This window comes from Ahaetulla prasina, chromosome 3 (genome assembly GCF_028640845.1).
Source record: "Ahaetulla prasina isolate Xishuangbanna chromosome 3, ASM2864084v1, whole genome shotgun sequence".
Lineage (NCBI taxonomy): Eukaryota > Metazoa > Chordata > Lepidosauria > Squamata > Colubridae > Ahaetulla > Ahaetulla prasina.
This window is the reverse complement of record NC_080541.1, coordinates 8,004,364-8,286,934: the sequence shown is the minus strand read 5'-3', so window position 1 is coordinate 8,286,934 and position 282,571 is coordinate 8,004,364. Positions and strand designations below refer to the sequence as shown.

Below are 282,571 nucleotides of genomic sequence, written 5' to 3'. Positions count from 1 at the left end.
TTCTAGCCTAATCTTTATTGCCCTGCTTACAGAAACTGTCTCTCCAGTTAACCCTTATTACATTGTAACAGCTAAGGCGAAGTGCCCATCGACTTGAGTGATGTTGTGTTGGCTACGCCCACACGGTCACATGACCACCAAGCCACGCCTACCCAGCTGGTCATTAAGGTAGAGAATCGGTTGCTAAATTATTTGAAGCCCACCACTGACTCAAGGCCTATGTGATCAGACACGGGCCAAAGAGGGCTTTGAAAGAGCCCACCTACATTAAGATGGAACAGGCATCTCTCTATGGAGGGGGAGCAGAGGTGGGTTTCAGCAGTTCTGACCAGTTCTGGAGAACCGGTAGTGGAAATTCTGAGTAGTTCGGAGAACCGGTAGTAAATATTCTGACTGGCCCAGCCCCCATCTATTCTCTGCCTCCCAGCTGATCAGGAGGAAATGGGGATTTTTGGAGTAACCTTCCCCTGGAGTAGGGTGGGAATGGAGATTTTACAGTATCCTTCCCCTGTCATGCCCACCAAGCTACACCTACCAAGCCATGCCACACCCACCAAGCCACACCCACAGAACCGGTAGCAAAAAAATTTGAAACCCACCACTGGAATATACCAACCAAAAATAGACGTTATATTTGAAAACTGAATTAAAATTCCAAGACTACTTAAATCCAGGAAAAAAGCTACCGTGTTTCTCCAAAACGAAGACTGGGTCTTATTTTCTTTTCATCCCCTGAAAAAAATAGCTAGGCCTTCTTTTTGAAAAGTTCTAATTACTGACTCACCTTGCGGCTGTGGGACCAGCAGCCCTATCCAGCAGGAGCCCGCTGCTGGCCCACTTCTTCTGCAGCCATTTGCTGCCACTCGTACGCATCACCCTGGCTGTTGTGTCTCATCCGATCTCACCACAGCCGGGGCCTTCTTATCTGCTTCCGAACACGGAGGAATGTTCTAGTATGCCTCCCGGCCCCAGCCCTGGCTCCATGCCCAGACAGGCTGAAGAGGAGGAAGTATCTCCAGCCCCCAGCTCTGGCTCCATGCCCAGGCAAACGGAGCAACTAGACCCCTCCCCCTCCTCCACAGCATGTGAGCCTGAGGGAGGTCAATTGCCAACAGCTGCAGACTGGAGTGACCCTCGCGTCAGAAGACTTGATAGACGGAGGCAACAGAAGGAAGAGAGGGGCAAGCCTGGATAAGTGCTGAGTCATAGAGCCACACCCCATGGCCTATATAAAGGACCTGCTTTCTGGCATTCTCTGAGTCAGGCAAAGTCTAAACATATCTTGCTGAAGTCACTTTCTGGTCTCCTGCCTGCCTTGAGGACTTTGCTAGGACTTTGGCAGAGCTGCAGAGGCACGCCTGATTCGGATTTCCCTGACCCGGCCGTCAGCGGAGGAGTGGGACACGACACCGGCCTCCGTTTCTCCTTTAGATGCCTGCCAGAAGGCATCTGCAGCCAATAACACATCTCCGGATTGATCTAGAACTCTGTTATCTGCATCTGAAGGCAAAACAGAGGCCAGGGCGATGCGTATGAGTGGCGGCCAGCGGCCGCAGAAGAAGGCAAGGCAGGTGTTGGGGTGTGCGAGGTCTGGTAAGTAGGGCAGCTCCACCCCCCAAATCCCCGCCGTAACTTATTTTTTACCTGAGTGCCTCGCCCCACCCACTGCACCCCAGGTGGGTGGGGTTAATTTTTTGGGCGGGGCTTAATTTGATCACATGCGCTTAAAAATGGGATAGGGCTTCTTTTCTTTTCTTTTTTTTTATTGAAAAAGTTTTACAACAACAATTAAATTTTTCCCCACCCCTCCCCCCTCCCCCTCCTTCACCCCTCCCTCCAAAACCCCTCCCCCGACTTCCCGGAGCAAACACAAGGTATAGTTCAATAAACAAACGGTCATACATTAAATTTTTAAACTCTAACACAATTATAATCCTTCTCTCTCACATAACCTGACTTCTTCCATTAAAATCAAAAACAACGCCCTTCATTCAAAGGCAATCTGAAATTTCTTAATCTGATATCTATTTTGAATATAATCAATCCAATTCTTCCATTCATTTAGATATTTTTCTTGAGTACTGTCTTTCAAGAAGGCTGAGATTTTAGCCATCTCAGCCAAATTGGAAACTTTCAATATCCATTCTTCTATTGTGGGTAATTCTTTTTTCTTCCAATATTGTGGGATAGGGCTTCTTTTCAATGTGGGTCATTGTTGTTTTTTGGAGAAACACGGTATTGTAAAACGACATCCAACTACAATCTATTGTTACCTCTGTGGGCCCTTCTCCTTCCAAAAATGTTACGTGTGGCCTTCGACGATTGAACGATTGTCGGCTTCTACTGTAAGGAAAATAAGGATGGAAAATGCATCAGTAAATAAGATTCTCCACGAAAGAATTCTTAACCCCAGGGTGCTAAGTTTTTCGTGGCCTTTAACCTTCCGGCAGCAGAAATGTTTTGATAATGACCATAATGCGTCTCCTCGGGTCCCCAGTTCCCAATTTCCATTAATGGAGATAGTAATCCTTCCCAGTAGGTTGTGAAGATAAATTAGCCAACGGTTGTACAAGGGCACAGTATTAATTATTAAGTCAGGCCGCTGCTAAAGAAAAATTTGAGGTTTTTCCCCTGCCTCACATCTTCTCATTGCCTTCCGCACAGATTTGGAATGTAAAGTAGAAGCTGAGAAAAAGGAAGAAGGGTTTCACAAACTGAATGAGCAGAAACCGAAAATGTTTGGTTTGGAGGTCCAATATCAACAGATTAATCAATTGATGCCGGGCTCAAAAGAACAAAGCCACATTTTAACCTCCAATTAAACTGATTTATTGCTCCAGCCTAGGCACAGGAATCTAGTCAACTAATGATTGGCGCTATTTTGGTGCTAGATAAAGGTTAACGGAAGTGAGGATGGGTTGGACATAGTCCATTTGTGGCTTTGTACTGATTATAGGCTTATTCCTCTTTTGACTCCACCTGTTGTGACCTGTCAGTAACCGGCCCCTCCAGCAGCCGAATCAGAGGAGGAAAAGGCGGCATGGGAGTCAGGATCAGCATCAAGGCAACCTGAGAGCTCCAAGGGGGAAGAGGGAATGGAGGTGGCAGAGAGACAGATAGAAGCGGAGCCTGGGCCATCTGTCAGCCCTCAGATGGAGAGTCAACAGCCCCCAGGTCTGAAGGTGGCTGATGAAGAAGAAGAGGAAGAGGTCCAGTGCCTGACACGCAGATGTGCAGAAAGCAGAGGAGAGGAGAGCAGTGGAAATCTATAAGCCGATCCTTGAGACAGAAGAGCCACCGCTGCTAGCAAAGCCCCACCCTAGCTCTGCGGATAAAAGGCAGGGGGCAGAGATGAATAGATGTAGCAGACAACTATTCATCTCCCTGCTGGATGGACTTGTTAGCCTGCAGTGAAAGAGAAACTTTTTGCTGGCGCTCCTAATAAAGGAACCTTTGAATTAACTTCAGACGGTTTGTTATGTTTGGGGAACTGGGTCAGAACACCACCCCTGGCTCTGCTGCTCCTTCTCCTACAATGAATAATGTACCACCAAGTCAATATTGACTGTTAACCTTCACATTGATGGACTTTTTCAAAAACATCTGACTCCAACCTGGTCCTTCCAGCCATGCACCTAAAGTCCATCCTCCTTGTTGTTCATCATTCTCTTCTTTCATCATTCTCTTCTTTCCTTCCAACTTTTCCTACATTACAAATAGTCCTCAATTTCACTTCACTGGCTTTCCATTCCATGGCTTTTTGTCCTGCCCTCGGGTGCTTTGGAGAATAGCTTGACTCCCTCTTCTTTGGGGCAGCCCCTGAGATATTGGAACGCTGCTATCATGTCACCCCCAGTCCTTCTTTTCATTAAAGTCCTTCTTTTCATTAAATTAAATGAAATAAGACAAAATCTCCTTCGAGTCAAACTTTACTTCTGGAGCCTTTGGGGACACATCCCTGTAGGTTTCTTGGCGGATGCTAGAGAAGTAATTTGGCACTGTTTTCTTCCATGTTTCTCTTGTTGTCTCCTGTCCAAGTGTTAATTATGCCCACCCCTGCTTAGCTGCTTAATTCAAGCAAGGACAGCCAGGTGCTTCAACTTCCTTAAAAGATTTATTTTAGGTAACTTTTCAAGCAGCTTGATTAGGGATAGAAAACTAACGGTACATAATGCATTTCCCTTTGGCATGGGTTCGCCCTTATGTCAGTTTTGCATAGAGTTTGGGTTGGGTTTTTTTAAAAAAAAATACTAATTGAGATGTACCTTCAAAAATGCATCTTTAAAAAGTTCATTAAAACCCCTCTTGAGTAGAGAGCTGTATCGATGCATTGGAGAAGCACAAAAGGCAACAGATAACTCTGATAAGTCAATTCCAGTTGACATACCAGCCTGGAAGCTACAAAACTGATAATCTGACATTGGAATGTATCAAAGGCCAAATGCCTCAAAGAACTCTGAACTTTAACAGTTCATATCCACATAATTACTAAGCCATTGGTGCGCCAGTCCTCAAGTTAACATCAATAATTTGAGAAACAACACCACAAGAGTGTTTACTGATTGTCGCGTGGGATAGATATGTTAGTGATCATGTTTTATATGCTTGAGTATGTCCGACTAACTGACTATCCCAACAGCAACTTTCATAACATTTTATTATTTTATTATATTATTAGCCAGATGCCTGTGCTTCTCTACAAAACTATGTGATCAGGCGTGGTAAATTGACATTTAAAGCCTGAAACTTAATGTAGAATGTGTAATTCCGTAGCATCAGAGCATGTTAATATAAGGCAACTGGCAGTTGGAACAGAGAGGGGCCTGTTAAAGCCTGCAGGCTGGATGAGTCACATGCTGGCCACACCCATGCCTGGTTTAGCGAAGGGGTAGCATTCAAAGCATGTTAATATAAGGCAACTGGCAGTTGGGACAGAGTTCCTTTGAGGTGGGGAGGGGGAGTAGAACATCTAACTCCTTAGCATCAAAGCGTCTGAATATAATACTGTATATGAAATACTAATGATCTGATGGTCATTTTGAAAAATCCTTTCTTAGCAAGCACCTAGAAGCCAAGAGGACATATGTGCCAAATTTCAAATTTGTAGCAGGGGTGAAATGCTCCCAGTTCAGATCGGCTCACCCGATCCAGTAGTGATGGTGGCTGGTAGTTCGGAGAACCAGTAGCAAAAATCCCTGCCCCCACCCCCCCCATCCCAGCTGAGCCGCGCCATCATCAGAGGTTGTTTTTTTTTTACTTTTAAAAGCATTTTTTCTTCAGCCAAAAACATGCCTTTAAAAGTAAAAGAAAAAGCCTTTGATGATCCCGCGGCTCAGCTGGGATGTTAGAACCTTTAAACTCTTTTTTTGAACAACAAATAAAAAGGTTTTAAAAGGGTCCTCTGGCGATCCCAGATGAGTTGCCTGATCACCAGAACCTTTTAAAAACATGTTTTCTACATGCTTTTCAGCCGAAGAGCTTGTTAAAACAATCCTTTTAAGAGGTTCTGGCGATGAGGCAACTTCAGCTGGGATCGTCAGAGGAGCCTTTTAAAAAAAATCTTTCCTCTGGCCATCCCAGATGAGTTGCCTGATCATCACAGGCTTTTAAAATCATTTTTAGCAACCTCTTACAACAGCCCCCACCCCTGCCTACCTAATCACCGCCCCCTCCTCACTTACCTAATTACTGCTCTTTTCAGGCTGGAAAGCCATGCTTTACTTCAGCTTCTGTAATCAGTTGCATCAGCTAGCAACTGAATCTGCATGCCTAAAATCCATCTCCTCGGTGAGCAACTCAACTGCCTGCTTTGTTGGCTGAGGAACTGTAGGAGTTGAAGTCCACAAACCTTAAAGTTACTAAGATTGGAGACCCTTAATCTAAAAAATATAAATAAAATAAAATATTTGTGCAGCTTTCTGAGATTTGGTGTGTTTCTGTAGTGTTTCACTCTAACTACACAAACACACAAAATCTCACAAAGCTGTATGTGGCATCGTGTGTGAGAGAGAGAGTCAGTTGTGTTGTGTTGTGTGTGTGTAAAGTGTGAAAATGTGAAGTTCCTGCTTGTTGCAGGGGCCATTTTCGGTGAAGTGCAGCTGCTTGTGTGTGAGTCAGTTGTGTTGTGTTGTGTATGTGTAAAGTGTGAAAGTTGGTTTTTGGTACCTCTTATTGTTTTGTATACTTTGTTTATTAATTTTATTATTTATTGTTATTGGCCATGCCCACCCAATCATCTGACCACCAAGCCACGCCCACCAATTAAGCCACACCCACAGAACCTGTATGCGGGTCAAGAAGCAACAGTGAGAATTGGACACGGAACCACTGATTGGTTCAAAATTGGGAAAGGAGTCCGGCAAGGCTGTATACTATCACCCTGCCTATTTAACTTATATGCAGAACACATCATGAGAAAGGCGGGGCTAGATGAATCAAAAATTGGAATTAAGATTGCCGGAAGAAATATCAACAACCTCAGATATGCAGATGATACCACTCTAATGGCAGAAAGAGAAGAGGAACTAAAGAGCCTCTTGATGCGGGTGAAGGAGGAGAGTGCAAAAGTTGGCTTGGAGCTCAACATTAAGAAAACTAAAATCATGGCATCTGGCCCCCTCAATTCCTGGCAGATAGATGGGGAAGAAATGGAGGTAGTGACAGATTTTATTTTCCTGGGCTCCAAGATCACCGCAGATGGGGACTGCAGCCAAGAAATTAAAAGACGCTTGCTCCTGGGGAGGAAAGCTATGGCAAATCTAGACAGCGTACTAAAAAGCAGAGATATTACCCTGCCAACAAAAGTGCGTATAGTTAAAGCTATGGTTTTCCCAGTTGCAATGTATGGCTGTGATGGTTGGACCATAAGAAAGGCTGAGCACCAAAGAATGGAGGCCTTTGAACTCTGGTGCTGGAGAAGACTCCTGCGAATCCCTTGGACTGCAAGGCGAACAAACAAGTCAGTCCTAGAGGAGATCAACCCTGACTGCTCTTTAGAAGGCCAGATCCTAAAGATGAAACTGAAATACTTTGGCCACCTAATGAGAAGGAAGGACTCACTGGAGAAGAGCCGAATGCTGGGAAAGATTGAGGGCAAAAGAAGAAGGGGACGGCAGAGAACGAGGCGGCTGGATGGAGTCACTGAAGCAGTCGGCATGAGCTTAAATGGACTCCAGAGGATGATAGAGGACAGGAAGGCCTGGAGGAATGTTGTCCATGGGGTCGCGATGGGTCAGACACCACTTCGCAACTAACAACAACACAGAAGCGGTAGGGAAACATTTTAGATTTCACCCCTGGTTTGTAGGCTTTACTGTTCTAGAGATTTCGTGATGAATGAGTGGTATTTGGCTTGTATATATATATATATTATGTGGTTGCCAAACTCATACATGAGTGATGTTGAGTGTCTTATATAATTTCCTTATATCATGATAACAGTGTTCCAATATCTAAGAGTCTGCCACAAAGAAGAGAGGGTCAACCGATTCTCCAAAGCATCTGAAGGCAGGACAAGAAGCAATGGATGGAAACTAATCAAGGAGAGAAGCAACCAGAAATTTCCTGACCGAATGAGTGGAACAACTTGCCTACAGAAATTGTGGGTACTCCATCACTGGAAGTTTTTAAGAATAGAGCAGGGGTTAAGAATAGAGCAAGGGTTGGATTAGAAGACCTCCAAGGTCCCTTCCAACTCTGTTATTCTGTTGTTCTCACCTGGTTTATTCTTACATGTGAACCCTACCAGTAGCCTCTGATTGGCAGCTGCATATCTGGATAGCAGTTCAGATTTGTTTTCAGTATGACACAATCTTGAGGATAAATCAGCTGATTTTATTCAGTCAAATTCTAGGAAATTGCTTTAAACTCATTTGGTGAATATGACACTGAGGTTTGGTAAATAAGGAACTGAAGCGTTATCAAGTAATTTACTCTGGTCATCAAGATGGTGAGTAATGCACTATATTCGGGGGAGAAGAGATATTGGACATAAACATCATTGAGTATCTGAATTTATTTCCTTGGGCTTTCTGGAGAAATATAGTATTGGGTCTGCCTGGGAGTTAAGATAGGCCAGCGACTAGACAGCAAGGGGAACCCTATTAAGTCTTCTGGTCCTCGTTTTAACAAACTGCATCACTGTTTGGTCTGGTGGCAACCGTGCCTCAGATAGAAAGTCCATACAGAGAGTGGTGAGGACAGCAGAGATTATAGGAAGCTCGCTTCCCATTATTCAAGATGCTGCTTATAAGTGCGATGTCCTTAGAGCTCAAAGCATTGTTAGAGACCTCCACACACTCACTTTATGGTCAGTTTCTGTTGCTCCCCTCTGGGAGGAGGTTTCGAAGTATCTAAAGCAGGACTATTAGATTCTGTAACAGCTTTATTCCTTATGCCATTTGTCTAGTAAACTTGCAAGATTCATTTTTCTCGCCATGTACATGTATATATCTGAACTAGATTGTGCTGTTTCTCTGGGCCATATAATTTATGTGTCAGGGTTCTAAGTAACACACCCATAGCAAGCAAAACTTTGAGGCAGGTGGATTCCTCAAAGAATAGCTTTATTAGATATATCATATTAGCACAGACCTGGGGCAAACCGACTCTGAAGGTTCCCATGGTTTTCATCTAATTAAAAATAAAAAAAATCCCTTTCCCCAAACAATCAGTTCCATGATCCAATCGAGGTGCCGTCTGGTTGCCGGGTAACATCACTCCTCCTCTCTCTGACCATGTATGAGAATGTCCTTGGTTTCCAAGAGAAAGTATTTTGTTTTGGCTGCAAAACCCCAGCTATCTCTATTCCCCCCTCTCTAGCCCTCAGCTCCAGTGCGGCAACACCAAAGCGGCAAAATGGCTTTGGTCAAGTCAGCTTCAGGGTTGACAATATGTGGGTATATAACCAATATGTGGGTTCCACTTACCTTCGCTACCGGTTTGGAACTGTGAGTGCTTGTGCACGGCATATCTGCATATGCGCAGAACCTTCTGCGCATGCGGAGTGTTTGTTATGATGTCTGGGCAGGTAGGCGGAGCTTCCCATTGCCACCACTACTGGTTTGGCCGAACCGGGGAGAACCGGTAGAAACCCACCACTGGTATATACATAATTTTGTATTTATTTATTTTGTCATGTTTATGTAATGTGTATTGGTGACCCTTTGAGAGCTGTATGCAACAAATTTTCATTTTAATGTATGCCAATTAGCGTACCTTCAAAGTGACAATAAAGTTATTATTCTATTCTGTTCTGTTCTGTTCTACATTCCTATTCTACATTCCTATTCTACTCTGCATTTCTATTCTGTTCTGTTCTACATTCCTATTCTACATTCCTATTCTATTCTGCATTTCTGTTCTGTTCTGTTCTGATCTACATTCCTATTCTACATTCCTATTCTATTCCACATTTCTATTCTGTTCTGTTCTGTTTTGTTCTGTTCTACATTCCTATTCTACATTCCTATTCTATTCCACATTTCTATTCTGTTCTGCTCTGTTCTGTGCTGTTCTACTCTACTCTACTCTACTCTACTCTACTCTACTCTACTCTACTCTGTTCTATTCTCTAAGTAGCTTTTAATACCATTAACCGTGGTTGATGTGTACACTCTGGTAGGGCTGAATCTCAAGGACAGTGTTTTGATGTTGTGTATTTCAATCAGTTTTCAATTTTAATCCGTTTTCAATTTCCAAGCTCGTTTGATTAACCTCCACGTGACATAACACTATGAGTACTGAGTCCCTAAAAGGCAAACAGATTAAAAATTACTTTCCTCCACTCCAGACTGGAGTTCTCTAGGATTAAAATCCTTTCCCCTTCCCCCCTCCCTTTTTTTCTTTTTTTTTCTTTTCTTTTTATCTCTGTAGATTTGTCTGTTCCCTTCTTGCCACAAAGACTGGACTGACTGTGGGGTTAAGAACAGCCTGGCTTCTATTCTGTTACTGGTTTTCTTTTTCTTTTTTCCACAATGATTCATTCAGCCTCACTTTTATCTCATTAGACTTACTCTGTCAACGGAGGTTAATTCCTGCAGGGACTTGGGAAAAGGGTTGGCATTTTTCGCTGCTAACCGGGAGATTAAAAAAATGCTCTCTCTTTTTGTCCAAAACAAAAACAAACAAGCTAACCCAAAAGAGTTTCAGAGCACCTGACTCTCTCTCCTTTTGGTGGGAAAGGAGATAGACTAAGCTAGTTTGTGATACAATCCAATCTTGTGAATGATGTGATGATGTCCAGGTGTATCTCCGTAACAGTGAAGGCTGTGACACTCTCTGAGCCACTATGACGTTGCTTATTTGTGTCGCAAGCACCACATTTAAAATACAGCATACTGTTGTTGTTGTTAGTTGCGAAGTCGTGTCCGACCCATTATGATCCCATGGACAACTTTCCTCCAGGTCAGTGGTGACATCCAAATTTTTTTACTACCAGTTCTGTGGGTGTGGCTTGGTGGGCATGGCTTGGTGGGCGTGGCAGGGGAAGGATACTGCAAAATCTCCATTCCCACCTTACTCTAGAACGCAAGATCTAAAATGGATAGCTAACATCAAAAACATCATCAAAAAAGGACAACAAAGAATGTTCTTTCTGCGCCAACTCAGTAAGCTCAAACTTTCCAAGGAGCTGCTGATTCAGTTCTACAAAGGAAAGATTGAGTCTGTCATTTGCATCTCTATAACTGTCTGGTTCGGTTCTGCAACCCAACAAGAAAGACGCAGACTTCAGAGGATAATTAGAACTGCAGAAAAAATAATTGCTACCAACCTGCCTTCCATTGAGGACCTGTATACTGCACGAGTCAAAAAGAGGACTGTGAAAATATTTACAGACCCCTCACATCCTGGACATAAACTGTTTCAACTCCTACCCTCAAAACGATGCTACAGAGCACTGCACACCAGAACAACTAGACACAAAAACAGACTAGAGCTTCCGGTTTGGCACCGTAGGTGATGGCGGTGATCTTTACGATCACCAACCTCTGGATTATGTGGAATCGCTAGGACAGCTTAAATCTGCTGTCCAGCGGTTCGGAAAACCCCCTCTTCGGGAGAAGGAGAAGGGGTGAGCTGAGGGCAGAGGTTGAATTTCCCTAAAGCCCCTGAGAAAAAAGGGGTTTGAAGGTTAAGTTCCTCCAGTAACCCAAGTGCTCCAGATCCGAGGATTCTTCTGCTTTGGCGGAACCAATCACCACGACCAAACGCCGAGATTTATTTTGGACAATAAAGGATTATACCGGACAGAACGAAAGTGGGAGAACTTTAAGCAAGTAGCCAAGCCGATTCCCCGATACTTTGTAACAAGCTTGAAAACAGCAAGAAAATGGAGGCGAATTGTTAACAAGTTAACGAGTGGAAAGCGAAAGTGATACTTTCAGCGTGTGCCTCTGCAGTTGGTAATTTGCATGTTACTTGCTGCTTTAACTCTTTGCTGCCTGCTGATAGAATCTAGGGAGATTTTTTAAATACTGCTTTAAAAGACTGTGTTTTCAGAGGTTAAGAAGATTTAAAGTGAATATTAAGTTGGAAATAAATAAATAAATAATTTTATAGAAGATGGCAGCCAAACAATTAAAGTCTACTGTAACAAAGAGCTCTGGAACTTTATCAGCTGGTGCCTCTCCAGCTCATACAGCAGAGACTAGAACATTGAATTTAGAGGCGTTACAAGAGAACTTAAAAGGCTTTATAGAAGAAAAATTTAAAGTAATAACTGATGAGATGTCTGAAATGAAAGAGCAGATATCAGAAATTCAAGTGGGAAATAAAGAAGTTAAAGAAGGATTTGTAATTGCAGTACAAAGTTTGGCAACAAATGTGATTTTATTAGAAGAGGAGGTTGAAGAAATTAAGCAACATAATTCAAAATTAGAAAATAAAATGGCTGAATTTCAAAGTAAAATGGAAAAACAGATGATGAAATAGTTTTGATACAATACAGAAATATGGAATTTGCTCTAAGAATTCGTGGTCTGAAAGAGAATAAAGAAGAGGATTTAAGGAAATTTTTCTGAAGTATTTGCTGAGATATTAGCAGCTCGTCCAGCAGATGTGGCTTATCAAATTGATAAAATATATCGTGTGAATTCTTGGATAGCAAGGCAAAAAGTTGCCAAGGGATGTTGTTATTTATTTTACAAATAGAACAGTGAGAAATCAGATTTTGCAAGCCTCATATAAGGGGAGAAGATTCAGATTGCTGGTCAAGATATTTTAATATTAAAGGAAATTCCACCAAAATGTTAAGAGCTAGAAAGGAATTTGCCTTCCTGGTGAATGAACTTAAAAACGTCAGATTGAATATAGATGGGATATTCCAACTGGTATAATAGTATATTATGCAGGAAAGTACATCGTCTCAATACAGTTGGAAAAGCAAGAGAATTTTATGTTGAGGCATTAAAGTTGGAAGTCTTTCTCCACTGGATGCTAGAAGAAAGGAGACTGAAGTGAAGGAAAGAGAAGTGAAGCAGGTTCAAGAACAGATTGCGATGGAAGAAGATTTATTACAAGTGTTGGAAATACCTATGACGGGTCCAGATTCAAAAGAACAAAGGCTGACAAGAGCTGCTGCTAAACGCAAGGAACAAGAGATGAAGGCACAACAACAACTGGCAACTACTACAAAGGAAACAGTGGGAGGAGCAAGGCCTAAAGCAAAATGTGATTTGCGGCTAGTGTTCCAAAAGTTTCCTTTGGCCGATAATGGCAATTAAACTATTATCTTGGAATGTTAATGGTTTGAATTCACAGAAGAGAAGGAAAGTATTTCATTATTTGAAACAATTTAAAATGACATTACTTGTTTACAAGAAACACATATTAGATCTTTAGACCAGAAATATTTGATAAATTCAAAACTGGGAGTACATTTTGTTGCCTCCTCTTTGGAGAAAAAAATGGTTTAGTTATATATATAAAGAAGGATATATCAGCAAAATTAATTGAGGTGGATAAGCAAGGAAGATACATTGCTATTGAACTCTTGTTGGAGGAAAGAAGACATTATTAATAGGAGTTTATGCTCCAAATCAACAACAAGAAAATTTTTCAAGTTTTACATAAAAGAATAGTATTTTGGGATTATAAATCATATATATTAATGGGTGATTGGAATGGTGTGTTGGATACTCAAAAGACAAAAAAGCTTAAGGAAGATATCAAGCCGGAAATTACCAAAGGCTTTTTGAAATGATGGAGGACTTGGAATTAAGAGATATTTGGAGAGAACATAATACAGAAGAGAGGATTTTACCTTCTTTTCTGATAGGCACCAATCATTTTCGAGGATTGATTTTATTTTGATTACTAATGATTTGTATTCTAGAGTGAAGAAGACTAAGATTTGTTCAAGAACTTTATCTGATCATAGTCCAGTTTGGATTGAATTTGATCGGGAAAAGGAGGCTAGGAGATCATGGAGGTTGAATGAGAATTTGTTTAAATATGAACAAAATGTAAATGAATGTAAAAACAAATGAAAGAATTTTTATTATGAATATGAAAAAGAGACATCTATAGAGATGATTTGGGACTCAGTAAGGCTTATATGAGAGGAAATCTTATACAAATGAATATTAAATACAAAATAAATTGCAGAAAAGAAAAGGAACTGGAAGAGGAAATTAAAAGAAAGAACAATTATTGATAAATAGCCCAGGGAATAGTAAAATAAAAGAATCAATAAATATATTGAGAGGTCAGTTTAATATGTTGATGGCAGATCAAGTAGCAATTAATTTACAATATGTAAAACATAATACGTTTAATAATGCCAATAAGCCAGGAAGATGGCTTGCCTATTTAATAAGGAAAAAACAGAAATCACGAACGATTGATAAAATAGAATATAGGGTAAGGAAGTTTATCAAAAGAACTTGATTAAAAAGCATTTTAGAGTATTATAGTAAGTTATATTCTAGGGATATGGTTGATGATACAGAGATAGAAAGATATTTACAACAACAAAATATTTGTGAGCTTACAGAAAATCAAAGAGAAGAATTGAATCAATTAATTACTTCAGAGGAAATTTTCTTAGCAATTAAACAACTTAAAATCGGTAAAGCACCAGGAACAGATGGTTTAACAGCTGTTTATTATAAAATTTACAAAATGAGATGGTTGAACCACTTAAAGAGTTATTTAATAAAATTCAAATGGGAGGAGATGTTCCCCCTTCATGGAGGACAGCCTTTATTTCGTTAATACCGAAGGAAGATCGAGATGGTATTAAAGCAGAGAATTATAGGCCTATATCACTTTTAAATACTGATTACAAGATATTTACCAAGATATTGGCTAATAGATTAATGCCAGTGATGAATCAAATAATTCATAATGATCAGTCAGGATTTATTAAGGGTAGGCAGATGAGATATAATGTGAGGCAAATCGTAAATTTACTTGAATATTTGGAACGAAACAACCAAGTATCAGCGGCATTCCTTTTTGGATGCTGAAAAAGCTTTTGATAGATTGGATTGGCAGTTTTTGTTTAAAGTAATAGAAAAAATGCAATTTGGGGATTATTTTATTCGTGCAATTAAAGCAATATATCAGAAGCAAACAGCACAAATAATAGTAAATGGTGGGTTAACAGAAACTTTTAAAATTGAGAAAGGGACGAGACAGGGATGTCCCTTGTCCCCATTACTTTTTATTTTAACTTTAGAAATTCTTCTGAATAACATACGTGGTTCCGATCGAATAAAGGGAATTAGAGTTAAACATCAAGATTATAGATTAAGAGCTTTTGCAGATGACCTGGTTGTTACTGTATCTCAACCAATATACTCAGTAACTGGTTTAAAAGATATAATTGGTCAGTATGGTAAAGTATCTGGATTTAAGGTGAATCAGCAAAAGACAAAGATGATAACTAAAAATATGAATATACAACAAAAAGAAGAGTTAGAAAGAACTTCAGGTTTTGAAATCGTTAAAAAGGTTAAATATTTAGGAATATATATTACAGCTTCAAATGTTAAATTATACAAAAATAATTATGAGGTATTGTGGCAGAAGGTATGGAAAGAAATGGAGAGTTGGAAGAAGTTACAACTATCTTTGCTGGGAAGAATAGCGGCTATAAAAATGAATGTTTTGCCCAGGTTTTTGTTTTTGTTTCAAATGATACCGGTGTTTAAGAATGATATTAAATTACAGGAATGGCAAAAGGGGATTAGTAAATTTGTATGGATGGGCAAAAAACCAAGAATAAAATTAAAAGTAATGCAGGATATAAGGGAAAGGGGAGGTGTCTTAAAATGCCTAATTTAAAATTGTATTATGAAGCAGTTGTTTTATCATTAATTACTGATTGGATTAATTTAACTGAGGAAAGAGTTCTGAATATAGAAGGTTATGGTTTGTTATATGGGTGGCATGCCTATTTATTATATGATAAGAAAGTTGATAAAATATTTAAAAATAATATAATTAGAAATGCATTATTGAGGGTTTGGAGGAAATATCAATACAAATTAGATGGAAAGATTCCAATATGGGCAAACCCGAGACACATGATAGAAAATATAAATATATATCAAAAGATGGAGGTAGTTACTTATAAAGAACTTCTTTGTATGGAAAAGGGGGAGTTACAATTAAAATCTAGAGAAAAGATGGGGGAAGAAGGGGAAATTATACATGGTTCCAATATGGACAACTACAAGCTAGATGGAAATTAGATCAAAAAATAGGTGTTAAGCAAATTGAGGATAATTTGTTAAAACAAATGAGAGATCAAGGTCAACAGCATATTAAGAGGTTGTATAATGTATTAGTAGAAATAGATTCAGAGACTGATTTGGTTAAGGATTGTATGATTAAGTGGGCACAAAATTTTCAGCAACCAATAATGTTGGAAACTTGGGAAAGAATTTGGGTGAGGAATGTTAAATTTACACAAGCGCAAAATATGAGAGAAAATTTTATAAGATGTTTTATAGATGGCATTTAGACCCCAAAAATTGTCATGTATGTATCCTAATGTACAGGCTAAATGCTGGAGATGTGATTGTGAAGATGCTACTTATTATCATATATGGTGGACTTGCAAAAAAGTTAAAGCATTTTGGATTAAAGTATGGTGGATCATGCAGAATATTTTGAAAAGAAGATTAAGTTTACCCCGCAGTTCTTTTTACTAGGAATAATTATGGATTGTACAGCTATAGAGACTAAATTGATTCTGAACTTAATAACAGCCGCAAGACTTTTGATTGCTCAATATTGGAAGAAAGAAGAATTACCTACAATTGAAGAATGGACTCTTAAAGTATCAAATCTGGCAGAAATGGCAAAAATCTCTGCTTACTTGAAAGACTATACACAAGAAAAATATATTTTAGAATGGAAAATGTGGATTGATTATATTCAAAATAAGTATCAGATAAAAAAATATCAAATAGCATATGAGTAAATTTAGGAAATAATTTGTATTAGATATATTTTTGAAGGAGAGGGGAATTGAGAGTGTGAATAAGCGTGGAGAGACTAGAGATTATAATTTAGGAATTATTTTAGATTATGATTGTTAGTTTTGATACCCTGCATTTTGTTCTGGGAAGTCGGGGTGGGGGTGGGGGTAAAGGGAAGGGAATTGGGGGTTGAGGTTAGTGATGGAGTGATGGTTAATGTACAGGGATTATTGAAGATGTATAAATATAATTAATGTAGGGTCGGGTCTGACCAGTTGCCATTTTAGAACGGTGGGGAGGGAAAAAAGAGAGAGTAGGAGGTAGGAAAGAGGAGAAGAGGAAGGAAGAGGGGTAGAAGAGGGAGAAGAGTGTAGGGTGGAGGGAGGAGAGGAGGTAGATAAGAGAAGGAGAGGAAGGTTTGGAAAGTAAAAGAAGGTAGAAGAGGGAAGAAGGTTAAAAAGGGGGGTGGTGACTGGGCAGGCCCGACTAATTGTATATAACTGTACATTGGATGAATTATTTGATAAGATTGTAAAAATAAAACTTTTTTATTAAAAAAAAAAACATCATCAAAAAAGGACAACAAAGAATGTTCTTTCTGCGCCAACTCAGTAAGCTCAAACTGTCCAAGGAGCTGCTGATTCAGTTCTACAAAGGAAAGATTGAGTCTGTCATTTGCATCTCTATAACTGTCTGGTTCGGTTCTGCAACCCAACAAGAAAGACGCAGACTTCAGAGGATAATTAGAACTGCATAAAAAATAATTGCTACCAACCTGCCTTCCATTGAGGACCTGTATACTGCACGAGTCAAAAAGAGGACTGTGAAAATATTTACAGACCCCTCACATCCTGGACATAAACTGTTTCAACTCCTACCCTCAAAACGATGCTACAGAGCACTGCACACCAGAACAACTAGACACAAAAACAGTTTTTTCCCGAAGCCATCACTCTGCTAAACAAATAATTCCATCAACACTGTCAAACTATTTACTAAGTCTGCACTACTATTAATCTTCTCATCGTTCCCATCACCAATCTCCTTCCACTTATGACTGTATGACTGTAACTTTGATGCTGGTAATCCTTATGACTTATATTGATATATTGACCATCATTTGTGTTGTAAATGTTGTACGTTGATGAAGGTATCTTTTCTTTTATATACACTGAGAGCATATGCACCAAGACAAATTCCTTGTGTGTCCAATCACACTTGGCCAATAAAAAATTCTATTCTATTCTATTCTATTCTTAAAAAAGTGACTTATGACCGTTTTTGTTCTGTCCCCTCCCGGCCTCAGCCACGCAAGCTGGCTAAACGAGCCAGTAATTGAGTTCACGGCTGCTATCAGTCCTGGCAGGGAATCTGCAGCTGCCTGCCAAAGTCTCCCTTATCTTGGGTTCGCCGGACAACCAGGAAGTCAGCAATCCAGGCCGAATGTTCAGCTCAATTCTCCATGAGTCAAAGAGTTCTGCTCACTTCTCCACGAGTCAAATAGTTCAGCTCAATTTTTGCTTGTCACGGAGCAGAAGAGCAGCCAGGGCTGCTTTTATACTCTGTGGGGTGTGGCTCCGTGACTCAGCACTCTCTAGGCCTGCCCCACCCCTTCCTTTGTTGTAGCCGCCTCTCGTATCTCCGAAACCTGGGATCCAGCCAGGCCTGATTGCCATCAGCCGGGTCTGGAGGCGTGGCCTGGGGGGGGGAAGAGTCAGGGGATGGAGGCCTCGTTATCTCCTCCACCTGGCCTGCCTCTGACTCCTGGAGCTGAGCCAGGGAATCCGGTGCTCCACAGGTAAGTCCTGATGGCCCTTCCCCCTCACTTTCCGAGTCACTTTCTGGCAGGGGGCCCGGCTCGGGGGGCGCAGACACAACAGTTTTTTCAAAATTATGACCATCGCAGCATCCCCATGGTCACGTGATCAAACTTCAGACACTGGCCAACTGACTCATATTTATGACGGTCGCAGTGTCCTGGGGTCATGGCATCCCCTTTGGCGACCCTCGGGCAAGCAAAGTCAATGGGGAGGCCAGGTTCACTTAGCAACCATGTTACTCATTTAGCAACTGCAGTGATTCACTTACCAACAAGAAAAGTTGTAAAATGGGTGTAAAACTCACTTAACATATGTTTCACTTAGCAACAGAAATCTGGGGCTCCACTGTGGTCGTAAGTTGATGTACCTGTATCTAATTAGGGGCAGCTTCATATATTTGAAGCTGTTGTTGTTAGTTGCGAACTCGTGTCCAACCCATCACGACCCCATGGAAAACATTCCTCCAGCCTTCCTATCCTCTACCATCCATATTTGAAGCTACAAAGCCTCAGATATTTGGTAACTAAAACAATATCCTGTTTCCCCTTCAAAAGAAGACATACCCTGATAATAAGCCCAATCTGGCTTTTGAGCACATGGCAGTAAGGCCAAGCGCTTATTTCAGGGTTCAAAAAAATATAAGCGGGTCTTATTTTTGGGGAAACATGGGATAGTAGGGTGTCTTTAAAAATGCAAGTGTGTTGTCTACTCAGTCTTACTATGATTTCACGGTGAGCCGCTGGAGGAGACTATGATTTTTCCACTCCCTGCACCCCTCAGCTTTGTCATGTAGATCTCATCATAACATTTTCATTACTCCAAAGAAAATAGCTAATATTTCTTTTCCTAGCATCTATTCTTGGTACCACACTGGGACATTGCCATGGTAACAGTGATAATCTGGAATTAAAGGCACGCTTGATGTTTCTTATTCTGGATGTTCATAGAAGTATCTACACCAAAGATTATTTTTGTTCTCTCTTCTAGCTGTAGGCAAAATTCCACCGTACAATTTCAGGTCAAACTCAATGAGATGTGAACCGTACACACCTTGCCACAAAGCGGAAAACACGCCATCTAAAATAGTCAGAATAGCATAACAGAATAACAGAGTTGGAAGGGACCTTGGAGGTCTTCTAGTCCATCCACCAGCTCGGGCAGGAAACCCTATATCATTTCAGATAAATTTTGTCCAATCTCTTCTTAAAAACTTCCAGTGTTGGAGCATTCAGAACTTCTGGAGGCAAGTTGTTCCAATGATTAATTGTTCTAACTGTCAATAAATTTTTCCTTAGTTCTAGGTTGCTTCTCTCCTTGATTAGTTTCCATCCATTGTCTCACATCTTGCCCTCAGGTGCTTTGGAGAACAGCCCGACTCCCTCTTCTTTGTGGCAGCCCCTGAGATATTGGAACACGGCTATCATATCCCTACTAGTCCTTCTTTTCACTAAACTAGACATGCCCAATTCCAGCAACTGTTCTTTATACATATGTTTTAGCCTCCAACCTCCTAATCATCTTTGTTGCTCTTCTCTGCACTCTTTCTAGAGTCTCAGCATCTTTTTTTACATTGTGGCAACCAAACCTGGACGCAGTATTCTAACTGTAATCCATTTTCTGATCCGAGGAAATCTGAATTCTACTCAGGAAACCACACAAAAAAACTACACCAATTCAGTATGAGCCTGGTCAATCTACATATTCCATTCCTAACCCCATATTTGAATTTACAAAATTGGGCAATGCATGCTTTTAACCTATTTTAGAGAACTCTGCAAGGCTGGAGAAACAATGAGACCACTGCAGGTCAGTAATTTTAGTAACCCTTTCATTATTCTTGGGTGGTTTGTTTGTTTTTACCCGAGTTATTGGAAAGCTGATGGAAACTACATTATCTTGGCGATACACTTTGTTATCATGTCAGATTTTTCTTCATTATTTACTTCTGATATAATCTAATAAGACTACATGATCTAAGCTCCATTGCCAAAGAAAAAGTTGAAATGAAGCAATTAACATTCTTCCTACACCCCAAATGGTCTCTGAATATCATATCTGTTGTGTCTACGCCCCCAGAGCCGGGCCTGCTGCCAGAAAGTGACTTGGAGCCGGGCCTCCTGCCAGAAAGTGACTTGGAGCCGGGCCTCCTGCCAGAAAGTGACTTGGAAAGTGAGGGGGAAGGGCCATCAGGACTTACCTCGGGAGCACCGGCTTCCCTGGCTCAGCTCCAGGAGCCAGAGGCAGGCCAGGTAGAAGAGATAACGAGGCCTCCATCCCCTGACTCTTCCCCCCCCCCAGGCCATGACTCCAGACCCAGCTGATGGCAATCAGGCTTGGTTGGACCCTAGGTTTCGTAGGCAGGAGAGGCGGGGACAACAGAAGCAGGGGTGGGGCAGGCCTAGGAAGTGCTGAGTCATGGAGCCACACCCCACAGGATATAAAGGCAGCGAGAGCTGCTGTGTCTCTTCGTAGCAGGCAAATTAACTGATTAACTAAGAGCTGAAGTTTGTTTCTGGGTGACTCATCGGCGTCGGGGGAGATAACAGAGACACTTGGCAGATGCTCGCTATTTTGCTGCCAGAGCTGATAGTGCCAGCTAATTAAGCCATCACTCGGACGGAGGCGAAAGAGGACAGAACATTATCATTTTAGGTTTGGAGTTGTATATGGCCCAGGACGCGGTGGCTCAGTGGCTAAGATCAGAATGGGACTTTTCACCTCGAACTCCTGGCACTGCCTGTTTCTCCACCACAGTTTTGCCTCCGCGTTATTATGCCTCGGCACTTTGGGCCACGGGCCCTCCATCCCAGTCCCTTCGCCATGGCCCATTCATTGCAGTACAGTTTGCGTCGGGCATTTGGGCGCACAGGACAGTTCGAAGCCAGCAAGGGCTCAGGGGCTTTGGGAGTAGAGCAGGGGCTGCAGTTCAGAGGGAGGCTCTGTCAGTTCGGAGCTTCGAAATGTCCTGTGCAGCCGAAAGCCTGACACAAACTGTACTGCAATGAATGGGCCATGGCGAAGGGACTGGGATGGAGGGCCCGTGGCCCAAAGTGCTGAGGCATAATAACTTGGTTGGTTTCCATCCATTGTTTCTCATATTGCCATCTGGTGCTTTGGAAAATAGTTTGACTTCTTCTTTATGGCAGCCCCACAAAACATTGGAACGCTGCTATCATGTCACCCCTAGTCCTTCTTTTCATTACACGAGACATACCCATTCCTGCAACCATGAGCCAGGGTGGTGCAGTGGTTAGAGTGCAGTACCGCAGGCTACTTCTGCTGATTGCCATCTGTCTGCAGTTTGGCAGTTCAAATCTAACCAGGCTCAAGATTGACTCAGCCTTCCATCCTTCCGAGGTCGGTAAAATAAGGACCCAAATTGTTGGGGGCAAGAGGCTGACTCTGTAAACTGCTTACAGAGGGCTGAAAAATACTATGAAGTGGTATATAAGTCTAAGTGCTATTGCTAGATATCCCTCCCTCCCGTCCTTCCTTGATGGTGCAGTGGTTAAAATGCAGGCTAACTCTGCCCGCTGCCAGGAGCTCGATCCTGACCGACTCAAGGTTGACTGAGCCATCCATCTTTCCAAGGTTGGTAAAATGAGGACCCAGATTGTTGGTGGCAAGAGGCTGACTCTATAAACCACTTAGAGAGGGCTGTCAAGCACTATGAAGTGGTATATAAGTCTAAGTGCTATTGCTAGTCCTCCCTCCCTCCCTCCCTCCCTCCCTCCCTTCCTTGGTGGTGCAATGGTTAGAATGCAGCATTGCAGGCTAACTCTGCCCACTGCCAGGAGTTCGATCCTGACTAATTCAAGATTGACTCAGCCTTCCAAGGTCGGTAAGATGAGGACCCAGATTGTTGGGGGCAAGAGGCTGACTCTGTAAACCGTCTAAGACTCTGATGCTTAGAGAGGGTTGTGAAGCACTGCGAAGTGGTATATAAGTCTAAGTGCTTTTGCTTTTGCTATTCTTCTGATGTTTTAGCCTCCAGCCCCCTAATCATGAAAAGAAGGGGGGGGAATGGTCTAGGAAATTCCCAGGCCTCTCTAACAATTGCAACAAAATTAAATGTATGTAAACTTAAATTTTGTTTTACCCTGGGTTCCCTAATATCTTTCTCTGTTCCTAGATGTGTTTTGCATACAGGTAGTCCACAGTTCGTTTAGCGACTGTTCAAAGTTACAATGTCACTGGAAAATGTGACCTGAGGGTTTTTCAGAGTTACGACCATTGCAGCATGCCTACAGTCACCTGATCAAAATTCAGACGCTTGGCAACTGGCTCATACTTATGACGGTTGCGGTGTCCCAGGATCATGTGATCCCCTTTTTATGAACTTCTGACGAGCAAAGTCAACAGAGAAGCCAGATTCACTTAATGACCAGGTTTCTAACTTATCAACTGCAGTGATTCACTTCACAACGGTGGCAAGAAAGGTCATAAAACGGGGCAAAACTCACTTCACAAATGGCTCACTTAACCACAGGAATGTGGGGCTCAATTGTGGACGTAAGTCGAGGACTATCTGTTCTAACCTCTGATATTATTTCCCAACATATGTTAGCTGTGTTTCTCTTAAAGAACAATTGTGGGTGGCTACATACTTCCGGGACAGGCATAATACCCTTTCTAGTTAAGGAATAGATTGCATCATTGATGAAATAAGGAGAGAAGCAACCTAGAACTAAGGAGAATTTTCCTGACAGTTAGAACAATTAACGAGTGGAACAGCAGGCCTCCAGAAGTTGTGAATGCTCCAACACTGGAAATTTTTAAGAAGATGTTGGATAACCATTTGTTTGAAGTGGTGTAGGGTTTCCTGCCTAAGCAGGGGGTTGGACTAGAAGACCTCCAAGGTCCCTTCCAACTCTGTTATTCTATTCTATTCTATTCTATTCCATATTCTATCCTATCCTATCCTATCCTATTTCATATTCTATTCTATTCCATTTCATTTCATTTCATTCCATTCCATATTCTATTCTATTCTATTCTATTCTATTCTATTCTATTCTATTCTATTCTATTCTATTCTATTCTATTCTATTCTATTCCATATTCTATCCTATCCTATCCTATCCTATCCTATCCTATCCTATCCTATCCTATTCCATATTCTATTCTATTTCATTTCATTCCATTCCATATTCTATTCTATCCTATCCTATCCTATCCTATCCTATCCTATCCCATATTCTATTCTATTTCATCCCATTCCATATTCTATTCTATTCTATTCCATTCCATTCCATTCCATATCCTATCCTATCCTATCCTATCCTATCCTATCCTATTCCATATTCTATTCTATTTCATTCCATTCCCTATTCTATTCTATTCTATTCTATTCTATTCTATTCTATTCTATTCTATTCTATTCCATATTCTATTCTATTCTATCCTATCCTATCCTATCCTATTCCATATTCTATCCTATTTCATTCCATTCCATATTCTATTCTATTCTATTCTATTCTATTCTATTCTATTCTATTCTATTCCATTCCATTCCATTCCATTCCATTCCATATTCTCTTCTATTCCATATTCTAGTCTAGTATAGTCTATTTTATTGAATGTCACGGCTGGGACCATACTGAAAAAAAGTAAGGACAGGTCACTTTCATTCCTAACAAATTTAAATTCAATCGGTGAAATTGAGATCCCAGGTTTGCTTCCTAGGTGATTAATAATGTCTCTCGTGTCTTTTTTTTTTTTAATTACATTTAATTACACAATTATTACATTTGGAAGGTCTCTGAAGGACCAGACTGGTTGCACGATGGTGAACTCTTTTACAGATTCTTTAAGACCTTCCAAATCCTCTCTAACCAAAGAGCTGATCGACTCATGAACCTTCTCCATCTCAGCCCTCAAGATTTCAGCTCATTCTGTTCCCTCAAAAAAAAAGTGTGCAGAAGCTGCCAAAAAAGCCAACACAGTTCTGGGCTTCATAAACAGAGGGATAGAATCAAGATAACATGAAGTGTTAATACCACTTTATAATGCCTTGGTAAGGCCACACTTGGAATATTGCAACCAGTTTTGGCCGCCACAATGTAAAAAAGATGTTGAGACTCTAGAAAGAGTGCAGAGAAGAGCAACAAAGATGATTAGGGGACTGGAGGCTAAAACATATGAAGAACGGTTGCAGGAACTCGGTATGCCTAGTTTAATGAAAAGAAGGACTAGGGGAGACATGATAGCAATCTTCCAGTATCTCAGGGGCTGCCACAAAGAAGAGGGAGTGGGGCTGTTCTCCAAAGCACCTGAGGGTAGAACAAGAAGCAATGGGTGGAAACTAATCAAGGAGAGAAGCAACTCAGAACTAAGGAGAAATTTCCTGGCAGTTAGAACAATCAATAAGTGGAACAACTTGCCTGCAGAAGTTGTGAATGCTCCAACACTGGAAATTTTTAAGAAGATGTTGGATAACCATTTGTCTGAAATGGTGTAGGGTTTCCTGCCTGGGAAAGATTGAGGGCAAAAGAAGAACTGGATGACAGAGAACGAGGTGGCTGGATGGAGTCACTGAAACAGTCAGCATGAGTTTAAATGGACTCCAGAGGATGGTAGAGGACAGGAAGGCCTGGAGGAATGTTGTCCATGGGGTCGCGATGGGTCGGACACGACTTCGCAACTAACAACAACAAATTCCTGCCTGGGCAGGGGGTTGGACTAGAAGACCTCCAAGGTCCCTTCCAACTCTGTTATTATGTTATGTTAAAAGAACCGCTCTCCAAATTGCCTGCTGGCTTCTGTACCTTTTGATTCGGAAGATCTCTGGCTGTCACTACCCTGTGACTGCACTTTCAGCTATTCTTTCTCTTCTAACAGTGTAATCCGACATTGACACTAATAATTCAACCCGTCCGGTTTTGTTTGCAAGAATAAAATCCCCAAAAAAGACTTCTGTACTTCCTGTTATTGGTCACTGAAGTCTGGAATGATTCATACTTGCCCAACTTCTTTTTTCCCCTACGAATAAAATGCAAAACTATCTGAGGGAGGATTTTCTGTGGCAAAGAAAAAGGACTTACAGTGCTGGCCAAAATTGTGGAAACCTTTTGGGAAAAGTGTACTTTTGAGGTTTGATGGCTAATAACACCACTTTTTTGGGGGGGAGTTTGAAGATAATCCTATTCCACTGCTGGAATGGCCTGGGAATAGTCCAGATCTTAACCCAACTGAAAATCTATGAAGCCGATTAAAGAAACTTCTTAGTCAGAAGTGACCTAGCAATAAAACCCAGTTAATAGAAGCAATCCTTCAATCTTGGTTTCACATTATAACAGCTGCAGAACTAAAAGACTTGGTTCACTCTGTGGGAAGACGTTGTAAGGCCGTAATTCATACTTTTTTTTTTTTTTTTCCAAAAAAAGTTTTTATTGGTCAAAAAAGGTTTATACAAATACATATCAGGTATGGTAAATTTTCATTTTTCTTATACATGATAAGAATTTTACTCAAAATTTTAAACACATACAACAGCCATATGGCAAGCAGGTGATACGAAGTAGCTAAGTTTACCAATCTTACATACGCAATAAAGAAGGGTCAAGAATAATCAGAATATCATACGAAAGAGAATAAGGAAAACCAACACAATACCAAATATCTTTGTCACTTCCTAGTTTTGGATCTCAGAACTCTGGGTTCAGCCTGACCCAACTCCAGGGCCGCAACAGCGGCAGCCGCCTCCGCCCATGGTCTATAACCTCCCTTCTTCAATTCCTGGGTCATCTAATTCCAGGAGGGCTTTGTGTTCCTCCACGAGGCCGCAGCCTCCGCAATTGTACTAATTTTTTCGTAATGCCCTCCCGGAAAATCATCAATCCTCTGGCATCAGCCATCTGAAGCCTACTCCTTCTGGTACAATTTGCTTGACAAAAGTAATATTTCTTTCTCATTTCACGTACCTGTCTGGGAATCTGCCTCAGAATGGCTATCTCCTGCCCCTATAAGTCAGTGCCCCACTCCTATGTTTTCTAAGAATTTCATCTCTCGTCTCTCTTTTCACAAATTTGACATGAACCTCTCTAGGAACTGCATGCGTGCGTGCATATTGTGAATTAACTCTATAAACTCGATCCACATCCCAATTCATAAAATCAACACCTCTCCCAAGAAATTCTCCCAACAGTTTAGTCACAACATCTCTCAAATCTTCTTGGTCCACTTCTTCCAAATTTTGAAACCTAAGGAAATAAGACATTTTATCCATCTGTAATCCAAGCACAGCATTGCTTGTCGCCTCCTCTTTTCTGCACTGCCCGCATCTCACCCTCCAGACCTTCCACTTTCTGCTTATTTTCTGCTGAGACTTGTTGAGTATCCTTTAAATCCTTTTGGATAGTCACAATTTCTGCTCTTATTTCATCCAGTTTCTTGTCCATATTAGATAACTTTTCCAGAATTCTCTCCATTTCTCCAGCAGTTGGTCTCTGACCTTTGCCATTTAAAAAAATTTTCAAAATCCTCAGGCAAGCACAGTATCCTTATAATTTCCTCCGGATCCACCAGGGGGCACTCACAGGAGCAACGAGTCCAGAGTACAGTTAGTCAACCAGGAAGCCGAAGGGAAGTGATGTCATCAAGATTCTCATAGTGAAGGCGGAAGCTGGACGCCACCATTGTTCCCCAGAGGGAGGGGGGGCCTCAAACCCTCCCTCCTAAATTTCTCCATCACCTCTTCTCTCCAGAGCTCCACAAAACCGGGAATCTTGTTATTTTAAGTTCTCCTCTCCAAAGTGATTCGTACTCCTTCCAGTCGCAGGGGAGGAAAACCCCCCCGCACTCCAGGGTACTCCACTCACGTTTGCCGATATCCCCTTCCCTTCTTCATTCCTCAATTCTTCTCCGTTCCCTGTTCACCACCAGGCTGCTGCAATTATAAATCCAAAGCCCCGGTGTCACCGGGCACAGCGGCCCAGGCGACGACCAAAATAATGGCCGCGGCCTGTGGCCTCCGAACCCCGCCGAGCCTAGGACGCGCCAGCATCGGTCCCCCCAGTCCTGTATATCGGCTGGGAGACCCCTGGCGAGCCGTCCGTGCGGCAGGTGTCCTTTTCGGAACACCTGGCCCCTGAGGGCCTCGGCGGCGGCCGGATTCAGACACTGGAGGCAGGAGAAGCCTTCCAGACGTCCGTTGCCACCGGACACCGGAAGTCGTCTCAGGCCGTAATTCATACTAAAGGTTACCTAACTAAGGATTAACTGACATGGTAATAATTTTTGTATATCTCATTTTTTTCTGTGATGACAATTTTTGTATATCTCGTTTTTTCTACATGTTTCACCTTTCTTCTTTATACTGTAACTGCTATTCTAATAGCAAATCCTTCATAAAAGTTATTGCATTACATTCTTGATTCAATTATCTTTCCATTGATATATAATTTTATGGTACTACTCCAGAGGGTTCTGACCAGTTCTGGAGAACCGGTAGCGAAAATTTTGAGTAGTTTGGAGAACCGGTAAATACCACCTCTGACTGGCTCCGCCCCCATCTATTCTCTGCCTCCCGAGTCCCAGCTAATCAGGAGGAAATGGAGATTTTGCAGTAACCTTCCCCTGGAGTGGGGTGGGATTGGAGATTTTACAGTATCCTTCCCCTGCCATGCCCACCAAGCCGGGCCCACCAAGCCATGCCATGCCCACTAAGTCACACCCACAGAACCGGAAGTAAAAAAATTTAAAACTCACCACTGACATAGACATTTGGTCGTCCTAACTCCAGAAAAAACGATCAAGGGATTTTGCAGCCATGCACTTACGCCTCTAGAAAACTATCTAATGCTGAAAGTAAATGGGGGGGTGGGGGGTCTGGGAAAAGGAGGCTTATGCCGTGTGATGGGCCCTCCTCATGTGGAAACACTTTCTGGAAGGCAGTAAAAAACCCCTCGAAGTACAGACAGACTGTAAAAATCTGAAGGCTTTGAAAACTTTGGATGGTAATTGACCTTCCTCAGGCTCACATGCTGTGGGGGAGGGGGAGGGGTCTAGTTGCTCCGTTTGCCTGGGCATGGAGCCAGGGCTGGGGGCTGGAGGCACTTCTTCTTCTTCCTCGGCCTGTCTGGGCATAGAGCCAGGGCTGGGGCCGGGAGGCATGCTAGGACATTCCTCAGTGTTCAGAAGCAGATAAAATGGGCCCAGCTGCGGGGAAAGCGGACGAGGCACAACAAATTCAATCTAGCAGATTGAGCATGCTGCAGATCCTCTCAGCTGTTCTGTCCCCCCTCGCCTCCGTCCGAGCGATGGCTTAATTAGCCGGCACTATCAGCTCTGGCAGCAAACTAGTGAGCGTCTGCCAAGTGTCTCTGTTATCTCCCTTGATGCCGATGAGTCAAACAGTATTTCAGCTCTTAGTTAAGCAGTTGATTTGCCTGCTACGAAGAGGCCCAGCAGCGCTTGCTGGTTTTATATCCTGTGGGGTGTGGCTCCATGACTCAGCACTTCCTAGGCCTGCCCCACCCCTGCTTCTGTTGTTCCTGCCTCTCCTGCCTACGAAACCTAGGGTCCAGCCAGGCCTGATTGCCATCAGCTGGGTCTGGAGGCATGGCCTGGGGGGTAAGAGTCAGGGGACGGAGGCCTCATTATCTCCTCCACCTGGCCTGCCTCTGGCTCCTGGAGCAGAGCCAGGGAAGCCTGTGCTCCTGAGGTAAGTCCTGATGGCCCTTCCCCCTCACTTTCCAAGTCACTTTCTGGCAGGGGGCCCGGCTCGGGGGGCGCAGAAACAACATCAGCCGAAGACTGTGGGAACTGGAAGAAGAGCCTTTTCTGCAGTGACCCCTGCTCTGTGGGATATCTGCCTCAGAGATTAGAATAGCCCCAATCCTCTTAGCCTTTCATAAGGTTTTAAAATCCTGGCTCAGGCAAGAAACCCTATACTATTTCAGTCAAATGACTGTTCAGCCTCTTCTTAAATGTCTCCAGTGATGAAGCACCCACAACTTCTAGAGGCAAGTTGATTAATTGTTCTCAGTGGTCAGGAAATTTCTCCTTAGTTGCAGGTTGCTTCGCTCCTCTTTTTTTTTTTTTGAATTTTTTTTATTTTTAAAACAAACAAACGTAAAAGCATCTTCCATCCAAATGCAATGTGTCGGTGGGTTAGTTACAAATCTTTTGTGCAATTTCAACATATACATATCGTTAATTTATCTGATCCTACATTTTATCAACCAATATATATCCCAATATCTTAATCAATTAATCCTTAGATTAACTATAATATTTTATTCTCTCATTTGATATAGATTATTCTAGATCAATATTTTATCTTATTACACCATTTATTCGCTTGTCTTAAATCATCTGTGTCATTCAGTAATTCTTCCCTTGTAAAAAAACTCCAATCTTCTTTATCATATTTTCCTTTTTAACCATTGGTAAAATAAATCCCATATCTTATAATATTGCTTGTCTTCCTGTTGTCAGGCTGCCTCTGATTATATCTAGGAAAGAATACACCTTGACTTCATTTGCAAATAAAGAAAAGTACTTTTACTAGATACATCTTGACTGCAGCAGTATAAAGTTGGATCTGAGACAAAATATGGCTAACATTCCATATCCCCCCATTTGTCCCTCTCTCCTCAGGAGGTCAGGCTGGTCTGGTCCAATGCCAGCTCCTTCTCGGCCCCCGTGGTAATCTTCTTCCGCAGGTCTCTAGCTGTTAATCATCTCAGGAATGCAGTGTCTGTTGAAAAAGCCCGCGCTCTAACATCCAGCCGTTAATCACCCCTCCCCCACTGTTATGTCAGACGACACTCTTAAAGGGCCCTCTTCCCTTACCCTGTATGGGGCAATGATACATCTTACATCCTTAAACTATTTTACATTACAGAAAGAACCCTTTACATTCTAACTACTGAATATAAATTGTACAAAAAATATGTGAAGATTGGAGCGAAGGCTGACACCTGTTCTCTAATTTCAAATGTCAATTTATACCTTTCTGCACATTCCATTATTTTCTTAATAATTTCATCTTGCAATGGAAATTTCTCATTTTTCCAGTTCTTACCAAATACAATCCTAGCTGCTGTTACTACATTCACAATCAAGTATCTCAATTCTCTATTATAAGTTTCAGGTATAATCCACAATAAAAAAAACTTCTGGTTTAAAATCTATATGCTTTTTTATCATTTTCTCCAACCATGTGTGGATTTTAGTCCAGTATCTTTTAGCTTCTACGCATATCCACCACATATGGTAATATGAACCAGGTATCTGATGACATTTCCAGCATTTTTCTGATTTATTCTTGAACACTCTGGCTATTCTTGTCGGGGATAAGTGCCACCTGTAAAACATCTTATACAAATTCTCTTTATATGGTCCTTGATGGGTTTCCATCTATTGCTTCTCATCCTGCCTTCAGGAACTGTGGAGAATAGGTTGACCCTCTCTTTGCGACAGCCTCTTACATATTGGAACACTGCTGTTATGCCACATGTAATCCTTCTTTTTGTTAAATTAGACATACCTAATTCCAGCAACCGTTCTTTATATCTTTAAGCCTCTATCCCGGTGGTGGGTTTCAAAATTTTTTACTACCGGTTCTGTAGATGTGGCTTGGTGGGTGTGGCATGGCTTGGTGGGCATGGCTTGATGGGTGTGACAGGGGAAGGTTACTGCAAAATCCCCATTTCTTCCCAATCAGCTGGGACTTGGGAGGCAGAGAATAGATGGGGGTGGGGCCAGTCAAAATTTTTACTACTGGTTCTTCGAACTACTCAGAATTTCCGCTACCAGTTCTCCAGCAGGTCAGAACCTGCTGAAACCCACCTCTGCTCTATCCCCCTAATTATCATTGTTCTCTCCTTAGTTAATTTCCATCCATTGCTTCTTGTCCTGCTTTCTGGTGCTTTGAAAAATAAATTGACCCCACTCCTCTTTGTGGCAACCTCTCAAATACTGGAATACTGCTATCATGTCCCACCTAGTCCTTCTTTTCTCTAGTTTAGCCAAACCCAAATCCTGCAACTGTTCTTCATATGTTTTGGTCTCCAGGCCTTTAATCATCTTAGTTGCTCTTCTTGATTCTATCTCTCTGTTAATGTAGCCTAGAACCGTGTTGGCTTTTTTGGGGAGGAAAATAAGGGAAAAAATCTGCATCTGCCTCCCAGCAATTTGTCTCATTGTAACAAACAACAAACAGCCTGCTTTAGTTTCATTTTCAGCACAGCCTGATTAGCACAAAAAAAAAATCTGCCTCTGAGCAATTTGCCTCCTTGCAGCAAACAGCAGAGGCCTGTGCGGCAATAGGCAATGGCAATCCTTGCGGCCTGAAACAGCTGAGGGTCGGGAGGCTGATCCAACTGACAATCAGCTGATTGTGCTAATCAGGCTGTGCTGAAGCTGAAACAGGCTTTTTGCTGCAAGGAGGTAAATTGCTGGGAGGCATAGGCCAAAAGGTGGGGGCCGGTGGGTGGGTGGGGCTACATTTGGTGCATAAGACGCACCCAAATTTTCACCCTCCTTTAGGAGGGAAAAAGTGCGTCCTATACTCCAAAAAATACGGTACTTGCAGCAGCTAAGGATGAGATGAAATAAGGCCTTCTGGCTTTAGGTTGTTGACATCTCCTTTCAATAATTTGTCCTCAGACAGAGAAAGGTGTAAGATAATTCTGGATAAGATACTTTTTTTTTCCCCAAGCATGGCTGTGGATTACAGTTTTCACGAACACAATAGAGCAACTTATATGCATTTTTGCAGTAGATTCCGTGAAATATTCCCCAAGTGACCTTTGTTTTATTTCAGAATAAATATGATTGAAACAGGCAGAGTCAAAATGTGTCTCGTCCTATGTGGAAATGTGTCCCAACGCATTAAAAACAAAAAAGTGGAATATACAAGGTTTAATTTTAATTCGGTTTCTGCAGATCTCTTCCATCAGAAAGTATATTGCCAAAAGCAATGCTAATTTGCATGAGAAAATGTGTCCTAAATTAGAGATTGCTTTGGCTTTTAGCTCCCCTAAGGTATCCTGTTCATATTAGAATCCCTAGCTGAGTTGGGAACAATGCCATTTTTGTTTCTGCATCTCTGTTGACACACGGAAAAATAAGGAAGATTATTTCAGAGGACAAGATTATTTCAAATGCCATGATGTGAATGTCAAAAGGCTTTCAGGGGACATTGATATACATGTGATGGATGACAGCGAGTCAGTTAAAATGAGGGTCGGGCAGATGAATTGACAGTTGTCTTTTTTAAGCTCAAGTGCAACTTTCTCTGTGCACTGTGCCACTCGCTCCAGTTCAAAGGCCAGTCTGTCCTTTGATTGTCAGGGTTCCGACGGATGCCCTAATTAAATCATAAGTCTTGAACCAAGCTTCAAAAGAAATCCAACTCTTTATTAGAAGCTTCATGTCAGCAGTTCTCAAGTGATGCCAGCTCTGACCTGACATAACTTACACTCAAATTATGACCCTTTTTCCCCCCTCCTCCCCCCCACCCAGGGTGTGTCATCAATCACATTCACCAACGGAGCAATTTCAGGGGTTGTATAGGTCACTCCCCTTCAACTGCTGTAGGTATCCCTGGGATACAGCCTTGAGGGAGATAAGCGTGGAATGTGCATCTGGTTTTTTTTTGCTGCTGTACAGTTTCGCCAGTTTCCCATCCCCACTGGCAAGGGATGCTTTGTGAGTTGACATTGATCTTGTTAAGAACAAAATCTCTGGTTTTATAAACAAGGTACCTCATCGGGAGAGTTGGTGAAATCATTCGAACATGAGAAAGGGTGTCCAATGGATTTGGCCAAAAGAAAATCAAGATGATACCCATAATAGTACAGCCAAAAGTTGAGCAAGATGCCCTTGAAAATAAGCCAAGCTTCAATTATATACATCCTTAATAATAATAATAATAACAGAGTTGGAAGGGACCTTGGAGGCCTTCTAGTCCAACCCCCTGCCCAGGCAGGAAACCCTACACCACTTCAGACAAATGGTTATCCAATATTTTCTTTAAAATTTCCGGTGTTGGAGCATTTACAACTTCTGCAGGCAAGTTGTTCCACTAATTAATTGTTCTAACTGTCAGGAAATTTCTCCTTAGTTCTAAGTTGCTTCTCTCCTTGCTTAGTTTCCACCCATTGCTTCTTGTCCTGCCCTCAGGTACTTAGGAGAATAACTTGACTCCATCTTCTTTGTGACAACCCCTGAGATATTGGCAACACTGCTATCATGTCTCCCTTCTTTTCATTAAACTAGGCATACCGAGTTCCTGCAACCGTTCTTCATATGTTTTAGCCTCCAGTCCCCTAATCATCTTTGTTGCTCTTCTCTGCACTCTTTCTAAAGTCTCAACATCTTTTTTACATCCTGATCTTTTCAGTGTCACTGTCATGCCCCCGTCGGAGTCTGAATCTGAGATGGGAGACGAACAGCTGGCAGAGAGTGGGAGAGTGGCTCCGTTGGCTGTGGAGGAAACTGGGGAAGGGTTGCGTGGCTTACGAGGAAGGAAAGGGCCCTGATTCCCTTCACAAGGCACACACCTGGGGATGGAGTTTAAAGGAGAGGCAGTTGGGAGGGGTGTTTGTCAGGAACAAACACTGAATTCATCTAGTGTTGAGATTTGTGGCCTGCATCCTGGCATCCCTTCTGACTGTTTGAATTATTGCCGTGCTTCTGTGTGCTTATCTTGCCTTGCTGGACTTATTGCCATGATTCTTTGCTTCTTGGACTCATTTCCTCGCCCTGCTGGAGTGATTGATTGCAGTCATTCTGCTTACAATGTTTGGACTGAAGTATCTGCAGACAGAAGTTGCTGCAGGTTTGTGGAAAAGCTTTTCTCCAGGTTGGAGAGTAAATGGGATGTTGGGGCCAAAGTTGGTGCCAATAAAGGGACTCATACCGGTTCTCTGGCTGTGTTGCCTTCATGCCATGCTCGGGGTCATCACAGTCACCTTGCAGACACCCCTGAGCGAAGAGGTGCTGAACTATTGGCTATCAATGTCTGTATTACCCAGGTCAAGATTTGTCAAAGAGTTGGAGTGGCAGATGTTCGTCCTTATTGTCAGGTTTTGATGTGTGCTTTTGCTGTTGCAACCATTATCACTTCTAGCTTGCCAACAAAGCAGGGGGAAGATGGAATGTAGGCTCCAGACATCAAGATGATGAGCTTGGGAGCCAAGGACACTTCAGCAGTTGTTTGCCAAAGCCAAAGACTTTTTCTCATAACAATTCAATGAGACTCAATTGGACAATGTGACCTGCACTAATAGGAAGAGGGAGAATCCTATACTCTAATTACGCACAGGAATTAGGGGTTTTCATGGGAATTAGCTAGATCTGGTTTTGCCCTCATCAGTCATGAAACAATGTATTTAATAAAATTTTGCATTCAAAACTTTCTCAACCGTGCTTGCTTTGATTGGGTTCATCTGTCAGAACATCAACACTTACCTTCACTCCATATTTCAGGGAGTTCCAACCTTGCCAACTTTACAACTTGTGGACTTCAACTCCACAATTCAATTCCATGCTGGCTGAGGAATTCTGGGAGTTATTTTTTTCTTGGAAGACATTTCGCTTCTCATCCAAGAAGCTTCTTCAGCTCTGACTGGATGGTAGGGAATGGAAGGATCCTTTGGGATAACCATGACCTGGATGACTGAAAATCTCCATAGACATTTGCCACGTTAAGATGGTGGAACAGTGATGGATGGACCGATGAGAAAAAAAGGGGGACCATTTTTATGATATTCATCCATCCAATCGGTCAATCCTAAAGGAAACCAACCCTGAGTTTTCTTTGGAAAGAGAGATACTGAAGCTGAAGCTCAAATACTTTGATCACCAAATGAAAAGGGAGGACTTTTTGGAAAAACCTTATACTGGGAAAAACTGAAGGCAAAAAGAGAAAAGGATGGCAGAGAATGAGATGGTTAGATAGTGTCATTAAAGCTATGAACATCTTTCTATTCATCCATCCATCCATCTACCTATCTACCTAGCTATTTCGACCTCCTATCTATCATATGATAGCTATCTATCTATGATATCTATCTATCATATGTCTATGATCTTTCATCTATCTCTATCTATCTATCTATCTATCTATCTATCTATCTATCTATCATCTTTATTCATTCATTTATTCATCATGGTCATCCTACATAACCCTTAGACAGTGGTGAAATCCAATTTTTTTTTCACTACCAGTTCTGTGGGCATGGCTTAGTGGGCATGGTGTGGCTTGGTGGGTGTGGCAGGGGAAGGATACTGCAAAATCTCCATTCCCACCCCATTCCAGGGGAAGGATACTGCAAAATCCCCATTCCCTCCCCACTCCTGGGGGAAGGATGTTGCAAACTCTCCATTTCCACCCCACTCTGGGGCCAGCCAGAGGTGGTATTTGCCGGTTCTCTGAACTACTCAAAATTTCCACTCTCGGTTCTCCGAACTGCTGAAAATTTCTGCTACTGGTTCTCCAGAACCTGTCAGAACCTGCTGGATTTCACCCCTGCCTTTAGTCTTTCTTAAGGCCGGTTAAAGCTGTTCACCTGTAAATGTGAGTCTTCTCACAGAAGCCGAATCTTCACTCTGGTTTCCACCAGATCCTATGAAGACACAATCTATGATTTTCAGCAGGAAGCAGAGCTAAGAAGAGAACGTTCATTTTTCTTTGGAAGGACAGATCCTGAAGCTGACGCTCAATCACTAAAGAGAAGACTCAATGGAAAAGACCCTGATGTTGGGAAAGATTGAGATGATTAGATAGTGTCATTGATGCAATGGACATGAGTTTGGGCAAATTCATGGAGACAGCGGAAAACAAGTGGGCCTGGTGCACTATGTTCCATTGGGTCATGAAGTGATGGACATGACTTAGCAACCGAACCACAAAAAACAACAGTCCTCCCCATAGAACAAACACTGGGAGATTGGAGATACCAGACTATTTCAGCATTTCATCTTCTGACCAACAACCTTGGAGTTGCAGGTGTCCATATCACTACGTTAGTGTGTAACAAACATCATAGCACAAGTGTCTGTGGAGATTCTCAGTCATCCAGGTCATGGTTGTCCCAAAGGTGCTTTTTTTCAAGTTTTGTCTCTTGAAAAAGATGTTTCACTTCTCATCCAAGAAGTTTCTTCTTGATGAGAAACATCTTCAAAGAAAAAACAGAAAATCCAGTTGCCTCTTGAAAAAAAGGCATCTTTGGGACAACCATAGCACAAGCACCACAGTTCAAAAAGATAAACACATTTGTGTGTGTGTGTTCAAGTGTGTGTGTGTAGACGAAAAGTGTCTGCATTATTTTCTCCCAACAGAAGAGTATTTTTAAAGCAGATTTCCTTGAGATCTTCCGCTTTGGTATTGCTGTTTATAAAATAAGCCCATATGCGTTTGAAAACGTGCCATAAGATTTTAATGAAAAAATTAGAAAAAGTGCATTTATTTTACAACACTACAGTAAGTGATTCTCTCTCTGCATTGGTTTTTTTTTTTCTCTTGTTTTGTAAAGACGTTGTAAAATATATACAGGGTTGCTTAGTGCATTCGTTACAAGAGAAAAGACAGGAAAAGGGAAAAAAAAGAGAAAAGAAAACATCCAATCCCTTGCATAAATTACAGATATTTTACAGGGGTTTACCGTCAACTTGGACTTTGTAAACATTAGTCTGGTACAGTTTCCGTTCTTCAAATAAGCTGCAATACATTGTTGTCTGCTCATCTGCCTAGGAAGCCATTCTGCTGAATCAAGTATGGCATTGGGAAGGCCCTGTGTTAGGTCTAGATCTCCCAACATGGAGATGACCAAGAAAAGAAATGAGACCGAGACACAAGAATTATTTTGTTGGGATCACATAGTAACACAACTCAACTGTTGATACAACTTGATACTTTTCACCCAACTCTAAGTTCATTGACAGCAGATTTAATCATTCCAATCATTTTATCCATGTAGATCAGTGTTTGTCAACCTCACCAACTTTAAGACGGTGGGCCTCAACTCCCAGAATTCTGGGTGTTGAAGTCCAGCCATCTTAAAGCTCCTGACATTGAGAAACATTGATGTAGATCAGTGTTCTCCAACCTTGGCAACTTTAAGACTTGTGGACTTCAACTCCAAGGAGTTGAAGTCCACAAGTCTTAAAGTTGCCAAGGTTGGAGACCACTGATGTAGATCATTCAAAGTAAAAACCAACCAAAAATATTATGGCATCTCAAAGACTCATCATTTAATTTGGGATTATGTGTAGAACTTCTTGGACATTTTTGGAGTTTCATTGAAATTTCTCTTCCCTTTCCTTGGATGTTCCATTTCAATCAGGAACATTCGTATTAAAAATATTTTTAAAAAACTTTTCATTTATTTTTTAGATTGACGTTCACCGTCTCCTTCAGAAACTCAAGAAAAGCACAGCTAACACATTTTTGACTATTTGTTCCCCAAAAATGAGAATACTAGTTAGTGGATTTTTAACAAATCAGCGTTTAGAAAACAGACAATGTTTCCTGCAGCAGTCCAATTGTGCAAAATTGTTATTACCATTAAGGAGGCTAATAATTTAGTTTTTTTTTTAAAAAAATATGTTTTGCATCCGTGTTTCTCAAACTTGGCAACTTTAGGACATGATGGCTGGGGAATTCTAGGTGTTGAAGTCCACATGACTTCAAATTGTTTAGTTTAAGAAACAATGATTTAAATGCTCATTTTCTCCATGCCGTGAATAGGAGTAATTAGTACCTTCTTTCGGTCTTTTTCATGTTTTATTTTGTCTCTGTTCTATTGCATGTTATTTTTTGTTATTTTCCTTTTTTCTCTCTCTCTCTGCTGGGTTTTATTTCAGTTAGCTTCCATGGCTCAATATGGTTTTCCTAGCTCTGTTTCATCACTGCAACACACAATTCCTTTGAACCAACAGTTTGCATGGAGTTCGGGAGCATGCTGTGACTACCACGCTTCAACTGTAGTTAAGTTCTTGACTTAACAGACCCTGATTTAGCGGACTTTGAATTGACAAAATTTACCTGTACAGCATATGCTTTTGAACATACCAAAAAAAAATATTCCTTCCCGTTTGCTAGACATAAAATACACATAAAACTCCAGAATCATTTTATGCATATGTGAAATGTGTCATCATCTTCATTTAATGACCCCATAATCCCTTGCGGGGTGGAGTCTTGGCAACTGAATGGAGCTGAGCGTTTACTGGCTGGATGCCCTTCCTGTCGCCAATGCGGAGTTATATCCAGCAGATATATTCTCATTGTGCCCAGAGAGGGAAATATCTGCCTCTACCTAGGATTGAACTCACAACCTGGTGATTGTGAGGCGAGAGCTCCACCTCTCAGCCACTGCACCACCGTGTGTGATATGTGAAAAACGTATAAAATACACCTGTTTTAAAGCCAATTCAGATATCAAAGGTATTCTCTTTTAACAGACACCTTTCCACACCCTTCTTTACGAAATCAAGAGTTTTCTGTAGGTACTTTCTGATACTTTCAGAGTTGACATCAGGCAAAATTGTATTTTCACAGTTCTAGCTTTAGTACCCAATTATTTGTGTCATGTAGATTTGGAAGTCTTTTAGATGCCATGGGATTACACCCTGTATTTGCTGTGCAAATTGCAAAAGCAGGATTGCATTTGACATGGGAAAACCATTTTAAATATCTCTCCCAAACATAGTAGTCTCTAGGTGTTATAGATGCAGAATTCTGTTCATTTCTAATTTCTGTCCAATTTTCTTTTCTTTTCTTTTCTTTTCTAAGCTCATTTCCATCAGATTTCTGCATCTATTTTAAGGCGGTTTTGAAAAATCCATAAGAAGCTTTGTACTCGTTTTCAAAGTCATTTCACCACATATAGGCAATATGTTCATTGATTCATTTTCCTGATACAACATTTTTTTTCCCTAGCAAATAAAATTTGGTACACCTTGTTTTTGTTTTAATAAAAAAAAAAGCTGGAGAACTACATTGCAAAATTTAGAAAAATTCAGTACTACTGTATTGATTCCCATCAATACAGAAATAACAATTAAATACATTTGCATTGACATATGAAATAGTTCACCTGAACTTAGCCAAAAAGTCAACAAGCAATTAAATCCATTTCTGCCCAAAGTTGAGCTAAATCCATCACCTTTTGGTTTGTGTTATTGTTGCTCTGCATAATTGGCTCATATGGGAATATTTCCAACCCATCCTTCCCCAACCTGATACCTTTCCAGATGTATAAGGATAACAAGCTCTAGAATTCTTAGCCAACATGCATGGAAGCTTACAGAATACAGAGGTTTCATGAAAATGTTGAAACATGCATTATGACATCTGAACACATCTGGAAGATACCAATTCAGGGGAAGGTTGTTTTAACCCATAAATTTACCCTGCATCGTGTTGCAGGCAGGAAAGTCCATATCAGCATTTCCTGTGGAAATCTATTCAAGCTCTTCACACACTAGGCCATCAAAGGTCCAACAGAAGCATCCTCCACATGTACACACGTACACCCACTCACGGACGCACACCCACATGAAGATGCGAGAATGGTGTCGACAAGCTCCTGAATGGAGGTTAACACACCTTTCCTTCAGGATGGGGCCCTTTCTGTGTTCATTTCGAACCCAAGCCAGCCGCAGCGTTCGATACTTTTCATTGGATCGACACTGAAAATCACTGTAGCTCTGCTACTCCTGGATAGAACAGGGAGCTGAGACAAGAGGATCTTAAAGAGATGGCAAACCAGTAATCGGGGGCCTGCCAGATAATTTAATCCAGTCAATAAATTTCAGTAGATTGACTGGGTTCATCTGCTGGGTCAGAAGCAACACGAAGTCGTGTCGGGTCTTCAAACTTAAAATTGTTGCTTCTGAAATGAAGCAACTGAGCTTCAGGCCACAAATATTTACCCTGGGAGGTCCCAACAGATCACTCAACAATGTCAGTACATTTACAGTGCACAACAGTTTTCATGTCTTAGTTTTTTTTCTACGTTAAAAAATATCACTTATTCGTTGTTGTTTTTTTTAAAAAAAGTTGGTTTGTTGCAAAGGAAAATATCGGCCTTGTCTTTATTTCTAAGAAACTTTATTTTTAAGAGACTTTCTAAGAAAGTCTCCAGATGCCCAATGGACAGCATAAACGTTCTTAGAAAACCTGGAGTTTAGTTTGGAAATATTGTCACCTATTCGGGAAAAACAAACAAACGAAGAGAAATAATCTGCTGATCGAAAGGTTAAGGCAGGGAATTGTCAGCCCTGGAAGCCATTTTTGCTTGGAACCCTGACAGGAATTTTGTGGCAAATCCATGCTTGGTAAAAACTGGCTGTCTCTCTTACGGCAGCCATTTTGTGAATGGAAAGGCATACAATGCAGGCAGTTCTTGAGTTACAACAGTTCATTTAGTGACCGTCCAAAGTGACAATAGCACTGGAAAAAAAAGCAACTTGTGACCCGTTTTCATGCTTACAACCGTTGCAGCATCGCCCCCTCGTCATGTGACCAAAATTCAGATCCTTGGCAAGCGGTCACGTGATCCGCTTTTGCGACCTTCTGACAAGCAAAGTTAAGGGGGGGGATACAGATTCACTTAACAACCCTGTGACTAAGGGAACAAATGCAATGACTCACGTAACAATTGCAGCACAAAAAGTTGTAAAATGGGGCAAACTCACTTAAGAAACGTTTCATGTAGCAACGTCAGTTTTGGGCTTGATTGTGGTCGTAACTCGAGGACAACCTGTATGTTCATAGATAGATAGAGAGAGAGAGAGAGAGAGAGAGAGAGAGAGAGAGAGAGAGAGAGAGATGGATGGATGGATGATAGATAGATGATAGTATTTAAGGTGCCACAAGACCAATTGGTTTTTCCATTCATTTGTCTATCTGGATTCTGTGTTGACTCCACTTGCCCTATTTAATGACAGGAAAATAGAGTGAACCCCATTGTTTGTCAGTAAGGATGACAATGAAGGTTCCTCAATTCAATGACCAACTGTATCAACACAAACCATATCAGCTTTCTCCAGCTTGGTGCTGTTCAACCCCAACAATTCCAGTGTGGAATTTAGTTTGGACGTTCTAGAGGAGAATTCCGGAGTTTTAAAACTCCCCAAACCAAATAAAGGGATAGAATTGGAAAGGTGATATCTAACACATCCCTTCTCAGTGCAAGGATCCAAATTCAAGAATCTATATATATAAAAGCCAAATACTACTCACTCATCACGAAATCTTCAGAACTGAAAAGCCTACAAACTTGAAATTTGCCTCTTGGCTTCTAGGTGCTCGCTAAGAAAGGATTTTTCGAAATGACCATCAGATCATTAGTATTTCATATACAGTATATTCATATACAGTATATTCACACGCTCTGATGCTACAGAGTTAGATATTCTACTCCCCCTCCCCACCTGAAAAGAACTCTGTTCCAACTGCCAGTTGCCTTATATTAACATGCTCTGATGCTACCCCTTCGCTAAATCGGGTGTGGGCTTGGCCAGCATGCGACTCATCCAGCCTGCAGGCTGGGATATTCTACTCCCCCTCCCTCTCTGTTCCAACTGCCAGTTGCCTTATATTGACAGGTTCTGATGCTACCCCTTCACTAAACCGGGCATGGGCTTGGCCAGCACGACTCATTCAGCCTGCAGGTTGGGACATTCTACTCCCCTTCCCTCTCTGTTCCAACTGCCAGTTGCCTTATATTGACAGGCTCTGATGCTACAGAGTTACACATTCTACATTAAGTTTCAGGCTTTAGGTGCCAATTTATCAACCCCGCTCACATAGTTTCGTAGTGAAGCATTGGCTTTCAGCTAGTCCCTAATAAGTGGCTGTCCAGCCTCTGTTCTAACATCGCCAACGTGTGACCCAATCTGAATCCAACAGAGCACAAAGATGGTAGATTTAAAAAGAAAAAGAAACCCAGTCTCCTACTCTGGTTTATCAACCATGATTCAGGATGAAGAATGGTGAATTGATTAATCAAAAATGCCTTGGCCAAGAGCTTGGCCATGTTGATCCTTCCTCCTCCTCTCCAGCGTGGAGAGAAATTTCAAATATTTTGGTCACCTGGGGTGAAAACTAAGGCCTGTCAGGGCACCCATTAGTTGTGTGTGCTCTTGCAACTGCCTTCTGAGCAGGCAATTTTCGGAAGGTAGAAAGTTGTACATCTAATGTTTAAGACTTTAAGGGCCTGAGTCAATGATAATATAGTAATTAGATTTTTCTTTCAGCGGAATTACAAGATAGGTCAACTGTGAATGGCTTCTTTTTGTATAAAAAACTAGAGTATAACAACGGGAAGGACAACAGGTCAAAGATCAACTCGCATCTCCTCAGTTCAGTGGACAACGAAGTGTTGTGGCCTGTCAGTCATCGGCCCCTCTGGCAGCTGAATCAGAGGAGGAGAAGGCATGGCACTCAGGGTCAGCATCAAGGCAACCTGAGAGCTCCGAAAGGGAAAGAGGGAATTGATCTGTCAGAGAGAGAGAGAGAGAGGCAGAGCCTAGGCTGTCCATCAGCCCTCAGATGGAAAGTCAGCAACCCCCAGGTCTGGAGATGGGAAGAGGAACAGCTGGGTCCAGTGCCTGATGTGCAGATGTTCAGAAGGCAGAGGAGAGGAGAGCAGTGGAAATCTATGGGCCGGTCCTTGGGATGGAAGAGACAGCACTGCTAGTGAAGCCCCAATCTAGCTCTGGGGATAAAAGGCAGGGGGCAGAGATGAACGGATGTGGCAGACAACTATTCATCTCCGTGCCGAACAGACTTGTTAGCCTGCGGTGTGAGAGAAACCTTTTTCCAGGGCTGTTGGCACTCCTAATTAAAGTAGTCTTTGAGTTTACTTCAGAGGGTTTGTCGTGTATGGGGAGCTGGGTCGGAACACCTCATTTCTCTTAGGTCTTTCCCAAATAGTTGTTTGGGCCAAATTGGTAACTAATAAGATCATCAAATAAAATAGGATGTAAACACATGAGATAAGGAACGTAAAGGCAAAGGATTATGAGTTGTTGGACAATGATTACTAAACTTTCACCTTAATTCATTGCTAGATCTAGGAAGAAGCATGGAAGACAATGAGAAAGACCAACCAGCAAGACCAACTTGCTGGTTGGTATTTAAATACATCTGTTGTATTGACAGTAAAGGAGCACACTGGTTCCAGTGGTTAGGACACTGCATAGGAGGTTAGCAAGCCTGCGTTTGAGTCCCAAGAGCTGCCATGTGGTGGGATTGAGCTCCTGTCCTTTGCTCCAGCTCATGTTCGGGACATGAAAGGAGACCTCAACTGAGCATCTCTGGGACAATGGTGTTGTCACCGGCTAATCCTTTAAACCCGGAAGCGCCTCGGTCAGTGGTGGGATTCAAATAATTTAACAACCGGTTCTCTGCCCTAATGACTGGCTGGGTGGGCGTGGTCATGATGGGTGTGGCCAGGGTGTGTGACTGGCAGCACTCACCCTCCTGCACCCCCTGGGAGCAAAAATGGGCCACGGGAGGCCACACCACCCTCCCGCACCTTGTTTTGGGCCTAGGAGGCCTCCCTGCACTTACCTGGGAGCCAAAACGAGGTGTGTGGGGACTCTGGAAGGGGCAGGGAAGGGTGGCAGACAGCAATTTAACTACCGGTTCATCTGAACCAGCCCAAACTGGCTAAATCCCACCACTGGCCTTGGTGCTTCTGACATGAGGGCAGCGGTATTGACAGCAGAAATGTAGCTGATATACTGCATATTGAATCTCCTGCTTCAACCAATAAATCATTCCTAGTTCCTGACAGATAAGGAAATTTACAGTCTAAAAGCAGGCTTTCAGCACCCTTTGACTAAGAACTGAACTTCCCCCAATTTGGCGAAGAGGGCTGAAAGACCATTTGTGAGAATCCTGCTTTTCTTTGCCTTGGTTGGGCAAATTCATAATAAGCCCTGGATCCGAATCCAAATGAATTAAAAAACCAGAATTCAATCGGAAGGACTCTGTTGGGAAATTAATCGGCCTGCTTGGGCTGCAGTGAAACGTAAATGAATTCCAAGCGTTACTTCTCAGTGGTCCTCTAATAACATAAATTAGCATAGGCAAGCTTTAAAGCCTCACATGTAGCTGTTTAAAAGGTTCTTTTTAATGCCTGACCGTGGCTTGCTTCCTTTCCCTCATTCACCCAAACAGGTTGTATTTCTCTGCAATTCACGGCCTTCCTGGTTTCTGTAATAATGAAGATTTAGGTGAGGAAGTCATCACCGTAACATAATTGTTAACATTCCAAGACGGTGAAGCCAGAACGAAGGCAGCTGAACCAACAGTCATGAAAAAGAATCATTCAAGAAACTGTCACTGCAGCTTCTTTGCTAGAACAGAATAACAGAGTTGGAAGGGACCTTGGAGGTCTTCTAGTCGAACCCCCTGCTTAGGCAGGAAACCCTATCCCATTTCAGACGAATGGTTGTCCAATCTCTTGTTAAAAACCTCCAGTGTTGGAGCACTCACTGAGCAGTGCTTAGAAGGCAGCACTGCAGACTACTTCTGCTGACTGCTGGCTGGGCTGTAGTTCAGCAGTTCAAATCTCACCAGGCTCAAGGTTGACTAAGCCTTCCATCCTTCCAAGATTGGTAAAATGAAGGCCCAGGTTGTTGGGGGCGATAGGCTGACTCTGTAAACTGCTCCTCTGCTTAGAGGAGGCTGTAAAACACTGTGAAGCGGTATATAAGTGCTACTGCTATTCAGAATAGAATAGAATAGAATAGAATAGAATGGAATGGAATGGAATGGAATGGAATGGAATGGAATGGAATGGAATGGAAAGAAAAGAAAAGAAAAGAAAAGAAAAGAACAATGGAATGGAATGGAACGGAACGGAACGGAACAGAACAGAACAGAACAGAACAAAACAGAACAGAACAGAAGAAAATAATGGAATGGAATGGAATGGAATGGAATGGAACGGAACGGAACGGAACGGAATAGAATAGAATGAATTGGAAGGGACCTTGGATGACTTCTAGTCCAACCCCCTGCTTGGGCAGGAAAAGGTACACCACTTCAGACAAATGGTTATCCAACCTCTTCTTAAAAACTTCCAGTGTTGGAGCATTCACAACTTCTGGGAGCAAGCTGTTCCACTGATTAGTTTTTCTATAAGGAAATTTCTCCTTAGTTCTAGATTGCTTCTCTTCCTTGATTAGTTTCTATCCGTTCCTTCTTGTCCTGCCTTCTGGTGATTTGGAGAACAGGCAACCCCTGAGATATTGGAACTTTGACCTCCCTGTAACTACAACACTGTGATCTTGATAGACATAGTCCAACTGCCTGCTCTGCAGCCACATTTATCCAAGCCTCTAGATGAGCAGGAACAGAGGTGCAGGAAGGGGAGGGGGAAAATGCATCTCGGCATTTATTTTTAGTTACCGGAACCGTTCAATCCAGTCAGAAAAAGCAGCAGTGCTAAATCCCATCTGACTCCTTGAACGAATTCTGCTTCCTCAAACAGAGCAGAGACGGGAGAAGGATTGCAATGCTGAATATTAATTACTGAGGGGACTGCGCCATTCACCTTTCTTTGGATTCTCTTTTCTAAAAATTTAAACAAAAAACACCCACAGTATGTAGGTGTTGACATATAGGTTTGGGCCTCTTCACAATGAGCAGCCAAGGTAGGAAAAGGTTGACAAGGCCATTAAGTAAAAACGGAATGCCCTGGGATTAGATCTTGCTAATCAGAATATCCATTTATCACCAGCCGAAGAGGAGGAGGAGAGGGTGGGGGACTCTGAATGAGAGATGAACTGGAAAATAAATTATGTGGGTATTTTTTTCCAAAAATCACTGAAAGCCCGGGGTGGAATAGATGGGAGGGCCAGAACACCCCCCGCATTCCATACAATTTGTGCAACTGGATGAGTTAATCTGCTCACATCCAAGTAATCGTATTGTGGCTGAAAGGAATGGCCGTATTAAACGCTGTGGTGTAACTACCTTGCCCAGTGGGACTGGCCTGAGCCAGCAGAGGTGACATGGTATGGACCCTGTCAGTCAAGGAATTCTCCTGGGGTCCAGGAAAAGGGACTTTTCTGCTGTGGCCCCTGCCCTTTGGGAATATCTTCCCCCCGAGTTGAGATCGGCTCCCACAGGACCCTGAAGGCCTGGCCCTACCAGATGGCTTGGTGCCCTGGAGCAGAACATCCCATTCATTGGTGGGATTCAAATAATTTAAGAACTTGTTCTCTGCCCTAATGACCAGCTGGGTGGGTGTGGCCATAGTGGGCGTGGCCAGGGTGTGTTTCAAGCAGCACTCAACCTCCTGCACCTCCATGGGAGCAAAAAATAGGCCAGGGGGGACATAGACCACCACCCTCGTGCCTCATTTCGGGCCTAGGAGGCCTCCCTGAAGAGTTCTGGGAGCAAAAACGTTGCTGAAAACGTTCTCCCGAACTGACCCGAATAGGCTAAATCCCACCACTGGGTAGCCTATCAATTTTCTGCAAAGTCATGTTGAAAACATCTGCATTCATTCAGCAGGTTAATAAAAGGTAACGGTAAAAGACTTCCGGTTTGGCACCGTAGGTGATGGCGGTGATCTTTACGATCACCAACCTCTGGATTATGTGGAATCGCTAGGACAGCTTAAATCTGCTGCCCAGCGGTTCGGAAAACCCCCTCTTCGGGAGAAGGAGAAGGGGTGAGCTGAGGGCAGAGGTTGAATTTCCCTAAAGCCCCTGAGAAAAAAGGGGTTTGAAGGGTTAAGTTCCCTCCAGTAACCCGAAGTGCTCCAGATCCGAGGATTCTTCTGCTTTGGCGGAACCAATCACCACGACCAAACGCCGAGATTTATTTTGGACAATAAAGGATTATACCGGACAGAACGAAAGTGGGAGAACTTTAAGCAAGTAGCCAAGCCGATTCCCTGATACTTTGTAACAAGCTTGAAAACAGCAAGAAAATGGAGGCGAATTGTTAACAAGTTAACGAGTGGAAAGCGAAAGTGATACTTTCAGCGTGTGCCTCTGCAGTTGGTAATTTGCATGTTACTTGCTGCTTTAACTCTTTGCTGCCTGCTGATAGAATCTAGGGAGATTTTTTAAATACTGCTTTAAAAGACTGTGTTTCTCAGAAGTTAAGAAGATTTAAAGTGAATATTAAGTTGGAAATAAATAAATAAATAATTTTATAGAAGATGGCAGCCAAACAATTAAAGTCTACTGTAACAAAGAGCTTTGGAACTTTATCAGCTGGTGCCTCTCCAGCTCATACAGCAGAGACTAGAACATTGAATTTAGAGGCGTTACAAGAGAACTTAAAAGGCTTTATAGAAGAAAAATTTAAAGTTATAACTGATGAGATGTCTGAAATGAAAGAGCAGATATCAGAAATTCAAGTGGGAAATAAAGAAGTTAAAGAAGGATTTGTAATGGCAGTACAAAGTTTGGCAACGAATGTGATTTTATTGGAAGAGGAGGTTGAAGTAATTAAGCAACATAATTCAAAATTAGAAAATAAAATGGATGAATTTCAAAGTAAAATGGAAAAGACAGAGGATGAAATAGTTTTGATACAATACAGAAATATGGAATTTGCTCTTAGAATCCGAGGTTTGAAAGAAAATAAGGAAGAGAATTTAAGGGAAATTTTTTTCTGAAGTATTTGCTGAGATATTAGCAGCTCGTCCAGCAGATGTGGCTTATCAAATTGATAAAATATATCGTGTGAATTCTTGGATAGCAAGGCAAAAAAAGTTGCCAAGGGATGTTGTTATTTATTTTACAAACAGAATAGTGAGAAATCAGATTTTGCAAGCTTCATATAAGGGGAGAAGATTCAGATTGCTGGTCAAGATATCTTGATATTAAAGGAAATTCCACCAAAATGTTAAGAGCTAGGAAGGAATATGCCTTCCTGGTGAATGAACTTAAAAAACATCAGATTGAATATAGATGGGATATTCCAACTGGTATAATAGTATATTATGCAGGGAAAGTACATCGTTTCAATACGGTTGGAAAAGCAAGAGAATTTTATGTTGAGGTATTAAAAGTTGGAAGTCTTCCCCCATTGGAAGCTAGAAGAAGGGAGGCTGAAGTGAAGGAAAGAGAAGTGAAGCAGGTACAAGAACAGATTGTGATGGAAGAAGATTTATTACAAGTGTTGGAAATACCTACGACGGGTTTAGATTCAAAAGAACAAAGGCTGACTAGAGCTGCTGCTAAACGCAAGGAACAAGAGATGAAGGCACAACAACAACTGGCAACTACTACAATGGAAACAGTGGGAGGAGCAAGGCCTAAAATAAAATGTGATCTGGCTGGTGTTCCAAAAGTTTCCTTTGGCCGATAATGGCAATTAAACTATTATCTTGGAATGTTAATGGCCTGAATTCACCAGAAGAGAAGGAAAGTATTTCATTATTTGAAATAATTTAAAATGACATTACCTGTTTACAAGAAACACATATTAGATCTTGCTAAATGTTGGAGATGCGATTGTGAAGATGCTACTTATTACCATATATGGTGGACTTGTAAAAAGTTAAAGTATTTTGGATTAAAGGCTGGTGGATCATGCAGAATATTTTGAAAAGAAGATTAAGTTTACTCCGCAGTTCTTTCTACTAGGAATAATTATGGACTATACAGCTATAGAGACTAAATTGATTTTGAACTTAATAACAGTCGCAAGACTTTTGATTGCTCAGTATTGGAAGAAAGAAGAATTACCTACAATCAAGAATGGACAAAACAAAACAACAAATGGACACTCAAAGTATCAAATCTGGCAGAGATGACAAAATCTCCGCTTACTTGAAAGACTATATACTAGAAAAATATATTTTAGAATGGAAAATGTGGATTGATTATATTTAAAATAAGTATCAGATAAAAAAATATCGAATAGCATATGAGTAAATTTAGGAAATATTTTGTATTAGATATATTTTTGAAGGAGAGGGAATTGAGAGTGTGACTAAGTGTGGTGTGACTAAAGATTATAATTTAGGAATTATTTTGGATTATGATTGTTAGTTTTGATACCCTGCATTTTGTTCTGGGAAGTCGGGTGGGGGTGGGGGTAAGGGGAGGGAATTGGGGGTTTGGTAGAGATGGAGTGATGGTTAATGTACAGGGATTATTGAAGAAATATAATTAATGTAGGGTCGGGTCTGCATAGTTACCATTTTAGAACGGTGGGGAGGGAGAAAAGAGAGAGTAGGAGGTAGGAAAGAGGAGAAGAGGAAGGAAGAGGGATAGTAGAGGGAGAAGGAAGGTGTAGGGTGGAGGGAGGAGTGGATGTAGATAAGAGAAGGAGAGGAAGGTTTGGAAAGTAAAAGAAGGTAGAAGAGGGAAGAGTGTTAAAAAGGGTGGTGGTGACTGGGCAAGCCCGACTAATTGTATATAACTGTACATTGGATGAATTATTTGATATGATTGTAAAAATAAAACTTTTTATAAAAAAAAAAAAAAAAAAAAAGGTAACGGTAAAGGTTCCCCTCGCACATATGTGCTAGTCGTTCCCGACTCTAGGGGGGCGGTGCTCATCTCCGTTTCAAAACTGAAGAGCCAGCGCTGTCCGAAGATGTCTCCGTGGTCATGTGGCCGGCATGACTCAACGCCAAAGGCGCACGGAACGCTGTTACCTTCCCACCAAAGGTGGTTCCTATTTTTTCTACTTGCATTTTTTATGTGCTTTCGAACTGCTAGGTTGGCAGAAGCTGGGACAAGTCACCGGAGCTCCCCCTGTTACTAGGGATTTGAACCGCTGAACTGCCTTTCGATCGGCAAGCTCAGCGTCTTAGCCACTGAGCCACCGCATCCCTTCAGCAGGTTAATAATCACGGTTTAGTAGGGTTTGCTAAAGAATCATAGAGGCCTTGTTACTTATAATCAAAGTTTGGTTTTTCAGTATTCAGATGTTTGCTTTGTTCCTTCGGATGTGCTGCAAATCATTTTCTCTGATTGCTATAATCAACTCTTTGGAGACAAAGCAATAGTTCTAACCAAATTTGAGGCATCGGCTTCAATAATCAGTTTAGCATATCTGCTACCATCCTGTAATAGAAACGCCACTTTCTTGTATGCTTTAATTGCACTTCAATTATTTGCAAATCCCACTCAGAGGAATTGGAAGAACTTTTTTTTTTTACTTTAATTTACCCAACAAATCATAAAAATAAAGAACGAAAGAAATCCCACGGCACACTCAAACATTAATTAATTTTATGTACCTCTCAAAATCTCATGAAGTTTTAGCTCCTCTAATTTTCAAGGTTATGGGTGTGCTTTTTTTAAAAAAAAATATGATGCTGCCAAAAAAAGTGATTTCTGTTCTTCATCATCCTAAAATGAAGCTGCGTTTCACATTGCTGGAATCAGCAACGTTGATTGATGTTTCCACGATGCCTTAGACATCAAAACAATATTAAAATGTACATTTTTAAAATCCATAATATTACTGGAAGGCATGTATTCCAGCATCTCCAGAAGTTGTGAACACCGGAAGTTTTTAAGAAGAGATTGGACAATCATTTGTCTGAAATGGTATAGGGTTTCCTTGCCTGAGCAGGGGGTTGGTCTAGAAGACCTCCAAGGTCCCTTCCAACTCTGTTATGCTGCATTCTGTTATCTCTTTCTAAATGGCTTGCCATTGTAGAAATGTTTAATGTCTTCATTCGATCCCAGATATCAATATAAACACAATAAAAGAAAAATATGCTGTAAATCTCAAATTTCTGCTGTATCTTTTATCATTCTTCCATGCCTCTCTTTTTGTACTACAGATAGTCCTCGACTTATTTCGTTCATTTAGTGACTGCTCAAAGTTACAATGACACTAAAAAAAGTGACATAGGATTGTTTTCATACTTACAACCACTGAAGGATCTCCTCAGCCATGTGACCGAAACTCAGACCCTTGGCAACTAGCAACTCATATTTATGACGGTTGCAATGTCCTGGGATCATGTGATCCCTTTTTGTGACCTTCTGACAAGCAAAGTCAATGGAGAAGCCAAATTCACTCAACCACCCGATGACTAACTTAAGAACTGCAGTGATTCACTTAAGAACTGTGGCCAGAAAAGTGGGACAAAGTTCACCAAACAGCCGTCTTGCTTAGCAACATACATTTTGGGCTCAATTGTAGTTGTACGTCGAGGACTACCTGTAGTGGAACATGCTACCATTGTCTTCAATAATCTCTCCTTTAATCTTATAAACCATATACTTGCGCTCACCCACCCGGCCTCTGAAATAAATGGATAATCAAAACTATGGGATTAGATTCTTGAAAAGGCAACCTTCCATTTATGACAGAGAACCACACAACAGCAGAGGTAGGGGAAGCAGAATTTGGGGAAAAAAATAAAAATAAAAAGCACAGAGTAACTGAATAGCAAAATCGATGTTTTGCACACTCAAAGTCCGCGAACACCATTGCTGGGCTTCTCCAGATTGAGGAAGTTCTTCGGAAGGAAGCACATTTCTAGATGAAATTTTGGAAACTTTTTTGGGGGCGATCAAAAGATTCCCTCCTTTAATAAACCTAACCTCTGTAGGGAAATGTTGTGCGCAGAGATTTTCCAATCAGTTGCTGGTACAAAAGAAGTAAGGGAAAGCCTAGCTAGTAATATGCTCAGAGCATGCTGCTCTGCGTGCAGTTGGGGGAACAAGGCGACTGTGTGAACAGGGAACCTGAGGATCACAAGGTAGTCTAATGCAGGGGTCTCCAACCTTGGCAATTTTAAGACTTGTGCACTTCAAGTCCCAGAATTCCTCAGTCAGCAAAGCTGGGAGTTGAAGTCCACAAGTCTTAAAGTTGCCAAGGTTGGAGACCCCTGGTCTAATGTGAACAAGATCTTATTTTCCAAATATCTACAAGTAAGACCTAGTCTCTCACACGCATCTCTTAAATTTCTACACCCGCAGGCAGGATCTGACCCACCGGGTGCTCAGATCGGGCCCATGGGGCCACCCTGGAACCAGTGAAAAATTTGACCCATGGTGCCCATGCCAGCGAAAACAGAGCTTGGGAAGGCTGCGTGTGGCCCTCACAAGCTCCATTTTCGCTAGCAGAGGGTTGCAGGAAGCCGTTGCAACTGGAAACGGAGCTCAGGAGCCCGTTTTCGCTGGCACAGTGCTCGGGCTGCCACAGGCGCCCCTGACAGGAGTGATGTTGAGCTGGCCATGCCCACCCTGGCCACACCCACCCCAGCCCCACAGGTCAAGCACAACCCTGATGCAGCCCTGAATGAAATCGAGTTTGATATCCCTGTTCTACAGCATTTAATTTTATGGTTGCATTTATTCTGGTCATCACAACCTGCCATAGCCCTGCTTCGTAAGTATTTAGGTGATCAGGCCTCAGGGAGTCTAATTAGCACTTAGTGCACCCAGAACTATGATTTATGAGGAGTTTATGGCTGCACTGGTTGAATGATCCTGTTGTATGCAGTCCAGACATACTGAATTACCCACTTAAAGTTGGAAAGATTATAAAACAAGAACAGGGATTCCCGCAGAGACCCAACGGGGGAGGTCTCGTCTTGTGGGTTGTGTATTTAGGACTCACTTTTGATTCTCTTTTCTACGTTCATTTGTTTCTCACTGAACCCTGATCGTCTTCTCGGTTTGGGGAATCTCTGGATCATGACGAAGTCTCCTCAGAGGTACATTTTTGTGAAGGAAATTCCAAGGAGAGTCTGCCGTTATGCTCATCTAGTTAAAGCAACTCCATTTAAAATCAATCGTTGGAAGCAGAATAGTTCTATATAATTGCCTATATTAACTGTGCCAGGGAAGGAGGGAAAAAAGGAGGAGAGAGAAGAGAAGGGAAGGGAGGGAGGGAGGGAGGGAAGGAGGGAAGGAAGGAAGGAAGGAAGGAAGGAAGGAAGGAAGAAAGGAAGGAAGGAAGGAAGGAAGGAAGGAAGGTGAATAGGAGGAGGGAGAGAGGGAGGGAAGACCCCCCTCTCGTAGAAGAATGAAATATTTTGAGAAATATTAAAAAGGCAGAATACTATATTTCCCTGGATGAGAAATGGAGAGGTATGTTCCTGGAGACAGAAAGAGACAGCCCCCACCTTCCTTAATAGCCCGCAGCAGATGTCAGCACTTAAGAGATAAAGAGATAGCTAGCTCTATTCATAAGCAGATTCCCTGCAGCAAGGTCTGAACAAAGGTAGGATTAGCCCTCAGCCACAATAGGAATTGCCCAGCAAGCCCCTTCATTGCATCAGCCCAAACTTCAACCAAGCTTGACTCAGACAACCTACAGAGCCAGCTATGACCCCTACAACAGCCAATAGAATACATGTTCTTGCAAAGGAACAGGAAGCTCAAGTTCAAAACTCAAGAGAAGGTATAAATACCCCCTCGGTGTCAACTCCATGTGGTCAGCTGCCCAGAACCATGTGCTTGGTGGTTCTGCTTCACCATTAAACCCTCTTTCCAATCAGCCTCCAGCCTCCATTTTGTCTCCAGTGCCTTTCTCCCAGCTTGGAACTGAACCAGATGGATATTTCTTCCAACAGGGGGAAGGAAGGAAGGAAGAAAGAAGAGAGAAAGAAAGAAGAAAGAAAGAAAGAAAGAAAGAAAGAAAGAAAGAAAGAAAGAAAGAAAGAAAGAAAGAAAGAAAGAAAGAAAGAAAGAAAGCTTGGCCTACATGCATATCTCAGCAAGTCAGAGAACAAAGCATTAGGGAATCCTTGCTGAGACCAACCAGCATTTTCCACCACTACTAGTATTAGTATTAACATCAGTTTCTATTTTTATTAAAAACAAGGGATACCCTGTCTTCTTTTGTGGGGAAATAAAAAAATATTCATCCACTTCCGTGTACCATTCTTGTTCAAGCATTCCCAGATAGAATTCCTGTGCACGCAGGTACAACTGTAGACCGACAAACACACAAACACCCTGTCAAGCACATGCAGGACATTCGCACCGAGGAAAGTTCACACCAAACCCGACGTTTTTAACACAAAGGCGAAATAAATAAGACCCTTGAAATAAATATATAAATAAAAAAATACCCATTCGCTCTGACCGTTCCTTAAATCACGCCCACGTACACACCGAGAGCTTTACAAGCCTGGTGGATATTTGATACACCAAAGGAAAGTTAAAAGAAAAATCATTTAAAAACCCATACTTTCCTTCTAAGCAGTAGTTCCCTCATCGTTCTCCTCGGGTATGTTCATAATGCATATCCGTTTTTTACAAAATGCATGCTTGTATTTTTTTTTTTAAATATATATATGTATATATTTATATATTTTCCATAAGGATTTGAGCCGGCAAGCAAAAGTAACCTTCCTTTCCTGCCTTGTTCTTAAAGAAGAATTTTAAAAAAAAAAAGTTCATACGATCTAATACATTTCTAGCGTTTAAAAACAGAGAGAACTTACAATGGTTCGCTCGGTATATTGACCATTTATGGTGCATGCTTGCCTCAGCAAAAAAGAAAGAAAGAAAAGAAATTGAAAAAAACTGCAGCTCTTTGCTACCTCCTCCATTTTTCTTCCTTTCATTTTCCCCCCTTTTTGGATTAAAGAAAGCAGGCTAGAAGAAGAAGAAAAAACAATTTCTCCAGAGGAAGAATAGATAGAAAATCAAATCGATATACCTGATGCTTCGATAGATACCTTTTGTTAGTCGCATGGCACTAGTAGTGGAATTGTGCATGTGCACCCGTCCCCCACACACTCAACACTCACATACACACACCCCCGGTTCACACACATCACAACCTGCTTGTGAAGGAGAAAAAAGAGGTTTTGATTTTTGTGTTTTGTTTTGTTTTTAGGTCAAGAATGCCAAAGGGCACGAGAAAGCTCACAGGTGCGTAACTTTGGAATTGAAATACCCACTTCCCATCGCCTCAAAATGTCGGATCGCAGCGGGAAGGTTAATTGTAAGGCATTATTTTTGCTGGAAAATAAAGTCCGTCCATGCTTCGTGCGCCAGAGCTGAGTTTCAGGGGAGTGGTGTCCTTCCCTTGAATGTGTAGTTGTTGTTCTCTCTGTCTCTCTTTCTCCTGGATTTATGTTAGCCTCACTCTGGTTCTCTCAAGAAATTGTTTTCGTTTTAAAAAATAATAATCTTAGGAAACAAACGTCGCCCGTCCGCCCACCCCACCCCTCCAAAAAAAAACCTGCAAAGAAAATGCCTTCAGATAGATTTGCGTCGTCTCATCAACCTGTGATGGTCCGTAAAGCTGTGCAATCCAGGGGAGATCGAACTGATGGGAGAAGGAAAGAGGCTGTTTTTTAATGTGCTTGGTGAGATCTCCTCAATCTTGTAGGAGATGGAGTGAAAGTATTGGAGGTTCAACTTGGAGCTGAAGGAATTTTGGTGGGAAACCACCCGGCTGGTGTATTCGTGGGACCTGTAACACATGCAGGAACAATCAGACTGAAGATCCGTCACCTCGGCCTTGTACCGCGGGCGGCCATGTTGAGAGTCTTCTTGAATGTGGACCACCATGCTGCTCCGGTTTCCCGCCAGGGAGGCCCTCTCCTCGGCCTCCCGTCTCTCTTCCTCGATGTTCATGAACAACCTGAGAACAACCAGATTGAGAAAAGCTCCGATGACAGTTAATCCCACCAGGATGTACATAAAGCTAAAGGCCACGTAGAGAGGCTTCTTCTGAAGGGCTCCTTTCGTCTGAAGGGCCACGTAGTCTCCGAACCCGATTGTAGTCAATGTGATGAAACAGTAATAGAAGGCCTGGAAGAAGGTCCACTCTTCGCAATGAGAGAAGGCAGCTGCTCCGATGCAGAGGGTGCCGATGCAGGAGAAGAAGCCGACGGCCACCATGTTCTCCATGGAGACGTCGGTGCTTCTCATCCGGCAACACTTTTTCATCCGTTGCAAGAGGTACTTGACGAAGGTGTTCATGCGTTCGCCGAGGCTCTGGAACATGACAAGGGTGAGTGGAATGCCCAGGGCAGCGTAGCACATGCAGAAGGCCTTCCCTGCATTCGTCCCAGGGGCAGCGTGGCCGTAACCTGGAGGAGCAAAATGACAACGTGGGTAAGTGAGGGAAGAAAGGGACAGGGATGATTGCAACCAAGGGGTGGCCAGAAGGATCACTTGACTTGAGCCCTTGAGATATGAGGAAAGTACACAACATTGGGGGCTCTTTGTGCGGTGGGAAAGAAAGGCACAGCCTGGAGAAATGAAGGAGGGAGTTGGTTTACTCCCTCGTTCCAAAAGTGTGTTGTTGTTTTTCTCCATAAGGCAACAGGACTTTCTTGGCTTTCTCCCTTTGAAAACATTTTGCTTCTCATCCAAGAAGCTTCTTCGGTTCTGAAGAGCTAAAGAAGCTTCTTGGAATTGGAAGCAAAATGTCAAATCGTCCAGAACATGATTGTCCAAAAAAGGTGCTTTTCTTCAAAAGGCAACTGGACTTTCCTGATATTTTCTTTAAAAACTGGTTCGCTTTTCATCCAAGAGGAACAGAAGAAGCTTCTTGGATGGGAAGTGAAACGTCTTCAAAGGAAAACCAGAAAGTCCAGTTGGCTCTTGAAGACGTCCAGATCATGGTTGTCCCACATGTGCTTTTTTTCAAAAGGCAACTGGACTTTCTTGATATTTTCTCTAAAAACTGTTTCGCTTCTCATCCAAGAAGAACTGAAGAAGCTTCTTGGAGGAGAAGCAAAACATTTTTCAAAGACAAACCCAAGGAAGTCCCGTTGCCATTTGGAAAAAAGCACCTTGGGGACAATGAAACTCAGAAAACATCAAGGACCCCTTACCTCTTGGTAAATTACCCTCAATTTATGATCGCATCACTTAGTGATGCAAATTCTGGTTGCCATTGATAAGTTGCCATTGATAATTTCTCGGTTCTGCCATATCTCATGACCTAAAATGGACAGCTAACATCAAAAACGTCATCAAAACAGCATAACAAAGAATGTTCTGCCTGCGTAAACTCAGAAAGCTCAAACTGCCCAAGGAGCTGCTGATCCAGTTCTACAGAGGAATTATTGAGTCTGTCATCTGCACCTCTATAACTGTCTGGTTTGGTTCTGCAACCCAACAAGACAGACACAGACTTCAGAGGATCATTAGAACTGCAGAAAAAACAATGGCAACCCACCTGCCTTCCACTGAGGACCTGTATACTGCACGAGTCAAAAAGAAGGCTGTGAAAATATCTACAGACCCCTCACATCCTGGACATAAACTGTTTCAACTCCTACCCTCAAAATGATGCACAGAGCACTGCACACCAGAACAACTAGACACAAGAATAGTTTTTTCCCCGAATGCCATCACTCTGCTAAACAAATAATTCCCTGAACACCGTCAAACTAGTTACTAAGTCTGCATTACTATTAATCTTCTCATCGTTCCTATCACCCATCTCCTTCCATTTTTGATTGTATGACTGTAATCTTGTTGCTTGTATCCTTAAGATTTATATTGATATTATTTCCTGATTGCTTATTTGTACCCTATGACTATCATTAAGTGTTGTACCTTATGATTCTTGATGAACGTATCTTTTATGGACACCGAGAGCATATGCACCAAGACAAATTCCTTGTGTGTCCAATCACACTTGGCCAATAAAGAATTCTATTCTATTCTATTTGCTACTAAAGTACTAATTGTTATAGCTGCCTTGTATGCAGTCCCAAAATATCTGGGGAACCACTTGAACACCATTGGCATTGACAAACTTCACAACGGTCAATTGCAAAAGGCAGTTTTACTTTACATCCTGCAAGAATACCTCTGACCCCATCGAACGTCAACATCTGCCTATCCCAGCTCTTTGGGAAGTGGATAATGGATAAAAATGCCAAATCCACAGCAAACATCTGGCTGACTCTGCAGTGAACCATTATATCGGTAGCCCTCAATTTACGACTACAATTGGACCCAAAATTACGTTACTAAGGGAGAAATGTGTTGCAGTTTTTGTCCCATTTTATGGCTTTTATGGCCACATTTGTTAAGAGAACGACTGCTGTTGTCAAATTTGTAACATGGTTTTTTTTATATTATTTATTTACATTTATATCCCGCCCTTCTCCAAAGACTCAGGGCGGCTTACAGTGTATAACGCAATAGTCTCATTCTATTTGTATTTTTACAAAGTCAACTTATTGCCCCCCCAACAATCTGGGTCCTCATTTTACCTACCTTATAAAGGATGGAAGGCTGAGTCAACCTTGGACCGGACTTGAACCTGCAGTAATTGCAGGCTGCTGTGTTTTAATAACAGGCTTCTTACAGCCTGAGCTACCACGGCCCCTGGCCCCACGGTTGTTAAGTGGGTCTGGTTTCCTCATTGATTTGGCTTGTCAGAAGGTCACCAAAGGGGATCACATGACCCCAGGACACTGCAACCGTCATAAATACGAGTCAGTGGCCAAACATTTGCATTTGGATCATGTGACCCCGGGGGGATGCTGCAAAAGTTGTAAGCGTGAAAAATGACATCAGTCACTAAGTGAACTGTTGTAAGTCAAGGACTATCTGTAATAACACTCTTTTTAACCAAAACAAAAACAACAGTTGAAATGCAGCCCTACCAAGGAATATTATTATTATTATTATTATTATTATTATTATTATTATTATTATTATTATTATTATTATTATTATTATTATTATTATTATTATTATTATATTTGTATACCGCCCATCTCCCGAAGGACTCAGGGCGGTTCACAGTAAAAAAAAAACAAACAGAAAACATATAATACATAAAAAACAGCTAAAAGAATAGATAGTTAAATTCAATTGATGCTCTAACTTTTAAATACAAATTTAAAACCTCATTTAAACCCCTTTTTTAAAAAATCCCAATTTAAAACTACATTCAAGCTAGTCCTATGATAACGTAATATGATCACGTTATCACAATTCCAAGTGCAATGGTCCCCCAGGATTTAGAAAAGAGATGAAAACAGCTACACATTCTTCTCAAAAATTACATCTTCTCCTTTTTCTGCTGCAAAAGATGAGAGCAGTTGAAATTTGAAATTCCCTCTTTGGACAATTCAAAGCGACAGGAAATACTCAAAGCCGGGTGAAATGCTCCCGGTTCAGACCGGATCACCTGATCTAGCGATGGCAACGGGTGGTTCAGAGAACCAGTAGCAAAAATCCCTGCCCCACCCCAATGCCCAGTGATAAGCTGTGCGATCATCAGAGGTGGTTTTTTTTTTTTTTAAATTTTTAAAAGCATTTTTTCTTTGGCCGAAAAAATGCTTTTAAAAGTAAAAAAAAGCCTCTGATGATCGTGCAGCTCAGCTGGAATCGCCAGAGGCTTTTAAAAGCATTCTTTCTACAACCTCTTTGGCTGAAGAGGTTGTAGAAAAAATGCTTTTAAAAGGCTCTTCTGACGATCCCAGCTGAGTTGCCTGATCAGAGGCTTTTTTTTCTTTTAAAGGCAAAAAAAATTGCTTTTAAAAGTAAAAAAAAAAAAGTTGGCCATGCCCTCCCAGTCACATTACACCCCCCCCCACCAAGCCATGCCCACAGAACCAGTAGTAACAAATTTTACCTGCCCCAAAGCCTAACTTACAATCTCAAGGGCCCTCCAAAAATAGCTATTAAATTATCATGGTTAATGCGACACACGGGAAAACCATTGAAAACCTGCATGGAGATTCATCAGACGACCTATATTTACTGCAATTTTAATTGTAATTTACAATTAAATTACAGATGTCAGGAAATTGTTATTTGCCTAACTAGTTGGCCAGGCAATATATAAACTAACTATGTATGTTTATATAAAGGCATGATATTGCTTTAAGGCTGTGCTGCATCATTGCAAGCATCCTGACTGGTTGAGCTCTGTAGCCAATGTATAAAAGGACTACTAAATTATGGCTTGTGGGGAATCTACAGGGACGCTACAGCATTGTAACCTGATGACATGCTGCAACTGTATATTTGAGCTTTATGATCGTTGCTTGATCATGGCTAGTTACTGATTCCTCGTGATACTGACTGTTGTGAATTGAACTGTGTTTTGCCGAACTGAAAGAAGACCTTGTTTGTTGTGCAAGTCTACGTTGGTAAGAAGACTGATTGACTGGTTTTATATGTGTATGACCTGGAATTGTTTTTGGACTATGACTTTGCCTTTTCCCTAAGAGTAAAAGAATATCAAACCCCAGTTTGTCTGCAAGTGACTGTTATTGTATACAACCAATCTCAGTCGTTTTCATACATAGGGTACTCTGCTCAACAGTCCACAACCTTGGTTGTGCACCCAGATTTCCCTTAACAACAGATCCGGCCCGCAGGCACTGTGTTTGACACCCGTTTTACCGGCTGCTTTTCTGCGAAGGTGTGCTTCAAGCGGTGGACAATTTACGGCGAATAAATCAAGCGTTGTTTTCATTTTTCACTGAATGGCAAAAGAGATTGGATGATCACCAAGTTCCAGTTTTTCACGTTGCATGACTCCGAAACAAAAATTAATTCTGAAACTTACTACCAAAGAAGAGACGGTAGAAGATGCCAACAGCTGGCTGACTTTCTCCCTGCTGAGAAGTTAAGTAAGTTCAGATCTGTTTAGTAGTTTGGAAAAATATTAGGACTGCAGTCAACAGTGGGAAGAGACAAAACCACCTCCAGAAGGGGATATAACAAATAATTTCTTTATTACCACCAAAAAATACTGTGCCATTGTCTTCAGGGTCTCATTAAGAATCAAAGTGAACGCAAGAACTTTTTTATCGTTAGGACAATAAGGCACCACCAGTTACAAACTCCGAATGTCCCTTTAAAGAATAGAATAGAATAGAATAGAATAGAATAGAATAGAATAGAATAGAATAGAATAGAATAGAATAGAATAGAATAGAATTTTTTTATTGGCCAAGTGTGATTGGACAAGGAATTTGTCTTGGTGCATATGCTCTCAGTGTACAACTAGAACAACTACACACAAGAACAGTTTTTTCCCAAACGCCATCACTCTGCTAAACAAATAATTCCCTCAACACTGTCAAACTATTTACTAAGTCTGCACTACTATTAATCTTCTCATCGTTCCCATCTCCTATCTCCTTCCACTTATGACTGTATGACTGTAACTTTGTTGCTTGTATCCTTACGATTTATATTAATATTGATTGTTTCCTGATTGCTTATTTGTACCCTATGACTATCATTAAGTATCGTATCTTATGATTCTTGATGAACGTATCTTTTCTTTTATGTACACTGAGAGCGTACACACTAAGACAAATTCCCTGTGTGTCCAATCATACTTGGCCAATAAAAATTTCTATTCCACTCTATTCTTAAAAAAAAAGATACGTTCATCAAGAATCATAAGGTACGATACTTAATGATAGTCATAGGGTACAAATAAGCAATCAGGAAACAATATCAATATAAATCGTAAGGATACAAGCAACAAAGTTACAGTCATAAGTGGAAGGAGATTGGTGATGGGAACGATGAGAAGATTAATAGTAGTGCAGATTTAGTAAATAGTTTGACAGTGTTAAGGGAATTATTTGTTTAGCTGTGGAATACAGAATAAAACAGTTGGAGGGGACCTTGGAGGTCTTCTAGTCCAACTCCCTGCTTAAGCAAGAGACCCTAAAGCATTTCAGACAAATGATGGTCCAATCTCTTCTTAAAAGCCTCCAGTTATGGAGCAGCCACAACTTCTGGAAGCAAGCTGTTCCACTGGTTAATTGTGCTCACTGTTAGGAAGTTTCTCCTTAGTTCTAGGTTGATTCTCTCCTTGATTAGTTTCCATCCATTGTTTCTTGTCTTGCCTTCTGGTGCTTTGGAAAATTGGTTGACCTTCTCTTCCTTGTGGGAATGCCTCAGATATTGGAACACTGCTATCTTGTCACCTCTAGTCCTTCTTTTCTCTAGACTAGCCATACCCACTTCCTGCGACTGATCTTCATATCTTTTAGTCTCCAGGCCCTTCATCGTCTTAGTTGCTCTTCTCTGCACTCTTTCCAAAGTCTCAACATCTTTTTCATAACGCGGTGACCAAAACTGGATGTTACAGTTACGTAGCTATGCTACTACAGTAGTTATACTACTGGATACTGTAGTTACGGAAACCAGCTGGTTCCTCCTTTACATTACGAGTTGCTTCAGGTTTGATGTTCTTCTACTCTGAAATAATGCATTGGTCATTTGTTTGATCAATCTGAGATGTAGATAAAATAAACTCATTTTTTAAAACAACAAGAAGTTTTTAAAAACAACAACAACAAATATAAAACATTTGCTAGACCAATTCTTGAATACAGCTCGCCTGTCTGGAACCCATACCTCATTTCAGACATTAATACAATTGAGCGTATCCAGAAATATTTTACAAGAAGAGTTCTCCACTCCTCTGATCACAACAAAATACCTTATGCCACCAGACTTGAAATCCTGGGTTGAGAAAATTTAGAACTCCGCCGCCTTCGGCATGACCTAAGTTTAACACATAGAATCATATATTACAATGTCCTTCCTGTTGAAGACTACTTCAGCTTCAATTGCAACAATACAAGAGCACACAATAGATTTAAACTTAATGTGAACCGTTCCAGTCTTGATTGCAGAAAATATGATTTCAGTAACAGAGTTGTTAATGCTTGGAATACACTACCTGACTCTGTAGTCTCTCCCCAAAATCCCCAAAGTTTTAACCAAAAACTGTCTACTATTGACCTCACCCCATTCCTAAGAGGTCTGTAAGGGGCGTGCATAAGAGCACCAGCGTGTTTACCGTTCCTGTCCTATTGTTTCCTTTCATTATATCCAATTCGTATGGTTATTTCATGCTAATGCTTATATATATTCTTATATATCATATAGTTATTTCATGCTTATGCTTATATATACTGTTGTGATAAATAAATAAATAAATAAATAAGTCATCCATGCATTTGGCTCCATGGAGAGGAATTGACAGTGCTTCCCCTTAGGAATTCATGGAATTCCATTTTATTTTTTATTTTTTTATTTTATTTTGTCACAACAGTATACGCAAACATTGACATAAAACAACAACACATCATATAAACATATATATATAAGGAAAAGTATGCAACAACTATATTAATTTGATATAATGAAAGGGAACAATAGGACAGGAATGGTAGGCACTTTTGTGCTCTTATGCATGCCCCTTACAGTCCTCTTAGGAATGGGGTGAGGTCAATAGTAGACAGTTTTTGGTTGAAGTTTTTGGGATTTTGAGAAGAGACCACAGAGTCTGGTAGTGTATTCCAGGCATTAACAACTCTGTTACTGAAGTCATATTTTCTGCAATCAAGTTTGGGGCAGTTAACATTAAGTTTAAATCTATTGTGTACTTGTGTATTGTTGCAATTGAAGCTGAAGTAGTCTTCAACAGGAAGGACATTGTAATAGATGATTCTATGAGTTAAACTCAGGTCATGTTGAAGGTGGCGGAGTTCTAAGTTTTCTAAACCCAGGATTTGAAGTCTGGTGGCATAAGGTATTTTGTTGTATTCAGAGGATTTGCAGAACAAGAAAAATTGAAAGTGGCATGAGATCATCTGCCTTGACATCATCATGCATATTTGTCTATCAAATGCCTCCATCTACATGTTGTCCTGTGCGGCCAAGCCAACTCTGAGGATGACATAAGTAGAACTGATGTGATTAAGGACATTATTAAGAATACACTTCAAGGCAGATTTCCGCAAGGGGCAAACTGGACCCAGCTCCTGGTGCCTTTTTCTCCCCATATAAATATAGGAAGGGTTGAATGACAGCAGAAGCTAATGAGGTCAGGATTATATATTCGGTATCTCATGTCTTGTCTTGTCTCATCTAAGTCTGCCCTGATGCAACCCAGCAACTATGAAAGGAATTCACATGAGTCTGAACGTCATGAAGGAAAGTGAGAGTGGATTCACATCACGTGGCAGGCAAGATCTGAATGGAGCTGACAGGTTAATGGCGCAACATCTAACTGAGGCTGATGATTTTGAAGAAGAAGAAGAAAAGCAAATACTCAGGCTTTGTTATACTCGAATGACAGGATACTGGGAAATCTCTGAGTGGTAGGCCGGACTATGAAGTCAACATCTCAAAAAAGAAGAAAAGAATTAATGACATTCCATGTTATGGCCAAGGAAACTACATAGTAGATGTCGTGTCCCCCTCCCCCTCCGACGACTGGGTCGAGGAAGTCCGTATCAAGCGTGGCAACGAAGCCTCTGCAGCTTTGCCAAATTCCTTCCAGGGTTCTCAGGGCAGGCAGGAGTCCAAGTTGTGACTTCAGCAAACTAGATGAGACTTTGCTTGACTCAAGGTTGGAATGCCAAAAGCAGGTCCTTTATATAGGCTGTGGGGTGTGGCTCCATGACTCAGCATTTATCCAGGCCTGCCCCACCCTTCCTTCTGCTGGCGTCGCCTCTCAGATCTCCGGAAGCGAGGATCCTCCCACTCTGAATTGTCTTCAGCTGTCTCTACTGTCAGCATCTGGGAAAGGGAGGGGTCAGAGGGAGCAGGTCCAGGTAATTGCACCACTTGGCTGACTTCCTGCTCTGACAGATGCGTCGAAGGAACACACACAGTATGAGTGAGCTGTATTGGGTTTCTGTTTTCACTCCTTGACTCCTCTCCGGGCATGGGGCCAGGGCCAGGGGCTGGAGGCATGACAGGCCATTCATCTTCATTATCAGACTCGGAGTCTGATAACAGGCCCGGGAGGAGACGGGAGGGGCCTGGCTAAGGAGGACAAGGTACAACAGTAGCTGAGTTTTGGAGTCAGCTAGAGTTGAGCTGAACCCAAGAGCTTTTATCGTTGTGGTCCAGCATACAGGTGCTCTCGACTTACGGCCGATTGCTTAGCAACCATTCAAAGTTACAATGGACTGACCCGGATGATACTTCTGGTCCAGGTATCAAGACTCCGATTAATGAACCCAAGCAGATCAGAACTCTGAGACTTGGCTCCTTCTCAAAGGTCCCCACACACTCAATTTGGCTCCCAGGTAAGTGCAGGGAGGCCTACTAGGCCCAAAATGGGGCACAGGGGGTGAGTGGTGTCCCCCCGTGGCCTGTTTTTGCTCCCAGTAGGCTTCAGGGAGGCCTCCTAGGCCCAAAATGAGGTGCAGACCCACCCCAATGGCCCATTTTCGCTCCCAGGAGGCTTCAGGAAGGTCTCCTGGGCCCAAAACATTTTTGCTCCCAGGGGGTTGCAGGAGGCTGAGTGCTACCTGTCCCACCCACTGGCAATGCCCACCGTGGCCACGCCCACCCAGCTGGTCATTAAGGCAGAGAACCAGTTGTTAAATTATTTGAATCCCACCACTGTGTAGCCTGTTCTAAGCACGGTGCCCTCCGCATCGGTCTGGTCTCTGCTCAGGTTGCTGGACAGGTGTCTACAGAGCTCACCTCTTGCCTGACCTGGTGTCTCATACTAACACATTCTAACAGCACTTCTCTCTTCTCCTTCGCCCACCTGTCAAACCTCCTAAACATTACATCAAAAGACAAAGTCATTTCTTGAACACGATTCAGGCTGAAAAGGCAGATGGACGGACAGATACAAAAGAAAGAACAGCTCTTTAGGTCAATCTGAAAACCTGGATCCAGATATCAGTAGTTCCAGTAGTTTCATCCAAGCTGCAGAATATCTTATTTTTAACGTCACCAAGGATATCTTCATACAAAATACAGGTCGGGGAGTCCTTGGTGCTCTCTGAACTTGGTTGGCAGCTTGCTGACATTTCATTACCAGACTAGGTAACATCATCAGTGCTCCAGGTTGATTGGGAGTTCATTTCATTTCATTTCATTATAGAGCCACTAAGGCTATTATTTCCATCCTTTTCAGGAATGCAGTTTAAAGCATCCCAGACAGATTACTGCATAATCTCTGCTTCTAAGATAGCGTTTCCCAACCATGGCAACTTCCAGGCACAGGAACTTCAACTCCCAGAATTCTCATCAATGCCATGTCAGCTGAGGAATTCTGGGATTTGAAGTCCCTGCACATAGAAATGGCCATGGTTGGAAAACGTTATTCTAAGTAGTCTGAAATATAATGTGGACACATTAAATATAATGTGCCGCTTATCTCTTGGTATCTCCAACAACATAAACATGTAAGGAAGACCTAAAGGTGCTTTTTTCTTTTTTTCTTTTTTTATTGAAAAAGTTTTTACAAAAATTTTCACCCCCTTTTTCCCGCCTCCCCCCCACTCCATCCCCTCCCCCCCCTCCAAAACCACCCTCCTCCCTCCCCCCCCCCGACTTCCCAGAACAAACACAAGGTATAGTTCAAAAGAAAAAAACAATCATACGCTAAATTTTCCCTAACACAAATTATAATCCTCCCCTTCTTCTCAAATCCTAACTTCCCCCATACAAATCAGAGATAAATACATCCTAATCATTCAAAGGCAATCTGATATCTCTTAATCCGGTACCTATTTTGCGTATATTCAATCCATTTTTTTCCATTCAGTTAGATATTTTTCTTGCGTATTGTCTTTCAAAAAGGCTGAGATTTTAGCCATCTCAGCCAAATTAGCAACTTTCAATATCCATTCTTCTATTGTAGGTAACTCTTTTTTCTTCCAGTATTGTCCTATCAATAGCCTTGCCGCTGTTATTAAGTTTAAAATCAGCTTGGTCTCAATTACTGTACAGTCCGTAATAATTCCCAATAAGAAAAATTGCGGTAGGAACTTTATCTTCTTTTTCAAAACATTTTGTATAATCCACCAGATCCTAAAGGTGCTTTTTTCAAGAGGCAACTGGACTTTCTGGTTTTTCTTTGAAGAAGCTTGGATGAGAAGTGAAATGTCTTCAAAGAAAATCCAGAAAGTCCAGTTGCCTCTTGAAAAAAAGTACCTTTGGGACAACCATGACCTGGATGATTGAGAATGTCAGGCCTGGAAGCCATCTTTTGCATTGGGCCTTCAGGCCTGCCACATATGGGAAATTTGGAGGGGGGATTGTACGGAGCATGGGTGATAGATAGTCATAATAACATTCCTTTCTCAGAGAGTCAAGGACATCTTGCCCTGCACCTGGAAGGCTGGAACTGGGAGGCATCTCCAGTTGGGACGGTGCATTGATTGGACCATGTGATGGACACGTGGGTGTTGGGCAGGGACTTGAACTTTTCTTTGGGTGGGGAAAACCTGGAAGTTTTCAGATTCGGGTTTTCCCAGATGTGCCAATATGACGTCTCTCATAAAAAGTAACTTTGAGAAACTTTAAGCCTCGGAGTCTTCTTTCGTTGGGGGTGTTACTTGGAACCGGGGGTGAAATGCTCCTGGTTCGGACCAGATTGCCCGATCCAGTAGCGATGGTGGCAGATGGTTCGGAGAACTGGTAGCAAAAATCCCTGCCCCACCTCCATGCCCAGCTGAGCCACGCGATCATCAGAGTTTTTTGTGTTTTTTTTTTCACTTTTAAAAGCATTTTTCCTTTGGCCGAAAAAATGCTTTAAAAGTAAAAAAAAAAAAAAGCCTCTGATAATCGCACAGCTCAGCTGGGATCATCAGAGCCCTTTAAAAGCATTTTTTCTACAACCTTTTCGGCCAAAGAGGTTATAGAAAAAATGCTTTTAAGAGCCTCTGACAATCCTAGCTGAGTTGCCTGATCGTCAGAGGCTTTTTTTTTCCCTTTAAAGGCAAAAAAAATGCTTTTAAAAGAAAAGAAAAGCCTCTGACAATCAGGCAACTCAGCTGGGATCCTCAGAGGCTTTTAAAAGCATTTTTTCTACAACCTCTTCAGCCAAAGAGGTTGTAGAAAAAACGCTTCTAAAAGTAAAAAAAAAAAAAGTTGGCCACGCCCACCCAGTCACATTATCCCCCCACCAAGCCACGCCCACAGAACCGGTAGTAATAAATTTTACATTTCACCACTGCTTGGAACCCTGACATTTAACCTGAAATCTGCCTTTAAAAATTCAACCAGCTCCCCTGGCTCCAGGGTGCTGTCCAGGGTCCTGAAACCGGGCGATGTGAAGACTCAGGGAAGACTCCACAGACGTGTAAGGAAGATGTTATTGTGGACCCAACAAGGGCTTCAAATATAGTTCTGTAGAGGTCAGCCAGAGGAGAAGCACATGGTAGTGTATGATGGGAAGGGTCTCAACCCTTCTGGCTGCACCTATCCCCCTCTCCCTGCCTCCATGGTGTGACGATGGGCTTTGTAGTATTTCTGCTGCCACCAACCATATTCCTAGAGGAAGGGACTGTCGTGAGCGGGTTCTTCCTCCAAGATAGACGGAGTTTTCGTAGCGTGTGCAATTTACTCACCTGCAACCTGAGCTTAATAAAGGTGAGGAACAAAATAGCGATGGTGATCATAGCAATGACAATGATAAAATGAAAACAAACTCCACAGCATCATCTCCTCGCCCTAGCAGCTTTGAGAGCTGTGGTCAGAGGACAGCAGCCTGTTCCTCCTTTTAAGGAGATTAAAAGAAAAGCATCAATCTTATGATTTAATAATCAATTTCATTAAAAACAAGGGAAAGGGTAACCTTCTTGTAGCTTGCGTTGCCAAATGCCCCATTACAATAGGACGGAATGAGGCATTTAGCATTGATGAATATCCAAACAGTGTCTCCAATATTAAGCTCTCATAGAATTCTATGGGGGGAGGGGCTGGGGCACAGATCTGATGGGTGGGATCTGGGCTCCAATAGCTTGAGATAGCATAAACCCTACAAGACTTCAGTTGGCTCTGAAATGATAAATTTTGAATATGTAAGTCAGAAGTAAAGTCCCTGAGATAATTAGGAGACACTGCCCCAGTATGAATTCCTGAAGGAATTGGAATTTGTGAAAACTAAGATATCTGAACACAAATCCTGGAACACAACTCTGAGTTTGCCTCGGAGAAGAAGACAGGTCCCACAAGCTTCTTTTTGAAGCCAGATGATCCTGACTAATCCTTGATTCTCTGGATTGCAACTTTCATTCATTTTTTTAATTTATTTTGTCAAGTTCATGGAGTGTATATTGGAGGTGGTGACCCTTTGAGAGTTGTATGCAATGAAATTTCATTTTAATGTATGCCAGTTAGTGTACATTCAAAGTGACAGTAAAGTTATTATTCTATTCTGTTCTTGTCATGGTCCGGCAGCAGCCTGTGGAGCTGGCGGCAGAGTCAGACAGTGAGGAGGCTGAGGAAGAACATGGGACAGTCCTGGAGGCTGGGGAAGGCCCAGATGAGGGCTCTGCATTGGAGGCAGAGACACGGCCAGGGCCATCGGAGAGTGATGTGCGGACTTCGGAGCCACCAGAGGCTGACAGTAGTGAGGCAGAGGAACAGCAGGAGCCTATTCCTAATGCACACATGAGAAGAGCTGCCAGAAAGCAAGAGCAGCTAAAGCTAAGAGGGCGACTCGGCAGTAGGGCCAAGAGATGATTGGCCCCTCCCAAAAAGGCTTAAAAGACCAGCAATGGAGTTTGAGCTCTTTGTCGGAAAACAATGTTGATAGAATTGCTCCTTGTCTTGCTGCATTTATTTCTTGTCGGCGTCTTCTGTTTTTGAACTTTTGCCAAGAAAAGCCTTTGGCAGTTTGCCTAAATTGTTGATAAGACTGAAGACTTGTGTTATGAAGAATTTGTTTTGATTTAGTTTGGACTACGCTGAGAATGAGTTAATTCTCAGCTGTTCTGATAAAGTCTGTTTGTTTTTTGAACCGAGTGCGTCTATTGTAACCTACTTGGGCCTGGGTCACAACAGTTCTGTTCTGTTCTGTTCTGTTCTATTCTATTCTATTCTTTGGAGCACTTCCCTTTAGCTTTCCCAAAGGTGCTTTTTCAAGAAGCAACTGGACTTGTTTTTCTTTGAATTATTTCGCTTCTCATCCGAGAAACTTCTTCAGCTCCTCTTGGATGAGAAACGAAAAGAAAAACCAGAAAGTCCAATTGCCACTTGAAAAAGCACCTTTGGGACCATTATGAGCTGGATGACTGAGAATCTCCATAGACATTCACTTTAGCTTCCTTTAATTGAGATGTTTGGGTCACAATTTGGTGCCCTCCTGTCCCCTCTGGACCAGATGTATCTGGTCACCACCATGCAAAAAAAAATGTTGAGTGCCTGTAAAGTGTGTAGAGAAAGAGCAAGGAAAATAATAAAGAATATGAAGGCTAAACCTTATGATGAACAGTTGAGGGAGTTAGGTAGGTCTAACCTATCAAAGAGAAGGATTAGAGGGGACATATTAACTGTCTTCCAGTACTTGAGGGGCTGTCTTTAGAAGAGGTGTGTCAACTTATTATCCATAGCATCATGTCAACTCACAAAGCATACCTGGTCTGCTCTCGAATTGCTATAGGCAAGAGGGATGGGAAAATAGCCAAGCAGCACGGCATCCAAAAACAAAAGCGCATTCCAGACATCTCTCTCTCAAGGCTGTCTCCCAGGGAAACCTACAGCGGCCGGAGGGGAGTGATCTCTACAACCCGCAGAATTGCTCCGCTGGCGAACGTGACTGATGACACACCCTGGGGGGGGGGGAGAAACCGGGTCAGGCCTGGGCCGTAAATTACGTGGAGTCAGAGTTGACTTCCCTTGGAACGTGCCGATATGACGCTCCTAATAAATAACTGGATTTCTTTTGAAGCTTTGCTCGAGGCTCATGATTTAATTAGGGCATCCATCAGAACCCTGACACACCAGAGAGCAGGACAAGAAGTAATGGGTGGAAGCTTGTTAAAGAGAGATCCAACCTTGAAGTAAGGAGAAATTTTCTGACAGTGAGAAACCAGAGAATAGCTTGCCTCCCACAATTGTGAGTGCTCCATCATGGGATGTTTCCAAAAATTTGACTGGGATCTTCTTCCTTGAGCAGGGAGTTAGACTAGAAGACCTCCATGATCCCTTCCAGCCTCATGATTGTATGTACATAGCCTTGTACTTCCTGTACGTTTAGGTACCACACTCCCTAAAGGCACTCTTCTTCTCCTGCAGTCACAAAAGGGTGCAGCTTCGCTCCTAACATGGTTCCTCTGAACCAAAACGTGCTGTTTTTTTCCACACAAGCCAAAGGTGATGGCACAGGATCATAAAGAAGTCATTTAAGTAAAAATAATTGTATTCTTCCCAAGGAATGGAATGTGTCAATATAAGTAATTATGAGCTGGAATAGACATGGCAACAGATAAGCCAATGGGGACTGTTTGGAAACTGAAACGTAGTATTTGTTTGTATGGGGCCATAAGAGACAGTTTGAAGTCTGGGCGTGGCTTAGACTTGCTGAACTGTATATAAGAGTTGGTTTGGCCTCTATAATCAGTGCCTCTCAGTGGTGAAATCCCCCTGGTTCTATCCAGCTTGCCGAACCGGTAGAGCCGGCAGCGGGAAGCTCTGCCCACCCACCGGGACATGCACAGAAGAGGCGCGCACTTCCATTCCCGAACCGGTAGCGAAGGTAAGTGGATTTCACCGCTGGTGCCTCTGTACAATATTAGCCTCTATATCTTAATGACTAGCTTCTGTGAATATTGCTTCTGTGTTCCTGATTTTGTATGCTGACTTCTGCTGTATGGTATTGTACATAAAGAAATTGTCTTATGTAGATGAATCCTGCAGAATGATTTAATTGTGTGTCTGATTGTGTGTGCTGCAACAAATTCTGACAGAATGTTTTTCCACACTTCGCCTTACGTTTGGATCAATCAAAAAAATGAAACGTTCATCTCTTTTTTTTAAAAAAAAAAGAAATTTGAAAATTTAATGCAAAGGCATGAACTATTTTAGCACCTTTTGTCTCCTTAAGAGTGGAGCTGCTTTCCAAAGTGATTTCTCGATCTCCGTTTTACTTCTTTTGACCTTGCGCTGATCTTCAGTCCTGTGGTGAGACATCTGTTTTGGTGTACAAGTTTGCCATGACATCACCCCCACCAGATTTAGCACTGTCTCATCATCAGCAAAACTGTGTGAATCACCAGATCCAGCAGGACTCCGTGGAGGTGTGGAGCAAATGAGGGCAAGATTTTCCAAGGGTAAGAAAAGCAAAATGATCCAAGGTGAAGACAACCAAAGAGAAGAAATTTCATCGCTGTTGTTGTTTGTTTTTTTTTTACTTCAATCTTGGCGTAAACATTTTCCTTTTTAATGTCTCAAGCAACCACCTCATCTGCATGGCCAATAATCAGAGATTATGGCACTTTCAGTCGATAACACCTGAAAGGATCCGCAATTGGAAACTTCAGCTGGACTTTAGGTCATTAGAGGTTTCTGCAGGACCCAATCTGGATTGGTCACCGGGATCAGAAGTTTTGTCTCCTGACCTTTTGGACTCATGCTGGAACCCAGTGGTGGGATTCAGGCAGTTCGGCCAAATTCGGATAAACTGGTTGTTAAATTGCTGGCTGGCTCTGCCCCTCCCCACCCCGTCCCTTCCAGGAGTCCCCACACACCCTATTTTTGCTCCCAGGAGGCTGTAAGGAGGTCTACTAAGCCAAAATGGGGCACGGGGGGGACGCATCCCCTGGGGCCGATTTTTGCTCTCAGGACGCTGCTAGGCCCAAAACAGGGTGTGTGGAGGGAGTGAGGCACGCTCCCCCACAGCCCGTTTTTGCTTCCAGGAGCTGCAGGGAGGCCTACTAGGCCCAAAACAGGGTGTGTGGAGGGGGTGAGGCACGCTCCCCCACGGCCCGTTTTTGCTTCCAGGAGCTGCAGGGAGGTCTACTAGGCCCAAAATGGGGCACGGGGAGCAGCGCGCCCTCCGGGGCCCGGTTTTGCTCCCAGGGGGGTGCAGAAGGTCGAGTGCTGCCTGTCACACCCCCTGGCCATGCCCACCATGGCCATGCCCACCCAGCCAGTCTCTGGTGGCTCAGACTGCTAATGCAGTCTGTTATTAACAGCAGCTGCTTGCAATTACTGCAGGTTCAAGTCCCACCAGGCCCAAGGTTGACTCAGCCTTCTATCCTTTATAAGGTAGGTAAAATGAGGACCCAGATTTTTGGGGGCAATAAAAGTTGACTTTGTATATAAATATACAAATAGGATGAAGACTATTGCTAACATAGTGTAAGCCGCCCTGAGTCTTCGGAGAAGGGTGGGATATAAATGCAAAAAAAAATTAGGGAAGAAAATCAGTTGCTAAATTATTTGAATCTCACCACTGCTGGAGCCCATCTTCAGGGAACTCCTTGAAGATGGGCTCCAGAATCAGTTGGAAAGCTCAGAAGAGCTCTTGTCCCTGGTGACCGACCCTGTTTGGATCCTGCAACATTATCCTGGGATACATATATTCACCTTCACTTGTGTTTTAATCCTGGTCGGGGTTTTCTTTTGTTTTGTTTTTTCCAATATTTGCAACATGTTCATTTGATTAAGCAGTTGTGACATTTGGAAGGTTAGAAAGAGATCAGAAAAGTAAAAAAAAAAAAAGAATGTTATGAAAGCTGATCTAGAATTAGCTTGATTCTGTATAATTAACATAATTCTCATAGTCTTTATTTCCCTATATTCTCCAAAGCACTTGAGAATAGGGCAAGAAATAACAGATTGAAGCTTATCAAAGAGAGATTCAACATAGAATTATGGAGAAATGTCCTATCAGTGAGAACAATTAACCTGTGGAACAGCTTGCCTCCAGAAGTGTAAGTGCTCTATTACTGGAGGTTTAGAAGAAGAGATTGGACAGCCATTTGTCTGGAATGCTGTAGGATTTCCTGCTTGAGCAGGGGCTTGGAGTAGAAGACCTCCAAGGTCCCTTCCAACTCTGTTATTCTGTATTTGCAAGGAATACCTGTTACTCCTCATAAGAACTAGCAGTTCCACCACATTCAGAGTCACGGTGGCGCAGTGGTTAAAGTACAGTACTGCAGGCTACTTCTACTGATCATCGGCTGTCAGCAATTTGGCAGATCGAATCTCCCCAGGCTCAAGGATGACTCAACCTTCCATCCTTCCGAGGTCAGTAAAATGAGGACCCAGATTGTCGGGGGCAAGAGGCTGACTCTGTAAACCGCTTAGAGAAAGCTGTAAAAGCACAATAAAGCGGTATATAAGTCTAAGTGCTAATGCTATTCAATGTTATAAGACCTCACCGTGAATTGTTTCAGTTCTGAACATCTAAGAAACGTTCGGGCAACCTGGAACAGGTGAAAAAGGCAACAAAGATCAGGGGATTATATAAGGCCTCATAAAGACACAAGGATTAGCTATCCTTCTTTAAATAATTCAAGATCTGTTTCCTATCACTCTAGGTCAGTGAGGGCTAACCTTTTTGCTGTCGCGTGCCAAAAGTGGGGGGAGCACAGGGGGGCATGAACGTGCAGGGCCCAGTAGGCCTGTTTTTCACCCTCCCCAGACTCTAGAGGCTTTCTTGGAGCCTGGGGAGGGCAAAAACAGCCAGAGACCCTCCAGAGGCTGGAAATGGCCTGTTTCCAGACTTCCGGTGGGCCCAGAAGCCCGAAAATCAGCTGCCCGGTGCATGCATGCGCACCGGAGCTAAGCTAGGGCAACACTCGCGTGCCCACTGATATGGCTAGGCGTGCCATAGGTTCGCCATCACGGCTCTAGGTAGAAGAGATGGAAGAAGAACATTAACTCATAGGGAGGCAGTTCCCGGTTGACTATTGAGGAAAAAAAACCATCCAAAGAGCAGTTCAAGAGTAAGAGAGTAGAAGATGACTAGAAAGGTGAGGTTCTTGGTGCTCTCTGTGTTTGAGGGCTTTCTTGCAATAGAGTGAAAGGAAACCGTCTTGAATTATTTAAAGAAGGATATCTCATCCTCTTCTCAAGATTGAACATTCAAAGACTTCCAGAACTGGTTTGGAGTTGGATGGTTCCTAAATTTCAAATAAGCAAACTAAGACTTATAAGCAGGGATGGGATTCTACCGGTTTGGACCGGTTCGGATGAACCGGTAGCTCCGAAGATCAGCTGGGAGTGAACTAGTTAGCTCCGACGATAAGCTGGGCCCACCCACCCATGCACTTTACTTACCTATATTTTCACAGCTGATTAGCGTGGCAGAGCGGATTGCCGCATCTTAGCTGTTTTAATTCCCTAGCACTAATCTGGAAGGTGATTTTTCCATTCAATTGTGCACATGCGTGTAGCGCACATCTGGCGTGCGCGCGTGCAAAGCGCATGATCACCAAACCGGTTGTTAAACCAGTACGATCCCACCACTGTTTATAAAGTTTTCTCCATTTGAGTTTTCAATTCCAAACTTGATGAAGGACGTCAAGATTGAGGTAGGATAGGAAGGAGACTCGCCATCCCATCAACAGTTCCTAGTCTTTCATTGCATGATAGGTCTGTTTTTCCTTGAGTGATTTTTATGACCTTCATGTGTTTTATTCTGAGATTTGTTCTGTTGTTGCTCTTATGTAAACCACCTTTTCACTTTTGTAGAAAAGGAGATTGTAGGATTTGAATAGCGATACTACTGGGTTGCCTCATTTTCCGTTGATTTTATTGTTGCATGAAACACCTGCTCAGCGCGTTTGCTTGCTCCTTCCTCTTCTTTTTGTGGCAAAAGGAAAAGAAGCTTTTAAGGAATGAATAAATATTTAAGCTGGTGCTTGAAGAAGGAATCTGGGTCAAGGTATCTTTGAGGGAAAGCAAGGAAGCAGTCAAGGAACTCAGCTGACCGCTGTTCACCTCTTGGGTGTGCATGATCCCACACAAAAGGGGCTGTATTCACACAGCTTGCCTATACAAGTCCACTAAACCTTTACAGATATATTGACATAGCTTGCTACAGTGTTGAAATCCAAATTTTTTTACGACCGGTTTTGTGGGTGTGGCTTGGTGGGCGTGGTGTGGCTTGGTGGGCGTGGCAGAGGAAAAATACTGCAAAATCCCCATTCCCACCCAACTGCAGGGGAAGGATACTGCAAAATCTCCATTCCCACCCCACTCCAGGGGAAGGATACTGCAAAATCCCCATTCCCTCCCCACTCCTGGGGAAGGATACTGCAAAATCTCCATTCCCACCCCACTCCAGGGGAAGGATACTGCAAAATCCCCATTCCCTCCCCACTCCAGGGGAAGGATACTGCAAAATCCCCATTCCCACCCCACTCCTGGGGAAGGATACTGCAAAATCTCCATTCCCACCCCACTCCAGGAGAAGGATACTGCAAAATCCCCATTCCCTCCCCACTCCTGGGGGAAGGATACTGCAAAATCTCCATTCCCACCCCACTCCAGGGAAGGATACTGCAAAATCCCCATTCCCTCCCCACTCCTGGGGGAAGGATACTGCAAAATCCCCATTCCCACCCCACTCCAGGGGAAGGATACTGCAAAATCCCCATTCCCACCCCACTCCAGGGGAAGGATACTGCAAAATCCCCATTCCCTCCCTACTCCTGGGGGAAGGATATTGCAAAATCTCCATTCCCACCCAACTCCAGGGGAAGGATACTGCAAAATCCCCATTCCCTCCCCACTCCAGGGGAAGGATACTGCAAAATCCCCATTCCTTCCCTACTCTTGGGGCCAGCCAGAGGTGGTATTTGCCAGTTCTCCGAACTACTCAAAATTTCTGCTACCGGTTCTCCAGAACTTGTCAGAACTTGCTGGATTTCACCCCTGACTTGCTAGCTTAGTTTGTGTTAAACTTAGTTAGGATGTGTTTGTTTCGGATTAGAAGATTGGCATCTTTATGGTTCACACCAATCTTCCCTGGAGGGTTTTAAGAAGAGACTGGATAGCCACTTGTCTGGAATAGTACAGGGTTTCCTGCTTGTGCAGCGGGTTGGACTTTAAGACTTCCAAAGTCCCTTCCAATTCTGTTATTCACTTTATTGTGTGAGTGGAGAAAATCCACAGGATAAAGCTTCATGAATGTAGTTCTAGAATCTTTGAATTCAAAAGGGCTACTGAAGCTCTGAAGGCTAATCCCTGCTCCATAGCTTTAGTGGCCTTTTGAATTCAAGGATTCTAGGTGTACTTTCATGCAGGAGTCCAAATTAAATTACCCCAGAAAGATGGCTGACTAACCTTTCCTTGAATTAATCCAACAAAGATTCCTGCAGATGTTTCATTACCAAATTAGTGCCCTGATGATATTACCTGGTTTGATAATGAAACATCTGCAAGAAAACCACCAAGCTCAGAGAGCACTAAGGACAGGGGTGAAATGCTCCCAGTTCGGACCGGATCGCCCGATCCGTTAGCGATGGCGGCGGGTGGTTCGGAGAACCAGTAGCAAAAATCCCTGCCCCCCGCCCCACATGCCCAACTGAGTCACGCAATCATCAGAGGTTGTTTTTTTTTTTTTTACTTTTAAAAGCATTTTTTATTCAGCCCCAAAAATGCTTTTAAAAGTTTTTTAAAAAGCCTCTGATGATCGCACTGCTCAGCTGGGATCATCAGAGGCTTTTAAAAGCATTTTTTAGAAAAAAATGCTTTTCAAAGGCTCCTCTGGCGATCCCAGCTGAGTTGCCTGAACACCAGAGGCTTTGAAGAGCATTTTTTTACAACCTCTTTGGCCGAAGAGGTTGTAGAAAAAAATGCTTTTAAAAGTAAAAAAAAAAAGTTGGCCACGCCCACCCAGTCACATTACCACCACCAAGCCACGCCCACAGAACCAGTAATAACAAATTTTACATTTCACCCCTGACTAAGGACCACTCATTTCAACTACCTGAACTACAAATATTCTGTTCTATTAAGGCTAGAACCATCTATCTCCAAACCAGTTCTGGAAGTCTCACAATATAACAATCAGGATAAAAGAACAGGTGGCAGATCTGGCCAACAACACAGCACATATACAAACAAACCAGTAAGGGGTTTCTGCCACTTTGGCCTAAAGCTTGGAAGACTAACCAGGTCTTCAACACGCTCTGAAATACCCCCAGGATGGAAGGTTTCATACTAGAGACTAGTTTCATACTTGGACCGATGTAGGATACATCACAACTAAAGTAGGGTCATACTTTGGGGGACCCAATCTGGAGGTTTTTCAGAGTTTGGAAGTGTTAATGCACTGAAAAAGTGTGACTTAGATTAAATGCAAAGACCAAACTCATGACAAGATAACAGAATAACAGAGTTGGAAGGGACCTTGGAGGCCTTCTAGTCCAACCCCTGCTCAGACAGGAGATCCTATACCATTTTGGACAAATGGCTCTCCAATCTCTTCTTGAAATGAGATTATTGGAGCATTCACTACTTCTGCAGGCAAGTTGTTCCCCTCATTAATTATTCACACTGTCAGGAAATTCCTCCTTACTTCTACGTTGCTTCCCTCCTCGATTGGTTTCCATCCATTGCTTCTTGGTCTTCCCTCCCTCTTCTTTGTGGCAACCCCTGAGATATTGGAACACTGCTATCATGTCATCCCTAGTCCTTCTTTTCATGTACTACAACCAACCTTAGAGTGACAAAAGAGATGTTGAAGTGGTCGGCACTTCTAGTGACTATCAACAATAAAAGAAATACACTGCAGACTAGTACTTGGTAGGATAGCAATGACAGCTTTGGAAAAAACATTCAGATGCCAGGAGGTGTCCACGCTTAAAAAGATCAAAATCATGAAGGCAGTGGCTTTCTCAGTGACATTCTATAAAGTGAAAGTTGGACTTTGAAGAAGTAGGATACAAAGAGTATTGATGCTTTTGAACTTTGCTGTTAGATAAACCCCCTGAGAATACCATGCATAGCCGTTAAAACACAGAAACGGATAACAAAATGAATCGATCCAGAGACACTTCAGGCAGGCTTCAATGAACAGGTTCCAATTATCATATTTTGAACACAGTATGCAAAAATCCAGCTCCCTAAAGAAAGCCATACTGCTGGAAGGAAAGGAAAAGACAATGGGCAGCAAAGTAAGTGGGTTAGATTACAGAAATGATGAGTACACCTTTGAAAGACTTGGAGAGCCAGGTTGGATAGGGGTCATCTGGAAGAAGATCTATCTCTATGAGGAGAGGAGAGGAGAGGAGAGGAGAGGAGAGGAGAGGAGAGGAGAGAAGAGAAGAGAAGAGAAGAGAAGAGAAGAGAAGAGAAGAGAAGAGAAGAGAAGAGAAGAGAAGAGAAGAGAAGAGAAGAGAAGAGTTGTAAGGGGCCTTGGAGGTCTTCTAGTCCAATCACCCTAAACCGTTTCAGACAAATGGTTGTCCAATCTCTTCTTAATTGTTCTAACTGTCAGGAAATTTCTCTTTAGTTCTAAGTTGCTTCTCTCCTTGATTAGTTTCCACCCATTGCTTCTTGTCCTGCCTTCAGGTGCTTTGGAGAATAGTTTGACTCCCTCTTCCTTGTGGCAACCCCTGAGATATTGGAAGACTGCTATCATGTCTCCCCTAGTTCTTCTTTTCATTAAAGTAGACATATTGAGTGCCTGCAACCGTTTTTCATATGTTTTAGCCTCCAGTCCCCTAATCATCTTTGTTGCTCTTCTCTGCACTCTTTCTAGAGTCTCAACATCTTTTTTACATCGTGGCGACCAAAACTGAATGCCGTATTCCAAGTGTGGCCTTACCAAGGCATTATAAAGTAGTATTAACATTTTATGTGATCTTGATTCTATCCCTCTGTTTATGCAGCCCAGAACTGTGTTGCCTTTTTTGGCAGCTGTGCTTTGGAGAATAGTTTGACTCCCTCTTCTTTGTGGCAACCCCTGAGATATTAGAACGCTGCTATCATGTCACCCCTAGTCCTTCTTTTCATCAAAATGAATATGGTCACTAAGAGTTGATGATGGGTTAATGCCACACAATCAATCAATCAATCAATCAATCAAGGATGGGGATGATTTCCCTCCCAAAACTTTCACATTCCCATACTTAGCCTTAATTTTTTATATAAAGAAAATATCCCTTCTCTAAAATAGGAATGTCTCTTTCGTATCCCAACTCATCCTGAGCATTTTAGGAAATTAAATGCACTTAACAGATAGGAAAGATTCATAACGATCAAGGCAGGGATGTAATGCTCCCGGTTTGGACCAGATCAGCCAATCCGATAGCGATGGCGGCGGGTGGTTCGGAGAATCAATAGCAAAAATTTTCCCCCCCCACCCATGCCCACCCAATCACCAGCTTGCCCACTTGCCGCTTCTTTCCGGCTTGCTTGCTTTCCCCCACCCCCCGAATGGTAGGAATAGGTTGTAAAAAATGCTTTAAAAGGTTAAAAAGAAAGGCTCAGACGATCGCGCACCACAGCTGATCACACCCCCCGCGCGCTGTTCTACTTACCTTCCTTCCCATGCCTTCTTTTGGCGTGAACTGCGCTAGCATACATGCGCACCTCGCATTTGGTGTGTGGTGAGTATTGTGCCTGTGTGCGCACAGAGCGCATTTGGTGCACAGAGGGCATGCGCAGCCATCGAACCGGTGGTACACCGGTTCAGATTTCACCACTGGATCAAGGCAATACTGCAACAGGACTTTGAACAGTGCAAGGGAAAATATCTCACTTAATGCAATACAATCGCACCCCAAACAATATTTTGTTTTGCTGGAGGGCAGAAATATCTGATCCTTTACATCAGGGTGTCAAACTCGCACCGTCATGGCAGCGTCATGTGATGTATTAGGACTTTCCATGGACCAGGAGGGGGGGGAGGAAGAGAGCACAACCTACATCCCTTGTATGCACAGTTTACAGTAGGGTTCGTGTCATGCCCCAGCATATTACCTTTATAGACTCTTGTTGCTCTCTAGCTCCATCTAGTGACCGGAGGGACAAATATGCCCTAACATACGATCTTTATATACTGCTGTTGCGCTCTAGCCCCATCAAACGGCCAGAGGGACAAAATACCAAGTATATTGTTTGAAGCTGACCCAACCCATTTTACTCATCAGTCTGCACTCTCAAAAGTGCACGCTGAGAAGCCAGACTCCATTTCCTTTAGCATTTGGAGAAGGCAGAAGCACAAGGAGAATCCATCTTAATCTGTGGCACATGGTCATCCAAGGACAAACCCATGTCCCACCCACAGAGCATCGCTGGTGAGATTTAAATTATTGTATTTATTAATTGTTATGTTCAGCAGTAACTCAGTACTGTCTATTTGGTTCTCAGTGTATGTATCCCTGTTTTCCCCAGTTTCACCACATCCTGTTCTTTCAATAAAGCCTTTAGATCTATGCACATGGTCTGTTTTATTGGAGGATGGGTGGGTTTAGTTGCATGCCGAGCTGCAAACGGACTAAGGTGTAGTGAGGACAGAACAGTTCACACTCCTATGAGAATCTAATGTCATATCATCTGAGATGGAGCTGAGGTGGTGATGCTAATTCTGGAGAGCAGCTGCAAATACAGATGTTTGGCTTGCTTGCTCACCACTCACCTCCAGCTGTGGGGCTAGGTTCCTAACAGGCCATGGACTAGTTCCTACCAATAAAGATTCTTACAAACTTAGAGTTAAAGGACATGTTAGACTTCTGAGATTAGTGATTATAGGTCCGATTATTTTGGAATTCGAATGCTTTCTGGTTTGAAAAGTAGACTAACAGCAATGTTAGGAAAAATTAGTTCTACTCCTGAATCAATGTTAGTATTAAGATTAGGGCTGTATCCCACAACTTCTCATGGATGCTAGCACATCATACACAGAACTAACCAAGTTAATGGTATCTATGGGTCCTGCTATCTTGAAAGCCGTTTATCAGATGGACCTCAAACATCTTCATGAAGAAAATAGAACAGAACAGAGCTGAAAGGGACCTTGGAGGTCTTCTAATCCAACCCCCTGCTATACCATTTCAGACAAATGGTTGTTCAGTCCAGGGGTCTCCAACCTTAATAACTTTAAGGTTTGTGGACTTCAACTCCCAGAGTTCCTCAGCCAGCTTTGCTGGCTGAGGAACTCTGGGAGTTGAAGTCCACAAGCCTTAAAGTTACTAAGGTTGGAGACCCCTGGTCCCCTGGTTAAAAGCTTCCAGTGATGAAGCACCCACAAGTTCTGAAGGCAAGCTGTTCCTCACAGGTCAATTGTCCTCACTGTTAGGAAGTTTCTCTTTAATTCCAGATCGCTTCTCTCCTTGATTAGTTTCCATCCATTGTTTCTTGTCTTGTCTTCTGATGCTTTAGACCAGGGGTCCCCAACCTTTCGGACCTCAGGGACCACTAAATTCATAATTTTAAATCCTGCGGACCACTAATATTAGGGGACTGGAGGCTAAAACATATGAAGAACGGTTGCAGGAACTCAGTATGTCTACTTTAATGAAAAGAAAAACTAGGGGAGACATGATAGCAGTCTTCCAATATCTCAGGGATTGCCACAAAGAAGAGGGAGTCAAACTATCCTCCAAAGCACCTGAAGGCAGGACAAGAAGCAATGGGTGGAAACTAATCAAGGAGAGAAGCAACCTAGAGCTAAGGAGAAATTTCCTGACAGTTAGAACAATCAATAAGTGGAACAACTTGCCTGCAGAAGTTGTGAATGTTCCAACACTGGGAATTTTTAAGAAAATGTTGGATAGCCATTTGTCTGAAATGGTGTAGAGTTTCCTGCCTGGGCAGGGGGTTGGACTAGAAGACCTCCAAGGTCCCTTCCAACTCTGTTATTATGTTATGTTAATATGATTTTTTAAAAAAGATAAATAGCATTTAGTACAATATAAAAATGCAAATAATTTTTCTACGGACCACCAACGTTTTCTCCACGGATCGCTGGTGGGTGACCACTGCTTTAGACATCATCATAAACAATCAACCTCACAGTGTCGTTATTAACATATCGGTTTCGATGGAAATGAGCCTCTTTTTTTTATTTATTTATTTATTTATTTATTTATTTATTTTTGTCACAACAGTATATATAAGCATAAGCATGAAATAATTATACAATATATGAGCATATATATGAGTATGAGTATGTAATAACTATATTAATTGGATAAAAAGGAAACAATAGGACAGGAACGGTAGGCACGTTTGTGCTCTTATGCACGCCCCTTACGGACCTCTTAGGAATGGGGTGAGGTCAATAGTAGACAGTTTTTGGTTGAAGCTTTGGGGATTTTGAGAAGAGACCACCGAGTCAGGTAGTGTGTTCCAAGCGTTGACAACTCTGTTACAGAAGTCATATTTTCTGCAATCAAGATTGAAGCGGTTAACATTAAGTTTAAATCTATTGGTTGCTCTTGTATTGTCGTGATTGAAGCTGAAGTAGTCTTTAACAGGAAGGACATTGCAATAGATGATTCTATGAGTTAAACACAGGTCCTGTCGAAGGCGGCGGAGTTCTAAGTTTTCTAAACCCTCTTCAGTAGTTGGCATGGAAATATTCAGGTCAAATACTTCAGACGTACTTCCACCCCAGTGCAAGGTCTCAGCTAGCCAGGGAGAAACTTCTTCATACATGTCTGACCATGTTATCCATTCAGTCGTGTCTGACTCTTGGTGATACTATGAGCCGAGCCTCTCCACTTCTTCCGATCTCTGCCCTGCTTCGTTGAGTTGTTCTATGCTCTGGCTGGTGTCTACTCCCTATTATTTAAGCAATTACAGTCATGACCTATGTCTTTTCTGGAGTGATAATGGCCACCTTAGATTACTGCGTTCATTCACCATTAGTCCCAAATTATCCTTAGCTGCCAGCTCAGCTATGAGTCTGCTAATAATACTTCAGCACCTGCTAAGAGGCAATCTTTTTCTGAATTCAGAGGCTCGGCCAGAAGGAAATCCCTCCAATATCAAAGAGATTCAATGCATTAGGGAAGGATAATCTTGGCTCAGAAGGTCCCATTCGTCTTCCTGGTGACATCAGAAAAACATAAACTGCACCAGGAGTGGGTTTTACCTACCTTTACTACCGGTTTGCAGCGGGATCACGTGCGCTCGCTTCCCTTGCGCACACCCGCTTCTGTGCATGTGGAGAAGCTTCCTGATTTCCACACCTCATTTCAGACTTTAATACAATTGAGCATGTCCAGAAATATTTCACAAGAAGAGTTCTTCACTCCTTTGATCACAACAAAATACCTTATGCCACCAGACTTGAAATCCTGGGATTAGAAAATTTAGAACTACACCGTCTTCGACATGACCTGAGTTTAACTCATAGAATCATCTATTACAATGTCCTTCCTGTTGAAGACTACTTCAGCTTCAGTCGCAACAATACACGAGCACACAACAGATTTAAGCTTAATGTGAACCGCTCCAATCTTGATTGTAGAAAATATGACTTCAGTAACAGAGTTGTTAATGCCTGGAATACACTACCTGATTCTGTGGTCTCTTCCCAAAATCCTGAAAGCTTTAACCAAAAACTGTCTACTATTGACCTTACCCTATTCCTAAGAGGTCTGTAAGGGACGTGCATAAGGGCACAAGCGTGCCTACTATTCCTGTCCTAACGTTCCCTTTGATTGTATCCAATTTGTATGGTTATTTCATGCTTATACTTATATATACTCTTGTATTTGATAAATAAATAAATAAATAAAAATGAGGTTGGGGTCGGTGGGCGGAGCTTACCCCCGGTTTTACTACCAGTTTGCAACCCACCACTGGACTGCACTTAACAAGCAAGAAAGGAAAACTTATGCTCAATGTGACTAGAAGCTTTCCATTGTCCTTGCCCTGACAACAGTCATACTTTGCATTTTCATTTGAATCTGGGCCCCATCTTTTCCCTGCTAATCACCCTGCTTTGAAACAAAAACATGAAAACACTCCAAACTTATATCAAGAACTTATATATCAAGAACTTATATATCAATCCATCTCTACCATATTTCCCAGGGTTCTTAGAAGCTTTGGCCAAACATCATCCAATCTTGTTCCTTCGGCAGAACATTGTACAATATGCCCAAGTGTGTCATTTCCATTTACCCTATCTACTTTTCTTCCTAATTTGATTCTTCCACATTCACATCTTCTGTTTTTTGAAGGATCCAGTGTGGTATGGTAGTGAAGCTTTTGAACTAGGATAGGAAAGAGTTAGGTTCAAGACCACTCTGTGCCATGACCGCTCACTGGGTGACTTAGGGCTAAGCAATGTTTTTCAGCCCAACTCACAAGGTTGTTGGAGTGTGGGAGGAGGAGGAGGAGGAGGAAGAGGAGGAGGAGGAGGAGGAGGAGGAGGAGGAGGAGGAGGAGGAAGGGGGGAGGAGGAGGAGGAAGAAGTTGGGGAGGAGGAGGAGGAGGAGGAGAAGAAGGAAGAGGAGGAGGAGGAGGAAGAAGAGGAGGAGGAGGAGGAAGAAGAGGAGGAGGAAGAAGAGGGGGAGGAGGAGGAAGAGGAGGAGGATTGATTTCTAAATTCCACAATTTAAAATGGGAACATCTGGTTGTTGTTGTTGTTTTTTTGTTTTTTGGTGTTTTTTTTTACATTTATATCCCGCCCTTCTCCGAAGACTCAGGGCGGCTTACATTGTGTAAGGCAATAGTCTCATTCTATTTGTATATTTATATACAAAGTCAACTTATTGCCCCCCCAACAATCTGGGTCCTCATTTTACCTACCTTATAAAGGATGGAAGGCTGAGTCAACCTTGGGCCTGGTGGGACTTGAACCTGCAGTAATTGCAAGCAGCTGTGTTTAATAACAGGCTTCTTACAGCCTGAGCCACACCGCGGCCTTGGTCTTTGACTGGTAATGGTTCCCCCATCACTAAATTGCAGAGGTTGTCAGACACAAGCAAACCAGACCCACTTGTGAACGGTCCAAGCCAACAGCTCTATTGTGTTCTGCCTACATTGCCAGAGTTGTCCCAGACTCTTAGCATTCCCCTTGCGACTAACCAGATAAGGTTCCATGAGTTTTAGGGAGGTTCAGGCAGCTGCACAAGGATTCAAGGCTAGTTCCCTGCTTGACCCCCACCTCTCTGCCTGGCTGGAGGTTTTCCAACTGGTTTTCATGTATGTATCGGGAAAGGGGGAGAACACTATGTTGCCAATAAATGATTCAAACGGACCACATAGTGGTCTGAGTTCATCTCATAATGGACTTGGGACATTCTGATCTGAGAATGTTCAGTTCTGGAGGCGAGGTATCCCTTCCTATACGGATTATCAAGAATTCTGGGTCAGTTTCATTTGTAGATCTTCACCCCAAATGACCAACCGAGGAACTAAACCGATTTGTTTGTGCCATCAGCTCCCAAAGGGTCTTTAGCTCTGATCAAAACAACACTGATATATTTTGTGCAAGAGTCACTTGCTTTTAGCATCTTAAAATAGGAAGGCACCTCTTGTGGGATATAGATGTGCTAGACAAATAAGAAATAATAATTATCCCCAAAGCCCATTTATACGAAGAAGAAGAAATAAGCGAAATCCGAGCCAACATTTCTCAAAAGATCTTTTTGGCTAGGCAAAATTTAGCATTTTCTCGCCGCTCAACTCGACACCCACTACTTAGAGACAGAAAACACTCTGCAGAGAATTACCTGGGCCTTTATGGGAAGAATCAGCGACTGTTTTAAAGATAATTGACTGTTCCGTGTATTTTTTTCCTCCAATGCCTGAGGTCTTTGACATTTTACGACAGCGTATTGATTTGCAAATGTAGAGGAAGTTACACTTCTGCATTTCTTATTGTTAAGTTATGACTTACACTGTCAAGGCAACAAGCAACCCCCCCCCAAAAAAAAACCATTCCAAGTCTTTTGCCCGCAAGGACGTTGACACGCTTCAGTTCGCATTCTGGGGAACACAAAATCCATAAATACGGAACGTCCTTTCCAGATCTTGCTCGTTGTTCTGTGTAGTTGGGGGGAATTAACCACAGTACCTCCCTATGCATTTTGTTACTTCCGTCCCTCCCAGTGGTGGGTTGCTACCGGTTCACCCCGAATCAGATGAACCAGTAGCGGCGGTGGCAGGAGGCTCCGCCCAAATGCCTGAACGCTTCTGTGCATGCGCAAAAGCTTCTATGCATGTGCAAAAGCATTACACGCACGCATGACCATACGCACGAGCGAACCGATAGCAAACTAAATTGAAACCCACTACTGATCCCTCCTCCCCCCAATCTGCTTTATAATTTTGTTTTATCATTTTATGGTAGCCCACCAGGAGATATGTGCACAGGGCATGCACAGGAACAACAAGAGACAGTGGAGGATAGAGAGGGCTGGTCAGCGGTGGATTGCCCCCGGTTCGGACCGGTTCTATAGAACCAGTAGTAAAACCGGCAGGAGGCTCTGCCCACTGACCCAAACATCATCAAAAGTGATCTGCGCATGTGCAGAAGCTTCTGCGTGAGTGTAACAAGCGAGTGCACGGGCATGATACGAACCGGTAGTAAAAGTAAGTAGAACCCACCCCTGGGGCTAGTGTGTTATGGTCCATGGGGTCACAAAGAGACGGACATGACTTAGTGACTTGTCGTGTCCCACTCCTCCGCTGACAGCTGGGTCAGGGAAATCCGAATCAGGCTTGCCTCTGCAGCTCTGCCCAAAGTCCTAGCAAAGTCCTCAGAGCAGGCAGGAGACCAGTAAGTGACTTCAGCAAGATAAGTTCGACTTTTGCCTGACTCAGAGACTGCCAGAAAGTAAATCCTTTATATAGGCCATGGGGTGTGGCTCCATGACTCAGCACTCATTAAGGCCTGCCCCTCCCTTCCTTCTGTTGCCTCCGCCTATCCAATCTTCTGATGCGAGGATTACTCCAATCAGCTGTTCTTGGGAGTAAACCCTCCTCAGGCTCACCTGCTGTGGAGGAGGGGGAGGGGTCTAGCTGCTCCGTTTGCCTGGGCCTGGAGTCAGGGCTGGGGCAGGGAGATGCTCCTTCTTCTGCAGTTTGTGTGGGCATGGAGCCAGGACTTGGGCCGGGAGGCATACATTCCTCCGTGTTCGGGAGCAGGTAAGAAGGCCCCGGCTGCTCTGAGGACACAACAGCCCTGCAAGACACAACATGACTGTACAACCACAACCACAACAATGCCACCCAAGAATATAATCCAGTCAGGGAGAGAAAGGACCAACAGACCCTGTCTAAATCAAGGATGGAGGGAGCAGCGCAGATAAATCCCATCTGGAATAGTTTATATCAGGGGTATCAAATTCAAGGCCCATTCTGGTCTACCCAGTGCGAAGAGGGAATATTGGACCGATGTAGCTTCGGCCTGGTCTACCCAATGCGAAGATGAAACATGCCAGCATGTCAGTCTGGCTACGCCTACCCAGTCAGCCATGTCCACCCAATTGGCCATGTGCCCACCCGACCCCCCCAAGGTCAACCACAGCCCTAATGTGGCCCTCAATGAAATTGAGTTTGACATCCCTGGTTTATATGTATTGTTTGTCAAGCCAAGTCCATTTTGTCTTTTGGGAATGCGCACAACTTATCCACCTAAAAGCATACTAACCAGAGGTGGGTTTCAGCAGGTTCTGACCAGTTCTAGAAAACCGGTGGTGGAAATTTTGAGTAGTTCGGAGAACCGGCAGTAAAAATTCTGACTGGCCCCGCCCCCATCTATTCTCTGCCTCCCAAGTCCCAGCTGATCGGGAGAAAATGGGGATTTTGCAGTAACCTTCCCCTGGAGTGGGATGGGAATGGAGATTTTACAGTAATCTTCCCCTGGAGTGGGGCGGGAATTGAGATTTTACAGCATCCTTCCCCTGGAGTGGGGAGGGAATTGAGATTTTACAGTATCCTTCCCCTGGAGTGGGATGGGAATGGAGATTTTACAGTAATCTTCCCCTGGAGTGGAGTGGGAATGGAGGTTTTACAGTATCCTTCCCCTGGAGTGGGGACGGAATGGCAATTTTACAGTATCCTTCCCCTGGAGTTGGGTGGGAATGGAGATTTTAAGGTATCCTTCCCCTGGAGTGGGGAGGGAATTGAGATTTTACAGTATCCTTCCCCAAGCCACACCCAGCAAGCCACACCCACAAAACTGGTAGTAAAAAAAAATTGAAACCCACCCCTGATCCTATCAATAACAATAATGTCCTAGAAAGGAATTCTCATGTCCCACTCCCTCACCGACGACCAGGTCTAGGAAGTCCGTATCAAGCGTGGCCACAAAGCCTCTGCAGCTTTGCCACGTTCCTTTCAGATTTCTCAGGGCAGGCAGGAATCCAAGTTGTGACTTCAGCAAACTAAATGAGACTTTGCTTGACTCAAAGTTGCTTGACTAAAGCTGATCCTTTATATAGGCTGTGGGGTGTGGCTCCATGACTCAGCACTTATCCAGGCCTGCCCCTCCCTTCCTTCTGCTGACATCGCCTCTCAGATCTCCAGAAGCGGGGATCCGTCCACTGTGAATTCTCTTCCGCTGGATCTGCTGCCGGTAATTCCAGCACGTGGCTGGGTCCCTGCTCACACGCTGCAAGAGTGAGGTTTGTTTGTTCATTCCTGACTTCCTGTCCGGCCATGGGGGCCAGGGCTGGGGGCTGGAGGCATGACAGGCCGTTCATCTTCATTATCAGACTCCGAATCTGATAGCAGGCCCGGGAGGAGATGGGAGGGGCCTGGCTGAGGAGAGGAGGGAGGACGAGGCACAACAGGAATTTTGTTCCGGAGTCAGTAACTGGTAAGTCCCTGTCCCTTTTTTCTCACCCTCTGAAATGGTGACAAAAACCTTTATTACTTCTTTTTTTTCCCAAAAAGAAGAAGAAAAAAGAAAAGAAACAAGAGCTTTCCATTAATGAAAGTTCACTGGCTTTGCCTTTCCCCCCCATCAGAATAGATTCTTCTTCGTCTGGATGTTCTCTCCCTGCCACATCCCCTCAGGGCTCGCAGTTTAAAAAAACCTGTTTTGGGACTCATGTTTCTGGGGGTCAAGGAGGAGCCTGAAAAGGCTTACCAGATGGGGTTGACCCAAACTCTCCCGAGCTTTGCATTTTCCCCTTTGCTGCATGATCTATTCTTGCCTCGAAGGGGAAAACATTTTGTTTGATAAAGTTTAAGCGCTGAGATGAAGTCACTCCCCGACGGTTCGCGTTTCTATTTTCTGTTCGGCACATCCACTGCTGAGGAGAGTGGAAATTTAAACCAAATGCATCCATTATCCACGAAAGCTAAACGAAGGTTGGCTAACCTCCATGGTTCACAGCCATAGGACTCCTGCTCAACCGTGTGCACATCTGGTGCTCTTCAGTTATCATTTCTTCTCACAGAGAATCAGCATTAGACTTGGAAAGCCTCTTTCGACTCGAGCAGAACTCTTGGTGAAGATCCCCATGAAGGTCTCCATGTAGTTTTCTTGGCTGCAATACAAGCTTTCTTGGCATTCGCTCGGCCTCTGTCCCCCCCCTCTCCTTTTCCCTCCATCTCTTTCCCTCTCCCTCTCTCCCTTCTCCCTCTCCCTCTCTCCCTCTCCCTTTCCCTCTTTCCCTTCTCTCTCTCCCTCTCTCCCTCTTCTTTTCCCTCTCTCCTTCTTCCTCTCTCCTTCTCCCTTTCCCTCTTTTCCCTTCTCCCTCTCTTACTCTCCCTCTCCCTCTCTCCCTCTTCTTCTCCCTTTCCCTCTTTCCCTCTCCCTTTCCCTCTCTCCCTCTCTTTTTCCCTCTCTCCTTCTCCCTTTTCCTCTCTCCTTCTCCTTTCCCTCTCTTCCTTTCCATGTCCCACACTCCCTCTTCTTCTCCCTTTCCCTCTTTCCCTCTCCCTTTTCCTCTCTCCCTCTCCCTTTCCCTCTCTCCTTCTTCCTCTCTCCTTCTCCCTTTCCCTCTTTCCCTCTCTCTCCCTCTCTTCCTTCCATCTCCCACTCTCCCTCTTCTTCTCCTTTCCTCTCTCTCTCCTTTCCTCTCTCCTCTCCCTTTCCCTCTCTCCTTCTTCCTCTCTCCTTCTCCCTTTCCCTCTTTCCCTTCTCCCTTTCCCTCTCTTCCTCTCCCTCTCCCTCTCTCCCTCTTATTTTCCCTTTCCCTCTTTCCCTCTCCTTTTCCATCTCTCCCTCTCCCTTTTCCTCTCTCCCTCTCCCTTTTCCTCTCTCCTTCTTCCTCTCTCCCTCTCCCTCTCCCTTTCCCACTCTCCCTTTCCTTTCCAGTCCCTAGAGTGTTTCAAACTATCTGGAGGGCTACCTGTTGGAGATGATTTAGCGAATTTCTACTCTGAGGATTGAAGAACAAACTTAAATGAAGAATGGTGGCTTAAATGCAGGCCGACACTATGTACAGATCACCAAATTTGGTGGAAACACTTCATGAAATCTTGGGGGTTCACTACCAATTAGAATAGACACTTGGGTTACGACACAGCACCTTAAAGCGTTGCATTGAGGCATCCCAATCTGCCAGTCTTCCCCCCACCCACCCACCCATTTCATTAAAATCTTCTTTTTGTTTAAACCAAAGTAGAAGCCACCTCACATAAAGACGCTTGTCTAAAATACAGCAGGCGAACGATTATAGTACCCTGTTGATTTGTGGCAGTTTTTTTCCACAAAAAAAAAAAAATCAGCAGCATAGTTGAAGAAAACTCAGAGGACTTGCAACCGAGGGGCTTCAGCTTGGCCTCCTCTGATCTAGTAGACCATCAAAACAAGGAAAAGCTTCTCTGCTCCAAGTCCTTCTGTCTCACTGGTTGCTTTTGGTAAACGGCCTCTATTTTTGCCGGCTCCAAAAATTCTAATGAAACGTGACAAATTAAGTCCTGAAGGACTCTGTTCAGTTCTGGATGCTACAGATGAAGAAGGATCTGGAAATGTTGGGGCAAGTTCAGAGTCGAACTACCAGAAAACAAGTCTATAAAACTGTGGAGAAGACTATAAAATAAAACTATAAAGTTAGACACAATAAAAATGGGCAAAACAACCAGGACCTGGTACCAAGTCCGCCTTCTAATGGACAGTTATGCAACCATATCCCAGTGCTTGGGGGGAATAGCCAAGTCTTCAAAACTTTACGGAAGGCTAGGCGGGTAGAGACCTGCCAAACGTCTAGAGCAGGGATGTCAAAACTTGAGTCATCACGGACATGTCACATGATGTATCACGACTTTTTCCGTTAAACCAGGTGTGGGCGTGGCCAGCACGTGATACATCCGGCCCGCAGGCCGTGAGTTTGATACCCCTGTTCTAGAGGGTAGATGATTTGGTCGATTCCCATATATTGGCTGCCTGTTCTGAGTCATATATCACCTTCGGAAGTCATCATTATTCTAGCCGTTGTCTATCCACTGCAGCAGTGGTGAAATCCAATTTTTTTTACTACCGGTTCTGTGGGTATGGCTTGGTGGGCATGGCAGGGGAAGGATACTGCAAAATCTCCATTTCCACCCCACTCTGGGACCAGCCAGAGGTGGTATTTGCTGTTCTCCGAACTACTCAAAATATCCACGACCAGTTCTTCAGAACTGGTCAAAACTTGCTGAAACCCACCTCTGATCCATGATAAAGGTAAAAGGTAAAGGTTTCCCTTGCACATATGTGCTAGGCATTCCCAACTCTAGGGGGCAGTGCTCATTTCTGTTTCAAAGCCGAAGAGCCACTGCTGTCCGAAGACATCTCTGTGGTCATGTGGCCAGCATGACTCAATGCCAAAGGTGCACGGAACGCTGTTACCTTCCCACCAAAGGTGGTCTCTATTTTCCTACTTGCTTTTTTTACTTGCTTTTGAACTGCTAGGTTGGCAGCAGCTGGGACAAGTAACGGGAGCTCACCCCGTATCCATGGTAGTGTGGAGCAAAAAAAAAAGTCAATATAGAATAGAAAGCCTTCTTTTAGAATAGAATAGAATAGAATAGAATAGAATAGAATAGAATAGAATAGAATAGAATAGAATAGAATAGAATAGAATTTTTTATTGGCCAAGTGTGATTGGACACACAAGGAATTTGTCCCCGGTGCAGAAGCTCTCAGTGTGCATACAAGCAACAAGTGATAAATTATGATCATAGTCATCATAAAATAACTTCAACATAAATCATAAGACACAACGCTCAGTGATAGTCCTGGGAGACTAAATAAGCAGTCAACATAAATCATACTAATGGGATGCTAAATAAAACAATTAATATAAATCATAAGATACAAGCACTCATAAGAAGCTAAGGAAATATGTAATAGGAAAGATATAGAAGGATAATAGTAATACAGCCCTAATAAGTGGTTTGACATCCCAGGCAGTGGTGGGATTCAGCCAGTTCGCACCACTTCAGGAGAACCGGTTATTAACTTTCTGAGCAGTTTGATGAACTGGTTGCTGGAAGAAATAACTAGGGCAGAGAACCGGTTGTTAAATTATTTGAATCCCACCACTGATCCCAGGGCATAAGACAGTGTTGAGGGAATTATTTGTTTAGCAGAGCGATGGCATGGGGGAAAACTACTGTCCTTGTGTCTAGTTGTTTTGGCATGCAGTGCCTTATATCATCGTCTTGGGGGGGTGGAATTGAAGCAGTTTATGTCCAGGATGTGAGGGGGTCTGTAGTTATATTCACAGCCCTCTTTCTGGCTTGTGCAGTATACAGATCCTGAACAGAAGGCAGGCTGGTAGACATTGTTTTTTCTGCAATTCTAACTATCCATCGTTATATGATGGCTTATGTGCAATGCATGTAAATTAAAATGACTGAGCTTCAGTATTATAGGGTCCTTGGTGCTGTCTGAGCTTGCTTAGTTTAGTTTTTTTGTTTTTGTTTTTTGCAGATGTTTCATTACCCAACTAGGTAATAATGCACTGATGATGATACTTAGTTAGGTAATGAAATGTCTCCAAGAAAACAACCAGGCTCAGAGCCAGTGGTAGGTTGCTACCGGTTCTCCCCGGTTCGGGAGAGCCGGTAGCGGAAATCTTGATATGAGAGCAAACCGGTTCGCTCCTAATGTCAGCTGGGCCCTCCCGCCCACCCCCGCACTATACCTACCTTTATTCTTTTGTTTTTAGCTCAGCTGTAAGGCGCGGCAGAGTGGATTGCGATACCTCAGTTGTTTTTTTACTCAATGCGCTTGCACAAAACACAATTTTGGTGCTCTTGCAAGCGAAGCGAGCATGCACGCACCGATCGCGCGCAAAGCAAGTGAGCGGTGCAAACCGGTGGTAAAACTGGTTAGAACCCACCACTGCTCAGAGCGGACCAAAGACTCCACTGTTTTTAGCAGTAGCTACCTCCTCGGTACTAGAAGGGAAAGGAGCAAGCTACTGCATATAAAGAGAGAGCAAACACCAGAGGTGGTATTCAGCCGGTTTGGGTCGGTTCGCCCGAACCGGTAGTGGAAATCACAGGTGGGCCTGCCCGGCTGCCCAGCCACCCAGCTGCCCAGCCACCTAGCTGCCCAGCTGCCCAGGCTCTATGCCGTTAGGAATGTTTTTGAGGCCGGGCGCATGCGCAGAAGGCACATGAGTGAGCTAAGCAGATGCACGGAAGGCCATGCGCATGCATGGACCCCTTCATGCTCACATTTGCGAACTGGTAGGGAAAATAAGTGAATACCACCCCTGGCAAACACCACTCCCTTCTAGAACTGATTATATAACTTAGTTGGATAATGAAATGTTTGTAAGCAAACAACCAAGCTCAGAGAACGGCAAGCGCTCTACCGTTCAACGCTGTGCTACAAATATTCTCTTTAATTTGGTTCAATATTGCAATTGTAGCCACTGTATTGATTTTTTTTTTTTAACTCATATTCTTCTATTCCAATAAATGATCCTAATGCCAGAACAAATTACTACTTAAGCAGTAGTACAGCCTGCCTCAAATAACCGTGGAGTCTTTTGACTGGAGTTTTGCAAATAGGTTGGATACTGCCAACTGGGGATGGTTGAGTAGATTCCTATCTTGAGAAGGAATTGGACTAAATGTCTTACAAAGTCCTTTCCTGACAGTTAGACCAATTAATTGCAATTGATAAGAATAAATTTATGCAATTAATGCATACAATTAATGCATACAATTCATACCAATTAATCCTGACAATGAGAACAATTCATCGGGGGAACGACTTACCTCCAGAAGTTGTGGGTGCTCCAACACTGGAGGTTTTTAAGAAGAGGTTGGACAACTGTTTGTCTGAAATGGTATAAGGCAGTGTTGGCGAATTTATGGCATGCATGCCGGAAGCGGCATGCAAAACCGTCCCAGGCCAAATGCGCGGCCTCGCCAGCTCCTCATTGCGTTCCTGCACTAAAACGTGTGCCGGTCAGCTGGCTGTCATGCATATGGTGCCAGCGGACCCCAGAAGCGCAGTGGTCCATTGCACATGCGCGAGCCAGCACCAGCCTTCCGGGTTGGCATTGCGCACATACGCAATGGACCGCCACACTTCCGGGGTCGCCAGCACTGTGCACATAACAGCCAGCTGGCTGGTGTGCATCTGAGCACAGGAACATGACAGGAGCTGGCGAGGCCACGTATTCAGCACAGGATGGTTTCATGTGCCACTTCTGGCATGCGGGCCAGCACGTGAAAACGCCAAAGGTTTGCCAACACTGGTATAAAGTCTCCTATTTGAGCAGGGGGTTAGACTACAAGACCTCCAAGATCCCTTACAACTTTATTACTCTTTTTTATCTAGAAAATCTATTATCTTGGAGTTTCAATCCAAAATAGCCACTCTGTGCTATAGTGAAATGCAATTTGAAAAGTGGGATGTATGGTCTGGTTTGGCATCAAGCTAGGAGCTGGGAGATTGTGAGTTCTAATCCCACTTTAAGAATGTAAACTGGCTGGATATCTTTGGGCCAGTCAATCCAACCCACCTCCCAGGGTTGCTGTTGCAGAGAAAATAAGAGGATGCAGGTGTATTGGATATGTTTGCTGCCTTATTTATTTAAAAAATCAATCCATCCGAATAGAGCTGGGAGGGACCTTGGCTATCCAATCTCTTTTTAAAAACCTCCAGTGATGATGCAACTTCTGAAGGAAAGCTATTTCTCCAAGGTTCATGCTGTTCTCTTCAATTCCTTTCTCCTTAATTCCAGGTTGCTTCTCTCCTTGATTAGTTTCCATCCATTGTTTCTCATCCTGCCTTAAGGTGCTTTGGAAAATAAGTTAACCCCCCTCTTTTTTGCAGCAGCCCCTCAAATACTGGAATACTGCTCTCATGTCACCCCTAGTCCTTCTTTTCTCCAGAGTAGACCTAACCAATTCCCGCAACTATTTCTTCATATGGTTTAGTTTCCAGGCCTTTAATCATCTTAGTTGTTCTTCTCTGCACTTTTTCCAAAGTCTCAATATATAAAATAATAATAAAGGAGGAAAATAACCAAAATAACTCAACGAAGAAAATAACTCAAAAAACGTAATGACTCAAAATTACCAAGACGGGAACCCCCCCCCCCCAAAAAAATCCAAAATAAGATAAATAAAATGGAGGGAATTATTAGCTTGCAAGCTGTTTAGAATAGAATAGAATTTTTTTATTTTCTAAGTGTGCTTGGAGACACAAGGAATTTGTCTTGGTGCATATGCTCTGAGTATACATAAAAGAAAAGATATGTTCATCAACAATTCTAAGGCACAACACTTAATGATAGTCACAGGGTACAAATAAGCAATCAGGAAACAATATCAATATAAATCGTAAGGATACAAGCAACAAAGTTACAGTCATACACTCATAAGTGGGAGGAGATGGGTGATGGGAACTATGAGAAGATTAATAGTAGTGCAGCCTTAGTAAATAGTTTGACAGTGTTGAGGGAGTTATTTCTTTAGCTGAGTGATGGCGTTCAGGAAAAACTGTTCTTGTATCTAATTGTTCTGAGGTGTGCAGTGCTCTGTAGCTTCGTTTTGAGGGTAGGAGTTGAAACAGTTTATGTAAAGGATGTGAGGGGTCTGTAAATATATTTTAACCAGAGAGCCCTCCCTTGCATTCTTCATTTGAATCATCATTTTTAATCAAACACTCTTCCTACCACCCACCCTAGGCAATCCTTTAAAATCCAGCTCCTTAATCAGCAAACGTGCAAGCATTGGCCACAATTCATAGTACTGATTATTCTCGTAATTAAGTGGCATTATTAGCAGCAGCAGCAGCGTGTCCCCCCCCCCCTCGTTTCTTTGCTTAATTAACTGGTCAGTAAATGAGGTTTTAAAGATCATTAATCAGATCTGTTACTATATTGGTTCTTCTTCGTCTTTTCCTGCAGTGAGCTGCAGCAACCTGTGTCGGACTCTTGGCAAAGGATCTGACTTAATTTTCACTATGAATATGCAATACAGGAAGCCCTGAACTTATGACCACAACTGAGCCCAAAAATTCTCTTGAGAAGTGAAAAATGGTTAACCGAGTTTTGCCCCATTGTAGGACCTTTGCAGGGATGAAATGTTCCCGGTTCAGACCGGATTGCCCGATCTGGTAGCGATGGCGGCGGATGTTTCGGAGAACCGGTAGCAAAAATCCCTGCCCGCCCCCCACATGCCCATCTGTGCTGTGTGATCATCAAAGGTTTTTTTTTTACTTCTCTTTGGGCGAAAAAATGCTTTTAAAAGTAACAAAAAAAGCATTTGATGATAGCGCGACTCAGCTGGGATCATCAAAACCCTTTAAAAGCATTTTTTCCACTGAAGAGGTTGTTAAAAAAATGTTTTAAAAGAGTTCTGGCAATCAGGCAATGCAGCTGGGATCATCGGAGCCTTTTAAAAGCATTTTTTTACAACCTCTTCGGCTGAAGAGGTTGTAGAAAAAAAATGGTTTTAAAAAGTAAAAAAAAAAAAAAGTTGGCCACGCCCACCCAGTCACATTACACCCGCCCCCACCAAGCCACGCCCACAGAACCGGTAATAGCAAACTTTACATTTCACCCCTGCTTTCTTGCCACTTTCTTGTTAAGTGAACCCCTGAAGTTGTTCAGCTAGCGACACGGTTGTTAAATGAGTCTGGTCTCGTCGACTTTGCTTGTCAGATCACGTGGCGCCAGCACATTGCAACTGCCACGAATATGAGCCAAGCGCTTGAATTTTGATCACGTGACCCTGGGGATGCTGCAACGGTTGTTAAGTGTGAAGTGTTGATACTGCTTTATAATGCCTTGCTAAGGCCACACTTGGAATACGGCATTCAGTTTTGGTCGCCCCCGATGTAAAAAAAAATGTGGAGACTCTAGAAAGAGTGCAGAGAAGAGCAACCAAGTTGATTAGGGGACTGGAGGTTAAAACATATGAAGAACGGTTGCAAGAACTGGGTATGTCTAGTTTGGGGATGCTGCAACGCTCTCTACATGGGGGTCCCCTTGAAGAGCACCCGAAGGCTCCAACTGGTTCAGAATGCAGCCGCGCAGGTGATAGAGGGAGCGACTCGTTGCTCCTATATAACACCTCTCCTGCGCAGGCTGCACTTGCTTCCGGTGGTCTTTTGGGTGCAATTCAAGGTGTTGGTCACCACCTTTAAAGCGCTCCATGGCATAGGACCGGGCTATTTACAGGACCGCCTGCTGCTACCGGCAACCGCCCATCGACCAGTGCGCTCCCATAGGGAGGGTCTCCTCAGAGTGCCACCGGCCAGGCAATGTCGGCTGGCGACACCCAGGGGGAGGGCCTTCTCTGTGGGGGCACCAACCCTCTGGAACGAGCTACCATAAGGTATCCGCCAACTCCCTGATCTTCGGACCTTTCGACGCGAGCTGAACACATTTCTGTTCCATCGCGCAGGACTGGCCTAATGGGGTTTTAAAAATGGAGTTTTTATTGGTTTTAAATGTTCAGCCAATTTGAATTTTCCTTTTTAAACTGGTTTTAATTTTTGTAGTAATTGTTTTACTTTGGCTGTAAACCGCCCTGAGTCCTTTGGGAGAAGGGCGGTATAGAAATTTAAACAATAAATAAATAAATAAATAAATAAGATGAAAAGAAGGACTAGGGGAGACATGATAGCAGTCTTCCAATACCTGTATCTCAGGGGCTGCCACAAAGAAGAGGGAGTCAAGCTATTCTCCAAAGCACTTGAAGGCAGGACAAGAAGCAATGAGTGGAAACTAATCAAGGAGAGAAGCAACTTAGAACTAAGGAGAAGTTTCCTGACAGTTAGAACAATTAATCAGTGGAACGACTTGCCTGCAGAAGTTGTGAATGCTCCAACACTGGAAATTTTTAAGCAAATGTTGGATAACCATTTGTCTGAAGTGGTGTAGGGTTTCCTGCCTGAGCAGGGGGTTGGACTAGAAGACCTCCAAGGTCCCTTCCAACTCTGTTATTCTATTCCAAAAGGCTCGGTGCTGTTGCAACTTTGAAGGTCACTAAATGAACTGCTGTAAATTGAGAACTACCTCTATACATGTGCTTCCAGGGTCTGTATTTCTGTACTCTCCAAATGGAGAAGACTTAAAGAACTGAAGAAACAGCTGCCATCGAGGAAATCCTTGTGCCTGGACCAGTGGTGAAATGTAAATTTGTCACTACCAGTTCTGTGGGTGTGGCTTGGTGGGGGGGGTGTAATGTGACTGGGTGGGCATGGCCAACTTTTTTTTCCTTTTAAAGCATTTTTTCTACAACCTCTTCAGCCGAAGAGGTTGTAAAAATGCTTTTAAAAGTCTCTGACGATCCCAGCTGAGTTGTCTGATTGTCAGAGGCTTTTCTTTTCTTTTAAAACCTTTTTGTTTTTGCCTTTAAAAGAAATAAAATCCTCTGATGATCAGGCAACTCCGCTGGGATTGCCAGAGCCTTTTAAAATCATTTTTTCAACAACCTCTTAGGCCGAAGAAGTTGTAGAAAAAATGCTTTTAAAGGGTTCTGACGATCAGGCAACTCAGCTGGGATTGTCAGAACCCATTAAAAGCATTTTTTCTACAACCTCTTCAGTCGAAGAAGTTGTAGAAAAAATGCTTTTAAAAGGCTCTGACAATCCCAGCTGAGCCACGCGATAATCAGTTTTTTTTTACTTTTAAAAGCTTTTTTTCAGCGAACAAAAAATGCTTTTAAAAGTAAAAAAGCCCTCTGATGATCACGCGGCTCAGCTAGGCATGGGGAGGGCAGGGATTTTTGCTACCAGTTCTCCAAACCACCTGCTGCCATCGCTACCAGATCAGGAGATCCGGTCCGATGAAAATGCTTTAATTTTACAACATGTGGACAGACAGAGTCATAGTTTCAAATGGAAAACTGTGACCATCCTAGACCAAGCCAAGTCCAAAGATGCTAGAGAATTCCTGGAAACCTGACAAATTGACCATCGATAGACACATAGACCTAAACAACATCTACATACTGTAAAAAGAGACAATCACTAAGGCAAAAAGGGAACAAAAAGACCGAAACACTTCACCAGCAATCAACACTCAGATGCACATAGATGAATACCAACATTAACATCAGACCAATGATCAAGAAGTAAACAATACCCCAATCAAGGAATTGCCAAAGAAGCCAACAGTGAACAGCCCAACCAAAGAATCTCCAAGATGATTCCCACCAACGCTGACAGGGCAAGCCACGAGAATATAAAGAAAGAGCAAACCCCACTTCCTTCTAGCGCTGATGATGTTCCCTAACTGAGTAACAAAATATCTGCAAAAAATCTACCAAGCTCAGAGAGCACCAAGGACCACTAACACTGCCTTTCTAATCCATCCATCCATCCATCCATCCATCCATCATCTGTCTGTCTGTCTATCTATCTATCTATCTATCTATCTATCTATCTATCTATCTATCTATCTATCATCTATCTATCTATCTACCTACCTACCATGTTTCCCCAAAAATAAGACCCTGTCTTATATTTTTTTGAACCCTGAAATAAGCGCTTGGTCTTATTTTCAGGGAGGTCTTATTATTTTGGGGGTGTATGGAGCAGGATGGGGCTCCTTTTGCCATCTTACCTGATTTCCAGCTCTGCGTTTAAATATTTTCAGGAAGGGCTTATTCTCGGGGGACGCTTATTTTAGCGCAGGTGCTCAAAAGCCCGATTGGGCTTATTATCAGGGGATGTCTTATTTTCGGGGAAATAGGGTATCTATCTATCTATCTATCTATCTATCTATCTATCTATCTATCTATCTATATCTATATCTATATCTATCTATATCTATCTATATCTATCTATCTATCTATCTATCTATCTATCTATCTATCTATCTTTAGTAATAGCATTTAGACTTTTTTATACCATTTCACAGTGCTTTACAGCCCTCTCTAAGTAGTTTACAGAGTCAGCATCCTACCCCCAACAATTAGGGTCCTCATTTTACCCACCTCAATGGTCATAAATCACTTTTTTTTTATAAGGATGGAAGGCTGAGTCAACCTTGAGCCTGGTGAGTTTCGAACCACCAAATTGCAGGCAGCCGTCAGTCAACAGAAGTAGCATCTATTTATCTATCTATTTATCTATCTATCCCCTCATTTTACAATAGTTTTGCTGAAAAACAGCATTTAGTTCCATCATTCAGCAACTTTCATGACTTATGACCATGATGGGCAGGTCCCATTACATTCATAAGTTGAGGACTACCTGTAATTATGCTTCTAGATGGGACAAAACCATCCAGCCTCTTCCACTTTAGATATCTGGCATATTACTTCCTCCAGATGCAAAACACAAAGTGATTTATCAATTTTCTCACTGTTTTCTAAGAAAAAAAAACTCAAGGGTTTTTTTCTTCCAATCTACTCACTACCAGGGGAAAAAATATGAAATGAATAACCAAATCTGACCATATGTTACCGCTTGTTGAATTTTACGGCTTAACTGAAGTTATTAGTTTTCAGCTGCAGCCTCTCTGTGCTAATTTTATTGGGGGATTATATTGACTTTATTGGTCTCCATCGATCATCCTTTGGACAGCTTCACGCTGAAAGTGCGCTGTAAACTAAGTCATTGTGTAAATATAGGGTGGATTTGGTTAATTGCACTGAGCCTCGAAGTCTTCTAAGTCTAAAATTTGGATATAAAAAAATGAAGTGAACCTAATGGAGAAGCTTATTCGTGATACGGAAATCAGTACATCAGGAACCTGGTTTAATATCCAGACTCTGCATGCCAAAAGTAGTTTGGGAGGGGTTGTTGTGACTCGTCCTCCCTCCTCTCCTCAGCCGGGCCCCTCCCGTCTCCAACCGGGACTTTTATCAGACTCCGAGTCTGATAATGAAGATGAACGGCCTGTCATGCCTCCAGCCCCCGGCCCTGGCCCCATGCCCGGAGAGGATTCCAGGAGTGGGAGGACAAGCCCGATAAACCTCACTCATACAGCGTGTTCCTTTGGCTCAGCTGTCAGAGCAGGACATCAGCCAGGTGCTGGAATTACTCGGCCCTACTCCCTCTGACCCCTCCCTTTCCCAGAAGCTGCCAGCAGATCCAGCTGAAGACAATTCAGAGTGGGAGGACCCTCGCTTCCAGAGATCTGAGGCAACGCCAGCAGAAGGAAGGGAGGGGCAGGCCTGGATAAATGCTGAGTTATGGAGCCACACCCCACATCCTATATAAAGGACCTGCTTTTGGCATTCCAACCTTGAGTCAAGCAAAGTCTTATCGAGTTTGCTGATACCGGACCCTATCGCTGAAGTCACAACCTGGACTCCTGCCTGCCCTGATAAACCTCGAAGGGACTTGGCAAGCTGCAGAGGCTTCGTTGCCAAGTTTGCCACGGACTTCCTTGATTCGTTCGTCGGAGGGGGAGTGGGACACAACAGGGGTCCTTGATGCTCTCTGAGCTTGCTTGTTTTCTTGCAGACGTTTCATTACCCAAACTAGGTAACATCATCAGTGCTAGATATCACTGATGACATTACCTACTTTGGGTAATGAAACGTCTGTGTTGTGGTCTGCCAGAAGCCTGCAGAGCTGCAGAGCTGGCAATGAATCAGACAGCAATGAGGCTGAGGAAGAGTGTGGACCGGTCCTGGAGGCTGGGGAAGGCCCGGATGAGGGCTCTGCGTTGGAGGCTGAGGTGGGGCCAGGGCCATCGGGAAGCGAGGTGTGGACTCCAGAGCCTCCAGAGACTGATAGTAGTGAGGCAGAGGAACAGGAGGAACCTGTTCCTAATGCACGCATGAGAAGAGCTGCCAGAAGGCAAGAGCAGCTCAAGAAAAGAGGACGACTCAGGAGTAGGGCCAAGAGATGATTCACCCCTCCCATAAGGCTTAAAAGACCAGCAACGGCATTTGGGCTTTGCCGGAAAACAACATTGGTAGCTTCGTCTTCTTGCATTTATTTTTGTATCGGTGAATTCTGAATGTTTGCCAAGAAAGGCCTTTGGCAGTTTGCTTAATTGGACCAAAGTTGGTGAGAGGACTGAGGAATTTATGTTGGGAGGAATTTGCTTTAATTTAGTGGAACTACGCTGGGAATGAAGTAATTCTCAGCTGTTGGAATAAAGTTCGTTTTTTCACTGACTGAGTTTCCTACTACCTACTTGGGCCTGGGTCACAACAGTCTGCAAGAAAACAAGCAAGCTCAAAGAGAACCAAGGATCCCTCCTGTCAACCTTGAGCTACAAATATTCTCCTTTATTAAAGTAGTTTGTTTTACCCAAACATACAATTTTGGAGTTATAGCATCAAGGACGACTTTGGAGGTTTTTTTAATCCAATTCTGCCCAAGGCAAAAATCCTCACCTTGTACCTGAAAGCCTCTAAGGATGAAACACTCTCAAGCTGATGAACTAGTCCTCATGAACCCTTGTGATAAAATAAACATAAGGCAAAACCAGGGGTGAAATCCAGCAGCTTCTGACAGGTTTTGGAGAACTGGTAGCGGAAATTTTGAGTAGTTTAGGGAACTGGCAAATACCAACTCTGGCTGGCCCCAGAAGGGTATGGGAATGGGGATTTTGCAATATCCTTCCCCCAGGAGTGGGGAGGGAATGGAGATTTTGCAGTATCCTTCCCCTGCCATGCCCACCAAGCCACGCCCACAGAACTGGTAGTAAAAAAAAATTGGATTTCACCACTTGGCAAAACAAACACACACACACACACACACACACACACACACACACACATACACACACACCCCTGCTGATTCTGGGCTACATTGTGGACCATTTATAAATAATAGACCAGTGGTGGGTTTTAAATTTTTTTACTACCGGTTCTGTGGGTGTGGCTTGGTGGGTGTGGCTTGGTGGGCGTGGCAGGGAAGGATACTGTAAAATCTCCATTCCCTCCCCACTCTAGGGGAAGGTTACTGCAAAATCCCCATTTCCTCCTGATCAGCTGGGACTCGGGAGGCAGAGAATAGATGGGGGGTGGGGCCAGTCAGAATTTTTACTACCGGTTCTCCGAACTACTCAAAATTTCCGCTACCGGTTCTCCAGAACCGGTCAGAACCTGCTGAAACCCACCTCTGTAACAGACTGCAAAAACGATAGGCTGCAAATTATAAACTATAGACTGCAAAATCTTATGAAACTCTGTGTTGTTTCTGCTAAGTTATAGCTACCCCAAGGGAGACAGCATTGTACTTCAGCATTTTTTTTTTAAATCAAGCAATACTAGACTTTTTCAGCTTTTGATCTAAGCAAGGTCTGGCCCTGGAGGGATACCATTAAGATATGGGAAAAGGGGAAAAAAAGGGAGGAGTGGAGAAAACAGGTCTAAAAGAAAAGAGATTTCATCGTGCTTAGAACAGAACTGTTGCGATCAATAAGACTTAAATTCGTCTGATCCCAAGTAGGATTAAAACCAAAATTTAATTTTATTGCCTGCCTGTGATCCAATCCGAGGTTTGAAGCCTAGTTTGCTTTCTTTCGTTTAGGTTTTTGAATTTCATCTGAGCAAAAGCAATTCTCTCAGGTTTGCTTAAAGCTAAAAGCTTAAAAAAAAAACCAGAACTGGGCCCTTCTATGGATTGAAATTAAAAACTGAAGCAGCTGAAGAGCAGCTGGCTCACTTGGGCTGCAGCTGCGGGTGAGCCACACCTGCTATAGAAGCTAGACCATATATTTGCTATGGTTATTTCATTCTGCCTTCTTTGCTTTTTTTCCCATCTCAAATACTGAAAGGGAATGCTTCCTCTAATCCAGCGGTTCTCAACCTGTGGGTCGGGACCCCATTGGGGGTCGAATGACGATTTGCCAGGGGTCGCCTAAGACCATCAGAAATATGGGAAGTATACTTGCGAGTCAAAGAATCGCACTCCAATGGTTGACTCCACAAGCCAGCTTCAAATCGCTAGCTGAATTCGGCTTCAGGCGCGATGAATTAAAAAAGAGAGAAATCTTTGCTCTGATGTCTCCCTCTCAAGCCAGCTGCAATCACTCCCAATTGCTAGCCTAATCTGGCTTCAGGCGCGATAAACTTAATAGGGGAGGAGTCTCCGCTTTAATGCCTCTGTCCTCAAGGCAATCGCAAGCAGTTCAGATCGCTAGCCAATACGGCTTCAGGCGCGATAAATTCAAAACGAAAATAATTTTATGGTTGGGGTCGCCACATCGTGGGGAATTGTATTAAAGGGGTCGCCACATCGTGGGGAATTGTATTAAAGGGGTCACAGCACTACAAAGGTTGAGAACCACTGCTCTAATCCAACCATCAAGAGAATGTATTCTTTCGAAATGAGTTGGACCCCTTTTCCTACTTACAACTCTGTCTCAAGGATATTTGAAAGCTTGAATGCAAGAAAGCAATTTCAAAAACTCAGTGTCCTTCCTTTGAACTGAAAATCAAATTGCTTTTAACCAAGAAAAAAAAAATTGAGATAACTGGAGAGGGGGAGGGAAAATATGCAAAACCGTTTGAGCTGCGGTAGCCTAGGTTATTGATGGCTAACCTTTTTGCCATCACGTGCCAAAAAGGGAGGGAGCGGGGGGGGGTCACGCGTGTACGTGCCCACACCCATAATTCTATGTGCCCCACCCCCGCGCATGCGCACACAACTCTTCCCCTCCCCTGACACGTGATGGCCCAGTAAAACTGGGAAGGGCCGTTTTTCTCTCTTACCTGGTTCCAGAACCTCTCTAGAAGTCTGGGGAGACTCCTAGAGAGGCTCTGGGGAGGCTGGGGACAGCAAAAAATGTCACTTCCTGGAAATTGGTAAATGGGCTGTTTCTGGCCTCCGGAGGGCCTGGGGAGGGGTGGGAAAGGCAGTTTTTCCACTCCCCCAGACTCCTAGAGAGGCTCTGGAGCCAGGTAAGAGAGAAAAACGGGCCTTCCCAGGCCCTCTGGAGGCAGGAAACAGCCTGTTTCCCTACTTCCGGTGGGCCCAGAAGGCCCGAAAATCAGCTGGCCAGTGTGCGCATGTGCATGTGCCCACTGATATGGCTACGTGTGCCACTTGAGGCATGCGTGCCATAGGTTCACAATCACGGGCCTAGGTAAATCAAAAGCTAGCTAGATAAATAAAGACAAATAACATATGCAATTAGATAGACTTTGAGGAAGGTTTTGGAGAAGGACGATGTACAGATAGTCCATCAGAAGTAGTATTCAGCTGGTTCAGGCCAGTTCGGGCGAACCAGTAGCTCCGACAATCATTTGGCCCCACATACCGGGCAACGAGCTGGCAACGGAGTCAGACAGTGATGAGGCTGAGGAAGAACATGGGCCAGTTCTGGAGGCTGGGGAAGGCCCGGATGAGGGCTCTGCATCAGAGGCAGAGATGGGGCCAGGGCCGTCGGGAAGTGATGTGAAGATTCCAGAGCCTCTAGAGGCTGACAGTAGTGAGGCAGAGGAACAGGAGGAGCCTATTCCTAATGCACACATAAGAAGAGCTGCCAGAAGGCAAGAGCAGCTAAAGCAAAGAGGGTGACTCAGAAGTAGGGCCAAGAGATGATTGGCCCCTCCCATAAGGCTTAAAAGACCAGCAAGAGCATTTGGGCTCTTTGCCGGAAAACAATGTTGATAGCTTTGTCTTGCTGCATTTGTTTCGTATTGGTGTCTTCTGAACTTTTGCCAAGAAAGGCCTTTGGCAGTTTGCCTATTTAGACCAAGGCTGGTGATAAGACTGAGGAATTGCATTGGGAAGAACACAATTTGAATTGCGTTTGCTTTGATTTAGTTTGGACTATGCTGAGAATGATTTAATTCTCAGCTGTTCTAATAAAGGTTGTTTGTTTGAAACTGACTGAGTTTGCTACTACCTACTTGGGCCTGGGTCACAACAATCGTAACTTCGAACAGTCAGTAAATGAATGGTTGTAAGTCAAGGACTAATCACTACCGGCAGTCGAGGATGGTCCCTGAATGAATGATGGTAAGTCAAAAGTTCTGCGCATGCGCAAGATGGCGACGCCCTGAGGATCGGCGTCGGCGGTTTTCTTATCTCCGACAGGATGGCAGCGCTCCTGGCCGCCTGCTTAACCGCTCATCCCCCGATGTGAAGATCTGGAGTTTCAGGCAGCCATGAGAGAGGTTTTCGGGCCTCTTAAGCCCCACGGCTGCCAGGAACGGACCCGGGAAGGTGAGCGGCGGATGGCGGCGGCCATGTTTGTGGCGCCGGGAGGGTGGTGAGCCGGCCTGTTTCTACCTTGGTCGGGACGTTGGGCCCTTTCCCTCGGCTGTGAATGCGAACTGCAGCGGAGGGGAAGTGGCGAATTGGAACAGCAGCGGTTTTATTTGGCGTTTGGACAGCTTCTGCCTCTTTTTTTCCATCTTCGCTGCTGTCGCTTCCCTATGTGGCTTTGGCCATGAAGGCTTCGGCCATGAAGGCTTCGTTGACTCATTTCTCTGCGGCCTTTCTTCATCCTGGGGGCCTTTTGCGGCCTGCTATGGCCTGTTGCGGCCGCTATTTTCATCTGGGCGTCCTTGTTTCCTCCTCGTCCTTCGGCCCCTCGGGGGAGGCCTTGCTTTTTTGTGAGGCCTCTTGGAGGGATCTTGGAGAGACCGGGAGAGACCTGGCTTCTGGAGCGATCCGGACCTGGACTTCCCAGGGGTGTTGGTGGTGGAGATGGAGTAACCCCTGGTGGGCCTGGACTGGATGGGTCTGGAGCCGGTTATTGGAGGATTGCCTGAGGCCGGCAGAGAGTGAGACAATGGAGGTATCATGGCCTGTTTCCTGGCTTGTTCTTCTCCCTGATACTGGGATATCATTGACAGTTCCCTGGCCTTTTTGCGATCCTTATGGCCATATACCATGTTTTCATGGGTTATCAGGAACTGAACTGAGAGGAGACTTGTCCAGGATCAGCAAATTTCATCAGTGGGCGAAACACCAACCCCACCCTGTTTTCCTCATGTTTAGGACTTTGGCTTTGGACTACCTATCCTGGATTTAAGAACTTATATTTATTGGACCAAACTAAGATCTGGGTCCTGGATACAGACCAGGAGGTTCATCATGACTGTCCATTGACCGGACTATTATAGTCCGTCCTTAACTGAGGACTATTTTATATCACCATCTTAGCCAATTCGAGATGGAGCTAGTTTTTGCCGATTTTATTATGCGATATTCCTCAATTGAACTCTTGCGCCTGCAGTGCCCCGCCTGCAGGAATGGCCCTCTATGTTACCAAGGGCCGGCCTCAATGACGGGTCTTGGGATCCACAGAGGTGGCATCTTGGCGTAGAAAGAACTTGTGGGGATTTTTAGATAGGGAATTTTAAAGGGGAGGGTAGGCGGGTGCTGGGGTAGCCCACCGAGGAGGGGCCAGTCACTGCGCGTGTTTGGGGCGGGGTTTTAGGCCCGAAGGTTTTGGGGGAGGGTGAAGTTCCTGACGATAAGTGTGGTCCCATCTGTGTGGTTAGTGGGAGAGGCAGATATGGCGGAGGGGGGTGTCGAGAGTTGGGAGCACGTGTTCGATGTCTGAAGGCGATCACGTGCTCCGGCCCTCAGTTCCTACCCGTTCCTCAGGAGGCCATGATCCTCAGAGCCTGGATCTTGGTTGATGCTATGTAATGCCGGTCCGTGGCTAACAAAGCTCCCTGATCTGCGATCTTATTCAGGGGAGTCCGGACCTTATGGGCATTACGGAGACCTGGTTGGGCTCAGAGGGGGTTCCCCTTGTTGAGCTTTGCCTCCAGGTTTCGAGCATTTCATCAGCCGAGGGTCCAAGGTAGGGGTGGGGGGGTGGCGGTTGTCATTAAGGAAGATCTAGAGCCGAGGGAGGTCACTGTTCCTCAGATTGCCGGCTGTGAATCCCTCTATGTGAGGTGGGGCCATAGGAATCAGTTGGGCTTGTTGATCGCGTACCTGGCTCCTTGCTGCGTGACCACAGCCCTGCCTGAGCTGTTGGAGGTACTTGCCGCAGTGGCGGTTGAGACCCCCAGACTTATAGTCATGGGGGATTTCAACCTACCATCAGCCGGCTTGTTATCGACTGCAGCTCGGGAGTTCCAGGCTTCCATGACGGCCTTGGACCTGATTCGAGTAAATGATGGCCCTACACACATGGGGGGAGGCACGCTGGATCTGATTTATATCTCTGGACAGTGGCTAAATGATCTGGAGTTAGGTGATTTAGTGACAGAACCTATGTCATGGTCTGATCATTTCTCCTTCGCCTAGACTTCCGGACCGCCACTCACCACCGCGGAGGCGGAGCCTATATGTTGGTTCCGTCCCAGGCGCCTGATGGACCCTGAGAGGTTCCTGGACGGAGCTTGGGCCATTCCTGAGGATCTGGCCAGCACGACTGAGGAACTAGTCGCGGCCTGGGAACAGGCGCGGCTGGGGCCCTGGACCGTGTCGCGCTGCGACCTCTGACCCGGCGCAGATCTCGTCCGGCCCCTTGGTTCTCTGAGGGGCTGAGGGAGATGGCGCCGGAGAAGCCGCCTAGAGAGCACCTGGAGGCCCAGTCGTTCCGAAGCTGATCGGACACTAGTTAGGTCCTATTCTAGGACCTATCTGGTGGCAATGAGGGAAGCGAGGCGTTCCTACGCCTCCACCCTCATTGCGTCGGCAGATAACCGCCCGGCCGCCCTGTTTCGGGTGACCCGCTCCCTCCTTCATCAGGAGGTGCGGGATGACCCTTTGCAGGGACGTGCCGAGGAGTTTAGTGGTTATCTATACGATAAAATCGCTCAGCTCCGGGACGGTCTGGACCGAAATTGGGATGATCCAAGCGAGAGAGAGGAGACACGTCTTGTTGAACCGGTTTGGGATGAGTTTGACCCTGTGGCTCCCGAGGACGTGGACAGGTTGTTGGGGAGGCTTCACGCCACGACATGTTTACTGGACCCGTGTCCTTCCTGGCTGGTACTGGCCACTCAGGAGGTGACACGAGGCTGGCTCCAGAGGATTATCAACGCTTCTTTGTTGGAAGGGGTTTTCCCTGCCGCCTTGAAAGAGGCGGTGGTGAGACCCCTCCTCAAGAAGCCCTCCCTGGACCCAGCTATTTTGGGTAACTATCGTCCAGTCTCCAACCTTCGCTTCGTTGCGAAGGTTGTAGAGAGTGCTGTGGCGCGACAGCTACCCCAATACCTGGATGAAACTGTCTATCTAGACCCGTTCCAGTCCGGCTTCGACCCGGATACAGCACGGAAACAGCTTTGGTCGCATTGGTGGATGATCTCTGGCGGGCCAGGGACAGGGGTACTCCTCTGCCCTGGTCCTATTAGATCTCCCAGCGGCTTTTGATACCATCGACCATGGTACCCTGCTGCGCCGGTTGGGGGGATTGGGAGTGGGAGGCACCGTGTATCGGTGGTTCTCCTCCTATCTCTCCGACCGGCCGCAGACGGTGTTGACAGGGGGGCAGAGGTCGGCCGCGAGGTGCCTCACTTGTGGGGTCCCGCGGGGGTCGATTCTCTCGCCCCTGCTGTTCAACATCTATATGAAGCCGCTGGGTGAGATCATCAGTGGCTTCGGGGTGAGATACCAACAGTACGCTGATGACACCCAGCTGTACTTTTCCGCCCCGGCCACCCCAATGAAGTTGTTGAAGTGCTGTCCCGGTGTTTGGAAGCCGTCGGGTCTGGATGGGGAGAAACAGGCTCAAGCTCAATCCCTCCAAGACGGAGTGGCTGTGGATGCCGGCATCCCGATTCAGTCAACTGCAACGCGGTTGACTGTTGGAAGCAGTTATTGGCCCCAAAGGATAGGGTGCGCAATTTAGGTGTCCTCCTGGATGACCGGCTGTCGTTTGAAGATCATTTGTGGCCGTCTCCAGGAGGGCCTTCCACCAGGTTCGCCTGGTTCGCAGTTGCGCCTTCCTTGATCGGGATGCCTTGTGCACAGTCACTCACGCTCGTTACCTCTCGCTTGGATTATTGTAATGCTCTCTACATGGGGCTCCCCTTGAAGTGCACTCGGAGGCTTCAGTTAGTCCAGAATGCAGCTGCGCGGGTGATAGAGGGAGCTTCGCGTAGCTCCCACGTAACACCGCTCCTGCGCAGACTGCACTGGCTACCTGTGGCCTTCCGAGTGCACTTTAAGGTGTTGGTTACGACCTTTAAAGCGCTCCATGGCTTAGGGCCTGGGTACTTACGGGACCGCCTGCTGTTACCACATGCCTCCCACCGACCCGTACGCTCTCACAGAGAGGGACTTCTCAGGGTGCCGTCCGCCAAGCAATGTCGGCTGGCGGCCCCCAGAGGAAGGGCCTTCTCTGTGGGGGCTCCCACACTTTGGAACGAGCTTCCCCCAAGCTTACGTCAAATACCTGACCTTCGGACTTTCCGCCGCGAACTGAAGACATATCTTTTCATTCGCGCGGGGCTGGCCTAAATTTTAAATTTTAAATTTTATATTTTAAATTTTAAATTTTAAATTACATAAATTTTATCGATTTTAAATTCTCTATTAATTTTAAATGGGGTTTGGTTTTATAAATTTTAAGGTTTTAGGCTAATTATAATAAGTTTTTTAATTCGTATTTTAAATGGTATATTGTGGTGTTCTGTATTTTATTGTTGCCTGTACACCGCCCTGAGTCCTTCGGGAGAAGGGCGGTATAAAAATCAAATAAATAAATAAATAAGGACTATTGTTGCATCTCTTTAGAAAATTTCCAATGCATGAAACATTGGCAATCGGAGACGTTGGAAGAATTGTTATACATCCATGACATTTTCAGGTAAATCGGAGAACTACCTGATAAGCTGGAGAAGATCTAGAATTAGAATGGAGGACTAATGGATCACTGACAAGTAGCTTCTGTTGTGAATTTATGACAAACTAAACATTCCTGTAGGAATGGGGACAGCAAATTCTGGCCAGCATAGTCTCTCCAAACAACCAAAAGATTGAAGGCAGCTGGTCATTTGCATTCTTTTTAGACAGTCATTGAAGCCACTTGTAGGTTTATCTGTGTCCTCAGGGTCACTTGAGTGTAGTGCAAATGGGTGTGGATAAACTTCCAAGTGGCCTCAACGTCTCTCTAAAAAGGATGTAGCTGTCTGCAAGGAGAATAAATCCTTCCATTCCCCACCATCCAGTCAGAGCTGAAGAAGCTTCTTGGAGGAGAATCGAAACATCTTCAAAGAAAAAAATCAGAAAGTCCAGTTGCCTCCTGAAAAAGTACCTTTAGGACAACCATGACCTGGAGGACTGAGAATCTCTAGAGACATAATATTTGGAAGCTTGTTAAGGGAATTTTCTAGAAGTAAGGAAAAATGTTCCGACAGTGAGAATAATTAATCAGTGGAATAGCTTGTCTCCTGGAGTTGTGGGTGCTCCATCACTGAAGTTCTATGGGGGTTCTCAGTCATCTAGGTCAGCGGTCACCAACTGGTGGTCTGTGAACCACTAGTGGTCCACGAGAAAATTTTGGTGGTCCGCAGAAAAATTATTTGCAATTTTTATATTGCACTAAATCAGGACTCCTCAAACTGCGGCCCCTGGGCCAGATATGTGCAATGAACACTTGCTGCAGAGTCTCCCCCTTTGGGGACTTTTTGTGTGGGTCAGAGGGGGGCAGAAATTTTGATTCAGGGTCTGCTTCAGCCTCCTGATGCAAGGCTTTGGGTGAAAGCTGGAGGGAAGTGCCACTGGTGGCGAAGAGCCAGAGGGCCTTGTTCCAGTGGGACTGCATCATGGTCTGGAACTGGCTGACCATCTCAGCCCGCTGAGCCTCCAGGCACCGGTACCTGGCCTTGCACTCCTGCAGATCTTCCCTCTGCTTATAGTCCTCAGTGAGGTGTTTTCTACTGAGCCTCCTTCTTGGTCAGATCCAATTTGAACTAAGCTGTTTTGCCAACTCTTTCTCCTGGTGGCTGCTTAGCTCCAACAACTGCTTCCTAAGGAGCCCAGGCGGCCAGGCGAGGAGTGGGTGGAAGGGGAGGGGCGAGACACTGGCAAGGTGCCTCTCAACATGAGTGACATCAAATTGGCTACGCCCATCCAATGACATGACCACCTAGCCACACCCACCCAGCTGGTCATTAGGCAGATCATATTACTGGTCCACAGGATTTAAAATTATGAATTTAGTGGTCCCTGAGGTCTGAAAGGTTGATGACCTCTGATCTAGGTCATGGTGTCTCAAAGGGCCTCTGGTGGCTCAACAGACTAATGCAGTCTGTTATTAACACACTGCTTGCAATTACTGCAGGTTCAACTCCCACCAGGCCCAAGGTTGACTCAGCCTTCCATCCTTTATAAGGTAGGTAAAATGAGGACCCAGATTGTTGGGGGGGCAATAAAAGTTGACTTTGTATATAGTATAAGGAGGGATGAAGACTATTGCTAACACAATGTAAGCCGCCCTGAGTCTTCAGAGAAGGGTGGGATATAAATTCAAATAATAAAAAAAAGGTGCTTTTTCCGGAGGCAACTGGACTTTTTCTCCTGGAAAGGCCACTTTGGGACAACCATGACTTGGATGACTGAGAATCTCCACACTATGCAGTTTGGGATAAACACCCTTCTAGTGGTGTGGGAGTATGAACAGATTTCAACAAATCAACTGTATGCTGATGACACTCAGCTGTACATTTCCACCCCGAACCACCCCAACAAAGCCGTTGATGTGATGACCCGGTACCTTGAGGCCGTTCAGGTCTGGATGGGGACGGACAGACTTCGACTCAACCCATCCAAGACGGAGTGGCTGTGGATACCAGCGTCCCGGCACAGTCAGCTAATTCCATCGCTGACTGTGGGGGGCGAATCGTTGGCCACCAGGGAATCGGTGCGCAACTTAGGCGTTCTCCTGGATGTACGGCTGTCTTTAGAAGATCATTTGACGGCCGTCACCAGGGGAGCTTTTTATCAGGTCCACCTGATTCGCCAGTTGCGCCCCTTCCTGGATCGGGACTCTCTATGCACAATCACTCATGCCCTCGTTACTTCCCGCCTGGATTACTGCAATGCTCTCTACATGGGGCTCCCCTTGAAGAGCACCAGGAGGCTCCAACTGGTACAGAATGCGGCTGCGTGGGGGATAGAGGGAGCATCTCGTTGCTCCCATGTAACACCTCTCCTGCGCAGGCTGCATTGGTTGCCGGTGGTCTTCCGGGTGCGATTCAAGGTTTTGGTCATCACCTTCAAAGCGCTCCATGGCATGGGACCGGGATATTTACGGGACCGCCTGCTGCCACCAGTAGCCTCCCATCAACCTGTGCGCTCCCACAGGGAGGGCCTCCTTAGGGTGCCGTCGGCCAAACAATGTCAGCTAGTGGCCCCCAGGGGAAGAGCGTTCTCTGTGGGGGCTCCTGCCCTGTGGAATGAACTACCTGTGGGGCTACGCCTTCTCCCTGATCTTCGGACCTTTAAGCGCGAGCTTAAAACTTTCTTTTTTCATCAAGCAGGGCTGGCCTAAAGATAAATTTTAATCGAGGGTTTTTAGTGGGGTTTTTAAGGGGGTTATTCTATTTATAATTTTACCCATTTATTTTAAATATTCAGCTTATGGAATTAGTTTTTTAATGATATATTGTATTTTAAATTTCTTGGTATTTGTGTTTTATCTATGTTGTACACCGCCCTGAGTCCTTGGAGAAGGGCGGTATAAAAATGTGAACAATAAATAAATAAATAAAAATTGCAGACTAGGGGAAACATTTGTGCTTCAGTTTGAGAGGCAGGAAACACAAACATATCCCCAACAGCCCGTGCCTATCTTCAACAGCAAAGGGACACAGAGCAGAAAAACATCCTGCAGCCAAGAAGGCTCCACACCTATTTGCACTACTCAGGTGGCTCTGATACAGATAAACCTCCAAGTGGTCTCAACGACTCCCTAAAATGAATGCAAATGACCAGCTGTCTGCAAGATAGTGTAACTCCTTCCCTTCCCCACCATCCAGTCAGAGCTGAAGAAGCTTCTTGGAGGAGAAGCGAAACGTCTTCAAAAGAAAAAAAAAACAAGACAGTCCAGTTGCCTCTTGAAAAAGCACCTTTGGGGTGATGCTATTGCTAGCTCACCTGCAGGGGTGGGATGGGGGAGGCATGATGGTCCAGAGATTGGGTGCCAATGAACAAAAGGACCCTGCCCACCTGAAATCCTTTGACCAACAGGTTGGCAGTGTGACCTTTCTTCCTGTGCAGGTGGGTTAGACTCATCTTCAGTTCCTCAGATAACAAATTACGTGCAAAGGGCCATTCAAACTTTGTCTACTCCCACCCACCCTCTTCAGTGGTGGGATTCAAATAATTTAACAACCAGTTCTCTACCCTAATGACTGGCTGGGTGGGCGTGGCCAGGAGGTGTGACAGGCAGCACTCTTCCTCCTGCACGCCCCCCCCCGGAGCAAAAACAGGCTTCGGGGGGGGGGAAGCGCCCACCCCCCTCTATGCCCTGTTTTGGGCCTAGTAGGCCTCACTGTAGCCTTCTGGGAGTGAAAACGTGCCACAGGGGCAGTGGTGGGATTCAGCCAGTTCGCACCTATTCGGGAGAACCGGTTGTTGGAAGAAATCTTATTTTCCTTTTTTTCCACTTTACGAAGCTAATCCTGTAAGGAAGGCAGGAAGGAAACATTCTGATGGTGTTTCTAGCCTAATCTTTATTGCCCGGCTTACAGAAACTGCCTCTCGGGTTAACCCTTGTTGCATTGTAAAAAGCTAAGGTGAAGCGCCTCATCGACATGAGTGACGTTGAGTTGGCCACGCCCGCACGGTCACATGACCACCAAGCCACGCCTACCCAGCTGGTCATTAGGTCAAAGAACCGGTTGTTAAATTATTTGAATCCCACCACTGCACGGGGGGCACACACACACTCCATTTTGGGCCTAGTAGACCTCCCTGCACTTACCTGGGAGCCAAAATGCGGTGCGTGGGGACTCCTGGAAGGGGAGGGGTGGAAAGGGGAGGGGCTAACCAGCTATTTAAATACCTGTTAAATTTAACCAGCCCGAACTGGCTAAATCCCACCGCTGCCCCCCTTTCCCTAAACCCTAAAACGTATGATGAATGCTGTCGTTCATTCCTGCTTTACATCGCCACCTTCCTAGCATAACATAGCAACATCTCTTGGAAAAAAGCAATATCCATCGTTAACCAAAATTCACACGGAGCGTCTTATAAATAGCATCAATCTTTGGGAGCACCCAAACAACCAGCCTCCCACGCGACGAGCATTTGAATTTGATGTGGGATCTCGAGACTGCTCACTTCTCGGAGAAATATCCTGAACCTCGGCTGTCGTATACCTCCTGTTGCAAAGGGTTGTATCCCAAAAGCACAGCACGCAGTTGGCACGCAGAAGTCAGTTTTCGAAGGCTGTCGTTGCTGGCTATTTTAAGTCATAAAGCACCTAGGAGAAAGTGGATTATCTAGGGAGGTGACATGATAGCAGTGTTCCGATATCTCAGGAGTTGCCACAAAGAAGAGAGAGTCAAGCTATTCTCCAAAGCACCTGAGGGCAGGACAAGGAGCAGTGGGTGGAAACTAATCAAGGAGAGAAGCAACCTAGAACTGAGGAGAAATTTCCTGACAGTGAGAACAATTAACATGTGGAACAACTTGCCTCCAGAAGTTGTGAATTCTCCAACACTGGAAGTTTTTAAGAAGATGTTGGATAACCATTTGTCTGAAGTGGTGTAGGGTTACCTGCCTGAGCAGGGGATGGGACTAGAAGACCTCCAAGGTCCCTTCCAACTCTGTTATTCTATTCTATTCTAAACCGACATCTGCTACTTTCCATCTTCCCTTCCACTGAATAACTACAGAAACCTCAACAGCATCCTTGATGTTCAAAGAAGATGCTGCCACGGGCAACAGCATTACACCATAATGTTTTTGTCAAGCGTTTCCTAAGCATAAGCCAGAAAAAAGGAGGTATTGATCAAGACATTTTGATTGATTAACCATTTGTCTGAAGTGGTGTAAGGTTTCCTGCCTGAGCAGGGGGTTGGACTAGAAGACCTCCAAGGTCCCTTCCAACTCTGTTATTCTATTCTATTCTATTCTATTCTATTCTATTCTATTCTATTCTATTCTATTCATTAAAACAACCTCTCTGTACCTCGTTTTCTCTGAAGTTACCCCGACAGGCAAAACTCTTTGCTTTTGGAAATAAATAAATCTCCTTTCATGACAACATGTCTGGATTTCATTCTGATTTATACTTGGCAACCCCAGCTTGAATTAGGACCCCAAATTCTTCTTCTGAGAGTACAGTAACTCGAACTAGCGGTTGTCTAGATTTTGCAGTGCGCAGGTCAGTAGCCCTAGAAATCAATGACTTGGGCACAAATCCAATATGATTACATTATGACACAGAACCTCATTATTCTATCAATAAATTCTGATTATTGAGGCAAGGCACAGAAATAGCATTCTCTTTTGTGCCCTAAATGTAACTGTTCGAACTCAATTATAGGATCCTGGTAAAATTCCCAGATTTTTCTTCCATTATTGCTTTTAAAGCAAAGGCTGTCGTCCCATTTAAAAACAGCAAGGAAGTTCAACACACCTGCCTTACTTAGCCATTATTATGATTATGATTAGTACTATCTGGAACATGGAAGCAAACAGTAGCAGCTGGAGAAGAGAGGAAGGAAAAAGAAGTCCCAAATATCCTTTATTTCTCTTCTGCTTTGAATAAAAGGTTTTTATCACCCGGGAAACTATTGCGATAGAACAAATATACGTGCAAACAAAACCAACATGCACGGTGCAGAGTTGGTTGGAAAGAATGCTTTTTTGCTTGACTCATCACAAATAACACACAGGTGGTCCTCGATTTACGACTGCTTGTTTAGTAACAGTTACAACAGCCCTGAAAAAAGTGACTTTTTTTAAAATTTGCATTTATATCCCACCCTTCTCCGAAGACTCAGGGCGGCTGTTAGCAATAGTCTCATTCTATTTGTATATTTATATACAAAGTCAACTTATTGCCCCCAACAATCTGGGTCCTCATTTTACCTACCTTATAAAGGATGGAAGGCTGGGTCAACCTTGGGCCTGGTGGGACTAGAACCTGCAGTAATTGCAGGCAGCTGCTGTTAATAACAGACTGCAGACTGCATTTTTCACACTTATGACCATTGCAGCGTCCCTATAGTCACGTGATCAAAATTCAGATGCTGGGCAATTGGCACATCCTGAAGGCAAGCTGTTCCACTCGTTTACTTGTTTTCCCTGTTAGGAAAACTTACTTGTTTTCCCTGTTAGGAAGTTTCTCCTTAATTCCAGGTTGCTTCTCTCCTTGATTATTTTCCATCCATTGTTCCTTGTCCTGCCTTCTGGTGCTTTGGAAAATAAGCTGAACTCCTCCTCTTTGTGGTAAAGGTTTCCCTCGCACATATGTGCTAGATGTTCCCGACTCTAGGGAGCGGTGCTCATCTCCGTTTCAAAGCCGAAGAGGTAGCGCTGTCCGAAGACGTCTCCGTGATCATGTGGCCGGCATGACTAAACACCAAAGGCACACGGAGCACTGTTACCTTCCCACCAAAGGTGGTCCCTATTTTTTTACTTGTATTTTTTACGTGCTTTCGAACTGCTAGGTTGGCAGAAGCTGGGACAAGTAACGGGAGCTCACCCCGTTACGCAGCACTGGGGATTCGAACCGCTGAACTGCCGACCTTTCGATCGACAAGCTCAGCATCTTAGCCACTAAGCCACCACGTCCCTCTCTTCTTTGTGGTAGCCCCTCAAATACTGGAATACTTCTATCATGTATCTCCCTTCCCCCAAGTCCCTCTTTTCTCTAGACATCCCAATTCCTGCAACCAGTGGTGGGATTCAAATAATTTAACAACAGGTTCTCTGCCTGAATGACTGGGTGGGTGGGCGTGGCCAGGGTGGGCGTGGCCAGGGTGTGTGACAGGCAGCACTCGGCCCCCTGCACCTCCCCCTGGGAGCAAAAACGGACTGTGAAATTTTGGGCTTAGAAAATTTAGAAGTACGCCGCCTTCGGTATGAACTAAGCATAGCTCATAAAATAATCTGCTACAATGTCCTACCTGTCAATGACTACTTCAGCTTCAACCGCAACAATACACGAGCACACAATCGATTCAAACTTAAGGTAAACCTCACTGAACTCGATTGCAGAAAATATGACTTCAGTAACAGAGTGGTCAATGCCCGGAATGCATTACCAGACTCTATGGGTTCATCCCAAATCCCCCAAAACTTTAACCTTAGACTGACTACTGTTGACCTCACCCCATTCCTAAGAGGTCTGTAAGGGGCGTGCATAAGAGCACCAGCGTGCCTACCGTCCCTGTCCTAATGTTCCCTTTAATTGTATTCATTTTATATATTCGATTCATGCTTATACTTCTATATATTATCTAATACGTACTCAACAAATAAATAAAATAAATAAAATAAAAAATGTGCAAGGGGAGGAACCCTTTACCTTTACCTTAACTTTGAAGAGTCACTAAATGAATGGTTGAAAGTCTACCCTGTAGTTTGGGACTTGCACGATTGAGTTATGGTAGCCTGATCATGAAGTAGAATTACTTGATTTAGTCCTTGTTTCTTGTCTGGTTTACCTGGGGGAGTGGGGGCTGACATCGCTCTTTCAAGTCTGCAAGTAGAGACTTCTTGTCTGCCACTTTTAAGTGTGCGATCCATTAAGGAGGGTCCTTTCTCGTTGTTTTGTTTCTGTGACTGTTAATTGATTGTGGGCTCCTGTCCTTCCTAGGTGGCATCTCTCCTTCTTCCTCAAGGCCATTAATCCATTCTACTACACAACTAGACAGATTGTGCTCGAATGTCACGTCTTTAGCAACACTGGGAAGGGAGCTTATGAAACTTTAGTTGGGTACGCGTGTGGCCCTTCCAGGTCAGTAAGAAATGACTTCGCCAAGCGACCTCTTCCAAAGGAAGGGGAATCTGGAGTAGCTAGGCCCGTTGAAAGTACAAAGAGGTGTGTGTGTGTATGTGTGTGTGCATACCCCCTGCACAATGATATTATCCAAGAAGCTTCAGAGGATGTGGCCAGACAGTTTCTGGTCATTAATGAGGCATGACAAGCAGGTAACATATCAATTTTGTATATTGGGGAAAATGTCTTCCGATTGTCCATTATGTGATAAATCTAGGAAAGAGCCTTGATCAAGGATTTAAATAGCGAGGAGGAGGCGGGGAGGAGGAGGAGGAGGAGGAAGGGGAGGAGTGGGGGGGGAGGGGAGGAGAAGGGGAAGGAGGAAGAGAAAGGGAAGGAGGAAGGAGGAGTGGGAGGAAGAGGAGGAAGGGAAGGAGGAAGGAAAAGGAGGGGAGGGAGAGGAGGAGAAAGGGAAGGAGGAAGGGAAGGAGGAAGGAGGAGAAAGGGAAGGAGGAAGGAGGGGAGGAGGGGGAGAAGAAAGGAAAAGAGGAAGAAGAAGGAGGAGAAGAAAGGGAAGGAGGAAGAAGGAGGAAGGAGGAGGAGGAGGGGAAGAGAAGGGGAAGGGGAGGAGAGGAGGAATGGGATGGGATGGGATGGAAGGAAGAAGAGGAGGAAGGGGGAGAAAGAAAGGAGGGAGGAAGAGGTAGAAGGAGGAGGGAGGGAGGACAAGGAGGAGGGGCAAGGAGGAAGAGTGTGGGAGGAAAAAAAGGAAAAGAGAGGAAAGAGAAGAAGAAAGAAGAAGGAGACGGAGGAGGGGAGGAGATAGTGAAGAGAGGGAGGAGGAGGAAGGAAGAAGAGAAGGAGGAATCTGTTTGCTACGTATAAATGTGCTTGAGGAGAGAATTCAGTCTCGCAAAACAGCCAGGTTCCACTCTCAACATTCAAACACGGGGAGCGCAGGCTGTCATCTTGACCTCTGTCAAAAATGCCTTTCGAAAGCCAGCCTCCCTTCAGTCATAATTCAGCTCCTCTGACAACCAGCCTGTCCTTATTAAATGCCAGGAAAGGAATTCTCTCCTGACCTGTACAGGGTGATCTCGTTTGGCAAGGTTGAATCTAAATCGAAAGAAAATCAAAGTTTCGGGAAACGGTTCTCCATCCTTTTAATCAAGCGGGTATGTCAGGTACGGCCACCACCCAAGGGACCAAGACTGGACTGAACGGCAGCAGTGAGTTCCAGCCTCTTCTGCCATCGAATGTCAAGAGTCTGACGTCAAGCCAGAATAGCCTCCTTGTTGAACACTCTGCCATAAATAGCCCCAAAAAAATTCCCCCGAACTGCACTGCTAACTCTGGAAAACTCAATGCCTGCCCTGCGTTTTACCATCTCTGCACGTCTCATCCATTTACTGCATGCTGCCTTTACTACGCACAAAAGCAACACACTTCCCTGCAAGCAATCAGCCCGCAGATGGGCAGAGGTGGGTTTCAGCAGGTTCTGAACAGTTCTGGAGAACCGGTAGCGGAAATTTTGAGTAGTTCGGAGAACCGGTAGTAAAAAATTCTGACTGGCCCCGCCCCCATCTATTCTCTGCCTCCCGAGTCCCAGCTGATTGGGAGGAAATGGGGATTTTGCAGTAACCTTCCCCTGGAGTGGGGTGGGAATGGAGATTTTATAGTATCCTTCCCTGCCACGCCCACCAAGCCACACCCACAGAACCGGTAGTACAAAAATTTGAATCCCACCACTTCAGATGGGCATAAATTCACTCCAAGATTTACAGAAGACCGACCATCAAGAAGTAAACAATACCAGAATTGAGGAACTGGCAAAACATGTTCTCAGTGAACAGCCCAACCAAATAATCAAGACCGCTCCCACTAAAAATGACAGGGCAAGCCACGAGAACAGGCCTATCAAACTGGTGGCCTGAGAGCCGGATGCATCACGCACGGACCACGCCCACCCCGGCTCCGCAAAGGCAAAAAACCCATCACGATACATCGAGTTTGACACCCATACACTAGAATGTACTGTAAACTGATGGTGTTATCTAGTTTGGTAATGAAACGTCTGCAAAAAAACAACCAAGTTCACGGAGCACTAAGGACCTCTCACTCTGGACCACTCACTGGTCTGTCTGTCCATCTATCTATCTATCTATCATCTAGCTGAAAGTGTGCGTGCAACCCCTCCCCATGCCCCCTGCCCCCTCCGCATGTGCATGTCATCCCCCATGTTTCACCCCACCCCGTGCATGTGTGCACAACGCCTCCCATGCTCTCACTGTACCCCCACGTGTGCACACGTGAACCCCGTGTTCCCCCTGCCCCCCATGCATGCACATGGGACCCCCTGCATGTGCCCCATCCACACACAAACATGTGCGCACAACCCCATACATGCATGTACGGGAGACCTCCAGGCCCTCTGAGCATGCATGCGCATCTCCCATATGCATCCCGCCCCCCGCACATGTGTGGCAGAGACCCAAAAACCAGCTGGCCGGCGGAAGGTGTAAGCACATGCGAGGTGGACATGAGCTGGGGCAACGGCTCGCGTGCCCGCAGAGAGGGCTCTGTGTGCCAGCTGTGGTACACGTGCCATAGGTTTACCATCATGGGTATAGGCAGGGATGAAATCCAGCAGGTTCTGACAGGTTCTGGAGAACCGGAGGCGGAACTTTTGGGCAGTTCAGAGAACCGGTAGCAGAAATTTTGAGTAGTTCGGAGAACCGGCAAATACCACCTCTGGCTGGTCCCAGAGTGGAGAGGGAATGGGGATTTTGCAGCATCCTTCCCCCTGGAGTGAGGTGGGAATGGAGATTTTGCTGTATCCTTCCCCCGCCATACTCACCAAGCAATGCCCACCAAGCCACATTACACCCACCAAGCCACACCCACAGAACTGGTAGTTAAAAAAAAATTGGATTTCACCAGTGGGTAGAGGGTCTCCTGCTTGAGCAGGGGGTTGGACTAGAAGTCTTCCAAGGTCCCTTCCAACTCTGATGATGTTCTACGTTCCACCCTAATTCCAACCGAGCAAGGAACACGGTCTGACAAGCCAGCAGAAACCAAAGCTTCTCTAAGTGTTCATAAAGAAGTTTCAACAACTGCCTTGGCAAGCAATAACATTCAGGAAAACTGGTTTGGATCCACTATCATTTTCATCTACGTTGCTGTATAAGTCCTTCAGGCCCGCGGGAAATGTTTTAAAAGCAGAGAAGTGGGAAAATTGGATTCTATGTAAAACAGGATGGGTAGAGGCATCAATTGCTTGATTGCATTAGTTGTGGTTGGCTTACCGAATAGGAAAGAGAAAGAAATCTCTGAAACAAAACAGCAACAACAACAACAACAAAAAAACCCTATCACCGAACCCTTGCTGTGTGTTGCTCAACAACAACAATGCTTCACTTTTATAGATTCTCTCCCCCTTCACCTCAAGCGACCTTCAGATCGCTCCTAATTACATCTTGTTATCCAGGGAAAGGCGGTAGGAATTAGATAATAATTGAATTGATGGCTCTTCAATCAGTCAAAAGTCTAGATTCAAAGATTCGTTAAAATGCCCTGCTCTTTTTCACTTTGTTCAGCTCTCTGCTTCCTGAAAGGCTATAGAGATTTTCAGTCATCCATGGTTGTCCCAGAGGTGTGTTTTCAAGAGGCAACTGGGCTTCCTTTGTTTTTCCTTGAAGACATTTCTCTTCTCATCCAAGAAGCTTCTTCCATTCTGGATGAGAAGCAAAACATCTTCAAGGAAAAACAAAGGAAGCTCCAGTTGCCTCTTGAAAAAAATACCTTTGGGGCTCCTTCCTGAAGCCTACTTAAACAGGGGAAACGGGGTCATAATTGAAGCGTAAATCACATAGGGTCAGAGTTGACTTGTTGTCAGGGTTCTGACGGATTCCCTAATTAAATCATGAGTCTGAGCCAAGCTTCAAAAGAAATCCAGTTATTAATTAGGAGCTTCATGTCAGCACATTCCCAAGTGAAGCCAGCTCTGACCCTACATAATTTACGCTCCAATTATGACCCTGTTTCCCCCACCCCCCAGGGAGTGTCATCAATCACATTCGCCAACAGAGCAATTTCGTGGGTTATAGAGGTCACTCCCCTCTGGCTGCTGTAGGTAACCCTGGGATACAGCCTTGAGAGAGATAAGCGTGGAATGTGAATCTGCCTTTGGCTGCTGTGCCATTTCACCGGTTTCTCATCCCCCCCTGGCCCATGGCAACTCGAGAGCAGGGAAGGGATGCTTTGCGAGTTGACATTGGTGTTGCAGCTAACAGAGTCCTAGCTAGCATGGCCAATAAGGCGAGGACTATGAAAGCTGAAGTATCTAGAACAACTTTGATGGCCAACTATTAGCCAACGTCACATGGCAGCAGATTTGAGAAGAAACCATGGTAGCATCCTTTCGTCATCAATCAAAGGTTGACATAGAGATTGCGATGTTGATTAAAAGTCGGATTGAGGGGGTTTCTCACCTTTCTGAAATGTGACCATTTCGTCACGTGACAAATGAACTTTTCCATGTTGCCAGCCTAGAACCCTTCTTTATTATAGGTAGTCCCTGACTTACAACGGTTTGTTTAGTGACCATTCGGAGTTACGACAGCGCTGAAAAAAAGAATGACTGATGACTGTTTTTTCACACTTAAGCCCATTGCAAGGACTTAATGTAATCAAAATTCGGATGCTTGGCAATCGGTTCATATTTATGACGGTTGCAGTGTCCCGGGGTCACGTGATCACCCTTTGTAACCTTCCGACAAGCAAAGTCAATGGGGAAAGCCAGATTCACTTAACAACCGTGCTAGTCCCTTAACAATCGCAGTCATTCACTTCACAGCTGTGGCAAGAAAGGTTGTGAATTAGGACAAAGTTCACTCAACGAATGTCTCCCTTAGCTACAGGAATTCTGGGCGCAATTGTGGCTGTAAATCAAAGACTTTAACAGAAGTTAAAGGTGCTTTAGCAGAACCTTACAAATCTGAAGGACTTTACATCCTAAGAAACTAGGGAGGGTTCCTTCCGATATGCTTGGCTTTTTACCAAGTCCGCTTGGTTCGCCAGTTGCGTCCCTTCCTTGACCGGGATGCCTTATGCACAGTCACTCACGCTCTGGTTACGTCTCGGCTGGATTATTGCAATGCTCTCTACATGGGGCTGCCCTTGAGGTGCACCCAGAGGCTGCAGTTAGTCCAGAATGCAGCTGCGCGAGTGGTAATGGAAGCCGCTCGTGGCTCCCACGTAACACCACTGCTCCGTAGTCTGCACTGGCTTCCTGTAGTCTTTCGGGTGCGCTTCAAGATTCTGGTTACCACCTTTAAAGCGCTCCATGGCTTAGGACCCGGGTACTTACGAGACCGCCTGCTGTTACCTTATGCCTCCCATCGACCCGTACGCTCTCACAGAGAGGGCCTTCTCAGGGTGCCGTCCGCCAAACAATGTCGGCTGGCGGCCCCCAGGAGTAGGGCCTTCTCTGTGGGAGCACCGACGCTCTGGAATGAACTCCCCCCTGGCTTACATCAGGTGCCTGATCTTCGGACCTTTCGTCGTGAGCTTAAAACATATTTATTCATTCAAGCAGGACTGGCATAAATAGTTGATTTTAAATTGGGGTTTTAATAATATTTTAAATTTTAAATATTTTAATTATCGGCCGTATAGTAATAGTTCATTTTAAATTCTTTTAATTGTATATATTCTGTGTTTTTATTCTGGCTGTATACCGCCCTGAGTCCTTCGGGAGAAGGGCGGTATAGAAATTTAATAAAATAAAAATAAAATAAATAAATAAATGTTTGCCATGTCCCTATTCCTTCTGTGTTTCTTATGTCAGCTTTGGAAGCCATACTAGGCGGAAGACTTCCACACGCTGCCACTTTCTCCTGTGTGGGAAAGTAGGAGAAGGAGTTGCTACAAGGGGCCATTAGACATAACAACATTCTTCCTGGCGGTCAAGGTCAGGCCAAGACTGCATCTGGAGAAGGAGTGGTCGGAGTGATGCCTCGAGATGGGACAGTTGGTGATTGGAGCACGTGATCGGCAGAGCAGTCAAGGTGGGGAGGTGGTCTGGAGTTTTGTACTACTGAGGAAAAACCCGGATCTCCAGATTCGGAGTTTATCCAACTGTGTCAGCTTACCTATGCTAGTAAAAGAACTTTGAAAGATGTTTGCCTCGGAGTCTTTTCTGCAGGAGGGGGTTTTCTGGAATGCTGACATCTTATCTGACTATTGCCTAGTCTGCAGTTCTTCCTCCTGCTTCCCAAGGTCATTCACACATACCACTACAGGCCAATAAATGGAGAAAGGAGGGGCTGGAGCTGGAGCTGTGGCATGCTGACCCCAAAGATTACCCCCAGAATAATGTGATCCTCAAAAGAAAAAAAAATGATTCCTATTGGACCCTATTACCTTCTCTTGACTGGTCGATATCAAGCAAGAAATGTAAATGAAATAGGATACCTGTTTTTCATTCATCCCTTTCCCGATTTGTCTCCTTAGTCACTCTTTACTCATCTCTTACTCATACATTACAAAACTATTATTAGGGGGGCAAAAGTCACGTTTGTAGGAAAGTGATCCATGTTCCATTATGTTCTTCATAATGCTCTGGGCACATTGAGAAATATTGATTTTGCTAAGGAACAGAAGGTTCGCAAACATCCAGGGTTGCTTTCTGCCCATTTTTCCTGTATTTGAAGCGCAAAATAAAGAGACCGTCCTCAAACGTTAACATTCAAGGAAAGCTGAAATGATAAGTTCTTTTTCTAACATTGCAACGGAAGCCCAGAAGATTAAAATGAATGCATTTCGTCGTCATCGTCATCATCATCATCATCTTATAAGGTTGCCTGGGCAGCATACTACATTTAACCACTCTATCTATAAAAGTGGACCAGCCACAGGGATCTAGATAAAACCACTAATCGGGAGTCCTTGGTGTTTGCTGAGCTTGGTTGTTTACTTGCAGATTTTTCATCATGAGACCAAGTAAATTCATCAGTGCTGGTCATCACTGATCATCACTTAGAATAGAATAACAGAGTTGGAAGGGACCTTGGAGGTCTTCTAGTCCAGCTTTGCTGGCTGAGGAATTGTGGGAGTTGAAGTCCACAAGTCTTAAAGTTGCCAAGGTTGGAGACCCCTTTTCTAGTCCAACCCCCTGCCCAGGCAGGAAACCCTACACCACTTCAGACAAATGGTTATCCAACATCTCCTTAAAAACTTCCAGTGTTGGAGTATTCACAACTTCTGGAGGCAAGTTGTTCCACTGATTAATTGTTCTAACTGTCAGGAAATTTCTCCTTAGTTCTAAGTTGCTTCTCTCCTTGATTAGTTTCCACCCATTGCTTCTTGGCCTGTCCTCAGGGGCTTTGGCGAATAGCTTGACTACCTCTTCTTTGTGACAGCCCCTGAGATATCAGAAGACTGCTACCATCTCACCCCTAGTCCTTCTTTTCACTTGCACAGATGATATTACCTAGTTGGTTAACAAAAAGTCTCCAAGCAAATAACCAAGTCAGAGAGTGCCAACAACTCTACGGTCCTTCTCCACCCACACCTCCTACTCCTCCACTCCACAAAGTGCTCCCTTTCGAGCACTGGTGATGTTTCTTAGTTGCTTAAATAGAAAAGTCTCCAAGCCAATAACCAAATCAGAGAGTACCAATGACTCCACAGTCCTCCTCCCACCTCCTCCTCCGCTCTTCCTCCTCTTCCCTTCCACAAACCCCATTCCCCTTCAAGCAGTGATGATGTTACCTAGTTGGTTAACAGTCTCCAAGCAGTCAGAGAGTACCAACAACTCCATGGTCCTCCCCCTCCTCCTCCTCCCTCCTCCCTCCTCCACACACCCCACTCCCTGATAGCACTGATGATGTTACCTAGTAGGATAATGAAACGTATGTAAGAAAACAACCAAGTTCAGAGAGCACCAAGGATGCCTCGTTTCAATCCTGAGCTATAAGCACCAAAAAATGTTCCCATAAACTTTATTGGGGAGGGTGGAGTTGGGCCAACGTGGGATACCTCAAAGTTAGCTTACAGTATCTTTTTCACCTCTTTAAATCTCTTCAAATTCCCTCCTCCCCATTAAGTGGATTTTTCAACCATTTAGGGAAGAGTTTGAGGCAGACTTCCCCAATGCTTCCGGCTCTGCGGACTGGCGGGGACAAGAGAGGAGATAGTTCAGTGGTGAAATTCAATTTTTTTTACTACTAGTTCTGTGGGCGTGGCTTGGTGGGCATGGTGTGGTTTGGTGAGTATGGCAGGGGAAGGATACTGCAAAATGTCCATTCCCACCCCACTTCAGGGAAAGGATACTGCAAAATCCCCATTCCATCCCCACTCCAGGGGAAAAGATATTGCAAAATCTCCATTCCCTCCCCACTCCAGGGGAAAAGATATTGCAAAATCCCCATTCCCACCCCACTCCAGGGGGAAAGATATTGCAAAATCTCCATTCCCTCCCCACTCCAGGGGAAAAGATATTGCAAAATCCCCATTCCCACCCCACTCTGGGGGAAAGATATTGCAAAATCTCCATTCCCACCCCACTCCGGGGGAAAGATATTGCAAAATCCCAATTCCCACCCCACTCCGGGGGAAAGATATTGCAAAATCTCCATTCCCACCCCATTCCAGGAGGAAAGATATTGCAAAATCTCCATTCCCACCCCAATCTGGGGCCAACCAGAGGTGGTATTTGCAGGTTCTCCGAACTACTTAAATTTTCCCCTATCGGTTCTCCAGAACCTGTCAGAACCTGCTGGATTTCACCCCTGGGATAGTTCCGTGTGAGCGGGCAGCAAGCACGTGTGCATGGAGCTCCATTTGTGTGAGCGGTGTGCATCTTCTGCTCACTCCTCGCTGGCTGTTACAACCCGGTTGCAAACCCATCATGGCGCAGCCCGTAGGCTAGGAACCCCTGGTTTAAGGGACAGAACCGATGCCTGAAGCATACATTGAATTCCTTTAAAATTCCTCCCTCAAATCCCCCACCCCAACACAACCCAAAGCCCAATGATGGGTTTCCAAATGGCGGGTTTCCAAATGACAAGAACTCAGTCAAAAAAGAGGAACCAACTTCTTCCCTGGTCCAACACTTTAAAGCCACAGGACACGATATTGACTTTAAAAAGACCAGAACTATCGCCAAAACTGAACACTTTAACAACAGAATAATCAGAGAAGCCATTGAGATAGAAAAACCCCCACACAGCATGAACAAACGAGATGATACCTCCCGCCTACCAGCCATTTGGAAACCCGCCCTTATTGACAAATGAGTCCCTAACACGAGGAATGACACCAGACCCACACTCACAAGGTCCACACAGGATGTCACCACCGCACATCCACCCAGAAAGCAGACCCAAACCCACACTGATCATGAAGCACGACCAAGGACCAGAAGCCAGACCGCAGCTGCAACATTAGCCATTTCAAACCCCTCCAATCCATACATGCAGCAGACTGATACCCACTATTAAGATGTAGCACGACCACGAACATGAAGCCAAACAACAGCAATGAAGCTCACCAGCTCAAATCCCCCTGCAACTCAGACAAATCTGAGCACAACCAAGCCCCCACCCAAACAGGACACACCCCCAGCCAATCAGAGCACAAAAAATCCCCCATCCAATCAGAGCACAGCCAAGCTCCCACCCAATCAGTTCAAACCCCCACTAGCAGTTAAAAAGGAAAGAACAGCTGCAATCACACATTGCTCCCAGAAGCACGAAGCTGAAGCCTGAAGATGAAGAATGAGACTTCGTCGAAACGTCGCCAAGACACTTCCAATTTTACGCGGGAGAAAACCCGAATAACCAAAGACCTACATACAAACACCCGCAAAAACCTCAGAAAACATATATATATATATATATATATATAGAACAAGAGGGTTTTCTCTCTCTCCCTGCACTGGTGTTTGAATGAGACTATTCTTTTCCATCTCACCCCATGCAAATTTTACTTCATTTCTCCCTTGACGTTACAAAAGAAGGTTGCATTATTATTAACGCCTATTTTTTTTTCCTTGTATTTTCTCTACTACTTCCCAAAATGCTCCTCTAAGGAGGTGTCAGATCTGAATACAATCTGGAAAGTCAAGTTGGACTAATAATATTTCAATTTGCACTTCTATAACTGTCTGGTTTGGTTCTGCAACCCAACAAGAAAGACACAGAATTCAGAGGATAATTAGAACTGCAGAAAAAATAATGGCTACCAACCTGCCTTCCATTGAGGACCTGTATACTGCACGAATCAAGAAGAGGGCCGTGAAAATATTTGCAGATCCCTCACATCCTGGACATAAACTGTTTCAACTCCTACCCTCAAAATGATGCTATAGAGCACTGCACACCAGAACAACTAGACACAAGAACAGTTTTTTCCCGAAGGCCATCACTCTGCTAAACAAATAATTCCCTCAACACTGTCAAACTCTTTACTAAGTCTGCACTACTATTAATCGTTTCATCGTTCCCATCACCCATCTCTTTCCACTTATGACTGTATGACTGTAACTTTGCTGCTGGCAATCCTTATGATTTATATTGATATATTGACCATCAATTGTGTTGTAAATGTTGTACCTTGATGAACATATCTTTTCTTTTATGTACTCCAAGAGCATATGCACCAAGACAAATTCCTTGTGTGTCCAATCACACTTTGCCAATAAAAAATTCTATTCTATTCTATTTTAACCAGAGTCGGTGGCATCTCTGTTTTCTTCAGAGTAATGTCCTGCATCTCCTTCACCTTTCTAATATTCTGACATGCTGTGAATGGATCAGTTCAACCAACCATCATCCAGGAGTTTTGGAACCCAGAGGCCCATAACTCACTGGGAACATTTTTACTTGTGTCATTTGCTTAAATTGCCTCCTTCAGGTTGGGAAGGCTTGCATCTCCTTTACGCTGAAGGATAACAGCCATTAAGCTAGCAATTCGTAAGGTTTTATGAGGTCTTTCTAGAGTCCCTCCGATTCACTTCTCTCCCCTTAACAATGTTTAAAATTGTGAGCATTTTTTCTATTAAACTCATCTCATGTTGGAATTGAACCATTTTTTGTGTGTGCAATATTCATTCCTTGCCTTGTGAGATTAGGCTGAAGCTTCCGTACTGGGCTGCATAAACAGAGGGATAGAATCAAGATCATGTGAAGTGTTAATACCACTTTATAATGCCTTGATAAGGCCACACTTGGAATACTGCATCCAGGTTTGGTCGCCACGATGTAAAAAAGATACTGAGACTCTAGAAAGAGTGCCGAGAAGAGCAACAAAGATAATTAGGGAACTGGAGGCTAAAATATGTGAAGAATGGTTGCAGGAATTGGGGATGCCTAGTTTAATAAAAAGAAGGACTAGGGGAGACATGATAGCAGTCTTTCAATATCTCAGGGGCTGCCACAAAGAAGAGGGAGTCAAGCTATTCTCCAAAGCACCTGAAGGTGGGACAAGAAGCAATGGGTGGAAACTGATCAAGGAAAGAAGCAACGTAGAACTAAGGAGAAATTTCCTGACAGTTAGAATAACTAATAAGTGGAACAACTTGTCTGCAGAAGTTGCGAATGCTCCAAAACTGGAAATTTTTAAGAAAATGTTGGATAACCATCTGTCTGAAATGGTGTAGGGTTTCCTGCCTGGGCAGGGAGTCGGACTAGAAGGCCTCCAAGGTCCCTTCCAACTCTGTTGTTATTACTTAAAGATGAAGCAGGAACATAAGCAGGGTTTACAAAAAGCTGGAAATCTTATCTAAAAGATTCCTTCCGGAGATGGATTAAAAAGGAACCAAGTTCTGACACAAAGACAGGTTTTTCCCCCATGCCATCACTCTTCTAAACAACCAATTCCCAAAACACTGTTGAACTATTTAGTAAGACTGTATTAATATAATTTTTCTCATCTTTCCTATTACCTACCTCCTATTCCACTTACAACTATTATCTTCATGGTTTATATTGTTTTATTTAGTTTCCTAGAACAGTTTAGGTTGATCCTATCACTAAGTGTTGCATCTTAAGTGTTGTACCTTGATGAAGGTATCTTTTCTTTTATGTACACTGAGAGCATATGTACCAAGACAAATTTCTTGTGTGTCCAATCACACTTGGCCTGAAGCAGGACCCCAATGCTTTATAATACAAGTGCTTTATGTTTATTTGTTAGGATTATAACAAGATGTATTAGAAATAGAAGTCGACGTGTCACATAAAAGCGGAAGTATATTGCTTGGCAAAGGTGTGGTGTTGCAAGCTTTCTGTAAAGCACAGGAATATTTCTACATGTTGTTCTTTGTAACCTGTTCCAGTAACTATATGTGATATGATAATGGTAGTTCATATATGGGCTTTTGTCTGTGACAACCAATTAGGATAACTTCTTCTTTTTCTTATTTATTTATTTATTTATTTATTTATTTATTTAATTAATTAATTAATTAAACTTTTATACCGCCCTTCTCCCGAAGGACTCAGGGCGGTGTACAGCCTACATTAAAACAATTAATGTTACAATTAACAATTAACAGATATTATGTGATATCTATAACCAAAGGTATAAAAGATTATGCTTGAGCCTTGCTCGAGGCTCAGACCCTTGTTTTCCACCCGAGTGGGGGTCTGTGTCCTATTTGCGCAAATAATAAATTAATTCTTGTTCTCAAATCCTTCGTGGTCTTGTCTCCTCGCTTTAAGACGTAAGTTTTCTATAACAGGCCAATAAAAATTCTACATATTATGATGAATGTATTTTTACGATGACTGATCATGGTTTATCACTTATAGCTTTTATGAACAATGAGAGCTTAGGCACCGAAGACAAATTCTTTGTGTGTCCAATCACATGTGGCCAATAAACTTATTCTATTCTATTCTATTCTATTGACAGTGAGAACAATTCATCAGTGGAACAACTTGCCTCCAGGAGTTGTGGGTGCTCCACAACTGAAGGTTTTTCAGAAGACATTGGACAACCGTTTGTCTGAAATGTTGTCAGGTTTCCTGCTTGAGCAGAAGGTCGGACTAGAAGACCTCCAAGGTCCCTTCCAACTTTCTTTCTTTTTTCTTTAATTAATACGTTTAATGAATGCATTTTAATGAAATGTATTTCATTCAATTAATTAATTAGATTAATTAAAAAAAGAAAATGTTTTATGGATTAAACTTTAATTCATAACATTTTCTTTTTAAAAAAATATTTTTATTAAACGTTTTTTTTAAAACAAAAAGAAATTTTAACACTTTTTTCTTTTCAACAGTTTCACGTCGGTAACCAATACTTATACTTTTTCTCCCTAATCCTAATGTATCTTTTATACATATGTTTCTAATATTAATTATTTTATTTATTTGCTAGCAGATTCAGGCAGATGGATTTTACACAGGCATATTCATCTGCCTGAATCTGCTAGCAACTGAAACTGCCTGTATTGCTGATGCTTTGCCAGCCCGAAAGGAGCAGGAATAAGGTAAGTGGGGAAGGGGGATTGGTGGGCCTGGGTGGGGGCTGTTGTAAGAGGTTGTTACAAATGATTTTAAAAGCCTGTGAGGATCAGGAAACTCCTCTGGGATTGCCAGAGGAAAAAAAGTTTTTAAAAGGCTCTTCTGACAATCCCATGAGGCTTGCCTCCTGGCCTCATTTATTTTATTTATTTATTAATTTAATTTATATACCGCCCTTCTCCTGAAGGACTCAGGGCGGTTTACAGCCAAATAAAAACAAATATCACAAAAATTAAGAAACATATTAAAAAACTAATTCGATCAAGCCAAAACAGACTAAAACTATAGTAAAACCCCCGTTACAACTACATTAAGCTAGCCCTGCGCGATGAAACAAAAAAGTCTTTAGCTCGCGTCGAAAGGTCCAGAGGTCAGGGAGTTGACGTATCCCCGGAGGCAGCTCATTCCAGAGGGCAGGAGCCCACACAGAGAAGGCCCTCCCCCTGGGGGTCGCCAGTCGGCATTGTTTGACTGACGGCACCCTGAGGAGACCCTCCCTATGGGAGCGCAGGGGTCGATGAGAGGCAATTGGTAGCAGCAGGTGGTCCCGTAAATAACCCGGTCCTATGCCATGGAGCGCTTTAAAGGTGGTAACCAACACCTTGAATTGCACCTGGAAGACCACCGGAAGCCAGTGCAGCTTGCGCAGGAGAGGTGTTACATGGGAGCCTCGAGTTACTCCCTCTATTACCCGCGCTTTTTTTTTACTTTTAAAGGCATATTTTCGGCTAAAAAAAACCTGCTTTTAAAAGTAAAAAAAAAACAACCTCTGCTAATGGTGCAGCTCAGCAGAGGCAGAAGGGCGGGGCCAGGGATTTTTGCCGCCAGTTCTCCGAACCGGTGACCACCATCGCTACCGGTTCGGACGAGCCGGTCCTAACCGGGAGCATTTCAACCCTGGTCCTTTCTATCTCTAATCTGATTGGTTGATTGATTATCAGTGTTTCAGATGACAGTCTCTGTTTCTGCCCTTTCCTGAAATTAACTGAGAAATAGAAGACTAGGAGGAATAGCAGAATGAAAAGCTGGAATCAAACAGAGGCATATTAATACCACTATTCTTGCAAACCTCTTCCTTGGTATCTGACAAGGGCCCTACCCACGTGATGGCGAACCTATGGCATGCTTCCCAAGGTGGCACGCAGAACCCTCTCTGTGGGCACACGCGCCATCACCAGCTACTTTTTCCGGGTGCAGGAGCACCAAAAAACACCCTGAAAATGGCCAAAAAACAGAATGTCTTTTGGGCCATTTCTGGGCCTGGGGGGGGGGCATTTTTCAGGCTGTTTTCAGGCCATTTTGGGGCCATTTCCGGGCCCAGAAAATGGCCCAGAAAATTGCTGGGAAACAGCCCCAAAAACGGTCAAAAAAACATGCATGTGAGTACCAGCCAGCTGGTTTTCGGGTTCCTGATGCTCCAGGCTGTGCACATGCACGCCCCTGCAGGCACGTTCCAGTTTGGCCAAAGGGGTTCACCATCACTGCCCTACCCTGTTGTGTCCTGCGTCTCAGCCAATCCGAGCACCGCTCAGTCTGATTGGTTGAGATGCAAGCAACAGAAGAAGCGGGAAGCCGGGAGCATTGTGATTGGCTTCCCATCTGACAGTTCGCAAGGTTGTTTAAGTGGGCGGTCTGCTGAGAGGGAGATTCATTCCTGTCAGAAGTTCTTGTTGAATAGTTCGTTGCCTGTTAGAGAGCGTTCCGAGAATAAATAATAGTTGTTGATTCAAATCCTCTCAGTTCTTATTGAACTCAACACACCCTATTTGATTTCTTTTTAGTACTTTTTTTGTTAAAAAAAAAAATTCAAACAGCTGACTTGCTACAAAGCAAAGCATGGCGCTCTGGTAGTAATACTTGTAGGAATGTCTCAGCTATCAATAGGGATGCTTGGAAAATAATTGGTTCATTGCTCATTGCTCCAAATGTTATTTCCACAATTGCTATCTGCATGTCGCGCACGCTCTCATTGCGGGGGGGGGGGGAGAGGTAAGCATGTGAGCCAGTCATATATTACTATTTATTGTGGTTGTTTTCTTTTCTAAGTTGCCCAGATCCAAGTTGAGTGGCCCTATCAATTGCATAAATACACATACAAGCCCTGGGGAGACTGCCAGCAGCAACCTCATAAAAAGCATGCTTCACTATTCCCAGGCTCACAGACAAGGTGTTGTAGTCCATCAGCAGGCAACGGAGTCAGACAGTGATGAGGCTGAGGTGAGGCCAGGGCCATTGGGAAGTGATGTGCAGACTCCAGAGCCTCCAGAGACTGATAGTAGTGAGGCAGAGGAACAGGAGGAGCCTGTTCCTAATGCACACATGAGAAGAGCTGCCAGAAGGCAAGAGCCGCTCAAGCAGAGAGGACAACTTGGGAGTAGGGCCAAGAGATGATTGGCTCCTCCCATAAGGCTTAAAACAAACCAGCACCGGTGTTTCAGCTTTGCCAGAAAACAACGTTGTAGCTGCATCTTCTGCTTCGTCCTCTGCTTCATGTACATCTTTGTTTGTGTGGCTTCTGGACATTTGCCAGGAAGGGCCTTTGGCAGGTTGCCTAATTGGACTAAGGTTTGTGAGATAACTGAGGAATTTGTGTTGGGAGGCATTTGTTTTACTTTGAGTTGAACGATGCTGGGAATGAAGTAATTCCCAGCTGTTCGAATAAAGTTTGTTTTTCCACAGACTGAGTTTACTACTACCTACTTGGGCCTGGGTCACAACACAAGGTTGGACTACATAAATCAGAATTCCCCAACTTTTCTGGGTTGGCGGCCCACAGCAGGGGGAGGAGGGGAAAGAGGGGATGATTTTGTGGGAGACGCAAGCGTATGTGTGTGGGCATGCAGGGGAGTGAGCACCAGTGACGTTCACAGCAATGGGAGCGTGAACGGGGCCAGGAGTGGCCACAACGAGGCTCACATGAGTGGGGCCATGAGCGCCCACAAAAAGGCTTGCGCAAATGGGGCTGCGCAGTCAGTGGTGGGATTCAGCCAATTCACACCATTTCAGGAGAACTGGTTGTTAACTTTCTGAGCAGTTTGGTGAACTGGTTGTTGGAAGAAACCATTAGGGCAGAGAACCGATTGTTAAATTATTTGAATCCCACTGGCTTGCCACTCACATGGCTCAGTGACAATTAGCTCATGGCCTGAGAGTGACTACTTCCACATGGAGGGAAGTATGCAGTGGAGTACCCCAAGGCTCTGTTTTAGGCCCAGTACTCTTCAACATCTTCATCAATGACTTGGACGAGGGGATAGATGGGGAACTCATCAAATTTGCAGATGACACCAAGCTGGCAGGAATAGCCAACACTCCAGAAGATAGGCTCAAGTTACAGAAGGATCTTGACAGACTTGAACATTGGGCGCTATCTAACAAAATGAAATTCAACAGTGAAAAAAGTAAGGTTCTACATTTAGGCAAAAAAACAAAATGCACAGGTACCGTATATGTGGCACCTTGCTCAATAGTAGTACCTGTGAGAGGGATCTTGGAGTCCTAGTGGACAACCATTTAGATATGAGCCAGCAGTGTGCAGCAGCTGCCAAAAAAGCCAACACAGTTCTGGGCTGCATAAACAGAGGGATAGAATCAAGATCACGTGAAGTGTTAATGCCACTTTATAATGCCTTGGTAAGGCCACACTTGGAATATTGCATTCAGTTTTGGTCGCCACGATGTAAAAAGGATGTTGAGACTCTAGAAAGAGTGCAGAGAAGAGCAACGAAGATGATTAGGGGACTGGAGGCTAAAACATATGAAGAACGGTTGCAGGCACTCGGTATGCCTAGTTTAATGAAAAGAAGGAGTAAGGGAGACGTGATAGCAGTGTTTCAATATCTGAGGGATTGCCACAAAGAAGAGGGAGTCAAACTATTCTCCAAAGCACGTGAGGGTAGAAAAAGAAGCAATGGGTGGAAACTAAGCAAGGAGAGAAGCAACCTAAGGAGAAATTTCCTGACAGTTAGAACAATTAATCAGTGGAACGACTTGCCTGCAGAAGTTGTAAATGCTCCAACAATGGAAATTTTTAAGAAAATGTTGGATAGTTTGTCTAAAATGGTGTACGGTTCCTGCCTGGGCAGGGGGTTGGACTAGAAGACCTCCAAGGTCCCTTCCAACTCTGATATTATTATTATTATTATTCAACCACAGTGATTCACTTAATCACCATGGTAAGAAAGGTTGTAAAATGGAACAAAGCTCACTTAACAAATGTCTCGATTAGCAACCGAAATGCTGGGCTCAGTTGTTTGTCATACAAACAACCTGCATTGATTATTAATACATATTGTTGTTAAAGGACCTGCGAGGGGGGAAAAAAAGCAGCTTTGCTTCTATTCTTATAGTTTTAATCTTGCTTTCCTGCAGTGGTGGGTTTCAAAAAAATTTTTACTACCGGTTCTGTGGGGGTGGCTTGAAGGTTACTGCAAAATCCCCATTTCCTCCCAATCAGCTGGGACTTGGGAAGCAGAGAATAGATAGGGGCGGGGCCAGTTAGAATTTGTACTACCGGTTCTCCAAACTACTCAAAATTTCCACTACCAGTTCTTCAGAACTGGTCAGAACCTGCGGAAACCCACCTCTGCTTTCCTGAGAACGTCTAATGTTTTTTGGTCTGAATCCCACATTAGCTGTCTCTCTCTCTCTCTATCTAGGATTCAGCCCAAGTTTTCAGGAATAGAGACATATTAATCAATAATTTAAATGGATGATGTCTCTCATCTACATTCTCCAGGGGTCGGTTACTAGCCTAGATTTTAAGTTAAAAAAGGAAGTGTTCAACTTCTTCAGAACCCTAAACGTGCAGACAGTGTCACATCCAGTCACACTGGGAGAAATAAATGTTCTTCTCCTTTTCAGTCAGAGCACTGGTGGGCAAATTGCAAATGCTACTAACCACGGAGATAAGGGCAGAGTGATTCAGAAGAATTTCCCCATTCGTTCTCAAGTCACGTTTTAAACTTTCTTAGAGCAGCGACTCTGACGGAACTCAGATGAAAAATTTGGAATTTTAGAATGCAGGCCGTCCTTGGCTTACAACACGTTCCCTTAGTGACCGTTCCAAGTTACAACGGCGCTGAAAAAAGTGAACATTTAGGAACTTTTTTTCACACTTACGAGACCGCTGCAACATCTCCGTTTGCATTCAGATGTTTTGCAACTGACTCACATTTACGTTGATTGCAGTGGTAAAGGTGAAACAATACTAAAATAACGAATTATTGTGTGTCCTGCAACCCCTGTGACAGTTTTTCCCTATACAGGTAGTCCTTGACTTATGACCACAATTGTACAAAGATCATTAAGCTGTTAAATGAATCCTAATCAAGTCCTAAGCTTAATTGTATGACTTAATCGTATCCTTTTTTTATAGTATTAATAGGAAAAAGTGGGAGATTTGTGTTGTGACTCGTCCTCCCTCCTCTCCTCAGCCGGGCCCCTCCCGTCTCCAACCGGACCTTTTATCAGACTCCAAGTCTGATAATGAAGATGAACGGCCTGTCATGCCTCCAGCCCCCGGCCCTGGCCCCATGCCCAGAGAGGATTCCAGGAGTGAACAAACAAGCCCGATAAACCTCACTCATACGGCGTCTGTTCCTTTGGCTCAGCCGTCAGAGGAAGCCAGCCCGGTATTGGAATTGCTCGGGCCTACTCCTTCTGACTCCTCCCTTTCCCAGTGGGTGGACCCTCGCTTCCCGAGATCTGAGAGGCGACGCCAGCCGAAGGACGGGTGGAGCAGGCCTGGATAAATGCTGAGTCATGGAGCCACACCCCACAGCCTATATAAAGGACCTGCTTTTGGCATTCCAACCTTGAGTCAAGCAAAGTCTTCTCTAGTTTGCTGATATCGGACTCTATCGCTGAAGTCACAACTTGGACTCCTGCCTGCCCTGATAAACCTCGAAGGAACTTGGCAAGCTGCAAAGGCTTCATTCCCAAGTTTGTTACGGACTTCCTTGACTCGTTCGTCAGAGTGGGAGTAGGACACGACAATTTGTTTTCCTGGGCTTTCACTGAGTAATAAGTGATGACATGTTGGCCATTGATAGGACTGAGCGAAGCAAAGGAAACCTTTGTTAGCTAATTTGCCCGTAGCTAATTCATCCTCAAGAAAGGACGGATATATTTTTATACTCCTATTTTATGCTACCATTTCTTCTAATTGGTCCATCAACTAATTAACCTTCCTCTGTAAATCTTTCTTAGGTTTTCATTGTGATAGGAACCCAACTTCTACAAATTCTTTTGAAGCATGCACCCAACATTTCTCCTCAGCTCCTCGTTCTCCCAGTTCCCTCTTTGTCTCATCCTGCCTTTCCCATTCCATGTCATTTTTAGTCCCGTTCTTATAAATATCAGCATTATTCCCAGTGCAATCTGCTGGGAATATATATACGCTTCTTGTTCCTCTGATGTCTTAACTACTTATGTGTAATAAAAGTAGAAAATAAAGGTTCCCCTTGCACATATGTACTAGTCGTTCCCGACTCTAGGGGGCAGTGCTCATCTTCATTTCAAAGTCGAAGAGACAGCACTGCCCGAAGACATCTCCGTGGTCATGTGGTTGGCATGACTCAACGCCAAAGGTGCACGGAACGCTGTTACCTTCCCACCAAAGATGGTCCCTATTTTTCTACTTGCATTTTTTTACTTGCTTTTGAACTGCTAGGTTGGCAGAAGCTGGGACAAGTAACGGGAGCTCACCCTGTTACACGGCACTAGGGATTCGAACCTCTGAACTGCCGACCTTTCGATCAACAAGCTCAGCATCTTAGCCACTGAGCCACTGCATCCCTGGCATTTATGTGTAATTCTAATCCCCAAAATATCAACTTAAGGAAACGAGCCCACCAAAGAACATAATGGCTGGACACCATCAAAGATGACACCAGCCAATTCGAAGAAGCAGTACAAGATTGGAAGATGTGGAAAGACCTGCCCTATAGAATTACCAAGAGTCAAACACATCATCATCATCATCAACAACAACAACAACAACATGTTCAACAACAACAACAACAACATCATGTTCTGGTTCTCCTGCAGGAGAACAACTACTGTTTTCCATAGCTTTAGAAATAGAATAGAATAACAGAGTTGGAAGGGACCTTGGAGGTCTTCTAGTCCAATCACCTGTTCAGGCAGGAGACCCTACACCATTTCAGACAAATGGTTATCCAAAATCTTCAAAACTTCCAGTGTTGGAGCATTCACAACCTCTGGAGGCAAGTTGTTCCCCTGATTAATTGTTCTAACTGTTGTTTTTAATGTGTATTTTGTGTATTTTAAATGGCTGTACACCGCCCTGAGTCCTTCAGGAGAAGGGCGGTATAAAAATCGAATAAAATAAATAAATAAATAACTATCGGGAAGTTTCTCCTTAATTCCACGTTGCGTCTCTCCTTGATTGATTGCTCTCACTGTCAGAAAAGTTCTCTTTATTTCTAGGCTGAATCTCTCCTTGATCACTTTCCATTCGTAGCTTCTTGTCCTGCTTTCAGGTGCTTTGGAGAATAGCTTGACTCTGTCTACCTTGTGGCAGCCCCTCAGATATTGGAAGACTTCTGTCATGTTCCCCCCACCCATCCTTTTTTTCCTTAAATTAAAGATACCCAATTCCCGCAACTGTTCTTTATATGTTTTAGCCTCCAGACCCCTAATCATCTTTGTTGCTCTTCTCTGCACTCTTTCCAGAATCTCAATATCTTTTTTATATCATGGCGACCAAAATTAGATGCAGTATTTTCAAGAGTGATCTTACCAAGGCATTATAAAATGGTAATAACACTTCACACGATCTTGATTCTATCCAGGGGTGAAATCCAGCAGGTTCTGACAGGTTCTGGAGAACCAACAGTGGAAATTTTGAGCAGTTCGGAGAACCAGTAGTGGAAATTTGAGTAGTTTGGAGTCCACAAGTCTTAAAGTTGACAAGGTTGGAGACCCCTGATCTAAAAGGTTAAATCGTGGCGATTGATTTAATCTTTTAAATTTAAAAAAGATTGAGTCTTAAAATTAAGCCTTAGCAAGGTTGAGAAATGCTGGACTGGAGAAAAAGGTTTTGGACTAACACATAATTCAGTTTAATTATTGTAAATAAACGTATGTCATACATTAAGTTCCTTTTCTTTCAGACTAAGCCAGCGGTTCTCAACCTGTGGGTCGCAACCCCGTTGGGGGGTCAAATGACGATTTGCCAAGGGTCGCCTAAGACCATCAGAAATATGGGAAGTATACTTGTGAGTCGAAGAATCGTGCTCCAATGGTTGACTCCACAAGCCAGCTGCAGGCTCTTCAAATCGCTAGCCGAATTCGGCTTCAGGTGCGATGAATTAAAAAAGAGAGAAATCTTTGCTCTGATGTCTCCCACTCAAGCCAGCTGCAATCACTCCCAATCGCTAGCCTAATCTGGCTTCAGGAGGGATAAATTTAATAGGGGAGGAGTCTCCGCTTTAATGCCTCTGTCCTCAGGGCAATCGCAAGCAGTTCAGATCGCTAGCCAATACGGCTTCAGGCGCAATAAATTCAAAAAAACAGTTTGCCGCTTTTTTTCCCCTTCTGCGGTTGGGGTCGCCACATTGTGGGGAATTGTATTAAAGGGGTCGCAGCACTATAAAGGTTGAGAACCACTGGACTAAGCAATCATGCACACAAACACATCCCAAGGTACAATCAAATGAATAAAACTATCCGAAATGCAAAAGCCAAATTACCAAAGGTAAATATTTTTGAACATGTCCAGAAATATTTCACAAGAAGAGATCTCCACTCCTCTGAATACAACAAAATACCTTATGCCACCAGACTTCAAATCCTGGGTTTAGAAAATTTAGAACTCCGCCACCTTCAACATGACCTGAGTTTAACTCATTGAATCATCTGCTATAATGTCCTTCCTGTCGAAGACTACTTCAGCTTCAATTGCAACAATACACAAGCACACAATAGATTTAAGCTTAATGTGAACCGCTCCAATCTTGATTGCAGAAAATATGACCTCAGTAATAGAGTTGTTAATACTTGGAATACACTATCTGACTTTGTGGTCTCTTCCCAAAATCCCCAAAGCTTCAACCAAAAACTGTCTACTATTGACCTCACCCCATTCCTAAGAGGTCTGTACGGGGCGTGCATAAGAGCACAAGCGTGCCTACCATTCCTGTCCTATTGTTTCCTTCCATTATATCCAATTAATATAGTTATTACATACTTATGCTTATATATATGCTTATACATTATATAGTTATTTCATGCTTATGCTTATATATATTGTGTGACAAAATAAATAAATAAATAAAAATCTTCAAGCAAGATCACGCCAACAACAGAAAAAGTACACTCAGTGTCAAAGCAGCCCATATTTAATTAAGGGAAAATTCATTTCTGTTTAACATGCCCATTTTGGAATTTTCTGAAGTGGGAAGATAGATACAGATTAACAGAGCTGGAAGGGACCTTGTAGGTCATCTAGTCCACCCAAGCAGAAGACCCTGCACCATTTCTGACAAATGGCAGTTCAATCTCTTTTTGAAAGCCTCCAGTGATGAAGCTCCCACAATTTCCGAAGGCAACTTCTATTCCATTGGTTGATTGTTCTCACTGTCAGAAAATTTCTCCTTATTTCTAGGTTGAATCTCTCCTTGATCAGTTTCCATCCGTTATTCCTTATCTGATCTTCAGGTGCCTCAGAAAATAGCTTGACCCCTTCCTCTCTGTGGCAGCCCTTCAAATATTGAAAGACTGCTATTATGTCTCCCCTGGTCCTTCTCATCATTCGACTAGCCAGGCCCAGTTCCTGCAACCATTCATCATATGTTTTAGCTTTCAGTCCCCTAATCATCTTGATTGCTCTTCTCTGCACTCTTTCTAGAGTCTTAACATCTTTTTTATAGTGTGGTGACAAAACTGGATACGGTACTCTAGGTGTGGTCTTTCTAAGGCTTTATAGAGTGATATTAGTACCTCCCTTGATCTTGATTGTATCCCTCTCTTAATGCAACTTACAATTGCATTGGCTTTTTTGGCTGCCGCTGCACACTACTGGCTCATATTTACCTGGTTGTCCACTAAGATTCCAAGATCCCACTCACAGTTACTGCTATTAAGCCTCGTTTCCCCCAGTTTATATGTGTACTTATTGGTTTTTCTGGCCTAAGTGTAGAACTTTACTTTTCTCTACATTGAATGGGCAGCCAGAGTAATGTTAAATAAATGCATATATTTTCCTCAGCAGAACCAATACTGCTTTGGTTTGCAGCAAAGAAAAATCTTGAACGCAAAATGGAACTTGAACATCAGAGCTCAGATGAGAATTCATGACATCAGAATAACCATCAATGCTATAGATAATTTTAAAAGTCGCATTGATATTGTTTAGGCCTAGTTACGTTCCAGCAGTTTGCACTTATAAACAAAACAGATATTGCTGGACCACCTCTTACTGATCAAAATTCTCCATCATCCAGATAGAGTTGTTGGGAAGTTGAGTCATGGCAACTGGAGTTCTTGGTTTGAAATGTTTCGCTGCTGATCAGAAAGGAGGCTCTTCAGTTTATCAGCTTATCCAGGTACTTGGATGAGCAGCAAAACTTTTCAACTAGAAAAGAAGTTTAGTTACCAGGACTCAACTGATCCATCCCTTGATCCATCCAATCCAGGAGTGAAATCCAGCAGGTTCTGACAGGTTCTGGAGAACCGGTAGCGGAGTAGTTCAGAGAACTGGCAAATGCCACCTCTGGCTGGCTCCAGAGTGGGGTGGGAATGGAGATTTTGCAATATTCTTCCCCCAGGAGTGGGGAAGGAATGGAGATTTTGCAGTATCCTTCCCCTGCCACGCCCACCAAGCCACACCACGCCCACCAAGTCACGCCCACAGAACCGGTATTAAAAAAATTGGATTTCATCACTGATCCAATCTTATTTTTACTTTAGCCTTTTTTAAAAAAAAGAAATCTGGAAAACAAACTTTTTTGCATTCTATAAAAAAAATATATATATTTCCAAAGAAGTTTTTTTCTCTCTCTCATTCAGTGTCCTTTTTAAAATATAGTTTTATATATATATAAAATATATATATCCTAATACTGGAATACTGTACACCTAGAACTCTGGTCACCATATTACAAAAAAGATGTTAAGACTTTGGGGAAAAAATGCAGAGAAGAGCAACTAAGATGATTAAAGGCCTAGAGACAAAAACATATGAAAAACATATGAATCAACGTACTATGAAATCTAGATTAAATTTTATGAATGGTTAGACAAGAGGAAGAATGCCAGGAAGGTGTAGTGAATGTCTGGAAATGTATATATCAATGTATATTAAACAGTGAGTGAGATATAGGTTTATTGGATATGGGTATAGCTATTTAGGAGGTACTATGTTGTATACTTGACATGTAATGAAGTAAGATATATGTAAATTTGTATATAGATCGAGGAATGTATTACTTATTAATTTGAATTAGATGTAAATGTTAGAAACCAGAGATGTCAAACAATGCCCATTGTTTTTAAATTTGAATTATTAATAAAAAACTTTTTAAAAATATGAAGAACGGTTGCAGGAACTGGGTATGTCTAGTTTAATGAAAAGAAGGACCAGGGGAGACATGATAGCAGTGTTCCAATATCTCAGGGGTTGCCACAAAGAAGAGGGAGTCAAACTATTCTCCAAAGCACCTGAAGGCAGGACAAGAAGCAATGGATGGAAACTAATCAAGGAGAGAAGCAACTTAGAACTAAGGAGAAATTTCCTGACAGTGAGAACAATTAACCGGTGGAACAACTTGCCTCCAGAAGTTGTGAATTCTCCAACACTGGAAGTTTTTAAGAAGAGACTGGACAGCCATTTGTCAGGAATGGGATAGGGTCTCCTGCCTGAGCAATGGGTTGGACTAGAAGACCTCCAAGGTCCTTTCCAGGTCTGTTCCGATTGATGGATGGATGGATTGATTGATGACTGATCAAAACCTTTGGGAAGAGCCAAATCTAATGGCTCACTAAAAATCAATCTGCACATTACACTGTAAACAGTCCCACCATCGATCAAATCCCGGAAGCGTTGAGATTTCGTTCTGTCCTTTTTGACCACAACAGGCTATGAATGAGTTGTAAATCAACTTTTGACAGACAGCCAACTCTTAAATAAACAGAACCGCAAGGGAAGCGGTCAAGCAGCACTGTTTTAACAGGCGTTTACGAAACCTTTAGATATTTCCCTATCTCTCTAATAACTATATCTTTCCAGTCTTCTGAATCCTGAGACAGAAGATGACAGAAGAAATTATGCTGATGCCTTCCCGGCAATTGATATTTGTGTAATCTTTTCTTCCCAGACTTTCTTCTTGTCAAGGATGGGGGCAGAATAGGTCTCATCTCTTCTTACATCCCTGCCACAACAGACTCCGGATTGTCAAATCAAAGCGTAAAAGGAACGAAGGTCTTTGTTGGTACTTTTACAAATATTTCAAATGTGGAGATCCGTTTTGAGAGGTAATAATAATCCTATTACGGGAAAATGTTGTGAACTGGTACATTAGCAAAACAGCAACAGGCGTGGGTTTGTTTGTTTTCCGCTGAGCATTTATGTTGGAAAAATTGACCCAATTACAGGCAATCCACGACTTACAGCAGTTCATTTAGTGACCATTAGAAGCAGGGGTGAAATGTAAAATTTGTTACTACCGGTTCTGTGGGTGTGGTTTGGTGGTGGTGGCGGTAATGTGACTGGGTGGGCGTAGCCAACTTTTTTTATTTTTATTTTATTTTAAAAGCATTTAAAATTAAATTTTGACCGAAGAGGTTGTAGAAAAAATGCTTTTAAAAGGCTCCTCTGACAATCCCAGCTGAGTTGCCTGATCGTCAGAGGCTTTTCTTTTCTTTTAAAAGCATTTTTTTTTTTTTTGCCTTTAAGAGAAAATAAAGCCTCTGGCGATCAGGCAATTCAGCTGGGATCGTCAGAGGAGCCTTTTAAAAGCATTTTTTCTACAACCTCTTTGGCCCAAGAGGATCCCAGCTCTGCTGCTCGATCATCAAAGGCTTTTTTTTTTTACTTTTACAAGCATTTTTTCGGCCGAAGAAAAAATGCTTTTAAAAGTTTTTTTTAAAAAACCCTCTGATGATCTCGTGGCTCAGCTGGGCATGGACGGGGCAAGGATTTTTGCTACCGGTTCTCTGAACCACCACCCCTGCCATCGCTACCGAATTGGGCGATCCAGTCCGAACCAGGAGCATTTCACCCCAGTTAGAAGTTACAACGGCACTGAAAAAAGTGACTTATGATCATTTTTCGCACTTACAACCATTGCAGAATTCCTGTGATCACAAGATTGAAATCCCGACGCTTGACAATTGGTTCATATTTATGACGGTTGCAGTGACCTGGGGGCATGGGGTCCTCCTTTTGCGACCTTCTGACAAACAAAGTCAATGGGGAAACCAGATTCACTTAACAATAGTATTAATGACCTAACTATTCAGTGATTCACTGAACAACTGTGTCAGGAAAGGTTGTAAAATGGTACAAAATTCACTTAACAACTAGCAACAGAAATTTTGGATTCCACTGGCGTCGTACATTGAGGACTATCAATGAAAGGCTTTTTTTTAATCTGAATATTATGTTTTTCTTCCCCTCCTGAAAATAACACACATATTATAAATGTTAATTGTGTAAATTCGAATGAATTAAAAAGCGAAATTTTGGGGGAAGATAAAAATCTGGCTGGATGAAATAACAGGGCAGAAAATAGAAAAAAAATGGAACTATTCCTATTGGGCATTCTGGAAGGGAAAATGGAAAGAAATATATAATATATCATATTACATATATTGACAGTGTGTAGAATTATGATAGCACAGAATTGGAAACATCCGGATATCCCACCGGATCAAATTATAATAAAAAAAATATATGGTTGTACAGAAATGGACGGATGATCGATGGAAATGAAGGAGAGGGAAGATACTGAGTACTATCGAATATGAAATAGATGGCATTCCTGGCTGGAGAGTAAACATAAAACTTAAGGGAGATTTTTGTCATGAGACTGAATTCTAAATAGAGGTTAAAATAATTTAAATAAGAACGTTGGTTTAGAGAGATACTTAGAAGTAGAATCTGCATATAGAGGTTAAATAGGATAAGAGATACCGATGTAGGAAAAGCTGTTACAAGTAATGTAATTTTGACGCGTTTGTCTTTGTGTGTTATAAATATATATATATATATATATATATATATGTTTTCTGAGGTTTTCGCGGGTGTTTGTATGTAGATCTTTGGTTATTCGGGTTTTCTCCCGCGTAAAATTGGAAGTGTCTTGGCGACGTTTCGACGAAGTCTCATTCGTCATCTTCAGGCTTCAGCTTCGTGCTTCTGGGAGCAATGTGTGATCGCAGCTGTTTCTTCCTTTTAACTGCTAGTGGGGGTTTGAACTGATTGGGTGGGAGCTTGGCTGTGCTCTGATTGGCTGGGGGGTTTTTTGTGCTGGTTTTTTATATATATATATAAAATTATTTTTATAAAAAAAGAAAAAGCAAACTTAGGACTTAGACTTATATACCTCTTCAAAGTGCTTTACAGCTCTCTCTAAGCCATGGGTGTCAAACTCAATTTCACTGAGGGCCGCATCAGGGCTGTGGTTGACTTCGGGGGGCTGGGCAGGAATGGCCGACTGGATGGGTGTGGTCAATTGAGTGGATATGGACAGCTTGACGCCACTCACTGGGCGTGGTCAACTGGGTGGGTGTGGCCGACTGGGTGGGCATGGCCACCTTGAAACCACGCCCCAAACTACTGGCATGTTTCCTGTTTGCACTGAGTAGACTGGGCCGAAGCCACACTGGCCCGATCTTTCCTCTTCGAACTTGGGTAGACCAGGGTGAAGCGATGTGAACAGCCCCTTACATTTTCCAGGACAGCCCCGCCAGCCGGATCCGACCACATCACAGTCCGGGTGCAGCCTGTGGGCCTTGTGTTCGACACCCCTGCTCTAAGCGGTTTACAGAGTCAGCCTATTGCCCCCACCAATCTGGGACCTCATTTTACCCACCTCGGAAGGATGGAAGGTTGAGTCAACCTTGAGCCTGGAGAAATTTGAACTGCCAAATTGCAGGCAGCCGGCAGCCAGCAGAAGTAGCCTGCAATACCGCATTTTAACCACTGTGCCACCATGCCTCAAACAAATGAATGAATAGCATTTCCATATACTCCAGCCAAAGTTAGTTCTCATTAAAATGCTGATGCCACAAATCGTGCAGCACTGAATAAAACGAAGATGTTTAACCTTGGGGAAAATCTTATCAACAATACAAGACCAAACTAGAGTTTAAAACACCGGGCTCCTTGGCTTCGTTTAACTTTCTTGTCTGCCCTTTGGTTTCACCTCAGTGTGCCTGCATTAAAGTTTATAAGTTATAAATGTTTCCCCCCCCCCCCAGCCAGCCTGAAGCTGTAATTATTTTTCTGCTGAAAGCATCTTTTAGAGTCATCCAAACATCACTGTGCCAAAATAACGGTGGTAAGGACAAGCTTTACATCACTTCAACAAAGGCCAGGTGATGACACCAAGAAACATGAAGTCACCAGTGCAGAAATGGCCCAGAGGTCAGCTTTACTTTCGATACTATCAATTACAGCTTTAAAAGAGCAAGACAAAAATTTATAGGACTGACATAAACTGCAAAAAGAGAAGCTATTCTGAACCGAGAGTGCAATCTAACCAACCCTAATTATAGCAATAGTACTTAGACTTACATACCGCTTCACCGTGCTTTGCAGCCCTCTCTAATCGGTTTACAGAGTCAGCATATTGTCCCCAACAATTTGAGTCCTCATCAGGGGTAAAATCTACTTACCTTCCCTACCAGTTTGGAAGTGTGCGAGCTGTGCATGTCACATGCTATTTTGGACCCTCTGAGCATGTGCAAAGCCTTCGGCGCATGCACAGAGGTTAAAAAACAGGTTACTTCCTGGTTAAAACCAGGAAATAATGACATCCGGGTGTGTGGGCAGAACCTTGCGTCGCCGCGCTACCAGTTCTCTGAACCACCAGCCGCAGCCACTACCTGTTTGCCCTAACCGGTGTGAACCGGCAGCATTTCATCCCTGATGCTCATTTTACCAATCTCAAAAAGATGGGAGGCTGAGTCAACCTATAAAATTAAAGAGCTAAAGAATTTGATCGGAATAGAGCTGGAAGGGACCTTGGAGGTCTTCTAGTCCAGCCCCTGTTTAAGCAGGAGATGCTACAGTATATCATTTCAGACAAGCGACTGTTCAGTCTCTTCTTAAAATCCTCCAGTTTTTTCTATTTTTCCCCCTTTTTCATCTCTATTTTATATTTAATATATAATCAAAATTACAATCCGCCCTAACCTCCGAATCTTAATCTCCTTTAATTTCATTCTTTTATTTCTCCCTTTCACATATACAGTATTTTTAAATATAAAATACAGATGAAAAAAGGGAAAAATAGAAAAAATATAATGGCAGAAATTAAATTATAAAAATTAAAATTGGGGAAAATAAGCTGTATGAATTTTGACTCGGTCAATACTCTATTCAGAAAAAAATGCATTGTATGTTTGCCTTTAAAAAATAAAAAAAATTACAATTTTTTTTTTAATTCTCCAGTGATCGAGCACCCACAACTTCTGAAGGCAAGCTCTTCCACTGGTTAATTGTACTCACTGTTAGGAAGTTTCTCCTTAATTCCAGGGTAAAGTGCAGATTGGTTTTAGTTAGCCATTAGATATAGAATAGAATTTTATTGGCCAAGTGTGATTGGACACACAAGGAATTTGTCTTGGTGCATATGCTCTCAGTGTACATAAAAGAAAAGATATGTTCATCAAGGTAGATGTGGCTCTTCCCAAAGATTTTCATCAGTCATCAATCAATCAATCAATCAATCAATCCCCTGGTGGCTCAGACTGCTAAGACAGTCTGTTATTAACACAGCTGCTTGCAATTACTGCAGGTTCAAGTCCCACCAGGCCCAAGGTTGACTCAGCCTTCCATCCTTTATAAGGTAGGTAAAATGAGGACCCAGATTGTTGGGGGGGCAATAAGTTGACTTTGTATAGAATATACAAATGGATGAAGACTATTGCTTAACACAGTGTAAGCCGCCCTGAGTCTTCGGAGAAGGGCGGGATATAAATGCAAATTTTAAAAAAATCAGAATAGAGCTGGAAAGGACCTTGGAGGTCTTCTAGTCCAACCCCCTTCTAAAGTAGGAGACCCTATACTATTTCAGACTAGTGCAGGGCTCTCCAATCTTAGCAACTTTAAGACTTGTAGACTTCAACTCCCAGAGTTCCTCAGCTTTGGTTTGCTGGCTGAGGAATTCTGGGAGTTGAAGTCCACAAGTCTTAAAGTTGCCAAGGTTGGAGACCCCTGGACTAGTGGATATCCAGTCTTTTCTTAAAAACCTCCAGTGATGGACCATCCACAACTTCTGAAGGCAAGCCCTTCCATTGGTTAATTGTTCTCACTATTAGGAAGTTTCTCCTTAATTCCAGGTTGCTTCTCTCCTTGATTAGTTTCCATCCATTGTTTCTTGTCTTGCCTTCTGGTGCTTTGGAGAATAGACTGACCTCCTCCTCTTTGTGGCAGACCCTCAAATACTGGAACACTGCTATCATGCCCCCCTCCACCGCCCCGAGTCCTTCTTTTCCCTAGATTAGCCAAACCCAACTCATGCAACTGTTTCTTCATATGTTTTAGTCTCCAGGCCTTTAATCATCTTAGCTGCTCTTCTTTGCATTTTTTCCAAAGTCTCAACTATCTTTTCTGTAATGTGGTGACCAAAACTGGACGCGGTATTCCAGGTGTGGTCCTTACTAAGGCTTTATAAATTCAGGAGACTTCAGCCCCCACGTTGTTCCATGTTAATGATGTTGGATAACCATCTGACTGAGATGGTGTAGGGTTTCCTGCCTGGGCAGGGGGTTGGACTAGAAGGCCTCCAAGGTCCCTTCCAACTCTGTTGTTATATATTATATATTATCAACCTGTTGATCAAATGCCTTATGTGACATGATCATCATTCTCTTGGTCTTTTAATTTAACCTCTGGTGGCTCAACGGACTAAGTCTGTCTGTTATTAACACAGCTGCTTGCAATTACTGCAAGTTCAAGTCCCACCAGGCCCAAGGTTGACTCAGCCTTCCATCCTTTATAAGGTAGGTAAAATGAGGACCCAGATTGTTGGGGGCAATAAAAGTTGACTTTGTATATAATATACAAAATGGATGAAGACTATTGCTTAACACATTGAGTCTTCGGAGAAGGGTGGGATATAAATTCAAATTTTAAAAAAACCGCTTTGTCAAATGGAAAAAGCAGTAGGGTTTGTCTGGCATAAGCTATTTTAACAAGCCCATGCTGGTTCCTAGTAATTACTGCGTTCCTTTTTAAATGCTTACAAATCCACTGCTTGTTTATCTTCTTTAGATTTTTCTGAGGATCTGATGTCATGCTGGCTGGTCTGTAGTTTCCTTTCCTTAAAGATGGGAAAGCATTAGCTCTTCGCCAGTCTTCTAGCACTTCTGCTGTACTTCAGAAACGCTCAAAGATTACTGTCAGTAATTTGAGATGACATTCCGAGAGGTCGCATTTACCAGTTCCTTAAGCAGCTGAAGAAACCATGAATTTCTCGGTTTCTTTGTTCTCTTGAACCATTCAGTATTTTCATTCATTCATTCATTCATTCGTTCATTCATTCGTTCATTCATTCACTTCATTTATGTAACCACTGTAGTCTCTCTGGGTTGCTAACAGCATTTAAAATGAAGATATAATATAAAATATCAAGGCATAAAATAGTAACTGAGGTAAAACCAATTTGCCACAAGTAAAGAATTTATGGGCTCCTACTAAGAGACTGAACCTCATGTGACCCCTTTATATATACATATATGTTTTTGTAGGTTTTTACGGGTATAGGTATGTAGGTCTTGGCATATTCGGGTCTTTTCCTGTGTAAGGTTGAGAGTATCTTGGCGACGTTTCGACAAGATCTCACTCATCATCTTCAGGCTGGTGCTTTTGGTTTCGTGCTCGTGCGAGCAAAGCGTGGTCGGAGCTGTTATCTCTCTATAAATACTGGTGGGGAGGTGGGGAGTGTTGCTGTAAGCAGGTTGGTTGGCTGTGTGATTGCATCTTGATTGGTAGATGGAGTGGGTGTTTGTAGATTAGTCGGCTGTTTTGTAGCATCCTGTGTGGGTATGGTCCTAGTCTTTTGTGTTGTAACGACATGGTTAATGGGCTGTGTGGAAACATCCTGAGTTCTGGGAATGTGACCTCCTGTAGTGGTAATGGGCTTCCTGGAAATGTCCTGCATTCTGGGAATGTGACCTCCTGAGTCTTGTGCTGTAACATCCTGGTTGTAGGTTGTGTTGTAATGTCCTGAGCTTTGGTGGTGTGGCCTCTGGAGTTCTGTGATGTGATGTCCTGAACAGATGGCTAGGATGCAGCATCCCGGGTTTTGGTTTGGCTCCGAGTCTGAGGTCTTGTCATGTGTTCCTGGTGTACGTCAGCTTGCATTTTGTGGGGATCGGAGGGGGGCGCAGCAGCTGGTGATGCCAGCATGGTGTGGCTTCTGGATGGCGGTTGTGTTTCGTCTGTGGGATGGGTTTGGGTTTGAATCTGGTGGGGATGATTGGTGGTGGCATCGTGTGTTATCCTGGGTCCGGTGTCAATTTTCGTGGCTGGGACTCGTTTGTTGACTAAGGATAGTTTCCAGATGTGGGAATACTGGTGGGGAGGTGGGGAGCGTTGCTGTAAGCGGGTTGGTTGGCTGTGTGGTTGCATCTTGATTGGTAGATGGAGTGGGTGTTTGCAAATTAGTTGGCTTTTTCGTAGCATCCTGTGTGGGTGTGGTCCTAGTCTTTTGTGTTGTAACGACCTGGTTAATGGGCTGTGTGGAAACATCCTGAGTTCTGGGAATGTGACCTCCTGTAATGACTAAGGCTAAAAACATACATATACGCATACACATACACACACACACACACACACACACACACACACACATACGCACACATATGTATGTGTGAGTGTGTATGTGTGTATATACACAATGGCGAATGGTCCGTAGCAAATGGGCCACGGTGAATGGGCTGCAGAGGCAGATTTTTTTTTATTGCTTCCCACCTTTAAAGCTGATGTGCGTCCTATAATCTGGAGCGTTTTATAGTCCAAAAAATACAGGGTGTGTGTATGTATATGTGTGTGTGTGTATTTATATTTACTGACAAAGAAATAAAGGGAGACTAGTATAGATCTATTTCAAGCTATTTAGCTCTCATCAGTTAGTCATACCTTTCTGGGATTCGAACCTGGGCTTTCTTGCATATTGGGCGGATGTATTAACCTCTAAGCCACAGGTTCTCCTCACTTTGTCAGCTCTACCAGGGGAATATACATACAGTACATACATACATACATTCAATTTGTTTTAAAATTAGACTCTCATTCATTTTCTCTCTACAACCACCTCAGTCTATTTTTATGAATAGTCACACATTTTTTGGTCTTCAGTCCACATTCATTCAGCATCAATTATTCATGTATATTTACTTCTTTCAAGAGCACCACACAAAGTGATGGAAAATCATGGGATTAGCTATCTGTAAGGTAATCTTTAGATCTCTTTCTGCCCATCCCACACATCTGATAAGGCGGGTGCATTCCAGGCCCACTTTATTAGTCAATGTCACTTTGTGAAACCAAGGAGTTGTGTCTTCTCTATCATGGTGCCTGTGTCCTTCAAGAAGGTTGAGAAGACTTGGCTTGTTCTCCAGGTTGGATCAAAATGACAGATGACCCCAGCATAGGTGTGATGTGGATTGAATTTTGTGGTGCTTGAGTTACTGTTCACTTCAGTTTTGTGTTTTCGTATGAGTAATATTTTATTATATTGTTTTCATTTTCTGTAATTAGCTGCTCCAAAGTTGTGAGTGGAGATGATAGATAGATAGATAGATAGATAGATAGATAGATAGATAGATAGATAGATAGATAGATAGATAGATAAATAGATAGATAGATAGATAGATAGATAGATATTATTGATTGAAGAGAGACATTGGTGGGTTTCAAAATATTTTACCACTGGTTCTGTGGGTGTGGCTTAGTGGGCATGGCATGGCTTGGTGGGCGTGGCAGGGGAAGGAAACTGTAAAATCTCCATTCCCACCCCACTCTGGGGAAGGATACTGCAAAATCCCCATTTCTTCCCGATGAGGTGAGACTTGGAAGGCAGAGAATAGATGGGGGTGGGGCCAGTCAGAATTTTTACTACCGGTTCTCTGAACTACTCAAAATTTCCGCTCCAGAACTGGTCAGATAGATAGATAGATAGATAGATAGATAGATAGATAGATAGATAGATAGATAGATAGATAGATAGATAGATAGATAGATAGATAGATAGATAGATAGATAGATAGATAGATAGATAGATAGATATAGATAGATAGATAGATAGAGAGAAGAGAGAGAAAGAGAGAGAGAGATGATAGAGATGATAGATTGATGGATTGAATATGATAGATAGATAGATAGATAGATAGATAGATAGATAGATAGATAGATAGATAGATAGACAGACAGACAGACAGACAGACAGACAGACAGATAGATAGATAGTGATATGTATCTCTGTGTGTTTTCTAAATAAAGTAAATAAATCTGCATACTATAGTCCACATATGTTCACATACCAACAAGCACACCTTTAACATCATCGCAAACATTCCTTATCAACGAAATACACTACCAGCAATATACTAAGCACCCTAACCCGTACCTATGCTACTCAACCCCAGGAGGCATTCACATTTTATTCCCTGCTCGAAGCCGAATCCCTTTGCTAAGCCTTTCACTTATTCTCATCTTGCTTAGATCTCTATTAGGTCCCCCTCACACCTTGCTGTAAGCAATTCCGCGCACTTCTGCGGCACTCTAAAGTGTAATCCTTTTCACTCTGATCGAAGTAGTTTCCAGTCTCTTTTTTCATGCCCACGTCCTATTCAATTGTCTGGAGAGGTTAATCTTTCTTCTAAAATTGTTTCAAGGTGGACTTGCATTTTCTTTTTCTGCAGTTGATCTGTATCTCGCTCTGGTTTCATTCCACCTCCTTCTTTTTCTTGTATACCTAGTTAGCTAACTCCACAGGATCTACCAAATGATTCATCCCACAATCTTCCATCTGGATCCACACAACCATGCTTTGAGACTTATATGCGTACCGTGTAAATCTATGAATGGATTTGTGCTTTCTTTTTAGATTAACAGAGTTGGAAAGGACTTTGTAGGTCATCTAGTCCAACCCCCTGCTCAAGCAGGAAACCCTACACCATTTCTGACAAATGGCAGCCCAATCTCTTCTTGAAAGCCTCCAGTGATGAAACTCCCACAATTTCCGAAGGCAACTTCTTTTTTTTTTCTTTTTTTTTTTTTTTTGAATAATTTTTATTTCCATTTTCCAACATCATATTTATGTACAAACTATTATCCATCATTAATCATTAATTTTTATTTATAACTGATTCAGGCCTGCCCGATTGCCACTTCCTTTCTTCACAACCTCCCTCTCTACCCTCTACTACTTTCCCTCTCTACCCTCTACTACTTTCCCACCTTCATCTCCTTCACTTTACTACTTCCTCTCCTCCTTCTCCACTCCTCCCTTCTTCCACCCTTCTTCCACCCTATCTAACCTTCTTATTCCCCTCCTCCTTCTCTACTCTTTCCTACCTACTTTCTTCCCTCCTTCTACTCCTCTCTCCTTTTCTTCCTGAAATGGCAGTCGAGCATCCCCAATATCATTTTAAATTTTAATTTCATATCTTCAAAAATTACTGTACATTAATAATCAATCCATGTATCATTTCCCCCCCTTCCCCCCCTCCTCCCCCTTCCCCCCCCCAGACTTCCCAGAGCAAATACCGGGTATTATGACCAACAATCACAAGCTAAAGTATACAAAATATACATAATCTCCCACCTTTAAAAATTTAAAACTTTAGATCCCCTCACATTAAGAATAAAAAGATAGGAAAGAATAATAAAAAGAAAAAAAGAAGCAATACCAACTTCACATATTACTTCTTCTTACAGTCCATTTTTAAAATTAATCCATCTTCTCAAATTCAATTTTTTTCCACTTGTATATTCCTTCAAATTTCATAAGTCCATTTCTCAAATTACAGTCCATCTTCTTGAACTCAAATTTTTATCACTTATATATTTCTTCAGTTGCCATAACATTTAATGTCCGTTCTTCTTAGAGTCCATTTTAAAATTAGTCCATCTTCTAAAGTTCAATTTTTTCACCCACTTATATATTCCTTCAAATTTCATAAGTCCATTTCTTAAATTACAATCCAGCTTCTCAAATTCAAATTTTCATCACTTATATATTTCTTCAATTGTCGTAAGATTTAATATCCAATCTCAATCAAATATCATTTCAAATAAAATCTCTCAAATATAATATTTCCAGCTTAACTTCATAACTTTTACTATCTATAAACATATCAATTAAAATAAATAATCATTTAAACTACATCCACAATATAACAGTAAGCAGTTAAAATCATTACATCCACATTATCTAAATTCATAAATTTCACTTTCCATCCTTCACAATTGAATAATATCATCCCATAGATTTATACCATACAAATAGCAAATAACAAAATCCTATAATTTATATCCTAAACAAATCAATTCCAAAAATTAACCATAATCATCATATTCACATCTTAAACATTCCTCCCCTCTCCCATTCTATTTTGCATCATTTCCAAACCAGTTAACTTAGCATCTAACAACAAAGGATTCCCACTCTTTAAAACATTAATATAAAAATGTCTCGCTTTCATAACTGAATTAAGAAAATACTTTCTACCTCTAAAATTCAGTGACAAACCCATTGGGACTTCCCATCTAAAATATATCTGATATTTCTTAAGCTCATCCACCAAAAAAGCAAATTCTCTTCTGTTTCTTAACATTTTAGGAGGAATTTCCTTCATCATTTTTATATCTTGTCCCAATATCTGAAATTTATTTTTATAAAAGGCTTGCAAGATTTCATGCCTAATCTTTTTAGTTGTAAAATAAATAACCACATCCCTAGGTACTCTATTTTGTCTTGCCCACCAAGAATTAACACGATAAATTCTTTCAATATTAATCTCAAAATCTTCTAGCTTCACACCCTTTATCTGTGCAAAGGCTTGCGTAAAAATCTCCTTTAAATTTTCCTTCCTATTTTGTTTCAACCCCCTCACCCTTATAGCATATTCCATTAATCTATATTGTAATATTACTCTTTCTTCATCTGCCCTATCTACCTTTGCCTTTATATCTTCCATCTTATTATCTAAGTTCCAATTGTTTTGATTTTTTTGAATATCTTCTATTTTCCTTTGCAGCTCTAAATTAGTTTTATTAAATTCTGCAAGATCGTCCTGCATCTGAATACAAGAACTTAATATTTGCGCAATTGCATCCTTTACCATTTTCATTTCCCTCTTCTGCTCTTCCACCATTTCCTTAAAATCCAACATCTCTTTCTCTATTTCATCAAATTTTTGAACCGAAGGCAACTTCTATTCCATCGGTTGATGGTTCTCCTTGTCAGAAAATTTCTCCTTATTTCTAGGTTGAATCTCTCCTTGATCAGTTTAATAATAATAATAATAATAATAATAATAATAATAATAATAATTATTATTATTATTATTTAATTTATAGACCGCCCTTCTCCCGAAGGACTCAGGGCGGTGAACAGCCAAAGCAAACCCATACAATAATTAAAAACTACCCCTAAAAAACTTATTCAATTGGCAAAGCTAAAATACAATTACACCCTATAAAATCACTAAAATATAAAACCCCAATAAAACCATTTAAAAGTTTTTAAAAATTAAGTTTCCATCCATTATGCCTTATCTGACCTTCAGGTGCCTTGGAAAATAGCTTGACCCCCCTCTTCTTTGTGGCAGCCCCTCAAATATTGGAAGACTTCTATCATGTCTCCCCTGGTCCTTCTCTTCACTAGACTAGCCATACCCAGTTCCTGCAACTGTTCTTCATATGTTTTAGCCTCCAGTCCCCTCATCATCCTGGTTGCTCTCCTCTGTACCTTTTCTAGAATCTTAACATCTTTTTTATAGTATGGTGACCAAAACTGGATGCAGTACTCTAGATCAGGGGTCCCCAACCTTTCGGACCTCAGGGACCACTAAATTCATAATTTTATATCCCGTGGACCACTAATATGATCTCTTAATGACCAGCTGGCTGGGTGTGGCTAGGTAGTCATGTGACTGGGTGGCCATGACCAACTTGATGTCACTCATGTCGAGGGGCAGCTCACTGGCCTCTACTCACTCCTCCCCTCCTACCCACTCCTACCCTGCCTGCCCAGGCTCCTTAGTGCCCCAACAGGAAGCAGTTGCTGGAGCTAAGCAGCCACCACAAGAAAGAGTTGGCAAAACAGCTGGCTCAGTTCAAATTGGATCTGGCTGAGAAGGAGGGTCAGCAGAAGCATTTCACTGAGGACTAGGAGCATAGGCTTTCCAAGCCGAGGGAAGACCTGGAGGAGTCCAAGACCAGGTACCAATGCCTGGAGGCTCAGCGGGCTGAGATGGTCAGCCAGTTCCAGGCCATGATGCAGTCCCACTGGAACGAGGCCCTCCAGCTCTTCGCCACCAGCAACACTTCTCTCCAGCCTTCGCCCAAAGCCCTGCACCAGGAGGCTGAAGCAGACCACAAGTCGGAATTTCTGCCCCCTCAAACCCACACAAAAAGACCCTGAAGGGGGAGACTCTCTGCAGCAACACAAACGTTCATTGCGCATATCTGGCCCAGGGACCGTAATTTGAGGACCCTTGATTTAGTGCAATATAAAAAATGCAAATAATTTTTCTGGGGACCACCAAAATTTTCTCGCGGACCACCAGTGCTCCATGGACCACCAGTTGGTGACCGCTGCTCTAAGTGTGGTCTTACTAAGTGTGGTCTTACTTTATGGAGTGATATTAGTACCTCACTTGATCTTGAGTGTATCCCTCTGTTAATGCAACTTATGATGGCATTCGCTTTTTTGGCTGCTGCCGCACTCTGCTGGCTCATATTTAATTGTCTACTAAAATGCCAAGATCCCTCTCATAGTTGCTGCTATTAAGCCTGGTTGCACCCAGTCTGTATGTAAACTTTTGCTTTTTCTTGCCTAAGTGTAGAACTTGACTTTTCTTTACATTGAATTTCATTGTGTTAGGTAGGGTCCAGTGTTCAAGTCTGTCAAGATCCATCTGGATCTTGAGCTTATCTTCTAGGGTGTTAGCTATTCCTGCCAGCTTAAGCCATGTGTATATGGCACAAGCAAACTCTTCTAAGTATATGGTTACCCTTCTCATTTTTTTTTTATTTGAATTTATATCCTGCCCTTCTCCGAAGACTCAGGGCGGCTTACAATGTTAAGCAATAGTCTTCATCCCTTGTATATCATATACAAAGTCAACTTTTATTGCCCCCAACAATCTGGGTCCTCATTTTACCTACCTTATAAAGGATGGAAGGCTGAGTCAACCTTGGGCCTGGTGGGACTTGAACTTGCAGTAATTGCAAGCAGCTGTGTTAATAACAGACTTACTTTGTCTGTTGAGCCACCAGAGGCCCATTTGTGGGTCTACAAATCTCCCAATCATTATTTTTCAGGCCTTTCTTTCCTACCCACCCATTCATGTTATCGAAAGAATAATTCAGAATATTATAACAATGAAACTCAAACTGAATTCTGGTTCTTTTATTATCACTATTCCCTGGAATGTATTCATGCAACTGTCACCAAACTTGGTGCACTCGGAATAACTTGAGTAATGCCATTTTACCCATTAGTGTTTCAGAGGTGGGTTTCAGCAGGTTCTGACCAGTTCTGGAGAATCAGTAGCGGAAACTTTGAGTAGTTCGGAGAACTGGTAAATATCACTTCTGACTGGCCGCACCCCCATCTATTCTCTGCCTCCCAAGTCCCAGCTGATCGAGAGGAAATGGGGATTTTGCAGTAACCTTCCCCTGCCATGCCCACCAAGCCACACCCACCAAGCCATGCCACGCCCACCAAGCCACACCCACAGAACCGGTAGTAAAAAAATTTGAAACCCACTACTGTAGTGTTTCTGACAACTATGTTACCCCTTTCATTCCTAATTAAGCCTAAAACTGCCTTGGATGAATTCATCCAGTATCTTCCAACAGATCAGAATAACAGAATTAGAAGGGACCTTGGAGGTCTTCTAGTCCAACCGCTGCTCAAGGCAGGAGACCTTACACCATCCTGATCACGGGTTTGTCCAGTCTATTTTTGGAAATCTCCAGCAATGGAATGCCACAACTCTGAGAGGAAAGTTATCCCGTTAATTAATTGTTCTCTTTGTCAGAAAATCCCTTCCAACTTATAGATCAGGGGTCTCCAACCTTGGTCTCTTTAAGACTTGTGGACTTCAACTCCCAGAGTCCCTCAGCCAGCAAAGCTGGCTGAGGGACTCTGGGAGTTGAAGTCCACAAGTCTTAAAGGGTCCAAGGTTGGAGACGCCTGTTCTAGATAGCATCTCTCTGTAACAAGCTTCCAACCATTACACCTTGGCCTGCCCTTTGGTGCTTTGGAGAATAAGTTCTCTGTGACAGCCCATCAAGTATTGGGAGACATTTATCGTGTCCCTCTTAATCCTTCTCTTCAATAGAATAGACATACTTAGGTCCCTCAACCATTCATCATGTGACTTAGCCTTCAGAGGCCTTTATCGTTTTTTTGTTCTCTTTTGTGCACTCTGTCTAGGGCAGGATTTCATTGAGGACCGCATCAGGGTTGTGTTTGACCTTGGGAGGGGGGTGGGTGTGGCCAGGGTGGATGTGGCCAGCTCAATGTCACTCATGTCAGGGCGCCTGTGGCGGCCCAAGCACTCTGCCAGCAAAAATGGGCTCTTGACTTCCGTTTTTGGCTTCGACAGCCTCCTGCAATTGTCTGCCAGCAAAAACAGAGTTTGGGAGTGCTGCCTGAGGCCCTTCCAAACTCCATTTTCTTTTTTTTTCTTTTTTTTCTTTTTTTTAAATTTTATTTTTATTACGATTTTCTTTTTTGATAACAATCGTACATATTCAAGAGAACCATGACATTATTATATATTTTGGATCTACCTTCCATATCATTTCTATATACATTATATAAATCTAATCATCAATGGCCTTATATACATTTTGTTTTCTATATCTATTGGTTGTCCATGTGTACCAATTTTCCCAGACCACATAGTATTCTGAATCTTCTTTTTCTTGTAATTCTATAGTAAGCCTATCCATTTCTGCGCAATCACTGTGTACTTTTTGGATAATCAGACTCTCTGGTGGTATGATACTGAGTTTCCAAAGTTGCACGGACACAATCCTTGCCGCTGTTATTCTTCACCAATTCTTGAATACAGCTCGACTGTTTGGAACCCATACCACATTTCTGATATCAATACAATTGAACGTGTCCAGAAATATTTTACAAGAAGAGTTCTCCACTCCTCTGATCACAACAAAATGCCTTATGCCACCAGACTTGAAATCCTGGGTTTAGAAAATTTAGAACTACGCCGCCTTCGACAAGACCTGAGTTTAACTCATAGATCATTTATTACAATGTCCTTTCTGTCGAAGACTACTTCAGCTTCAATTGCAACAATACACGAGCATACAATAGATTTAAGCTTAATGTTAACCGCTCCAATCTTGATTGCAGAAAATATGACTTCAGTAACAGAGTTGTTAATGCTTGGAATAGACTACCTGACTCTGTGGTCTCTTCCCATAATCCCCAAAGCTTCAACCAAAAACTGTCTACTATTGACCTCACCTCAGTGGTGGGATTCAGCCAGTTCGCACCACTTCGGGAGAACCGGTTGTTAACTTTCTGAGCAATTTGGTGAACTGGTTATTGGAAGAAATCATTAGGGCAGAGAACCGGTTGTTAACTTGTTTGAATCCCACCACTGACCTTATTCCATTCCTAAGAGGTCTGTAAGGGCCGTGCATAAGAGCACAAGCATGCCTACCGTTCCTGTCCTATTGTTTCCTTTCGTTATATCTATATTATAACTATATATTGTATAGTTATTTCATGCTAATGCTTATATATACTGTGTGACAAAATAAATAAAATAAAATAAAAATAAATAAATTGAACTGAACCCAGACACATTTCTCTTGGGAATGTTTAAGACAAAAGTTGATAAAAAAAACAAGATATTTGATCCGACCTCCATTTTCACTGGCAGAGGCACCGTGGGCCAGTTCTTTGCTATTTCCAGGGTGGATCTGCTGGCCAAATCAAAGCACCCCACAGGCCAAATCCGGCCCCCAGGCCTAGAGTTTGACACCCCTGTTCTAGGGCCTTGACATCTATTTTGAACCAATCTGTTTCGCATTGATTTTTTGCATTTCATTCGCGAGAGCATCAAAGTCTGATAGGGTCTACACAAGTTTTTGCCAAAAGGAATCTTAGTTCTTAACGTGCCTCAAGACTTTTGGTTGCTCAGTCTTCCATCTACGTTTCTCAGCCATGGCCTCAAAACAGCAACTCGTAGAAAAACTGTGCAGAACTGTGCAGAAATGAATCGATTGACTTCAATGAGCAAAGAAAGAGAGGATTCAGAATACTTTTAAGATATGGGATCAATTTTACCATTGGGTAGAAAAAAGATACGAATAAGTAAATTGATAAATATGTAAGAAAATGGTATAACTAGAATATTGAGTTAGTGGGAAAAAATGTAACGGATTAAATTGGAAAGCCAGGAAGGAAACACCGAGATGTCACACGGAAGAAATGACTGATGTATTAAATGTTTTGTTTGTTTATAAATAAAAAACTTTATTTAAAAAAAAAACAGCGACTCATAAAGACTAAACCTAGCCTCCGGCCTTAGCTTACTTAATCAATAGTCAAGATCTCAGGCAGATCAAATCTCATCTAATAAAACCCATACAATGGTTGGCAACATAACTGAGAATAGAAAGGGCTTCGCCAGAGGCTGCAAAATCTACAATGGAGATTTAATTAAGTCTCTCCAGGCAGAGCATGGGATAGATCTGAGATGTCATCAGTGAGGCGGCTACGTATTTAATAGACACCGACTCACAACTCTCTGTAGAAGTTGGCGAACAGCAATCTTGGCTTTGTTCATAGGCGTCTCTCCAAGTTTTTATTTGGTGCCGCTAGAAGAGTGAACTAGTGATCGTCTTCACCCAACGGATATTTTTTGAGTGTTTTTTTTTTTCCTGGAGTAGTCAACACATCTATTATTTAGTTTATCGATCTTCCACCTTATGGAAGAAATCTAAGCAGAGTAACAGTAGGAGAAGAAAACTGAAAATAAATGATCCGAAACCACCTTATGCCTTCTAACGTGGCAAATAAGGCTTAGCAGTGGAGCCATAAAAGTTTATAATATAATATAACAACAGAGTTGGAAGGGACCTTAGAGGCCTTCTAGTCCAACCCCCTGCCCAGGCAGGAAACCCTACACCATCTCAGTCAGATGGTTATCCAACATTTTCTTAAAAATTTCCAGTGTTGGAGCATTCACAACTTCTGCAGGCAAGTCGTTCCACTGATTAATTGTTCTAACTGTCAGGAAATTTCTCCTTAGTTCTAAGTTGCTTCTCTCCTTGATCGGTTTCCACCCGTTGCTTCTTGTTCTACCCTCAGGTGCTTTGGAGAATAGTTTGACTCCCTCTTCTTTGTGGCAACCTCTGAGATGTTGGAACACTGCTATCATGTCTCCCCTAGTCCTTCTTTTCATTAAACTAGACATACCGAGTTCCTGCAACCGTTCTTCATACGTTTTAGCCTCCAGTCCCCTAATCATCTTTGTTGCTCTTCTCTGCACTCTTTCTAGAGTCTCAACATCTTTTTTATTTTTGTTGGGAATGAGTGCAGCTCTGAATTATAATTGATATTGGATGGTGTGCGTGTGCGTGTTTGTGTGTGTGTGTCTTTTACAGGTTGTTCTCGATTTGCAAAGGGTTTGTTTAGTAACTGTTCGAAGTTACAACAGCACTGAGAAAAATGACTTTACGATCGTTTTTCACACTTTCACACGTAGCAGTGGCCCTATGGTCATGTGATCGAAATTCAGACGTTTGGCAACTGACTCATATTTATGACGGTCGCAATGTCCGGGCTCATGTAATCTCCTTTTGGGACTTTCTGACAAGGAAAATCAATAGGGAAGTCAGATTGACTGAACAGCTGTGTTACTAACTTAAGAACTGGAGTGATTTGCTCAACAACTGTGGCAAGAAAGGTCGTAAAACGGGGCAAAGCTCACTAAACAAATGTCACCACTGTAGTTAAAACCAAACTAGATAGGACAAAGGGTGTCAAAGTCGATTTCATTGAGGGCCGCATCAGGGTTGTGGTTGACCTCGGGGGAACGGGGAGGAATGGCCAGCTCAACGTCACTTGCATCGGGGGTGGTGGTCCTGTGGTGGTTGAGTTTATTTATTTATTTTTATTTATTTATTATTCATATTGGTATACCGCCCTAACTCCCGAAGGACTCAGGGCGGTTCACAGGCACATAAAACATTTATATACAAATTAAGATAATCATTAAAAAACTTATTCTAATGCCAAATTATTAAAAAATATAAATATAAATATTAAAACCAATTTAAAACCCCTATAAATTTAAAATCTAAGCCAGTCCTGCACAGATGAATAAATGTGTCTTGAGCTCGCGACGGAAGGTTCGGAGGTCCGGAAGTTGACGGAGTCCTGGGGGGAGTTCGTCCCAGAGGGTGGGAGCCCCCACAGAGAAGGCCCTTCCCCTGGGCGTCGCCAGACGACACTGCCTAGCTGACGGCACCCTGAGGAGTCCCTCTCTGTGAGAGCGCACGGGTCGGTGAGAGGTATTCGGTAGCAGTAGGCGGGTGTGTTGGGGTGTGAGGATCCATGGTCTCCAGCATTTGCCCAGGGAGTGGGGCAAGGGCAGCCCTTGCAGGCTTCAGGTGGTCCCATGGATCTAAGGCTGACTATGTTCTGGCCTGGATGGCCGCCACCAAGTTTTAGATCAACGTCCATCCAGCCTGGGCCAGGGCCAAGGCACCGAGGACCAGTAGTTTGCTATTTCCAAGGCATCCCCACAAGCCAGATCTAACCACATAACGGGCCGGATGTGGCCCGCGGGCCTTGAGTTTGACACCCTTGAGATAGAGTATAACTTAAGTCAGGGGTGTCCAAACCTGGCCACTTTAAGACTTGTGGACTTCAACTCCCAGAATTCCTCAGCCAGCAAAGCAAAGCTGGGTGAGGAATTCTGGGAGCTGAAGTCCACAAGTCTTAAAGTGGCCAGGTTTGGACACCCCTGACTTAAGGCAACCTTATTAGGAAGAACTATATGTTTTATTGTACAAAACAAAACATATATCTGTCTACTACTATTCTACAGTAGATCTGATTTCATTTGAAATGAAAAAGAGCCTTCCTCACAAATCTGGAGCGATAATCTCCGTCAAAGTCATAAATTTGGGTGACGAGGACTATGTATTGTTGACATCAAAGGGGTAACAGCCTGGACGTCAGAATAAAAAATTATTAAACCTCACGAGCCATCCTATAGCAATAGTTTAGAATTACATTTATAACAGGAAATACTTTGGACAGTCTGCCTTAGCCCAATCTGGCATTATTTGTAAATGTAAATATTGAGAATGCATTAGTAAAGGAGAATATGAATTATTCTGTATTCTCCCTGAGTTTGGTTGTTTTCTTGCAGATGTTTCATTACCCAAATTAGGTAACATCATCAGAGCTAGAAGTGCACTAGAACAAGAGAGTAGGAAGGGACCTTGGAGGTCTTCTAGTCCAACCCCCTGCTCAGGCAGGAAACCCCACACCACTTCAGACAAATGGTTATCCAACATCTTCATAAAAACCTCCAGTGTTGGAGCATTTACAACTTCTGGAGGCCATTTGTTCCACTGATTAATTGTTCTAACTGAAACAGGAAATTTCTCCTTAGTTCCAGATTGCTTCTCTCCTTGATTAGTTTCCATCCATTGCTTCTTGTTCTACCCTCAGGTGCTTTGGAGAATAGCTTGACTCCCTCTTCTTTGTGGCAGCCCCTGAGGTATTTGAACACTGCTATCATGTTGAATCTCTCCTTGATCAGTTTCCATCCATTATTCCTTCTCTGGCCTTCAGGTGCTTTGGAAAATAGCTTGACCTGTGGTAGCCCCTTAAATATTGGTAGACTGCCATCATGTCTCCCCTGGTCCTTCTCTTCACTAGACTAGCCATGCCCAGTTCCTGCAACTGTTCATTGTATATTTTAGTCTCCAGTCCCCTCATCATCTTTGTTCTTTGTTGCTCTGTAGCTACTTTGCTGATGCTAGAGAAATGGAAATGGAGGCATTCAGTATTTTAATTAACTTTTCCCCAATCCTGGTGTTCTCAGATTATAAACTACTAAAAACCCTGACTATTTTGTTAGCTTGTTCTTTCTGAGTGATCCAATCCATGCCAGAACATGAGGAAAATTCTCCTCGAAATCTTTTCTACCCGTAAGGTGAGCGCAGGCAAAATAGTTCTCTTTGTGGGCTGTCTAGGAGGATTCAGGTTTGATGAGTGGAGAACTTTGGCTCCATGAAGTCTGGAGATCAACCAAGAAAATCATTCTACAGAAGTGGAAAGTAAACGACACTCCAGATGATAAAGAATGAAGTCAAGAGATTTGCCCTTTGCTAATATTTTGATGGAATACCACATTACCTTATACCAGGGGTGTCAAACTCAAGGCCCAAGGGCCGAATCCAGGATGCTTAGATCTGGCCTGTGGGACCACCCTGGAAAAAGCAAAGGACTGGCCCATGGTGCCTCTGCCACTGAAAACGGAGCTCCATTTTCTGTGCAAAGGGTTGCAGGAGGACGTCGCAGCCGAAAACGGAGCTTGGGAGCCTGTTTAACTGGCAGAGTGTTTTGGCCACCACAGGTGCCCGCCTCCCGATATGAGTAACGTCAAACTGGCCACACCCACCCTGGCCACCCAAGGTCAAGCAAAACCTAGATGTGGCCATCAATAAAATCGAGTTTGACATCCCTGCCTTATACTATAGATTTAATAATATAGGTAGTCCAGGGGTGAAATGCTACTGGATCAGACTGGATTGCACGATCCGGTAGCGATCGTGACTGGTAGTTCGGCGATCCGGTAGCGATGGTGGAGCAAAGCTCCACCCACCTGCCCGGGTGTCATTACTTCCTGGTTTTAACCGGGAAGTAATGTTTTTTTACACAGGTCTGCATACGCGCATGTGACATGCGTGCGTGTGTGTGAGTGAAGCAACCACAGGCGTGCAGCACGCGCATGTCCAAGCCGGTAAGGAGGGTAAATAGATTTCACCCCTGAGATAGTCATAACGTAACATAACATAATAACAGAGTTGGAAGGGTCCTTGGAGGTCTTCTAGTCCAACCCCCTGCCGAGGCAGGAAACCCTACACCATTTCAGACAAATGGCTATCCAACATTTTCTTAAAAATTTCCAGTGTTGGAGCATTCACAACTTCTAAGTTACTTCTCTCCTTGATTAGTTTCCATCCATTGCTTCTTGTTCTACCCTCAGGTGCTTTGGAGAATAGCTTAACTCCCTCTTCTTTGTGGCAACCCCTGAGATATTGGAACACAGCTATCATGTCTCCCCTAGTCCTTCTTTTTGTTAAACTAGACATACCCAGTTCCTGCAACCGTTCTTCATATGTTTTAGCCTCCAGTCCCCTAATCATCTTTGTTGCTTTTCTCTGCACCCTGAGTTACAATTGAGCCCAAAATTTATGTTGTTGAGCAAAACATTTGTTAAGTGAGTTTTAAAGCCCCATTTTACGACTTTTCTTGCCTCTGTTAAGTGAATCATTGCATTTGTTAACTTAGTAGCAAGGTTGTTGTGTGAATCGGGATTCCCCATTGACTTGGTCAGAAGGTCCCAAAAGGGGATCACATGACCCAGGGACATTGCAACGGTCATAAATATGAACCAGTTGCCAAGCGTCTTATTTATTTATTTATTTATTTATTTTTATACTTTTATACCGCACCATCTCCCGTAGGACTCAGGGCGGTTCACAGGCATATTAAAATACAACAATAATAAATAAGCAATTTAAAACCCAATTAAAACAAAATATTACTACCTTCAAAGCGCTCCATGGCTTAGGGCCTGGGTACTTATGGGACCGCCTGCTGTTACCGCATGCCTCCCACCGACCCGTACGCTCACACAGAGAGGGACTTCTCAGGGTGCCGTCCGCCAAGCAATGCCGGCTGGCGGCCCCCATGGGAAGGTCCTTCTCTGTGGGGGCTCCCACACTCTGGAACGAACTTCCCCCGGGTTTACGCCAAATACCTGACCTTCGGACCTTCCGCCGCGAACTGAAGACACATCTTTTTATTCGCGCGGGGCTGGCTTAAATTTTATTGATTTTTAAATTTTCTATTAGTAATTTTAAGGGTTTTTTAGTTTTTTATATATTTTAAAGTTTTTTAGGCCAATTATAAAATAAGTTTTTTAATTTGTATTTTAAATTGTATATTGTATTGTCTGGTTTTTCTTTGGCTGTACACCGCCCAGAGTCCTTCGGGGGAAGGGCGGTATAAAAATCCAAAAAATAATAATAATAATAATAATAATAATAATAATAATAATAATAATAATAATATTGTTATTATTATTATTATTATTATTATTATTATTATTATTATTATTATTATTATTATTATTATTATTATTTCAATCGCCAAATAACTAAAACGGTAAAAACCGGTTAAAACCCATTAAAATTAACTCAAATATTTTATTCTTAGGCTAGTCCAGCTCGTTGAAATAATAAAGTCTTCAGTTCACGTCTGAAGGTCCGGAGGTCTGGGAGTTGCCGTAACCCTGGAGGAAGCTCGTTCCACAGGGCCGGTGCTGCCACAGAGAAGGCCCTCCCCCTGGGGGTCGCCAACCTGCATTGCTTGGTCGACGGCACCCGGAGGAGGCCCGCTCTGTGGGAGCGCACCGGTCGTCTGAATTTGGACCATGTGTCCATGGGGATGCTGCAACGGTGGTAAGTGTGAAAAACAGTCATAAGTCGCTTTTTTCAATGGCCTGGTAACTTTGAACGGTCACTAAATGAACTGTCGTAAATCAAGGACTACCTGCACCATTTTCCACTTATCACTCATGCTACTCGCAGTAAAAAAAATGACAATAAAGTTATCTTATCGCTACAGTATTATACACAAACACACACACCCCATGTATACGCACACACGTCCATTGACGTAGGGATCATCTTTTTTGTTTGAATTATCACTCTTGCATTGCTGTAATATTTTTTTTGTTTTATTAAAAAAAACTAAAACTGAGGAAAAAAAGGGGAGAGTTGAGAAAGAATTGCAGTGACGGAAGGCAGGAAGCTACAATTAATATCGCAATGATATTGAAAAGTCATCCATTATCTTAAAGCAGGGGTCTCCAACCTTGGCAACTTTAAGCCTGGTGGACTTCAACTCCCAGAATCCCCCAGCCAGGCTGGGGAATTCTGGGAGTTCCACCAGGCTTAAAGTTGCCAAGGTTGGAGACCCCTGTCTTAAAGGATATATCAAACATTTCCAGAGCCAAAGCATAAGTCCAGCGGTGGGTTGCACATTATGTTGCTACCGGTTCGCCTTGTGCATGCACACTTGCTTCGTGTGCGTAGGCGCCCAGTTCGCCTGCCTTCCACACATGTGCCTGCCTTCTGCATAAGCACCAGCCTTCCGTGCATGTGCTTTGCTCGTGCGAATGCCTTCCACACATGTGCCCGGCCTTGAAAAACTCCCTAAATAGGATGGAATAGAGCCAGGGTGGGAGGGCGAGTGGACGGGCCCACCAGCGATTTCCACTACCGGTTCAGGTGAACCGGTCTGAACCAGCCAAATACCACCTCTCCATAAATTCCATCTCTTCTGCAATGACAAGTCCAGGGAAGAGAAATAGGAATTGCAGGGATTTGTAATCATGGATTAAGCTAGCTGTGGTAGGCCTCAATTTTTCATTTCCATCTAAATCTGGGCTCTCCAACTGTGGTGACTTCAGGACCTGTGGACTTCAACTCCCAGAGTTCCCCAGCCAGTATGGGGAATGGCTGGCTGAGGAATTCTGGGAGTTGAAGTCCACAGGTCTTGAAGTTGCTAAGGTTAGACACTCCTGATCTAAACCAGGGGTCTCCAACTCTGGTCCCTTTAAGACAGTGGTTCTCAACCTTTATAGTGCTGCGCCCCCTTTAATACAATTCCCCATGATGTGGCGACCCCAACCGTAAAATTATTTTTTTTTAGGCGGCGATCTCAGCGTGCCTCAGCAGCCGCAGAAGGGGAAAAAAAGCGGCAAACTGTTTTTTTTAATTTATCGCGCCTGAAACCATATTGGCTAGCGATCTGAACTACTTGCGATTGCCTTGAGGACAGAGGCATTAAAGTGGAGACTCCTCCCCTAGATTAGGCTAGCGATTGGGAGTGATTGCAGCTGGCTTGAGAGGGAGACATCAGAGCAAAGATTTCTCTCTTTTTTAATTCATCGTGCCTGAAGCCGAATTCGCAATTCTTCAACCCGCAAGTATACTTCCCATATTTCCGATGGGTTTAGGCGACCTCTGACAAATCATCATTCGACCCCCAATGGGGTCACGACCCACAGGTTGAGAACCGCTGCTTTAAGACTTGTGGACTTTAATTCCCAGAGTTCCTCAGCCAGCTTTGCTTTGCTGGCTGAAGAACTCTGGGAGTTGAAGTCCACAAGTCTTAAAGGGACCAGGGTTGGAGACCCCTGATCTAAACAGAAAAGAAAGGACATAGTCAAGGATAAAGGCTACCACTCTTCTGCAGTCTCAACTACATGAAAACACGCAGCTGCTTCTTAGCTTCCGCTTGGCTGCCTCATTGCCTTGGCTTCCAGCCTGCTCTTCAGCACCTGAGTCAGGCTTGTGAGTCAATCATGGATGAAGGGAAGGACAGATGGAGGAACCGGATACGAAGGAAGGAATTGTTTCATTCCTTCTGTCTAAAAATTTGCTGGGAAAGTGGATCTCTGGCTTGATTAAAGGTCTCTCGAAAGGGCATTCTTTGTGCCCGTGTCAGACTGCAACTCCAAATTCACAGGGGAGTAATGCACTGTGGGTTAAAGGTTACACAGAAGCAATTTACACATATACTGGTGACATTACTACCTCTTTCGGTTGATTTTTCTCTTTCTACCACTTTTTCATAAAGATAAGACAATTAGCAGAGATGGACACTTTCTTCTTTTCCTGCTTTTGCAGGAGCACACTGAAGGTCGGAGCTTGTGGCAGGGTGATTTATGGGACTCGACCCTCAGGGCTCTGTTTAATAAAAAACAAAGCCCCTGGGGAGGTCTACCACTCCCCCGCAGCTCTTATCTCACCCTTTCATCCAGGGAGAGAGATTAAAGCCGGCTTTTTCCTGGCTTTTACGATGTTCAGTACGGAGCCCCTTAATTAGGAACTCAGCGAAGAAGGTGGCGCCACCGGAAGTCTTTCTACCACTTTTTCAAGTTGGGGAGGGCAGTGGTGGGTTTCACATATTCTTACCACTGGTTTGCTGCACGCATGTGCGCTCCTTCCATGCAGGCGCCCGGCAGTGGTGAAATGTAAAATGTGTCACTACCAGTTCTGTGAGCATGGCTTGGTTGGGGGTGGGGGGTAATGTGACTGGGTGGGCGTGGCCAACTTTTTTTTTTAATTTTTGAAAGCATTTTTTCTACAAGCTCTTCAGCTGAAAAGGTTGTTAAAAATGCTTTTAAAAGGCTCTGATGATCCCAGCGGAGTTGCCTGATCGTCAGAGGCTTTTCTTTTCTTTTTAAAGCATTTTTTTTGCCCTTAAAAGTAAAAAAAAAGCCTCTGACGATCAGGCAACTAAGCTGGGATCGCCAGAGCCTTTTAAAAGCTTTTTTTCTACAACCTCTTCAGTTGAAGATGTTGTTAAAAATGCTTTTAAAAGCCTCTGACGATCAGGCAACTCAGCTGGGATCGTCAGAGCCTTTTAAAAGCAAAAGCTTGGCCAAAGTGGTTGTAGAAAAAATGCTTTTAAAAGTAAAAAAAACCCCTCTGATGATCACGCAGCTCAGCTGGGCATGGGGGGGCAGGGATTTTTGCTATTGGTTCTCCGAACTACCCGCCACCATCGCTACTGGATCGGGCCATCCGGTCCAAACCAGGAGCATTTCACTCCTGGTGCCCAGCCTCAAAAACATGGCTAAATAGGATGGCATTACACCAGGGAAGATGGGGGGGTGCGGGATGGGAGGCCCACCCACAGTCGCTGCTACTGGTTCACCCAAACCGGTATGAATCAGCTGAATACCACCTCCGGGGGAGGGTTATGTGTTGACATCAAACTTGTGATATATATTTGGTCAGTTCCATCAACCCAGGTTTGCCCAACTCTTGTCCACTCAAAATTCTGACTAGGATGTCAAGGTTTACACTTCCAAAATGGGTAGGACCAACTTTTGGAAATGGGGGGGTTCTAGATTCTTAGAATCATTGCATTGGAAGGAACCAACTGAAGCCATCAAGTTCAGCCTGGCTTGGTGCAGAGATCCAACTTAAAGTAGCTAAGAGAGATCTCAATGAAGATTCTCAATTGTCCATGTAAAGTTGTCTGAAGGTTGAATCGGCTGCTATGATTCAACCTTCAGATATGTAAGACAGATGGCTGTCAAGCTGTACAGATTAAAAAAGATTTTTTAATGACCTTGAGGCCTCTCTAGCCTAAATAAAAGAAGTCTAAGCATTTTTAAACCTAAAACTTCCAGATAATGTTCACGAGCAACTCAATCACACCTCCCTAACTGATTGGAGTATAGGTAGTCCTTGACTTATAAGGACGCGGTGGCTCAGGGGCTAGGACATTGAGCTTGTCAATCGAAAGGTCGGCAGCTCAGCAGTTCGAATCCCTAGTGCTGCCATGTAACAGGGTGAGCTCCCGTTACTTGTCCCAGCTTCTGCCAACCTAGCAGTTTCGAAAGCATGTAAAAATACAAGTAGAAAAATAGGGACCACTTTTGGTGGGAAACTAACAGTGTTCTGTGCGCCTTTAGCATTGAGTCATGCCGGCCACATGACTACGGAGACATTTCGGACAGCGCTGGCTCTTCGGCTTTGAAACAGAGATGAGCACCACCCCCTAGAGTCGGCAACAACTAGCACGTATGTGTGAGGGGAAACTTTATCTTCACCTTTTTAGTCCTTGACTTATGACCGCAATAGAGCCAATAGAATTTTGGCTATAGGTTGTTGCAGTCCTAAGTTGAGGCACTACATCAGGGGTGTCAAACTCAAAGCCTGGGGGCGGGATACGGTCTGCAGGGAGCTTAGGGAGGCACAGTGGCTCATGGCTTAAAAATGATGAAGATGGTCTCTTTCTAGCCGTTTGAGTCCTAGCACCGCCTGGAGGGGTGAGCGCCTGTCATTCACCTCAGTTTCTGTCCACCTAACAGTTCAAAAGCCTTTTCTATGCAAATAGATAAATAGGTACCACTTTGGTGGGGAGATGAGCTTGTGCTCCGTGCAGACAGTCAGATTACTGTTGGCTCTGAACCTTCCTATCTGTGACGCTTGTTTGTGAAGGGGGGGGTCTGAGGAAAGGAGGGAGGGGGGCCTTAGATACTGCTGCAGGAAGAACCACTAATCTTTCTTTCCAGCTGGCCCTCCCGTGGTGCACCATGGGAAGTGCATGAGGGTGTCTTACAACAGAGCTGGTAACTCGTCAGCCAAGTTCCCTTCAAAAACATAGTGGTCTCCTGACTAACAGAAAAACTCCATATGCTAGAAATAATAACAACCATAATCATAATACAGTAATGAAGCCACAGTGTAGGTGACAATAGGAGAATCAGAATAGACAGAAGAAAATAAAGTTCTGCCGGGCTATTTAATTGGGGAAATTTACTGTACCAGAATTTACTCTGCAGGCTACAAGTTGGATGGTTTTGGTGGGGAATTGGAAAAACATAAGGAAAGCTATCAGTGGCTTGTGGTTGAGATAACTAAGTGTTAACTCCAGCTATTAGGCCTCTTAAAATTGCTGGTTCAGAGGAAAAGGCATTTTTTAAAAATCATTTTATTAAAAATTAGCAATTGCAAAAGTAAAACTAATACAAAGTAAAAGAACTAAAAGGACAGAAGGAAAAATAGTGCAGAAAAGAAAAAAAGTAGAAAGAAAAAATAGAAAAGAAAGAAAATTAAGAATTTAGTAAAGAAAAAGAAGAGAGAGAGAGAGAGAGACTTCCCCATAAATGAGAAATATAAAAAATTGTTGTAACTCTACAATGTAGCATCTCTTATTTATAAATCAATCCTTAAAGTTTTGTTGTTTCAGTCCTGATCAGAAAATGTTTAGTAAGGGTTACCAGAGATACAAACATATCTGTTTTAACCTTGGTCAAATAAACCAACTTTTTATTCCTTCTTTTTACTTTTAATGATTTTTATTCCCTTCAAATAATGTCCTAGCACTTGATTTCTTTCCATTTTTTTTTTCTTTGTCCTTTCTCACAAAATTCTTCAAAGCTTTGGCAAATCTCTTTTGTAAATCCAATATAGGAAACTTATTCAGGTCACTGTCTGGTTTCTTATTTGTATATCCCTTTTAATTATTAAGACACCATCCAGTTTCTTTGGTAGATCCATTGTGGCATCTTTTTCCATATCATCGTTGTACCTTATCATTTTTAAATCCACTTTCAGATCAGTCTCAATCTTGTCTGATATAATTTGTTTCTCCTCCATAGCTTCTTTGAATCATCATCTATCTATAGCGGAAGACACACTTAAAATTAACTTCTGGGTTCTTTGTTCAAAAATATCCAATATGTTCAATGCTAAAATATTTTTGCTTCATTCTGTATTTGTAAGTCAAATTTAAGTGATCTTCTCTTTTGATTGTTTTAGTTCTTTCTGGTTCCCTCAAGGGTCCAGCCTTCAAAGTCTCACCCTATCATGTCTTCTTGGGGGAGGGGTAAATCCATGGGAAGGATTCTTATAATTAATTCCAAAATCTGGTTCCCAAAATAGTAATTTTGCACATAGAAAGGAGTAGAAACACTATAAACTAGTTCAATATCTAACCTTTACAGGCAGTCCAGAAGGAGACCACAATTGATGGTACACAAAGCCATGGATCATCGAGGCTCCATCATAGGTCATGAGTAATGCAGTTTAGACACACGCTCAGGCCTCATGCAAGACTGATGAGGATCTAGATCTGTGGTGGTATTCAGACGGTTCTCTCCAGTTTGGGCAAACCGGTTGCGGCAGAAGGTTCCACCTTACATCCCATTTTTTACGCTCTGCACATACGTGGAAGGTCACATTTGCAAACCGGTAGTGAAGGTAAGTGAATGCCACCCCTGATCTAGATCACCTTTTATTTCGAAGCCCTCTGAAGCCAAAACCCAACCAGGTTCTTCATAAATTTTCCCAAGAAAAGTTGTTCAGAAGTTGTTCAGGATTGCCAAATCCAGTGATAGCTTGGGAAGGGGCATCCTACTGCTTCCTTTAAGTGGGCACCAGTATCTGTCATGAAGAAATATCCCAAAGCTATTTGGGTTGCAAACAAAATCTATGACGAAAGTGTGAATGGATAAAGAGGAAAAGAAAAGTCAAGATTGTCATGAATGGGGGTACATCGTAAGATCCTCAATGACACAGGTAGGAAGTTTAAAGAATAACAATAGCAATAGTATTTAGACTTATATACCACCGCATAGTGCTTTATATCTGACAACCTAGGTTGGAGACTCGAGCACCCATGCAATGGGATGAGCTCCTGTTCCTTACCCCACTTGTAAGGCGTGTTAAATTTCTCAACTTCCCATTTTTAAATATTAGGGGTGCTCAAAAGTTGTGCTACGCCTTGGGGATTGTAAAAATATTTTGGTTGCTTTAATATAATTTAGATGTGCTTGGTAAGTAACTACATAAACATCATAACTTTTTAACATTTTGTTTGTTCGTTCGAGCTCCTGCTTGTCTCAGCTCGAAAGCATGCAAATGCAAGTAGACTAATAGGTACCACTTTGGTGAGAAGGTAATAGCCTTCCGTGAACTTTGGCGTATAGCCATGCTGGCCACATGACCATGGAAAATGTCCTCAGACTACACTGGTTCCCTCTGCCAAGAAATGGACATGAGCATCATGCCCTACAGACTAGCACAACCTTCACCTTTTAGTGATATTTTACAGTATTCCATAAGTGGTTTATAAAGTCAGCATTTTGTCCCCAACAATCTTGCTTCTCATTTTACTGACCTTGGAAGGATGGAAGGCTGAATCAAACTTGAGTCGGTCAAGATCGAACACCTGGCTGTGGGCAGTTAGCCAGCAATATTGCATTCTAACCACTGCACCACCATGCCTTCCTCTTTGTATGATATGGAGGAGTGTGAAGTGGAAACAAAACTGGTTTACGAACTTGACATAGGTGGAGAAGAAAGAGTGTGTCAACAAAATTAGTGGGGGGGGGAATCAAGAGCCTAATAGCATCTTTTCTGGCTAATATCACTTTAATAAATATTTATTTTGGGCAGTTCTGAACTGACGAACACAATTGGAATGGGAATTTCCATTGCTAAACAAGATGGTTGCTAAGCGAATCATTCCCAATCTTTATGTCCTTTTTTGTTCTTTTTGGTCCGGTTGTTAAGTGAATCATGCCATTGTGCAGCAAATCTGGCTTCCCCCATAGACTTCGCTTATCAAAAACTGGCTGCGAAAATTGCAAAGTGTGAACGTGTGACCCTGGAACACTGCAATTGTTGTGAATACACATCCGTTGCCAAGCACCCAATTTTTGATCATGTGACCACGAAGACTCGGTGACCGTCATACAATTCTCAGTTTTTTTGTATTCTCAAGCCAACATGAGATGGCTGTGACTAGGAATTTAAACCAGAATTTAAATCTTGGTGTTTCTGTGGCTTGTGAGATTTTGTTTTGTTTTGTTCTTCGAATCTGTTAAATGCAAGACTGCCTCCTTATCTTAGAAACTGGTATATTTTTTATCACCTTGGTTTCTTGGGTAAGATTTTTTTTTCCAAAGAACTGATGATATTTGCACCTGGATCTGTGATGTGTGGTTTTTCAGAAAAGTAAAAATAACAACAAAAAAGACAATTCAGCCCATGTTTACACAGCTGAAAGGGATGTTCCGAATGTGCTTTGTTTATCAGAGTCTTGTTATTAACCCTTGAACTATTTTTAATTAATCAAGACCGAAATAGAACAGCAGGGACAGCTGCGAGCAAATTCCAGTGTGCAAAGCAGCAAATCCTACCTTTTCTCTCAAAAGAATACAATTTTCGTGAGTTTCTTTCTTTCTTTCTTTCTTCCTTTCCTTTCCTTTCCTTTCCTTTCCTTTCCTTTCCTTTCCTTTCCTTTCCTTTCCTTTCCTTTCCTTTCCTTTCCTTTCCTTTCCTTTCCTTTCCTTTCCTTTCCTTTCCTTTCCTTTCCTTTCCTTTCCTTTCCTTTCCTTTCCTTTCCTTTCCTTTCCTTTCCTTTCCTTTCCTTTTCCTTTTCCTTTCTTTCTTTCTTTCTTTTTCTTTTTTGGAAGGTGGCAAAATATTCAGTGCCAATGATTGTACACAGAATGAGAGTAATGTGCGCAAGTAAATAGTATATGAACTCAACAATCCAAACGTTCACTCCAGAAATTATTAATTTTTACTGTCAGTCTGTTTCTCTCTCGTCCTTCCTTTTTTCTTTCTCTTCCTTCTTTCTTTTCTTTTTTTTTCTTTCTCTTTTTTCTTCCTTTCTCTTTCTTATTTTCTCTTTCTTTCTTTCTTTCTCTATCTCCCCTCCTTCCTTTGTTTTTCTTTCTTTGTCTCTCTCTTTGTCTCTCTCTTCCTTCCTTCCTTCCTCGTTCTCTCTTTCATTCTTCCTTTTTTATTTTTCTTTCTTTCTTTTTCTCTTTTTTCTTTTTCTTGTTTTTGTTTCTTTCTTGCTCTCTTCCCTCCTTTCTCCCTCTCTCCCTCTCCTTCTCCCTCTCCCTCTCCATAACTTCTTTTGATCAGAATTGAGCTGGAAGGGACTGTGGACGTCTTCTAGTCTAGTCCTTCAGGAGAAGGGTGGTATAAAAGTTTAATTAAATAAATAAATAATTAAATAAATAAATAAACCCCCTGCTCAAGCAGGAGACCCTATACCCGGGATGGCAAACCTATGGCACACGTACCAGAGGTGGCACGAAGAGCCCTCTCTGTGGGCAAGTGAGCCATCACCAGCTGCTCTTCTGGTTTCCAGCGCACGCATTCACGCCAGCCAGCTGGTCTTCGCGCATGCCGGAGCACTGGAACCCCAAAGACCAGGTGGCCGGCGCGTGCATGAGCACCAGCCATTTGTTCTTTGGCTTTCCAGTGCTCCGGCACGCACGCACGCACGCACGCACGTTCCAGTTTGGGCACTTGATGCCGAAAAGGTTCACCCTCACTGCCCTATACAATTTGAGACAAGTGAATTGAAGCCTCTGAATTATTTTATTGTTTTTATTGTTGTTATTTATTCATCTTTTATGCCGTCTGTCATCCCTATAAAATGACTCTTATTCAACGGAGCTTCCACTGCATTGGAAGAATTTGTCCAACAAAATCTCCGGAGATCACAACATTTTGGCAGGTCAACCAAGCCAAAGACTACAGGTGGTCCAATACTTACAGCAGTTCCTTTAGTGACCATTCAAAGTTACAACACTTTGTTTTTCACACTTATGACCATTGCAACATTCCTTTGGTCATAATCAAAATTCAGACACTTGGCAACTGGTTCATATTTATGATAATTGCAGTGTCTCTGGATCATGTGATTCCCTTCTGGGACCTTCAGACAAGCAAACTCAATGAAGGTGACTAGGCTGAGTCTAAAGACTGGGTCAAATATGTCATTAGTCTCAAGTGCCTTCATGTCCACAAAAGATCTAAGTCCAACCCACCTTGAATTCCTTGTATTCTAATCTCCCACTAATTTCCCTTGACTGTTAGTAGGTCAGATTCTTGTAGAGACCTTAAACTTGCAATAAACCTTTATAGTCATTTGAACTGTCTGGATTTCCCAATTTCCCATGCTTGACAAATAAAGGAGAAGCCAGATTTACTTAACAACTGCAGTGATTCACTTAACAAGTCTGGCAAGAAAGGCTGCAAAATGGGGCAAAACTCAATTAACTACTGTCTTAACAACCATGTGACTCGTTTAACAACTGCAGTGATCCACTTAACAACTGTGGCAAGAAAGGTCATAAGATGGGGCAAAAGTCATTTAACAACTGTCTCATTTAGCCCCAGAAATTTGGGGCTCCGTTGTGGTCGTAAGTCGAGGACCACCTGTTTCTCAGCTGAGCAGCTCTCATCAACCTCCTCAATTGCTAACATCTTCTCGTCTTTCTTTCTTTCCTTCCTTTTTCAAACTTCAGGCTTAAATTCCTTAGCAGTTTATTTCTAGCATAGCAGCGTCAGAAATCCTTTGGGTTTTTTCTGTTTTTGCATGAGTTAGCGGGAAGAAAAGCTGCCCAGAGCCCCTTCTTATGCAGAGGTACAAGAGGCAGCTGACCTTTGGATGGTTTAAAAACCCACAATTGCAATTCGAGAGGCATGGAATCTCAGCCCGATAGAAAGACTCAGCTGGAGCAAATCCACCAAATTTTCCAGGCCAAAGAACGATTATTCAACAAGCAACCGGTGCGCTTCTCTATTCCTCCAGATACTTTCAGCTTGCCAGGAGCATCCTTATTAACCAAACCCCACAATGGAAGAGAAGTTTGATTTTGAATGTAAACAGGAGCTGGAGTAAGGATGGAAGGCAGAGAGAAAATTAAAAAAACCCGGTGAATGTCTTCTTTTTAATATTTTTTTTAGATTTTTATCTTGCAGGCACTCAATCCGCATCTCCGCAGCCGACAAACCTCGGCTGAGGTGTGTGAGACAAAGAGAAAGAGGTCAGTGTTGTGGTCCACCAGCAGCTCGCGGACCTGGCAATGGAGCCGGACAGTGAGGAGACTGGGGAGGACAATGAGCCAGTCCTGGAGTCAGGGGAGGGCTGGGACGAGGGCTCTGCATCGGAGGCAGAGATGGGGCCAGGGCCAACGTGGACTCTGGAGCCTCCAGAGGTGGACAGCAGAGAGGCAGAAGAACAGGAGGAGCCTGTTCCTTGTGCACGCATGTGAAGAGTTGCCAGAAGGCAAGAGCAGCTGAAGAAAAAAGGACAACTCAGGAGTAAGGCCAGGAGATGATTGGCCACTCCCATAAGACTTAAAAGAGCAGCAACGAGCTGTTGGGCTCTTTGTAGAAAAGCAACATTGATTTCCATGCTTCTTGTCAGCATCTCTTGAACTTTGTGGGGAGTTTTCCAAGTAAAGCCTTTGGCAGGTTGCCAAAGACAACAAAGGTTGGTGATAAGGCCGAGGGACTGGTTATTAAGAATTTTGTTTTGGACGAAGCTGAGAATGAATTAATTCTTAGCTGTTTTAATAAAATAAGTTTGTTGAGGACTGAATTGTGCTTAGTAATCACTACTTGGGCCTTGGTCACAACAGTCAGCCCAAAGCCACCCAGTGAATTTCCATGGCTGGGAAAGGTTTGAACCTAGGTTTTCCTCATCCAAGTCCAACCCTTTAACCACTAGGCAACATTGTCAAGGTGTTCCCACAAGGTGCTGTTGGAAAAAAATCAGCTTGAAATTCCAGAAGCTAAGAAATTAGACCAGGGAGGTTTCAGATTTTGTACGGGAGCTCCCAATTACTTTGATCTAGTGGTTAAGATGTTGTCATAGAAACCAGGAGACGGTGAGTTATAGTTCTGCCCAGTGATGGGTTTCTACTGGTTCACCCCAGTTTGGGCGAACTGGTAGTGGCGGGAGGCTCTGCCCACCTGCCAGACGTCATCATGGACACTCTGCACATGTGCATAAGCACCGCGCACAAACGAAGCTAGCGCGCACACACACATTCACTGTTCCAAACCGGTAGTGAAGGTAAGTGAAACCCACTACTAGTTCGCTCCAGACGTGAAACATAGCTGGGTGATTTTGGACCAATTGGCAGAAGACTGTGAATTCTAGTGTTTTCATAGTCATGAAAGCTGACTGGGTGAGTTTGGACCAATCACCAGGAGATGGGGAGTTCTAGTCCCAACTTAGGCATGAAAGATGCCTGGATGACTTTAGGCCTATCGCCAGGAGATTGGGAGTTCTAGTCCTAGCCATGAAAATTGGCTGGGTGACTTTGGATCAATCAACAGGAGGCAGTCCTGCCTTAGGACTGACTCAAAGCCAGCTGAGTGACTTTGGGCCAGTCACTCTCTCTCAGCCAAACCCACCTCACAGGCATCTTGTTGTGGGGGAAAATAGGAAAGAGTATTTGCCATCTTGAGTTAGTTGTAAAAAATAAAGATTTTATATAAATAAATGAATATGTTCTCTCCTTCCTCTGTCTGTGACATGTAGTATCTACATCAGGGGTCACCAACTTTTTGGATCTCAGGGACCACTAAATTCATAATTTTAAATCCTGTGGACCACTAATATGTTCCGCCTAATGACTAGCTGGGTGGGCGTGGCTAGGTGGGCGTGTAACTGGGTGGGCGTGGCCAACTCAGTGTCACTCGTATCAAGGGGCACTTCTCTATCCTCTACTCATTCCTCCCCTCCCAGCCACTCCTCGCCTACCCACGCAGGCTCCTTAGGGCCCCAACTGGAAGCAGTTTTTGGAGCTAAGTAGCCACCACGAGAAAGAGTTGGCAAAACAGCTGGCTCAGTTCAAATTGGATCTGACCGAGAAGGAGGCTCAGCAGAAGCGCCTCACTGAGGACTAGGAGCATAGGCTTTCCAAGCAGAGGGAAGTCCTGTGGGAGTGCAAGGCCAGGTACCAGCGCCTGCAGGCTCAGTGGGCTGAGATGGTCACCCAGTTCCAGGCCATGATGCAGTCCCACAGGAATGAGGCTCTCTGGCTGTTCGCCACCAGTAGCCCTTCCCTCCAGCCTTCACCCAAAGCCCCACACCAGGAGGCTGAAGCAGACCCCAAGTCAGAATTTCTGCCCCCCCCCCTCTGATCCACACAAAAAGGGAGAGGCTGTCTGAAGCAACACATATGTTCATTGCACGTATCCGGCCCAGGGGCCATAGTTTGAGAAACCCTGATTTAGTGCAATACAAACAATGCACATAATTTTTCTGCGAACCACCAAAATTTTCTTGCGGACCACCAGTGGTCCACGGACCACCAGCTGGTGACCGCTGATCTATGCTATAGTTAAAGAATCAGAATGAATTATACAAAAGGAAGCACAAACCATAGGGGGGAAAATAGTAAAAATAGGTTCCATGCGTATAACTCATTCAGGCTGCAAATATATAATTTGGTTGCTCTTTGCATGCAATCTTTTTCTGCACTTTCACTTCACACAGGGATCAAGGCTGGATAGTTGGTTTCAGAGCAGAAATCTTCTAACGGGTGACCCGATCCAAACATTACGCAAATGTGATTTATCCACTTTTCGTGAGTAAATGTAAGGTGCATTTTACAATGTGAATTGCTTGCTTTATACAAAGTGCAGCCACCCCTACTCAGGGGTGGGTTGCTCCCGGTTCGGTCCAGTTCTCTAGAACCGGTAGTTAAACTACCGAGGCTCCACCCCGTGGTGAAATCTAATTTTTTTTACTACCGGTTCTGTGGGCGTGGCTTGGTGGGCGTGGCAGAGGAAGAATATCTCCGTTCCTACCCCACTCCAGGGGAAGGATGCTGCAAAATCCCAATTCCCACCCCATGTAGGGGAAGGATACTGCAAAATCCCCATTCCCACCCCATGTAGGGGAAGGATACCGCAAAATCCCCATTCCCACCCCACTCCAGGGGAAGGATGCTGCAAAATCCCAATTCATACCCCACTCCTGGGGGAAGGATATTGCAAAATCTCCATTCCCACTCCATGTAGGGGAAGGATACTGCAAAATCCCCATTCCCACTCATTCTGGGGCCAACCACAGGTGGTATTTGACAGTTCTCCGAACTACTCAAAATTTGTGCTACCGGTTCTCCAGAACCTGTCAGAACCTGCTGGATTTCACCCCTGGCTCCGCCCACCTGCCACGACGTCATCGTGGGTGATCTGTGCATGCACAGAAGCTTCTCCTTACATATATGATAAAATTGGATATATGAATTATATCTCAAGGGAGATGTGGGGTGAGTGGGAGAATTAATAACTCAACTAGTTTGTATGGTCTTTCAGTGAATGCAGCTGTATGGAGGCTTTCTCCCAAGTTCATATGCAGAATAAATGATGTAACAACAGTGCACTCTTTTGCTCTCCCCTTTCACTCTTACTTTACACACACACACACACACACACACACAAAGGGTGAATTTCTGCTCTAAACCCCTTTAACAAATTATCTATTATCTCCCTTGGTGGTGGAGGCAAGTAATCTCTCTCCCTTTAATGGGTAATTTTATGGTTACTAATAACATTTGTAGCTAAGATAATGAGAAAGATAATCAAACCACATGCTTCAAGGCAGACGCCAGTAGCCAAGGGCCCAGTTAGGCGAGAAAGCTGCACCCGCCTGCCTACTGTGTGGGGTTTCCTGCGGAGTTGCCGCATGAAGCTTTGAATCAAACATGGATCAGACATCCAGCTGAATGAATGACTCGAGCCTGGGAGCTTGAAGGCTGAGTCAGCACTGCATAGTAGCTTTTGAAGCTAGACGGTATTTCTTTCCGAGGCTGATGGACAGCTTCCTACTTCTTCCATGTGCTTCCAGCCAGCCCTGGAAACTGAACATGGGGCAGGACATGGTCAGAGAGGCATTTTGCTCTGCCACCCAAGAGTCTTCCAGGAGAGACCTACGCGGACCATGCACAGAGCGGGTTTCATTCCGTGAGGAGGGATGAACGGGGATGCTTGTGCAAGGAACATAAAGTCATGGTCCATTGTTGTCTTTTATAGCCTTATCAAAGTGTATCTCTTAGAATATCGTAAATAAATCAGTATGCCGATTTTTTATGGAGGGAGGGAGGGAGGGAAGGAGGAAGGAAGGAAGGAAGGGAAAAAGAGTGAAAGAAAGAGAAAGAAAGGAGGAAGGGAGGGAGTGGGGGAGGAAGGAAGGAAGGAAGGAAGGAAGGAAGGAAGGAAGGAAGGAAGGAAGGAAGGAAGGAAGGAAGGAAGGAAGGAAAAAGAGTGAAAGAAAGAGAAAGGAGGGAGGGAAGGAGAAAGAAAGAGAAGGAAAAGAGGGAGGGAAGGAAGGAAGGAAAGAGAGAGAGAAAGAGAGAGAAAGGAAGGAAGGAAGAAAAGGAAAAAGAGAGAAAGAGAGAGAGAGAAAGAAAGAAGGGAGGGAGGGAGGGAGGGAAGGAAGGAGAGAGAGAAAGAGAGAAGGGAAGGAAATGAAAAAGAGAAAGAAAGAAGGGAGGGAGGGAGGGAGGGAGGGAGGAGAGAAAGAAAGAAAGAAAAAGGAAGGAAAGGAAAGGAAAAAGAGAGAGAAAGAGAGAAAGAAGGGAGGGAGGGAAGGAAGGAAGGAAGGATAGAGAGGAAGGAAGGAAGGAAGGAAAAAGAAAGAGAGGGAGGGAGGAAGATGAGAAAGAGAAAAAAGAGAAAGAAGGAAGGGAGGAAGGAAGGAAGGAAGGAAGGAAGGAAGGAAGGAAGGAAGGATCACATGACTATTGGGATGTTGTGATGGTCATAAGTGTGGGAACTGTTTGTAACTCATTTTTTTCAGTGCTCCCATAACTTTGGACAATCGCAAAAAAAATGGTTCTAAGTTGAGGAGTACCTGTCCCTAACTCTCACCTTAAGACCGTCTGTTTCTTATGTTGGAATTCAACCTGATTTAAGCGTTTCCTATTTTTTTATTATGAGGATCCAGATTGTTGGGGGGGGCGAGAAACCGCTGATTCTGTAAACAGCTTAGAGAGGGCTGTAAAAACACTGGGAAGCGGTATATAAGTCTAAATGCTCCTGCTATTTTCATCATCACTCCAACCATTAGACCAGCGGTTCTCAACCTGTGGGTTGCGATCCCGTTGGTGGTCGAATGACAATTTTCCAGAGGTCGCCTAAAACCATTGGAAATATGGGAAGTATACTTGCGAGTCGAAGAATCGCGCTCCAATGGTTGACTCCACAAGCCAGCTGCAGGTTCTTCAAATCGCTAGCCGAATTCAGCTTCAGGCGCAATGAATTAAAAAAGAGAGCAATTTTTGCTCTAATGTCTTCCTCTCAAGCCAGCTGCGATCACTCCCAATCGCTAGCCTAATCTGGCTTCAGGCGTGATAAACTTAATAGGGGAGGAGTCTCCGCTTTAATGCCTCCGTCCTCAAGGCCATCGCTAGCAGTTCAGATCGCTAGCCAATACGGCTTCAGGCGCGATAAATTCAAAAAAACAGTTTGCCGCTTTTTTTCTCTTTCTGCGGCTGCTGAGGCGCGCTGAGATCGGTTGGGGTCGCCACATCGTGGGGAATTGTATTAAAGGGGTCGCAGCACTATAAAGGTTGAGAACCACTGTATTAGACAGTCCTGAGCTAGCATCAGCTAGTCCTGAGGTTGCAATTCCCCTTCCCTTCTTGAGTATCCCATTGCTCACCTTCCTCCCCCTCCCCCCTCCCCATTTGCCAGTCAGTGCAATCTACTCAGCATCTCTCCGGACTGCAGGCTCTTGATTCACAGCCTTCTCCTTCTTCTCATTTTACAAAGGCTTGAACACTTGAAGTCTCACCCACCCACCCATCCTTTTCATGCCTGACATAATTCATTTTTTTCAGCTCAGCCCTTGCTGGGAGAGGACTCTTTGATTCCGCAATCGAAGCATCTACTCTGTCAAGAGAGAAAGCAGGACTGACATGAATGGATTTACTGATATTCCTGGATTTATTTCACCCAGGCAGAAATTCTTCGGCGGGCGGAAAAGATCTCGAGCGATGAGAACGCTTGAAGAAACAAAAAGGCAGGAATTGCAAAACACGGGGGGTGGAAAATGAAAACTGAAACCCGGCCCTAATTTTACGAATTTTATTGGGTATGGCATGGCCCAAAAATGGGGGTGGGGGGGTGGGGATGGAGAATGGGTTCAACACTGAAATTATGTCAGGTAAATGCAGCAGTTGAGAATGTAGGGAGAAGTCATAGTTCAGTGTGAAAGCGATTTTCTCCTGTTAAATAGTTATGGAAATAAAAGTGGATGAAAAGAGTAAATAAAGAAGAGCAATGGCACCAGTGGTGGGACTCAGCTGGTTCTGTCCGGTTCGCGTGAATCGGTAGCACCGACTGCGGTACGCCCTGCCCACCAACCCGGAAGTAATGCCGTCCTATTTAGCCACGTTTTGGAGGCTGTGCACATGCGCGGAAGGCACTCGCACAAGCAAAGAGCATGCGCAAAAGGCCGAGCATGTGTGGAAGGTGGCACGCACTCTCACATTTGCAAGCCAGTAGGAAAGGTAAGCGAATCCCACTTCTGAATAGCACTTAGGCTTATAGACCGCTTCACAGTGCTTTATAGCCCTCTCTAAGCAGTTTACAGTCAACCTATTTGCCCCCAACAATCTGGGTCCTCATTTTACCAACCTCCAAAAGATGGAAGGCTGAGTCAACCTTGAGCCTGGTGAGATTTGAACTGCCAAATTGCAGGCAGCCAGCAGGTAGCAGAAGTAGCCTGCAGTACTTCATTCTAACTATTGCGCCACTACAGCTTGGAATCCATGTATCATCTTAGATATCAGCTATATTTCTGTAGCAAAAGGGATAAACATAATTTACTTTCAAGATGTTATATCAACGACTGCCCTTAGGTTCCATTTAACTGTTTAAAAACAGTAACTGTGAAAGAGACCTTGGGATCCTTGTGGACGATCATGTAAACATGAGCCAGCTATGTGCAGACACTATAGATTTTAGACCAGTGTTGGCGAACCTATGGCATGCGAAACCATCCCAAGACAAACGCGCACCCTCGCCGGCTCCTCGTCGCGTTCCTGTGGTCAAATGAGTGCTGGTCAGCTGGCCGTCGTGCGCATGTAGTACCAGCAGACCGCAAATGTGCAAGGTGGCACGCATGCCAGAGGGTCGCTATCACCCATGTGCGCAGTGGCACACGTGCTGGAGGTTTGCCAACATGCATGCGCAATGGACCGCCGCACTTCCGGGGTCAACAACACCACGTGTGCGATAGCCAGCTGACCGGCACGCATTTGACCACAGGAACACGATGGGAGCCAGTGAGGTTGCGCATATATCTCGGGACGGTTTTGTGTGCCACTTCCAGCACGCGGGCGGCATTCGAGAACACGAAAGGTTTACCAACGCTGTTTTAGGCAGTTATGTCCATGAAAAAGGCAGTCCTCAACTTGTAACTGTAACTGAGCCTAGCAATGACAATTGTAAATCATGACAGTGTAGGAGATGACCAGGCTGAGCCTGAGGGAGGAGTCAAATGACTCAGTCTTGAGGCCCTTCACACCTACAAGAGATGTAAGTCCTGCCCACCCTGAATTCCTTCTATTCTTATCTCCCACTAATTTCCCTTGACTGTTAGTAGTTCAGGTTCTTGTAGAGAGTTTAAGCTTGCAATACATATTTATACTCATTTGAACTGAGATATTGGAACTCTGCTATCATGTCACTTCTAGAATTTCTTTTCATTAAACTAGGCGGGATACAAATAAATAAATAAAACACTGCACCTCAGTTCCACTGAGTTCCTTAAAATTTGCTCCAAATAATTGTCGAGCAACTAAGAAATGCGCTCTTGCCACACCAACAAATATGCAAGGAACAATTGTGCAAAGAGGGGATAATTCATTTTTAAAACCATATCATGCTTTTTTTCTACTAATAGCAGATATTTGGTATATTCAATAACGCCGTTTCAATTCTAAGGGATTCTGCCATAGCTGTTCCTTTTGCATTTGCATAAATAAGGGGAAATGCTTAATTTACATTCCTCACTTTAATTCTTTTTTTTTCCTTTGCCATAGTTATATAAACTTTTTGTTAATGTTTGGAAGTTTGCCATCAGAAGCTTATGCAACATTAAATTGGAGAGAGGACTACTAACTTGCTATCTCTTCTAAAACTGCTTGCTTTACTGAGATGATAATGACATTCCCACCCCACCAAAAAAGGATAACTCTTTGTTAAGGGACAATCTTGCATTTATCTGCAAAGATAAAGAAAAAGAATTGTTGCTATCTTTTTGCTCCACTCCTATTTGTCATACTCCTATGACTATCATTAAGTGTTGTACCTTACGATTCTTGATGAAAGTATCTTTTCTTTTATGTACACTGAGAGCATATGCACCAAAGATGTATTCCTTGTGTGTCCAATCACAGTTGGCCAATAAAAAATATATATTCTATTCTATTTGGCAGGGAACTGAAGTGAAGTGTTAGTACCATTTTATAAGGCCTGGGTATGATCACACTTGGGATATTGCATCCATTTTAAGTCACCATGTTATAAAAAATATGTTGAGATTCTAGAAAGAGATGATTAGGAGGCTAAAACATAGGCTAAAACCAGTTGCAGGCATTGGGTATGTCTAGTTTAATAATAATAATAATAATAATAATAATAATAATAATAATAATAATAATAATAATAACAACAACAACAACAACAACAACAACAACAACAACAACAACAACAACAGCAGCAGCAGCAGCAGCAGCAGCAACAGCAACAGCAACAACAACAACAGAGTTGGAAGGGACCTTGGAGGCCTTCTAGTCCAACCCCCTGCCCAGGCAGGAAACCCTACACCATCTCAGACAGATGGTTATCCAACATCTTCTTAAAAATTTCCAGTGTTGGAGCATTTACAACTTCTGCAGGCAAGTTGTTCCACTTATTAATTGTTCTAACTCTCAGGAAATTTCTCCTATGTTCTAAGTTGCTTCCTTCCTTGATTAGTTTCCACCCGTTGCTTCTTGTTCTACCCTCAGGTGCTCCAGAGAGCAGGGTTCCAATATCTCAGGGGTTGCCACAAAGAAGAGGGAGTCAAGCTATTCTCCAAAGCACCTGAAGGCAGAACAAAAAGCAATGGATGGAAACTAATCAAGGAGAGAAGAAATGCTTGAACAACATATTGATTTAAAACTGGAGCTGTTCCTACTGGGTATCCTTCCAGAGAAAATTAGCTAAGAAAAGATATATTTGATTATACATGTAATAACTGCAGCAAGGGTAGTATTTGCGCCAAGATGGAAAGTAGAGAAAATCCTTTCAGAAGACGAAGTAATTAAGAAAATATTAAATTGTGCAGAAATGAATAGACTGACTTTGATAATTAAAGAGAGGATTCGGCATATGGTATGGAGACAATTGGTTAGAGGATAGATATAGATAAATGTATTAATAGTAAACAAGGAAATGTTATAATAAATGAAGTATGGGGGGAATGTTACAATAAAGAAATGGGAAAAATAAAGAAACGATGAAGATCAGAGGAATAAGAAGAAGAAAAGGAAGACAATGGAAACATCTAGATGATACACTGAATGATTGATTAAGTATTGTATGTTTGTTTGTTTTAAAAAATTATTTAATAAAATGAGAGAAGAAATGGAGAACTAAGGAGAAATTTCCTGACAGAACAATTAATCAGTGGAACAGCTTGCCTCCAGAAGTTGTGGATGCTCCACCAATGAAAGTTTTTAAGAAGAGATTGAACAACCAGCTGTCTGAAATGATATACGGTCTCCTGCTTGAGGAGGGATTTGGATTAGAAGACCTCCAAAGACCACTACCAACTCTGTTATTCTGATATTCTGATCCAAAGATATCCAAGAAAACTTGGATTTGAGGTACGAGATGAGCTGGCCTTCCTCGTAAAATGCCAGCGTTGCTTAAAGAAACAAACGAAGGTGTTTATGACCTCTTTTTTGGATCCTACACTTCCATTCTTGATAAACCTTACAAGAACCTGTAATCCTTGCAACTTGTGTGTGTGTGTGTGAGAGAGAGAGAGAGAGAAACGTGCATTATCCTAGCAATATGTCATTCTGAACAGCTACAGCCCTGGGCATTCTTTCCTGAGTTGGGTCAACAAGGATTACCTCATATTGTATGCTATTAATATCACAATCTTTCATGGATGAGATCCTTGGCCACATATGTTGTTTTTTCCTCAGCTATTGTATCATCCCATCAGATTCATGACTGCATTACCTTCCAAGCAAAAGACACACCTGTCTTTTGTGTTTTCCCTTCTGAAATGCAAAGAAGCTTACTAAAAAAAAAAAGTGTGCATTGTCAATTTTGATAATGGACTGATCCCTCGGAAGTGATCAAATTAACACAACCTGCGGCGTGCAAATATATCATTATTATTTCCTGGCAGGCACAAAATATCAGGTCTACACATGAAGGTCCAGTTAAACTGATTTATTGTTAATCATGCCTATACACAAACATTTACTCATCTAATATCTAGCACAAGGGTCTCAAACTCAAGGCCCGTGGGCCGCATCCAGCCCACAATGTGGCCGGATTCGACCCACGGGGCCATCCTGGAAAATGTAAGGGGCCAGCCCATGCCGCTTCAGCCCAGTCTACCCACGTTGCTTTGGCCTGATCTACCCAATGCGAAGAGGAAATATGCCAGCAGTTTGGGGAGTGGTGTCAAGCTGGCCACGCCCACTCAGCTGGCCACACCCACCCAGTTGGCCACACCCAGTGGGTGGCATCAGCCACACCTGCCTTGCCCCCTGAGGTCAACCACAACATCGATGCGGCCCTCAATGAAATTGAGTTTGACACCCCTGGTCCAGCACTATCTTGGTGTTAGATAAAGGTCAGCAGAATTCAGGGAGGTTTGGATTTAGTTGACTTGTAGCTATGTAGAGATTTTATTTTTTTATTTTTTTTATTTTATTTTATTAAATTCTTATACCGCCCTTCTCCCGAAGGACTCAGGGCGGTGTACAGCCGGAATAAAATACAGAGTATATACAATTAAAAGAAATTAAAATAAACTATTACTAAACGGCCGGTAATTTAAAAGATTTAAAAAATTTAAAATTACTAAAACCCCAATTTAAAATCAACTATTTATGCCAGTCCTGCTTGAATGAATAAATATGTTTTTAGCTCACGACGAAAGGTCCGAAGATCAGGCACTTGACGTAAGCCAGGGGGGAATTCATTCCAGAGCGTCGGTGCTCCCACAGAGAAGGCCCTACTCCTGGGGTCCGCCAGCCGACATTGTTTGGCGGACGGCACCCTGAGAAGGCCCTCTTTGTGAGAGCGTACGGGTCGATGGGAGGCATAAGGTAACAGCAGGCGGTCTCGTAAGTACCCGGGTCCTAAGCCATGGAGCGCTTTAAAGATGGTAACCAGGATCTTGAAGCGCACCCGAAAGACTACAGGAAGCCAGTGCAGACTACGGAGCAGTGGTGTTACGTGGGAGCCACGAGCGGCTCCCATTACCACTCGCGCAGCTGCATTCTGGACTAATTGCAGCCTCCGGGTGCACCTCAAGGGCAGCCCCATGTAGAGAGCATTGCAATAATCCAGCCGAGACGTAACCAGAGTGTGAGTGACTGTGCATAAGGCATCCCGGTCAAGGAAGGGCGAACCAAGCGAACTTGGTAAAAGGCCCTCCTGGTGACGGCTGCCAGATGTTCATCAAAGGACAGCCTACCATCCAGGAGGACGCCCAAGTTGCGAACCACCTCCTTTGGGGCCACTAACTCGCCCCAAAGATTCTAAACTGATCCCTCTTTTGACTCCGTCTCCAGATTCTGTCACTCCTTCTACATTTCCTTAGATGGAGAACTTTTATTTCCAAAACCATCATCAAAAAAATGTCCCAAGGCCAGGAAATATTGGCATAAGATAAGGAAATGGTTAGAAGAAATAACCGAACAAAAAAAGTTGAATTGAACCCTTTTGGTCATTTTAGATTGGAAAACGGATAAAAAATTTCAATATATAATATTACACGTATTAACAGCAGCCGGAATGGTTTTTTGCGCAGAACTGGAAGCAGGCAGATATTCTTTCAGAATTAATGATAATAAGAAAAATGTATGAAATGTGCAGAAATGGATAGGCTGTCTATGGAATTGAAAGAGAGAGAACAATCTGAGCATTATCAAATTTGGAGTAGATGGTCTATACTTGGCTTGAGAATAGGAGTAAAATCAATGCATAAGATGTATAAAGTATATATATATATATATAATGTATAATATATAAGAATTATATAATATTGTTTGTAGATATTATTACAATTTAAATCAGGGGTCTCCTAACTTTGCTGGCTGAGGGACTCTGGGAGTTGAAGTCCACAAGTCTTAAAGCAGCGGTTCTCAACCTGTGGATCGCGACCCCGTTGATGATTTGCCAGGGGTCACCTAAGACCATCGGAAATATGGGAAGTATACTTGTGAGTTGAAGAATCGCATATTCGGCTTCAGGCGCGATGAATTAAAAAAGAGAAAAATCTTTGCTCTGAGGTCTCCCTCTCAAGCCAGCTGCAATCACTCCCAATCGCTAGCCTAATCTGGCTTCAGGCGCGATAAACTTAATGGGGGAGGAGTCTCCGCTTTAATGCCTCCGTCCTCAAGGCAATCGCAAGCAGTTCAGATCGCTAGCCAATACGGCTTCAGGCGCGATAAATTTTAAAAAAAACAGTTTGCCACTTTTTTTCCCCTTCTGCGACTGCTGAGGCGCGCTGAGATCGCTGCCTAAAAAAAATAATTTTACGGTTGGGGTCACCACATCGTGGGGAATTGTATTAAAGGGGTCGCAGCACTATAAAGGTTGAGAACCACTGTCTTAAAGGGACCAAGGTTGGAGACCCCTGATTTAAACGATAGTGAATCATAGAAATAGTATTTATGTAAATACGAATGTTACGGATGATATTGGTACTGATATGGATATGCTGTAATGAGTGTAAATTTGTGCTTTGTGTTTTAAATGTTGGAAAAAATTTAATAAATATAATTTTTTAAAAATATGTTACACTTTCCAAAATGGACAATAGTGGAAAGGGCGACAATGATTGTCCTATTGGCATTTTGCCTGTGAGATTATCTCCAATGGAAGAGGTTCCCCACGAACCCATCAGAAGAAATTGCACCTAATCTACTGCAAACATTTATTTATTTATTTTATTTTTATTTATTTTATTAAATTTTTATACCGCCCTTCTCCCGAAGGACTCAGGGCGGTGTACAGCCAGAAATAAAATACAAGATATATACAGTTAAAACGAATTAAAATATAGCAAAATTACAAAACGGCTGATAGTTAAAAATTAAATTTAAAAAATTTAAAATATTAATAAAACCCCAATTTAAAATCAAACTATTATGCCAGTCCCGCTTGAGTAAATAAATATGTTTTTAGCTCACGACGGAAGGTCCGAAGATCAGGCACTTGACGTAGGCCGGGGGGAAGTTCATTCCAGAGCGTCGATGCTCCCACAGAGAAGGCCCTACTCCTGGGGGCCGCCAGCCGACACTGTTTGGCGGACGGCACCCTGAGGAGACCCTCTCTGTGAGAGCATACGGGTCGGTGGGAGGCATAGGGTAACAGCAGGCGGTCTCATAAGTACCCGGGTTCTAAGCCATGGAGCGCTTTAAAGGTGGTAACCAGAATCTCAGATCAATTCAACTCCTCTCCACTTTGTCTGTCTTCCTAGCCATTGGGAAGCGTTTCAAAGATAGGAAAAATGATTGAAAAACAGTTTGAACAGCCTGGATTTATCTGAGCTGTATTGTATGCTGGGATTAGAAGACTTGAGAAATTAAAAGACCGACAGCTGAAAAATGCTCCTAAATATCTATGGAGATTCTCAGTCATCCAGATCATGGTTGTCCCAAAGGTGCTTTTTCAAGAAATAACTGGACTTTGTTTTTCTTTGAAGATGTTTCACTTCTTGTACTCCTTGCAGGCAGTTGGTCATTTGCATTCTTTTAGAGAGTCGTTGAGGCCACTTGGAGGTTATCTGTGTCGTGGGTCCATCTATGCCCAGGTGGCCTCAACGACCCTCTAAAACAGGGGTAGTCAACCTTTTTATACCTATTGCCCACTTTTGTATCTCTGTTAGTAGTAAAATTTTCTAACCGCCCACCGGTTCCACATTAATGCGCCGTGTATCATCATCTGCGCATGCCTCTCACGCATCGTCGATTGGGGGGGGGGCACTGGCTACCAGCTCTGCTTGTCTGTTACGGCTGGGTGGTGTGGATGGAGATGCACGAGCTATTCTGGGACGAGGCTCTTTTGTTTGCGGTCGCACTATAGCGCCATTTAGTTTCACTTACGTAATGTGAACTAAACTTATGCGCGGGCGATACAAATCATATATTTTCAGAAATTTAAATTGTCACGGAGAATTTTATGAAAACCTAATGAAAATGTTTTTAAATAATGCTATGAATTTTTTTTAAAAAGTCAATTAAATTTTTTAAAAAAGGAAAGTGCTTCAGTATCGGACAAAACCCCTACCGCCCACCATGAAAGCTGGAATGCCCACTAGTGGGCGGTAGGGACCAGGTTGACTACCACTGCTCTAAAAGGATGCAGATAACCATCTGTCTGCAGGGAATATAAATCCTTCCATTCCCCACCATCCAGTCAGAGCTGAAGAAGCTTCTTGGATGAGAAGTGAAACATCTTCCAAGAAAAGTCCAGTTGTCTCTTGAAAAAGCACCTTTGGGTGTTCCTAAATATCTTGTTCTTGAATGGATGGCTGAGTTGCATTGAGTTTTTTAAAAACAGTGATTCCTGTTGGAGATTAAAATGTATAAAATTGGATAAGCTGTGTCCCCTTTCTAACGCACTCTTCCTCACCCAATGAAGGAGGGTAAGGGTCCCTATGTTCTGTGTAAGTATCAGTAGTAATAGTTAACAGCAGTGGTGGGTTTCTACCTGCTTGCCCCAGTTTGGACGAACCAGTAGCGGCGGTGGCGGGAGGCTCCGCCCATTTGCCCGGACGTCATCACAGACGCACTGCGCATGCACAGAAGGTTCTGCACCCACGCAGATGCGCCGCACATGAGCAAAGCAAGCGCATGCTTGCACACGCTCACAGTTCTGAACCGGTAGCAAAGGTAAGTGAAACCCACTACCGGTTAACAGTAGTAGGAATGGTTAGATCATGGTTCTGAGAACTATCATGGCAAGAGTATGCAATTAATCACACAGCGTCAGCCCCTTCGGCCAGGAGGTAATTCATATGAGATGAATTATATGAAAGTTTCTATAGAAGATCTCCTGAAGTCTGCAGAGACCTACATCATCCGTAGTCTTTAAGGGCAAAGAGATAATGGACGGCATTCCCGTGTGGAATTGTAAAATATACCTTCCAGCCACCAGTGTAGAAATAGCGGGGGGGGGGAATATCCCTTAGGAGGCAAGAGAGATTTGACATTCCAATTACAACGGCAGGTAAAAAGTTTTTTGGGAAAGCTGAAAAGAGCCAGAAAACAATTAAATTATCGTCAGATTTCTGTTTTAGATTGATGGTGATGTTATTCATTCAGTTGTATCAGAATCTTGGCTATTCTGTGGACCAGGTCTTCGCACGTCTTCCGATCTTGCACTAATACTTCGAGGTGTTTTATGCTCTAGCTGGTGTCAGCTTTGTATAAGGCAGCCAAAGCCAAAGACTTCGGGAACAGCTAGGGAGTAGAAAGTAATTTGCAAGAGTAATACCTGTTGTCTCCTTCATTAAATTAATTGCTTTCAGGAAAGTCTGATTGCCCAAAAAATATAAGCCACATGGGAAACTTTAAACTGGCTACCGTAGAGCCTTCTTGCAGATGGAGAGTCGTATCCTCAAGACTTAGTACCTTCTGACAAGTTACAGATTTCTGAATATCATTTGAACATAATTCCCATTCAGGGGAGAAATCCAGCAGGTTCTGACAGGTTCTGGCAAACCGGCAGCGGAAATTTTGAGGAGTTTGGAGAGCTGGCAAATACCACCTCTGGCTGGCCCCAGAATGGGGTGGGAATGGAAATTTTGCAATATCCTTCCCCCAGGAGTGAGGAGGGAATGGGGATTTTGCAGTATCCTTCCCCTGGAGCGGAGTGGGAATGAAGGTTTTGCAGTATTCTTCCCCTGCCACGCCCACCAAGCCACACCACGCCCACCAAGCCAGGCTCATAGAACTGGTAGTAAAAAAAATTGGATTTCACCACCGCTCCCATTCCCCACAATCTCACTGTAGTTTCTGGCTGTGTTAGGAAAAAGCATTTCACGGCACAGGGAGAATGGCCTAAAAGCAGAGGTGGTATTCAACCGGATTGAACTGGTTTGGGCGAACTGATAGCAGCCACTGTGGGTGGGCCTGCCCACCCCGGTGTAATGCCGTCCTATTTAGCCATCCTATTTAGCCACATTTTCTAGGCTGGGTGCGTGTATGGAAGGAACACACGCAAGCAAACCGCATGCATGGAAGGCCGGGCACATTGTTGTGGTTTACCAGCAGCCTACGGAACTGGCAACGGAGTCGGACAGTGATGAGGCTGAGGTGAGGCCAGGCCGTCGGGAAGTGATGTGAGGACTCCAGAGCCTCCAGAGACTGATAATAGTAAGGAAGAGGAACTGGAAGAGCCTGTTACTAATGCACGCATGAGAAGAGCTGCCAAAAGGCAAAAGCAGCTCAAGCAGAGAGGACAACTCAGGAGTAGGGCCAAGAGATGATTGGCCCCTCCCATAAGGCTTAATAACAGACCAGCACCGGTGTTTCAACTTGCCGGAAGACAACGTTGTAGCTGCATCCTCTGCTTCATGTATGACTTTGCTTTTTGTGGCTTCTGGATATGTGCCAGGAAGGGCCTTTGGCAGTTTGCCTAATTGGACTAAGGTTTGTGAGATAACTGAAGAATTTGTGTTTGGGAGGCATTTGTTTTACTTTGAGTTGAAGGACCCTGGGATGAAGTAATTCCCAGCTGTTCGAATAAAGTTTATTTTATCATGGACTGAGTTTGTTGCTATTTACTTTGGTCTGGGTCACAACACACATGTATATAAGGCGCGCATGTGGGGCAAACCAGTGGTAAGAATATGTGAAACCCACCACTCCCTAGAAGCTTCTTCAGTTCGGACTGAATGGTGGACGATGGAAGGATTTATATTCCTTGCAATCATCCAATCATTAGCACTCTTTTTGAGAGTCGTTGAGACCACTTGAAGTTTATCTGTGTCCTCAGAGTCACCTGGATAGTGCAAATAGGTGTGGAACTTTCTTGGGACTGCTGAAAGGACTGTGTTGTAACTATTCAAGTGACCATGAGGGCACAGATAAACCTCCAAATGGCCTCAATGACTTTCAAGATGAGCGCTAACAACCAGATGACTGCAAGGAGTGTAAATCCTTCCATTCTCCACCATTCAGTCAGAACGGAAGAAGCTCCTTGGGTGAGAAGCAAAACGTCTTCAAGGAAAAACGAAGAAAGTCCAGTTGCCTCTTAGGAAAGCGCCTTTGGGATTTGCCTTGGAGAGCTGCGGAAAGCTGTCGATGGCTCAGCTATCAATGGGGCCAGTTCAGCATCCGATTGCTGTCTAAGAGAACATTTAAACTTCTTGTCCTTCTCTACATTTACCAGCATCTAAATCAAAGCTGGTGGCACATCCCTATCCATCGTTCTATTCCCTTTGGGGATAAGCCAAATGGGAAAAAAGAGAGCAGAAGGGAAGTGCAATTAAAGGCAGAAGATAAGAGGAAAAAGAAAGGAAAACTAACAATAAATACAAGTTGCATCGAGATTGTACACGATCACTCTTGATATTTTCCTGTTCTTGCCAACTATCCTGACTTTTACCATATCCACACATCATTTTGTACCAAGTCAGTGATATATACTAGGTGTTGTGACCCAGACCCAAGTAGGTAGCAACAAACTCAGTCCATGATAAAATAAACTTTATTCGAACAGCTGGGAATTATTTCATTCCCAGTGTGGTTCAACTTAAAGTAAAACAAATGCCTCCCAAAAAACAAATTCTTCAGTTATCACAAACCTTAGTCCAATTAGGCAAACTGCCAAAGGCCCTTCCTGGCAAATTTCCAGGAGCCACAAAAACAAAGACATACACGAAGCAGAGGACAAAGCAGAAGACGCAGCCACAACGTTGTTTTCCAGCAAAGCCCAAACGCTGGTGCTGGTCTGTTTTAAGCCTTATGGGAGGGGCCAATCATCTCTTGGCCCTACTCCCGAGTTGTCCTCCCTGCTTGAGCTGCTCTTGCCTTCTGGCAGCTCTTCTCATGGGTGCTTTAGGAACAGGCTCCTCCTGTTCCTCTGCCTCATTACTATCAGGCTCTGGAGGCTCTGGAGTCCGCACCTCACTCCTCGATGGCCCTGGCCTCACCTCAGCCTCATCACTGTCTGACTCAGTTGCCAGCTCCGTAGGCTGCTGATGGACCACAACACTAGGCATGGAGAAGAGACCCTATGTCCCAAGCTTTCCTTTGAACCCATAACATTGGATAAAGGTCAAGGGCAGATACAGCTTTTCTACCTATTGTTTCACTTTTCCAAACAATCAGTCACCTGGTCCAATCAGGATACAGTGCAGTTGTTTAGAGGACTCCAGTCCCCTCCTTCTGGACACCTGGTAGGAATGTCCTTGTTCCCAACAGAAAGTATTTTATTTTGGCTACAGCACCCCAGCTATCTCTACTTCCCCTTTCCTTTCCCACAGCTTCAGTTGTGGCAGCACTGAATGTGGCCCAAATTGGCCACAGCCAGGTCAGCTTCAGAGTTGACAAAAACAAGTCTGTATAGTAGGAGTTGCAATGGTGCACTGCAGAGGCTTAAGGATGCTGGAAATGCCAGCCAGAAGTGGTCTGCACTCCCAACGGTTTGAGTCCAGCTTCATGAGATGGAGTGAGTTCCCATCACTCAATCCTTAGCTCTTGCTGAGCAACAGTTTGAAAGCATGCAATAGCGCGAGTAGATAAATGGGTACCACTTTGGTGGGAAAAACCTAGCTGTGTTAGTATGGGCGGAGGGAGGGAGGTGGCGCTGGGCTTGGCCAGAGGCGAGGCATCGTGACACAAGGTGAGGCCAAGATTAGCGGAGAAGCCCAGAAGAGCCAGCAACCCAAGCGCCATTAGTCACTTGGTATAAAGCTGGTTTACTCTCCATGGTACACCAAGGATAGGCAAACAAGCTGTTGTGACCTAGGCTTCCTGAGTCATTAAAACACACAAGCAGTCCCAAAAACTTCTTTTATTGCAACAGCTGTGAATTACGTTCATTCACAGCTGAGTCCCAATTAGTTGCAAAAAGTCCTTTGGGAGAAGTCCTTTGGGATAATCACAAACCTTTACCTCCGTTGACACATTCCCAAAGAAATACTTGGCTAAGCCATATGGAGTCCAGAATCAAACAGAGATGCCGACTGGGAACAGACTTAACAACGTTGCTTTCCTGCAAAGGTCCCATGTGCCTTTGCTCCTCTTTTAAGCCTTATGGGAGGGGCCAATCATCTCCAGGCCTTACTCCTGAGTCATCCCTTTTGTTTTAACTATTCTTGCCTTCTGGCAGCTCTGCACATGCTTGCACTAGGAACAGGCTCCCCCTGTTCCTCTGCCTCTGCCTCTCTGCTGTCCGCCTCTGGAGGCTCCAGAGTCCACACATCGCTCCCAGATGGCCCTGGCCCCATCTCTGCCTCCGACGCAGAGCCCTCATCAGGCCCTTCCCCAGAGTCCAGGACTGGCCCATTGTTCTCCCCAGCCTCCTTTCTGTCCGACTCCGCTGCCAGCTCTGCAGGTTTCTGCAGGACCGCAACACAAGCAATGAATAGCGTGAACTAGCAATCTAGGCGGACAGGATCGTATTGTGTGTCTAGCATGTGTAATTTTCCCTGGCATCGCATGTCATACGCTAAATAAATAAGTCCGGCTAATATTCCAAAAAGCCTGAGAAATATTTGGGTGATTTTGATAGTAGGAACACCTTCTGAAAAAACTGTTTGCTCACTTCAGAATGGAGAGAAGGGCACACCGATAAATTTTAATTGCATCTATAAGTAGGTTTGTGTCAACTCGACTTCCAAAATTCTCTTTATCCCCTGGTAGCGAAACTGGATTTTGTGGGCATTTATAAGCCCACAGATGTTGCAATCAGAATAAATTATGGAAATTGCAAAATTAAACAGTCCAAATTGGCAGTCTCTAACCTTAGGAAATTTAGGGGCTGTCTGCTTTGAGCCCTAGCACGCATAATGGCATAATTTACTTATTATACCTTTTCCTGATACTGTATTTTTCCATTAGCAAATAAGCACTCAGTGCACTAGATAAATAAATAAATGTGGTTTTTTTAAAAAATGGTGAAGGCATAATTAACAAAGGACTTCATTAAAATAGATCTGAATACCTTTTCTGAAAGTGGAGAGGAGGGGAAGCACTAAAATTGCAAGGAAGTGAGAGACAGTTTAACAGATTAACAGAGGTGGAAGGGACCTTGTAGGTCATCTAGTCCAACCCCCACCCCGCCCAATCAGGAGGCTCTATACCATTTCTGACAAATGGCAGTCCAATCTCTTCTTGAAAGCCTCAAGTGATGAAGCTCCCACAACTTCCGAAGGCAACTTCGGTTCCATTGGTTGATTGTTCTCACTGTCAGGAAATCCCTCCATATTTCTAGTTTGAATCTCTCCTTGATCAGTTTCTATCCATTGATCCTTGTCTGGCCTTCAGGTGCCTTGGAAAATATTTTTTTTATTATTATTATTATTATTTATTCAATTTTTATACTGCCCTTCTCCCGAAGGACTCAGGGCGGTGTACAGCCAAAGTAAAACAAACGATACAATATACAAATTAAAATACAAATTAAAAACCTTATTATATAGTTGGCCTAAAAACTTTAAAATATATAAAACTAAAAACCCCTTAAAATTAATGATAGAAAATTTAAAAACCAGTAAAATCAAGCCAACCCCGCGCGAATAAATAGATGTGTTTTCAATTCGCGGCGGAAGGTCCGAAGGTCAGGTATTTGGCGTAAACCCGGGGGAAGTTCGTTCCAGAGGGTGGGAGCCCCCACAGAGAAGGCTCTTCCCCTGGGGGCCGCCAGCCGACATTGCTTGGCGGACGGCACCCTGAGAAGTCCCGCTCTATGAGAGCGCACGGGTCGGTGGGAGGCATGAGGAAACAGCAGGCGGTCCCGTAAGTACCCAGGCCCTAAGCCAAATAGTTTGACCCCTTCCTATCTGTGGCAGTCCCTCAAATATTGGAAGACTGCTATTCTATCTCCCCTGGTCCTTCTCTTCACTAGATTGGCAAGGCCCATTTCCTGCAACCATTCTTCGTATGTTTTAGTCCAGAGGTGGGTTTCAGCAGGTTCTGACCAGTTCTGGAGAACAGGTAGCGGAAATTTTGAGTAGTTCAGAGAACCGGTGGTAAAAATTCTGACTGGCCCCGCCCCCATCTATTCTCTGCCTCCTGAGTCCCAGCTGATCGGGAGGAAATGGGGATTTTGCAATATCCTTCCCCCAGGAGTGGGGTGGGAATGGAGATTTTACAGTTTCCTTCCCTTGCCACGCCCACCAAGCCACGCCCACCAAGCCATGCCATGCTCACAAAACCGGTGTTAAAAATTTTTGAAACCCACCACTGTTTTAGTCTCCAGTCTCAACATCTTTTTTATAGTGTGGTGACCAAAACAGGATGCAATATTATAGGTGTGGTCTTACTAGGGCTTTATAGAGTGGTGTTAGCACCTCCCTTGATCTTGATTGTATCCCGCTGTTCATGTGGTTTAGGATGGCATTGGCTTTTTTGACTGCTGCTGCACATGGCTGGCTCATATTTAATTGGTTGTCCACTAAGACTCCAAGATCCAAGAAAAACAGTGGCTTTTCTCATATGTGACCAACAGGCCATTTCCTGTAAAAAAAAAAAAAGTAGTCCTCTCCTATACAGGTAGTCCTTGACTTAGAACAGTTCATTTAGTGACTGCTTGAAGTTACAACGACACTGAAAAAAGTGATTTTTAAAAAGTGTTGGCCCTGGTTTCAATATGAGCAACTACGTGCTAGATGGAAGGAAGATCAGAAAATTGGTATAGAGCAGAACGAGGGAAATTTGGTAAAGCAAATTAGAAATCAGTCTCAGGAGCATATAAAGAGATTGTATAATGTGTTACTTGAAATAGATTCTGAAAGGGACTTGGTAAAGGACTGTATGATAAAGTGGGCACAAAATTTTCAGGAGCCAATATTATTGGAAAGTTGGGAAAAAATTTGGGTTTGAAATGTTAAATTCACGCAGGCACAGAATCTGAGGGAAAATTTTTATAAAATGTTTTATAGATGGCATCTAGATCCTAAAAAATTATCGTGTATGTATCCAGATATGCAAGCAAAATGTTGGAGATGTAATTGTGATGACGCTACATATTTTCATATTTGGTGGACTTGTAAGGATATAAAGGCCTTTTGGATAAAAATTTGGTGGATTTTACAAAATGTTTTGAAAAAGAAGATAAAGTTCCTGCCGCAATTTTTTTTGTTGGGAATTATTACGGACTGTACAGTAATTGAGACTAAATTGATTTTAAATCTAATAACAGCAGCAAGATTACTAATAGGACAATACTGGAAGAAAAAAGAAGTACCTACAATAGAAGAATGGATATTGAAAGTTGCCAATTTGGCTGAGATGGCGAAGATATCAGCCTTTTTGAAAGACAATACGCAAGAAAGATACTTAAAGGAATGGGGAAAATGGATTGACTATATTCAAAGTAGATATCAGACTAAGAGTTATCAGACTGTTTTTGAATGATTATGATGTATTATTTTACCAACGATAGCACCAACGAAGCTATCGAAGTGCTGTCCCGGTGTCTGGAGGCCGTACGGGTCTGGATGGGGAGAAACAGGCTCAAGCTCAATCCCTCCAAGACAGAGTGGCTGTGGATGCCGGCATCCCGGTACAGTCAGCTAAATCCGCGGCTGACCATCGGTGGCGAGTCATTGGCCCCGATGGAGAGGGTGCGCAACTTAGGCGTCCTCCTGGATGAACGGCTGTCTCTAGAAGATCATTTGACGGCCGTCTCCAGGAGAGCGTTCTACCAGGTTCGCCTGGTGCGCCAGTTGCGCCCCTTTCTGGACCGGGAGGCCCTATGCACGGTCACTCACGCTCTCGTGACGTCTCGCCTGGATTACTGCAACGCTCTCTACATGGGGCTTCCCTTGAAGGGCATCCGGAGGCTGCAGTTAGTCCAGAATGCGGCTGCGGGTGATAGATGGAGCCTCGTGGCTCCCACATAACACCCATCCTGCGCAGGCTGCACTGGCTACCTGTGGCCTTCCGCGTGCGCTTCAAGGTTTTGGTGACCACCTTTAAAGCGCTCCATGGCATAGGGCCGGGTTATCTACGGGACCGCCTACTGCGACCAGATACCTCTCACCGACCCGTGCTCAGGGTGCCGTCAGCTAGGCAGTGTCGTCTGGCGGCGCCCCGGGAAGGGCCTTCTCTGTGGGGCTCCCGCCTCTGGAACGAACTCCCCCCAGGACTCCGTCAACTTCCGGATCTTCGAACCTTCCGTCGCGAGCTCAAGACACATTTATTCATCTGTGCAGGACTGGCTTAGATTTTTAAATTTAGAGGGGTTTTAAATTGATTTTAATATTTATATTTCTATTTTTAATAATTGGTTTTATTAATTATTGGCATTAGAATAAGTCTTTTAATGATTATTTTAATTTGTATATTGATGTTTTTATATGCCTGTAAACCACCCTGAGTCCTTTGGGAGATAGGGCGGTATATAAGTTTAAATAATAAATAATAATAAATAATAATAAAATATTGTTTTCGGGGGAAGTTAGGAATTGATGATTGTAGGGGTATAATTAAGTTGGGACGAAAATTTTTTAGCATATGTGTGTTTTATTTTTAACTATACCTTGTGCTCGTTCCGGGAAGTCGGGGGTGAGGGGGGTTGTGAAGGGAAGGGGGAGGGGAGGGGGGGGAAAGGGGGGGAAATTTTCTGTAAAACTTTTTGAATAAAAAAAAAGTGTTGGCCCTTCCACTGACATGATACACTCCTGACACCTCACAAGACCCTCAGCTGATATGACTCTCTCATCACAAGACCTACTGACCACACACAGCATAAGCAGAAGAACACTAACACTGTTATTCCCCCAAGCTCCCCTGAGGGTGTTACCTAGTTTGGTAATGAAATGTTCAGAAACTAAGCAACACCACCTTGAGCTCCGTTTTCAGCCTGGACAATCTCCTGCAGCACCCTGCCGGCCAAAACAGGGCATAAGGGGGGCCTTGCACAGCCCCCATGCCACGGGTGCAATGCTCCCGATTTGAACCAGATCGCCCGATCCGGTAGCAATGGCGGCGGGTGGTTCGGAGAACCGGTAGCCAAAATCCTGGCCCCCTTGCATGCCCAGCTGAGCCACGCGATCATCAGAGGTTTTGTGTGTTTTTTTTATTTTTAAAAGCATTTTTTCTTCGGCCAAAACAATGCTTTTAAAAGTTTTTTTAAAAAAAAAGACTCTGATGATCGCGCGGCTCAGCTGGGATCATCAGAGCCTTTTAAAAGCATTTTTTCTACAACAGAGGTTGGGGAAAAATGCTTTTAAAAGGCTCTGACGATCCCAGCTGAGTTGCCTGATCGTCAGAGGCTTTTTTTCTTCTTTTAAAGGCAAAAAAAATGCTTTTAAAAGAAAAGAAAAGGCTCTGACAATCAGGCAACTCAGCTGGGATCATCAGAGGAGTCTTTTAAAAGCATTTTTTCTACAATCTCTTAGGCCAAGAGGTTGTAAAAAAATGTTTTTAAAAGCCTCTGACGATCAGGCAACTCAGCTGGGATCATCAGAGGAGCCTTTTAAAAGCATTTTTTCTACAACCTCTTCGGCCAAAGAGGTTGTGGAAAAAATCCTTTTAAAAGTTAAAAAACAAGAGTTGGCCACACCCACTCAGTCACATTACCCCTCCCACCCATCAAGCCACGCCCACAGAACCGGTGGTAACCAATTTTACATTTCACCACTGCCCCATGCCTTGTTTTTGCTGGCAGAGGCACCACGAGCGGGTCCTTTGCTATTTCCAGACCGGCTCCGCAGGCCAGATCTAAGCAACCAGCGGGCCGGATTTGGCCCGCGGGCCTTGAGTTTGACACCCCTGCTCTAGAATATTTCCAGAGAACATGTGCCAGATAGACTCAACAATGCTGGTCAATATCAATAAAGAATTGATCTGCCTGAAGGAAATTCACTCCATTGCTACCCTGGATTTGCGAACAAAACAATTCCAGTTATTCCAGGTAGTCCCCAACTTAAAACAACCCTCTTAGTGACCATTTGAAGTTACAATGGCACCGACAAACGTGACTTGTGACTGTTTGGCAAGTAAAATTGTAAACAAAACTCTCTTAGCAAATGTCTCGCTTAGCGAGAAAAATTTTGGGCCTCCGTTGTATGGGTAGCCCTCGACTTACAGCAGTTCATTTAGTGACCTCTTGTAATTACAGTGGTACTGAAAAAAGCGATTAACAACCGTTTTTCACACCCATTGTGACCCCATGGACAACATTCCTCCAGGCCTTCCTGTCTGCCATCCTCTGGAGTCCATTTAAACTCACACCGACTGCTTCAGTGACTCCATCCAGCCACCTCAATCTCTGCCGTCCCCTTCTTCTTTTGCCCTCAATCTTTCCCAGCATTCGGCTCTTCTCCAGTGAGTCCTTCCTTCTCATTAGGTGGCCAAAGTATTTGAGTTTCATCTTCAGGATCTGGCCTTCTAAAGAGCAGTCAGGGTTGATCTCCTCTAGGACTGACTTGTTTGTTCACCTTGCAGTCCAAGGGACTCGCAGGAGTCTTCTCCAGCACCAGAGTTCAAAGGCCTCCATTCTTTGGCACTCAGCCTTCCTTATGGTCCAACCTTCACAGCCATCCATTGCAACTAGGAAAACCATAGCCTTGACTATACGCATTTTTGTTGGCAGGGTGATGTCTCTGCTTTTTAGTACGCTGTCTAGATTTGCCATAGCTTTCCTCCCCAGGAGCAAGCGTCTTTTAATTTCTTGGCTGCAGTCCCCATCTGCGGTGATCTTGGAGCCCAGGAAAATAAAATCTGTCACTACCTCCATTTCCTCCCCATCTATCTGCCAGGAATTGAGAGGGCCGGATGCCATGATCTTAAAGTTGAGGACTACCTGTACCCAATTTCAATCAGAAACAAACCAAAGGATCTCAGTGCAACTGTTGATTATGAGAGTTGGCGGTCTCTTCGGCCATCCAGTGTCCACCAGATATATTGAATTTCATCTACTCTAAGCCATAGCCAGCAGAACCAATCACATCTGGAAGAGGACTCTGTTTGGGTCTATTGGGTCCCATCAATTAAACATCTAAGATCTAGGACAATCCTGAAAGTCCTCCGTTTCTATCGCAGAGACTACATGCAAGAATAAGCATGCAGTCCAACTCATGATTAAGTCATGATGTCATTATGCAAATAACATGAGGCATATAATTAGCATCAAGGCTACCATGTCCCACTTTCAATCCCCACCTGCCTCCACCTCCATACAAGCCAATATGGTATCTACTGTGAGGTCCCAATGATAGCGAAAACTTAGGAAAGGGTTCACCAAAAAAAAAAAAAAAAGGAATATGGTGTAAAGATGAAGATCACTTATCTTTCTTATCTTTCCTTAAATTTATGTTTCAGAAGGAAGGAAGGAGATAGAGAGGAAGGGAGTGATCAAGCGAAGGAAGGAGGGAGGGAGGGAGGGAGGGAGGAGATAGCGAGGAAGGGAGTAAGCGAATGAAGGAAGAAAGGAGATAGAGAGGGAGGGAGGGAGGGAGGGAGGAAGGAGATAGAGTGGAAGGGAGTGATCAAGCGAAGGAAGGAGGGAGGGAGGGAGGGAGGAAGGAGATAGCGAGGAAGGGAGTAAGTGAACGAAGGAAGAAAGGAGATAGAGAGGGAGGGAGGGAGGGAGGGAGGAGGAAGGAAGGAAGGAAGGAGATAGAGAGGAAGGTGATCAAGCGAAGGAGGAGGGAGGGAGGAGGAGGAGGAGATAGAGAGGAAGGAGTGATCAAGCGAAGGAAGAAAGGAGATAGAGAGGGAGGGAGGGAGGGAGGAGGGAGGAGGAAGGAGATAGCGAGGAAGGGAGTAAGCGAACGAAGGAAGAAAGGAGATAGAGAGGGAGGGAGGGAGGAGGAAGGAGATAGAGTGGAAGGAGTGATCAAGCGAAGGAAGGAGGGAGGGAGGGAGGGAGGGAGGAGGAGGGAGGGAGGAGATAGCGAGGAAGGGAGTAAGCGAACGAAGGAAGAAAGGAGATAGAGAGGGAGGGAGGGAGGGAGGAAGGAAGGAAGGAGATAGAGTAGAAGGGAAGTAGGGGGGAGGGAGAAAGAAAGGTAGGAAGGAAGTCCTTCCACAAAGAGAGGCACAGGAAGGAGCGACCGAGTGAAGGAAGGAAGGAGAGAGGGAGGGAGAGAGGGAGGGAGGGAGGAAGAGAGGGAGGAAGAGAAGAAGGGAGGAAGGGACGGAGGAAGGAGATAGAGTGGGAGGGAAGTAGGGGGGAGGGAGAAAGAAAGGAAGGAAGTCCTTCCACAAAGAGAGGCACAGGAAGGGAGGGAGCGAGCGAAGGAAGGAAGGAAGGAAGGAAGGAAAGAAGGAAGGAAGGAAGGAAGGAAGGAAGGAAGGAAGGAAGGAAGGAAGGAAGGAGATAGAGAGGAAGGGAGGGTGGGGGGAAGGAAGGAAGGAAGGAGATACAGATGAAGGAAGGAGATACAGAGAAAGGAAGGAGGGAGAAAGAAAGTAAGGAAGTCCTTCCACAAAGAGGCACAATCACATAACATTGTCGGGAAGACATGCTCATTAAGCCTTGATTTTCCATATTCTTAATTCCTAGGTGATTCATAATTTCCCTCAATAGAGTTGACACACGAGGGAAATGCAATCCTCATGTATTCTGCCCACTTTATGAAGCAGTACACCTAAAAATGGAGTTTGTTTGTTTGTTTGTTTGTTTGTTTGTTTATTTTGTCACAACAGTATATATAAGCATAAGCATGAAAGTAACTATATAATAATTTATAAGCATATATATATAAGCATAAGCATGCAATAACTATATTAATTGGATATAATGGAAAGAAACAATAGGACAGGAACGGTAGCCACATTTGTGCTCTTATGCACGCCCCTTACGGAGCTCTGAGGAATGGGGTGAGGTCAACAGTAGACAGTCGGTAGAAAAACAAGCCATGTACGGCTTGGAAACCTACATGTGCCCATAACAGGTCACCGCTGACCATCTATTCCTGGGCAGGTTCACAAGCTGCCTGTATCCGTTGAACCGAATCCTCCCTAAGGCAAGCAGAGGCGTCGGCACATGTACCGTCCCTGAGTAGGCTCCCTGATTAAACTTCACGTTGGCTGTTTAGTGATGTTTTCTTTTTCCTGACTTAGCTTAATGGCCAAACCCCAGGCTGCTCGACTAGTTTAAGGATCAATTTCGATGGAAATGCAGGAATGGTGTTAATTTGGAAATCAAATTAGATCTGTTGTATAAACATTGTTGTATAAATGTTACATCTACTGTATGTAGTGTAATAGTGCCGCTGTCTTTGGAGAACATGAAAGAAGGTTTCATGTACCAGCTTCTCATTTCCTTCTCCTTCCTTTCTCCTTCCTTTCTTTCTCTCCTTCTACTCACTCCCTTCTCCTTCCTTTCTTCTTTCTTTCTCTCCTTCTACTCATTCCCTTCTCCTTCCTTCCTTCCTTCTTTCCTTCCTTCCTTCCTTCCATCCATCTTCTCATCCCCTTCTCTCATCCCCTTCTCTTTTCTTCCTTCTACTCATTCCCTCCTTCTACTCATTCCCTTCTTCCTTCCTTCCTTCCTTCTTCTCATCCCCATCTCCTTTCCTTCTTTTCCTCCTTCTACTCATTCCCTCCTTCTACTCATTCCCTTCTCCTTCCTTCCTTCCTTCCTTCCTTCTTCTCATCCCCATCCCCTTTCCTTCTTTTCCTCCTTCTACTCATTCCCTCCTTCTACTCATTCCCTTCTCCTTCCTTCCTTCCTTCCTTCCTTCCTTCCTTCTTCTCATCCCCATCTCCTTTCCTTCTTTTCCTCCTTCTACTCATTCCCTCCTTCTACTCATTCCCTTCCCCTTCCTTCCTTCCTTCCTTCCTTCCTTCCTTCTTCTCATCCCCATCTCATTTCCTTCTTTTCCTCCTTCTACTCATTCCCTTCTCCTTCCTTCCTTCCTTCCTTCCTTCCTTCCTTCCTTCCTTTCAGCAGAAAAGGCAAGCTTCAGGTCTCATTTACTACAGAATGACATCTGATGGGACCCATGAGGCCAGCTCTATCATGCCTCCCCAGATGTTTTTGTCCCCAAAATAATTTTGTCACCACACTTGAGGATCAGGGGTGTGTTTTACTTACCTTTACTACCAGTTCGCAATGGGAGTGCGCATGTATGCTTCTGCGCATGCGCAGATCATCCACTATGATTTCCAGGCAGGTGGGCAGAGCCTCCCGCTGCTTTTACTACCGGTTCGCAAGAACCAGACAAAACCAGGAGCAACCGACCGCTGATCCAGATATATAACAAGGTTTTGTTGAGCTGCTAGGTGGCACTAATAACATGTGTGTGGTTATTTTACTGTTGTGCATGTTTTTTGTATTGTTTGTAATTGTTAGCCATCCAGAGTTATGAATTTCAGATGGACGTCCATATAAACTTAAATAAATAAATACCGTGATTCCCCAAAAATAAGCCCTCCCCCCCCAAAATAAGCCCTCCCCTGAAAATAAGCCCTCCCCGAAAATAAACCCTCTCCTGAAAATAAGCCCTCCCTGTAAATATTTAGTTGCATGTGCAACCGGTCCCCCCAATTCCTCTGGTTAGGGTTAGGGAGACAGACCTGGAAGTCAGGTAAGATGGCAAGAGGAGCCCCATCTTACTCCATGCCCCAAAATATTTTATTTTTTATTTTATTTTATTTGAATTTATATCCCGCCCTTCTCTGAAGACTCAGGGCGGCTTACACTATGTCAAGCAATAGTCTTCATCCATTTATATATTATATACAAAGTCGACTTTTATTGCCCCCAACAATCTGGGTCCTCATTTTACCTACCTTATAAAAGATGGAAGGCTGAGTCAACCTTGGGCCTGATGGGACTTGAACTTGCAGTAATTGCAAGCAGCTGTGTTAATAACAGACAGACTTAGTCTGCTGAGCCACCAGAGGCCCTAATAATAAGACCTCCCCGAAAACAAGGCCAAGCACTTATTTCAGGATTCAAAAAAATATAAGACAGGGTCTTATTTTGGAGGAAACACAGTATTACAGATGAGCCACGGTGGTGCAGTGGTTAGAATGCAGTACTGCAGGCTACTTCTGCTGACTGCTGACTGCCTGCAATTTGGCAGTTCAAATCTCAAGGTTGACTCAGCCTTCCATCCTTCCGAGGTGGGTAAAATGAGATTGTTGGGGGCAATATGCTGACATTGTAAACCCCTTAGAGAGGGCTGTGAAGCTCTATGAAGCGGTATATAAGTCTAAGTGCTATTGCGATTGCTATTTGTTGATTATGTATACTACTATACTGCTATTTGAAAACTATTCACATAAAAAAATAGGAATTCATTAGGTCATAGGAACCTTTCTTGAGGTTGGTGGTAGGTTGGTGCCACCCAAAGAAATCCTCAGGACAGTTTATTCACCACTAACTAAAGTCCTATGGATTTCCTTCCTTCCTTCCTTCCTTCCTAAATCTGATCCGATTTATTAAGATTTAAGCCTTCCTAAATCTGGATCCAATTTATTAGAAGCAGAGGATAAAAATCAACAGCAACGCCTCCACTGCAGTGGTAAAATAGCCAGAGACTATCATTTTCTTAGTTTAAAATGTATAACAAAAGTTAAAGACTCAGGGTTGGCAATGCAACCTTACACTGGGTAAAAAAAGGTAAAGGTTCCCCTTGCACTTATGTGCTAGTCGTTCTCGACTCTAGGGGGCGGTGCTCATCTCCGTTTCAAAGCCAAAGAGCCAGCGCTGTCCGAAGACGTCTCCATGGTCATGTGGCCGGCATGACTCAACGCCAAAGGCGCACAGAACGCTGTTTCCTTCCCACCAAAGGTGGTTCCTATTTTTCTACTTGCATTTTTTTTACGTGCTTTCGAACTGCTAGGTTGACAGAAGCTGGGGCAAGTAATGGGAGCTCACCCCATTAGGCAGTGCTAGGGATTCGAACCGCCGAATTGCCGACCTTTCTGATCAACCAGCTCAGCATCTTAGCCATTGAACCAGTGGGTAGTTTGTCTCAAACCCACGGATACACACATTCATGATTCCTTATGATCGTAGATGTGTGTAGGAGGAGAAATGAAAATAGTCGTGCTACAGGGTCCCACAAATGCTGGGACATACATATTTTTCCAGATGGTGAGGGCCTCTGGTGGCTCAGCAGACTAAGTCTGTCTGTTATTAACACAGCTGCTTGCAATTACTGCAGGTTCAAGCCCCACCGGGCCCAAGGTTGACTCATCCTTTATAAGGTAGGTAAAATGAGGACCCAGATTGTTGGGGGCAATAAGTTGACTTTGTATATAATAAGCCTTCCATCCTTTATAAGGTAGGTAAAATGAGGACCCAGATTGTTGGGGGCAATAAGTTGACTTTGTATATAATATACAAATGGATGAAGACTATTGTTTAACACATTGTAAGTCGCCCTGAGTCTTCGGAGAAGGGCGGGGTATAAATTCAAACAAACAAACAAAAAAGTAGGTAATTACGGAATTTGCAAATTCTTATTTTGGCATCGATATGGTTTGGTGGAGATGTCAGTTTGGGGCATTTTACAGATTAGACCCTGTTTGTCTCCTGGGCTTGTAGGCTGAGAAGCAGTGACTGGGTTGAAGCCTTGTTCTAGGTCACTGGGACTCAAGCAGCATATACATTTAATTAATAATTATGGATAAGTAGAGTTTATTGAATAAACCATCATTGGGTGTATCCACACATTGCGTTAAGTCATGCTTACAACTATGCTTTACAAATCATACCAGGGCTTAGGGCAGTGAATGAAGCATCTCAGGAGTTAGAATAGAATAGAACAACACAGTTGGAAGGGACCTTGGAGGTCTTCTAGTCCAACCCCCTGCTTAGGCAGGAAACCCTACACCATTTCAGGCAAATGATTATCCAACATTTTCTTAAAAATTTCCAGTGTTGGAGCATTCACAACTTCTGGAGGCAAGTCGTTCCACCGATTAATTGTTCTAACTGTCAGGAAATTTCTCCTTAGTTCTAAGTTGCTTCTCTCCTTGATTACTTTCCACCCATTGCTTCTTGTCCTGCCTTTCAGGTGCTTCAGAGAATAGTTTGACTCCCTCTTCTTTGTGACACCCCTTAAATATTGGAAGACTGCTATCATGTCACCCCTAGTCCTTCTTTTCATCAAACTAGACATACCCAGTTCCAGCAATTGTTCTTTATATGTTTTAGCCTCCAGTCTCTAATCATCTTTGTTGCTCTTCTCTGCACTCTTTCCAGAGTCTCAGCGTTTTTTTTTACATCATGGCAATCAAAATTGGATGCAGTATTCCAAGTGTGGCCTTACCAAGGCATTATAAAGTGGTATTAACTCTTCATGTGATCTTAAATAGAAATATCTCCAAACTATGCCAGGATAAAAGATACTTTGTTCACCAAGCTTTCATTCCAGACCTTAATCCATAGTTGATCACAAAATAGAGCAATAATCTGTAACAAGATCATCCTCTTATTTATTTATTTATTTATTTATTTATTTATTTATTTATTTATTTATTAATCATACTTTTATACCGCACCATCTCCCGTAGGACTCAGGGCGGTTCACAGGCATATTAAAATAAAACAATATAATAAATAAGCAATATAAAACCCAATTAAAACTAAAATATTATAATAGCCAAATCACTAAAACGGTAAAAACCGATTAAAAACCGATTAAAATTTAACTAAAATATTTTATTCTTAGGCTAGTCCAGCTCGCTAAAATAATAAAGTCTTCAGTTCACATCTGAAGGTCCGGAGGTCAGGGAGTTGTCGTAACCCCGGAGGAAGTGCGTTCCACAGGGTCGGTGCCGCCACAGAGAAGGCCCTCCCCTTCCCCCCCCCCCATTAACAGCATTAACAGCATGTGCTCATAGTTATTTCTTACTGACTTATTTGCCTTCCTTCAATACTCTACATTGCCTATTCCTTAGCATGGAACTTCACTTTAATGGTTTGGTTCAAACAAACAAAAAATCGGTACCTAGCAGTAAATGTTAATAATCAAACTATAAAAGGGATGATCAAATTTGGACAGTGCCTGGGAGGAAATGAGACAATTTTAATTCTAGATGTTTAAATGTTTTAAACAAACAGAAGATACCAAAACCCTTTACCATTTCAGAGTCAAATGCCAATTTATTATCCAGAAAAGTTAATCTTTGGAACATCATCATCATAATCATCATTTCATTCCTTTCCCCTCCCAATCTTGAATAAGACTCAGATCTAGAAAGTACAAGTCGATGTATTCATAGATGAGACAAATTATATTCGCAACTTAAATGCTAGTGTCCCAACACAATGAAACACTAAATCTTTTCTCATTGAGCCACTAAATGTTCTTTTTTTTTTAATTCTGAATTGTACCCAGGTGGCTTCTCAACTGAAAAACTGAGAGCAAACAATGTCTTCAAGGTGAGTTTAAAAATAGAAACATTTTTTTTAAAAAAAAATAAAAACCCAACAACACCAAACACTCAACAAAAGCAGCATCCTTCGTGTCAACAACCAGTTTTTTTCAGCTTGAAATTTTTTTTCTCTAAAGTCCAAAAAGATCAAAAGAAAAATGTATGTGAGGGAGGGTGAGCTATCCACCCATTAAAGAAAGAAAGCTAATCTATTTCACTTATTCTAACAGTGACTTCATTCACACAGCAATAAATGAAGATCCAGCACATACATTCCCACAACTTGGCTAGTTGGTTAATGTTGGTCAGTTGCACCAACCTAACCCAGGGGTCTGCAAACTTGGCTCTTTTAAGACTTGTGGACTTCAACTCCCAGAATTCCTCTTTGCTGGCTGAGGAACTCTGGGAGTTGAAGTCCACAAGTCTTAAAAGAGCCAAGTTTGCAGACCCCTGACCTAATCCATTTCATCCATTTACGCCACCTGGGTGTTGTTCAAACAGAGTCATGGATTGTGACTCTGGATTGTGCAGGACTGAAATTAAATCATGATTAATTTGCCATTGATTTTGATACGTTCCACAGGCAACTAATTTCACCATGAGGCTTTACGCATCCTTGGCCAACAAAGAAGTGACTTGATTTAAGGCAGAATGATGTAACCATGTGAATGTTCAAGGCTTATATTGGCTGGTCCAGCATTTTGTATCACAGGAATATTCAGACAGTTCATGAGCCTGGACAGAAAAGTAAATATATCACTGTTGCTTCCTAAAAACTATTGTACATAGCAATGCTGCCTTGATCTGAAAGCCACTGGTAACTCTATCAAGGTTTGGCATTTCTATGTCCTTCATAACATCTAGTGGCCAAGGGACCCTCTCTCTCCTATTATCAACCAGTTATATCTGGCAGAGTTGGGATGCTCCATTTTGCAGCTCTAAAGTGCCTTGGTAAGGCCACACTTGGAATATTGCATTCAGTTTTGGTCGCCATGATGTAAAACAGATGCTGAGACTCTAGAAAGAGTGCAGAGAAGAGCAACAAAGATGATTAGGGGACTGGAGGCTAAAACATATGAAGAACATTTACAGGAACTGGGTATGCCTAGTTTAACGAAAAGAAGGACTAGGGGAGACATGATAGCAGTCTTCCAATATCTCAGGGGCTGCCACAAAGAAGAGGGAGTCAAACTATTCTCCAAGGCACCTGAAGGCAGGACAAGAAGCAATGGGTGGAAACTAATCAAGGAGAGAAGCAACTTAGAACTAAGGAGAACTTTCCTGACAGTTAGAACAATCAATAAGTGGAACAACTTGCCTCCAGAAGTTGTGAATTCTCCAACACTGGAAATTTTTAAGAAAATGTTGAATGACCATTTGTCTGAAATGGTGTAGGGTTTCCTGCCTGGGCAGCGGGTTGGACTAGAAGACCTCCAAGGTCCCTTCCAACTCTGTTATTATGGTATGTTATGTTAAAGCAGTGACAATCCAGGGAGTTTAGGAGACATGTCTTCTCCATAGCTAAGCCTGTCCTTTGGAAAAGCATCCTTTCTGAGTCCTTCATCCCACTGGTGTTTTTGGCTCTTCCAACAGATCTTGGAATAGAATGCAGTGACCTAGTACTTGGTAGGCCACCTAAAGTTCCTTAGACAGATGGATGGATGGGAGACAAAGAGAGAGAGAGAATGAGGGAGACAGGGAGAGAGAGATTTTTATAGCCACCCTTCTCAGGAAATAACTAGGCAACTCACAACGGATGGATGAATGGTTAGATAAATCCCTTTTTTCAAACATGTGGTCTGTATTCAGGGTAGAGTTTGGGTGACTGGATGGAGCTGAGCATTTACTGGCCAGATGCCCTTCCTGACACCTATGTGAAGTTGACAGCAGATATTATTTTCTTTGCATTCTAGGAGAGAAACGTGTCTTCCTACCTAGGATTGAACTCTCAACCTTCGGAGTGGAGGCAAGTATCTTCACCACTAGGCCCCCACACCTCTCAGTAGATAAATAGGCAAAGAATTGAAATCCATAGTTGGATTCTATATTGTGTATAGAAGAGTCTTCCTTTTATCATTCTGGTTTCAAGCATTATTTTTTTTACAATGAAGTACTACAAATTCCACCCTGAGTGAGAGAACAACATATTTCCAGTCCCTTTTCTGCATAGTTTTATAGATTTTAACTATATTTCCCTTAAAAATCTATAATTACAATAGAATAGAATAGAATTTTTTATTGGCCAAGTGTGATTGGACACACAAGGAATTTATCTTGGTGCAAATGCTCTCACTGTACATAAAAGAAAAGATACCTTCATCAAGGTACAACACTTACAACACTTAATGATAGTTAAAGGGTACAAATTTAACACTTAATGATACAACACTTAATGCTAGTCATAGGCATTAGGAAACAGTCAATATCAGTATAAATCGTAAGGATACCAGCAACAAAGTTACAGTCATAAGTGGAAGGAGGTGGGTGATGGGAACGATGAAAAGATTAATATTAGTGCAGATTTAGCAAATAGTTTGACAGGAGGGAATTGTTTATTTAGCAGAGTGATGGCGTTCGGGAAAAAACTGTTCTTGTGTCTAGTTGTTCTGGCGTGCAGTGCTCTATAGCGTCGTTTTGAGGATAGGAGTTGAAACAGTTTATTACCTGCAGGAGTTGCCTTTGCTATAAATTGTTTTAAGTCCCCCTCTGTAACATCCACTGACACTATCTAGACTTTTAGAACTTACAGTTGAAATGTCGGATGGGTAGGTACACAGTATATTATTCCCACCCTCGATGGAGCCTTGCCAGGATTACTTCCAATCTTGGCCACTTTTTGTAATTTTGTTTTTGTGTTTAACACAATGAGAAAATTTTTAGCTACATTCCAGAGGCACAGAAGCTAAGCATTTCAAGTCTCCGGCTAAAATTAACAGCTCAGAAATGTTGAGGACAGCAAGCTTCCAACAAATGGCTCTATCAGCACAAAAGATTTCCTTTTCCTTGTTCAACTCTTGCTCTTATTATCTGCGTTATTAACTTAATAGCCAACCCAAATGAAAGGAAACTATCGGATACTGTTGTAGCATGGAGACACTCTAAAAGGGCCACTAACTGGAATTAATAGAAAAATTAAAACACCATAAAAAGAAGCCGCTGGAATGCTTATTTTTAACTTGATCTTCCTAGCCTCTCCACTAATAAACACACCAGACCAGACCAGTTCTAAACCATTTGAGACCACAAATTCACAGCGAACCTTCATGATAAGATAAGAGAAAGACCGCTGTGCAAGAACGGAAGGGAACCAACACACACATGTGACACGGACAAAACTTTCTTTCCCTCCCCCCATGAAGACACCAATTACAGAAGCGTGTTGGATGGTCCGTCCGGTTAGCGATCCGTTGCCGCAGGTAAGAACCTCAAAACATAAACCTAAGGAAAGCGGCAGCTGCCTTGCTTGTCTCGCCGACAATTCTAATTAAGATGAAATGGACTTTCCTTTAGAAAACAGGCAGTGTTTTCATGTATTAATAACCCTGTTGGTGCGACAGGACTGCTCACATGATCATTTCCATCTTGATTAATCACACAATTCTATTTGTTCATGTCGCACCCAATAGAACCGAGGCATAATTAACCAGTCCTGTTTTAGGGACTGCCACAGGTAGCAATATCCTAAGAAGAGATATCTGTTGTTTTTTAAACATACGCATCTTTGTCATGGAAGTAACTGCCAAAATGGGTTTCGTCACTTCTTTTTAAGCAGGAGTTCCAGACTGATGGGGTTGATGGACCAACATTTACTTTGAATTGAGGAAGGGAAGTTTCTCTGGAGCCAACTGCCAATTTTACTGTACTAAAAAGAGTTTATTTGACTCTTGAAAGAGTTCAACTGTTGAAAAAGAAACAGTCCCAGTGTCGTCACATTGCTTGACGGCTGACTATTTTCTTTTTCACAAGAAGTAATAGAAGCTATGAGCCTGGAACTAGGAGAGTCATAAAGATTTTTTTTAGACAATTCACCTCCTTCCCGAAATAAATGATCAGAAGGAGCGGTTAGAAGTACAATACTGAGTTCTTTGTATCCCAACCACCCTTCAGCTCGGATGCGACGTTCTTCCAAACTATTCCATTTGTAAAGATTGCATATTCAGCTCATTAAAAATGATTTTATAATAACAGCCAAGGAACAACCATGAAAGTTTGCCAATCTTTTCCCTAGGATGTTAACAAGCTTAAGCAAAACAAAAAAAAAAACACCTTGCTGCTCAAATCCTTCTACACCTGTCCCCTAGATGACTGAATCTGAGAAGTAGTTCCCAGGGCTTGTGCGTTTAGGATAGCAGGCCTAATTGTTTTGAAAAATTGCTGTGCTGACATTCTTCCCTAACTAAGTATTTTTTGGGTCAGGGATCCATGCCAATGAATAACGCCTGAAGCATTTCCTTAGCATTTCTGCGGAAACGTGTTCTTGATTTTGTGTTGCTTCCCAGACATGGGTGTGGAGAGATGGAAGCAACAGTTGATTTCCTCTGAAAGCTTTCCAGTCCCTGTTTTTACTCCCAATCTAGTTCTAGTTTGCACTGGAGAAAACTTTTCTCAGGAATATGGGCAAGTGGGAAAGACTAGAGCAGGGGTCTCCAACCTTGGCAACTTTAAGACTTGTGGACTTCAACTCCCAGACTTCAGAGTTGAAGGCCACAAGTCTTAAAAGTTGTCAAGGTTGGAGACCCCTGGACTAGAGCACAAGTTTCGGACTTTCAAGAAAGGGGAAAACTCTTGATGGTTAACCCCAGAACTTCAAGGAAGGGTGAAACTTCAGCCTTGCGTCCCAGGTTTTCCTTGCCTTCTTTTCCCACAACCCTACAGTTGTCCAACCCTTAATCTCAGCTTCAGGCACCTGTCCCTTCTTATTTCTTCCTTGCCTTCTGCTCCACCTGTCAATTGCTCAGGCGAGACTTGGCCTCCTTCACCCCCAAGGCCATCCGCCCCCAGTCCCCCCCACCAATCCCACGCTCCCGCCAGCCACCGAGAAGGGGACTTACCGATGGTGGTGATGACCGTAATGGCAAAGTAGAAAGAGCCGGCAAATTTCCACTGGACGCCGGCCCGATGGGGTTCCGACTGCATGATGATCTCTTCCAATTGCTGGTAGTCGTCGCTGGTGATGTTGTATTTCCCCTTCAGCCGGGTCTCCTCGGCTTTCAGCTGCTCCTCCTCGCGCAGCTCGTGCTCCGACTCGAGGGCGTCGAAGACGGCCGCCCCCACCAGCAGGTAAGTGAACGTGCAGATGATCAGCGAGAGAGTCCGCACGTTCTGCCTCTTCATGGCCGCCAGGAAGGGCCCACGGAGGGGACCATGTCCCCCCCTGGCCGCCCGCGGATCCGACAGGGTGGCCCCGAGGCAGCCGCCCCGCCAGGCGAGCAGCGCGGGGCGGCGGCGGCGGCGGCGGGCAAGAGGGTTCCCTCGGCAGGGCGGCTGTCCTTGGTGCTGAATCGGTGGCGACCGCTCTCCGCCTGCGTGGTCGGCTTCCTGGGAGGCGGAGAGGCAGAGGAGGCTGCTGGAGCGTCTGGACAGCGGAAGGCGCAGCCGGCAAACCCTGCGCAAGAGCTGCGCAAAGCAAGCCGTCCCGGCGCGCAGGGCCATCAACGGCGCCTTCTCTCCTCAACAAGCCAGCTTGGAGCCGTCGGGAAGGGAAAGGAAGGGAAGCTCCGGCCCGCGTGGCCCCAGCCTGAGCTTACAGCTTTCTCTCGCCCAGCCCCGTCAAAGCCGCCCACTCTTGGCAAACTCCCGGCCCCCGTCGAGCCGGTGGCGCGGAGAACTCCCGGACTCTACTTTTCTCTCTCCCTCCCTCCCTCCCTCCCTCTCTCTCTTTCTCTCTCTGCTCCTCCGCTTCTCTTTCCTGGAGGCGCTGCCTTTCCGAAGCTTGGTTACTCCAGGGCAACTCTTAAGCCCCGGGAGGGGTGGAAGGATGCGGAGGTCCCATCAGAGGGGCTTAAATGAGGTACTCCTTTGTAGGGTAAGGGAAGGCAGAGAGGGAGAAGAAACCCATCCGAAAGACGGCCGAGAGGCACGCCTCTTCCAGCCCGGGCACGGCTGGGCTGTCTCTCCAGAAGCGGCCGGCGGGTAGCCAGTGACGCCCAGTCCAGTGGGGATTTTTCCCGAAGAAGGCCTCCCCCGGCATCGGCCAGGCTCCCGGACCTCTGGAGGGGACGGAGAGAGAACTTCCGGGAAGGGAGAGAACGACTGACCACAGCTTGCTAAACCCCGCGACTACCTTAGATCCTCCTCCTCCTCCTCTCGCCTCCCAAAAAAGTGTTGGGGGAACGAGATGCAAATGTTCCGCCAGGCAGGAGCACCAGGAGCTGAAGATCAGCCCACGGGAAACGCCACCCTGGGGCAGGGGCTATTCCCAAGGGGTCCCGCGCTCAAAAACCTTGGGGACGCTGGACAACCGGGAAGCTTTGCTCGGACCTGACCTCCTTTTGAATCCCCAAACCTGGTCGGGCTTGGAGGGGTGGAGGGAAGGCAGTGGCGGAGTACGGGAAGCGCCCAATCCCCGGGGGCAGGTGCTGGGTTCTCTCGCTCTTTGCCCTTTCCTTCCTCCGCCCCTCGGTCCGTTCAACCTCTCCTCTGGCTTAATTCAACTTTTGAGAGGCTTGCTCCATGAGGGAAGAGGCTGGAGCGGGGAAGTGGGGGGGGAGGCGGGGAAGGGAGGCGGGAGAGCCCGAAGGAAGAGAGAGAGAGAGAGAGAGAAAGCCGCCCCTCTCGGCTGGCCCTGCCTGGCTGGCCGCTGAACAAAAGAAACGCTCCGGTGGAAGGTTTGGCTCGGGAAAGAAAGCGACTTCGGCGGAGCTGGGGGGGACTGACTCCGCCCGGGGCCGTTCGTTCGTTCGTTCGTTCCTTCGGCCTGCCTGCCTGCAGCCAGCTCGGCGGAGGGCGAGGCAACGCTCATTGATCAGACCGGCTGCTGAGGCGTCCGCCGAGACAGGTGTGCGTGCGGGAGCCTCGATTCGGGAGGTTGCATTCTGCAGAAGGGCTCGTCCCCTCCCTCCCCCAAAGGAGGGAAAGGGAGGAGAGAGAGAGAGAGCAGCGAAGAGGAAGAGGAGGAGGAGGAGGAGGGTGGCCGAGCGATCCCTGGCTCGGCTCGGCGCTTGGAGTCGCTTGCAACGCGAGTGATCGCCCGCTGTCCTCCCCCCGCCGCCGCCGCCGCCCCTTTTCCTTTCCTTTTCTTTTTGCAGGCGACAGAAACAAGGGAAGGGCTGGTCTGGATCCCTCAGCGGCTTTCCGGGGCTCCCTGCTGGGAGAAAGAAGACACCAAACATTAGGGGTGCGGGAGAGGAGGGTTCGCTGGCCCTTCTCCCCAGCCCGACCGCCCTCCCCTCCCCTTCGCCCATGAAGTCTGGAGGAATCCGGGCGTTTGCAGGAGGGAGCAGCTCCAGCGGCTTCCCAGGAGCGAAGGAAAGACTCGCCTCCCTTTTCCAGCCTCCGCCTTCCCCAGGAGCCAGACCGAAGGGGCATGAAGGGCGGGCGGGGGGTGGGAGGCAGGCAGCAGGGGTGGAGACAGCCTCGCCCCTCCGGGTCGCCTCGTGCTCCAGCCTCAAGAGTTGAGATGGAGTCGGGAAGTGTAAACCGTGGCTTGATTCAGGGGCCACACCGCCACCGCCCCCCCCCCCGCACAACCTATCCTCCCCGATTCACCGAACCAAAAGCCGGAGCCTTTGCAAGTCCCGGGGAAGGCGCGCACACACACACACACACACACCCTCCCTCTCGTCTCCCATCCACCCACCTTGTCTGGCGGGGAAAGAAACGAGAAGCTGGACTCCTCGCCCGCCGAGTCTTCTTGGCTCCTTGGCTTGCGATCCACGGCCTCGTTGTTCGAGCTCTGGCCCCGCCCCCTGAGCCGGCCCCGCCCCCTCTGTTCTGGGTTTCAAATCCGGCTCGGATGGCGAGAGGCACCTCCCAGGTTTCATCCCAAGGCGTGGTGCCTTGGTAGGTGGGGGGGGGACCACGTCCTCCTCTCCCTTCCTTGCCTGCTGCGTAGCCAAGTGGAGGAGGGGGATTCTGGGCTGTTCGGTTGGCCGCTGGACAAAGATCTGCAGAAGGTGGCCCAGCTGGTTTCTTTTACCTCCGCTGCCGGTTCTTTCGCAGCCCCCGAAGCAGAAAGTCAACGGGAGTTCCCTTACTCCGTGTTTAAAACTTGTCAACGGTAGGATTGGCTGCAAACTCATTGAACCGGGCTCGTAGGGTAAATCTGAAGTTGTCTACCTCGAGGTAAGGGAACAGTTACCTAGACTAATCTGTCTGTGGAGATTCTCAATCATCCAGGTCAGGGGTCTCTAAACTTGGCAACTTTAAGCCTGGTGGACTTCAAGTCCCAGAATTCTGGGAATTGAAGTGTCCACCAGGCTTAAAGTCGCCGAGGGTGGAGACCTCTGACCCAAGTCATGGTCACCCCAAAGATGCTTTTTCAAGAAGCACCTGGACTTTCTTTGAAGACTTCTCGCTTCTCATCCAAAAAGCTTCTTCAGCCAAACGTCTTCAAAGAAAAACCAGACAGTCCAGTTGCCTCTTGAAAAAGCGCCTTTGAGATATGTAGACTTTCCGAAACTTCAGGCTCAAAGAATGGAATGGAATGGAATGGAATGGAATGGAATGGAATAGAATAGAATAGAATAGAATAGAATAGAATAGAATAGAATAGAATAGAATTTTTATTGGCCAAGTGTGATTGGACACACAAGGAATTTGTCTTGGTGCATATGCTCTCAGTGTTCATAAAAGAAATTAGAATAGAATAGAATAGAATAGAATAGAATAGAATAGAATAGAATAGAATAGAATAGAATAGAATAGAATAGAATAGAATAGAATAGAATTCTTTATTGGCCAAGTGTGATTGGACACACAAGGAATTTGTCTTGGTGCATATGCTCTCAGTGGACATAAAAGGAATAGAATAGAATAGAATAGAATAGAATAGAATAGAATAGAATAGAATAGAATAGAATAGAATAGAATAGAATAGAATTTTTTATTGGCCAAGTGTGATTGGACACACAAGGAATTTGTCTTGGTGCATATGCTCTCAGTGTACATAAAAGAAATTAGAATAGAATAGAATAGAATAGAATAGAATAGAATAGAATAGAATAGAATAGAATAGAATAGAATAGAATAGAATAGAATAGAATTCTTTATTGGCCAAGTGTGATTGGACACACAAGGAATTTGTCTTGGTGCAAATATGCTCGCAGTGTACATAAAAGAAAAGATACCTTCATCAAGGTACAACATTTACAATACAATTGAAGGACCCACTGTTGAAGGACCCACTTTACAACACAGTGGAAGGACCCACTGTTGCTCTGGAATCTGGATGAACTTCAATTCCGGTTTCCTCTCGTCCTCAGTAGTGCTTGTGTGTTCAGTCACACCCACACCTCAGTTACAAAGACAACGTTCACTGAAAGCACAAAAGACTCCACACTATTGGGGAGAAAGTAGTTCCAAAATTCTTGGTTTGCATCGAACCTTTAGCTATAATCGAGGGTGAGCTATTTTATTTATTTGCTTATTTACACGTCATATTTCTACAGAGGAATGATTGAGTCTGTCATCTGCACCTCTGTAACTGTCTAGTTTGGTTCTGCAATCCAACAAGACAGACACAGACTTCAGAGGATAATCAGAACTGCAGATAAAACAATGGCTACCAACCTGCCTTCCATTGAGGACCTGTATACTGCACGAATCAAGAAGAGGGCCGTGAAAATATTTACAGACCCCTCGCATCCTGGACATGAATTGTTTCAACTCCTACCCTCAAAATGACGCTATAGAGCACTGCACACCAGAACAACTAGACACAAGAACAGTTTTTTCCCAAACGCCATCACTCTGCTAAACAAATAATTCCCTCAACACTGTCAAACTATTTACGAAATCTGCACTACTATTAATCTTCTCATCATTCCCATCACCCATCTCCTTCCACTTATGACTGTAACTTTGTTGCTTGTATCCTTGTGATTTATACTGATATTGTTTCCTGATTGCTTATTTGTACCCTATGACTATCATTAAGTGTTTTACCTTGATGAAGGTATCTTTTCTTTTATGTACACTGAGAGCATATGCACCAAGATAAATTCCTTGCGTGTCCAATCACACTTGGCCAATAAAAAATTCTATTCTATTCTATTCTGTTCTGTTCTGTTCTGTTCTGTTCTGTTCTATTCTATTCTATTCTATTCTATTCTATTCTATTCTTTCTTTTATGTACACTGAGAGCCTATGCACCAAGACAAATTCCTTGTGTCCAATCACACTTGGCCAATAAAAAATTCTCTTCTATTCTATATTTCTTAACCGCCCATTCCCCCTTGGAGAGGGGCTCTGTGTTGTTTTGCATTCTACAAAATAATCCAATTTTCAAAGATTTGCATCCTTCCTTTCAAAGGTAAGACTGCAAAAGTCAAGCAAGAGGACGCAAGGAAGCTGCAGTTCCATTCAGTGTATCAAAATTAAAGCACTGAACAAGACAAATGGTCACCTCTTAGGATTACACACAAGATAGGGAGGAAAATATGTTTTCTAACAGGTTTGCGCATATCCGTTGCTCAACATCTTGAAAAGTCAAAACTGATCGTTAGCTAGTTCTGCCGCGGTTCTGCTTGGTGGCAGACCTGAATCTCCCAACCTTGGTTGTGTGAAACACCCATTAGGATGCTGGTAAGGGCAAAGAAACAAGGCTGTAGGGAAATATCACAGCCCAAGTTTATATTTTAATAAATCCTATTTTCCAAAGCACCTGAAGAACAGACAAGGAATAATGGATGGAAACTGAACAAGGAGAGATTCAACCTGGAATTTGATGATCAAGGAGAGATTCAACCTAGAAATAAGGAGAAATTTTCTGACAGTGAGAACAATTAACCCATGGAACAGAAGTTGCCTTTGGAAGTTGTGGGAGCTTCATCCCTGGAAGCTTTCAAGAAGAGATTGGACTGCCATCTGTCAGGAATGGTGTGGGGTCTCCTGCTTGGGCAAGGGGGTTGGACTATATGACCTACAAGGTCCCTTCCTACTCTGTTAATCTGTAAAAAAAAAAGAAACACAATTGAACTAATTTATGGGTTTCTATGTGTTGCTTAGATGTGTGTGTGAGATCCTGCTCCATGAAAACACTTAAGAGACTGGACAGCCACCTGCCTGAAATGGAGATTGGACTAGAAGACCTCCAAGGTCCCCTCCAACTCTGTTATTCTATGTTTTACGTGGGTTTTTATGTGTTTACATGTGTGTGTGAGAGAGAGCCTGCTCCGTGAAAACAAAAAAGTAGGGTCTATTTTAATTTGCCTTATCAAACAAGCAAATGGATGCTACTTCAACTGTATTGTTGCTCATGCAGATGTGACATTTTAATCTCAGGTTGGATCAGCAGGGATAGAGGTTGACTGCTTGGTCTCTTATTTTATTTATTTATTTATTTATTTATTTATTTATTTATTTATTTATTTATTTATTTATTTATTTATTTATTTATTTATTCAATTTTTATACCGCCCTTCTCCCGAAGGACTCAGGGCGGGTTTACAGCCAAAATAAAAACAACATAGACATAAACAAAAATTAAAAGCATATTAAAAAACTGATTCTAAAATTTGGCCAAATAAGATTAAAACTAACGTAAAACCATCATAAAAAACCCCATTAAAATTTCATTAGGCTAGCCCCGTACGGTGGAATAAAAAGGTCTTGAGCTCGCGTTTAAAAGACCGGAAGTCGGGGAGTTGACGCAACCCCGGAGGCAACTCATTCCAAAGGGCAGGAGCCCCCACAGAGAAGGCCCTCCCCCTGGGGGCCGCCAGTCGGCATTGTTTGGCTGACGGCACCCTGAGCACAGGCCGATGGGAGGCTATTGGTGGCAGTAGGCGGTCCCGTAAGTAACCCGGTCCTGTGCCATGGAGCGCTTTAAAGGTGATAACCAACAACTTGAATTGCACCCAGAAGACTACCGGCAGCCAGTGCAGGCTGCGCAGGAGAGGTGTTACATGGGAGCATCGTGGTGCTCCCTCAATTACCCGCGCAGCCGCATTCTGGACCAGCTGGAGTCTCCTGGTACTCTTCAAGGGGAGCCCCATGTAGAGAGCAGGTCCTCAGAAAGAGTCCTATTTCTTATTTTTAAGAATGAGTATTTAAGCTTGCATCTTGCCAGTCTTCCCCATGTTGTTGTCTTGATTTGGTTGACTAGACTAGAGGCAATCTACTCTGGGAGATCTTTCAAGTGACTGAATAGAGCAGTGCCTCCAAATTTGGCCATCTTAAGACTTGTGGACTTCAACTTCCAGAATTCTGTGGTCTTCAACTCCCAGAATTCATGCTGGCTGGGGAATTCTGGGAGTTGAAGTCCACAAATCTTAATGTTGCCAGATTTGGAGGCCCTCGGAGTAGAGACACCCTAGTCTGGGGGATCTTCCAAGTGAACAGTAGAATAATGTTTGACAAAAGAAGGCAATGTTTAGAATAATGTTTGAACCAATCCAACAGAATGATCCGAAAAAAAGTAATTTTCCCCATGCAATACGAAGATTATAGCTTTCAGAGAGTGGATTGGGGATGTCATTAAGCATGACACCAAGGTTGTGTTTGCACACCATGCTTAACACAGCTCGCAAGTCCAGGAGTGAAATGCTCCCGGTTCGGACCGGATCACCCAATCCGATAGCGATGGCGGCGGGTGGTTTGGAGAACAGGTAGCAAAAATCCCTTTCCCCCCCACCCCCGCCATGCCCAGCTGAGCCGTGTGATCATCAGACTTTTTTTTTACTTATTTTTAAAAGCATTTTTTCTTCGGCCAAAAAAAAATGCTTTTAAAAGTTTTTAAAAAAAGACTTTGATGATCATGCAGCTCCGCTGGGATTGTCAGAACCTTTTAAAACCTCTTTAGCCGAAGAGGTTGTAGAAAAAAATTCTTTTAAAAGGCTCCTCTGGCGATCCCAGCTGAGTTGCCTGATCGTCAGAGGCTTTTTTTTCTTTTAAAGGCAAAAAGAAAAAAAAGGCTTTTAAAAGAAAAGAAAAAAGCCTCTGACGATCAGGCAACTCAGCTGGGATCGTCAAAAGAGCCTTTTAAAAGAATGTTTTAAAAATAATTTTATTATTTTAAAATAATTTAAAAAATGTTTTTAAAAGTAAAAAAAAAAAGTTGGCAATGCCCACCCAGTCACATTACACCCCCCATCACCACCAAGCCATGCCCACAGAACCGGTAGTAACAAATTTTACATCTCACCCCTGCTTTAGTCTCATCCTCTGCCCAATGCAGGATCCCTCCGCAGTAACTTTCGTAACTATAGAATAGAATAGAATAGAATAGAATAGAATAGAATAGAATAGAATAGAATAGAATAGAATAGAATAGAATAGAATTTTATTGTGTGATTGGACACACAAGGAATTTGTCTTGGTGCATATGCTCTCAGTGTACATAAAAGAAAAGATACGTTCATCAAGGTACAGCATTTACAACACAATTGATGGTCAATATATCAATATAAATCATAAGGATTGCCAGCAACAAGTTATAGTCATACAGTCATAAGTGGAAAGAGATTGGTGATGGGAACTATGAAACGATTAATAGTAGTGCAGATTCAGTAAATAGTCTGACAGTGTTGATGGAATTATTTGTTTAGCAGAGTGATGGCCTTCGGGAAAAAACTGTTCTTGTGTCTAGTTGTTCTGGTGTGCAGTGCTCTGTAGCGTCGTTTTGAGGGTAGGAGTTGAAACAGTTTATGTCCAGGATAAGAAAATGAACCAGAAAGAAATATAGATTGACTGCTTTGAGTGCCTGCGTAACAAGAAGACTTGGAAAAATAAATAAAGGGAAAGTAAACAAATAAGGAAATTATCCATGTTCGGGCCAGCCTCACAGATCAGTAAGTCCTTTTGAGAAAATAAAATTAGTCGTTCCGTGTGTTAGGAATGTTTCTTACAATTCATACGTGAAACTGTGCTACACTCAAATTTTGATTTTTAGAGGACCTATTTTAATGTGTTCTATAATTCATAGGCTTAGTGGGATGCATTATTTACTGTTTACACTTTCTCTTAATGATGTGAACTATGTTAACCAAGTGTTTTTACTTTAAAGCTCAATAGAGATATGTAGATTTTGAATAGAAAATGTAAAAAGAATTGCTAATGAGGTCTTGGAATATATTAGTTTATCTCAAATTGTTGTTTATCTACCCACATTGCGCTCTCTGTGCTTGATTTTCTCTTTTATGTTATTTATTTTTTTATATTCTTTAATATATATATATAATAAATAACTGAAAAACAATGTTTCTAACATTCTCGTCCAAATTATGCTTTGGGTTTCCATGACTGATCTTTTTCCCACAATGAAATTCAGACATTCTTCTTTCCTTTCCCTTAGAAAAAAAATAAGAATATGAAATAGAATGTATCATCTTCATTCATCATCTTCATTTAACGACCCCATAATCCCTTGTGGGATGGCGTCTCGGCAACTGAATGGAGCTAGTAGAGTGTTTGAATGGCCGGGTGCCCTTCCTGTCGCCTATGTGGAGTTTTGTGCAGGAGATATATTCCCGGTGTGGCCAGAGAGAGAAATATCTGCCTCTACTTAGGATCGAACTGACAGCCTCCTGATTATGAGGCGAGAGCTCCACCTCTAGGCCATCACACCGCATTGTACCATGAAATAGAATATATATATACAACTCCAACTCCTATTGTTTGTAACCTTTAATTGAGTGCACAAGTCGGTCATAAAACAATTCTTGAACCAAGTTATCTCAAAGGGGCTAAATTACAAAATGCACCCAAAATACAGGACGCTTTACTCAAATGGGATGGTGACTTGGAAAAGTTGTGGCTGCTTCAGCACCACAGCAGGGTTGAGGTCAGCTGCAGTCATGTGATCATCATTTGGATGCATGGCTGTCTTTAGAAGACCATCTGACAGCCGTCGCCAGGGGAGCTTTTCATCAGGTTCGCCTGATTCACCAATTGCGCCCTTTCCTGGACTGGGACGCGTTATGCACGGTCACTCATGCCCTCGTCACTTCCCGTCTGGATTACTGCAATGCTCTCTACATGGGGCTCCCCTTGAGGAGCACCCGGAGGCTCCAACTGGTGCAGAATGCGGCCGCGCGGGGGATTGAGGGAGCTCCTCGTAGCTCCCATGTAACACCTCTCCTGCGCAGGCTGCATTGGTTGCCGGTGGTCTTCCGGGTGCGCTTCAAGGTGTTGGTTATCACCTTTAAAGCGCTCCATGGCATTGGACCGGGATATTTACGGAACCGCCTGCTGCCGACAGTTACCTCCCATTGTCCGATATGTCCAGTGCGCGCCCACAGGGAGGGTCTTCTTAGGGTGCCGTCGGCTAGTCAATGTCGGCTGGCGGCCCCCAGGGGAAGGGCGTTCTCTGTGGGGGCCCCGGCTTTATGGAATGAGCTGCCGGTGGGACTCCGTCTCCTCCCTGATCTCCCTGACCTTTAAGCGCGAGCTCAAGACTTTCATTTTTCACCAAGTGGGGCTGGCCTGATTGATTTTAGTATGGGGATTTTAGTGGGTTTTTTATAGGGTTTTACCTAGGTTTTAGTTTTGATAAATTTTAGCTAATATTTTAATGTTACAGCGATTGAATCAGTTTTTTAAATTTGATAGTGTATTTTAAATTTTGGGGGATTCTTGTCGTTTTATTGGCTGTACACCACCCTGAGTCTTCAGAGAAGGGCGGTATAAAAATATGAATGAATGAATGAATGAATAAATGAATAAATAAATAAATAAATAAATAAATAAATTTCCAACACTCCTGGCCTGACAGCTTCTCACGAGTCAATGGGAAAGCCGGCAGGTAGCCTAAACTCGGTCATGATCACCAATGTTCCCTGCCAGCTTCCCACAAGCAAAGTCATTGGAGAAGCCAGCAGGAAGCTGCAAATGCAAGACCAGCAGACAGGTAAGTGGCTGTTGTTGAGTTTGGGGAGACCAAGAGATATACGAGTAGGGGTGAGGGTCAGGAGGCATGCACAGTCGTGCGTGAGAGTTTACGATGCAGATCAGTTAGGATGCAAAAGGTACCCAATAGATGGGATTGGGAAGGATTGGGAAATGCACAAGGCTGCAGGTTGGGGAGTTTCAGAGGTGGGTTTCAGCAGGTTCTGACCAGTTCTGGAGAACCGGTAGCGGAAATTTTGAGTAGTTCCCCTGGATTGGGGAGGGAATGGAGATTTTACAGTATCCTTCCCATGCCACGCCCAACAAGCCCCACCCACAGAACCGGTAGTAAAAAAAAATTGAAACCCACCTGACTCTGTGGTCTCTTCTCAAAATCCCCAAAGCTTTAACCAAAAACTGTCTACTATTGACCTCACCCCATTCCTCAGAGGTCTGTAAGGGGCGTGCATAAGAGCACAAGCGTGCCTACCGTTCCTGTCCTATTATTCCCTTTCATTATATCTAATTAATATAGTTATTACATACTTATGCTCATATATATGCTTATATATTATATAGTTGTTACATGTCAATGCTTATATATACTGTTATGACAAAATAAATAAATAAATAAAAATAAACAATGGAGCACAAACACAGAGAGTGACTGAGCGGAGGTTGCACAGGTGAGGAAAACTTTACCTGAGTAACTTGCATTTTTCTGGCTTCCCGATTGACTTTCTCCCTTCTCCCCTGCCAAGACAGACAAATGGATAAAGACTATTGATGAAGATCCATCTGTTAAGCTACTGAAGTTCGCAGATGACACAACAGTGATTGGTCTCATTCAAGACAATGACGAATCCGCATATAGACGAGAGGTCGAACGACTAGCCTTGTGGTGCAACCAAAACAATCTGGAACTGAACACACTCAAAACCGTAGAAATGGTGGTAGACTTTAGGAGAAACCCTTCCATACTTCCACCTCTCACAATACTAGACAACACAGTATCAACAGTAGAAACGTTCAAATTTCTAGGTTCTATCATATCGCAAGATCTAAAATGGACAGCCAACATCAAAAACATCATTAAAAAAGGACAACAAAGAATGTTCTTTCTGCGCCAACTCAGTAAGCTCAAACTGCCCAAGGAGCTGCTGATTCAGTTCTACAGAGAATTATTGAGTCTGTCATTTGCACCTCTGTAACTGTCTGGTTCGGTTCTGCAACCCAACAAGAAAAACACAGATTTCAGAGGATAATTAGAACTGCAGAAAAAATAATTGCTACCAACCTGCCTTCCATTGAGGACCTGTATACTGCACGAATCAAGAAGAGGGCCGTGAAAATATTTGCAGATCCCTCGCATCCTGGACATAAACTGTTTCAACTCCTACCCTCAATACGACGCTATAGAGCACTGCACACCAGAACAACTAGACACAAGAACAGTTTTTTCCCGAAGGCCATCACTCTGCTAAACAAATAATTCCCTCAACACTGTCAAACTATTTACTGAATCTGCACTACTATTACTCTTCTCATAGTTCCCATCACCAATCTCTTTCCATTTATGACTGTATGACTGTAACTTGTTGCTGGCAATCCTTACGATTTATATTGATATATTGACCATCATTTGTGTTGTAAGTGTTGTACCTTGATGAATGTATCTCTTCTTTTATGTACACTAAGAGAGCCTATGCACCAAGACAAATTCCTTGTGTGTCCAATCACACTTGGCCAATAAAAATTCTATTCTATTCTATTCTATTCTATTGCTTGACTTAGTGTAAGCCGCCCTGAGTCTTCGGAGAAGGGCGGGATATAAATGCAAATTTTAAAAAAAGCCGTAAGACAATTTGAGGCTTAAAGCTAGGCCCTTTTGAAGTCTTTGGCTCATTTATTTGGGTGAGCCTGTTCCAAAGGCCCACCACCTGGCCACATGACATCATTAAATGTGTTGTGCAAAGAGCCAGTCGACACCTAATACACATTTACTGAGCCACAATCACGCAAACTGTGCGACTTAGTATTTTTTCATTGCAAGTTCCCTCAGACAGAAAGGAAAGGCCAATGAAAACCATATGCCGATGTTTTCAATGCCTTAAATTACTTCTCTTCCCCATTCCTCGGCTACTAGGTAGGGGTGCATTAATAAAACATTACAAAAGCGTTCGTTTTGGTGTTAATTGTTGCCTATCTTTTTCACTTAGTTCTAAAAGCCGGTGTATTTCTAATCAATAAAGGCAGTGCATTTATCAAACGCCGCACTATAAATAAAAATCCATTACCATCATGCATAAAATAGCTGTTGCGAGTGACTTTTGCACAGTGTTTTAAGAAGATACGAACGTCACTAAAATACTATACTAAAGTTAATCCCGGAGTAGTTGGATAGACCGTCACTTTCACTGCAATTTTTAGAGTGAGCAGAACATAAAAGGTAAAGGTAAAGGTTCCCCTCGCACATATGTGCTAGTCGTTGCCGACTCTAGGGGGCGGTGCTCATCTCTGTTTCAAAGCCGAAGAGCCAGTGCTGTTCGAAGACGTCTCCATGGTCATGTGGCCGGCATGACTCAACGACAAAGGCGCACCAAATGCTGTTACCTTCCCACCAAAGGTGGTCCCTATTTTTTCTACTTGCATTTTTAAGTGCTTTCGAAACTGCTAGGTTGGCAGAAGCTGGGACAAGTAACGGGAGTTCACCCCATTATACGGCAGCACTAGGGATTCGAACCGCTGAGCTGCCGACCTTTCGATCGACAAGCTCAACATCCTAGCCCCTGAGCCACTGCGTCCCTATGAGCAGATGATAGGATAGAGAATAATAGAGTTGGAAGGGACCTTGGAGGTCTCTTTTGGAAAGCCTCCAGTGATGGAGCACCCACAACTTCTGAAGGCCAAGCTAGTCCATTGGTTGATTGCTCTCACCATTAGGTAATTTCTTCTGAGTTCTAGGTTGCTTCTCTCCTTGGTTAGTTTCCAACTGTCCTTTCTCGTCTTGCCTTTTAGTGCTCTGGGAAATAGTTTGATGGCCTCATCTTCCCATGGGTCCATTCCTTACAAGATAGACCCATGAGAAGTGAGAAAGGATATGTTGTGCCTCGCCCGCCCCCCTCTCCGCAGCCGGGCCCCTCCCATCTCCTGTTATCTGAGCCAGAGACTGATAATGAAGAAGAATGGCCTGGCATGCCTCCAGCCCCCAGTCCTGGCACCGTTCCCGGACAGACTGAGCAAATAACACACACACACACCCCGCCACAGCGTGTGAGCAAGAAGCCAGCCACGAGCTAGAATTGCCGGCAGCTGACAAAATGTGGACAGATCCCCGCTTCCGGAGAATGGAGAGGCGACGTCAGCAAAAGGAAGGGAGGGGCAGGCCTGGATAAGTGCTGAGTCATGGAGCCACAACCCATGGCCTATATAAAGGATCTGCTTTCTGGCATTTCTTGAGTCAGGCAAAGTCTCATCTGGTTGCTGAAGTCACACCTTGGATTCCTGCCTGCCCTGAGAACTCTGACAGGAATTTGGCAAAGCTGCAGAGGCTTCGTGGCCACGCTTGATACAGACTTCCCCGACCCGGCCTCTGAGGAGTGGGACACGACAGGATAAATGAATGAATGGGGATATGTTCATTGACATTCAGGGACTGAAATCTGATGAGCTGACCCAAAATTCATGGTTTAGACAAGAATTCAGGGCACATAAAGGCAGCTTTGGGTTTCACATTTTGTTAGGACCGGTTCGCCATGCGCGCATGCCCGGTTTGTGAGCGCGTCGGCTTTCCACACGTGCGCCCGGCCTTCCGCGCATATGCTTTGCTCACGCATGTGCCTTCCGCGCATGCACCCAGCAGTGGTAGGTTTCAAAAAATTTTTTTACTACCTGTTCTGTGGGTGTGGCTTGGTGGGTGTGGCATGGCTTGGTGGGTGTGGCTTGGTGGGTGTGGCAGGAGAAGGATACAGTAAAATCTCCATTCCTACCCCACTCCAGGAGAAGGATACAGTAAAATCTCCATTCCCACCCCACTCCAGGGGAAGGTTACTGCAAAAATCCCCATTTCCTCCCGATCAGCTGGGACTCGGGAGGCAGAGAATAGATGGGAGTGGGGCCAGTCAGAAATTTACTACTAGTTCTCCGAACTACTCAAAATTTCCGCTACCGGTTCTCTAGAACTGGTCAGAACCTGCTGAAGCCCACCTCTGGATAAAGGAATTCAAAGAAATGGACTGTGGGAATTTCTCTTCTGCTTAGCATGTACATTGCTCTCTAATCCTGCAAAAATAATACAAATGAGACTGGTTGGTTAGATCAGGGGTTTGCTTTGCTGGCTGGGGGATTCTGGGAGTTGAAGTCCTCCAGGCTTAAAGTTGCCAAGGTTGGAGACCCCTGGGTTAGATTATCTTTCACGCCCAATCCTTTTACATGCGTAGTCTTCCTTGCTGAAAAGACAATATTGATCGTCGTAAACTATTATATTTATTTATTTATTTATTTGATTTTTATACCGCCCTTCTCCCGAAGGACTCAGGGCGGTGTACAGGCAGAATAAAATGAACAATACAAAATACAATTAAAATGCAATTTAAAAAACTTATTTAAATTAACCTGAAAATTTAAAAATTTACCATACACTAAAAAACCCCATTTAAAATTAATAAAATTTGACATTTAAAATTCAATTTAAGCCAGCCCCGCGCGGATAAAAAGATGTGTCTTCAGTTCGCGGCGGAAAGTCCGAAGGTCAGGTATTTGGCGTAAACCTGGGGGAAGCTCGTTCCAGAGTGTGGGAGCTCCAACAGAGAAGGCCCTTCCCCTGGGGGCCGCCAGCCGACATTGTTTGGCGGACGGCACCCTGAGAAATCCCTCTCTATGGGAGCGCACGGGTCGGTGGGAGGCATGAGGTAACAGCAGGCGGTCCCGTAAGTACCCAGGCCCTAAGCCATGGAGCGCTTTAAAGGTCGTAACCAACACCTTAAAGTGTACCCGGAAGGCCACAGGTAGCCAGTGCAGTCTGCGCAGGAGCGGTGTTACATGGGAGCTACGCGTAGCTCCCTCTATCACCCGCGCAGCTGCATTCTGGACTAACTGAAGCCTCCGAGTGCACTTCAGGGGGAGCCCCATGTAGAGAGCATTACAATAATATATGAGCCGTTGGGCAAATTTTGATTGATCCACAGCAAATGTGGATCTTGATCATCTTCTGACATTGATTATTGCTGTGCCAGAAGAAAATATGTTTCCAATGCATGCCCTTATGCACTTGGATAATTGTGTCTGTGCCACTTTTATGGAATTGCTTGCGACTACTCATGGACAGGGAGAAAGAACAGAAGAGTAATTTGTCTCGAGTGAAAAATGAGACTTTCTTTAGTCCAACTCAGTGTTTCTTAGCCTTCTCTACTTTAAGATGAGCGGACTATAGTGTCCAAATGGGTGGGCATAATGGAGTTATCATTAGAGGCATAGAATTAAAATTGTGTGACGTATTAGTACCTCTTCATAAAGCCTTAGTAAGACCACAGCTGGAATCCTGCATCCAGTTTTGGTCACCACATTACAAAATAAAAGATGTTGAGACTTTGGGAAAAATTACGAAGAACAACAACTAGGATGATTGCAGGCCTAGAGACAAAAATACATGAAGAAGAATTGCAGGAATTGGGTATGGCCAGTCTAGAGAAAAGAAGGACTAGGGGTGACATGATAGCAGTCTTCCAGTATTTGAGGGGCTGCCGCAAAGAAGAGGGGGTCAACTTATTTTCCAAAGTACCTGAAGGTAAGACAAGAAACAATGGATGGAAACCAATCAAGGAGAGAAGCAATCTGGAATTAAGGAGAAACTTCCTAACAGTTAGGACAATTAACAAGTGGAACTGCTTGCCTCTAGGAGAAACCCTTCCATACTTTAGGAGAAACCCTTCCATACTTCCACCTCTCACAATACTAGACAACACAGTATCAACAGTAGAAACCTTTAAATTTCTAGGTTCTATCATATCGCAAGATCTAAAATGGACAGCTAACATCAAAAACATCATCAAAAAAGGACAACAAAGAATGTTCTTTCTGCGCCAACTCAGTAAGCTCAAACTGCCCAAGGAGCTGCTGATTCAGTTCTACAGAGGAATTGTTGTCATTTGCACCTCTATAACTGTCTGGTTCAGTTCTGCAACCCAACAAGAAAGACACAGACTTCAGAGGATAATTAGAACTGCAGAAAAAATCATTGCAACCAACCTGCCTTCCATTGAGGACCTGTATACTGCACAAATCAAGAAGAGGGCTGTGAAAATATTTACAGATCCCTCACATCCAGGACATAAACTGTTTCAACTCCTATCCTTAAAACGATGCTATAGAGCACTGCACACCAGAACAACTAGACACAAGAACAGTTTTTCCCCGAAGGCCATCACTCTGCTAAACAAATTATTCCCTCAACACTGTCAAACTATTTACTAAATCTGCACTACTATTAATCTTCTCATCGTTCCCATCACCAATCTTTTTCCACTTATGATTGTATGACTGTAACTTTGTTGCTGGCAATCCTTATGATTTATATTGATATATTGACCATCAATTGTGTTGTAAATGTTGTACCTTGATGAAGGTATCTTTTCTTTTATGTACACTGAGAGCGTATGCACCAAGACAAATTCCTTGTGTGTCCAATCAAACTTGGCCAATAAAAATTCTGTTCTGTTCTGTTCTAGAAGTTGTAGGTGCTTCATCAACTGGAGGTTTTTAAGAAGAGACTGGACAGTCCCTTGTCTGGAATGGTATAGGGTCTTCTGCTTGAGCAGGGGTTCAATTAGAAGACCTCCAAGGTCCTTTCCAGCTCTATTCTGATTGATTGGTTGGTTGGTTGGTTGGTTGATTGGTTGATTGATTGATTAGCTGATTGATTGATTGATTGGCTGATTGATTGGTTGATTGATTGATTGATTGATTGATTGATTGAGTTATAATCCATCTGGAGGATATCATGATAATGCAATCAATACAAGAGTAGATAAGCCAGTGATGTGACTTGGTGGGAGCCTTTGGCACTTTGTTCTTGACCTGGTCACAAACCCTGTTTGTTTCCATCTCACCTTCCTGCGATGAAACCCTAAGTCCCACGCCAAGCATTCCCCTGCAGCCAGCATCTCTTCGACTCTTTTCGCCCAGTCAATTTCTGATTGATGTCGGCTCTTTCGGATACCCAAGGAGGAAGCACGCGCAGGGAATTGCAGCTCACGAGTTCTATAAATAGCCTGCGACACCAACACCGGAGTAAAAGTTGTGGTACAGATCAATAGCCTGTCGCAAGGAGGGCTCCGAATGACATCTCCCACCCATCCCCACCCCCCGGGGGTGTGAGGCGCGTTGGGAGGTGGGGGAGGTAGAGCTGCTGAAGAGAATTGATAAATGAGTTGCAAATTCTGCGGGTGTTTGTGTCTATCTAATTAACAAAGGGCGACTGGGATCAATAGCAATGAAGGAGCCGAGCTAAAAATAGCATCTCGGGCTGGAGATGCAACCTGCGGGCAGCAGCTTGGAATGAAAATGCCCTCTTGAATGATTATCCATTTTGGCCGGGAAGGAATGCTAAATGCTGCAAGGTAGCATTGCAACCCACCCAAAAAAAGAAAACATGCCCAACCGGAGCGAGAAAAAGCTTGCAACGGGAGGCCTTGGTAAAAGGTAAAGGTAAAGGTTCCCCTTGCACATACATGCTAGTCGTTGCCGACTCTAGGGGGCGGTGCACATCTCCATTTCAAAGCCGAAGAGCCAGCGCTGTCCGAAGACGTCTCCGTGGTCATGTGGCTGGCATGACTCAACACCAAAGGCGCACGGAATGCTCTTCCCTTCCCACCAGAGGTAGTCCCTATTTTTTCTACTTGCATTTTTACGTGCTTTCAAACTGCTAGGTTGACAGAAGCTGGGGCAAGTAACGGGAGCTCGCCCCGTTACACGGCAGCACTAGGGATTTGAACCGCTGAACTGCCGACCTTTCGATCGACAAGCTCAACGTCCTAACCCCTGAGCCACCGTGTCCCTAGGCCTTGGTAGGGTTAGTTATTAGTACAAAACCAGGGTCACTTCATTTTTGTGGGAGAATTGTACCAACGTTGGACATTTCTCTCCCTTTCACGAACTGGATTTATTTTTTTTATTTTTTTTAAGGAGGATTATTTTTTTTCTGGAATGAAAAGTGAAAAAGCAGTCCATCAGCATCAGACATCTAGAGCACCAAGCTGGCAACATCAGTAGGGACTTTATTTTATTTTATTTATTTATTTATTTCCGTCAAGCATGTATTTGCTGACAGATACAAGTGTAAACATAATTATAAACAGATGTAAAGGGTACGAATAAAAGGAAATATTAGGACAGGGACGGTAGGCATGCTGGTGTGCTTATGCACAACCCTTACAGACCTCTTAGGAATGGGGTGAGGCAGTGGTGGGTTTCAAAAAAATTTATTACCGGTTCTGTGGGTGTGGCTTCGTGGGCGTAGTATAGCTTGGTGGGTGTGGCAGGGGAAGGATACTGTAAAATCTCCATTCCCTCTCCACTCCAGGAGAAGGTAACTGCAAAATCCCCATTTCCTCCCAATCAGCTGGGACTTGGGAGGCAGAGAATAGATGGGGGCAGGGGCAGTCAGAATTTTTTCTACCAGTTCTCCGAACTACTCAAAATTTCCACTACCTGTTCTCCAGAACTGGTCAGAACCTGCTGTAACCCACCTCTGGACAGACAGAGAGAGAGAGAGAGAGAGAGAGAGAGAGAGAGAGAGAGAGAGAGAGAGAGAGAGAGAGAGAGAGAGAGAAGACGGGTCTAAAGTAAAGGTTTTGGGGATTTGGGGGAGAAACCACAGAGTCAGGTAGTGCATTCCAGGTATTTTATTTATTTATTTATTGTTTAAATTTCTATACCGCCCTTCTCCCAAAGGATTCAGGACGGTTTACAGCCAAAGATAAAACAATTGATACAAAAATTAAAACCAGTTTAAAAAAGAGAAAATTTAAGGTTGGCTGAACACTATAAAACCCATAAAAACCCCATTTAAAAAACCATTAGGCCAGTCCTGCGCGATGGAACAGAAATGTTTTCAGCTCACGTCGAAAGGTCCGGAGATCAGGGAGTTGGCGGATACCTGGTGGTAGCTCGTTCCAGAGTGTTGTGTTGACAACTCTATTACTGAAGTCGTATTTTCTGCAGTCTGGTTTGGATCGGTTCACCGTGAGTTTGTATCTATTGTGTGCTCTTGTATTGTCTTGGTTGAAGCTGAAGTATTCATTGGCTGGTAGGACATTGTAGCAGATGATTTTATGTACTATGCTTAAGTCAGACTGAATACGTTGTCTAAGCCCTAAATGTCAAATCTGGTGGGATAAAAATAATATAATAATAATATAATAATGGTGGCTGTACCAATTCTTGAATACAGCTTGACTGGCTGGAACCCATACCACATTTCTGACATCAATACAATTGAATGTGTCCAGAAATATTTTACAAGAAGAGTTCTCCACTCCTCCGAATACAACAAAATACCTTATGCCAGACTTGATATCCTGGGTTTAGAAAATTTAGAACTACGCCGCCTTCGACATGACCTGAGTTTAACTCATAGAATCATCTATTACAATGTCCTTCCTGTCAAAGAGTACTTCAGCTTCAATTGCAACAATACACGAGCACACAATAGATTTAAGCTTAATGTGAACCGCTCCAATCTTGATTGCAGAAAATATGACTTCAGTAACAGAGTTGTTAATGCTTGGAATACACTACCTGACTCTGTGGTCTCTTCTCAAAATCCCCAAAGCTTCAACCAAAAACTGTCTACTGTTGACCTCACCCCATTCCTAAGAGGTCTGTATGGGGCGTGCATAAGAGCACCAGCGTGCCTACCGTTCCTGTCCTATTGCTTCCTTTCGTTATATCCAATTAATATAGTTATTACATACTCATACTCATATATGTGCTTATATATTGTATAATTATTTCATGCTTATGCTTTTATATACTGCGTGACAAATAAATAAATAAAATAAAATAAATAAATAAATAAGGTATTTTATTGCGAGCAGAGGAGTGGCAGTCTCTTCTTGTGAAATATCTCTGGACTTCTTGAATCCCTCCTTTCTCCCCCACCCTAATCCTGGTCCTGTCCGTTCCTTGTTCTTTATCACTAAAGGAAAAAAAATCTGTTTCTATAATATGCCACTTCGTTGTCTTTCTCCCACCCAAGTTCAGATTTCATTCATTTATTCTATTTGTTTAATTAAATTTATTGGCCGCCCGTCTCTCTGCAAGGTGACTCTGGCCACAGCTTACAACCTCAAAATAAAACCATGAGTGTATGTATGTATGTATGTATGTATGTATGTATGTATGTATGTAATAAAACTGGGACACGGTGGCTTAGTGACTAAGATGCTGAGCTTATCGATCGAAAGGTCGGCAGTTCAGCGGTTCGAATCCCTAGTGCCATGTAATGGGGTGAGCTCCCGTTACTTATCCCAGTTTCTGCCAACCTAGCAGTTCGAAAGCACGTAAAAAAATGCAAGTAGAAAAAATAGGGACCACTTTTGGTGGGAAGGGAACAGCATTCCGTGCACTTTCGGCATTGAGTCATGCCAGCCACATGACCATGGAGACGTCTTTGGACAGCGCTGGCTCTTCGGCTTTGAAACGGAGATGAGCACCGCCCCCTAGAGTCAGGAACGACTAGCACATATGTGCGAGGGGAACCTTTACCTTTTTATGTATAAAAGGGCAATCAAATCTCAATGAAAATACAGATTATAACTAAAAGACAGGGAGAAAAGGAGCAGAACGTATAGGGGGAGCTGCTATTAGTCAATCAACCCACCTCCAGTGTGGTACTGTCAGAGTTTTTTGCAGCACACACAATCAGACAATTCAGCAGGATTCAAAACTTCTTTATATACATAATAACACATAAGGCATGTATGTCTCAGTGGTGGGTTATAATAATAATAATAATAATAATAATAATAATAATAATAATAATAATAATAATAATAATAATAATAATAATAATAATAATAATGTTTTAATTTGTATACCGCCCTTCTCCCGAAGGACTCAGGGCGGTGAACAGGCAAATAAAATACAGACAGAAATACATCATAATTAAAACAACCCTTAAAAAACTGATTCAAATTTGTCAATAATTTAAAATAACCCCATAAAATTACAAAAATTTAAAACCCATCAAAATTCCATTAAAATTTAAAATTTAGAATTTAAAATCAGGCCAGTCCAGCCATACGAAATAAATAGGTTTTAAGTTCGCGGCGAAAGGTCCTAAGGTCAGGTAGTTGTCGAAGCCCGGGGGGAAGCTCATTCCACAGGGTAGGAGCCCCCACAGAGAAGGCCCTCCCCCTGGGGGCCGCCAGTCAACACTGTTTGGCTGACGGCACCCTGAGGAGTCCCTCTCTGTGGGAATGCACCGGACGCTGGGAGATAGAAGCCGGCAGTAGACGGTCCCGTAAGTAACCCGGTCCTAAGCCATGGAGCGCTTTAAAGGTGGTAACCAATACCTTGAAGCGCACCCGGAAAACAACAGGTAGCCAGTGCAGTCTGCGCAGGATAGGTGTTACGTGGGAGCTCCGAACCGCTCCCTCAATAACCCGCGCAGCCGCATTCTGGACTAGCTGAAGTCTCCGGGTGCTCTTCAAGGGGAGCCCCATGTAGAGAGTTGCAATAGTCCAGACGAGAGGTAACGAGAGCATGAGTGACCGTGCATAGGGCATCCCGGTCCAGGAAGGGACGCAACTGGCGGATCAGGCGAACCTGATAAAAAGCTCTCCTGGAGATGGTCGTCAAATGATCTTCAAAGGACAACCGACCATCCAGGAGCACGCCCAAGTTGCTCCTGGTTGCTCCTGGTTCTTTCTGGTTCATTAGAACCAGTAGTAATATCGGCGGGAGGCTCCACCCACCCGCCCGGACGTCATAAATGATGATCTGTGCATGCGCAGAAGCGTGCGAGAGACAGCAAAGCGAACACGAGTGCGCGCCCCCATTGCGAACCAGTAGTAAAGGTAAGTAGAACCCACCCCTGGTATGTATACAATACCCTTGTAGATTTTTCCACATTGTAGAGAGAAGAGATTATAAGTAGGTACAAACACAGGCCGAGCTGGCAGAAATAAAGGAACTTCTCAGTGGTGGGCTTCAAATTTTTTTACTACCGGTTCTGTGGGTGTGAATTGGTGGGCATGGCATGGCTTGGTGGGCGTGGCTTGGTGGGCATGGCAGGGGAAGGATACTGTAAAATCTCTATTCCCTCCCCACTCCAGGGGAAGGATACTGCAAAATCCCCATTTCCTCCCGATCAGCTGGGACTCGGGAAGCAGAGAATAGATGGGGCGGGGCCAGTCAGAGGTGGTATTTACCTGTTCTCCGAACTACTCAAAATTTCCACTACTGGTTCTCCAGAACTGGTCAGAACCTGCTGAAATTCACCTCTAGAACTTCTCTATACAAAAGAAGTTGAGCTAAGCCACGCCCAGAGTCCTTGCTGTCTGAATCAGCAGACAGCCCTCATTGGTTGACCTTGTTGCCATGTCTCTTCCAGTATGAACTCTCATACACTGACAGTATTCCCCCATTAGATCCCCTGGTCAATTGGCGGAGCAGGTTCTTCAGGTTCTTGCAGAAGGTCAGAAGGGTTGGAGATCTCACCACAGAGGCAAAGATATTCAAAAAGACAAGAAGTCTTCTCCTGAGCCCGGTCAATCAAAATTCATTGACTGATGGAATCCACAATCTCCTCTGCCCACACAGTTGGGATGGACCTTTCCCAGAAGGGTGAGATGATTCCTCAAGTAACCTCAACCTTTTAGAAGGCTTGGACCTTTCTCCATATCTTAGCACTCATCCCCACAAAGACATCGACATGCTTCCTTAAGTAATGTTGGTGAGCTAGGTAAGATGAGTGATGTTTTGGGTAGAAAATGGTACCTTTCTCCCTTCTGCTCCCCCTGTGGGCTACATTCACTGTCCTCAAAAATACCTCCCATATCTGGTCTCCGAGTTTTGGTTATCTCCTTGCAGACATTTCATTACCAAACTAGGTAAACATCATTGGTGTCTCATCCTGGAAAGAAAGTCTTCCCAGCTGTTGATAAAGTCAGTTCATAATCGAGCTGGAAGGGACCTTGGAGGTCTTCTGATCCAACCCATTGCTCAAGCAGAAGACCCAAATAGGTGACTGTCCAGTCTCTTCTTAAAAACCACCAGTGATGAAGGGCCCACAATTTCTGAAGACAAGCTGTTCCATTGGTCATCAATGATCAGACTTGCTTCTTTTGGAAAAGGGTCACATCCATATGACTGCTTGAGCTATCACCATATGCTCCCTAATGCTGAGACTGCAGTGCTCACTACACATAGAAATGACCAATTTCTATGGGGCCGGGGTAGCTCAGGCTGTTAGAAGCCTGTCATTAGAACACAGCAGCCTGCAATTACTGCAGGTTCAAGCCCGGCCCAAGGTTGACTCAGCCTTCCATCCTTTATAAGGTAGGTAAAATGAGGACCCAGATTGTTGGGGGGGCAATAAGTTGACTTTGTAAATATACAAATAGAATGAGACTATTGCCTTATACACTGTAAGCCGCCCTGAGTCTTCGGAGAAGGGCGGGATATAAATGTAAATAAATAAATAAATAAAATAAATAAAATCTTAGCAGTTGAAAAGACATTAGCTAATTTTTTTCCAATATGTTTTGCATTAGGTAAAGGTAAAGGTTCCCCTCGCACATATGTGCTAGTCATTCTCAACTCTAGGGGGCGGTGCTCATCTCCATTTCAAAGCCGAAGAGCCAGCGCTGTCTGAAGACGTCTCCATGGTCATGTGGCCGGCATGACTAAATGCCAAAGGCGCACGGAACGCTGTTAACTTCCCACCAAAGGTGGTCCCTATTTTTCTACTTGCATTTTTTATGTGCTTTTGAACTGCTAGGTTGGCAGAAGCTGGGACAAGAAACGGTAGCTCACCCCATTAGGCAGCACTAGGATTCGAACCTCTGAACTGCCGACCTTTCGATTGACAAGTTCAGCGTCTTAGTCACTGAACCACTGCATCCCTGTTGTTTTGCATTAGCTGATAGCAATAGTAATAGCATTTAGACTTATATACCACTTCACAGTGCTTTAAAGCCCTCTCTAAGTGGTTTACAGAATCAGCATATTACCCCTAACCATTTAGGTCCTCATTTTATCCACTACAGAAGGATGGAAGGCTGAGTCAACCTTGAGCCTGGTGAGATTTGAACTGCCAAATTTCAGGCAGCTGGCAGCCAGCAGAAGTAGCCTGCAGTACTGCACTCTAACCATTGCGCCACTGCAGCTCATACGGACTCCAGTTCCAAATTTGGACATCTTTCCTTTTCTTTTTTTTATCTTGAATATTCTTCTTCTTTTTTTTTATTTGCATTTATATCTCGCCCTTCTCCGAAGACTCAGGGCGGCTTACACTATGTTAGCAATAGCCTTCATCCTATTTGTATATTTATATACAAAGTCAACTTATTGCCCCCAACAATCTGGGTCCTCATTTTACGTACCTTATAAAGGATGGAAGGCTGAGTCAACCTTGGGCCTGGTGGGACTAGAACCTGCAGTAATTGCAAGCAGCTGCTGTTACTAACAGACTGCATTAGCAGTCTGAGCCACAGAGGCCCCTGTGTCTGAGAGCCGAGTTAATCTGGGGAAGGTCGACAATCATTTGATATTTCGAGGACTGTTGTTCTTGTTGCTATTGCTTAGGGTGAAACTCTAGGAAAAGGAGTGGTAGAACCTGGGGCTGGAGTGAAAAGGGGGATCAGCCTAGCGTGAATGAAGTCCAACTCCCCATGAGTGCCAAGTGACTCTTATCTTAGCAGAGGCCAACTGTTAGTTGAGAAGGTTGCTATGTAGAGCAATAAATCAGTTCCAATTAAAACCTTCCCATGTAGACCTGATCTTTCAGGCCTGACAGAGACCTTGCTAACATTCAATCAGTTTTTGGTGGTGTCAGTGTGAACATCTGGTCCAGCCTGAATTCACTCTCCTGTTCTATTTTTATTCCACTGGATTGTGTTACGTGTTTTAATTATGATTCCACGGAGCTGGCATGGGGCAGCCGGGATGACATCACGTCACAGCTCTCGAGCCAAATGCCTCAGTGAGAAGCAACATGTAAGACCTGAACGATTTTATTTGTCAGAGATGGAAAGGGAGGGGGGGTCTCATCATAGAACAGCATGATTTTCTCTCTCTCTCTCTCTCTTTCTCTCTCACACACAGATTCTGCCAAAACTTCCCATGACTGCAGCTGACATCTTCGTCACCAAATTAATCACATCGACGCTCTTCCCACCAGCAAGCAAATACTGAATTTGAGCATGAAGGCGAAAACGAAACAGTGGTTGGGTTTGCACATTAGACTAGACCAGGGGTCTGCAAACTTGCCTCTTTTAAGGCTTGTGGACTTCAACTCCCAGAGTTCCTCAGCCAGCAAAGCTGAACTCTGGGAGTTGAAGTTCACAAGTCTTAAAAGAGCCAAGTTTGCAGACCCCCTGGACTAGACTAAGCTGGGGTTGGCTAATGTTTTGCTGGCTGAGGAACTCTGGGAGTTGAAGTCCACAAGTCTTAAAAGAGCCAAGTTTGCAGACCCCTGGACTAGACTAAGCTGGGGTTGGCTAATGTTTTGCTGGCTGAGGAACTCTGGGAGTTGAAGTCCACAAGTCTTAAAAGAGCCAAGTTGGCAGACCCCTGGACTAGACTAAGCTGGGGTTGGCTAATGTTTTGCTGGCTGAGGAACTCTGGGAGTTGAAGTCCACAAGTCTTAAAAGAGCCAAGTTTGCAGACCCCTGGACTAGACTAAGCTGGGGTTGGCTAATGTGCGACCAGCGCTATATTGGTAGCTGAGCTACTATCTGAGTGGGTCATGTGAATGGGACCTTCACACTGGCTTAGAATCCTTAGACCGTGATGGCGAATTTATGACACGCATCCTATGGCATGCGTCACCCCAGCTCAGCTCTGCCATGCATGCACATGTGCCTACCACCGGCCAGTTGGTCTTTGGACCTCTGCCGTGAATGAGTGGGGGTACATGCAGAAGGGCACTATGCATACGCAGGGCGCATGTGGGGGCCTGCACATGTATGAACAGGGGGCAGGGGCATGCAGGAAGCACACATGCATGCGGGGGGCAGAGCACATGTGGGGGGGGCATGTATGCATGTGCGGGGGGCACATGCGCGGGGGCCACACACACATTGCTTTTAAGCTCACGCCGACTGCTTCAGTGACTCCATCCAGCCGCCTCGTTCTCTGCCGTCCCCTTCTTCTTTTGCCCTCAATCTTTCCCAGCATTCGGCTCTTCTCCAGTGAATCCTTCCTTCTCATTAGGTGGCCAAAGTATTTGAATTTCATCTTCAGGCTCTGGCCTTCGAAAGAGCAGTCAGGGTTGATCTTCTCTAGGACTGACTGGTTGAATTGCCTTGCAGTCCAAGGGACTCGCAGGTGTCTTCTCCAGCACGAGAGTTCAAAGGCCTCCATTCTTTGGCGGTCCGCCTTATTTATGGTCCAACTTTCACAGCCATCCATTGCAACTGGAAAAACCAGAGCCTTAGGCTTCCGGGTGGCTCCACCTCTTCGCTGAGCCCTAATTAAAGGGGCTCCGCACTGAACATCGTAAAAGCCAGGAAAAGCCGGCTTTAATCTTTTTCCCTGGATGAAAGGGGCAAGATAAGAGCGCAGGAATGTTGGTAGACCTCCCCAGAGGCTTTGTTTTAATTAAGCAGAGCCTCGAAGGGTCGATGGGTCCCATAAATATTCCTGCCATCTCCGACTTCAGTGCGTGTCTGCAAAAGCAGGAAAAGAAGAAGGTGTCCATCTCTGCTAATTGTCTTATCTTTATGGATCTCTTTAAGCAGACGGAATGAGTGCAAGCGGACGATTATTGGATTGCAAGTATTTTTGATTTCCTGACTTCTACTTTCTAAAAAAGAGAAATTTTTTTTTTCTTTGTTCTAATTGACTCTTAAAGATGGCGCCTGAACGGGAGTGAAAATGACGAATGGAATTTTAAACAGTCTGTGCAACTAAGAAGATAAGAAATGTTATGTGTGGATTTTAATGAAGTGAACTGAGCTCTCCTATACTTAAAGGGGAAAAGAGAAGTTTCTAGACTTATATTTTGTGAATTTTAAAACTGAAATGGCTACTAAACCACCTAAGATTGGGGGCAGAAGGGTTCTGAACCAGCTTTAGAAGATCTGATTAAAGAGCAAGGAAAGTGTCTGAAGAAAGGTTTAAGGAGATTATGGATAATAATGAGAAAATAAGAGAAGAAATAAAGAGAATAATAAAAATAAGAGAAGATATTTTAATGGCTTTTCAAGGTTTGGCAAAAAGACTGGAGGTGGTGGAGGAGGAGGTGCAAGAAATTCTTCAGTCAAATCAACAAATAGAAAATAGAATGGGGGGAATGCAAATCAAATTGGATAAAAATGAAGATCAAGTGGTGGTGATGCAGTATAGAATGATGGAAGGAGCTCTGAGAATTAGAGGTTTGAATGAGGACAAAGGGGAAGATTTAAAAAAAATTTTATCAGAAGCTCTGGCTGAATTTATTGAACTTGATCCACAAGAGGTTGCTTATCAAATTGACAAAATTTATAGAGTTAATTCTTGGATTGCTAGGCAAAAGAAACTTCCTAGAGACATTGTGGTTTATTTTTTGAAAAGAACAGTGAGGAATCAAATTTTGCAAGTTGCTTTTCAGAAAAACTTGAAAATAGGGGAACAGGAGTTGAAGGTTTTGAAAGAGATCCCTCCCAAGATGTTAAGGGATAGAAAAGACTTTACATTTTTTACACAAGAACTTAAGAAATACCAGATTCAATTTAGATGGGAGGTTCCAGTTGGTTGACAGTGTATTATCAGGAAGAAGATATCGATTGACACAGTGCTTAAGGCCAAAGATTTTCTTTCTACAGTGCTGAAATTTGAAATAGAAATAATAGAAAAAGAATTCAAGAGACTCAAATGGGTGTGGAAGCTGAGGTGATTCCAGTGATGTTACCATCAGAGGAACAACCACAAGAACAAAGACTGACGAGGGGAGCCCTTAAGCGTAAAGAAAAGGAGCAACAAACTCAAAGTAAAGTTCAGGACTCTGCTACAGAAGCGGTGGGAGGAGCACGTCAAGATACGGGAGGACGATCTTCAGTTGATTGCCCAAAGGCTTCAGCAGCCCAGTAATGGCAAATAAAATCTTGACTTGGAATGTCAATGGTTTGAACTCAGCTCAGAAGAAGAAAAATATTTCATTATTTGAAACAATTTAAAATGATGTTATTTGCTTACAAGAAACGATATTAAATTATCAGATCAAAAGTACCTAATAAACTCAAAGTTAGGTAAACATTTTGTTGCTTCAGCTTTGGAGAAAAACATGGCATAGTGGTTTATTTGAGAAAAGATATACCAGCCAAGTTAATAGAGGCAGATATTTATGGAAGATATATTGCTATTGAACTTACAATAGAAACAAAAAGGACTCTCTTGCTTGGTATATATGCACCCAATCAGCAACAAGAAAATTTTATAGAATGTTATATGATAAGTTGATCTATGGGATTATAAATCGTGTATTATATTGGGAGATTGGAATGGAGTAATAGATACACGAAAGGACAAGAGAATTTCTTCCAAGAAGATACCTGCACATGCAAAGCTGCCTAAATCCTTTTTTGATATGATAGAAGATTTTGAGTTAAGAGATGTATGGAGACTGGAATTTGGAGGAAAGAGACTATACTTTTTCTCTGATAGGCATCAATCCTTCTCACGTATTGATTTTATTTTAATTTCTAATGATTTGCTTTTTAGGGTGAAGAAAACTAAGATATTTCCAAGATGTTTGTCTGATCATAGTCCTGTTTGGATGGAATTGCAATATGGAAAAGAGGGTAGAAGAACTTGGAGATTAAATGAAAATTTGTTTAGATATCAGGATAATGTAAATCAATGTAAAAAGCAGATGAAAGAATTTTTTGATTATAATTTGAATAATGAAACATCGATAGAAATGGTTTGGGACTGCAGTAAAGCTTTTATGAGAGGTGTATTAATATATCTTAATAATAGACAGAGAAATAAGCAACAAAGACAGCGAGGTATTTAGAAGAGGAAATTTATAAGAAACAACAATTATTAATACATAACCCACATGATCAAAAACTTAAAGATGCAATAAAGTTACTACAGAATCAATTTAATATGATAATGGCTGATCAGGTGGCAACAAATATACAATATGCCAAACATAATACTTTTGTAATGCAAATAGACCTGGTAGGTGGTTAGCATACACTTTAAGGAAAAGACAAAACAACGTACTATAGAAAAATAGAATACAAAGGTAAAGAGAGATATCAACAGGATAAAATTAAAAAGCTTTTTAGAATATTATACAAATTTATATCTTAAAGATAATATATTGAATAGGATATTGATAATTATTTGAAGGAATATAAGGTTAAAAATTTAACTTTAGAACAAACGGATGAATTGAATCGCCTATAACCTCGGAAGAAATTATTTTGGTAATTAAACAATTAAAATGGGAAAACTCCTGGTACGGATGGGCTTACAGTTAGTTATTATAGGAATTTACAGGATGAGATGTTAGGTCCACTTAAGGAATTATTTAATCAGATACAACTAGGAGGGGGAATTCCCCCCTCATGGAGAACCTCTTTTATTTCATTGATACCAAAGAGGAACAGGATTGTTCTAAACCTGGGAATTATAGGCCAATCTCACTTTTAAATAATGATTATAAGATTTTGTTAAAATAATAGCTAATAGATTAATGTTGATTCTGCAGCGAAGAATTCATAATGATCAATCTGGATTTATAAAAGGGAGACAGATGAGGAATAATGTTAGGCAGATTGTTAATTTACTGGAGTACTTAGAAAAGAAAAATTTTATTCTAGCAGCATTTATTTTCTCGATGCAGAGAAAGCTTTTGATCGATTGCATTGGGATTTTTTATTTAAATTAATAGAAAAGATGCAATTTGGAGATGGTTTTTTAAGAATAATTAGGGCAATTTATGGAGAGCAAACAGCACAGATTATAATCAATGGTAGCTTAACAGAACCTTTTAAGATTGCGAAAGGAACAAGACAGGGATGTCCTTTATCACCATTATTGTTTATTTTAACTCTAGAACCATTATTGGATAAAATACGAAGTAAAGGAGATAGAGGAATTAGAGTTAGACAGTATGAATATAAGTTAAGAGCTTTTGCAGATGATTTGGTGATTACTTTAACAAACCCTATAAATTCTAGTAAATCTTTGTTGGAAATAATTGATCAATATGGGAATGTCTCAGGGTTTAAGGTAAATCAGAAAAGACAAAAGTGATAATAAAAATATGGCCAGACAACAGAAAGAAAAACTAGAGGAAGTAACAGGATTTGAAATTGTAAAGAAGGTTAAGTATTTAGGGTTTATATTACGTCATCAAATGTGAAATTGTATAAGAATAACTATGAGGTTTTATGGCAAAAGTTCAGAAGGAGTTGATTGTTTGGAAAAATTGCAATTATCTTTGCTGGGAGAATTGCTGCTATTAAAATGAATGTTTTACCTAGATTTTTATTCCTCTTTCAGATGATACCAATAATTAAGAAAGATAAGAATCTTGAGGAATGGCAGAAGGAATTAACAAATTTATATGGGAAGGTAAAAAGCTAGGGTTAAAATGAAAATAATTCAAGATTCTCGGAAAGGGAGGTTTAAAATGCCTAATTTTAAATTATATTATGAAGCAGCTGCTCTCTGCAATAAGTGATTGGTTTAATTTAACAGAGGACAGAATTTTGAATATAGAAGGTTATGATTTGTTATATGGATGGCATGCATATTTAATTTATGACAAAAAGTGGATAAGGCCTTTAAAAATCATGTGCTAAGAAATGCCCTTCTGCGTGTTTGGAAAAATACTCTTATAAACTAAATTATAAGGTTCCTATATGGGCAAGTCCTAGACATACAGTAGAAAATATAAACATAGAATAGAATCAGGAAATGATTACATATAAAGATCTTTTGTATACTGAAAGAGGTAATTTGCAGTTAAAATCTCTGCAAGTATTAAGAGAGGAAGGAAAATTATACTTGGTTTCAATATGAGCAAATACGTGCTAGATGGAAGGGAGATCAGAAAATTGGTATAGAGCAGAACGAGGGAAATTTGGTAAAGCAAATTAGAAATCAGTCTCAGGAGCATATAAAGAGATTGTATAATGTGTTACTTGAAATAGATTCTGAAAGGGACTTGGTAAAGGACTGTATGATAAAGTGGGCACAAAATTTTCAGGAGCCAATATTATTGGAAACGTGGGAAAAAATTTGGGTTAGAAATGTTAAATTCACGCAGGGACAGAATCTGAGGGAAAATTTTTATAAAATGTTTTATAGATGGCATCTAGATCCTAAAAAATTATCGTGTATGTATCCAGAAATGCAAGCAAAATGTTGGAGATGTAATTGTGATGACGCTACATATTTTCACATTTGGTGGACTTGTAAGGACATAAAGGCCTTTTGGATAAAAATTTGGTGGATTTTACAAAATGTTCTGAAAAAGAAGATAAAGTTCCTGATGCAATTTTTCTTGTTGGGAATTATTACGGATTGTACAGTAATTGAGACTAAATTGATTTTAAATCTAATAACTGCAGCAAGATTACTAATAGGACAATATTGGAAGAAAAAAGAAGTACCAACAATACAAGAATGGATATTGAAAGTTGCCAATTTGGCTGAGATGGCGAAGATATCAGCCTTTTTGAAAGACAATACGCAAGAAAGATACTTAAAGGAATGGAAAAAATGGATTGACTATATTCAACGTAGATATCAGACTAAGAGTTATCAGACTGTTTTTGAATGATTATGATGTATTATTTTTGATTGCTTTTGGGGGAAGTTAGGAATTGATGATTGTAGGGGTATAATTAAGTTGGGACGAAAACTTTCTAGCATATGTTTGTTTTACTTTTAACTATACCTTGTGCTCGTTCCGGGAAGTCGGGGGGGGGAGGGGGGTTGCGAAGGGAGGGGGGAGGAGGGGGGGAAAGGGGGAAAAAAAATTTTGTAAAACTTTTTGAATAAAAAAGAAAAAAAAAAAAAAAGAAAAACCAGAGCCTTAACTATGTGCACTTTTGTGGTTTCTTTTTTTTTATTATTATTTGAATTTATATCCCGCCCTTCTCCGAAGACTCAGAACGGCTTACACTGTGTTAAGCAATAATCTTCATCCATTTGTATATTATATACAAAGTCAACTTTATTGCCCCCAACAATCTGGGTCCTCATTTTACCTACCTTATAAAGGATGGAAGACTGAGTCAACCTTGGGCCTGGTGGGACTCGAACTTGCAGTAATTGCAAGCAGCTGTGTTAATCACAGACAGACTTAGTCTGCTCAGCCACCAGAGGCAGGGTGATGGAAAACTGTAGTGAATTACAAATCCAAGAGGCTACTATGTAATGGGACTCATTTGGTGACAATTCCTTTTTTCTAATAGCTACACTCCTACCCTCAAAATGACGCTTTAGAGCACTGCACACCAGAACAACTAGACACAAGGACAGTTTCTTCCCGAACGCCATCACTCTGCTAAACAAATAATTCCCTCAACACTGTCAAAACTTCTATTCTATTCTAACCAACTCTTGAAAGTCTGACTGTCCCTCCCTTTATCTTCATGTGAACTAGAGATGCTCTTGTCCAAGACATTTTCTCAAATTACTTTCTTGGCCTGGGTTAAAGCTCTATTTATCTTGCCTTGGTAGCTGAAGAACAGAATAACAAAGTTGGGAGGGACCTTGGAGGTCTTCTAGTCCAATCCCCTACGCACCAGGAGACCCTATACCATTTCAGATAAATGGTTGACCAGTTTCTTCTGAGAAACCTCCAGTAATGGAACACCCACAACTTCTGCAGGCAAATGGATTACACTGATTAATTGTTCTAATTGTTAGGATATTTCTCCTTAATTCTAGGTTGCTTCTTTCCTTGATAAGTTTCCACCCATTGCTTCTTGTCCTGCCCTCAGGGGCTTTGGAGAATAGCTTGACCCCCCTCTTCTTTGGGGCAGCCCCTTAAAATATTGGGAGACTGCTACTATGTCACCCCTAGTCCTTCTAGATATAGCCAATTCCAGCTCTTCCTCCTGTTCTTCAAGGCCATTTCCTAAGTCTCTTCACCTATCCCGATCTGCCCCAAAGGTGCTTCTTCAGGAGGCAACTGGACTTTCTGGTTTTTCTTTCAAGACGTTTCATTTCTCATCCAAGAAGCTTCTTCAGCTCTGACTGAAAATATATAAATAAATAAATAGTATCAGGACAACTAGAACACAGGTTGTCAGAAATCTACACTCAACTCAGCAAATGGAACCATTTTCTGGATCCATTCGGAGTCGGTCACTGGGACCAAAGCTTTAATTCTTCCAAGCTTTTGGGCTCATGCTAGAGCCCATCCTCAAGAAACTGCTCTCTCTCTCTCTCTCTCTCTTCAAAATATGTGCACTGCAGTGGTGGTATTCAGCCAGTTCTGTCCGGTTTGGGCGAACCAGTAGCGGCGGTGGTGGGAGGCTCCACCCTTCCACCTGGAGGTCATCACGTCCCGTCTTTGACCCTCTGCGCATGTGCGAAAGGTCCCGTGCATGTGTGGAGTTGGGGTGTGCAAGAAAAGTGAGCGAACCAGTAGCGAAGGTAAGTGAATACCATCCCTGGTGCACTGGGCTATTCTATACATTGTATTTATGTATAGAATATATATAGCTGATCCAGTTCTACAGAGGAATTACTGAGTCTGTCATCTGCACCTCTATAACTGTCTGGTTTGGTTCTGCAACCCAACAAGATAGACACAGACTTCAGAGGATAATTAGAACTGCAGAAAAAATAATTGCTACTAACCTGCCTTCCATTGAGGACCTGTATACTGCACGAATCAAGAAGGGGCCGTGAAAATATTTACAGATCCCTCACATCCAGGACATAAACTGTTTCAACTCCTACCCTCAAACCGATGCTATAGAGCACTGCACACCAGAACAACTAGACACAAGAACAGTTTTTTCCCGAATGCCATCACTCTGCTAAACAAATTATTCCCTCAACACTGTCAAACTATTTACTAAATCTGCACTACTATTAATCTTCTCATTGTTCCCCTCACCCATCTCCTTCCACTTTTGACTGTATGACTGTAACTTTGTTGCTTGTATCCTTATGATTTATATTGATATTAATTGGTTCCTGATTGCTTATTTGTACCCTATGTCTATCATTAAGTGTTGTAAGTGTTTACCTTGATGAAGGTATCTTTTATGTACACTGAGAGCCTATGCACCAAAGACAAATTCCTTGTGTGCCCAATCACACTTGGCCAATAAAAAATTCTATTCTATTCTATTCTGTTCTGTTCTGTTCTGTTCTATTCTGTGGTTCCGGGTTGTGTGTAGCTTTTAGTTTAGAAAATTTGGAAGAATAAACCTCTGGTGCCAGTGAGTGATTCAGATTGGATCCTGCAACGTTATCCTGGGACATGTAGATTTACCTTCATTCATAGGAAACTTTTTTGCACATATATTTGAGTGTCACACAGCTTCTGGCAGCTGTTATTATATATATATATATATATATATATATATATATATATATATATATATATATATATATATATATATATATATATATATATATATATATATATATTTGTTTTCTGAGGTTTTCGCGGGTGTATGTATGTAGGTTTTTGGTTATTCGGGTTTTCTCCCGCGTAAAATTAGAAGTGTCTTGGCAATATTTCAACGAAGTCCCATTCATCATCTTCAGGCTTCAGCTTCGTGCTTCTGGGAGAAGAAGCACACTGATGATGAAGCACGACCAAGGACCAGAAGCCAGACCGCAGCTGCATCATTAGCCATTTCAAACCCCTCCAATCCATACATGCAGCAGACTGACACCCACTATGAAGATGTAGCACGATCACGAACACAAAGCCAAGCAACAGCAATGCAGCTCACCAGCTCAAATCCCCCTGCAACTCAGACTAATCTGAGCACAACCAAGCCCCAACCCAAACAGGACACACCCCCAGCCAATCAGAGCACAAAAAACCCTCATCCAATCAGAGCACAGCCAAGCTCCCACCCAATCAGTTCAAACCCCCTCTAGCAGTTAAAAGGAAGAAACAGCTGCAATCACACATTGCTCCCAGAAGCACAAAGCTGAAGCCTGAGGATGACGAATGAAACTTCGTCGAAACTTCGCCAAGACACTTCCAATTTTACGCGGGAGAAAACCCGAATAACCAAAGACCAAATATATATTTGGTCTATATAATATAATATATATATATATATATTATTTGCCTTCTCCTTCACTGGTCTAATTTCTTTCAGTCTCCCAGGGACTAAATGATGACTCTGGGGTATTTCAAGGTCTTGACCTGCTCTAGGTTGATTTCCAGTTATCTATCCCCGGTGTTTATGGGGCACTGATCTTTCAGAGGAAGCCACAGGCTTGATTTTAGAGAAATTCACGTCTAATCATTCCAGTGTAGTAGCTTGCTGAAAACTTTTTCTCTAATCCAGCTGGGCTGTGGAGAGGATTGCTTCATTGTCGGTGTACAAAAGTCATTATGGGTTTATCCCCCATCCTAGAGGGTGGAATTCTCCATTGGTCAAAACTGATGGAATAGAATTCAGAAAATTATAAAATAAGATGGAACAAATATGTATCTCTGCCTTACCTCTTTCTATATAAAGATTTCAGCCAGTAATTAGTCTTGGCTACCAGATCTAGTTTGACCTTGGAGGTTGTCATGCACATTGCTTGCTTATTGCCGCGGTGGTGCAATGGTTAGAGTGCAGTTCTGCTGGCTATTTCTGCTGACTGCCAGCTGCTTGCAATTTGTCAGTTCGAATCTCACCAGGCTCAAGGTTGACTCAGCCTTCCATCCTTCCGAGGTCAGTAAAATGAGCTAGTGTTCTAAGTAGAATTTCCTGTTTGCTGTTACAATTGAGCAGTTAAGCAGTAAAGCACATGGTGACTGTACTCTTTGTTTGGTCTGTAGTGCTATATATAAACAATTTCTAACATAAACGAAGCTGCACTTCAATGGTTAGATGGCCTAGATATTGGTATTTGAGCATAGATCTTTTTAACTTCTATATTTTATTGTGTTTTACTAACCTAGGTGAAATGTTAATATATATTACTAGTCCATGTATGATATGCCATACAGTAAATAAATAAATAATGCACACATATGAATACATAAGAACATCAGAGAAGAATGTCTCCTGCCCTATGTCCTGTTCACTTCTCAGTGTTGCTGGCTGAGGAATTCTGGGAGTTGAAATCCACAAATCTTAAAGTTACTAAGGTTGGGAAACACTGTCTCATAAGGATAGGACTTTAATCATCTTTTCTCTGCATTCATTCACAAGCCAGGCAGAAAATACATGGAGGAGACAATCCCTAAACAACATTGGTTTGACTTTAATTAAGAGTAAAGGTAAAGGTAAAGGTTCTCCTTGCACATATGTGCTGGTTGTTCCTGACTCTAGGGGGCAGTACTCATCTCCGTTTCAAAGCCAAAGAGCCAGCGCTGTCCAAAGACGTCTCCATGGTCATGTGGCTGGCATGACTGAATGCCAAAGGCGCACAGAACGCTGTTCCCTTCCCACCAAAAGTGGTCCCTATTTTTCTACTTGCATTTTTTACGTGCTTTCAAACTGCTAGGTTGGCAGAAGCTGGGACAAGAAACGGGAGCTCACCCCGTTATGCAGAGCTAAGGATTTGAACCTCTGAACTGCCGACCTTCCGACCGACAAGCTCAGCCACTGAGCCACCGCATTCTTTACTAAATCAAAAGTAGCAGCTAGCACTAAACTAAGGGGTAGGAAAATTTTCTGGATGAAGTCAACGAAAATTAATGGCCTTAATCCTACCAAACTTTGACCATCTTTATTCTTACTCTTATCTTCACCATACAAAAAAGTAAAGAAAAAAATAGTACGCCATCAAACACCGTCTTTTATGCCTCTGAATGTTGGAAACACAATTGGAGGTGGGGGTTGCAAAAAAAAACAAAAAACGCTGTAGGTGACTCAGACCGAATCTCACCTGATTTTTATCTGCACAGGAAGAGCTAAGGCAGATCCGACGTAACTCTGAATTTTAGTATAATTATAATATTGGTTATTTTGGACCTGGGAAATGCTTGGGACCTTTGTCTAAAGAGATCTGCTTAGAATCAAGATGTGAAAGCAATAGTCGGTTTATTTACAATCTTGGCAGCTGCGCCAAGCTTTAAAAAACCAATTCCATAATTGGTCTGTTGCATGTGGGCGAGAAGCGTAGTAAAAACACAGAGACATCAACATGATTTAATAAGTACACCAGTCCAGGAACAACCTAGCCCACAGAACGAGTCAGTTCCCTAATGCTGAAGACAATTTAGATACAGATTAACAGATACAGATTAACAGATATAGATTAACGGAGTTGGAAGGGACCTTGTAGGTCATCTAGTCCAACCCCCTGCTCAAGCAGGAGACCCTACACCATTTCTGACAAATGGCAGTCCAATCTCTTCTTGAAAGCCTCCAGTGATGAAGCTCCCACAACTTCCGAAGGCAACTTCGGTTCCATGGGTTGATTGCTCTCATTGTCAGAAAGTTCCTCCTTATTTCTAGGTTGAATCTCTCCTTGTTCAGTTTCCATCCATTATTCCTTGTCTGGCCTTTGGGTGCTTTGGAAAACAGCTTGACCCCTTACTCTCTGTGGCAGCCCCTCAAATATCAGAAGACTGCTATCCTGTCTCCCCTGGTCCTTCTCTTCATTAGACTGGCCATGCCCAGTTCCTGCAAGCATTCTTCGTATGTTTCAGCCTCCAGTCCCCTCATCATCTTGGTTGCTCTTCTCTGCACTTTTTCTAGAGTCTCGACATCTTTTTTTATAGTGTGGTGACCAAAACTGGATGTGATACTCTAGGTGTGGTCTTACTAAGGCTTTATAGAGTGGTATTAGTACCTCCCTTGATCTTGATTGTATCCCTCTGTTAATGCAATTAAGGATTACATTAGCTTTTTTGGCTCCTGCCACACACTGCTGGCTCATATTTAGCTGGTTGTCCACTAAGACTCCAAGATCCCTCTCACAGTCACTGCCAGGTTTCCCCCAGTTTATATCAGAGGTGGGCTTCAGCAGGTTCTGACCAGTTCTGGAGAACCGGTAGCAGAAATTTTGAGTAGTTCGGAGAACCGGTACTAAAAATTCTGACTGGCCACGCCCCCATCTATTCTCTGCCTCCCAAATCCCAGCTGATGGGGAGAAAATGGGGATTTTGCAGTTTCCTTCCCATGCCACACCCACCAAGCCACGCCCACAGAACCAGTAGTAAAACGTTTTGAAACTCACCACTGGTTTATATGTGTGCTTTTGGTCTTTCCTTACCTAAGTTTAAAACTTTACTTTTCTCTACATTGAATTTCATTTTGTTAAACAGGGCCCAGTAACCTTGTATATGCCTAAATTGGTGTTTTCTCAGATTACGGTAAAATCAAAGTAATATGGGGGAGGGGAAGAGAAGTAACGTAGAAGAAGATAAATTAGAAAGATTACCGGTGAAGGAGATTTTGTTTACAGGTGATCCTCGACCTACGACCGCAGCTGAACCCAAAATTTCCATCGTTAAGCAAGACAGTAGTTCAGTGAATGTTCCTCCATTTTTCCCCACCTTTCTTGCCAAGGCCGTTAAGTGAATCCCTGCCATTCTTAAGTAATAAGGTTGTTAAGTGAATCTGACTTATTGGTTTTGCTTGTTGGAAGGTCACAAAAGGGGATCATGTGATGACCCCGACACACTGCAGTGGTCATAAATGTGAGTCAGTTGCGAAGCATCTAAATTTTTTATTCCCTGTGATCGTGGGGATGCCGCAATGGTCGTAAGTGTGAAGAAAAGGTCATAAGTCACTTTTTGGGTGCCATTGAAACTTTGAACGGTCACTAAACGAATGGTGTTGAGGACTACCTGTGCAGTAGCATAACTTTTCCTTTTAATTCTGCTGCCCAGAATAACTGACCGTTTTGTAACTGTCTGCCTATTTACTAAGATTTGAGAGTTGTCAAAGAAACACAGTCTGAGGTGGTGGAGAGGACACCATTAATAGATTTACAGAGTCGGAAGGGATCTTGAAAGTCATCTAGTCCAATCCCCCTGCCCAAGCAGGAGACCCTACACCATTTCTGACAAATGGCAATCCAGTCTCTTCTTGAAAGCCTCCAGTGATGAAGCTTGGTGACTCTGTCTGAATTATATAGATAGTCCTCATCTTAGGACCACAACTCAGCCCCAAGTTTCTGTTGCTAAGTGAGCTAGTTCGTTAAGTCTCATCTCTCTTTCTCTTGGGAGTGCGCATTTCCTCTCTCTCCCTCCCCCTTCTCTCTCCTTCTCTCTCCCTCTCACCCCCTCTCACTTTCTCTCTCCCTCCCTCCCTCTTTCTTTCTCTTTGTCTTTCTGTCTCTCTCTTTCTCTCTCCATATCTCTCTCCCTTTCTCCCTTTCTCTCTCTCCCCCCTTTCCTCTCCCCCTCCCTCACTTTCTCTCTCCCTCCCTCTTTCTTTCTGTCTTCCTGTCTTTCTCTCTCTCTCCATATCTCTCTCTCCCTCTCCTTTTCTCTCCCTCTCTCCCTCTCTTTTTCAAATTGACTGCAGCTGTCTTTTCACTGCTGCTCATTTTTGTAGTGGATGATTGAGTCATTTCTGTAGGATTTTTTTTATTATATTTCAGACGCTCGTACAACCGCCCCTGGCACTGCGAGCATCGTAGAAGGGTGGGACATAAACATTTTAAAGGCAGACTTTGGCATCTCTAATGAAGGCGAATAGGAATGCCAGCCGAACATTGTGAATGCATGAGAGGAATTCTTGTATGCCGACTCTGTGATTATTTCAATCAGTCTCCAACACAACACAGAAGATGGAGAGGAGGGGGGGGGAAATCCCTTTATTAAATGAAGATTGTTTGGCCCAGAAGCCACTGAGGTCTTCTGAACAACAGTTCATTTAGTGGAGGCCAGCTGTTTAAGCACTAATTAATTGTCCTCGCTGTTAGGAAGTTTCTCCTCAATTCCAGGTTGCTTCTCTCCTCAATTAGTTTCCATCCATTGTTTCTTGTCCTGCCTGCTGGTGCTTTGGAAAATAAACTGACCCCCCCCCTCTTCTTTGTGGCAATCCTCAAATACTGGAACCCTGCTATCATGGTCCCCCCCACCCCACTCCTTCTTTTCTCTAGACTGGCCAAACCCAAATCCTGCAACCGTTCTTCGTATGTTTTAGTCTCCAGGCCTTTAACCAGTTTAATCAATTTAATTTAGAGTTTTATGCTGACTTCTAACGCATAGCGCTGAGATTAGCAATCCACATTTTAAGTGGAGTCAGCTTCCCTGCTTCCTCTGACTTTTACTTTAAAACTTGATTTTGCATTTAAATGAGGTGGAGATATGTTTCTAGAACCTGGGATGTTCCCTGGTGGTTGGAGATGGTGGAATTTGCGATCTAGACATCTGGATGAGACTAACCGATAGAAGACTCCCTATAGCATAGCCGTTAACTCTGCATGTTTGCCTTGATAACATTTGCTGAAGCAGAACAAATTGCTTAAAAAATATGGTTGGAAAGCAGAGGAAAATAGAATCCATTAAACTGAAGGGAGGAAATGGAGAACTTGTGTATATATATGTTTGGGATTTGCAATGTATGGCTGTGAGAGTTGGACCATAAGGAAGGCTGAGCGCCAAAGAATGGAGGCCTTTGAACTCTGGTGCTGGACAAGACTCTTGCGAGTTCCTTGGACTGCAAGGTGATCCAACCGGTCAGTCCTAGAGGAGATCAACCCTGACTGCTCTTTAGAAAGCCAGATCCTGAAGAGGAAACTCAAATACTTTGGCCACCTAATGAGAAGAAAGGACTCCCTGGAGAAGAGCCGAATGCTGGGAATGATTGAGGGCAAAAGAAGAAAGGGACGGCAGAGAACAAGGTGGCTGGATGGAGTCACTGAAGCAGTCGGCGTGAGCTTCAATGGACTCCAGAGGATAGTAGAGGACAGGAAGGCAAAAATTTGAATATAGTTAGAAAAAATGATACAGCAACATATTGATTTAAAACCAGAACTGTTCCTGTTGGGTATCCTACCAGAGAAATATAGTAAAGAAAATATATACTTGATTATACATGTAGTAATGGCGGCAAGAATGGTATTTGCACAAAATTGGAAAGCAGAAAAAATTCCTACAAAGGGAGAGGCAATTAAGAAAATATTGGAATGTGCAGAAATGAATAGATTGACGCTGGCAATTAAAGGGAAGGAAGAGTCGGACTATTACAATATATAGTATATATAGTCTATAATATATAGTAATATATATAATATAAATATATATATTTTATATACATACATATATATATATATATATATATATATATATATATATTTTCTGAGGTTTTCACGGTGTTTGTATATAGGTCTTTGGTTGTTCGGGTTTTCTCCGTGTAAAATTGGAAGTGTCTTGGCGACGTTTCGACGAAGTCTCATTCGTCATCTTCAGGCTTCAGCTAGCAGTTAAAAGGAAGAAACAGCTGCGATCACACACTGCTCCCAGAAGCACGAAGCTGAAGCCTGAAGATGACGAATGAGACTTCGTCGAAACGTTGCCAAGACATTGCCAATTTTACACGGGAGAAAACCCGAACAACCAAAGACCTACATATATAGTATTATATATACTATAATATATAGTCTCATAGTTCCCATCACCAATCTCTTTCCACTTATGACTGTATGACTATAACTTGTTGCTGGCAATCCTTATGATTTATATTGATATATTGACTATCAATTGTGTTGTAAATGTTGTACCTTGATGAAGGTATCTTTTCTTTTATGTACACTGAGAGCATATGCACCAAGACAAATTCCTTGTGTGTCCAATCACACTTGGCCAATAAAAAATTCTATTCTATATATGGGGGAAATGTTATCGATGGATAGAAAGTGAGTATAGACAATAAATAATGTAAATGTAAGAATTTGAGAAGAATATGTTGTAGTACATTAAAATTAAATGAAAGAAGTAAGATAAATGTATGCATTAAGAAAATGATGATAAATGTTGAAGATGAAGACACAAAAATGTTGTACCCAGATGATACAAGGATTGATTAATGATGAACAGGAATGATAGAAGAGATGTATTATAAAGCAAAAAAGAATCTGAAATGAAGATGTATGTAAATAGAAAATCGGGACTGCTTGAATACCATGCTAGATGGAATTGAAAATGGAAACAAGGGAGTGGAAAAGGAGAAAGGAGTAGAGAGAGGGAAGGAGGGGAGTAGGGAGGAAAGGAGAGAGAGGGATAGAAAAGAGGAAGAAAAGGGAGGGGAAAGAAGAGTAGGAGAGAGGGTTAAAAAGGGAGGAAGAGAGGAGTGGGGAAAGGGGAGAGGAAGTAGAAAAGGGAAGGAGAGGAGGAATGAGGAAAGTAGAAAGAGATAGAAGAAGGAAGAGAAGGGAAGAGGTAGAGGTAGAGGAAAGCTTGTGGTAAAATAAAGGAGAGGGAAAAAAGAGCAGTCCCGAACATATAGCAAATGAAAGTAAAAGGATAAGATGAATAATTAATGATGGATAAGATAAACACTTTTTATTTTTTTTTAAAAAAATGGTCTCCAGAGGATGGTAGAGGACAGGAAGGCCTGAAGGAACATTGTCCATGGGGTAGCAATGGGTTGAACATGATTTCACAACTAACAACAACGGTTGGGATGGCTGGACACCATCAGCGTTGATACCAGCCAGAGCATAGAACGAAGTAGAGCAAGACTAGAAGAGATTGAGAGACTTGGCCCATAGAATCACCAAGAGTCAGACATGGCTGAATGGATAACATGATTATCACCATCCTGTTTGGGAAGCCAAGAGGAGGAAACAGTAGCAACCTTGCGAGGTTGCAAGTGAGAATAACTCCAGCTCCATTTCAAACCAGTCCCAGGTCCTTTCAAGATAGGCCCAGCATCAAATAGAATAGCATAGAATAGAATTCTTTATTGGCCAAGTGTGATTTGTCTTTGGTGCATATGCTCTCGGTGTACATTAAAAAAAAATACATTCATCAAGAATCATAGGATACAACACCTAGCGATAGTCATAGGATAGAAAAGAAGCAATCAAATCATATTAGGAAACTAAATAAAGCAATATAAATTGTAAAGATAACAAGCAACAAGGTTATAGTCGTAAGTGGGAGGAGATAGGTAATAGGAAGGATGAGAAGAAGAATAGTAATATAGTCTTAGTAACTAGTTTGACAGTGTTGATGGAATTATTTATTTATTTATTTATTTATTTATTTATTTATTTAATCAAATTTGTATACCGCCCTATCTCCCAAGGGACTCAGGGCGGTTCACAGGCAAATAAAAACATATAAATACAAATTAAGATCACAATTAAAAAACTTATTCTAAAGCCAAATTAATTAAAAATGATATAAATACTAAAACCAATTAAAATCAACTTAAATTTAAAATCTAGTCCAGTCCTGCGCACCCGTGAAAACCTCAGAAAACAAATATATATATATATATATATATATATATATATATATATATATATATATATATATATATATATATATATATATATATATATATATATATATATATATATATATATATATATATTTGTTTTCTGAGGTTTTCACTGGTGTTTGTATGTAGGTCTTTGGTTGTTGGGTTTTCTCCGTGTAAAATTGGAAATGTCTTGGCAACGCTTCGTGAAGTCTCATTCGTCATCTTCAGGCTTCAGCTTCAGTTTGGGAGCAATGTGTGATCGCAGCTGTTTCTTCCTTTAACTGCTAGTGGGGGTTTGAACTGATTGGGTGGGAGCTTGGCTGTGCTCTGATTGGATGGGGGTTTTTCTGTGCTCTGATTGGCTGGGGGTGTGTCCTGTGTTGGTGGGGGCTTGGTTGTGCTCAGTCTAATCTGTGTTGCAGGGGGATTTGAGCTGGTGAGCTGCATAGCTGTTGTTTGGCTTTGTGGTGGTGCTACATCTTCATAGTGGGTGTCAGTCTGCTGCATGTATGGATTGGAGGGGTTTGAAATGGCTAATGTTGCAGCTGCGGTCTGGCTTCTGGTCCTTGGTCGTGCTTCCTGATCAGTGTGGGTTTGGGTCTGCTTTCTGGGTGGATGTCACACATTGCTCCCAGAGGCACGAAGCTGAAGCCTGAATATGACGAATGAGACTTCGTCGAAACGTCGCCAAGACACTTCCAATTTTACACAGGAGAAAACCCGAATAACCAAAGACCTACATACAAACACCCGCGAAAACCTCAGAAAACAAATATATATATAGTCTCATAGTTCCCATCACCAATCTCTTTCCACTTATGACTGTATGACTATAACTTGTTGCTGGCAATCCTTATGATTTATATTGATATATTGACCATCAAATGTGTTGTAAATGTTGTACCTTGATGAACGTATCTTTTCTTTTATGTACACTGAGAGCATATGCACCAAGACAAATTCCTTGTGTGTCCAATCACACTTGGCCAATAAAAAATTCTATTCTATATATGGGGGAAATGTTATCGATGGATAGAAAGTGAGTATAGACAATAAATAATGTAAATGTAAGAATTTGAGAAGAATATGTTGTAGTACATTAAAATTAAATGAAAGAAGTAAGATAAATGTATGCATTAAGAAAATGATGATAAATGTTGAAGATGAAGACACAAAAATCTTGTACCCAGATGATACACGGGTTGATTAATGATGTACAGGAATGAGAGAAGAGATGTAATTATAAAGCAAAAAAGAATTTAAAATGAAGATGTATGTAAGTAGAAAATCGGGGCTGCTTGAATACCATTCTAGATGGAATTGAAAATGGAAACAACAAGGGAGTAGAAATGGAGAGAGGAGTAGAGGGAGGGAAGGAGGGGAGTAGGGAGGAAAGGAGAGAGAGGGATCGAAGAGAGGGAAAAGGAGAGGAAGAAAAGGGAGGGGACAGAAGAGTAGGAGAGAGGGTTAAAAAGGGAGGAAGAAGAGAGGAGTGGGGGAAGGGGAGAGGAAGTAGAAAAGGGAAGGAGAATAGGAATGAGGAAAGTAGAAAGAGATAGAAGAAGGAAGAGAAGGGAAGAGGTAGAGGAAAGCTTGTGGTAAAATAGAGGAAAAGGTAAAAGAACAGTCCCGAACAAATAGCAAATGAAAGTAAAAGGATAAGATGAATAATTAATGATGGATAAGATAAAAACTTTTTATTTATTTTTTTAAAAATGGTCTCCAGAGGATGGTGGAGGACAGGAAGGCCTGAAGGAACATTGTCCATGGAGTCACAATGGGTTGGACATGATTTCACAACTAACAACAACATTTGGGATGGCTTGACACCATCAGTGTTGATACCAGCCAGAGCATAGAACAAAGTAGAGCAAGACTAGAAGAGACTGAGAGACTTGGCCCATAGAATCACCAAGACTCAGACATGTCTGAATGGATAACATGATTATCACCATCCTGTTTGGGAAGCCAAGAGGAGGAAACAGTAGCAACCTTGTGAGGCTGCAAGTGAGAATAACTCCAGCTCCATTTCAAACCAGTCCCAGGTCCTTTCAAGATAGGCCCAGCATCAAATAGAATAGCATAGAATAGAATTCTTTATTGGCCAATTGTGATTTGTCTTTGGTGCATATGCTCTCGGTGTACATAAAAAAAAATACATTCATCAAGAATCATAGGATACAACACCTAGCGATAGTCATAGGATAGAAAAGAAGCAATCAAATCATATTAGGAAACTAAATAAAGCAATATAAATTGTAAAGATAACAAGCAACAAGGTTATAGTCATAAGTGGGAGGAGATAGGTAATAGGAAGGATGAGAAGAAGAATAGTAATACAGTCTTAGTAACTAGTTTGACAGTGTTGAGGGAATTATTTGTTTAGCAGAGTGATGGTGTTCGGGGGAAAACTGTTCTTGTGTCTAGTTGTTCTGGTGTGCAGTGCACTATAGCGTCATTTTGAGGGTAGGAGTTGAAACAGTTTATGTCCAGGATGCAAGGGGTCTGTAAATATTTTCACAGCCCTCTTTTTGACTCATGCAGTCTACAGGTCTTCAATGGAAGGCAGGTTGGTAGCCATTGCTTTTTCTGCAGTTCTAATTATCCTCTGAAGTCTATGTCTCTTGTTGGGTTGCAGAACCAAACCAGACAGTTATAACCAGACAGTTATAGAGGTGCAGATGACAGACTCAATCGTTCCTTTGTAGAACTGGATCAGCTATGTATATTCTATACAGAAATACAATGTATAGAATAGCCCAGTGCACCAGGGGTGATATTTGCCGGTTCTCCGAACTACTCAAAATTTCCGCTACCAGTTCTCCAGAACCTGCCAGAACCAGCTGGATTTCACCCCTGGTCAGGACCATAAGTATTTATTTTATCTGAATAAATTTTTGAAGGTCAATAAGAGATGCTGATTCTACTGTTTTCTGGGTGAAGAAAACCTTCAAACTATTGACTGGAATAAATCCCTATAGCTGAATTTCTTCTCCAAAGCTCAGATTTAACAGAGTTGGAAGGGACCTTGAAGGTCATCTAGTCCAACCCCCCGCCCAAGCAGGAGATCCTATACCATTTCTGACAAATGGCAGTCCAGTCTCTTCTTGAAAGCCTCCAATGATGAAGCTCCTACAACTTCCAAAGGCAACTTCTGTTCCATGGGTTGATTGCTCTCACTGTCAGAAAATGTCTCCTTATTTCTAGATTGAATCTCTGCTTGATCATCAAATTCCCTTTAAATTCCAGCTTCAGTGTATTTTTGTATTAACATCACACATTTTCCTTAGGTGCCATTAGTATTATTGATTATCAAAATCCATAGCACTCATTCTCATGAGTAACAGAGAAAATTTAACCTGGTTACAAACAGTCCTGAAGCAGTTTGTGATGCTGTCCATGGTACTGACATACATATTTGGCTGTCTGTGTGTGACACAATGACATTCACCATTTTAAAAGAGCACAAAATGTAAGCCAAACAGTCCAAGTTATTTACAATCTGCTGAGTTGGTTAGTGGTTGATTGTGATGCTCTTTTATTATATTCTTAACCAAGCAAATGAATTCAGGATACATTGAATAATATTGATTGGATTTATTTTTTAAACAAATGGATGTATATTTTCTCTTGGATATTATATTTTTGTACTGAAATTGCATTTGGGAGGGTGTATATTTGGATGGATGGTAGACTTTTAAAATTGTATAAGCCACCTGGAGTCACCTGTGTGTGAGTTGTGTTGACATTTACATTTGTTTAATAAATAAGCAAAATGTTTCTTTGAAATAGACGTGACACTTTCTTGAAATATCCCCTTTTTTTTATGGCCTATATGAAAAGCAAAAGCAAGAGTGTGCCCCAAACAGCTGAAAATGCTTGCGACACTTTGTAACTCTTGACAAATTTGTAATCCCACCGTCAGCTCAAACTGTATCCTCCCTACTCCAATTGGATCTTTTGTTTGTTTGTTTGTTTGTTTACATTTATATCCCGCCCTTCTCTGAAGACTCAGGGCGGCTTACAGTGTATAAGGCAATAGTCTCATTCTATTTGTATATTTTTACAAAGTCAACTTATTGCCCCCCCGACAATCTGGGTCCTCATTTTACCTACCTTATAAAGGATGGAAGGCTGAGTCAACCTTGGGCCGGGCTTGAACCTGCAGTAATTGCAGGCTACTGTGTTCTAATAACAGGCTCTAACAGCCTGAGCTATTACAGCCCCACGGATCTTGTGGACATTTCATGAAACAGTCTGTCAGGCTGCCTCTGATTGTATTTAGGAAAGAATACACCTTGACTTTTTATTTATTTATTTATTTAATCAAATTTATATACCGCCCTATCTCCCGAAGGACTCAGAGCGGTGTACAGGCATTTAAAAACACATAAATACAATATAAAAAACAATTAAAAGACTTATTCTAAAAAGCCCGTTAATTTAGAATTAAAAATATAGAATAAAACCCAATTTAAAACCGATAATTTAAAATCTAGCTCAGTCCTGCACAGTTAAATAAATATGTTTTAAGCCCGCGGCGGAAGGTCCGAGGTCCGAAGCTGACGAAGTCCGGGGTAGTTCATTCCAGAGGGTGGGGGCCCCACAGAGAAGGCCCTTCCCTGGGTGTCGCCAGACGACATTGCCGTGCTGACGGCACCCTGAGGAGACCCTCTGTGAGAGCGCACGGGTCGGTGAGAGATATTCGCAGCAGTAGGCGGTCCCGTAAGTAACCCGCCCAATGCCATGGAGCGCTTTAAAGGTGGTCACCAGAACCTTGAAGCGCACCCGAAAGCCACAGGTAGCCAGTGCAGCCTGCGCAGGATGGTGTTATACGGGAGCCACGGGGCTCCATCTATCACCCGCAGCCGCATTCTGGACTAACTGCAGCCTCCGGATGCCCTTCAAGGGGAGCCCCATGTAGAGAGCATTGCAGTAATCCAGGCGAGACGTCACGAGTGCGTGAGTGACCGTGCATAGGGCATCCCGGTCCAGAAAGGGGCGCAACTGGCATACCAGGCGAACCTGGTAGAACGCTCTCCTGGAGACGGCCGTCAGATGATCTTCTAGAGACAGCCGTTCATCCAGGAGGACACCTAAGTTGCGGACCCTTTCCATCGGGGCCAATGACTCGCCACCAATGGTCAGCCGCGGATTTAGCTGACTGTACCGGGATGCCGGCATCCACAGCCACTCTGTCTTGGAGGGATTGAGCTTGAGCCTATTTCTCCCCATCCAGACCCGTACGGCCTCCAGGCACCGGGACAGCACTTCGATAGCTTCGTTGGGGTGGTCCGGTGTAGAAAAGTACAGCTGGGTGTCATCCGCATACAGCTGGTACTTCACACCGAAACCACTGATGATCTCACCCAGCGGCTTCATGTAGATGTTAAACAGACTTCATTTGTAAATAAAGAAAAGTACTTTTACTAGATACATCCGGACTGCAGCAGTGTAAAGTTGGATCTGAGACAAAATATTGCTAACATTCCAAATCCCATCGTTAGTCCCTCCTCCCACAAGAGGTCAGCCAGGTCTGGTCCAATGCCAGCTCCTTCTCGGCCCCCCGTGGTAATCTTCTTCCGCAGGTCTCTGGCTGTAAATCATCTCAGGAATGCAATGTCCGTTGAAAGCCCCCGCTCTAACATTCCTGTTGAAATCAAACCATCAATCTCCCCTCCCCTTGATCTCATGTCAGATGACACTCTTAAAGGGCCCTCTCTACTTAACCTAAATCCATGAGCTATGTACATTACACATAAAACTCCACTGCAATTTAACTACTGAATATAATGTGTACAAAAGGATGTGAGGATTGGAGTGGAGGCTGACACAGTCTCTTGTGGCAAAGCTGGGGTCAACTTGCAAACCATCCCTGGCTTGCTCTTCAGTTGCCATAGGTCAGGAGGGATGGGAAACCGGTGAAATGGCAGGTGCACATTCCATGCTTATCTCTCTAAAGGCTGCATCCCAGGGTTACCTATAACAGTAGGAGGGGAGTGACCTCTACAACCCGCAAAATTGCTCTGTTGGTGAATGTGATTGATGACACATCCTGGGGAGGAGGGGGGAAATAGGGTCATAATTGGGGCATAAATTATGTAGTATCAGAGCTGGCTTCACTTTGAATGTGGCGACATGAAGCTCCTAATAAATAACTGGATTTGTTTTGAAATTTGGCTCAAGGCTCATGATTTAATTAGGGCATCCATCGGAACCCCGATAGCTAGGATTCCTCAGCCTTGCATTAAGACTTATGGCAGCCTTTATCTCACCAACTCAGTAGGATGTGGTGAACAACATGTTCACAAACTCTACCCCCTGGTCTGCATTTTGTTGTCATTCAGCCACTATGTCATGCTCAACTCTTCATAACCCTATGGACCACAGTATGCCACCCCTCTCATGTCCTCCACTGTCTCCTGGATTTTGTCCAAAAATTCATGTTCATTGCATCAATGATACTGTCTAACCATCTGATCCTCTGCTTTCCTCTTCTCCTTTTGCCTTCCATCTTTCCCAACATCAGGGTCTTCTCCAAAAGGTCCTCTTTTCTCATTAGATGGCCAAAGTATTTGAGCTTCAGTTTCAGTATTTGTCCTTCCAAAGAACAGTCAAGGTTGGTTTCCTTTAGGATAGACTGCTTTTTTCATCTGTCTACATTTACCTGAAGATTTAAGGGTGCGATGTACTGGATATCTCAATTAGAGACTGAACAATGGAATTTTCTGTAGTTTTGTGTTTTTGGAAGTGGACAATAAAATAACTGTTGAGTCAATACTACGAAGAAATTGTTCCCTTCAAGGAGCTTCGCATGAAGTGGTCTTCAAAACAGGTTGTAAACTGAGATCATTCCTGATAATCGCAATAACTTGAAGACGTATCTTCTCACACCCAACACATTTCCACCAGTTATTGCCGAACAATGTTTTGGCTTGATACGATGTCAGACACATCACTAGAAACAGTTCCATTTCCCCCTGATCTTGGATGGAGAACTCTTGTTGTTCCCATGCCACAGATTTATTTAAGGGATCTTGGCGGCTCACCCTAAATGAAATGAACGCTCAAGAGCCATGTCTAAGTGGAGCAAAACGGTGCTGGGCACATGCAATAATCGAATAGTTTAGCAAGACACGTGGGAACACCTAGATGTGTTGTGCCTCGCCCGCCCTCCTCTCCTCAGCCAGGCCCCTCCCATCTCCTGTTATCTGAGCCAGAGGCTGATAGTGTAGAAGAATGGCCCGGCATGCCTCCAGCCCCCAGCCCTGGCACCATGCCCGGACAGACTGAGCAAACAAACCTCCCTCCTACAGCGTGTGAGCATGAAGCCAGCCACGAGCTAGAATTGCCAGCAGCTGAGGAGGACGAAAGGTGGGCAGATCCCCACTTCCGGAGAATGGAGAGGTGACGTCAGCAAAAGGAAGGGAGGGCAGGCCTGGATAAGTGCTGAGTCATGGAGCCACACCCCATGGCCTATATAAAGGATCTGCTTTTTGGCATTCCTTGAGTCAGGCAAAGTCTCATCTGGTTGCTGAAGTCACATCTTGGATTCCTGCCTGCCCTGAGAACTCTGACAGGAATTTGGCAAAGCTGCAGAGGCTTTGTGGCCACGCTTGATACAGACTTCCCAGACCCGGCCGTTAGAGGAGGAGTGGGACATGACAAGATGTATTTTATCAGTTCATCTGCTACCGACTAGTTTAAAAGATAGTTCTAATTCAAATATGCATACCATCGTATGAGCTAATGTTAAGATATTTAAGGAGATGAATATTGAGATGAGGCCCACATGAATATTCATCAGCCCCATCACATAGCCTTAATACAGTATCATGGCTGTTTCTCAGATGATGCTCAAACGTTAACAGATTTGTTGTGATTCCCAAATTCCCAATGAACATGAGCAGGTCTCAGGTTTTCTTCAAGGCACCAGATTGAAGAAGGATTAGTATGTGTTCATCTGTACCCCCTGGAGCACAGATGGATATAAGAATGCATGAAATAAATACTGAGTTCTGACATGCCTGCTGGCCACAAGATACGAGCGATCTCCATTCTGTTTTTGATGCTCTCCATCCGAATCCAATAATTATTCCATTATTCCCACTTAATATCTTGAATTTTTCTTTTAAATGAAGGTTTTGTGCCAATTTTTTTTTCAAAAAAATCCAGTTGATACACAGACACATTGTACACCCATTTTTGATATGATTTCTAGTCTCCATAGTAATCACTGAATATAAATCAGATCTGAATTGGAAGATTCAAATTTAAAATAATTCCTTGTTGCCATGGTGATCACCAAAACCACATCATCTCTAAATTGGGGGTTCTAGCCAATAGGATGTCCAGCTGGAATTAATAGGATTTTACTAGATTACATTTACCTATGATAAGAATTTCCAAAACCTTCAATCTCAACTGTACCCAAAAGTGATTATACCGTACCTGGGAGTTTAGAAAGACTAAAAAGACTTTCTGCAAGAGAAATCGGCTTAATTTAATTAGTTTAAATCAAATCTCTTGAAATTCTCTTCCCACTCACACATTCGATTCTTACGATTGAACTCAATTAAACTGCACAAATATAAATAGATTATCTGGCACAAACTTTAAATAAACTCAATTTCGTACACACACATTCTCCTGAAATTATAAATAATGCTATTTTTAAACTTACTAGATTTAGCAAATGAATGTTGATGGCTGAATATTTATTGAACATAAATAGGGCATTATTTTTATTTTATTATGTTCAGTAACGAGTGACTTGATGTCGTGTTCTCTGAGAGCAAGTTTTTAATCAGTGGAATGGTTGAAGGATAAACAGTTAATGCAATGGAAAACCTGTTTGCAAAAGTTTCTGACTTGATCAGATGTCTCATTGCCTGATGATTCTTCAGGCTGATGATCTGTCTGGTTTTCATCTTCATCTTCTGAATCAGATGACTCACAGGAGACCACAATACTTGTCTCCAGTTTATTCTACCAATTTTCCGAACTTCTGTTTGACTCCAAATTTCTATGACTGGGTTGTCTTGAGCTATATTGGGAAAATAATTATTGAACTTTGGACTTCTCTGTATGGCTTCCTTTGTCTAGAAACATCTCATGTGGTTCCTCATCTTGGCTTTCCAATCTATGAGCTCTGTGGTTAATAGACACTTTTTCTCTGGTATGGAATATTTTCATCATAGGAAATTGAAGGAGTCTAAATCAGCTCTTAAGATAGTGCCATCATTATATATATATATGACATAGAATTTGAGAAAAGATATAAGCCTGGAAAATTTAATGCTGTAGGAGATGGCCGGGGGGACCCTGAAGGTGGAGTCAAATGTGTCATTAGTTTGGAATCACTATGCAGCCACAAGAGATCTAAGCCTAGTTCCCCATGAATGAGAGTCCAATTTGCCTTAACCATTAATAAATGAGATTCATTCATAGAGGGAGCATGTAATAAATTTTTAGTTTTATTTTTTTAGATTAACAGAGTTGGAAGGGACCTTGAAGATCATCTAGTCCAACTCCCCGCCCAAGCAGGAGGCACTACACCATTTCTGACCCATGGCAGTCCAATCTTTTCTTGAAAGTCTCCAGTGATGAAGGTCCCACCACTTCCAAAAGCAACTTCTGTTCCATGGGTTGATTGTTCTCACTGTCAGGAAATTCCTCCTTATTCCTAGGTTGAATCTCTCCTTGCTCAGTTTCCACCCATTATTCCTTGTCTGGCCTTCAGGTGCTTTGGAAAACAGCTTGATCCCTTCCTCTCTGTGGCAGCCCCTCAAATATTGGAACACTGCTATCCAGAGGTGGGCATCACATACTGTAACAACTGGTTCGTCCGGAACTGAAAATGTGAACGTGTGGCATTGAAAAACCAGTAATTATATAGGATGTGATAGCACCAGGGTGGGTGGGCAGGCCCAGCCGCTGGTCAGAACTACCGGTTCACCTGAACTGGTCCAAACCACCAGCAGCCCATCACTGTTGCTATCATGTCTCCCCTGGTCCTTCTCTTCACAAGAGTAGCCATGCCCAGTTCCTGCAACCTGAGTTCTTTTGAGCTCAACTTCCCTTCCTGGTTACTTGTGTCTGAGGAAATGTAGCTTTAAAGAAAACATTTTTTAAAAAATCTACTGTTAAAAAAAATAATCCTGCATTTTTTTCTTTTGACTATTGCACAAAAATCTGAAAAGTATTGAACTGCTTTACCCTATTGTACCCTATGACTATTAATGATATTAATATCATTAACTTTATCATTAATACCCTATTAATGATAAAGTGTTGTACCTTATGATTGTTGATGAATGTATCTTTTCTTTTATGTACACTGAGAGCGTATGCACCAAGACAAATTCCTTGTGTGTCCAATCACACTTGGCCAATAAAGAATTCTATTCTATTCTATTCTATTCTATTCTATTCTATTCTATTCTATTCTATTCTATTTATTTATGTACACTGAGAGCATATGCACCAAGACAAATTCCTTGTGTGTCCAATCACACTTGGCCAATAAAGAATTCTATTCTATTCTGTTCTATTCTATTCTATTGTATTCTATTCTATTTTTTAATAAAAGTTTTTTTTATTTTATAGACAAACATACATTTAAAACATCAGTAATTCCTTCCGAGTGACATCTCGATGTTTTCTTCCTGGCTCCATCATTTTGTTGTTTCTTCTTTCTTCACTTCAATTTAAACTATTACCATTTTTCCACAAATGCATTTATTATCATTTTCTTACATAATAAACCCATTGCTTATCTGTACCTTTCTTCTAACCAATGGTAAAATTTATCCCATATCTTAAAATATTCTGAATCCTCTCTTTCTTTCATCATCAAAGTTAATCTGTTCATTTCTGCACAATCTAAATTTTTTCTAATAATTTCTCCTTCTAGGGGTATTTTCTCTGCTTTCATATTCTATTCTATTCTATTCTATTCTATTCTATTCTATTCTATTCTGCTCTGTTCTGTTCTGTTCTGCTCTGCTCTGCTCTGCTCTGCTCTGCTCTATTCTAATTAGTAAGAGAGAGGCACTCAAGTTGGGCCCAAAGCACTCTGAAGCATGCAAAGCTCAAACAAAACCAAAACCAAAGCCAATCCTGAAACACAGACTGGATAAAATCCATCCTTACCTCATACTCCTGATTAGACTGGAGGGTTCATTAGTACATCACATGTTACTTTTCACAATATTTCAGTTTCACTCGCAGTAGAGTTGAGAAACCTTGCTATTTCAGACCCACCTCTAATACTTGAATAGGCTCATAGTCTCACTCCATATAAGGCCAGGAGAATATTTTTGGGGATGCCCCAATATTGGAAGTTGGGCCACTTTCTTTAGAAGGAAATTTCTTGGCATGAAAATCTAATTAGGCTGTCAGGCTTCCGAGGAAGACTAGACAGGAAACATAACCAGATGAGCTAATTCTACTTTATTGTAAGGCTACATGAACAGAATCTTGTGAGCCTGGAAGTAAAATCTTCCGCCTTCTCGCAAACGGGTAAGTTAGGGAGGTTCTTTCCTGAGTTTCTTTCTCTTCCTATTATGCAGTTGTGGTCTCCTCCCTGCTCCTTATCTGATTGTTCCCTAGACTGCATCTTTCCCCCTTCCTTCCCCACCTCCCAAGGTCATTCCTACATACCATTGTCTCTGCATTACCCTACAGATCTGCAAAAATTCAGGTGCTCATTTCCGAACCTTTCAATGAAACTTCTCACTTATTATTGAATTAATGAATCAGCATAGAGCTGGAAGGGACAGAACCTCCAGCAATTTAGAATACAGAATATCAGAATCGGAAAGGACTTGGAGGTCTTCTAGTCCAGACCCCTGCTCAAGCAGGAGACCCTATACCATTTGAGACAAGTGGCTGTCCAGTCTCTTCTTAAAAACCTTCAGTGATGGAGCACCCACAAATTTCTGGTGGCAAGCTTATTGACTGGTTAATTGTCCTCACCATTAGGTAGTTTCTCCTCAATTCCAGGTTGCTTCTCTACCTGTTAGTTTCCATCTATTGTTTCTTGTCTTGCGTTCAGGTGCTTTGGAAAATAAGTTGACCCTCCTCTTTTTTGTGGCAGCCTCTCAAATACTGGAATATTGCAATTCATTCATTCATTCATTCATTCATTCTAGGGCTAGAAGGGACCTTGAACGTCTTCTAGTCTAACCCCCTGCTCAAGCAGGAGTCCCTATACCATTTGAGACAGGTGGCTTCCAATCCTTCTTAAAAGCCTCCAGTGATGGAGAACCCACGACTTCTGAAGGCAAGCTGTTCCACTGGTTAATTGTTCTCCTCAATTAGGAACTTTCTTCTTAATTCCAGGTTGCTTTTCTCCTTGATTCATTTCCATCCATTGTTTCTTGTCTTGCCTTCTGGTGCTTTGGAAAATAGGTTGGCCCTTTGTTCTTTGTAGGAACCCCTCAAATATTAGAACACTGCTATCATGTCTCCCATAGGCCTTCTTTTCTCTAGACTCGCCATATGCAGTTCCTTATATGTTCTGCAAGTGAAATGGGTTCTTCCAAAAGAGAACATCTTCTCAATTATGGATCCATCTTGTTCAACGTGGAAAATGTCTTTATTTATCTTGGCCCTTCAGTTTTGCTTTGCTGCTCCTGGCTATCTGCTTACAGGGTCAATATTATATATATATATATATATATATATATATATATATATATATATATATATATATATATATATATATATATATATATATATATATATATTCACTTTTTTGACCAACAGAAGAATAAGTGCACGCATTGAAGAACACAAGAACTCAGTCAAAAAAGAGGAACTAACTTCTTCCCTGGTCCAACACCTTAAAGCCACAAGACACGATATTGACTTTAAAAAGACCAGAACTATCGCCAAAACTGAACACTTTAACAACAGAATAATCAGAGAAGCCATCGAGATAGAAAAACGCCCACACAGCATGAACAAACGAGATGATACCTCCCGCCTACCAGCCATTTGGAAACCCGCCCTTATTGACAAACGAATCCCTAACACGAGGAATGACACCAGACCCACACTCACAAGGTCCACACAGGATGTCACCACCACACATCCACCCAGAAAGCAGACCCAAACCCACACTGATCAGGAAGCACGACCAAGGACCAGAAGCCAGACCGCAGCTGCAACATTAGCCATTTCAAACCCCTCCAATCCATACATGCAGCAGACTGACACCCACTATGAAGATGTAGCACGATCACGACCACGAAGCCAAACAACAGCAATGCAGCTCACCAGCTCAAATCCCCCTGCAACTCAGACTAATCTGAGCACAACCAAGCCCCCACCCAAACAGGACACACCCCCAGCCAATCAGAGCACACAAAAAACCCCATCCAATCAGAGCACAGCCAAGCTCCCACCCAATCAGTTCAAACCCCCACTAGCAGTTAAAAAGGAAGAAACAGCTGCAATCACACATTGCTCCCAGAAGCACGAAGCTGAAGCCTGAAGATGACGAATGAGACTTCGTCGAAACGTCGCCAAGACACTTCCAATTTTATGCGGGAGAAAACCCGAATAACCAAAGACCTACATAAATATATATATATATATATATATATATGACAAACGAGTCCCTAACACGAGGAATGACACCAGACCCACACTCATGAGGTCCACACAGGATGTCACCACCGCACATCCACCCAGAAAGCAGACCCAAACCCACACTGATCATGAAGCACGACCAAGGACCAGAAGCCAGACCGCAGCTGCAACATTAGCCATTTCAAACCCCTCCAATCCATACATGCAGCAGACTGACACCCACTATGAAGATGTAGCACAACCACAAAGCCAAACAACAGCTATGCAGCTCACCAGCTCAAATCCCCCTGCAACACAGACTAAACTGAGCACAACCAAGCCCCCACCCAAACAGGACACACTCCCAGCCAATCAGAGCACAAAAAAACCCCCATCCAATCAGAGCACAGCCAAGCTCCCACCCAATCAGTTCAAACCCCCACTAGCAGTTAAAAGGAAGAAACAGCTGCAATCACATTGCTCCCAGAAGCACGAAGCTGAAGCCTGAAGATGACGAATGAGACTTCGTCGAAACGTCCCAAGACACTTCCAATTTTATGCGGAGAAAACCCGAATAACCAAAGACCTACATAAATATATATATATATATATATATATATATATATATATATATATATTGACAAACAAGTCCCTAACATGAGGAATGATACCAGACCCACAGTCATGAGGTCCACACAGGATGTCACCACTGCACATCCACCCAGAAAGCAAACCCAAACCCACACTGATCATGAAGCACGACCAAGGACCAGAAGCCAGACCGCAGCTACAACATTAGCCATTTCAAACCCCTCCAATCCATACATGTAGCAGACTGACACCCACTATGAAGATGTAGCACAACCACAAAGCCAAACAACAGCAATACAGCTCACCATCTCAAACCCCCCTGCAATACAGACTAAACTGAGCACAACCAAGCCCCCACCCAAACAGGACACACCCCCAGCCAATCAGAACACAAAAAAACCCCATCCAATCAGAGCACAGCCAAGCTCCCACCCAATCAGTTCAAACCCCCACTAGCAGTTAAAAGGAAGAAACAGCTGCAATCACACATTGCTCCCAGAAGCACGAAGCTGAAGCCTGAAGATGACGAATGAGACTTCGTTGGAACGTCGCCAAGACACTTCCAATTTTACACGGAGAAAACCCGAATAACCAAAGACCTACATATATATATATATATATATATATATATATATATATATATATATATATATGACAAACGAGTCCCTAACACGAGGAATGACACCAGACCCACACTCACAAGGTCCACACAGGATGTCACCACCGCACATCCACCCAGAAAGCAGACCCAAACCCACACTGATCATGAAGCACGACCAAGGACCAGAAGCCAGACCGCAGCTGCAACATTAGCCATTTCAAACCCCTCCAATCCATTCATGCAGCAGACTGACACCCACTATGAAGATGTAGCACGACCACAAAGCCAAACAACAGCTATGCAGCTCACCAGCTCAAATCCCCCTGCAGCACAGACTAGACTGAGCACAACCAAGCCCCCACCAACACAGGACACACCCCAATCCAATCAGAGCACAGAAAACCCCATCCAATCAGAGCACAGCCAAGCTCCCACCCAATCAGTTCAAACCCCACTAGCAGTTAAAAGGAAGAAACAGCTGCGATCACACATTGCTCCCAGAAGCACGGTTGAAGCCTGAAGATGACGAATGAGACTTCGTCGAAACGTCGCCAAGACACTTCCAATTTTACACGGAGAAAACCCGAACAACCAAAGACCTATATATATATATATATATATATATATATATATATATATATATATATATATATATATATATATATATATATATATATATATATATATATATATATATATTTCAAATCCATTGATTTCATTTATCTTAAATGGTATAAAAAGTATCTTAATCTTGTAGAGGGATTGGAGAGGGTTGGCACGGTGGATGGCATGTATTGAATTTCAATTAATAACATCTCACACACAGAGCCATAGAGGGAAGCCTACTTTAGAGCTATTGTGTGAGCATCTTATCATTTAACATATGATGAGAACATGCGAAAGGGAAATAAACGTGTACACAAGATCCATACAATTATGTAGAAAACTACTACGGGATTACTGCGGCCTCATAACTGGGTGTCCAGTTGAGCTATCCAAGCAATCTGTCAGGGGTCCAAGTAATACGTCCATAGGAAACAAAACTCCAAGGCAGGTAGATTCCTCAAAGAATAGTTTTATTGGATATATCATATTACCACAGCCTGCTGAAAACCGACTCTGAAGCTTCCCACGGTTTTCACCTAATAGTAAAAGTTTTTCCCCTTTCCCAAACAGTCACATAGTCCAAACAAGGCTCCGACCAGTTGCCTGGAAACTTCACTCCTCTTCTCTCTCTGGCCACCTGTGGGAATGACCTTAGTTCTCAGGAGAAAGTATTTTGTTTTGGCTACAAAACCCCAGCTATTTCTATTCCCCCGTCCCTATCCCTCAGCTCAAGTATGGCAACACTGAAGCTTCAAAATGGCTTCGGTCAGGTCAGCTTTAGGATTGACACAATTATTGTGAGCATCTAAAATTAATAGAATAACAGAATTGAAAGGGACCTTGGAGATCTTCTAGTCCAACTCCTTGCTCAAGCAGGAGACTCTATACCAGGGATGAAATTAAAAAAAATCCCCTACCGGTTCTGTGGGCGTGACTTGTTGGGAGAAGGTCATGTGACTGGGTGGGCGTGGCCAACTCACATCACTCACATCGAGGGGGTCCTCGTTGGCCCCGCCCCTCCCAGCCTCTCCTTGTCGCGAATGGCAGAAAAATGGGGAAGGGAATATTCCTGCCTACCATCCTTCCCTCAGTCTGTGCTGAGATTGAGGAATGGATGACAGGCAGGAAAATCCCCTTCCCCATTTTCCTGCCTTTCACAAAAACGGCTCCATTCCAGCTGCTTCCCCCCCCCGTCCCCGTCCTTCTTGAGGACTACCTTAAAAGGGGCAGGCTGCAGCAGCTCCGTTGTGAATGGAGGGAGAAAAGTTAGCATTCTCTCTGCTGCATTTAACATTGAATTCTGTGTTAAACCGCCAGCTATGGATCACCCGGAACCTCTGGAAGGAAGGAAGCCATCCACTGATTAATTGTTCTGTCAGGAAACTTCTCCTTATTTCTAAGTTACTTCTCGCCTTGATGAGTTTCCATCCATTGCTTCTTGTCCTGCCTTCAGGTGATTTGGAGAATAGGTTGACCCAGGGGTGAAATCTACTTACCTTCTCTACCAGTTCGGAAGTACATGCGCGTCATGTGCATGCTTGGACCCTCTGAGCGTGCGCAAACCCTTCTGCGCATGCGCAGAGGGTAAAAAACAGGTTACTTCCTGGCTAAAACAAGGAAGTAACAGCGTCCGGGCGGGTGGGCAGAGCCTTGCGCTGCTGCTGCTACCGGTTCTCCAAACCACCCGCTGCCACTACCGGTTCACCCGAACCGGTGCGAACTGGTACCATTACATCTCTAGGTTGACCCCCTCTGCTTTGTGGCAGCCCCTCAAATATTAGAACACGGCTATTGAGATGATTGAGTTGATGGCAATGAAAGCAGGACTTCAGTATGTGAACCAATGCTCAATCCCTTCCCATGAATATTTGTTCTACTGCCTGAACTTGGTGAGCATATGCGTCTCCTGAATCACAAAATAAGGACATGTTTGCGAACCGCGGACTTTGAGCATTGGCATTGCTACAGAGCAATGTGTTGTGCCTCGTCCTCCTCAGCCGGGCCCCTCCCATCTCCTCCCATGCCTGTCATCAGACTCCGAGTCTGATAATGAAGATGAATGGCCTGTCATGCCTCCAGCCCCCAGCCCTGGCCCCAGGCCCAGAGAGGAGTCAAGGAGTGAAAACAGAAACCCCATACAGCTCACTCATACAGTGTGTGTTCCTTCGACGCAGCCGTCAGAGCAGGAAGTCAGCCAAGTGGTGCAATTACCCGGACCTGCTCCCTCTGACCTCTCCCTTTCCCATATGCCGACAGTAGAGACAGCTGAAGACAATTCAGAGTGGGAGGATCCTCGCTTCCGGAGATCTGAGAGGTGATGCCAGCAGAAGGAAGGGTGGGGCAGGCCTGGATAAATGCTGAGTCATGGAGCCACACCCCACAAGCCTATATAAAGGATCTGTTTTTGGCATTCAAACCTTGAGTCAAGCAAAGTCTCATCTAGTTTGCTGAAGTCACAACTTGGACTCCTGCCTGCCCTGAGAAACCTGGAAGGAATTTGGCAAAGCTGCAGAGGCTTTGTTGCCCCGCTTGATACGGACTTCCTAGACCCGGTTGTCGGAGGGGGAGGGGGACACGACACAATGGCTTGTAATCTCCAGTACAAGAAAGGGAGAGGGAAATGGCTAATTTCTGTCTTTAAAGCCAAGAGGACTTCATGGTGAATCCTATGACAGTGTCATAAGGGAAAGCACAACCACCGAAGCTCATTAGCAGCTTGATTAGAACGATAGAAACTAATCTTCCTGGCTCTTAAAACAAACAGGATGGCAGAAGGCTGAGCTAAATAGGCACTAATTGGGAACAAAGAATTATGACAATTCCAATAAAGTATCCCCCAAGGAAGCAGGAATAAGGTCCCACTTACCCAAAGTGTCTCATTAAACAGAGTTCTTTATTAAGTACTGCATATCTAATGGAGAGTCAACAGCCGTCAGCCAAGTTTTAGACAGTGGACAAACAATAGAACATGTCTCTTCTCAAAAACATGGAGACTGAAAGACAATAGCTGTCTAACCACACAGCAATCTCCTCCTCATCAAAGAGAAATCTTGCCTCCAGAAGTTGTAGGTGCTCTATCACTGGAGGTATTTAAGAAGAGATAGGATAGTCCTTTGTCTGGAAAGGTTTGTGGTCTTCTGTGTCAACTTGCAAAGCATCAC

At 43.3% G+C, this 282,571-nt stretch overlaps 1 protein-coding gene across 1 annotated transcript; it reads right to left on the bottom strand.

Moving 5' to 3' along the window:
• Positions 1-55,381: 55,381 nt before the first annotated feature.
• Positions 55,382-219,623, bottom strand: KCNK9 (potassium two pore domain channel subfamily K member 9). The gene is made up of 2 exons (XM_058178469.1): positions 219,341-219,623; positions 55,382-56,220 (listed from the first exon to the last, which is right to left on the bottom strand). Exons 1-2 carry the CDS (start codon positions 219,621-219,623, stop codon positions 55,382-55,384), a joined length of 1,122 nt encoding a protein of 373 aa, XP_058034452.1.
• Between the last annotated feature and the right edge of the window lie 62,948 nt (positions 219,624-282,571).

Bases quoted from the DNA above. Each gene is read 5' to 3' on its own strand.
- KCNK9 (XM_058178469.1), bottom strand. From the start codon at position 219,623: ATGAAGAGGCAGAACGTGCGGACTCTCTCGCTGATCATCTGCACGTTC. The intron at 56,221-219,340 runs GTAAGTCCCCTT...TTGCTCCTCCAG, and splicing joins TACGGTCATCACCACCATCG to GTTACGGCCACGCTGCCCCT.